This window comes from Aquila chrysaetos, chromosome 7 (assembly GCF_900496995.4).
Source record: "Aquila chrysaetos chrysaetos chromosome 7, bAquChr1.4, whole genome shotgun sequence".
NCBI lineage: Eukaryota > Metazoa > Chordata > Aves > Accipitriformes > Accipitridae > Aquila > Aquila chrysaetos.
In genome coordinates this window covers 26535850-26824207 of record NC_044010.1, presented here as the reverse complement: position 1 = coordinate 26824207, position 288358 = coordinate 26535850, and positions in this window count along the sequence as shown.

Sequence of the window (288358 nt, the reverse complement as noted above, 5' to 3'; positions counted from 1 at the left end):
AGAATGTATGCTTTGACTCAGTGTATTGTCAGATAAAGGACTTCGGAATTTGTTAGAAGATTAACAACTGTCTTCATAAGTTGATTTACGTAGACAAGCCAAGGACATAAGCCTGTGTATGTAATGATATGTCTTGTTTGTGGAGGTATCCTGTGTGATAAGGGGAGATGTTCTGTCTTTTGTGATGTCTGAGCTAAAGTTAGGAGATAAGCAGAGAAGTTGTTTGTGAGGCCCAGAAGAGGAGCATACTGTGCAAACTCATACAACAAGGGTCAAACAGCGGACAAGTGAGGAAGACTATGGACGACCACCAGAGGACTCCGGACGACCACCAGAGACCTCTAGTGCGCTTGCGTAAAGGACATTTACATATGCTAATAGCTTTTCGGATAACTAATGACTATGCATAACATTTCTTGGAAATCTAGTGAATATGTATGTAAGGCATGTATTTAACCCATACAGTTAAGCTCGTGGTTAAGCACGTTTGGAGGAGCGATCCCCCGTGCTTCCAGCGCTGCAATAAAGAATACTGAACTCCATCACCAAATGCTCAATTTGTGAAACAATTTTCTCCTCATCTTCCCACTGGGGCTGGGGAGGGAGGAGTGAGCGAGCGGCTTCGTGGTGCTTTGCTACCAGCTGGGCTTAAACCACAACACCCTCCTCTGGACACATACTCCTTGGGTTTTTTTTCATATATATTTACTGTAACACCACAGTTCATGTTTTAAAAATGAGCATCGGGAATGCTGAAAAAAGTGTGTTTTCAGAAGAACTAAAGGTAAAAGTGGACAGAAGATAAGAGTTTTTAAACATAAAGTGTTAAACTGAGGGCAGAATTCTGAGGGAATGAGGAGAAAAAAGAAGGGAAGAACAGACAGAGGCTTGGATATGCAAGATTTAAAAGGCAAGTACAATTACTGGACCCACCTTCAGATCCTTTTAAACCACATTTTAATCAGACAGGTGCAGAGTTGGAAAAAAGAATCAGAGCAGTTAGATTGGGTACCAGTGTCCAGTCAAACCACTGCAGAATGGAAGGCAATGTGGGCTGTGGACTTGGCTGTGTTGTCAACACATTTCTTGTTGACAGCCCACATCAACAACACCGTATGCCTAGTTTGCAATGAGATGCACTTCTGATTAGCATATACATATTTTCTGAGAAACAGTAAAAGCAGGGTAATGTGGCTATGTCATGGTGCTTAGAGCTGAAAGAACAGAGTACCACCATGTCTTATAATACAATGGGGTAAAAAGTAATATTCCATCTTTAGAGGAATATTAACCTAGCATTTATATTTCTTAGGAACAGCTGTCAAATTTATGCTTGATTGGAACATGTTGCCTTGAATGAATGAATGAAGTCTTGTATTAAATGTTTGGTGCTATATTACCTAAGTGGTCAAACTAAATTTTCAGAAAGGTTTGTTCCCCTGACACCTAGATAGCTATGGTAATTTGCAAGTAATGCTCAGATTAAACATTTGAGAAATAGTCTTCTGGACTAGAGTACAGTTAGGCATAAACATGGTTTGTTGTACCCTCAGATTGGCTATTTTTTTTCAGCCTTGTTTCCTCAAACTGAACCCAAGAACAACCACACTGGTTCGAAATGCAACTCCATCTAACCCAGTGCTCTGCCACCAGCTGTGGCCGTCAACAGACACCCAGAGAAGCCTGAAAACATATCAAGCATCTGCATTTAGAGGTTGCACCTATAATACATTTTGGCGAGTTCCTCAAGGATGCCGCTACCTGTTTTGTGTGGGGAAAAAAAAAAAAAAAAAAAAAAAAATCCTTGTATTTGCTTAGAAACTCCTATTACCTTCTTCTCATAGTCCTTTTTTCTTCTATTAGAAGGAGTGAACAGTGGATTATCTTAGCTTTCCTGATTTTGTAGAACTTGTTTATATCCATGTAAATCTTTCTTATCCAAGCTGAGGAGCTTTGGATACTCAAATTTTTGTCATGTGGAATCTGCTTCAAGCTTCAGTTTTTCTCTGAACCTATTACAGTTTTCATATAGCTCTTTTGGAATGAATCGCTGTACTTTGTACTGTTATTTTATATGTTATTTTATATATTCATCTTCAAACTTCATCTCTGAAGAAAATTTCAAAGTGTTTGCAGAGCAATACTGAATCTAAAAGCCCTGTGAGCAAACAACAAGAAATACAAGAGCTCTCTGTTTACAAGAATGTCCCTTTAAGAACATAAGGATCAATGTGCAATGTACAAAGCTAGCAGTTCAGGTCAATACTCAGGGACTATCAAAGCATTGTATTGCTAATGTTGACGGAAGAGGTACAGAGATCAGACACTCTCAGATATGAACAGAAGAGCATGGATCCAGTAAATCTAGTTGGAAAATTCCTGTTGATTTTAATGGATCCAAGATGCATCCTTGCTTTCAAGAGAAAAAAAAAAGGCTTTGATTCGTATTTTTGCTTTTCTGGTATGTTTGCAAAGATTTAAATTACTCCAGATGCTATCAAATTTTGGTCTAGATATAGAAATAAAGAAGAATGTCAGGTTTTGCAGTTGACTTCAAATCATAAAGGCAATATGAAGAAAGGCTGCAATTTCAGCTGTAAACAAAGAGAAAGGAAGGAAAAAGCAGCCTTTTTAACTCAATTGTTACAAGATTAATAATTTTTCTTTTTTCCTTCTTCTCTGTTTTACTAATCTTCAGTTTAATACCTTTCATTAATATATTTCCAGGTTAAATCATACTTATCTGTATAAGGTATGGAATATATTTATTCAAAAATATTCTTTCCTATTATTCTTCTGGCATTCAGAATATAGCAGAACTTTTAATATTAAAAATTAATTTTCTGCTTACACCAAAACATAGCTTTGGATAATCTTATTGTACCTTCTTATCAGATTTTAGTTTTTTTCCTTTTGTCCACTTTGATTTCTTGAAATCCCCTTCACAGCTTAGAAACATAAGAAGCGTATGTAAGCTTCACTTTCAAGTTATTACACTTTTTTTTTTCTGACACTAAAAATAGTTTTTATGATTGTCTTTCCAAGATGGACAGATGTATGCGTTTGACTATCATCACAATATTTCAGTGTCAAGAATGACTTAATCATACCAGACCATGCTCTTTATGTACTTTCATCCATGAAAAACATGAATTAATGAATAGATGTTTGTTCTGCATGAAGTTGACCTTATAGTGAATATTATAACTTTCAGAAAGCTTTCTCTACACAAATGACAGACTTAATTATTTTCAGTTGTGTATAATCAATGCTAGAAACCAACTTATATTGTATTTAGTTGAAAGCTCTTCCTTTCCTTCTTTGCCTTTCAGGAGTAAAAAGAAGGGATTTTTTCAAATAGCATCCATCTAAATTTCATATGAAAAACTGAAGCACATCTGTAAATTGATTCCTCTAATAATCAAAGAAAAAGAAAGCAGTTTTTACTTGGCAACTTGAAACTGTCTTCATGTAGGAGGCTGGGACTCTAACTCCAGAAAAAAATGGTCTTACTGGAGCTGTAGTCCACTTTACTTTGTTTTCTTAAATGGAGAAAAAGAATATTCCTTTTATCTATCTTTGAATAGAGCTGTCTTTGGAGTACTCTGTTTCATTTTCAAAGAAGACTTACTGGTTGCTGGCTCTGAGACACAAGTTTTTAAAAAAAAAATCATGTGTTTGCTGTTCTTTCTCACTTAAGACATTATTTTTATAATGAAAATCACTTGCAGTAATCCAGTGCAAGGTATCTCAAGGAAAAGCTCACATTTCTTCAAAGTGATATTTAGATAAAAATTCTGCAAATGAGAACAGTGGAGCAAGAGGAAAATTTGTGTATTAGCATTCATAGAACAATGTAAAGACTTTGTTCAAGAGTGTTATTTATCAGCTGCCTAAAATGTCGTGTTAGAAATAACACATTTTTAACTTGAGGTACATTCTTAATGGCTTTGCTGATTTCAAGCTGTAGTGGAGATAATTAATTGGATTAATTGAAGACACAGTAGTTAATGTAATGGCAGGAACAAAATCAAAGTTAGTGGAAAATATACAAGTGTTACTATTAACTGCAAAGATACCCTGACTTATAAGAGTTTAAGCAGCAGTCCTGGATTTTCATAAAGTTTATTAAATTCTATTTTGTTTGGAGCCCTAACATAATCTTTTTAAAGTTTACTATCATAACCAATTTTAATTTTTTCCTGTAATTCGTTATCCAACAATCAGCCTTTAATTGATCACTTCCTTATTGAGCTACTTCTATAGTGGACAGTGGTAGCTTTTGTGCTCCAGTGGAAACATGGAACTAATTAGATGAGAAGAAAAAAGTATACTAGTTGTAATTAAAAAAGAGGTCTTCAATCCCCATGTACAACTATTTCTGAAAATATGAAAATCCATAAATATATCACACAGAATGCTACTTCAGGATTTTCTGAAAGTGTAAATCCCATTGCTGAAAGCATTCCTAGGTTTCTTTGTGTACCTGGCAAATAAACAATAGGTTCATCTCTAGAATTAGTCAATCGATAGAAAGAATGTAAAATCCTACATAAAAATTAGGATTATGTCACAGCGCAGCCTGTTGTACTCCTCAGATAAAGGTGTATAGAATGTCAAGAAGTGCAATTCTCCTAATCAGGTTCAAAACCATTCTATACCATTTGAATATTCACCACTTTTCTGCTCACTTTGTATTTCATTTTATATGATCAATTAGACACACTTTCATAATACCACAAAATTTTATTTCTAGTTTCTTGCACTTGCTGTTGAATAAATGTAGAAAATTAGACTAAGCGTAAACTTGCCTTGTCTAAACTTGGCAAAGTAATAGCAAAAGTGTTATTTTTTGACCTTGATGACTTCTTCAGAGGCAGTTTTGATATTCACCAATCAGTTACTAGTGATACACTGATGAATGACCTAAAGAAACTGAATGAGTGCATTAATTATTTTTCATGGAAAAACCAGATGGATCAGGAAACAATGTGTGAATACAGGAAAGGAGCTGTTAGTCCTGGCACACACATACACTACTTCTTGATAGTGAGGTTATATATGTGATTCCATATATATAGGTTACCTGTAGGCTGGTTCTGGCATTGCCCTTACCGAAGTTTTTAATAAAAGCCAAGATTTCCAGTGGCTAAGAGAATACAGAGCTGCAATACTCCTATAGCAGTGTGTCTGTCATTCTGTCGTCTATTAGGCGTAAAAGTAACATATTAATTCCTGAGGTCACCTTTTACAGAAACTATTAATTTAAAAACAAGTATGTAGAATTTAATTCGTATCCGAAGTATAGTAAGAAACTCTTGGCTCTGAATTCAGTTGAATTTAGGCTGAATAGGGCAATGAATATTTTCTTGTGTAACTCTGCTGGTATGAAGGATAAATTCAGTGTCAACTAGACACAGAAAACAGGATTTCCAAAATGATTCCTCTGTTTGCTGACTTGTATCCCTGTCAAATATTGTGGGTATCTGTCCATCATGTTTCTTAAGTAAACCTCTTGTTTAAGTGCCTGTACTTGCAGGATAGTTCTGTTTAAAGTATGCCAGAAATGCTGAGAACACAGGTGTCCCTTAAGTCCTATAGCTTGCTAGCAGCTAGACACTATAAATAGGGAGCAAAGCCTCTTTGGTACGCAGAGGTCTGAACCCTTCAAGGCCCAGAAACTTGATTTTTTTTTTGTCTGAAAAACTACAGAACAATTGGACTTTATTTTAAGACACAGCAAAGTCCCATCCTACTCAATAATACACTGTGTGTAGCCTTCTCCAGCAGTACGGTAAATCTCAGTGAATCCCTCTTGCCTCTTGGGACAACTCCATAGTCACTGGACTAAAGACTAGACAGCTGTAGGCACACTCAATTTCTATTACTGACACTATTTTACATGGCAGCAGATACCTAGGGATTCACTGGGATGAGAATGTACTTGGATTCACAGGTAGAGAACAACTCTCTCAAACATGAGTTAGGGTAATCACAGGAGGAAGAGTCACTGTAGTTTCTGGTACATGTCCAAAAGACTATTGTGGGTTTTATCTGGGGAATGTTTCATATGAAGAATATTATAAAATATGGAAATAGGTCTTGAAGGAGCAGGAACTTTTTAAACTTTTTTTTTTTTAAGGCTAAAGCTGTAAAAATTTGATCCATTCTATTTTTAAGAATTCCAGATAAAGCATATACATGATACTTTAAAGTCAGATATAAAGGGTATTTTACTTAGTTAAACTTCTATGTAATACTTAAACTATGGCTTATAAAACCTTTAGCAGCTGTGAAAAAAAAGATATCATCTAGCTTCCTATGTGGAACCAGAAAACTTTACCAGAGTAAAGTGGACGCCAGCCATTCCCTTTGAGGGTAGTGAACAGAGACTTCTGTTAATAAATTGAGAAACTGGAGATGCCAAATAGAGAAAATAAGTTTATGAGGGATAGCTTCCTATAAGCATATGTAGTGCATAGCTGAGTGACCAAATGTTTTGTCAAGATCTCTCTCCATGTTAAAATCCAAACTCGAAGATATTTCAAGGAAAATGACAGTTCTGTAAACCTGATTTCATCAATTGTTCAAGTAAATAAAAGCAAATTTGCCAGGACTGTCTGACTAGATCCTGGATCTCCAAAGAACCAGTCAGGCTGTCAGCCTTCTGATAATACAGGAAAATATTGGGTAGCATTTCAGATTTCCAATTTAAGAATGATTGTCATCTGTCCTGATTCAGTAGGTGTCATTCTACCTAGCAGCAGCCCAAAGTGATCGCATATAGCATTTGTAAGGACAGGAAACAAGTGGATGTATATTCCATATAATCTGAAAAATAACCAGTGCGAGGTTTCATGATGAAACCTCTTCTGCAAGGGAGTTAAACCCAAGAAAGTAGGTTGCCATTCCATTTTCTGCATGCAAAAAACAGCCTAAGCAATTCCAAGTCAGTCACAGAGGTACCTTTTATAGGTGTCTCTTCTGACCTCTGCAGTGTAGGGAGTACAACTATGTTATCTTTGCCATCTGTACCTCAGTGTGGGCCTGAAACATATATTCAAATGAAGTATCTGCTCTAGCTCACCTATTTGCTTTAATTGTATCCATGATTCTCTTGAGCAGCATGCCCTGCTGACCCCTTGTCCCCACTATTGCACACAGTTTTATTCCTAACCTGCGAGCACTCATGCTTAGCCCTGCATTGCTGACCTCACAAAGGGTCTGCTTTTGAATTGAAATGATGAGGGTGAGATCACTGCTTTGAATAACGAGCAAGAGGCAATCTGTCCCTCTTATCAGGTGCTTGCAGAAATCATACATGCTCAAGCAAGTCACTCTTCCCTCTCTGTCACATCTGTGCTGTGAATTTTCCTCTGGGTTGGCCAACCATGCATGGGTTCACCACGCTCACATGACCTCACAGCACTGAGCACTGAAGAGTCAGGATTCAGGCTTAAACCAGAGCCTCCACGTTAACACTGGGCATGTCATTTTCATACTCCTTTGCTCTAGAGTAAGTTTTCACTTCAAGTAGAGTTTGCTCTATTTATGTACATTTTAATTAAGATATAGATAGAACAGCACCATAAGCAGAGCAAATTACCTTACCTCAGGAAAATATTTAGGAAATACCATCAGAAAGATAGAAGGTGCTGAACTTTAATATATTATTTTATTGCTTTCTCTTCTTGATCAGGAGAGTCAGCAATTTTCATGTGAGAAATATAAAAAAGGAAAACTTTGACTTCTTTCCTGACTTTGCTTTTTCATTGCCATAAAAGGCAATACTTGCTGCTGAAGATAGAGTGGTCTTGCTGTCTGTCAGACACCAGAGTCCTCTGAATCTCTTGAATGGGATATGGCTACTAGCCACAATTGCTTTCACTACTGAAAACAGCTCACCCTATTTAAGAGAAGGTCCTTTCCATTCTGTAGTGAGGCTTTGAGTTAATACAGTAATTATGGATTTGGAGGTGTGTTTTGTTTTGGAGCTGTGGAAAAGCAAGAACAATCAGCTGATTTTTAAAACTTTACTGGATATGCAGCTGTCGTGGTTTAACCCCAGCCAGCAAATAAGCACCACGCAGCCGCTCACTCACTTCCCTCCCACCCAGTGGGATGGGGGAGAGAATCAGGAAAAAAAAAAGGTAAAACTCATGGGTTGAGGTAAGAACTGTTTAATAGAACAGAAAGGAAGAAACTAATAATGATAATAATAACAATAATAAAATGACAATTATAATACAAAGATTAGAATACACAAAACAAGTGATGCACAATGCAATTGCTCACCACCCGCTGACCAATGCCCAGTTAGCTACCAAGCAGCCATCCCCCCCAGGTCAACTCCCCCCAGTCTATATACTGGGCATGACGTCACATGGTATGGAATACCCCTTTGGCCAGTTTGGGTCAGCTGTCCTGGCTGTGTCCCCTCCCAAATTCTTGTGCCCCTCCAGCCTTCTTGCTGGCAGGGCATGAGAAGCTGCAAAATCCTTGACTTACTAGAAACACTACTGAGCAACCACTGAAAACATCAGTGTGTTTTCAACATTATTCTCATATTGAATCCAAAACATAACACTATACCAGCTACTAGAAGGAAAATTAACTCTACGGCAGCTGAAACCATGACAGTAGCAAACTCTATACCTAATTTAAATAGGCACTAATCTTCTAGACATACCTACCTTAAAATTTGTCCTACAACTGTAGTTTTATAATCAGTTTCTGTCCCATCTAAATAAAAGGGGTGAAAAAATATGATAAAAATAAAGAGTGTCTTTGATAACTGCAGGTGCAACTCATGTATTCATCACCAGGCTTTAAAAGATATTTTTCAAAAGGTGTGTAAGAACACTTTCCTTGCTTTTATGATTTTCTTTCTTCACTCCTCTAACAGTGAAAGATAAAAACGAGGAGACAGAAAAGGAAAGAGACATACATTAGTCTGATATTACTAAGGCTCTGTCTGCTTTTTTCTTGGCCCCAACACTGGGACACAGAAGGCACAGTACCTCAGATCTATTTTTAAGAACAGAGAGGACTTACTTAGAAAAAGCCTCCTTTACGCATGGTTGCTTTGAATCCCTTTTGAAAGTTTGGTGCAGCTCTGAGGTTAACTCTATGGCAGGAGACTTTCTGATAGAATCAGTGATTTCTTAATTGCCTTAGAAGTGCTAAGAAAATGTGATTTTTGCGTACATCCCTTACCAGAATTGGAAAAGATACACGAGTTCTTTTGCTGAAAAACTAGGTTGACCCTTGTTGGAGTTAAATCTTTTGTTATTTATTTAGCCACAGGGGACTTTGGCTTAAAAGATAGTCTTCAACCTCCTCAGTCCATATTCAGACACTCCTGGATTGGAACTTAAAAAAATCATTGACCACTGCCTAGTTATGGTTTTATTTATTTGTTAAGGGGCCTGATGTATTCTTCTTGGGGTAGCCTTGGAAGCCATTTCTCACTTATGATTACAGACAATGACTTTTTTCCCCAACAGGTGTCATAAATTCAAATACATTGAATGTGAGACATTCAGTAACATTATAATAAGCGCCATGAAACTGTTTCAGGTAAGATGTTACTCCTATTATGTTTATTAAATATTGATTAAAAATTTGATAACACCTGCATCATGTTTTGAGTTACCATTGCAGTCTTCAGTGTTGGAATACATGGTATTGCAATGTAGTAGTACAAAAAATAGCTTCAAAGCTAATATAAAGGATTTGACATGCATTCACAAATATCTTCTCTAACCTAAATCTTCAGCTTTCAACAAGAAAATTTCAGCTACAATTTCCCCATCATATTATTATTTATATTTTGTCATCTTTTGCTATATATTTTAATGTCCCACTGGAAGAAAACAAAAATTAATAAACAACAACAAAAACTACACAACAGGAATCTGCTTAAGTGTACCTGAATCTGAGGTTCAAGACCGGGTATTGTCTTTGAGTACATTTCAATCGATGAGGGTTTTGGTGGTTTTCTTTCTATTGCATGTAAAAAGCGTGTGAAGAATACTTCAGGAAAAGATTATATAGTTCTAATATAACTCTTATTGGTATTTCTGTAGTATTTCTGAAGTTTTACTCATGACAGCAAATGGAATCTGAACCTCACTTCTTTTCATACAGTAAAGCACATTAGCTTCCACTATTTTTTTTGAGGGGAAGAAGAAGGGGAGACAGAGGGAATAATGCATAGGAGTTCAAGAAGTCTATAATTTATGTAGAAAAAAAACCCCAGTTGCTTCCAAGCTTTATTTATGGAAAAATACTTGAGAATGCTAAGCCTTTGAACCAGTTAAGGAATCACTTTATAAAAAAGATTTTATGTGGGTCCTTTAGGAACATCTCTAGGAAGGGTTTCAGTTATTCAGAACATTATTTTTACATGTGTTTCAACCTAAATATTCTCAAATTCACAGTGTTAATTTCTTTCTTATAAGCTAAGTGCTAGCTGGTTCCTGCATGGCTTAAAGTGGAAAGGGTATGACAGGCTTAGTGCTTCTCTAGTCCTTTTCCTCAGACAATTTTAAATTCCAAGCATTTTTATGGACCAGTACCTGGACGGAGGATCTGTCTTGTCAGGGAAAGTAAAGTATTCTGTGTTCTTCAAATAATTTATACCAAATTATTCAATATTTTTAATTAAAATATATTGAATAATGAATATTAATATTGAACTGCTCCTAAGTACGTCCATACATTCAAAAAAGCTAGCAAAAAACCATAAAAAATTTAACTAAGAATGAAACTTCAATTGAAAGAGAAACCTTTCCTGAGGCATTCTCTGAGTAGAAAAATAAGCCAAATTAATACAATAAAGTGTTTCTCAATTTATTAAATTCATTTGGAAGGCCAAGGTTTCTATGAATCATTTGATTTTTAGGTGATTCAGTCTGAAAAACTTTTATTCCCTGCAAGTCAGGTTCATTTTAATTTTATATCATCTGTCCAGAAACTTAGTTAATGAAATATTAGTTGCATTTGCAAATCTTATCTGTCTCTCTAGGTTATCAATCTATCTTTCATTCCTGTACACTAATGAGAAAAAGAAAAGGCAGGTAATTAATAGATTTTGAACATTATCCAAAAAGAAATGAAATATTTCCAAGCCAATACCAATGCTTTAATATAGCCTTATACATTTCTTCTTCAAAACAAAATGCAACAAGCAAACTCCCACCCTCAAGTAGAAGGTATCAAGTAAAGGCACTTGTCATCCTAGGAGAAAGGAAAGCTTTCTCTTTCTTAATGTGCAGCAAAAGATGTGGTATAAATGCAAATTCTGTTATGATTCACAGATTAGGATTTTCTGTTTCTCCTTTGAGTGGCTCACAATCAACAGGACAGGCTCTTTCAGTCAGTTTCTGAGCTTGGCATTCTAATGCAGGACAGGACACTCGCTGCACCTGAGAAGCTACAGCACAGTTCAAAGGTTTGTTTATTTGGTGAGAGTCTCAGCTACAACACTTATTGCCAGGTTTGTTACCTTGACGAAACTGAACAAGAAGATAACATTTGTTGGAGCTGTGGGTGCCAGAGGGAAATCAAATAAAAGTTAATAAGTGATGCACACTACTGAAAAATATGATTACAGTTTGAAGATCTTCTGTTGTTCCTGCTGCTGCAATCGAATCTCAACCTGAAGGCAGTAAAAGTTACAAAGGACAACTCTTTGGGAGTGCAACCTCAGTACTTGGTAGATGGATACATTTAAGTTAATTGGTGCCATCTATTTGCAAGACAGTACCAAAATGTTTCTGAACATAAAAATTTTATTGCACTGGAAGTGCATCTATAAGAAAGATTATGTTGCCTTAGCAAGGCTGAATCAACAAAGTGTTGTAGTGTTATGGTATAAAATGCTTGTATGGGTCATGTATGCATTTATAGAGGAAAGACATCTTACACACTATACATCTGTAATCTAGGTGTTTGTTTTTCAGGGATTTTTTTGTTGTTTTTCTGTTCTGCTAATGTTTCTTCTTCATGTAATTAAACATACTTACAAGTGTTTAAACAGGCGATACTGAGAGTTTGTTAAATAATGTTGTTCATTTACATCCTTTCCTTCTGATACTTACATTGCTTATAAATATACTCTGGTTTATCTTTGGAGATTATGGGAGATAAAGTCTCACTTGCCACTTTAATAATTCTCTAGATGTGTCATTCTTGCCATGTCACTAACTGAACAAAGCTTTGAGATCTTCAGTATTAGCAAAAATATATTGGAAAATTGTAAGAAATTGTAAGAAATTTGGTACCTCTGGCACAATGTACACATTCTGTTCTCTCTTTTTCAAAAGCTCATTGTCAGCAAACTCAGCATACATTGGGAGCTAATGGCAATAGTGGCCTTGAGAGAAAACCAGTATCTTTGAATAGGAGATGGTATTGTTTTAGGAACATCTGGTGATACTGTTTTGTCAATTAAATAAAATATTTTATCTATCATACTGTCCTAACCTGTCATGGAATTGCATAGCAACAGTTCAAATGAACTGACATATTTTGCACTGGGAATATATTATTGCTAAGTTTCATGACTAGGAGAAGTGGCTTCTATTTGTTTTCAAATTTTCCATCAATAGGTACTTAAAAGATATGTCTAAAATACAGTTTTCTTCATACTATCAAGTAGTAAATCATCACTTCACGAATATAACGGTATGCTTGCCTACAGTAATGGAAGTACTATAAGGAAAAAACATTGCCTTTATTCATGTTTCATGAATTCTTACTTGTCATTGACACAAAAGTATTATTATGCTGTTATTGACAAATTATTTTATATCTATAGTGAGGTACTTTAATTAGCAGTGCTTAACAGAAAGCTAAATAACTTAGCAGAACCATAAAGTATTAAGATGTCTCTGCCAGAGAATCTGAAACACCAGCAGCTGATGCACAGTACCACAGCTTTAGTAGGAATCATGCCCGTGTTAGCATCCAAAACCACGTCTCATTCATTTGCAGGAGTCATTTCTGAGTGACGTTGAAAAATGTGTCGAATCCAATACTTGGAGTTTATTTGTATGTTTGCCTTTATATGAGATTTCTCACAGAGATTTCCTCAGTCTCTAAAGCATGAATGATTCTTCAACACAAAGCCAAGAAAAGGACTCCTGTCTTGTATTTTGAATAAAGCTATTGAAAGAAAATGTGCTCAACTGTTTCATGTCCAGTGATACAGCAGTCTGATCTTTCAAGTTAGATGTTCAAAATAAGCAAAAAGATTCTGTCATTCTCAACATTTTCATAACCAAAGTATATTTTGCAGTGCAGTCTTCATGTTTGCTTTTCCTTTATGACTGCCACTAATTCTATTTTGGAAAACAAATATTGATTCTCACTTTCTGTGTCTTTGCTGTGGAATGATTATTATGTTTTGTGAAGCTAACTTGCCCAAGTGCTTGTTTGAAAATTTGATTTTTAAATTAGAACTTTAATGCATTTTTTCACTTCAGTCATTTAGTATATATGTATAAAAGAAACTTGGCCATTTCACTAGAAATCATAGAAAAACTTATTCTTGCCTGTAGGCTGCAGGAAAATGAGAGCCTGTTTAATGTCCCAGACTTGATTTAAACTCCCTTTTTTGCTGAAGTAATTTTGTATAACTTTATAGGAAAGCAAAAAAAGTTTCACATTTTCAAAGATCAATGATGTAATGAGTTTATTTATCTGTAAAAAATATGTACATTCTTACAGAAGACATTGAAGTACTCTGCAATTTGGACATGTTAGAATCACTGATGTTAACAGTGGTAGCTGATGAATATCTAATATGAAAACTCTCTAAGGTTTCAAAAGAATACACTGCAAACACTGACACATGCTGTTATACCATCCATGTTGTGGCTATCGGTGATCCTAGCATGTCACTTTGACCATATTAACTTTGGTTTGTTTCTTAATTCTAGTTTACCAAACATACTGTGTTTGTTTTCATTTTCAAAACACTTTACAGACTGTCCTCTAACAATCTGTCAAGTTATGAGTTATTTAAGTTCAACATGCCAACATGATTTCCACAGCTGTTAATTTTTTAGCTCTCAGCCTATGACAAATGCAAACTTGATATTATTTTAAGCTCTTTGTTAAAGCAGTTTCAAGATCTGTAACAACAGAATCCACCTATTCATCCCGTAAGAGTAGATATTACTCACTTGCTAGATTCTCAGCTTTCCCAGATACGTGACAGGTAATGGAAATATCTGTAGGCATTTGTGAATGTTCTTCCTAAAATTCCTCTGTCATGATGGCTGCAATTTATTGATAAACTCATTGGTTATTTCTGAGCGTACTATGTTCATCAGAAATTTTTCTTTCCCTGGAATCACGTATGTATCTTTTGACTCCCATTTTATGGGAGTCTTAGAGTAAGGGACATATTTTACTATGATTAGCTACAAAATCCGGACATATAGGAACTTCATGCACAGTCCAGTTCACTGAAAGGAGTGTTAAAGGATTTCTCCCCCCACCACCACGTTTAATATAAAAATTATGATAATAATTAATTAATAATTTATTTTTATTGCATTGGTAGAACGGTTTATTTCATTTCAGTCACATCTCTGCAACATCATTGCTTTAAACAAACATTCTTAAATAGTGATGACAAAATATAGTAAAAACATAATCTGGCTCGTAGACAACCATAGTAGCTTAGGTACTAAAAACCCAAGAACCTGAGCTTTTTAGGCTGTGCACTGGGAATGGAAAAATGAGGAACGCCACACTGAACTTTACAGACATTGTTACAGTCTTTTAGGCTTGTTTGGGATAGTTCTTTAGGTCCCTGTTAATTTGTTCTCCGTTCAGTATCTGCGTTTTTTTGTATTTACCTTTTGAGGTAAACCAACTAACTATATGACAGTTGCTAGAAGCAGAGTATTTGTCTTCATACTAGGTAGATCGTAGAAAAATTAATAAGCAGAGTTATAGGATAAACAGAATAACTATATATAAAAAATATATAGAATATATAGAATAAATCCTCAGTCCGGACTTGTCAGTCTTAACTCACTCTCAAAACCTTGCAGTCTGTGTAGCAATGTTCTTTAAAATGCTATTTTGAAGAGAAAAAAACCATGTTTGGTTCTCTCCTGAAAAATATTGTTTGTAATAAAATAAATTGCTGTTGCCTGGGCAGATTTTGAAAGACAAGCTTCAATATTAGTCAGTGGTTTTGCTGTGTTAGTGAGCTTCATGATTTGGGATTGTTTGTTGATGGATGCTTTACTGTTATGATGATTTTACTTTCTGCTCATCAATATTAAATTGGAGATATCTAATTGCCAATTAACTGTATTTTCTTCAGTCAGTTCCAGCCAAATCAGGTCTGCACAACTCCCATTTGAAGTTACTTTGTGGTTGCTTTTTTGAAATCTGCATTGCTACAGCAGACAGTTTAGGATGGGCTGGTTACAAAAAGTGGGAATATATGAGCTAACACAAGGCTTCATCTTTTAAGATATCTATTTCTAAACACACTTAATTTCTTGACTTGTTTGCTGCTATGGAAGTCTACAATAAAGCACAAGTTTTATTTGCTGCCTTGTCACTGCAGCATCGCAGGGACAGTGCCAAAACACATTCCTTTCAGTCGCTTTGTTCAACTAGCAGGAAATCATGAATGTCATTGTTAAGCATAGTTGATTACCAGCTGAACTTGAGTGAACCCATTTGGTGGGTCCCTTGTGGCACCCTAAATGTCAGAGGAAGGAAGAAGGCTAGCTTCTGTTTCAGACGTTTCACTGAGGACTTGCAGACAAACTGTTGGGAAGCTATTTAATTTCTGCTATATGGTTCTGAACCTGCAATGATGAATTCAGCAGGAGTCTTGCCACTCATTTAGCAGGAATCTCCATCTACTTTCAGTCTGCACACACACGCAGAGGCCACACACACTGGTCCCCAGCAGGTGATGTGGTTTGACATATGTCACTTCTTTCTTCCTTTACATGAGCAGTGAAACTGCAGTGCAGAGAGAGCTACATCATTGCTTTGCAGAGATCTTAGTGTTACTGGTAGACAAAACCTGTTTCTCTACTGTAAAATGTGTCACAGTGGTCTATAGCTTTGTTGCTGTGAGGCACCTTGTACAATGTTATCTGTTAAGGTGATCCCAAATTTTATTCAGGTCAACAGGAATCTTTCTATCTTGGGGAGCTCAGTTGTGCTCAGCTGGATTTTCTTATTCCTTCTGAGTTCCCAAAGAAGCATTTTACAGTTCCTCTGTATCTAGGAAAAAAAAAAAAAAATTACATATATATATATAAACTTTAGAATGCAAATTTCATGGGGTATAAGGATGTGTCAGTAAATGGAAATTCACATCTGCTTAATTCTTCAAAAACATCAGCAATAACTATAATAGTCCAAATATCTCCAATCTTACAGAAAATACACAAGAATTACTTTTGTAGGCTTGAAGTAGATTTTAAACTTGTTAAATGCTTTATTCTGGTCATTGAATTGCATGTTTAATGGTACCATCTTAGAGTAAATGGAAATTTTTATGCATCAAATAATTTCATTGAACCTGTACTCATATGGTCTAGCCCGGGTTAATATAGTTTGATAATGTCTTCTTATTGTTACTGTTACAAAATTCAAGGGGAGCATTTTGTTTGGTTACTGGAAAGATTTTTCCAACATTAACATTGTTTCTGGAACATGTCTCAGACCTAACCTTCATTCAAGGTAAAGCAGATGCATTCAATGAGATCATAGTGCCCAGCAGAAAAAGACCTGGGGGTGCTGGTTGACAGCTGGCTGAATATGAGCCAGCAGTGTGCCCAGGTGGCCAAGAAGGCCAACAGCATCCTGGCCTGCATCAGAAATAGTGTGGCCAGCAGGAGCAGGGAGGTGATTTTTCCCCTGTACTCGGCACTGGTGAGGCTGCACCTCGAGTACTGTGATCAGTTTTGGGCCCCTCACTACAGGAAAGACATTGAGGTGCTGGAGCGTGTCCAGAGAAGGGCAACAAAGCTGGTGAGGGGTCTGGAGCACAAGTCTTATGAGGAGCGGCTGAGGGAACTGGGGTTGTTTAGCCTGGAGAAAAGAAGGCTCAGGGGAGACCTTATTTCTCTCTACAACTACCTGAAAGGAGGTTGTAGTGAGGTGGGGGTTGTAGTGAGGTGGGTGCTGGTCTCTTCTGTCAGGTGGCTGGAGATAGAACAAGAGGAAATGGTTTCAAGTTGTGCCAGGGGAGGTTTAGATGGGGTATGAGGAAAAATTTCTTTACTGAAAGGGTTGTCAGGCATTAGAACAGGCTGCCCAGGGAAGTGGTTGAGTAACCATCCCTGGAGGTCTTCAAAAAACATGTAGACAAGGCACTTCAGGATGTGGTTTAGTGGGCATGGTGGTGTTGGTTGACAGTTGGACTGGATGAACTTAAAGGTCTTTTCCAACCTAAACAATTCTATGATTCTATTACATTTGCAGGAAAAAAAAGTGTCTGCAATGGGACGGTCATTATCAAATAATTTTGGAAAAAAGAATAATTAGCTTTTCTGTCGCTGATTATCTCAAATGGAGCTGTGTTAATCTTTTAGGTATGAGATATACTAAGCATTATATTCCTTACTTCTCAGCTGAAGTTCATCTCTGACTATCTCTTTCCCTATATGTGAAAGGTGGCAATGACTTGTTGTTAACAAAAGTAAAGATCTTTTAAATTTTAAGATACCCAGAAATACTGTTCCATATCACCTCTTCAGCACAGACCATAGTTAGTTTACAGAAAAATAAATACACTGTAGATGGGGTTTATGGGCAGAGTAATGGTCAATTGACAAAATGTGATTTAGTCCTCATTCTTAGGTCTCCTCTCACAATCAGACATCACCTAAATGCTGAATGAGAAATATGAAATACAACAGTTCATAAATCAGATGCTGTGTGATATGAGTATTGCCAGCTTCATCTGTCATCTCTCAGAAGCTGGAGAGGTGAAATCTGTTGTGCAGCCCCAGCTCTGATGAACAAAATTAACATCAGCTGTGGGAAAAGATTTGCTGGCTGGACTCAAGGGATGCACCTGGCATGCAGGGTGGGAACAGCAGAGATGCTTTGCTCTGCTTGAACCATCCTGGGCAATAGTCAGTCAACCAACCAACCAGCCAGCCAGCCAGCCAACCAAAACAACCTCCCTGGAGCCCAGGGAAAATCTGCAATGGGGAAGGTGAGTCCCTGTTAAACATCCTCCTGTTTTTCTGTACCTGAGGAGTTCTGGCAGTAAGTTTTATATTTTCTTGACAAGCTCACTGGTAAGGTATATGGAGCATGTCAGTGCTTTGTGTGATTTAATGCATTTGAAAGTGCTTCACCATTTGCTAAATAATCAGTATTTCAGATAACTTGGTTGGAAGTTAAAATGTGTGTGATAATGTTCTAGCCTGAAGTATATACTAGTTTTTATTTTCTTTTTTCTCATAGTAGTTTTTTTTCCCTCACACAATGATAAGCAATGATAAAATCTAATTATTAAGTTGGAAGCACTATTGTAAGAAAAGATAAGAGTAGCTTGTTTCTAAATGTTTTGTCCTTTTTACCAGTAAATTAAATTTTTACAGTAAAAAATTGACATTTTATGAAATTGAGGTTTAGCCAGATCTGATGTGCTCACTGAATGATATGGAAGAAATAAATTTAATACATTAACTGTTAGAGAGTTCATTTTCATGTAATATTTATCAAGAAATATTTATTTAAATGCCAGAAAGAGGTGAGGGACTAGATTTTGGGGGGGATTAACAGGTATTAAAGTTGCGTTTTAAAGTTACATTGAAAACTACATTTAACATTTTGAATGTAAAGGAAATCCAAACATTATATGTATGGATTAAAAAATATATTATATATGACATAATAGGATTAAAATTATGTATGTTGCATTCATGTTAAAAGACTGCATATGCAGCTGTTAATTGTATAGCTCAGCATTCTTTCAAAATGAAGGCAAATACCAGAACCTTGTTATGTAGCCTTTAGTGCTAAACACTTTTATGAGATATTTAAAATTCATTATTCCATCTGGGGCTCAAATGTGTTGCATAGTCGCAGTCCACACAATACAACAAAACAATACAAAATGTGGATTAAACTAGTGGTGGGTAAATCTCAAAACTTTGGCAATTCAGTTTAAACTTAAAAAAAAAAAAAAAAAAAAAAAAAAAAAAAGTCTGAATATCTTCCAGGATCCAGCTTGACTATTCAAACCTTCTGGGTCTGAAAATCTGGGCAGTAAGTACTGTGAGAACTGCCTGTGGTGTTTTAGCATTTTGTGTCCAGTCTTAGCTGGATGAGGGCAGAACCAAGACACAAAGCATTTACAACATAAATAAAAATGAAGTGGGGAAAAAAAAAAATCTGGCATTTTCCAATTTACCAAGGCAGAATAGTTGTGAGAGACTGAATTGTTATCTCGAGCTGTTTGTCTCAAAGATTGTTAGGTGTGAGAGACTGGACTGTCATCTCAAGCCATTCATCTCAAGGACTGTTTGGCGTGAAAGACTGAATTGTAAACTGCTGATCTCAAGCCTTTTGTCTCTGGGATGGCCTGTCTAAGCAGGACATTCCTCCGTCCATAAGGACGATTACTAGACCACTGAGGCATCCAGGAGAGGAAAGGGGCTGAAGGTGACAAGCATACAAGAATGTGGAGGCTACCATTCTCATGGAAACGGTAGTCTTTGAGATAAGATACTGGTTTCTGGTGTTGATCACGTGAAGGTCGTGTGATAGACAAAATGTGCAGCGTGTGAACAGTGCATGAACAATACGTATGTGCATGCATCATCGAAATATGCCCTATAAAAAACCATGGAGACAAGCTATGGTGTGCACTCACCATCGAAGAACTGAAGACTGAGGACCAACGGGATGCCACTGGATCCATGGTGGTGACTATCCTTGCAACTCTATCTCAAGTGCTTGCTTGATTTCTGCCTTTTCTTCCATTCTATCCTATCGCTACTATTTTCTACTTTTGATAATTTTGATAATAAAAGCTCTTTTGAGTATATGGCATTTGACCTCATTTTTGTCTTAATCTCACTCTTGGGATCATATTGAAACCTTCCCTGACATTGGATTGGGACAATAGTTTCCAAGTATTTTCAAGTAGAAGGAAGAAGGCAAGATGTACCTTTGATTTACCAGAATCATCCAATCAGCTCACATGAAGATGAATTTGGGTTCTAATGTGTGCTGGTACATTGCCATTTTTAGCAAATGCCTACTTATACCTATGGAAAAAGCAACAACACAGCAGTTGTATTGTTTTATATGTCTCTTATAATCTGGATGCAGCAGAATGTCCAACAGCAGAGAAGCAATAATGGATTAACAGTAGTCGAAATTTCAGCAAGTCAGTTCATAAATTTGTCATGTCCTCATAATTTTATTTCATGCAGTCTATAGACTATATAATACATATGCTTCAAAGCTAGGACATCTGTTACAAATTTACAAATATGAGGTAGTTTGCCAAACTGTCCAACAGAGACAGGAGCACACCTGCTCAAACAAGTTGGAAGCATTACAAATGTGCAAACTTGACCTAGGCTTTATGAAACAGCAACACTGATTTCATAATGCTAAAAAAATAGACAAAATGTCAGCTATGCAACTTGCAATTTATTGATTGATGAACACATCTGCTGATTTAATATTCATAACGAATGCCAAGTAAATTATGCTTCTTTACAGAAACCCATTTCCAAAAATTGAAAGTTTATAAAATGTCCCTCATGTTTTGGTTTTCAAAGTAGAACAAAATTTCCAGTACTACATGGCACATCCCAATGAATTTGTTGAACAGGGTGGTATTGTAGGAGAGAAAAATAATGAGACAAGCTTAATGAACTAGAAAATATCAGCTGAAGCCAACAGGATTCAGCATTGGCTGAATTCCCACTGGATCAGGCTCTGTATGAAGGGACAGCCACAGTGGGGAATAGGATCTTATGTCTAATCTAGTCTCTCATATTGGGACCTCTATTATCTGCTCTAATAAAAGATATGTCTATACAGTGTTTTGCAGGCAGATGTGAATTTGCCACTTTGCTAACCTGCCTGGAAGCTGTGTGTATCAGACAATGAACCTTAGCTAATGCACATTGTTTCTCATCACAGTTTATTAGCTCAGATTTGATGTTACCTAGTGTATCTACTTTGGAAGTGACTGGCTTCCAATTGGCTTCAAGTGTGGGCAGTTGCCATCGCCGTGTTCAACAGCATCTGAGCTTGAAATGCTGTGTAGATATACCTTCAGCATTTCAGAAAAAGAGATAGATGGTGTTACCATGAAAACTAAAGTTCAATGCCTTACTAGCAAAGCATTCAAACAGGAAAAAACACAACAAATTTTATTTAGGTGATGAACTCAACATGCGATAGGTATTTCCAAAGAAGAAAAGTGTTATGAGTGTCGTGGTTTAACCCCAGCCAGCAACTAAGCACCACACAGCCACTCACTCACTCCCCCCCCCACCCAGTGGGATGGGCGAGAAAATCGGGAAAAAGAAGCAAAACCCGTGGGTTGAGATAAGAATGGTTTAATAGAACAGAAAAGAAGAAACTAATCATGATAATGATAACACTAATAAAATGACAACAGCAATAATGAAAGCATTGGAATGTACAAATGATGCGCAGTGCAATTGCTCACCACCCGCCGACCTGCACCCAGCTAGTCCCCGAGCGGCGATTCCCCGCCCCCACTTCCCAGTGCCTATACTAGATGGGATGTCACATGGTATGGAATACCCTGTTGGCCAGTTTGGGTCAGGTGCCCCGGCTGTGTCCTGTGCCAACTTCTTGTGCCCCTCCAGCTTTCTCGCTGGCTGGGCATGAGAAGCTGAAAAATCCTTGACATTAGTCTAAACACTACTTAGCAACAACTGAAAACATCAGTGTTATCAACATTCTTCACATACTGAACTCAAAACATAGCACCGTACCAGCTACTAGGAAGACAGTTAACTCTATCCCAGCTGAAACTAGGACAATGAGGATAGATTCTCAAGGAGGAAAAACCAGAACTTCTAGCAATATTCTTGTAGATTTGGAAGTAGGGTAACAGGCATAACAACACATTATAAAACAGTGTTCCTTGAGTAAGACAAAGACTTTTGTTTCAGAGTGCTACTGGGCTGGGTCTCTGGATGTTCTGCATGAACTTGAAGGCTTGAAGATGGGGAGTGATGTTAAAGGAAAATGCCTAATTCTCATGCAAAGCCCTAGGTGAAACATCATAGATTTTTCTCTACCAGATCAATTTCTATGACAAATGTAAAGGGTGTATGTAAGGACTTAGAACTGCACTTTGAAGGTTTTCCTTTTTACGAGCTAGGCCATGAGGATATGGCAATCCAGTGTACCATACTGCTAAAGCAGCCCAAATTTCTGGGGAGGAATCCACAAGATGAGGCATTGGTGCAGCTTAGCTGGCAAACATCTCAAAGAGACAGTACAATGTTTTTGCTTAGCATGAAATACAAAACAATAATATTCAGTAAAAATAAGAAGTAAGTTAATGGCACTGATAAGGCTTTGCTAAGCAGCAGAATAAATACAGCTCATCATTCCTACTACTTGTTGGTTTTTTTCATGTTGTTTTTTGTATGTATGTGGGAGTTTCAAGTAAAAGTAAACTCTTCTGTTCCCAGAGGATTGCATCTGCCTCCTTGTGCATACAGCTAATGGCCAGTCACACCACTCTGAGTTCACAGACACACACACATAAAAAAACCCAACCCTCCAGTCTACAATCTGCAGCTGGCCCACATCACACATAAAATATCTTTTTAATTTCCCTTTTTACTTCAAAGACATTCCAGGCTCATTCTGAAACAGAATGAGCAGATGGAATGATGCAGTACAGAAAAGCAATAGTAAACTCAGACAAAATAATCCAAGAAAGTGATAAAAAGTTGAAAAGTATCATAACTCAGAGTTAGTCCTCAGGAGAACACCGGGGTTTATGGAAGCTAGGAAACTATAAAAATGTAAAATATGGACAACTTAAAAGGAAAACAACAACAAAATATTTTCACAATTAAAGTATTTCAGAAACCTTTTAAGAATTTCCTCATTTTTCTAGTCTTGTTGCCCCTTTAATGAGAAATAAAATGTTTCAATCAGTTATCACAAGGTAACCTCGTTTACTCCTCATTTTACATTACCCAGTAACCTCCAATCAACCAATGAATGTAGAAAGCATTCTATAGCAATAGAAAACTCTATTAGCAATATGAGAAAGAGGGAGGAATGGGGGGAATGCAGGAAGACAAATGGACAAAAAGAGAGGGAAAAAAAAGTATATAGTTGTATATATTCCTATAGTAATGGCAAGAAAGAAGGAACTGAAGCTTTTTGTTTCCTTTTATATTAGAGGAAAAGATCATGCTGGATGAAAAGCTGGACATGAGCCGGCAACATGCACTCGCAGCCCAGAAAGCCAACCAAATCCTGGACTGCATCAAAAGAAGCGTGACCGGCAGGTTGAGGGAGGTGATTCTGTCCCTCTTCTGCACTCTTGTGAGACCCCACATGGAGCACTGCATCCAGCTCTGGAGTCCTCAGCACGGGAAAAACATGGACCTGTTGGAACAGGTCTGGAGGAGGGTCACAAAAACAATCAGAGGGATGGAACACCTCTCCTATGAATAAAGGCTGAGAGAGTTGGGGTTGTTCAGCCTGGAGAAGAGGAGGCTCCAGGGAGACCTTACTGCAGTTTTTCAGTATTTAAAGGGGGCTTATGAGAAAGAGGGGGACAGACTTTTTAACAGGGCCTGTTGCAATAGGACAAGGGGTAATGGTTTTAAACGAAAAGAAGGTAGATTCAGACCAGATATAAGGAAGAATTTTTTTTACGATGAAGGTGGTGAAACACTGGAACAGGTTGCCCAAAGAGGTTGCAGATGCCCCATCCCTGGAAACGTTCAAGGTCAGGTTGGGCAGGGCTCTGATCAACCTGATGTAGCTGAAGATGTCCCTGCTCATTTCAAGGGGGTGGGACTAGATGGCCTTTAAATGTCCCTTCTGACCCAAACCATTCTATGATTCTATGATCATGTTAACAAGCAGAAAATGTTGGAAGAAGTAATCTTTCTTCTGTCTGTGTCATGTGAATGCAGATTGGAATCCTCAGGGTGTACAAATTTCTGCAGAAGAAGACAAAAATAGAGATTATTTTTCTTATAATTCACCAAGTAATAAGGAAGAAAGGTAGACAGCAGGTTCATCTATTTCCAAGGACAGCTAGCAGTATAAGGAATAATCCCTGACATTCATATTGTTGGTCATAAATGCAGTTCTAGTTTATTGTAAAATGCCTTCTAATATACCAGAGTCTGGTTATATATAATCTTTTTGTGCTTTTTACATTCCTTCTAGAAAGCAACTTTTGGGAATGAATGAATACTTTGGTTTTTATCATTTCTAAAAGCAAGCTTATAGTGATTTAAGGACTATATCTGTATTATATGTCTGTGTTACATTTCTTTTGCCTTCTTCAGTCTAATTGGGGTGTTATATTTCAAATACAAAAAACTGAAGAATATTGTCTTTGCTGCACTATTGTTGCTGCTCCTTATCATTGGGCTTTCCTGATTTTAAGCAGCTACTCTTTTGTGACTCTAACAGTGTATTAGCACCATTCTTTTGTTTCCTGTTTTTCTCTTGCAGTTCTACCAATTTGATTTCTAAGGCTTTCAATGCAAATTAAAGACAAATTTCAATAAACTCCTTTAATATAGAAGTCAGTTTTAAAGCACTGCTTCTAGTTCTCTCTGCTCTAAAATCTTTGTGCTTTCTGTTCTGGCTTTTTAAATTGTGTCCTTCCTTTCTCAGACCCTTGAAGGAACAAATATTTTTAGAGGGTTGAGTTCTTTTCCTAAATAAAAAATTTAAACAAGTGACTGACTTGGAGTTCTTTTCATGAATTTTGTCTGTTTTGCAAATTACAAACTGTTTTTTGTTTGTTTGGTTTTGGTTTTTTTTTCTAATTTATCTCATTCATCACGGTTTTTGCTGTAATCAATTGTAAATACTGTTGCTGCACTTATGTGATGCTGCTGCTCAGCTGGGTTTTGATTTTCTGTGGTGATGGCTGCATAGAACCTTACTTCTGTTCAGTGCATGAATCTTATTTCTTGCTCTTTGTGCCAGTTAATGAATAAATGAGAGACTTTTAGTTACACTTTCATGCTCTTAGGACATCTGATGTGTGGCACAAGCTCAAAACAGATGACCCATTTCTTATTGCTAGGTGTTTAAATTATATGGGTAAGCTTCTTTTACATTTTAAGTAATTCTGTCTTTTGAGATGTAAAATGTGTTCTGGCAGTCAAATATTATATCACTAATCAACTAATTCAAACCAGTCTCTTACCTGTGAGAAGCAATAAAGTATTTTTTGTGTATTGGCTAGACAACTATAAGAATTTTATGCGCCATATTTCACACAAAACATATTCCTTTACACTTTCGTAGTCTTAAGTAGTACAGCTACAAAAGTTAATATAACATAAAAGCCAAAGGTAGCTGAATGAAGAGGAGAAAAGAAGCTTTCAATTGAGAACTGCATACAAATTTGAATTTACTGTAGGTTTTACCCAGTTGAGAGGGAGGAGATGTCGAGGACTCCCCATCTCCTCTCTCCTGTTGTGGGGTGACACTGGTATTGCATTTCTTGGCAGCACCAGGGCTCCCTCTGGGCTGCAGAAACACCCCAAGCATTACTGAGGAGGAAAATGAGAGCACTAAAGCATCTACCTGAGACATTGGTCCAAGCTACCCCAGCACATGAGGCCCTTGCAGGGGATGGAAAAAGATGCTCCTACGTTCCATTATATGGTGATCCAAGTCTGGAGTAGATGAGCATTCAATGAACTGGTTGAAAGAGAGGCTTATAGTATGAGTGAAAATATCTTATCTGGTAAAATGACACCATAAAATTGAGAGTAAATATAACACAAGAATGAATGGAAGATAGGTAACATGATAAAAGTAGCTTGAATTAGCATAACCTGTTTCCCAGATTGTTACAGTGCCCTGACTACAGTGGTAAAGGATGGGCTGCAGCTATTAATTTGTAACTATTCTGCTGACACTGTTGCATTTGTAGACATTTTTGAGACAGCCCTGGTTCAATGGCTGGGAGCCGTTCGATTCCTCAGCCCTTAACTCCACACTGCTGATTCAGGCAGACTGAAGGTACCTTCATTAATGTTGTAAATATGTTCTACTCTTCAGAGCAGAGTTAGTACTAAACGGAAATGTGAACTGGAGAGAGAAAAGTGCAATCAGGACTCACCAAGACGTCAAACTAATCAAGTTTACAGTCTTCTGATAAGAGAGCTAGTGAGTGGAAAATAACTTTGATGTGATCTAGTAATTTTTTTTCTTGAGGCACAGTTGTTCCCTGTTATCCAGTGATGTGCCCATGTACTAATAGGAACAGAAAAAAACAGCCAAACAAGTGATATGAGCCCCATATTTACCTCCACTGCAGATAGGCAATGCCCACTGAATATTATCAAAAAACGTAGTTCCCCCCAGTGCTGCTTTCTGGGTGTACTTCTGAAGAACAGAACACCCTCTACTATACGGCATGGAGGACCCAAGGCTTTGTATCACCCAAGGCTTCTGAGCATCTTCAGATTTTTTATTAGTGCTCATCTTGCACAGAAGTGGGTAATAAACCTGTGAAATCTAGAGAGTGACAATGGCATAATTTATTTGTTTGACATACCTTTATTCCAGTTTAAATTGTTTCTAAATTTATTTTTTGAACATTTAAACAAGTCTTGTTTAAGGTATCCAATGTACTAATAAGCCTGAGATTTCAGCAGTCTTGATTTAATATTTACATAGTCTAAGCATAGTATGGTATGAAGTGTACCTGGTGTATTTTTGCTTTCTAGAGACACCTGCTGAGTTTACTTTATTTAACCTTTAGTTTGAGAAAGAACAATTGTTTGGAGTGTCATCTTATGATGTCAAAAATCTTCTGCTATTATCTCTGTCTTCTTCTCCATGTTAAGAGCTAAAGATTTCTGAGAGATATTTGTCCAGACTCTTCTTTAAAAAGTGTGGTGGATTTGACCTTGGCTGGCTGCCAGACACCTACCCCTCTGCTCTCTCATTCGTCCTCAACAGGACAGGGGAGAAAATAAGATTAAAACCTCATGAATCAAGATAAAGACAGGGAGGTCACTTGCCTATTATTGTCACAGGCAAAATAGACTTGACTTGAGGAAATTAATTTATTTACTGCCAATTAAAAGTAGAGTAGGATGGTGAGAAACAAATACAAAACTGAAACCACCCGCCCCCTCCCACCCACCCGCCCTCCTTTTTCCCACACTAGACTTCAATCCCTCATCCCTGACTACTGTACCTCTTCACTCTGCTCTGAGCTGTGCAGAGTGATGGGGAATGGGGATCAGGGATTGTGGTTGGTCCATGTCAGTTCCTCTCTGCCAATCCTTCCACTTCACAGCTTTCCCCTGCTCCTGTGGGGGTCCTTCCATGGGCTGCAGTCCTTCAGGATAAACCTGCTCCACCATGGGTCCTTCCCAGGGGCTGCAGTTCTTCAAGAACTGCTCCAGCATGGGCTTCTCTCCAAGCGCTGCAACTTCCTTCAAGGAATAACCACCTGCTCTGGTGTGGGGTTCTCCATGGGCTGCAGTGTGGGTATCTGCTGCAGCTTGGGCTCTTCAATAGGCTGTGAGGACATACCTTCTCCAGCATGGTGTCTCCAGGAGCTGCAGGGGAATCTCTTCTCAGGTGCCTGAAACACCTCCTCCTCCTCCTCTCACCTTGATGCTTGCAGAGCTGTTTCTTACACTTTTTCCCTCACTCCTGGGCAACGTTTTGCCCTTTCTTACACATGCTTTCCCAGAGGCACCACCATCTAATCAACTAATAAACATTAATAAACTAATGCTTACTTAACTTGAGCATTAGTTTACTAATGGTTAATGCAGAGGGTTTTTATAAGCTCTACTGTTTACAATTTAAAGAGTCAAAAAACTTAAATCTTCATTTGCTGGCTTGTGCTGAAAACAATTTCTACCTCCCAGAATGTGAACACCTCCAGCATCTCCCTATGGAGTAATTACTTTCTCCCAAAGAAAAAGAAACTGATGTAAGATTTCTCTTTTTCTTATATGTATGTTGTATCAGAGCATTTCACTATGTTTTAAGTTGACTGACATTTTTATAAGCACTTTTAAGAGCTATATATTTTCAGTAATTTTTTTGTGACTTACTTCTGTATACATGAAAAATACTATTTATTAAAAAAATATATAACTTTTCCTGTCCCCAGCTAGCTAGTCCTATCACTGGAAAATGCTTGTGGATCTTCTCAAAGCATTGTCCAAGTACAACTGGCTTGGGATAATGGAAAGTTATAATGAGTGGATTACAATATACACTGGCTACAGAACTGCCAATCCCAAACATGCATGAGTCAGAATATCAGATTACGAATTTCCTGTAACACCAGGATCCTTTTAAAATTACCACTTTGTAGATATAATGATGGAGTAAGTAAAAGGCCAAACTTTTCATCAAAGTCTAAGTATAAGATTGGAAAAAAAAAAAAAAAAAAAGAAAATCAGCAGCAGCTTAGTACACTGACAATACACTGATTTTTGGATTAATAATAGAAGAATTTATTACCATCCAGTAAATGTTAATCAAGTATCATTCAACTTTTTTTCTGGTATGTATGTTAATCTAAATATTGTATTGCAGAATCATTCTAGTGTTTTTATTTAAGTAGCCCCAACACATTTATTCACACTATTTTATTTGTAATGTCTCCCTCCTATGCCTTGCAGCTGTTTGTAGCTCACTTTGGGAGTTTTGTTTGTTTGTTTTTTCCAGATAACTTGTTGTCGTGGTTTAACCCCAGCCAGCAACTAAGCACCACACAGCCACTCACTCACTCCCCCCCCCCACCCAGTGGGATGGGCGAGAAAATCGGGAAAAAGAAGCAAAACCCGTGGGTTGAGATAAGAATGGTTTAATAGAACAGAAAAGAAGAAACTAATCATGATAATGATAACACTAATAAAATGACAACAGCAATAATGAAAGCATTGGAATGTACAAATGATGCGCAGTGCAATTGCTCACCACCTGCCGACTGACACTCAGCTAGTCCCCGAGCGGCGATTCCCCGCCCCCACTTCCCAGTTCCTATACTTGATGGGACGTCACATGGTATGGAATACCCTGTTGGCCAGTTTGGGTCAGCTGCCCTGGCTGTGTCCTGTGCCAACTTCTTGTGCCCCTCCAGCTTTCTCGCTGGCTGGGCACGAGAAGCTGAAAAATCCTTGACATTAGTCTAAACACTGCTTAGCAACAACTGAAAACATCAGTGTTATCAACATTCTTCACATACTGAACTCAAAACATAGCACCGTACCAGCTACTAGGAAGACAGTTAACTCTATCCCAGCTGAAACTAGGACACTTGTTCCTGAAAATCTCAGCATTTGTTTCAAGGACCGATTCAAGACTAGTTCCTCTTTATGGAATCTTCCCTGTTTTTCTGTTTTCTGACTTATTCTCATTTTCTCCCTGTGACTTTGAGTAGCCATGTGTATATTATGAATTTGAATGCTTGGAACTTACCCAGCAAGAGTCTGATGAAGTTGTTTTGGCTTCAGAATCTCACCTTCCACGTGATAAAGGACAATAAAGGATTTTTTTCATTATTTTTGTTATAGCTTCTACAATTTACAACACTGGGGGTAAGGAATGCCCTGAACTACTCCCTACACTGTTCCATGAAGTATGGCAGAATGAGGCACTGGTAGAGACTGATTTTGTTCTCAAGGAGTAAAGTATTCATTTTGACTTCAACACATTTTCACTGAGAGAACTGTCTAAAGCCCTGTCCAGCAGCTGTTGAAAAATTAATTCTCTATTTTTCTAGAATGGAAAGGAATTATTTTGTCATATGAAACACCAACAAGTCCCAAGCATTCATTTAGAGAGAAGTTTATGTATTTCTTATGAACATTTCTGTAATCTAGAAAATATGTCATTCTCTAGATACTGTTTTATGCCTTTTTGCATCTGCCACTTTAAGTTTGATAGATTCCTTTAAAGGAGATTGCATTTTCTTACTGAGTTAGATTGTTCCATCCACATGCTTAATTTAAATAATGGACATGATAGATGGTAAAATATATTCCAAATTTTAGTCAGAATAACTTGATAGCTAGCAGATGCCTCACATGTGAAATTGTTAGGGAAGTGTCTCAATAGGGACATGTGTGTATATTTGTAAGTTCATGTGCCAAGGTACTTCAACATTAAGTTCATTTGGGACATTCTGGAGGGACTTTACTCTGTTAAAGAAAAAAAGAAAACACACCTGGCAGTTCAGGACAGATGATTCAGATACCATATGCTTCATGCTATTTTACAGAGAAATCACATCAATTTCCTTCAGACAATCACACGGAGATTTCACAAGCTAACAAGCACTTCCAGGAATGTATAAATAGATATATGCATGGTGGATTTCATGTATAGTAAATGCTATATATCAAAATTTAGCTTAAAGTCAGGCATAGAGAAGCTTCTTAACTGCTTCACTGCAGTGCAACACCAGACATTAGAACTGAAATGAGAGAATACATCAAGGTAATTTTTCAGTTCTTTGGCTACAAATGAACACTCATTTGGTAAAATTTCATTAAAACCTCTGACCTCTTTTATGTTTAGTTTGAGGAAAAGAAGAAATAATTAAGGTTTGAGAGAGAGAGACAAGTTAAGTAGTATGTAAACTCAAGTTTTACCTTAGGCTTTGAAATATTATTGAAATTCCATAATTCTATCCATTTAAGTATTTTAATTTATAAATTACAATTCTTCTGCATAAGCAAGCACATTTAAAATAGGTTAACCTAATTTGTATCTGAAGCTTATTCTATGAGACAGTGGAGACTCTTCTGGTCTTGCTGTGCATTAAGGAAAAGTCTCATTACAGTTCTACAGTTGCAAATTTACCTGATGCAAGGAAGCCTCCCTCAATATGATGTAACTAGCTCTAATGTCTGTTTCCTCCAGCATCCTTGAAAAGCAGAAGCTACAGTGAAACATGTTTCATTAGAAGGTTTAGCCAAAGTAGGTTGCAGTCTGGCCATCTCCCTTGGCAGGTGGTCTTGCAAAGTCATAATCATAGAAATGTTGGTTGACAGGGTTTTCTAGAGGTTATTTAGTCCAAAATCCTGTCCAAAGAACGACTATTGCCAACACTAGATTGGGTCAGCCACAGCTTTGTCTAGTCAAGTGTGGAAAACACCAAGGATGGAGATTCCTCAGTCTCTTGATGTAACCTGTTCTGTTGCAGCACCACCGTCCGAGCAAAGAAGCTTTGCCTAATCCCATCTGGACCTCTCCCATTTCATTTTGTGGTGATTTCCCCTTGTTATATGGGGTGTCACTTTGACGAAACATTTGGTTCCATCATCTTTGTGACCCGCTTCAGGTCGCTGTAGGCTGCTCTTAAATCAGTCTTTAACCTCTTCTTTGCTGCACTATACAAACCCAGCACAAGCTACTCACTCACTCCTCCCACCCTTCCCCAGTGGGATGAGTAGAAAAAATAAACAAAAGCTCATGGGTTGAGACAAGGACAGGGAAGGATCAGTCACCACTTATGGTCATGGGCAAAAAACAGACTCAACTTGGGGAAAAAACTAAATCAATTTAATTTACTATCAATCAAATCAAAACAAGGATAATGGGAAGTAAAACCAAATCTTAAAACACCTTCCCCCACCCCTTCCTCCTTCCCAGCTCAACTCCACTCCTGTTTTTCTCTACCTCCTCCCCCCAGCAGCACAGGGGGACAGGGAATGGGGCTTGCAGTCAGTTCATCACGTGTTGTCTCTGCCGCTCCTTCCTCCTCAGGAGGAGGACTCCTCACTCTTCCCTTGCTCCAGCGTGGGGGCCCTCCCACGGGACACAGTGCTCCATGAACTTCTCCAACGTGAGTCATTCCCACAGGCTGCAGTTCTTCACAAACTTCTCCAGTGTGGGTCCCTTCCATGGGCTGCAGTCCTTCAGTCACAGCCTGCTCCAGTGCGGGCTTTTCCATGGAGTCACAGCCATCTTCAGGGGCATCCACCTGTTCCGGCGTGGGTTCCTCCCCGGGCTGCAGGTGGGCATCTGCTCCCCCGCTCACCTCCATGGGCTGGGTGGGGACAGCCTGCCATCTCACCATGGGCTCCAGGGGCATCCCCTCCTCCAGCACACCTCCTCCCCCTACTTCCTCACTCACCTCGGTATCTGCACAGATGTTTCTCTCACATCCTACTCCCTGCTCTGCTGCAGGTTCCCCTTCTTAAATCTGTTCTCCCGGAGGCGCTACCACCATCACTGCTTGGGTCGGCCTTGGCCAGAAATGGGTCTGACTTGGAGCCAGGGAAGCTTCGAGCAGCTTTTCACAGGAACCACCCTTGTAGCTCCATCCTCCACTACCAAAACCCCACCACACAAACCCAGAATGTTCAGTGACACTTTTAACTCCAGATTTTACTATGCATATAATCAGTAAGTCCGCCAAAAAGGTTATCTGATTTATGTTAGTGTATTTATACCACAGAGTGCCATAAAAAAAGCCACTCAGGCTGCAGCCCAGGAAGATGTTCTCATTTATTACATTAAAATTGTTTGAGCATTTAAAAAAAAAAAAAAATCTCTTAATGATCAATTTGTGAAAATAGTTATAATGTCTATAGAGCAAAATGGCAAACTACAAATTAATTTACCACTGAAAAGTTGTTCTTAATCAATTAGATGAGCTCACAAACTGACATTGATATATAAGGTTATACCTGTATTAAAAAAAACTACAATGACTATACAAAATGTTTATTGTTTGTGAATTGTTTGTGAAAAATTATGCAAGAAGTAAAATGATGGAAGGCCAAAAAAGGATACTATTTCAAAGAATGATTTATAATCCATGTCTTCTGTATTTCAGAAAAATAATAGTTTGGACTGATGATACAATTTGAATCAAATAAGTGTGAAGATTTTTTGCATACTGTGCTAAAGAAAGCAAAGAAAATAGTTGTATAGGCATTTCAACAGGAGTGTAGATTGCAAACTCTTTTCATAGTTATACGATAGAGTCATGAATTTAAGGTATTAACTGTTTTAAGGATTATCTAATTAATCAAATTAGGGGAAAAATAGTAAGCCAGCTCAGAGGTAGCTGCAGTTCTCAGGAGTCAAGCAATCAAATATAAGTGATATGAAATCCTTTTCAGCTAATGGGATCAGAGTTTTAACAAATATTAACTCAATCTTTTCTGTAAACTAGACCTCACCAAGCTTTTTTGAAGAAATAGTTTTTGACCAATTCATCCACTTTCCTCTTTCTCATCAAACTGATTCCTATGAATGTAACTACTGTTCATAATGACTTGAAACAAACCTACTCTCGAATAATAGAGATTGTCTGTTTATTCATTATTACTTCATTTCTTTTGTGTTTGATGTGTTGAAATCATGTGGTCCTGTTTATGCTTGGCAATTTGCTGAAACATTTGACATGAGAATAAGTATTTATGAATAGCAAATATCTCCATTTACATATCAATGTGGTTATTTGTACAGAATAGAGCTATTCTCCACATGCTTGGGAAAAAATTACTGTATCCATCAGTGTCTTGGGTATACCTGCCAACTAATGAGGCATATAAATGATTCAACAAGTACAGAAAACTGCATTAGCCTTTAATTAGCAACTGATCTAGAAGCAGGATAAGAGAGCATGAGACATCTCCTCCACTTAGTTTCCTTTTTGCCATCATTTCCATGTTTGAGACCAAGCAGTTCAAAGAGGAGCAGAAAGAACTTGCTAAGGTCAGATCAGAAATGGGTATTTCTAAGCCTTTTTGCAGTTCCCCCATCTCCCCTGCTTAGCCACCTAAGATGTCACTTCTTATGGGCTGCAGATAAGGGTGACAGCTCGAGCTGTCTGTGGGAGTGGAAGCCCTGGAATCAGGGTTATGCTGCAGAGAAGCAAGAATAAAAACCTGTGAATTGACTGTTATTTTAAGTTCAGTAAAACTGAACTAGAATTAACAGCTTCCATCATGGCTAGCAAGTACAGAAATAGAATGAATATTCACAGATGTGAAATAGGGTTTTTTGGTTATACCTCTCAAGCACTGCACTTAAGTACTGGGTAAAAGAATGAGCTTGCAGCTGGTCCACACTTGGGACCTGTTTTGACTGCTGTGGTATTGGATAGCGATGGATATGATGCCTCACTAGAGACAGAAATGCTGGCTCATTTGTGAACTGCAGGCTTCCTGAGGAAGAAGACATTCTCATGAGATTATCCTTGCTTCATTCTTGTCTGTATGTACAATGAGGTAAGGATGATCTTGCCAGAAAATCTTACCTCTTATTTTTGTAGTATAACTCTTTTTAATGTCATATGTGCAAATATTTACAGGCATAGCAGATATGAGGAAAGAAAACAATACATGGTATCTGTGGAATTACTGTCTTGGTAGATAACAAGGAATCTGATCTGGCAGTGAACCTGCCACACTATATTTTAAAGAACACAGATTTACATGTGGTCATTTCCCCATACAATTATTTACAGGAAGAGTAGATTCACAAAAACCTTTGTATCCATAGGCGTATGATGTCATACACCAGACAATGTAATTAAGAAATACAAAGGAGATGGTAATAAGCTTTGAATGTTCATAGTTCTTTACAAAGATTGTACAATTTCAAATGATGTGGCCTTCAAAAACTACAAATTAATACCAATGGAAAAATAAACTTAGCTGAAATAACACTTGCAGTCTCACCTAAAAATCAATTTCATGTTTAATAGGCTAAAATAGGATACATTACTTTGAAAATATAGTGTGAATAAAAGCATGCTGAGAGTGACTTTAAGTGCTTTTCAATTTACTCTACAAACTGCCATGGTAAAGTTCATAAGAGCTGTTCTATTTCTAATAACCTTTACTCTTAGTAAACCAGCCTAGAAATAAGAAAGCCTCCATACAGTTATTATGGATGCTTAGGATCTTGAAAATATTACTCCATAATTACTAAGCTTAAGAAACGTCAGTAGGTTGGCCTTCAATAGTATGGCTTTTTTTATAATTGTTATCAATAATGTCATATATTTTGTATTAAAAGCAATTTAGCTCTATACTATTACTACTGTACAAAAAGGAGCAAAGTAACAGTGTACTTGTGTACAAGTACACACACATACACACTATGATATGTATGTAGCATATACACTAATTATCAACCCTGTTTTAATCTCAAAATGCAACATTCAAGGAACTACAAGGCAAAACCAGTATGAATTCTAATAGCCCCTTTCATTGTATGAATAGGCTGCCCAGGGAAGTGGTTGAGTCACCATCCCTGGAGGTATTCAAAAAGCACGTGAACGGGGTACTCTATAACATGGTTTAGTGGGCATGGATGATGGTTGGACTCGATGATCTTGAAGGTCTTTTCCAACCTAAATGATTCTGATTCTATGATTCTATGATTGACTGGAGACTGGACAAATACTTTATAAAATGGAGAAAACCAGAAGCTGTGTAATAGTAGACTGGTTTTCTGGAGGACACTTCTTCTGGAGGAACTTAGACTATGTATCCTTTACCTTTATCCTACTGTCAAGGACCTTCATAGTTTGAAGTCATGAACTGGTTCTCCAGTCTGGTGCAGTTTATTTTTCTTTTTACTCTTTCAAAAGTGAAAGTCAATCTCAGTTCTAGAACTCAATTTTTCCCATATAACACTTTTTCCCTTTAAGAAAAACATCTTTTGATCTGATTATTTCTAGGCTGTTGGGGATCTATTGCCTACCTGTTTTCTGAAGTTCTAGCTTGGGAATTTTTGAGATCTTCAAATCTCGGTGTCTCACTTCTTGAACTATGTAATGCCCCCTTTCTGGAAGATGCACTCTCTTGCCTATGCTTTGTTCATCTTCAGTAGCTGCCTAGATATTTTCTATGCTAGAAAGATTAATTCCTACCAGTGAAGCTTTAATTTCTGTTACATTTAAGGAGTCTGCTCTTTTGCCCCAACCAGATCTCATTGGCACTGCAGAAATCTGAGCCCTCTGCCGCACTGCTCGCTTTCTTTTCTCATTTCTGAAGTCCAAGTGTTATGAAGAGAGCTAAGTGAAGACCAGCCGTACTTCTTCAGTTTTTAAGGAGACAGAATACTGATTAAAAGAATGAAATTCCTGTGATTCAAATGGACTGTGCAGGAATTAGTTTAAACCTATGGGTGAGGAGTACAGAAGCACCATAGATGGATTAAACTAAAATAATTACAGGAATAAGCTAAGAATGCATGCAGAGTCATTCACTGTGGCTTAGCTGACAAGTGGGTTTTGATTAACCTTGTAGACATATGGATATTTCAGTTTGGTGTCCATCAGCTTGAGCTAAATAAATATTCAGAAATATACACATGGTTCAGCTTTTCTGGAAACACTCTTATTTTGAAGAAAGCGTGGGGGTTTTTTTCTGTTTAGTTTCTGTAAATTATTGTTAGTTGTAAGTAAAGACATTTCTGAAAAAGTTATATTCCGGAGCCAGGAGAGAAAAAATAGAATCATTTTTATACCAGAATGGGTGGATTCATCTGTACATTTACAGTATTTGTACAGTTATATTAAAGCTTTCCAGACATGCCTAGAATGTTGGGGAAAAAAAAAAAAAAAGTGGCTAAAATATGTAATGTTCACTGTGGGAAAAAACAATAGAAGAAAACGATAGGGATGCTGGGAATCACTGCAAATGGTAGCAAAGAACCAGTCTGTACTACAGCAGAAGTAAGAAGAACCACAAAACTCCATTGAATTGTAAGTTGCAAAATCATGACAAGAATGTAAGTTACAATATGCTACAAATACTATAACTTGTAATTAGTGCATACAGTAATTATTGGTCTATTTTTTCTACTAAAAGCACAGATGAACTAGTACATTGATATCCAGCTACATAATGTTATAACCATCAAAGGCAGTATATGAAGAGTGTGAGAATAATAAAAAATACTGCTCTGTAAGTAAATATAATAAAACCATACAGAGAGTTACAAGAAATGAAGTTCAATATAGAAAGTTGTAAAAGGACGGTAAATCAAGTTTGCATACTACACAGGGCCAAAGGTTGATATGTTACAGTTACCTGTATGGAATGTGGTTAACATCAAACCATGTAGAATAGCTTTAAAACATGCATTTGGACAGATTTCTTTCTCTCTTCAGAGGCATCACTTTGAAGAGACAAAAGCTGCATCACCTTTAATTGAATGCTTTCGGAGACAGAAACAAGTTTTCTAAACTGTGAGCGACACAATTTTTCCTGTAATATAAATTCTATTAATTTTTAAAAATGGTATTTTTTAGTTTTCAGGGATGCACAAAATACTAGAAAATATATTCTTTCCAAATGAGCATAGCAGAAGATTATTCAGGAATGACCAACTCTGGTCCCATCATGCTATCTAAAATGTTTATAGAAGTAGAGCTAGACAGAGCACTGCTTTAATTTATACAATTAATAAATTAGAAGAATCTGCAGTTCTTTGGGAGACTTAAGGTAATTTGTTTTCTATGCTTTCTATAATAGGCATTGTATGCTGCTATTTATCACCTACTGTAAAACTGATCATGGCATACAAATATCAAAGAAGGAAAAGACATTTTATTTTCTCTAGATAGATCATAAATATGGTCCTGTGCAACATTTCTGATTTCAGAAATATACCACTGGATTTCATTTCATTGTTTTTTATTCAAATCCATCTTGTCATTCAGCAGAAATGAGCAATTTCCCTCCTACTTTTGAAATGTATTGCTTCCTACAGCAGGCACAGCCAAGGCACACTTTGGCTTCCCAAGGCACCACCACTGTGGCTACTCAGCACCGACAATATTTCAGAACATTGTTCCCCTGGGAGCCCATGCGAGATTCAGAATGCTTGGAAATGCATTAGGGACCTTTGCTGTACAGACTTTTATGAGCAGTTTTGCATGTTAAGCATAGTAACATGAAGATGTGGAAGACATAGCTCATGTGTCAGACTGAAGGATTAACACAAGAGAGAGAAATGGGTTATATAACATAAAAGACGAAAGGCACAAAAAAAAAATGGGTACACATCAGCTATTGATACGTTCAGAGTTGAAATCCGTGAGAGAATTTCTGCAACAGCTTCACAGAATGCTCTTTTACCACTCCCATACAGATGCTGTAGGGACACAGTCACATATAATAAGCCACCTCCTCCTTTCTACTGCACCTGACACCTCAACAGGTACAGTCTTGGTGTGTTTCACCATTCAATGGTACTTTGAACTCATGGGCTGCCAGATGACTTACTGTCTTCAACTTGATTAGTCTGAAAAAGACACTTTTACAAATCTGTTAAATGAACAAGAAAGAATTTACACTATCTCCTTACTAACTTGGGAAAAACTGCTGCTTGCCCATATTTTGGTCAACTTACTTCTGACATAATTTTGCAAGTTAATGTGGTAAAATACTCAAAACATTGAGTTTCAAAGGCCAGTGGTGTTCCTTTTATCAGCTGTTTCAAAATACATATGTTCTCATATGGAGCAAGGGAGAAAAGCTTGTGTTCAGAAGTCTGATTTCTGCACAAAAAAGGTCATATTAACCCTCTGGATCTGCTTCAGATAGTTCAGGACTTCAGGCCTCACCCCTATCGACCTTAGGACCTCCTTAGATCTGTCATGGTCCTTATCTCCCAGTAAAAGAAGCTATCCATTTGCTCATGCTGGTGCCATCTACCTTGGCATTTCTGCAATTCTTTTCTTTCCCTCCCATAGAAAACCATTGTTTTCATCCTGTCCTGTCCTGACAGACAGCTTGATTAATTTGCCAGTTCTGAAGAGAGCTTAGGCTCGACTCTTCATGCTGTCATTTCATGACTGATGGTGTCAGCACATTCAGGCTGTTGATATCCCTGCCATACACCTTTGCCTTGATGCACTGGGGCATTGTAACTTCACTAGGGGTTTTAAAGAAGTGCAGGTGAAAAGTGGCACAGGATTGGAACAAATCCATACCTACTTTAAACTGGAGCTTTCAGGTGAATCACTTAAGAAAGTTATTGAAGTGATGATCTGTGATATCAGGAGGCAGGGCTACACAATCCAGATGGTCCTTGCAGAGTTCTCTTTCTCTAGGGGAAAAAAACCCAACAACAAGAACAAACAAACAAAAAATCCCCCAAACAAAATGAGTCCTGCAAACCTTACAAAACTTTGTGATTGTTTTTCCCCTCCTACACATTTTTTCATGTCTATATGGAGTTATGAGGAATATGATTAACTGCAATATAAGTTTCATAGCTACCTCTTCATTTTTGCTGTTTTCCAATTTGGAATGCACATTAAAGCTAACAGCTTCAGCTCGCTCTTTCTGAGCCATTTTGTATCTAACATAAACTTGAACTGGAAAGTACAGGAAGATCAGTCAAGTTTATTGTTTTTTGTTTGCTCTGGCTTGTGCCCATGTTAAACATAAAATGAGAATTGCCCATGCTAAATATAAAATGAGAATTGAGGTCATTTAATTCAAGGAAATAATGCCAAGGAACTCTTAACAGGCTATTTGCATGGTCTAAGAAAAAAGATTAGTTGAAGCACTTTCTTCTTTTGTACTTCCTAGTATTTTCAAAGACTAATTTTTAGCAGTAAAGATCAATATACCCTAGTAAACAAATTTACTAATCCTTCTCATGATACTGATGTGAATATCTGTGTTATATATGGTGATACCTTTTAAAAAATATCTGTTTATCTTTTATTGAAGTGAGAAGAGTTTTAGCTCTCTTTATCCTAGCTCATAGGTATATTCTGAATTATAACAAAGGGCTTTAATTTGTTCTCAGTTATGACCTACAGTAATACCATAAATCTTCCCAGTATCGATTAGTCTCACAGAGCTGGATTTAGCTTCAGTGGAAAAGTGAGCTGTGAAAGGAGTTAGGAGCAATCTTCGAGATAATGCTGTAATTACTGTGTATATAATCAGATGTTGGATGCTTTTCAAATGTACTACAAAGAACCATATTAAAAAAGGGGACTGTATGGACAAGAAAGGCTATTTACTGTCTTAAGTACAGGATGAACACAAACATAATCATTGCTACAAATGAAACTATATACCTCCAGCATAGCAGCCAAATACACAAATAAAAATCTTCTTCAATATATAGATCTTCTTCAATGTTGTATTGGCTTTGTGTGGCAAGGTTTTGGTAGTGGGGGGGGTTACAGGGGTGGCTTCTGTAAGAAGTTGCTGGAAGCTTCCCCTGTGTTCGAGAGACAGCCAATACCAGCCAGCTCTAAGACGGACCTGCCGCTGTCCAAGGCCGAGCCAATCAGCGATAGTGGTAACGCCTCTGTGATAACATTTTTAAGAAGGAAAAAAAGTTGGGACAGAGAAAAAACGGCAGCCAGAGAGAGGAGTAAGAACATGTAAGAGAAACAACCCTGCAGACACCAAGGTCAGTGAAGAAGGAGGGGGAGGAAATGCTCCAGGCGCCGGAGCAGAGATTCCCCTGCAGCCCGTGGTGAAGACCATGGTGAGGCAGGCTGTCCCCCTGCAGTCCATGGAGGTCCACGGTGGAGCAGATATCCACCTGCAGCCCGTGGAGGACCCCACGCCGGAGCAGGTGGGTTCCCGAAGGAGGCTGTGACCCCGTGGGAACCCCGCGCTGGAGCAGGCTCCTGCCACCACCTGCAGATCTGTGGAGAGAGGAGCCCACACTGGAGCAGGTTTTCTGGCAGGACTTGTGACCCCGTGGGGGACCCACGCTGGAGCAGTGTGCTCCTGAAGGACTGCACGCCGTGGAAAGGACCCATGCTGGAGCAGTTCGTGAAGAACTGCAGCCCGTGGGAAGGGCCCACGTTGGAGAAGTTCGTGGAGGACTGTCTCCCGTGGGTGGGACCCCACGCTGGAGCAGGGGAAGAGTGTGATGAGTCCTCCCCCTGAGGAGGATGAAGCGGCAGAAAATAACGTGTGATGAACTGACCGTAAACCCCATTCCCCGTCCCCCTGTGCCGCTGGGGGGGTAGGTAGAGAAGCCGGGAGTGAAGTTGTGCCCGGGAAGAAGGGAGGGGTGGAGGGAAGGTGTTCTGAGATTTGGTTTTATTTCTCATTACCCTACTCTGGTTGATTTGTAATAAAGTGAGTTAATTTTCCCTAAGCTCAGTCTGTTTTGCCTGTGACGGTAATTGGTGAGTGATCTCTCCTGTCCTTATCTCGACCCACAAGCTCTTTGTTATATTTTTTCTCCCCTGTCCAGCTGAGGAGGGGGAGTGATAGAACGGCTTTGGTGGGCACCTGGCAACCAGCCAGGGTCAACCCATCACAAATGTAAAGTAAGTTATTTGCTTGTTTTGTCTGATGTTTGTTTGTTTGTTTGCTTACTTCAGACTCTTTCTGTGCAAATTAGATAATACCTGTACAGTATCCTATTCAAAATTTCCAGAAGTCTGTATCTGGAGAACAATATCCTCTGCAATCTCACCTAAGACTATTCATCTAAATATATTCTGCTGTTATATTGCTTTCTTTCCCTTACAGGTTTTACATGAATTGTTATCTATATTTAGCCAGACCCTGTCTGGTCTTTTAATTCTCAAGCTAAGGAACTGAAATGTTGAATTCACCAGGTCCATATAGACAGATGGAATTCAACTCCCTACTTGGAGAAGTACATTAGGGTACACAGATCTTCTAGGCAGATTTTATGTGGGTGAAGGGGTGATGTTATGGGTTTTTTTACTTTCAAAGAGTGAGAAAAAAACAAATGAAGATGGCTAGGGAGAGAATGGAGTTGTTCTTTTCTACTGTAGGCCAGTTAGTGGATTCCAGTGGAAAGTAAACCACAATCTTTTGTGGTTTAATGTAAAAAAAACTTCAGTCACAGGACAACTGAGGGACAGCATTGTGATGCCTTCTTTTGCAAGTAAGAGGCAGCACACTGTAAAGGGCAATGTAGAAAACCCCAGCCTAGTTGTATACCATGAATACCTTTCTATAATGTGAACAACTCCTGCTTATTGAATATTAGAGCATTATCACCAATGTAATAAACATTCAGGTTGAATCCATCCTTTTAAAATGAACTTTTATATATTGCAGAACACAAGCACATGCTATGCATTGTTAGCATTCAAAAGACCTTGTGACTGTATCAGTACTGGAACCCAAATGAGTGTGATAGAGCTTTGCAGGAAACAAAAATAAAACAACAAGCAGGAAAAAGATTAGGACATTTCAGCAATTCCCAAATGCTATTTTTACTTCTGTGGGACAATCATTCTGGTGGCTGTCACGTTCTGGATACTTGTCCAAAAAATCCTGCATTTTAATGAACGCTCTGGAGGTCAGATCCCAAGCTGGTCTAAAACAGCAGCTCTCTACTGGTGTAAGCCATTTTTGCTAACTAACATCTGGGGTGATACATGAGTCCTCATGAATACACGATTTTATAATTTTAAGAATTAAATTAATAATTATGCTTGAAATAAACTTGGAAACATTTTACTTAGCCTCCTGACTAGACATTTCTTTGTACCTAAAGAAACATAATTTTGCATACCAGTAATAAGAAAATTAATGTGGTGGAGGCTAAATTGATGTTCATAGAAATTAAAAAAAAAAAGGCAAAACTGAAAAAGGGTATTTCCTAGTCTGTCAGTAAAAATATACACATACATACTTTCAGATTCCATAGAAAGAAAACTTGGTTAGGAAAGCATTATTAAACCAACCTTTGTTATTAGGGTAAATGTGATCTTATTGCGCTTTCATACTACATGCAGAGTTAACTCTTTAAGTCAGTCTTGCAATTATTGAGATATATAGCTGAAACTACTTTTCAGCTACATTTTCTTCTACTTCAGTTGTGCAGATTTGGTCAGCAATAGAAATCTAAACAGTATGTCAGCAATGACATATGATGCAAATGGAAAGAGAAAATTTATGTAAGAAAATGCAACACTGCTAATATGTTGCTAATAATAACTGCTAATATGTGCTAATAATAATGATTCCAATTCAGTTTTCAGGTCTCATCATAATGGGCAGTCTACAAAAACTGAAATGAGTGTCTCCTCTGTAACGTTTACTATTAAACAAGAGCAAAACGGAGAAAGAAAAAACTGGAAAAAAAAATCCAAAGTGTTTCTTCATCCAGAGAGAGGAACTGGGGCAGAGGAACTGTCTGCTAAAGCAACTAAAATTGTGAACGACTAGAAAAAAATGAACCTCTGTCTTCTGAGGGAGACTTAATTAAAATGCCAAACTTTGCAATATTTTATAAACTGACTCATTAAAATCATGCCAGCCTTCAGGATGAAGTTCTATAATAAAACGTGGTGTCCTTTAACAAAGCAACAAAACCCCCTGCTGCTATTCTGTGGAACAGAAGAAATTTTGAATAAAAGAGACTGTTCTAATGGGCTATAAGAGCCATTGTGGTCTTAATACATGCATTTGTTAGGAGGTGATTACCAGAGTCTGTCAGTATGTGACTAAAAGGAGTAAATTTTTAACTAACTAGATTTTAGCTCTTATAAAAGTATTCAAAACTGAATCGTGATGGATCTTACGTATACATTGGCTAAATCTATTTCTCTCTCTTGACATAACAGTGCCTGAGTTTTACCTTTTTTATTAATTTATATATGACGATCTTTGTGAAGGACTTGAGTTTTCTCACTGTATTTGTACTCTCTCAAGGAAAGAAGAGGGAGAAAATCAGCTAGATTATAACCTATCAGTTAGCTGATTTGTCCCTGGCATTCTTAGAAATGGGGTCTGAAATTTATTCCTTTACAATTGGCTTTTCTGAGACTTATTCTCAGAAAACATGTTCCTATCAAGACTGCCATTTGCCCAGAGGAATATCATTGTATATCTTCAGTCTTCCATCAATAACCATCTGTGCCCTGTACCACACTCCTACCCACACTATAACCTATTTTGAGTGCTTTGAATAAATTAGTTTTCCACTCCATAATCACCTTTCAAAACAAATCAGTTTAAAATTTTTCTAGTTGTGACATAGGCTTCCCAGTTAATACCTTCCTGAGTCCTCATTTTAGATTAATTCTATACATGTTCCAAAAGGGGATTTCAGGTGTTCATCTAGCTATAGCTTTTACCCTGCCTTTGCCTTTGCCTGAAATCAGGTCTTTATTCAAACCAAGAACTTCTGCACTATCCTATTTAAATCTTTACCTTCTCATGAAATAAACTAATTCTGATCTCTCCTCCTGCCTTTGAATTAGTGAATTGACAACTCTTCTCAATTTCCACCAAGTCTCTGACAAAGAGATACACATTTAAAGATAGTAAACTGAGTTCCTCAATGACACATAGCAAAGAATTATCAAAATGGAAATTTGCTCATGTGTCTACTTGCATACATTAGTCTTTCTCAACAAGTACACCACAGTGCCTTGTGCACAGGACTGAATTTCTTTCCTTGAGAGTTTTTATTCTGACACATTACTCACCCTGCTTTATGGGAAATGATTAAAAGAGAGATTGTCTCCTGTTGTAAAACCAATCCAAGTATTTGAAAGCTGCTTTTTTTCTATGCCCACTGGTTTTAGTTTTGGACTTTATTGAATATTTAAAAAAAAAAAAAAAAAGGGGAAAAAAAAAGGTGCTGCACTAATAAGTAATCAGGTCAAATGCAAATTTTGTCAATAGTTGATACAAGTGTGTATTTCAGGTTACAAAGTAAAGCAAAGTTCATTTTCCCTTTCCTTGATGGCTAACTATTATCCTCCCTCATAAGTATGCCTATTAGCCCAAGCAATGTTTAAGAGCTGCTGTGGAGTTTACTATTTGCTTAGTTTGCCTATGGGTGACAGCCAAAGGCATACAAGAGATTCAGAGTATGACACTCAGTAACGATGCAAGTTTCATTCAAATGCCAAATTTAAACTAGGCATTTTTTCTTGTTATTTTAGCTAGAGATACCTTTTCTAAAGTGAAAGTTTTCAAGAGATCACCATGATTATGATGACATTGTCACTAACATGGCTGGTGTATTGGGAGTTGTGTTGGGAATACGTTTGAAAGAGAGACAGAGACTGTGTCACGCTGCAATCCAAAAAGAGAAGAGTTAGGGTTTCTGGCACATACATGGATCCCCACTTTCACTTTGTTTATTATATTGTAATTGTTCTGTGTGAAAGAAAAAAAAAATGGTAATATATACTGTTGAGCTACAATTCTAAACCACTGAATGAGCACTAATGGCATGACTACGTTACAGAATTCAGCACCATGTTGAAAGTCTAGACTGCTTCTGAATATGCTGGTATAGCAACAGAGCACAACGCAGTACCAATACTGGTGGCAGAGTATCTGTACCAGCATGGCACACCACATGCTTCTTATTATTTCCTAATAACAGAAGGATTTGTGCTGGCATAGCTTTCTTGCTGCCAGGACTAGTCTAGCTCCCATGTTGCACTGTGGAAGAGACATCATAGCAAACCTTCCCACCACTCTTAAAAGGCAGTTGCAATGATCATCACTGACAGTACACCATACTTCTGAATTGTTTTACTTTTTAATCTTTTACATTCTTTACAATTATGACTAAAATAGCAGATGATAATATTTCTATATTCTTGCTGCACATTCATTCAGTTGATTTTTTGTTTTCCTTACAAAGCCCTCCTCAAATAAAACAATAGTTTAATTGTATTTTGTGATAATCCTAGTTTAGTAGTCATGCCCTAACAATGCTTACTAAAGAAGAGGCAAGAAAAGGCATTTCAACTTAAATATTGTTGGATAGTTTAGGTGAAAGATGTATCTTGGGCAGCTTAGCCTTTTCAAGACTGAGGTATGTGTGGTTATATGCTTAACTAAGACTTCGTCTTAGAAACCTTAATTTGGAAACTGAAGCCGTGTTTAATAATATGAACTGCTCTGCAACAATACTAGTTTTGGAGCATTACCTCCATAGTGGCTTCACTGCTCATTCCCAACCCTTCACCTTGCTCTTTCTTTACATGTTCTGTCACACACTGCCAATGGTATCTGAGAAATGATCTAAAGAAAATTAAACAGTACAAAACAGACATATGTGTTTTTGTTCCTTTTTTCTTTATAATCTGCCATTTTTCTCTAATCAGATTCATAGCTCAGCTATAAAAATAGCTCTGCTATGCTGACACAGTAGTGATGTGCAGTGCATAGATGGCAATGAACACTTGAGAAGAATGGGAGTGCTTTAAATCAGTCTTGCTCCTGAACAGTTTGTGTGCTGAAATCACAGCTTAGGAGAAATTCACAGACTGAAATCTCCGGATTTAGGTGGCTGAAACCATTTGGGGCCCTGCATTTTCTGTATCCAACATTAGCATAATACTTCCCATACAATCGCAGAGATGTTCTGTGTTATACAAAACTGTGATGTACCCAGCTTCAGTGATCATGTGGACTATATCATAGCTACCTGTGATAGCCTGGCTAAGGAAAAAAAAAAAAAACCTACACAAAAAAAGCCACAAATAGTAAAACAAACAGTATTGATCATTCAGTCATTACTGATTTTCACTCTTCCCAGAAGACCATTGAAGTTGATAAGAATCTTAGACCATTTCTATTATGGGATGTTCCAAGGCAGGGGGTGGGTGTGTTTGTTGGGGGCGGCCTATGCTGAAAAATGAGGAGATGAACTCACATGAACATGCCTGAAAAAAAGCAAACATCAGAAGAAGAAACTTTGAATATGAATTACGAAAGCTGACACCAGATAAACTTCTTGAAAGGAAGAAGGTCAAATATCTCTTACCTGCACCTCAAACTTCCTAAAGAGATTTTGACAGTGCAAACCACCACCAAAATCTAAACACTTCATCAATTCTATTTTTTTTTTTACTTTAGTGAGTTTGAAGCTCTCTCCTACCTCTTAGAAGCCTCCATCGTACAGATATATGGAAAAGGTCAAAAGAATTTAGACACTATGGCATTGTGGTACTTTCAATTTGCTTAGCATTCAGGTCAGTTTTTCCTCAGCGTCAATCAAAGACAAAGAGACATGGAAGCTGATGGAAGTGGAAAAATACTTTCTGGCATTAGGCATTTGTTAACTAATCATATGATGTTGCTCACTGAAGTGATTCACTTTTAATGGGTTGCTTAGCTCTGTAGACCAAATGAAAAGGAAAAAAAAATAAGAACAGTTTGGGTTATACTTATCCCAGTGGCTCCATGTGAAATACTCATTGACAGATATTCAGCTGTTATAAATTGTAATAATTACACTGAAATCAAAGGAGTAGTGTCTAATTGCATCATCAGAGTGTCTTATCCTACTATTATTTATCATTAATCTAGGGGAATTCATAAATAGGTACTATTAGCAGTATCAGTACATGGTATCTACAGTAACTTACAGTTAAATCCTTTAAATGAGAAAAGAAATTTTAATTTCTGGGGATTGTGAGTGAATAGAATAAATTGCTATGAGTGCCTTTCCAGACCAATACTCTGATTTATTGCTTTAAATAGATAGCATTTAGATTGCTTTGATTAGCTTCTGATCTTCTGGAGACTTAATGACCCATGACCAGCTTTCCACCTTTTCCTGTGTGGGCCCTGTAACATCATCCCAAGGCTGCCCACCTGGTGAGGCCACCCAACAGCATGGCTTTTGTGTAGCTTGCCTGATGGGGAGTTGAACGGACCAGCCCTGGCACCAAGAAACTGCTTTTGTGTGGACAGACAGCTCATTCTGCACATAGACTAGTCCTGAGCTGGGCACAACTGAATTGTCTGGGAGGTCTGTGTGTAAGGGGACCCTCACAGATCTTCACAGCATTCAAGCCTCTTCCTGATTATTTTAACTGAAGTATTTTAACTAATAAGTCTTTCCATCTTTTTCCTCTGCAGGGTATATACCCATCATTGTTCTTTCTTGCCATAGTTATGGCTCATTATTGTACAATTCCAGTAGCACCTCCTTATCTTTTAAGCTACTCCTTATCATGTCTTTCTCTGAATTTTTTCTATATTTTATCTTTGACTATACAAAGAAGTACTATAGACATTAGGCTGCCTAAATTAGTTTAGCATATTTTCTGAATGCTCTAACATCAGGTTAAGTGCAATATCTATTTATTTCATGAACCAACTAAACAGAAGTTATGGGTGAGCTAAAAGTTCAGACTAATCACATCCACATGTAACACTGTGTACACTTATATTAATCAATATAATAGCACCCTGCACTTAAAGGACTGCAATATAATGCATAGCCATGATCTTGTTAAAAAAAGTAATAAATCTTTTGATTCTTATTAACTGTCTCTCAGAGAGGGGAAAGTTATATACATTGTTATGTATAGTTACTTTGTGTACATCATATATATAGTAAGCATCACAGTGTATGCTTTCAGGTCAGCAGAACTTTTTTGGACTGTAAAGTTGCTAGATTTGATTTAAGCACAGATTGTAATTTGGGGAACTTAAAGGAAAATCTAATCAATCCACTTTTTGAAAAAATTGTGAAAATCCCACCTTTTTCCTTTTCAGCAGTAAGATATATAGACAATGCTGTATTTCTGCCTTATTTATGCAATTTCTGCTGAATAGGGGGTTCTGGCTTTGAAAACACTTCTGTCCTGTATTTGCTTTCATTACCTCAACTCAAGCATATTTTCAGTTGTCAGAAAATATTTTTGCCTTGTTTGTCCCCTCCATGAAAAATTTCAACTTATTTTAAAACAATAATTAAAAAAGAATTTTCAATCCTTTTTTGAAGAAAAGTTAGAATTTTTAGTGGAAATCACTATTTCCCATTAAGCTTTCTCATTAGTCAGAAAATCAACCACATGGTGCTAAATAATTTCAGTTAGAAATTTGCCATGACTTGACCATGATAAGGTATCTAAACTGATAAATGAAGGGCAATATCTTATTCAACAGACAACATAGAAATATTAATTTTAATTTTGTAGAATTACCTTTATCTTCCTCTTTTTCAGTCACAGAATACCTCCTTTCAACAGCTTTAGTTCTATTTCTGGTTTTGTGCTTAAATCAATGTCATCTGGAGAACATAGAGCTTTATATCTCTTGCTTTTTCTAAGGTGTAAGACCTTCCTTATTTAATTCAGTTTTCTTAACTGGATTGTTGAAGTCCATATTTTCATAAGTGGCATCTCATACTTTTTTTTTTCCCCTTAAGCTCTAGTATCAATGAATTTAATTTATGTTTTTTTAATAGGTGTTTATTTTCCTTCTTGGCCATTAAATAGTTGTACTGTCAACATTGGCTTCATCATGAGTACAACTGGTTACATTTCATGGATAAAACATGAAAGGTCATTTTTCAGTAAATGTTCACTATTAATGGAATGTGCTGAATAGACCTTATAATGATTTTAAGGGAGCTTAGTAACATCTCAGTATAGTGGTGCTTCTTTTATAGCTAGAGGAAACAGAACATTTGAAAAAAATGTGAGAACTTAACTTCTGTGTGGAACAGAAGGTCATTCTGTTCATGTCGAAAAATGGATAATTGAATAAATGATTTTGCTTGAATTAAAAGTTTTTACTTGTAATAATACAGTATTATCAGAAGTTAGCAATTATGACCAAAATCTGTCTTCCTATGGAAAAAAAAAAAAAAAAAAACAAAAAACCCAAGCCAAACACAACCCCACAATGTGGAGTTGCTTCTTTTTTTTTTTGTTTTGCTAACTCATTGTATTTCACATATGTGTTTTGTTGATAGCGGCATATAATTATCCAACCATGTCTGAAAGCTACTGTACAGCTACTCTGTTATTTAGGATAATAGTCTAGGATAATATGGTTGGTACTGGTTCCTTTCAACGTTTGTTATCTCTGAATGCAGGACATGGTCTGAAATCCACTAAAATCATTTGGCGAAGTTAGTTATATAGATATAGATATGGGGTTTATTACCAAGAAATTTAATGGAACATGTACTGAAATCCAGAGAATGCTAACTTTTAATGTAATGAGACCAATTATACTAAAAGTAGAAACTGAAAGAAAAAGGGGGTGTGTCAAAATGGCAACTTCCATAATAAGCTCCAAATATTGCAAATGATCCTGTTACAAATAGCTCCTTTCTCTCTGTATAGCAGTGTAAGAGTAAAAAGCTGATATTTGCATTTTGGGAGTCAAACAAAAGAAAATGGAAGGGAAAAATATATGATTATATTTGAAATTTGCAGGTGCAACATGCTACATATGGCAGAATTCCATAAGCTAACTCTAGTATACACTATCTCCTCAAATCCAAACTTTTTAATTAATTCTATACTGTCTAAATACCAGGTAAATGGTTGTATTTGTTTAGATTCTCAGAATAAAGACTTCAATTTCTATGAATATCAACAAAAACCACACACTGACTATAAATCATGTAATGTAATTTAAATATTCAGATATTATGAGTAGAGGTTTTTTTCAATGACTACTAATAGTGGGTTATTTAGTACACTGAATCTGAGTTATGGTCATTAATAAAATCCAATTTTTAGCACAATTTTATTTTAGTCAATCTTTAGTACTATTTTCTACAAAGCTAGAGTCTTTTTTAAATGAGATTGCACAAAAATATTATGTACCTTTCTCATAACACTAAAACGATTTTTGCATTGATAGCTGACATTCTGCTGTCTGGAGGCTTAGTTCAGAAATATGACAATTTGGTAGTTCTGAAGCTAATACAGCAATAAAAACATGTGACAAGCAAGGCAGAAAATAATGATTATTGTGCAAATTCAATCTGAAAACTAGGTACCATAATATTTGTATTTAATGGCTTTAGAAGAATAGTTTTTGGTTCAGAAAGGAAGCTTTGAATGACTTATTGAGCATTATTAATATTATTGTCTTGTGAAAACAAAAATGGTCATTTGAGTAAAATACTTTCCCTCAAGGAGTACTTACAAAATGTTTTGTTACCTCAGATAAACAATCTTTATATTATGTTCTATGAAAAACAGAGAAAACTATATTCTGCCCTACATTGCCAAACTAATACAGGCATCTATTTTAGAACTGTAGAAAACATACGCTTCAACAGATTCATGACTGAATTTATATGAACAGTTGAAACATTATAGAAAAAAAACATTAGGACACCGAAAGGTTTTATGTAAGGGATACAAAGGATTTTTGAGATTCAGAAATATTGTCCTAGCTAAAATGATCTAAAAATATTGGTACTTATTAAAAAATACATTAATTGCACATGCTTGTAATGCTTGTACTTGCAGTGGGGAAGCACATTTTATGAGACTATACTTCTGTACAAAAGGTTTGGAAAGAAAGATACTGTTTATCTAATGAAGAGTGAAATTTGCACCTGCTTAACAGTTTTTTTACACTGCGTTTAACTTTCTGAATTGTTGTTATATTAACTGTAAGAAGTGTTTAATTCAATAGTGTGTTTCCATGCTCCTAGCTTCAAAATCTGACTTAGGAGAGTTGGAACACATAAAATAATTTCTTCTGCATTTTTTTTCACTGTGAAGTTACAAACGGGTAAATCAGTTACTCATGTTACTTACAGAGAGCACTGCACTGAAGTTGCCATTTCCTTATTTTGAGAGGTGTTCACACTGTAGTAGGAAATGAAGTTTACCACTTCTATTTTCTATGTTCCTGTAATTCAGGCACTGCAACACAGGCAGCCAGAGCACAGGAAGCTACGTACAATGGATTAGCATGTTTTCATGATCTGGAAACATATATATGTAATACTGTATGACAACAAACCCCCAAAATGAGATGGCCTGAGAGTTTCTTATGAAATCACATATTCAAATTAGAATTAATGAACAAAACTTATTTAGAAGTTCAAATTATTTTATTTCAGTAAACTTGCAAAACTGCATTTTCTATAGCAATGGATTGCTAGATCTTGATGTACAAGGATCATTCTTTCATGGAAGGAAAGTGTCTGTCTTTGGTGATACTCCTTACAGGAGCATGATCCAATGTATGTCTTCCTTACTGCAGCTTCAGGTGACAGTTAAAAAAAATTGTCACAATTAAAAAAAAAAAATTCTCAAAGAACATTAGGATTGCAAAGTGAAGCAATTGAATATTAGTAAATACAAGAATTCACCCACCCTGTGCATATCCATAATAACACATTCTCCAATTACACTGTCACATCCTTCATTTTCCACCAGACTCTCAAGCTACAGAAGACCATATTCATTAGACCTCCCTTCATTCCGGTCCATTGAGATGTGAAACAAGGATAATCCCTCCAGACATGAGTGAGCTGGTGCCCAACTAGCACAGATTGAGATACATTCTGAGTTCTCACTAGCAATCTCCAATATTAGTGTAGTTAGAGCCTGAGGTTATTTACACTGCAAGTGTAGAAATACGGACTGATGCTTTAGTGTGAACGGTGGAGAGAACAAACTTGTGAAAGTCCTGCTGAGCACCTGCAATCATTTGCGTTCGGTGGCATTCTGGAGATAGCAAATGTGCAGTTGTATAGTAAACTCTGACAAATATCTAATGATATAATGAAACTTGAAACTCTTTCTGTGAATGTGTATCAATATAAGTCTAGACATGTGTATAGCATTTGCATGGAAAGGTTTTTGGTAGTGGGAGGGCTACAGGGGTGTTTTCTGTGAGAAGGTGCTAGAAGCTTCCCCTATATCTGAGCCAATTCCAGCCAGCTCCAAGAAGGACCCACCACCGGCCAAGGCTGAGCCCATCAGTGACAGTGGTAGCATCTCTGGGATAACAGATTTAAGAAGGGGGAAAATAACCCGTGCAACAGAAACTGCATCCAGAGAGAGGAGTGAGAATATGTGAGAGAAACAACCCTGCAGACACCCAGGTCAGTAAAGAAGGAGAGGGAGGAGGTGCTCCAGGCGCCAGAACAGAGACTCCCCTGCAGCCCATGGGTAAGACCATGGTGAGGCAGGCTGTCCCCCTGCAGCCCAGGGAGGTCCATGGTGGAACAGTTACCCACCTGCAGCCCGTGGAGGACCCCATGCTGGAGCAGGGGGATGCACCTGAAGGAGGCTGTGACTCCGTGGGAAGCTCACACTGGAGCAGGCTCCTGGCAGGACCTGTGGCCCTGTGGAGAGAGGAGCCCACACTGGAGCAGGTTTTCTGGCAGGACTTGTGACCCCGTGGGGGACCCAGGCTGGAACAGTCTGTGCCTGAAGGACTGCAGCTCATGGAAGGGACCCACAATGGAGCAGTTTGTGAAGAACTTGTGCTGGTTTTGGCTGGGATAAAGTTAATTTTCTTCATAGTAGCTAGTATGGGGCTACATTTTGGATTTGTGCTGGAAACAGTGTTGATAATTCAGGGATGTTTTCGTTACTGCTGAGCAGTGCTTACACAGCGTCAAGGCCTTTTCTGCTTCTCACCCCACCCCACCAGCAAGTAGGCTGGGGGTACACAAGAAGTTGAGAGGGGACACAGCTGGGACAGCTGACCCCAACTGACCAAGGGATATTCCAGACCATATGACATCATGCTCAGCATATAAAGCTGGGGGAAAAAGAAGGAAAAGGGGCACATTCGGAGTTACGGCATTTGCCTTCCCAAGTAACCTTTATGCATGATGGAGCCCTACTTTCCCGGAGATGGCTGAACACCTGCCTGCCCATGGGAAGTAGTGAATCAATTCCTTGTTTTGCTTTGCTTTCATGTGCAACTTTTGCTTTACCTAATAAACTGTTTTTATCTCAGCCTGTGAGTTTTCTCCCTTTTACCCTTCTGATTCTCTCCCCCATCCCACTGTGAGGGAGGTGAGGGAGCAGCTGCATGGTGCTTAGTTCCCGGCTGGGGTTAAACCACGACAGATCTGTAGCCCATGGGAAGGGCTTATGTTGGAGAAGTTTGTGGAGGACTGTCTCCTGTGGGAGGGACCCCATGCTGGAGCAGGGGAAGAGTGTGAGGAGTCCTCCCCCTGAGGAGGAAGGAGCAGCAGAGACCATGTGTAATGAACTGACCACAACCCCCATTCCCCATTTCCCTGTGCCACTGGCGGGTGAGGAGGTAGAGAAAATTGGGAGTAAAGTTGAGCCCGGGAAGAAGGGAGGGGTGGGGAGAAGGTGTTTTAAGATTTAGTTTTATTTCTCATTACCTTACTCTGATTTGATTGGTAATAAATTAAATTAATTTTCCCCAAGTCAAGTTTGGTTTGCCCATGACGGTAATTGGTGACTGATTTCTCCCTGTCCTTATCTTGACCCACAAGCCATTCATTGTATTTTCTCTCCCCTGTCCAGCTGAGGAGGGGAGTGATAGAGCGGCTTTGGTGGGCACCTGGCATCCAGCCAGGGTCAACCCACCACAACCTGTATGAATGTACATTTAGACATCATTTAGCAGAAATGAAAAAGGCAAGCCTCTAGGAACATTCAACAAGATTACTTCTTGCAAAGTTCAAATATCATTGACAAAATCTCACAGTTTCCAATCATGTGTGCAAGATCTATTTATTGATTGATATGAACAAAGCAATGCATTTTTTCTAATCTTGTTTTTGAAAAGAATTAATATATTGCGTGAAAAAATTTTAAAAAATCAATCTTAGATGTCTGAAATGGAAAACATCTACTGAAGTTCTTTATGTTTTGTATAGTTGTAATCATCTGAAAACAAGAGTTTGCAATGGAAAGTGTCAAATGATCTTAACTGCCTTTAAAGCATTATTATTTAACTGCCTACAGAACTCTATTATTTTGGGAGAACACATAGCTCTTTTTAGAAGCAGCATTGGTTTGGAACACCAAAAAAGAAAGAATGAACACTTAAATAAAGTGAATAATCTTGTGTTATTAATCTCCTTTATTGTATATTGTATATGGAAAGGTATTTGTGGATCCTAGTAGCATTATTCAAAGCTGTTCTACAATTCCTAGATGATAAATATGCAGGAGATACAAAGCTGACTTTTGACCACCTCCACAGCCTCAGTTTATCAGCCACATACCATCTAGTTTCAGGCAGGACCGAGAAAACCCCACTGTCCATCAAATGTTTGTACAGTAGGAAAAGAAGGTAGCTGAGCAGACAGAAGTAAGAATTAAAAATCTACTATCCATGGACAAAAGGTGGAACACTGTCACGTGCCAGTCATAAACTGGAGTAAGGTTTTGCTCGTATTCTTGGGAACAGAACTGAGACTCAAAACGGAGTCAAGCGCCAGGTAACTTTATTTGCCCAACACAAGTTCGCAAATGCAAAAGAAAGAGAAAGAGAAAGAAAGAAGGAAAAGAGTTCGTTGCAATAGCTGCCACCATGGAGCTGTAGCATCCCAACAGTCCGATTCTTCAAGTCCAGTGGGAGGACATTCCTTCTGATATTCATCATCTTTGCTCTTTTATTGGGTTGTCACATTGCATATTCATATTCCTTCCGAGAATTACTTAGCATATACTAAGAACTGTTTTGTTTAACCACACCCACCACCCAGCAGTGGTACGCATGCCTAATACCGTCACTGGGGGCTCTCAAAGAGTCTTTGGTGGTCTCCAGGGCTCTCCGAGCCCCTCTGTTTTCTAGGCCCCTGGTCTGGGCACATGCACGGGAGTTAGGTTAAGTTTCTCGGAATCAACTTCGAGTTCACAGAAAGTCTCTAGTCTTGTGGTCTGACTGTTGCTCCATTGCTATGGTAGTGGTGGCAGGTGGCACTTTGATGTCCCACCAATGTTGAGACAAACATCCAATGCAGTCTCTTACAAACAAGTAAGATAATTTTTGAAGGATAGTATTACATGCCTTGTGGCATACTGCTGAAGAAGATGGCTTACGTGGAAGTCTACTGCCAAGGAAAGGAACGGAAGCGAAACTGAAAGTTAGAGCTACTGGCCAAGAATGGGCACTCTTGGCAAATTGCCTTGACATCTGGAAATGTGGGTAGCAGCAAAGTTTGAGTGGGAGCTTACCAGACTCTCCTAAATGAGAGACAAATTCTGTTACTCAGCACCCTAATAGGGTAGAGGGAAATCACTGGGGATGATAGAGTTTTGTTGAAATGTCCTGTAATACAAAAAGTCTCATCAACATGGGATGGTCTGCATTGCACATCCTATTTATTAGATGGGACTCGATGATATTGCAATGTATCTTTTGCAGGTTAATTATTTAATTTCTTAGAATATGACCAAAATTTATTTTTGTTGAGTCACTGTAAGTTGTATGAAATTTCCTGGTCATACTTTTTTTTAACCAGGTCAATTACACACTTTATTGATGAGGCAGCATGTTAGTTAATAGTAATTATTTCAAATGAATACTGGTAATTCCATTTTTCCATAGCTAAACATATTTTTATAGCCATGAATATGCACAGTTGTTACTTTTTGCTGACAATTTCAATACTAATGGGCCCCATATATTAACAACTGATTTACTTCTAAGTGCTGAAATACAGCACTTAAATGCACTATGCACAAATACTTACAATGTAATTTGTTGAAAGCCAAGTGACATCCATTCCAGAGCTTTATATGCATTTTTGTAGCATTGTATCATATGTATCTATATAAACACATACACATACATTTAAAACTTAGGCAACAGCATTTTTATTACAAATATGAATTCTCTTATAATACTCAAGTAGAACTACAAGTAAACTTTGCAGGTTGTGCGGTAACCTCAGGAAACTAACTATAGAATATTATTTCTGCACTGAAAAGCTAAACTTTAGAAAAAAGATATGACACTCTAAAGAACAGGAAATAGTACATTTTTCTGTCTTATTCAGAATTCCTATTGAAGTCTGTTAGAAACTGAATTGTTATCTTGAACCGTTTGCCTCAAAGATTGTTAGGTGTGAGGGACTGGGCTGTCATCTCAGGGAACTGTGAACTGCTTATCTCGAGCCCTTTGTCTCTAAGATGGCCTGTTTAAGCAGGACACTCCTCTGTCCATAAGGACGATTACCAGGCCATTGAGGCATCCAGGGGAGGAAACGGGGCGGGAGCTAATAAGATACTGGTTTCTGGTGTCGACCACGTGAAGGTCGTGTGATAGACGAAACCTGCAGCGCATGACATCATCGAAATATACCCTATAAAAACCCGTAGAGACAAGCTGTGGTGCCCTTTTTCACCACCGAAGAATTGAAGATCGAGGACCAACAGGACGCGGCTCGATCTGTGGTGGTGACCGTCCTTGCAACTCCCATCACCGACTGCTTGCCTGAGGACCAACGGGACTCCGCTGGATCCGTGGTGGTGACTATCCTAGCAATCCTATCCCAACTGCTTGCTTAATTTCTACCTTTTCTTCCATTCTATCCTATCACCACCATTTTCCACTTTTGATACTTCTGATAATAAAAGCTCTTTTGACTATACGGCATTTGACCTCGTTTGTGTCTTAATCTCGCTCTTGGGATCATATCGAAACCTTCCCCAACATTGGATCGGGACAAAGTCAATGGCAATAAAAAAAAGGTGAAAAGATTAGACAAAAAGGTGATTAAAATAGAACACAGCTGAATATATTACTGCATTGTTACTACTCAGCACAAAGTATCTCATACTTCTAGCTCTTTTGTAATGTCTTAGGCTTGTCAAATTACTACAAAATAATTTTACATTTAACTTACAAAAACACAAGCAGATGTACTAACAAAGACTCTGTAATCTATTTTTGCAATGCTGGGTTATACTCATGAATCCTGCACAGCGTAAATTTGTACCTCAGTACCTCAGCATGACAGCAGGCCGGTGGATTTGTGCAGTAAAGACTCCATGGTCCCCAACAACTTTTCTTGTGCCAGCCATCTTCAAGAAGTTACCTGTGCAGTTTAAAAAAAAACAAAACACAACTGTTGGGTTTTTTTGGTTGTTGTTGTTGTTGTCTGGTTGTTTGGGGTTTTTATAGACACTGTTTTTCATTTAGACCCACACATTTGTCCCAAAGTCCACCACTAAACCATGTCCCTAAGCGCCACATCTACACATCTTTTAAATACCTCCAGGGATGGTGACTCAACCACTTCCCTGGGCAGCCTGTTCCAATACCTGACAACCCTTTCAGTGAAGAAATTTTTCCTAATATCCAATCTAAACCTCCTCTGGTGCAACTTGGGGCCATTTCGTCTGGTCCTATCACTTGTTACTTGGGAAAAGAGACTGACACCCACCTTGCAAACAACCTCCTTTCAGGTAGCTGTAGGGAGCGACAAGGTCTCCCCTGAGACTCCTTTTCTCCAGGCTAAACAACCCCAGTTCCCTCAGCTGCTCCTCATAAGACTTGTGCTCTAGACCCTTCACCAGCTTCATTGCTCTTCTTTGAATGTGCTAGCATATATTTCTGTATACTTTATACACTTACAAATAAATATTATTATATATAAGCTGGTGTACACTGCTTATATATTTGGCCAGTAGCTCTTTTGAGGGCTAGAAGAGAACACCATGATTATATGATCTGATATCAACTCTATTTAATATTATTTAATCAACTCTATTTGATATTATGTATATTAAAATTATAAGCTGTATGTGAGCTGTAGCATTTTGAAAGAAGTGTGTCCAAAATTAATACAAACGATGAAAAATTTAAGTCATTCCATTTGTTAATTTCTATCCTTCTTAAATAAATGTATCTTATTTCTAAACAGATTTTTTTTAGCAATAAATTCCAAATATTTATTCTCAGTATAGTTACGTTTTTTCCTAACTAAAACACAGTACCTCTCTTTTGGGCACTGAATTGATAAGAGGACCATATTACCAGGATAGTGGGAAAGAAACACTTAAATATCTTTAAAAATTGGAGATACTCATATTAGCTGGATTTAACTAGGAAAATTAACAGATTTCGTGTAGGAGGTATGGGAGAAGGAACTGGACTTTTTTTTGAGGTGGAGTTAGTTTTTCTGAAGAAGAAATCACATGGCATGAGGACATGAAAAAGAGCTCGCTGAATCATGAAATCCCTGTGAGTCTTATTTCTTATGAAAGACTAGTCCATGTAAGATTCATTGAAGAAGCAGTTAAAAAGCTGTTCCAGGCAGAAGAGGATTGTAGGTTTCTGAACAAGTGCAAATCCTGTCACATTTATAGATGTGCAGCTAGGGTAATTATTAGAGACTTCATCAAACTTTTGCTCACATCAGTGGCAAATCTACTTATTTTAGAAGAAATGCAGACCTGGCTTGTTTGGAGGAAGAACTGCTGTGGAAAGCATGACAAAGCCATGGAAACTATCAAAAGACAGACCAATATCTACTACAAATATTTATGAAACAAACAATCAAGGTGCATTTGCTAAGCAATTATTTACTTATTTACTCAGAATTTAGGATAAAGTGCTTTATAAATTGAAAGGAAAATGCTTTTATTTCTGCTAATCTCCTTCAGTGGAAGCCACTGAGCTTTGCCATTGACTTTTCATAGCAGCAAACCCCATCTCTCTAATTATTTACTTATTTACTCAGAATTTAGGATAAAGTGCTTTATAAATTGAAAGGAAAATGCTTTTATTTCTGCTAATCTCCTTCAGTGGAAGCCACTGAGCTTTGCCATTGACTTTTCATAGCAGCAAACCCCATCTCTCTAAGCGTTTCTGATGCTTAACGCTGCAAAGATGTAAATTAATAAACGAGCATTTATAAAATCCTTCAGTAACTAACTGCATTCATTGAAATGTTGAATTCCCTTTGACTGACAGGTATGTACCCAGAAAAAATGACCGCCTTATTAAACTTCAGAATATTTAATTAATTACTCTTACTTGCAAATGTTTCAAAATGAAGTACAAAGTGCACTATGCTATTAAAACAAGCATAAAAGCAATCGTATTGGGTTTAATGAGTTTCAAAGGCATTTTGTGAGGATGCAGGCAATCATTCATAATACCAAATCTAGAGAAAATCAACTTAATGTATTTAATGACCTGTGAATAAATTGCAAAGAAAGAAAGCTTGTAAGATTTGTGATGCCTAATTTTGTTTTTAAAATATCTTTTATTTTCAGATTCTGTATTGAAGATGTTACCACTTATATGTTTTTTTTTCCAAGGAGGATTTCACCACTTTATGGCTCTAATACCCCAGGGACAGAGGACTTTTATATCTGAGTGTGCATCATCATCTTGCTTAGGCTTTAGGGTTAATGCAGCTCCCAATTCTTAATGGAACAGGAACAAAATGAGCACTGGAGCCCCTGCTGAGCAAGTCAGTAAAAGTTAAAGGTATCTGAAATTTTAAGTAGCTATGAAAAGTGATTGCAAGTTAAAAGCCTGCTGTTTTCTCTTAAAACACTGCAATAATGTGTAAATTAAGTTGTATAAGAAAGGGATAACTGTTAAGAAGCAGTTTGGGTTCTCTGTACATTGAGAAGAATTGCTAAGCTATATTGGATAATTTTTGTATGGGAGAGAGAGAGACCAAAGGAGATGTCAATTATTTTATAGTGTTAACTTATTAAAGGATGGGTTTGGCTATAATTCCCTATCTGATGGAAATATACATATCATCATTAAATAGTACACATAAGTGTAAAACCAGTGATATACAGAGCTGCTTTCTATGCTTTCCTACAAGAAGCACACAGAAGATTGCACCAGCAGGTGTCTGAGTCTTAAACCGGTCACTCCTATTCATTGCTTTGAAAGACCTGAAGGAATCCCAATATAAGCTGAATAAGGGTTTTGGGTTTACTAATTGCTTATAAGGATAGTCTGGAGGATTGGGATTTTCCAGCCCTGTTTGACTAAGTGACAAATAAAACAACTATATAAAAGTCCACAGAAATTCTAATCTAGTAATATTTTTTTTTATTTATATAGAGGTAACTTTTTTCAGTCACAGGTTATATTGATGTTGGCTTTCTATGTCACTATGTCACTGTGGTCTATGAAGATTTGATCAAAGATGTTTCAGGATCCTGTGTAGCTGAGTAAATTGGAGCAGAAACAATTCTTCAACAAAGATATTGATTTAACTGTTTTCCTTTCACTTTGATGTGGTTCATTGTTATTATCCTGCTCCTGTATGATGTGGACTGTTTCGACTCATTTTGTACAGCATGTAAGCAAGTGCCTAAGTGCAAGTAGTTTCACTGAATTCTATTTAAACACAAAAAAATTTTTAAAAAGCGATTAAGTTTTGTTCAGATTTAAACATTATACGCATATTTACTATAGCAACTACATCTGTTTTACCAGTCAATGTACTACACTTATTTATACTTGAATTTTGCATTTCATCTCAAGTACTAAGGTATTACATTATGTTGCTGACTGAAGCTCCCATTAAGTCAAAGTATAAAACCTCCCAACACTATGTTTTACAGGTAACTATGGTTTGGCTGTCTTTGAGTGCACACAGAGTTCACAGCAATGCCATACTGCCAAACCAGCCATGTGGGATCTATACAGGTGAAATAAAACTGACTTACATGGAAAGACACAGCCATATGCTTGGCAAGATTTTGGTTGATTATGTTGTGTTTAAAATGAAAGATTTTGTTAGGGTATATTCAAGGATTCAGAAACCTAAACTGTCATGATGATAGGATTTATTTCCAAGACTGTCTCTTAATTTTTTTAAAAGAAACAAAAGGCACATAACTGTGGGAAATAAGGCTGCAGAAAACTTGTGGGTAAAATCATAATACATTGAACGCAATTGTAGAACTCTCAATAACTTCCCTATTACCCGAGTTTTAGCCTGTAAGTTTGACAATAAAAGGAAGGAAGGTATTAGGACTGTCTTTTCAAGCTTCCTTTGAATTCAGAATTTTAAAAGTTCCAGATGTTACTTTTTAATAGGTTAATACCTGTTGCAAGTACATAAAAAGTGAGTTTCATGTGAGGAAATCTTTTAAAGGAACTGCTCTCATTTTGCTATGTAAAACTTATGACAACTTTCTTTTATGCAGAAGTTTTGTCTTTTGCTTAGTTATCTTGTTCAATCAAGTTCAGAATTACTGCAAGATTCTACACAAGTAGGTCATAGTTGTGATTTATGTAGAAGACACCTATGTTGGTCAGAATTATCCTTTTGTTCTTTTCCTATCAGAAAAAAAACCCACTTAATAATGTTCAAAGGAACACTGTGAAACAAAAAAGGGATAAATATAAAATACAGACCTGATACCTAGATGGAGAAAGTAATTTACATGGTATTACAGCTTTTAAACCTGACATTTCACTTGTTATTCCTAACTACCTACCTCATATGTGAATAAACAAATATTACTAAATCTAGATAAATATTTGGAAGATGGAACAGAAGGAAAGAATATGGTAAAATATAGAAGAGGTAGAGTAACAATACCTCTCATCTCTCCCTAACAAAAAAGCACCAAAACCTAGGACTGAATAAAATGAGGAAAAAAGAATGAAAATGTGATTGAAATTACAGATAAGAAATTAGAAATAGGAAATGAGTGAATTAACATTGGAAAGGGTGATTAAAAAAAAGTCAAGTGTTGCTTTAATAGTTGCACTGCAGAATGTGTATATATTAGTTCATTTTTGTTTCATTCTCATTAAAGGCTTGCTTTCAATAATGTAATTTATCATCATTATATTTTCTCCTTGTCATCATTTTTTCTTCCTTTTTTTCTCTCTTGAATCTTTTACAGAATTGCTATAATATTCCCCATTTGGGGAATCTGTGTGCGTAAAGCAATCTCTACAGCTAAGGCAGCTGCACAGGAACCTCTTCAAGAGGCTGATGCAAAGCTTTTAGATTATTCAGGTGGGTTTTTAATCAGATGTTCAAATTTCAAATCAATGATAGGAATTAGAATCTGGAAGGCATGACTTTAATTCCTATCCTACAGCCTCACTTCCTTTTTGTGTCTTTAATTGCAACAGAAAATACCTTTCATAAGAGGACATACATCAGATGCTCTCAACATGATATATATTCAGTGTTGTTAAAGTAAAGCAATAATTATATAACAGTATAAACTAGGTAGAAGTATAAGGATTATTAAGGATACTATATAATTGGACAAGGTTCATTTATCCAAATACCTTGACTTTAGTCTGCTTTTGGACATTCATAACTATTGTGCTGTACACTTTATTTAATGGCTTACTATGGCTGAGAATGCTTGTGAAGTAGTCCAGCATTAGTCTGATAAGATGGTTAAAATATTGAAAAATAAAACTTTAAAAATGAGATTAGCAAAGGAAATTTTTGCAAAGAAAAAGAAAGAAGATTTCAAAAAATACTCAGTGATTTTCTATTTGTTTTAAAATCTATTACAGACTCTCATCCATATTTAATAGCAGAAATATCACAGTTGTGATTAAAAGAGAAGTGTCCAGGAGACAAAACAGAAATTCAGATGAATGGATAACCATTTCTAGAGAACCTCACTCAAACATGCATGTCTGTCTGCTGGGTAAGGGTTAAACAACACCCTGAGCCAGTCCGCTAAGGAAAACATAGAATTTTAATGCCTGCCATAATGAGGGTTTCTTGTAAATCTGCCCCTGCTTCACTTTCTTCCCATTCTCCACTGAGAATGCCAACATTTTCATCTTGTTCTTCCAGTTCTTCCATTTTTTCCAAGAATACTTGTATAAATCTATGGTTAATGTATCAAGGCCTCAGAACCACATGTTAACACAGTGATTTAATTGATTTTTGAACAGGGACTGATTCCTGTGAAGACATTTGGTCCAGCTCCATGCTTGTCTAAATTTTACTGTTCCCCATCCGGTAGAAATACTGAATGAACTGTAAAAGGTTTAGAGACAGTTCTTTGAGAATTAATGGGCAATTCACCTCTGTCAGAGAAGAGAAGAAAGGGATAAAATAATTACAGCAAATTAAATGAATGTGAATTGAAAAGAGTCCTTGCCAGACATTAAATTGAGTAAATACAAATGAAAAAAAATAAAGATAAGTTTTTACCATCTCATTTTATTTTGAAGTACTTCTTTTTAGCTATGTATTTAAACATGCAACACCTAAGATATTTGAAGAAGTAGTTTAAGAAGCTCTAAAAGGAAAAAATGTCATTGAGATAGTTTGTTAAAAAGTTAAGAGATATTTAAATGTGTAAGTGTTTAGATAAGATAGGTAAGAGGAAAAGAAATCAGATTTAGCCCAAATCTAAATGCAATCATTCAGTCTAGAAATTTGTTTTCAGGTTGTTGATTATAACAATGCAAGTAGATAAGACTGATAGAATCAGTAGCTAAAATGCATTTGCTGGTGTTTTGAATGTCAATTCTGAAAAATATCAGTCTCCAAAAGAATACAAAATATTCTGTCAAATTTTTACTTGTCGGGCATGTGTTGTAATGGGGAACATGGGCCCTTCAACAGCTGAGAACAGTCTGTGAATCTAATTGTCATCTGGCAAAATTATATAAGATTTCCAACATAGAAATAAATATTTAGATCCTTGCCTCTCAAGCAGAGTATGTCTGAAAACAGAGGTGAATGACTATGAATCCAGAAATGCAGGTGGTTGTAGACATTTCCCCTGAGAGCACTCTGAGAGTGTTCCTGCTAAATGCAAGGCAGGGGCAGAGATATGTAGAAATCTTTTGGGCTGGGGCTAGTTTATTTGGTGGCAGGTATGTGTTTTCTATTAAGTGGACACAGTTAACCTAATTTTTTAAACTGACAAGACATATTTAGAAATCTTACATCTGAGTGACTGTGGCACACCTTGTCCTGACTGGTAACAGGGCTACTAGTATCAGTTAACACTGAACAGCACAGCTCTCCATCCTTGGCTTATTGTTGACAGAGAGGACCTTCACACAATACCAGGTGGACTCAAGCTTTCTCAGGGTAATAAGAATTACTGTTTGCTGTATGTAAGATAATAGCGCCCTTGAGTTCTGGGAGGAATGAGACCTAATTAACCTCTACTCATTGTTTCTTTGTCTTCTCTCCAGTAGCCGTCTGCGTGACTAAAACTTGATTAGTTTATACCTTCCCGTACAACAGTAAAGCTTAGTCTGGGTAGCACGTTACTGGACCTTCCGACATTTATGTCCCTCTCACAGACAAGATTAATTTAGATGGAGTTTATCATACATCTGTTTTCACGAAAATACCTTCTAAAGCCTGAGCTGCCAACTGTTAACAGGAAAAACTAAGGGGATTGTCCCTAGCTTCAGTCAGCGGTGAGGCCAGCAGCGGCAACGGTAAGTCGGCAGCTAAGCACTAGATTGAGGTGGACAGGGAGGTTCCCGAGGCCCAGGAGCACCAGGGAAGAGCGGAGGGACCCGGCCAGAGCCAGCGGCTCTCCAAGAGAGGCGGACGTGGAGTAGGCGTTGCCGGGGCAACCGCGGGAGATTTGAACGGCCCCGAGGAGCGCCAGCAACCAGGAGCTCGGCAAACAGGGTGGGCAAACAGGGCATGGCGCGGCAGAAAGGGCGTGGCGCGGCAGTTTGTGTGGCAGTTCATGCAGGCAGGGCATGCAGGTAGGGCGCAGCCCCCTCTCTTCCCAGCTCGAGAAGGCTACTCAAGTGGTGAGTGTCAGGCCAGAGGCAGACCCAGGTATGGTTGCCACTCGGGTGAAAGCCATTGTTAGGCAAAATATGGCGACGCAGACAGAGCTCCCATGTAAACATGCAGCTGTCCAGGTCTCTGGCTGCAGGGAGTGCCTGAGTCTGTCAGAGATGATGGAGGTCAGCGGGGACACCTCCTGTGTGAGATGTGACCAGATGAGTGATCTGCTCATCCTGGTGGTAGAGCTGAAGGAGAAAGTGGAAAGGTTGAGGAGTATCAGGGAGTGTGAGAGGGAGATAGATTGGTGGGCCCACACCCTACCATCCCTGAGGCAGAGGCAGCAGATGGAGGCTCCGCAAGAAGCGGAGGTTCCCCTGCCCTCTTGCCACCAGGCAGGAGGGGACCTAAGAGATGGAGGGGAATGGATACAGGTCCCTGCTCAGGGAGGCAGGCGAATCCCCTCCTGGTCTCCCTCACCTTCCCAGTTGCCCCTACACAAGAGGTATGGGGCTCTGGAACTTGAGGACCAGGTCAATGAAGATCAGGGTGTAGATGAAGCCCTACCTAGCGAGGTGCCTAGGCCCAGTCGGGCAGCCCCACGCATTCTCACATCCTCTGAAAAAAGAAAAAGGAGGGTAATTGCCATAGGTGACTCCCTTCTGAGGGGGACAGAGGGCCCAATATGCAGACCTGACCCATCCCACAGGGAAGTCTGCTGCCTCCCTGGGGCCCGGGTAAAAGACATTACCAGGGAACTCCCTGGTCTGGTTTGGAACTCTGATTATTACCCATTGCTGGTTGTGCAGGTTGGCAGTGATGAGATTGCAGAGAGAAATCCAAAGGCAATCAAAAGAGATTTCAGGGCACTGGGACGATTAGTGGAAGGATCGGGAGCACAGGTAGCGTTTTCCTCAATCCCTTCAGTGGCAGGAAAATACACTGAAAGGAACAGGAAAACACACCTGGTTAATACGTGTCTCAGAGGCTGGTGCCACAGGTGGAATTTTGGGGTTTTTGATCATGGGGAGGTTTACACGGCACCGGGCTTGCTAGCGACAGATGGTGTCCAGCTATCTCAAAGGGGTAAGAGAATCCTTGCTCATGAGATGGCAGGGCTCATAGAGAGGGCTTTAAACTAGGTTCAAAGGGGATAAGGGATAAAACTAGGCTCACCAGAGATGAGCCTGGGGGCAGCATGCCGATGTTAGGGGTGGATTCGATAACCCAGCTCAAATGCATCTATGCCAATGCATGCAGCATGGGCAATAAACAGGAGGAGCTGGAAGCCATCATGCAGCAGGATAGATATAACTTCGTTGCCATCACGGAAACATGGTGGGACGACTCCCGTGACTGGAGTGCTGCAATGGATGGCTACAAGCTCTTCAGAAGGGATAGGCAAGGTAGAAGAGGTGGCAGGGTGGTGCTCTATGTTAGGGAATGTTTTGACAGTATAGAGATACACAATTCTGATGACAAGGTGGAGTGCTTATGGGTGAGGATGAGAGGGGAAGCCAAGAAGACAGATATTGTGCTGGGAGTCTGTTATAGACCACCCGACCAGGTTGAAGAGACAGATGAATTGTACTACAAGCGGCTGGCAGTAGTCTCAGAATCGTGTGCCCTTGTCCTCATGGGGGACTTTAACTTACCAGACGTCTGCTGGAAATACAACACAGCAGTGAGTAAACAGTCTAGGAGGTTCCTGGAGTGTGTGGAAGAGAACTTCCTGACACAGCTGGTAGGTGAGCCAACCAGGGGAGGAGCCTTGCTAGACCTACTGTTTACGAACAGGGAAGGACTGGTGGGAGGTGTGATGGTCAGAGGCCGTCTTGGGCTTAGAGACCATGAAATGATAGAATTTTCAATTCTTGGTGAGGCAAGGAAGGTGGTCAGCAAAACCACCACTGTGGACTTCCAGAGGGCTAACTTTGGCCTCTTGAAGGCACTGGCTGAGACAGTCCCTTGGGAGACCGTCCTGAAGGGCAAAGGGGTCCAGGAGGGATGGATGTTCTTTAAGAAGGAAATCTTAATGGCTCTGGACCAGGCTATTCCCACATGCCGCAAGTCAAACCACCGAGGAAAACAACTGGCCTGGCTGAACGGGGAGCTTTTGCTAGGACTCAAGAAAAAAAGGAGAGTTTATCATCTCTGGAGGAAAGGGCAGGCAACTTGGGAGGAGTACAGGGATCTTGTTAGATCATACAGAGAGAAAATTAGAAAGGCAAAAGCTCAGCTAGAATTAAATCTGGCTACTATTGTAAGGGACAACAAAAAATGTTTTTACAAATATGTTAACAGTAAAAAGAATCCCAAGGAGACTACCTATCCTTTAATGGATACAGAAGGGAACGTAGCAACCAGTGATGAGGAAAAGGCCAAGGTACTTAATGCCTTCTTTGCCTCAGTCTTTAATAAGGAGACCAGTCATCCTCAGGGTACTCCGTCCCCTGAGCTGGAAGGTAAGGATGAAGAGCAGAACATACCCCCCTTAATCCAGGAGGAAATACTTAGTGACCTACTACACCATCTGGACACTCACAAATCTATGGGACCTGATGGGATCCATCCAAGAGTACTGAGGGAACTGGCGGAGGTCCTTGCCAAGCCACTCTATCATCTATCAGCGATCCTGGTCAACAGGGGAGGTCCCAGAGGACTGGAGGCTTGCCAGTGTGATGCCCATTTACAAGAAGAGTCGGAGGGAGGATCCAGGGAACTACAGGCCTGTCAGCCTGACCTCGGTACCAGGGAAGATTATGGAACGGTTTGTCTTGAGAGCACTCACATGGCAAGTCCAGGACAAGCAGGGGATTGGGCCCAGTCAGCATGAGTTTACGAAAGGCAGGTCCTGCTTGATCAAGCTGATCTCCTTCTATGACCAGGTGACCCGCCTAGTGGATGAGGGAAAGGCTGTGGATGTTATTTTCCTTGACTTCAGCAAGGCCTTTGACACTGTCTCTCATGGCATACTCCTTCAGAAACTGGCGTCTTGTGGCCTGGATAAGTGCACTCTTCACTGGGTGAAAAACTGGCTGGATGGCCGAGCCCAGAGGGTTGTGGTGAATGGGGTGAAATCCAGTTGGCGGTGGGTCAGAAATGGTGTTCCCCAGGGCTAGGTGTTGGGCCCCGTTCTGTTTAATATCTTTATTGATGATTTGGATGGGGGGATTGAGTGCACCCTCAGCAAGTTTGCAGATGACACCAAGTTGGGGGGAAGGGTCAATCTGCTCAAGGATAGGGAGGCTCTACAAAGAGATCTGTACAGGCTGGATCGATGGGCTGAGGCCAATCGTATGAAGCTCAACAAGGCCAAGTGCCGGGTCCTGCACTTCGGACACGGCAACCCCATGCAGCACTACAGGCTTGGGGAAGAGTGGCTGGAAAGCTGCCTGGCAGAGAAAGACCTGGGTGTGCTGGTTGACAGCCAGCTGAATATGAGCCAGCAGTGTGCCCAGGTGGCCAAGAAGGCCAATCGCATCCTAGCCTGTATCAGAAATAGTGTGGCCAGCAGGAACAGGGAGGTGGTTGTTCCCCTGTACTCGGCACTGGTGAGGCCGCACCTTGAGTACTGTGTTCAGTTTTGGGCCCCTCCCTCCAGGAAAGACATTGAGTTGCTGGAGCGTGTTCAGAGGAGGGCAACCAAGTTGTTGAGGGGCCTGGAGCACAAGTCTTATGAGGAGCAGCTGAGGGAACTGGGGCTGTTTAGTCTAGAGAAGAGGAGGCTGAAGGGAGACCTTATTACTCTCTACAACTACCTGAAAGGGGGTTGTAGTGAGGTGGGTGTTGGTCTCTTCTGTCAGGTGGCTGGAGATAGGACAAGAGGAAATGGCCTCAAGTTGAGGCAAGGGAGATTTAGGTTAGATATTAGGAAAAATTTCTTTACTGAGAGGGTTGTCAAACATTGGAATGGTCTGCCCAGGGAAGTGGTTGAGTCACCATCCCTGCAGATATTCAGAAAGCGAGTGGACAGGGTACTTCAGGACATGGTTTAATGGGCATAGTTAATGGTTGGACTCGATGATCTTGAAGGTCTTTTCCAAACTAAATGATTCTATGATTCTATGATTCTATGATTCTGCTTACAGCTTGGCTGCTCTTACGCTGCCTATGGCAGTGGGTATGATGAGGAAATAATTGCTTAATTTGTTTGCTTATGTATGCAGATTCTGGGTGATGGTGTACATCTGGCCATGGTACTGTTCTTATTTCATTTCTGCAAAGAATACACCTCAGCCTTGCTAGGTTTGACAGAGGATAACTATGATCACTAAGAAGCATTTGTCATCTTCAGCCACATCTAGTATAAAGTGATAGCACAGTCTGGTACAGCTACAAGACAAGCAATTAACATCAATTAACATGTAATGATAAATACATTTTTGAAACTGTAATTCTTCTACAGGTGTGAGCTACAGCACACTACTTTGTGAAGTGCTAAAGATGACTCTAGTAACATGTCATGTTGCCTGTGTAGCTCACTTGGACTGTGCACTCAAAGAAGGTAAAGAATAGACAGGATATTTCTGGCATAGTAGCCAAATAGTTTCTCCTGCAACTTCTGGCTCCTGGAAAAGTACTTTTAAAGACACAGTACCTATGCTTTGTGATTCCTAATGTATAGCAGTTCCTCAAAATTAGGAACCCATTATTTTAATATATATCCCCCACCTGTCCCTGCCAAGAGACATGCATATCAAAGATGGATGCTTATCCGGGATGGAAATGGGTGCGTTGACAGAACGTGCAACACGTGAAACTATTGATGACAGCTGTAGTGAAGGGCAAAAATTATTCTGAATTTGGTGCAACTCTTTGTAAGAGTTGTTAACAGAGGCCACAGGTGGAGACTGAAACATGTAACAGAGCACAATGTCTTTCCTCAGAAGACTCCCCTATGTGTGCCCTGGAGTGAAAAATGGCAGCCTCTTGTTGGTATCCTCTTGTCCAAATATTTAACTGAGATCACTGAAATGGGTTTGTGGTACTGCCACCGTCAGCAATTATAACTCAAAAGGATTGCCTTCAGCATCCTGAATTTGAACCAACACTGGTCTCAAGATGCCTGGCAGAATAAAAAAGATTCTCTGCCTCCTAAAGCTGCTATGAGGTGGTTGCACCTCTGAGAAATTCTCAGTCCTTTAATGGGAAAGCTGCTTCCATATGGCAGTCTGCTCAGGGACATAAGCTGCTCCTTTCTGGTACTGCCTCTGCGCTGGGATCTGGAACACATCTACTAGGAAAAAAAAGACCTCAAAAATAAAAGCTAAGAATGAGTTAGGAGGTGAAGAAGGGCTTTTAAAAGGTCACAAGTAGATTACAGTTGTTTAGGATATTTAAGAAAAGGTAAGAGGCGAAGATGAACAACTAGATGGTCAGAATGACACAGAAACAGTGGTTTGTAAGGATCTGAGAGCTGCATACAAAGGGAGGGTGCAACACTTGAACACTTTTATAATATGAACCACCTGAAGGATCTGGGGTTTCCTAAGAATCCCAGGGACAGCTGGTGGTAAATGGGTGGTGTGGGAGTAGCGGACACATGCTGGGGGCATTTCGGGAACCCACACAGAAAGTTTCCTCCAAAAAGAATTTAGATGAAATGCACCAAAACCACTTTGAGGCCAAAGAAGCAACAGAAAGCAACCAAAAGTCATAAGGGGTTTCTCATCAAAACAATTATTGCTCTGAATTAAGTTGCTAAGATACATGTACTCTGAAGGAAATACAGACGTGGAAGGAAAGCCTGCAAAATTAATTGAAAATTTTGTTTGAATTTAGAGTTCTAAAACAATTAGCTAAATTTTGAACTTATCTAAGTGACCAGCTATTAATTTAACAAGAACTAATCCATATGTAAAAAGAAAATAAAATTTAGGAAAACATCAAGAGTGGTAACTATTGTGTGAAATGAGAGATAGCAGCATGATCCAACACAGAGCTAAAAAGGGCCATATAGAACAATTTCTTTTTGAATAACTGATGCTTTCAAGGTGGAAAAGGCGATAAGGTTTTATGATTTGCATAAGAAAAGTTTATCTTCAAGACGAAAATAAAGGGAAATGAAAAATACAGTAGACCATTTATTATATTCCAAGAACTACACCCCTTCCCCTCCTCAAGACAAACCACCAGTTGTTTGGGTTTTTTTTATTAACCAGCAAAAATTTTGCAATTTTTGAAACAAGTATCTTCCATGAAAGCTAGAACTTGATTCCAAATAATCATTCTCTTTTTCCCTCTTGGTATATATGGGATAATATGTATGACTTTGTTAACTAACAAGTAAGACATGAAAATAATTGGCTTCCAGCCAAAATGAATAATTAAGAAACTATGGTCACAACTAGTAAGAATTGCTCGCAATGAATAATTCTCCAGCTGTATTTCTTACTAATTAAACTTCATCAACAGATTATTAATATATAGCTGAAATAGTGTTCATGTTGCAACTATAGGAGGAGGTCTGTGTTCTCACTCATATTAAGGTAATTAATCTGATACCTAATAGCTATTCTCAGTTTATATTGGCATACACATGAAGTATTCAATATGGCTGTCAAAAAAGGTGAGGTACAAAAATATCATCATATGAATAGTATACATCAATTCTGGCATGCAAAGATAAAGTTCTACTTTCATTACTTAGTAATGTTATCACAATCCAAATATGGTACTTTCACTCTGATTTTCTTTCACCTTTTGCAGAACTTGAGAGTAGTCAGATTGTGAAGATGGATCAGGAGAGGTGGTGGTGGGGGAAGAGATCCTGTTACTTTGTTCCTGGACATCCATCATATTTCTTTATTCAGTAGTATCTAGATTCAGCAAAATATCTGACTATCTGTAAGAGACATATGTAGTCCCTGGAACAGAATTCCCTATTTTGGGGCTTTCTACTCTGTAATTTGGATTCATAATAGCTAACAGTTCTCTGCTGGGATATGGGGAAGCCAAGCAGTATGCATATCTTAAATTTTTCCACCCTCTAGAGGAAAAAATACATGAAGCGGTAATTCACCAAAAGACCTGACATGTGATCTTTGGAAATATTAACTTGGTCCTATAAGTTGGAGGAAGGAGGCACAAACAGACTGAAGAATGAAGGTGACCATGCTGGCCTGCCTCCTAGTCAGCTGTTACTACTGCTTCATGGACATGGCACTTTATACTGCAGTTCTGAAGCAAATCTTAAATCTTGTCTGGAATTATTTTAGACTTAGGCATTCCTTCTACCTAACCCCTACTTTAGTTTCCAGAGATTTTTATTAGAACTATTTCTGGATCTGTATAGCTGCCTGGGTTACAATTATTGCTGCTAATCTGATCCTAATAGAGTTTACTGTACACCTATCACCCAGGAGAATCTTATGACTGGTTGCACATAAAAAAAGAACATATTACATTTTTCACATGTTGACAAGATTTTAATTACCTTTTAAGTAATGTTAATGTCCATCAAATAAATACATATTTCCTGAATGACTTTAAAGAACAGCCCCTTGGAAATGTTAAAACCGTTGTAAGAATGTCAAGAGTACTCTATTGAATCTTAGGATAGCATCTGTTTTCAAAAAGGATGACAGGAGAGAGTCACACAGTTAATGAGTACACTTGAAGTCATGAATTTATGTGGAAAAGCAAGTCAGTGAATACACAACTAGAATTCAAAGGCTACTGATTTTATTCTGTTTATTCAAATGAAGTTATCTTATTCTGTCCCCTTGGGGGGGGGGGGGGGGGGGGGGGGCAGAGGGCGACTGTGAAGTACAGCTATTTAGAAATCTTTTCTTAAAAAATAATGCTGTATAAGGTAACTGTGCTTAAAAAGAACAAACAGAAAACTAAGCAGATTACTTTGTTTCTCTCTGTTTGTCCCTGCAACTCAGAAGAAAGAAAAAAAAAAAAGAAAATAAAAGACAGTTTTATTAGACTGCAACTTCACTGACTTACCCTATTCAAACATTACTTACTATAGTACACAGTAGTATTGTGATAATTTGCTCCCTGCTCTCATTTATACTGGAGATAATGGTAGGTCCTATTCCTTCTAGAGCTGGTTGTCTACAGAGGTCTTGGTTTTCTTCGGAGAAGGGTTGGCAAAAAGTGTGTCTAATGCTGAAACTCCATTCTCCTTTCCCACTCTCATCACAGCTGTGGAATTATTATTGATTCATTCTCTCTTCCTCATTCCAGAATTTGTTATGCTGTAAGCAAAACACAATATAGCCTGTATGACTAAGAGTTCAACCAGAAATCAATTACTGTTTTTTAATTATAAATGTGAAGAAAATATAGATTTTCATCTAAGACATGGGAATGACAAACTGGTTTCATTTCTGACTCTGGAATTATAGACACAGTAATTAGGACCACATACATATAGATATTTGGATACCTAATTCTGCAGAAAGGCACCAAGGCTCCAATCCTTAAAGATACTTAAATCCCACCTGAAGTTAGATATAAGGATTTTAAAATTTTTGAAGAGCTGGGACATGTTTATATAGAAATGAATAGAAATTTCTTCTAATTCACTCCTCCAATATCTTGTATCCTAACTAGCAGCACCTTTGGCTTCCTAAAGATTCTTAAATATTTTGACTCAGCTCCTTTCTGAAAAATGAAGCCAATGGTCCTTTGATACATCTCTCTTCTGTCAGCCTGTCAGTTAGGATGTAGCTTTACATTGCACAAGTCCATAGGCTTTTTTTTTTTTCACTCTGAAATTTTTCTGCTTCTTCCTAACCTAGTGGGGTTTATATTGGATTAATTATATTAATTCTGAATTTTGGCATATACAAAGTTAGACACTTGTACAGTAAAAAGAGGTATTATTAATGATATGAAAATATGAGAAATGCAAAGTGGTACTGAAGTTGCAAAATGGTACTTGTTCAGTACTGAAATGTGTATGTGGATGCGTGTGCCATATTTGTTTGTCAATATTACCATGCCAAATACAAATTACTTGTTACAAGGCTGCCCTGGTGCTCCCCAGCTGCCCTGCTCCTGGATGGGGGCTGTGACAGGCCCTGGCACAGAGGGATCCACTGACCCTTGTGGCACCTTGACATTTTTTTTTTTCTGATTTTCTTGCTACAATTCAGAAAGGTATGGCAGGCATGTAGTAGACTGGCTTCTTTCCTGGAGCACTAGGAAACAGTTGTGTGGCTAAGCAGCTGCAATATAAATTTCTCCACTGTTCACTTTTTTGGCTCTCACAAGCACTTCCATCCACGTTCTCCCTTATGCATAAAGTGGATTTACTAGGCAAGGACACTACTCCTTGATTCCTGATGTGTACAGCAATCACATCTGTAATAAAATGTTAACTGAAAGTAGCTAGGTATTTTTATCACTTATTTCTCTAAATCTCTGTTTTGTACCCATGGTAATACGCAGTAAGATTTCCAGCTATCTGTGTTCTCTATTTTCTCTTCCTGCAGAAAAACTCCATTCATATGCTCCACCATTTGCAGTGTTTCATTTATTCACTTTGCAGTGTTTCTTAGTTCATGTCTTCCTATGTTCTTACACTATGCAGAGCAATTATTAATCTTATCAATCTACTGTAATTGTCATAATAGATACTAATTTCATACTTCCTTCATACTGCATTGCACTTGCTGGGCGTGGGGCAGGAAACATTTTAAAAGTTGCTTCAGTTAGGGGGAAAAAAATATCATCAGTGGACAAAATTTAAGCCCCAGTCCCATAATAGTCACTCTGGAATACCAATAATAAAATTTCAAATTGACAATGAGCTTGCATTAAAGTCTGCACACCTCATTCCCAAAAAGGTAGACTGGTTACAAGTCTGGTGAAACATCCATGGTTCATTTTCATTAGCTTACTTAACAGGCACTAAACAGAAACCTAGGTAAAAGGACTACAGGCAATGAGAAGAAGTGAACAAATGTCCTTAAACCATATTCTTCTCAAATCTCTTTAGGACTGCACCACAAATCTGAATGCACTGAGTTCACTAAATGGTGACAGAAAAAAGAACTCCACATGCTGCCACAGTAGCACACTGCTTTGCTTCTTTGAATCATATTAATGAAAAATATATGCTCTCAGTTTCTTCCTAGTCAGTTGATTACAGGCTTCACGACCAGAGTGGTGGTAGTCTTTGCATGGAGTTGAGAATGGGTCAAAGTAATATTTTTAAATGTAAGAAAATCAATGCTGATTTAGTCAATTGTGCTAGAATTTCCGCAAAACTTCACCTGCAAAGCAGTGACCAAGTTTTAAATTAATTTGTGTGTAATCATTATGGTTTTGAACACAGAGAAATGTGCAGGCACAAAAAAAAAGACAAAGTTATTAGATGACAGCACAATATCTAGACCAATGAAAAGCTGAAGGTATTAAAATGATTGTTCACATAGCCTCATTTCTACCATAGTAGTCACTCTTAAGAAAGAGAACTACTTAAGTGACAAAATGGAGGAACTGTATTGGACAAAAATTCATTCCTTTTTTGATGGGCTGTATGTTGATTATTACCAGATTAAAAAAATTGAAGTGATTTTGTTCTTCAGTAATATGGTTCAGAATAGCCTTTATACAGTGTGTCAAATCCAACATAAAAAAATACACTCTCTGGCAAAAATATACCTGAGAGTGCCCTAAAGCTATTGCTTTAAACAGAATAGCAGAGGCAATATTATTGTTGCTTAGTTGTGCCAATAATTTGCACTCCAGTTTACTAATATTGGTATGAAATGACATCTTACTTCAATGTAATTCAATTGAATGATGTAGAGAGCTAAATTTTCTTTATGGATTTTACCACTAATCATGCCAACAGCGATTTATGAAACCCAAAATAAATGTAAAAAAAAAAAAAAAAAAAGGTATGTGTATTTTAGGAGACTCTGAAAAATATTAAAATCTTTCTTCTTGAGAGTATGCTCAAAGGCAGAATCCCATCTATAAGCTGAGTTTTAGTTGGTATCAACATGCATTCATTGCTGAGACATTCAATATGTATTTGGTGTTTATGGTGCTTATCATGTTATTCATATCAGTACTTCTAAAGCAGTATCACCACTACTGTATCAGCTGGCTGATGTCAAGACCTCGTGTGGCTCATGTCTGATACTGCAGGAGCATGGGCTTCATGGGAAATTTGGGAAATTTAGAACACTTACTTGGGAAGTGAACTTAAAGTCTAGCTTAAGCATGGTAGGTATAGTGCCTGCTGTTTTCACTATACTGTCTTCTTACACCTGAAGGTTGAAGCTTCCTCTTCACTTTCTAGGTATGACTCCAATTATCTATGATAGTAGGTTCATACACATATCCAGAGATAGACTTGGAGCCTTAACTTATTTTTCCTTCCCTCTTTATATTCTCCTTTAAGCTGTCATCACTGTTACTCTAAAACATTTCAAGTGATATGGTACGTACATTTTCACAGCATAGAAAGGCTCTGTTTTAGAAATAAATGCATTCAGGAAAATTATCCTCAAACCCTTCACAAGCTATCAGTAGTCAGTCAAGAGAAATATTATGTCAGGTGCTTTATTGCTACTTTCTTTTTTTATTTTCCTAGTGTCAAACAAAAGGCATGGGTCAGTTTCAGGAAAAATATGGCATCCTGTGTTCCACAAATTATTTCATAAACCTTGTGTCAAATGGAACATGGAGTCTGAGTCTCCTGTCCTCTTAATGACTGTAAATTTGCTGGTGCCATGGAAGAGAAAGGGAGAAGGAAACTACTTGGAGCAGACACCACCAGAACTAGGCTCTGCTGCAGAAAAGGCTTAGGAGAACAGGCTTAAAACCAGGACCCGTCCGGGGGCCTGTGGTAGGGCCTGAGGATGAGTGAGAGGTGGAGAGAGAAGGAGACTGAAACTGCAACTGGCAGTCTCACCCCCCAAAAAAGAAGCTAAGCTGGAAAGCAAAAGGAAATGGGAAGTTAGAATATATAGAGGATTGAAATTAGATGAGAGAAGACAGGAGGAAAGGAGAGCCGGTTTTGACAAGAAATGTGTGTGGAAGGAGGACTGAGTTTGCCCTCCCAAAACACTGAGGAAGCACTGGAGGTTGCATAAAGACTTGAGGTGGGAAGGCTAAAGCCCAGGGGCATGGAGACAGAAGCCAGGGAGGGGAGATTTAAGGGTAAACTCAATGTGACAAATGAGTTTCTTTCTTCTGAGAGGCAAACGGTGCCGGAACCAGGGGTGAGAGACAGAGACTACAGAGACAGCAGGAGAAGCAGCTGCTGGGACCCAGCCTCCTTTCCCCTACCCATCCTGCAGGCCAGGCAGCAGTCCCTGGGGAAGGCAGTCCTGCAGCTGGTGGGTGCAGCTGGCTCCAGGCAGCTGCGAGGGGACAGGCAGGAAGAAGCCTCCCCTGGGGCTCCCTGCATGATGGCTGCTGCCAGCACCAGCCTTGCTCTTGGGCCCAGCCATGCTGCAGCCCTTGAATGCAGCAAGTATAGTTCTTTGAGCCAAATAAAACCAGAAGAAATTGTTCAAATGGTGATATTGACACAATAATGTCATTACTTGCTAGCCTTCCAGTACCATTTGATTCCTCCAGCTCATTTTCCTCCTTTCTCCTCTCCTTTCCCCCAAGAATTGGGTGATTAGGCTGTGTACTAAGCATGAACCAACAATGTTATTTCTTTGTAATTCTTATTATTTACTTAAAAATAATCATACTGTTTTTATGCTTGTGGGAGACAGAATTGGGAAGTTGGGATGAAGAGAAGTGAATTTGGGGCCTGGGGAAAACAGAATGGGTAAATACCGAAGTGGAAGACCTGGGCCCAAATGAAGAACTGGTGGCTAAGGAGATCACATTAGTACCCTTACTTGGCTATTTGTGCAGTCAGGAGCTGATTGTTAGCAATGTAATAGAAATATTACAGGTTTATTCTTTTTTTCCCTAAGATATCTCTGTCATCCCTCTGCAGACAACAATATTTTTAAGTCTTAATAAGTATAGACAGTTGCTATTTCTAGTTAGCATGCATGGTTACTGTTTAAAAGGTGTGTTAGTCTCCTCTTTCTTCTTTGGCTGTTTTCTTGACTTTGTTTCTGTTACTGAAGTGGCCAGAAGTTGGCAATATATGCTACTACTTGGTTTTGCTTGGGAAACTTTATGTCTTGATTTCCATTTAAAATTTTGAATCCCCAGTTAGAAAGTAGTTGCTGCCTCTTTACAATTGCTCCTGAGGCATACAGCTATGAAAAAAAAAACCAAACCCAAACATCCATTAATAACTAATGATTAGATTCCACAGAAATCAAGAGTTAATCATTAAAGAACTCAACTAAGAGCTCAAAATGACACTGTAGCTTGAACACAGAACAATTATAAAATTCATGGTCAAATGATTCAGATTCAGCAAGGATACAAGAATATTTAAAAATTAAAACATTAATTTCCCATAGTTTCATATAAGCTAGAAAACATTTTACATACCTACAAATTGTAAAGAGTAATTAGCAAAGTTTGCCATGAATCATGTTATCAGGTATGTTAATATTTTGATTAACTCAGGACATGACTTATAGCTAGATTCAGTAGATCATCTATAGGAAAATGAAAAATCAGTGAGTTATAATTAGCTGATATTCAAGAGAGTTAGGGGTTCTGCAAAAGTTCTAAGACTATTAGAATAGAGACTTTTCAGGGTCCTCAACCTCTCTGCAGTTCAGCTATTTAGCTACTCCCAAAATTAGGGAGAAACCTAGTCTAACACATGAGGAAACATATATGGAACGTGCATTTTACAGAAAAATTCTAATGGGTCATGAAGTAAGGACCTAATAGTCATAACATCAAGGCATAACATATTCTCCAGACTTCCCTTGTTGCTAGCTTAGCCAGTAAGTATAGCTGCAATAGCTGTACTTTAAATAAAAGTAACTGAAAATTAGAAAATTCAGTGTATTTTTTTTTCTCTGGTATATAAACGTATGGACCTGATCTACCTAACATAACCAACTTACAACTAGAATTACTTGTCCCTTGATTATGAAAAACACAGAATGCAATCCTGGCTATATGAAAGTCAGTAGGACTTGCAATTATCTTGCAAACCTGTGAAATATTACAGAGCTTGTCTATGATAGTTCAGCTACAATGTTGATACCGCAACTTTTCATTGCATGTATCCTCTGAATGTTTGGAAAACAGTAAACTAATATGTGAACAATGCGAAATGATCTTAAGTTAGACATCATGACTTTATAGCGCTGGACTCCTGATTTTAAATTCTAGGAGCTGTTAGCATTACACAGTGAATTTCCTAGTACAGAAAAGGTCAAAAAGCCTGTTTTCAAATTGGTGTCAAAAATTTTTGTAGAATACTTCACATTTTCTACACTCATGACCTAGGTGTTTTTCAGAAGTCTCTGCTTTAATTTAAGGGTTTTTCTTTTTCTGATCTAAAGTTCAGTAAGTCTGGCTTTCTCAGGCAATTTTCAGGTGCTTCCATCTTTTCTGTTACCAAGAGATTGAAACTTGCAGAAGGGAAATTAAGAGTCCTTTCTCAGCACTGTTCTCAACAGGCAGCCCTGCCTGAGTTTCTCAAAATTCCGTGTGTCCTTTTTTTCAGCTTTTTATTCTTCCCCTCTTTAGGAGGGACAAACACCCTAGAAACTTTTAACAGTCAAGTATTATTTGACAATTATTTCAGTCTAAAATATCTAAAAGTAGGGTAACTAAGACAAGGAAATTTGAGAAGAACCACAAATAAACAGTAATCTCTATGTGATATACACTTTATATACAAACACCACTTAAAATAATTTTATGTGTGTTTGAAGATTAGAAAAAAAAAAAAGAAAAGAATTATTATTCACAACATGACTGAAGTGATTTGCCCTATTGTATTAAATGTTACTTCATGGTAAAACAATACATCAGCAAACAGCCAATTTAATTGAACTCAGATGTACTAAGGCATGGCACAATATAATTTTTTGTCAATAACCAATGAATTATTCACTGTCTTGAAATGTTTTGGTCCTGGTAATTCTGTTTGTATCTTCCACACTGAATTTATAGCTAAAATACTGAAGCTGGTCTTTCTTCAGAAGCGTGTCAAGCGTAACTATATTTTTTTAATTTAAATTTATTTACTATTTGTATTAAGTTCCTAATTATTGGACAAGCTGCATGAATTCTCCTGGTAGCAAAACTGTCTTGAAAACTAACTGAAAAAAACTTGTAATATAATTTTATTTCCATTGCTTAAAATTTTAAACCAGAACAGCTATCCAATATTCTGAACCACAGTCAAGTTGCTTTTGGCATTTCAGGATATCTAGAGGCAAATTCCTGCATGGCCTCACTCGACTTTTATTCAGCTCAAACCTCAAGAAAACTCCTAACTATCACAGCTGAAAAAAATATGCATTTTTAATTTAATATTCTCCAGCATTTGAATGACATAAATGTTAGACTATGGTGTTTCTATTGTGATATATTTATTAACATCCTGGGTGTGCATGCATGACTCTTTGGAAAGGTTTCAATGAACTATTCAGGTTATTTTGCATTCCCATAAATTTGCATCAAACTACATAGTATTATATGTGATTTAAGTTACAATATCCAACATTTGAATAAGCATGTAAAATTTCTTGAAAGTATATGTATGCATGTGTGTTTACATATGGACACATACATCTATGTATCTTTCTATCTATATGTATAATACAGGTACTATCTCTTCTTTTTAACCACTTTCTTCCTGTCCAAGTGATATCTTCAAGAGAAAAGCCAAAACAAAACAAAAAAACCCACAAACTAGACATAGAATAGCTTTAAAAGATTGTAAGATATCAGACATAAAAATACCACTAGTCTAGCATTGAAGATTATAGACATACAGCAGCTTTATCCAGTCATGGATATAGATGGCAAGAGCACAAAGATTTTAAATAGTAAACCACACCTTATTTAACTTATACAAATATTCTGAAAGAACTGAAAATATGGGTATCTTAGTAAATGAGAATAATCTCAAGGGCCCACTACTTTGGGTGGTGACCTGGGAAAGAATAGGTTTAATTCCCAGGCTGAATTTCAGCATAACCTTGAACAATTTGGTTTTGTCTCTTTGATCCCTATGAGCAGGATTGTTTTGCATTTACTGAGCCCAGAAACATCAGCTGACTCTATAATGTCAGGAGGCCTTCTTATTGTCTTGTTCTTGGTTGAGTATACTGCACAACTACTCCAATCAAGAGATTTCTGATGTAAGTATGTGAGAAAGAAGAGAAAAAACCAACAAAAGAAGTAAAACAAAAGCATAACATGTTGCAGAAGGTAAAATCATAGAATAATTTAGGTTAAAAAGGATCTCTAGAGATCATCTGTTTCATACACCCCCCTACCCCCCCAAACAGAGCCATTTTGAATAAAAATTCACATTTCCACAGCAGATCAGGTTACTTAGGGCCCTGTACAGTTGAGTTTTGAGTAACTCCAAGGATGGAGTTCCCCCTGTCTCTCTGGGCACCTATTCAAGTGGTTAATGATCCTCACTGTGAAGAATTTTTTCCTTCTATTGAATCAGAATTTCCCTTGCTGCAACATAGGTTCAATGTCACTTGTCCTATCACTGTGGACCTTCAAAAGAGTCTGGCTCCATCTTACTACAGCCCCTCACCAGGTAATTGAGGACAGTTATCTGGTCCCCCTTTAGCCTTCTGCAAGCTGAACAAGCCCACCTCTGTCAGACTTTCCTTCTATGTCATGTGATCTAGCCCTATAAATATTTTAGTCACTTTCTACTAGACAGTACTGTAGAAGTAGTCCTGGAAGTATCATGTAGAGGAAAATAATCACTTCTGTCATTCTGCCAGTTCTTCTTTTGCTGAGGTATCCAAGTATCCTGTTTGACTTCCTCACTGCAAGAGTGTACTGCTAACTCATGTTTATTTCATTGTCTCAAGATCTTCAGGCTTTTTCTGCAAAGCAGCTACCCAGCCAGCAAGTCCTCATCCTGAATTGTCATTTCATGAGGTTATTCTTCCAGGTGATGGACTTTGTGTTTGCCTTTGTGCACTTCATAAAGCTCCTGAGGAGCCCAACTCCAAGCTGTCAGTTTATCTGAATGGTAGATCTATCCTCCAGTATATTCCACTTCCTCAAGTTTAGTGTCAGTTTTTGAGGATTCATTCTGTCTCGTTGTGTCAGTACACCTCCCCCCCGGCCACCCCACCCCCCACCCCCCCCCCCGCCCCATCCTGCCAGCAGGAAATGAAACTTCTCCAGGCAGGGAGAAGGGGAAAGAAAAAAAACCCTAAACCCTAGGGGCCGCAGGTTGAAATTTGAACTGGCCAATCGAAATGTGCCAGGTACACTGAGGTGACCTTCTTGGCCAATAGGGATTAAATGACCACAGGTCAGATTTGACAGGGGTATAAACAGGGTCCCGCCGGAGGACATGTTGGAATCAGTCCTCCTCGGAGCAGCGGGTCTGCAGTCGGGGACTCCCCCTTGGGTCAGGGCACCGCCCAAGGTAACTCCTTGAGGGAGAGAGCCCTCAGCTTTTAGGTGAGTGATATGCTCATTTTAGAGCCATCACGATAAATCTTGGGGATTCTTGAGTCAGCTGTGTAGTATTAATTCTCTTTACATCATTGAGCCTGTGGTTTATAAAATGTTACTGGACTTCTAATTTTTTACTGAAGAATAAATCTAAGTTTTAACACCTGTTGGCTTTGGTCATGCGTGCATCCGTAACACTCGTTGTCCAGGTCGTTAATGGAGATACTCAATAGTATTGGCATCAATATGAACCCTTAATGGGTGCTACAAGTAATGAGCTGCCAACTGGACTTTGAACAGTTGACCACTAGTCCTACAGCCCAATGGTCCAGTCTATTTTCTGTCTAGAGTTTTTAAAGCCTTGCTTAGTTCAAGGTAAATTACATCTATTGCTATCCTCTCATGCACAGAACTAGTCATTTCACCACAGAAGATAGTCATGTTGGTTAGGCCCAATAGGTCCTTGGTGATTATGTGTTGACTATTTCCAATCACCTTCTTGTCTGCTGTTTGTCTAGTTGTTGTTTCCAGGAACATTTGGTCCATAACCTTCCTGCAAATTGAGGTTAGGCTAGCTGTGGTATGCCAGACCCTCATGCTTGCCTTTTGAAGATAGGCACATTTACGTTTTCTAGTCACTGGGAACTTCCCCCAGTCACCAGGATTTATCAGAGATAATAGAAATTGGCATCGCAATGAAATCAGCCAGCTATCTCCACATCCTTGTACATATCCAAGCCAGCCCTGTGAACTTGTGTCTCTGAATTGCTTGAGTGGTTCTTACCTTGACCATCCTCTATCATGGGTAGTACTTCACCCACCCAGATTCTGACACTAACCACAGACCGTAACATCTTGAGAGCAGACCCGGCCACTAAAGAGCACGGCAAAGGAAGTGCTGAGTACTTTCAGCCTTTTCCATGTCCTTTGTCACTGGGTTGCTGTCCTGTTCAGCAATAGACCTTTCCTTGACCTTCCTTTTGCTCCTTCCACTTGTAGAAGACATTCTTGTTGATTTTCCCCATCTGTAGCCCAGTAAATACAATTTTAGTCATAGGTTTTGTGTTGACATGATAGTACAGGGTCTCAGAACTTGTGTGGGCCTGTCTTAGCCCCTGCTGATTTTAGGCTGTTTTATCTATGCTAACAACTGCCCATCTGTCAGCTCTCACCTAGCTTATTTTAGCTTAGCTCTGTGAATACTGTAAGGGTCTGACAAACCCATGTAGTAGTCACTAAGTAATAAAAAAAGGCCCTTTTTATAAATTAAGCTAGAGAAGTCTATTCTGTAAGTTTAACTAACACACAAGAGCTGAAGAGAGTCATACTTTAGCTGAAGAACAATGAAGAAAGAGCATTATACCCTAGTAAATGTCAGTTTTGCCATTACTAGCAGAAGGACAAAGGTTTGGGACTGTCCATTTCAGATTCCAGGGGGTGGCTGGGCTGTTCCTTGGCCTGAGCAGGGCTGAGCTGGGTTTACCAGGTGCCCCGCAGCCACGTGCTTATTGCCCAGCCTGTCTGAATTTCCTCTCTGTGAGTGTCAGCGGGGAAAGGGGCTGACAGCCCCAGGCAGTCCATGTGGGACAAAGAGCTCCTGGGTGATACTGGGGAGCTGTGGGCAGCTTTCACCCCTTCCCTGGGAGCAGGGGAAAGGGGGCAGGATGGGGTAAGAAAACATAAAAGTAGCCTCAGGCAGACCTCAAGACTGATGAGGAAGGGACACCTGCCATGGGCATCATACTCTGATAAATACCTCAAGCTGCCGACAATTTTCTCACTCAACCTTCCTGAGGAAGGCTTAAACTGTCAATGTTGGGTATCAGAGAGATACTGGAAGGGTGAGCATAACATCAGAGAAAAGGAATAAACAGTAAGAAATCTCTATAGAAGAACTTTATCTGTATTAAGGCTTCTCAATAATTAGATCATTTGGATTATAGCACTTTGTATCATTGTAAATAAACTAACAGTAACTTTATATTTGCTTTATTCTTTAGACTCTTAAATTTGACTACCAGTAAATTCTTAGCTCCACACATAAAGTGCTCTCCTTTTACCCATAACAAGAATTGGAAGGTAATACCTCTGCCACCAGTTTCAACTTCTAATGCAATCTCTCCACACACACACAATGTTTCTATAATACTCCTCGACTCTAGCAGGTCCACACTTCCTCTTTTGGTACACTTCTTTCTTGTGCTTCAGTTCGATTAGGAGTTTTGTCTTCAGTGACACCGTCTACCTGCTACTGTTGTATTCTCCTGCACTTTGGAATAGATTATTATTATTTGCAAAGGCTGTCCTTCATGACCAGAAGGCTTTCCCTGTCCCTTTGCCCTGTACTGGTTCCTGCCTACCAATTCCCTGAACAAGCTGAAGCCCACCCTGCTGAAATCCAGCACCATTATTTTGTTGACTGTTCTCAGACAAGAGACTTCCATAGGACTGCGCCAATTTGAAAATTAGGAAAATCATACTTCTTATCTTCAGTGAAGGGTTATGAGTGTTAATGGATGATCCACTCACTGAGCTACATATATATGCCCCAATACCATCTAATATATGAATAAAGCCTGTTACAGATTTCTAATGCTTCTTCTCCTATATAAGATATAAACTTGTCATTGTGAATTGAGTTTTGAACAAGGGAAATTTAGCAGATACTAAAGGTACCACCAGGCACCATGGAAATGGGAAGCAGAATGTTATGTCACAAGTTTCATCAGAGCAAACATGCTACTGTAACCATGTGAATACTGCAAATATAGATGATACACATGGAATATTATGTTTAAATATTTTATTATTATATTACTATTACAGGGATTTTAAAGGTCACCTTGGTAAAGGCTTCTTGTCTCCTAGAAGCTGGTTCTTCTTTTCTTCTTACTTGGGGAAAACTGGTAATACTGAGAAGTCTCTTTTACCTGGAATGTGATCTGCAAGTGAATGCATGTGTATTTTCTCCATCAAATTTATGGGAATGTGAATAGCATTAGTGCAGTCTAGAAATAATGGCAATGACAGTTATGTAGCAATATGTGTTAAATACATCATAGATTAAGAGTTTTATTATAAGAACTACTTTAAATATTTTAAACCTTTTTGCCATTCAATGTATGTCATAGAATCATAGAATCATAGAATGGTTTGGGTTAAAAGGGACCTTAAAGGTCATCTAGTTCCAACCCCCCTGCCATGGGCACGGACACCTTCCACTTGATCAGGTTGCTCAAAGCCCCATCCAACCTGGCCTTGAACACTTCCAGGGGTGGGGCGTCCACAACTTCTTTGGGAAACATGTTCCTGTGCCTCACCACCCTCACAGTAAAGAATTTTTTCCTAATATCTAATCTAAATCTACCCTCTTTCAGTTTAAAGCAATTACCCCTTGTCCTATCACTACATGTCCTTGTAAAAAGTCCTCCTCCAGCTTTCTTGTAGACACCCTTTGGGTACTAGAAGGCTGCTATAATGTCTCCCTGGAGGCTTCTCTTCTCTAGGCTAAAAAACCTCAACTCTCTCAGCCTGTCCTTATAGGGCAGGTGCTCCAGCCCTCTGATCATCTTTGTGGCCCTCCTCTGGACCGGCTCAAGCAGGTCCATGTCCTTCTCATGTTGGGGGCACCAGAGCTGGATGCAGTACTCCAGGTGGGGTCTCACGAGAGCAGAGTAGAGGGGGAGAATCACCTCCCTTGACCTGCTAGCCACATGTGTTTTGATGCAGCCCAGAATGCGATTGGCTTTCTGGGCTGCTGGCGCACATTGCTGGCTCATATTCAGTTTTTCATCCACTAATACCCTGAAGTCCTTATCTGCAGGGCTGCTCTCAATCCACTCATCACCCAGACTGTATTTGTGCTTGGGATTGCCCTGACCCATGAGCAGGAGCTTGCACTTAACATTGTTGAACTTCATGAGGTTCACATGGGCCCACCTCTTGAGACTGTCAAGGTCCCTCTGGATGGCATCCCTTCCCTCCAGCACATCAACCGTAGCACACCTCTTGGTGCCATCAATGTCATGGCATTGCAAGTTTTCTTGAAGCTTAGCTTTCCTTTATTAGATGGCTACATCTTTCTGCCAAACTTCTATTTTTAGAGTAGTGCCTATGGTTGTTCCTAGTGACAGACATACAATTATATACAAAGTTTATCCATAAGTTTCTAAACATACTCTGTTATCCATGTAGAAGTGCATGCCCTCTTGCTACAATACTGCAGAAAGATTACAGAGATGTGAGGAAAAATAATCACATTTACCTTCTAGAGAGTCTAAAAGATTCTTTTAGTCCAAAGGGGCAGATCAAAGAGAAAGAAAAAGGAACAATAAGCATGGTGTTAGTATTGCGTATACTGTAGAGGTCCAGTAAGAATGAAATTATGGTAGGTTGTGTCTAGATCTTCATTCTGATCTCCTGTCTATCCCATGCATGGACTTTTACTTTGTGTGAACAGATCAATGCAGGACAGTATGATGGCATGACCTGAACTCACCCCAATGTACTGTTGACATATCCTTCAGGCACATAGCCAGAATCAGAAACTCTTCATTTAGTGAAATTGATTTTGTCATAATGTGATGAAACTTCTTATGCTAAGACAGCTTCTTCCAGGTATGTGATATCTCTGCAACCTTTGATTGAATGTTGTGACAACCACAGCTTTGAGGTGAATCTGCCAAAACCATCTTCTTATACTAAGTCAACTTAAGAAGACTAAAGAGCTTTTAACCTCAAAGGAAACAAGTTTTCTTAAAATATAGGCTGTAATATTAAGCTATTTAGAGAGATAAAACTCAAAGAGAAAGTTCAAAACTGGGTCAGTTCATTCTGACTAGATCAGAAAAGAAATTAAAAACACGTTTATACAAGATCCTCATCCTATGCATTGTGTCCTTGTGGAAAAGTCCTGGTTTCAGTCAACTCAGTGCCTCTGAGAGCTGTTGCAAACCCTTTTCCATTCCCTGTGGTTCATGAGAAGCTTTTCCTTCTGTAGCCCCAGAGGTTTGGTTGTGGATATCTTTCCCTGTTTGTTTCAAAATTTTCTCCATCCTCAGATGAGCTATAGGCTCCCAGGTCCCTCCTGCAAATCTCCTTTACCTGTCACATCCTTCATTCTCTCCAAAATATTATTTCCTTTGAGCAGGATCAAATGATTCTGAAAAGCAGGAGAAATCTCCCTCTCTCTCCAGCAAGTTTCACCTAATCCCATCCATTTGTTGGTAGAAAAACTAAATAGAAAAGACAAATAGAATCAACATTGATTGCCATGACGGTCATCTCTGAGTGAGGAAGGGAGAGGAGTGGAACAAATTGCTACAAGAAACAATGTTAGCATCTTTGTGAGTAACTACCTAGTATTCACCAATATACTCTGTCTGTGACTGCACACCTGGCAGGTAATGCAACTGTAGCAAAACGTTTGGCAGAGTAGAGGCTTGTGTAGTAGTAGATTTTAGTGTAGATGTAGATAATAATAATTTGTTGAATTGTTTTTTCATATTTCTGCTGATTTAGTGGGAGATCAATGGAGACACACTGATGATGAAAGTAGGCAGGACAATAGGCTTATATTTCTGTATCTAAGCTGCTTCTTTTTTAAATACTTGCAGGTGGGAAAAGCAGATTGGAGACTGCTAAATACATACAGTATTTTTTATGTAATCCATCACTGTTCCTCTTTTTCATTTCCTAAAATAGTTTGCTTCTGAAAAGGCTGTGCTAGGTGTTCAATAACATCTAAGGGAGATTTGGCATCTCCTTTTTTCTTTTTTTTCTTTTGTTATTCAAAAGTTGTACATAGGAACTAAAGAGAAATCAGGACACTATTTTTTGACGTTGTGGTGGGTTGACCCTGGCTGAGTGCCAGGTGCCCACCAAAGCCTCTCTATCACTCCCCTCCTCAGCTGGACAGGGGGAAGAAAATATAACAAAAGGCTCATGAGTCAAGATAAGGACAGGGAAAGATCACTTACCATCACGGGCAAAAAACAGACTCGACTTGGGGAAAATTAACTTAATTTATTACCAATCGACCAGAGTAGGGTAATGAGAAATAAAGCTAAATCTTAAAACACCTTGCCCCCCACCCCTCCCTTCTTCCCAGGCTCAACTTCACTCCTAATTTTCTCTACCTCCTCCCCACCAGCAGTGCAGAGGCATGGGGAATGGGGGTTGCGGTCAGTTCATCACATGTTGTTTCTGCTGCCCCTTCCTCCTCATGGGAAGGACTCCTCACACTCTTCCCCTGCTCCAGCATGGGGTCCCTCCCACGGGAGACAGTCCTCCACGAACTTCTCCAATGTGAGTCCTTCCCATGAGCTGCAGTTCTTCACGAACTGCTCCAGCATGGGTCCCTTCCACAGGCTGCAGTCCTTCAGGAGCACACTGCTCCAGCGTGGGTCCCCTGCGGAGTCACAAGTCCTGCCAGAAAACCTCCTCCAGCGTGGGCTCCTCTGTCCATGGGGCCACAGGTCCTGCCAGGAGCCTGCTCCAGTATGGGCTTCCCACGGGGTCACAGCCTCCTTCAGGTACATCCCCCTGCTCCAGCATGGGGTCCTCCATGGGCTGCAGGTGGATATCTGCTCCACTGTAGACCTCCATGGGCTGCAGGGGGATAGCCTGCCTCACCATGGTCTTCCCCACAGGCTGCAGGGGAATCTGCTCTGGTGCCTGGAGCACCTCCTCCTCCTCCTTCTTCACTGACCTGGGTGTTTGCAGGGTTGTTTCTCTCACATGTTCTCACTCTTTTCTCTGGCTGCAGTTTCTGTTGCACAGGGGTTTTTTTACACCTTCATAAATCTGTTATCTTAGAGGCACTACCACCGTCACTGATGGGCTTGGCCTTGGCCAGCAGCGGGTCCATCTTGGAGCCGGCTGGAATTGGCTCTGTCAGACATAGGGGAAGCTTCTAGCAGCTTCTCACAGAAGCTACCCCTGTAGCTTCCCTACTACCCAAAGCTTGCCACGCAAATCCAATACAGACATTTCTCATGAAAGGAAAGAATGGGTTGTTGCAGAAAAAGATGGGTAAATATAAACAAAGTGAATTTGTAGAGGGAAATCAATTATCAATTCATTTCATAATGGTGAGACAATGTTATTCACTTAAGTGCACCTTTTAAACAGTAACCACATTTTAAAAAATGAAATATTTGACACTTTGTTCTTGTTGTTGTTGTTGAGAGCTACTTTTATAGATATAATGGAATTGATATTAAGAGTTTTACCATATTCATTGCTGTTGATGTTGTTTAACATATAGTTATCATGGAGGTAATTATTATGTTTATTATATTATAATTTAGAACTCTCATGTTATCTATATGAAATGTTATTTATAGACATACACTGTGAAACTGTGTCTTGTAATAGGCAAGTGTGTATTTATGAAAAATGCAAATTAGCCATTAGTGATTTTTTTCATGTTACCTAACTCTAGAGTCAGGCAGTAGGTGTTCTTTAAGGAAGAAAAATAAAGATATCTGTAATATACAACTGAGTATAGGAAACATTAAGTACTGTTTTTATGTCAGGACTGTGCAACATGAATTCAAACAGTGCCAACAGTTTCACAAGCAACAGGCAACAGTGACAAATACTTTCTTATATAAAAATCCTAGTGACTTCAGTGTGAGCAGTTATGTGAGTAAATGACCATGAACATGAAAGAGGGTTACATAAGGTACATATCTGTCATTATATTACTCAGCTTGAAAAAGGACAACCAGCTTTCATGAACAACTAGTTCCTTGACAGAAATACAGAAGGCATATTCAGATCTATCAGTATCCAGAAGGAATAGTATCTTAATCCATGTGTCATAAAAGTTGTAGGAAGCCTCTAATAGTTTTAACAAGGCTATGACCCTCCTACAGATAAGGCATATAGTCAGTCTAAAACTGACATAATATCTGTAGGTACTGTCACATATGGAGTGACGCACTTAACTTGTAACAGAGAAGTAGCAATATGTTTATTGATATAAAACAGTGATTTAACAAAGTTTGATAGTAAATGTGACAGTGGTTTAACAAGATTCAATGGCAAGGTTCATTTGATATTTACTGCATAGAGGACAGGGTCAGACAAAACTGTCAGGGAGACCCTCCCCTTGAGTTGTGAGGTTCAGAATGGACCCCCTTGTTCTCTAAACTCCTTCTCAGAGAGGAGTCTAGGTGCAGCTGGATCCACTCCTAGTCCCAGACTTGGTCAACAGTTTATATCTAAGGGATTATATATGTGCAATCAATCCTTTATATCACTTAGCTAAGATTTCAAAGTTTAGCATGCTATTAATCACTTACCAAGAATCTGTTGCGGCAAGGAATCTCTCAACCTCAAGGAGTAACCTTGAGAGGTGTCCCTACTCAAGGGGAGATCCTGATATGCAGCCCACTGCCATGCAGGGGAGCTCAATGGGCCCTGGGCTGTCCGGTATTTATGGAGTAAGATGATTGACTCATAGTCATATTTGTGTACCGACTAGATGTTAGTTTCTTCCAAATTTGGCTTGAGTTGGACATTGACCAGCACTGTGGTTAGGTGGGCACATTGTTCAAATTAGCCCTTGGCTGTGTATTGTTATCTGTCTCTCACAAATCCACTTTGAGACAGATGCAGCCATTGTGACCAGAGGCATCCATTACAACTGCCATTGGTGGTTATTACTTGAGCAGGGTTACAGGAAATACAGGTCAGACTGGAGAGATGGGGAGCACACCACCAACAGATATATAGACACACTTCTTACATTTCAATGTCTAACAGTAGCTGCAATATGGTTAACAGCATGGCACAAAGCAGAGACACTAACTCGTCATACAACTGGCCTGCACCATGTGGTCAGTTTCATATTTCAGTGTTTTGATTACATTGTAATTCACAGTGATGAAGGTGAAAAATAAATCTAGATTTGTGTACAAGGTAAATTTTGGTTTAAAGTGAGGGCAATCAATTGATAGTCTTACAGGTGAGAGATGCCTACATAAACTTACTGAAAAATAAATTGGAGTAAACTGTATATATCAGTAATGAGAAAAGTATTTCTTCTATACATGTAATCTTAAATGAAAAAATGTTGTATATAAAACATACTACAGAAAAGAACTAAAAGAAAATAAACTTTCTTCAGTTTGGGAGGTCTTTTATCAGTCACTAACTGCAAAGGTCACTAATAAAGTGACTGCAGTACACTTTGTTTGACAGATTGAATCAAGATTGTTGTGAGATACAATGCAAGGAAACTATGCACTTTGGTTTCTTCTTTCTCTCCTGAGAGATATTCGAGAAGGCTTATTTCATCTAGCATAGCATACTTCCATATTTGCACTCGGTCTATCAGTCATGATGTCCGTGACTATGTTGTGCAATATTTTTCATTTTTCCCTTGATCCAGTCTTTAGAATTGTACTTCTTTGTCTCTGTAACAGCACCTGGAGACAGAGAGAGGAGGATATGTCCTTATTCTTTTGAATTTAGTTTCAAATAAACATTATAAAATAATAGTAAGGTCTAGAAACAGTGAAATTGTAATGACATGAGATTCCAAATCTAACGAGACAATTTACAGTACGTAGGGAATTTCTGTACTGTTCAGTAAAATTCTGGAAGGTGTTGAGCATCCTTAAGATTCATTAAAGTAACTGGGATGTTTGAAGTATTTTCACTATTCTTCAGAAAGTTATCATTGCAGCACCAAATTATTAGTGCTGTTAATAATGCACTAATTATTGTTTGCAAAGTGCATTGGAATCCCAGATGAAGGTCATTACGAGAAGATAAGTGTTATAATGAAGATAGTGTGTAAAACATTTTCTTTAAATATAAAAAATCTAGCTGGATTTATCCCAATTTCATTCCTCAGAGTATTTTCCAAATGTAATGAAAAGGAAACTTACGAGATTTGTTATAGCTTTTTATCTTATTTTTTTTTTTTCCTTCTTGATTTTTGTTAGACATTTATATCACTAGATTCTATTTTGTGTGGGTTGCTATGAAAACATCAAAGAAATTTCAATTGAAAAGAAAAAATTCTACATAAAATGAGAAGAACAGTACATGTCTAAGTTTTTTTCATAGTTTTAGTGAGAAAATCTTCCTTCAGATATTGCAATGCAAGGTAATAGCCTTCACATCCTAATCAGAGGCAAATCTCAGTCTGGAATGTGATCTTTAGAAAAAAATATCATCAGGAGATATCTGAAAAACATTTTTATAAGTTGTATATATGTCATAAAGAAAAAGGATAAAAGAAGAATTTAATGAAAGTGAGGAAAATCAGCAATATATACACCTGGTTGTTTCCCACCTCATCCCCTCTCTCATGGTACACACTAATATGGTGGTAGAACCGTGTTTCATTTAATGCTTAAACATTCCTTGTGTTTTAAGTAAGGAATGCCTTCTGCTTGGCCTGTTTTGTTGGCATTTCCTGTTTCTCTAAAGGTCATTCAGGAATAAAACTCCTCTCCTCCAAGCAAATTTTCAACTTACTAGTAAAATACTCAAATATTTCTTAAATTTTATTATTCCAGAAAGACAAATTTGAGAATAACATTCTTTGTAGTTTCTTGAGCAGGTCTGTTTCCTGGAGAATGAGATCTTACTCTTCTTATGATCTAGAAATTCTAGAACTGTATACATGTTTGTATGCAGTTTCTTTTTCCCTTCAGGTTAGAAACATAATTCTTTACCAGTTTCTGTAGCAGTTCCAACTCGCAGTAAAACACATCAACTGAAATAGGAAATTATTTTTAAGTAAAAGTTCCTTATGCTATTAATACTGCATTTGCTCAAATTGATAAACAGAGATGTAACATCATTGCTAATTACTAAACCTACTCTTTATATGAAGATATTAAAGTCTTTTTCTCCAGGTTCACTAGTAAAACATTCTGAAAAAGTTAACTTCAATATTTGTTAGGTAAACAAACAGTTTAAAATGTTGTCTTAAAAATAATCTTCTCAAAGATCAATTAATTTTTTAATGCTAAGTACTTTTTACTTCCTTGCAATAAAATATCAGGCACATTACCTTACCCACCAACAATATTGTGGCTCTTTTCCTGACTTTAAGTAGCAAATACTCCACCCTCATCCCAATATATTTAAATGATTATAAGTGTGATCCTATGCAAGTTATTCTGGAGTCGCCTTGCATTCTTGTAGGTAAATATAATGTAAAAGTATAATAAATTATGATTTGCAATTGAGTTTGTATGTGTGTTTATTGTATCACTATCATATCTTAAATGACAGCAATGGCAATTTAGCCAGGTAATAAAATAAATTGCTCTCTGTATGTCCTAAAAAACCCATAAATCATGTCTCGGAATTTTATTTTAAATAATTTAACTGATTTAATTAACCCCAAAGTAAACACAGTAATTAGGTACTAGTGAAAGAAAAACTGGGACATGCTGGGATAATGAAAAGAGTTGCAAAGAGTGATTTTATTCCCATGTTTCAAGGGAATCATCATGAATAAATCTTGTATTTATAATTTTTTAAAAATACTTTAAAGTAGCCATCACTCCCAGTAGAAATATCCATCTGGGTAATTATTTTGCCTCCCTTCCTCCCCATGAACCTCCCCAAACCCAGACAAAACAGAAAATAATAATTGACCAGTAATAATATAGAAGTCATGCCATGAAACATCAATTCATAGAAAAGGCTTTGTTCTCGAAAACCTTCTGAAACATTGCAAGCCTGTTGCATGACATTTATCAATACATTTTAGGAGCTCCTGAGAATACAGACAAAATTATTGATGGTCTCACATGCACCCAGCACTGGTAAGTATGCACTCTTTAGCAATGAATTAAAGATTTTATATCTTACCTTGTAGGGAGTCAAGAAATTATGAAGGAGAAGGTTTCAGGTCAGCACCACGCATATCAACATCATTATCATCCTTGTTCACCCCATTACCATAACTTAATCATTCTTCCACCTTAACTAGAGGATAATATTTCAAAATTATTTTCCTGCCATGTCTGAAGCTTAAATACCTTGCAGAGAGGACAGATGTTTTAGTTTTCATGGTGATTGAGTTCAAAGTGAATAGTATTCACAATGAACCTGTTTGTTTGTAGGCAGTTCAAAAAACTGTGTATGGACCCAAGATGTAGAAGAATTTCTTGTTGGAGAATAAACACTATTGAACATTAAATGAGGGTTTATTTGTATATTCAGAAATGTATGACATCTACTGAGCTAGATCCTCATAAGAATAACGTCTTTCCACTAAACTTTAATTGAAGCAATGCTGATTTACTATGACCAATTATCTTTATCATTTTAGTTTCTTTGATCCTTTGTTCAAGATAATCAGACAGAAAAATTACCTTGTGACAATGTATTTGTTTGAATCTTTCAGTACAAAACTTAAATTATGGTAACAGACAATTTGGGGAAAACATTCTTAGCACTCCCTGTGGTAATCCTCATTTGTGTATATTTTCTTCAAAGATGAATTTATTTTTTTGAAGACAAAAATTCTAGCTAACTTCTCTGACAAGAGATACATTGCCTGCATGGAGGTGCCATTTAATGCATATACATAAAAAACAGCATGTTTTCTAAAGATGAGCCTTAATAGCTGAAGGAAAAATCAACAAGACTAATTTGCCATCCACATGTTTTTTTCCATATATTCTTATCTTCTATGGGATTCAGGTTTTAAACTGTAGAAGTAGTAGAGTGGTATGATTTGTTTAATTTCATTCACTGCCTTTTTGTGCTGAGGAAAAACAAAACCAAACAAACCAAACCTATACCAAATGAAAAATAACCAAGTAACTCTGGAGATTCAGAGGTAAATAGTTTTTAGGTTAATTTAAATTGGTAAAATTGTATTTGAGTAAAAATATAAATAAAAGGAGAAAAAATAATGACAAATGAAATTAAGGTGAAATAGCTTATAATTTAAAGAAAATGTAGAAAGGTGGTGCTTCAGTTCCTGCCCCTCCCTCAAGCTTTGATGAAGGTAAAAGTTAAGTACTGTGGCAAAATTACTACAGAAACCAAATGGAAAACACTTTTAATGCTTAAAGACTGACTTTTTTTTACAATTTTAATTTCTATACTGTAAAATAAATTTAATCTCAAGGTTTCAGACAAAGTTGAACTAACTAGGAACTGAGCAACAAAGCAATTTAGGAAAATGGCTTAGAAACCAATTTTTTAAGCATATGCTAAGCTGATTTCTTGAAGGAAGAAGAAGAGACTTTGTTAGAAACTTTTAAAAGTTAAAAATTAAATTTAAAAACTGTCAGGTTTATCAACATGTTTCATGAAAAGGCAGTTTCATTTCTAATTGTCAAGTAATCATGACTACTGTTAATTTAAAAAGTAAGAGAGAAACAGAGCATGTCATTTAGCTTAAAGGGAGAAATTGATCCTGTGTGGAGATGTGGCATAGACAATATGAAAAACTTTCAGTTGCACATAAGCACAGATTCTTAAAAAACCTTGGTAGAACTTGCTTCAGCAGGTGAAATTAATCTCTGAAAAAAATATATGTAACACTGCTTATATGACCAGATCCATACCTGAAATAGTCATCCTGATACAGGTATTTAATTTGTCAAAACACATACATGTATAAGTGACCAAAAGATGAAGGAAAGTAAATCGAAGTTCTTCACTGGATTTGGTTGTTGGATTTTACTGCATATAGATAACAAACAGATCCAAATATTGCAAAGGTTTTGTTGTTCTCCATCTCAGCTTACGTTTTACCTAGCCTGACTTTCTTCCCCATAATGAAAAGAAAACACAATACACAACTATCTTGTACCTATCATGCACTAAAAAAAAAAATAATCTGTAGTTTGTTTAAGAGCATCCATGCTTTAGATAGGGCTGCTATATGTCATTGCAAGAAACATCCATAGGGTAAGCGAAGCATCAAATAGACTGTAAATCTTTTTTCTTTACCCTGATATGCTACTTAGTGCAAGGTTGTATAGATGTCACAGGTTTTCTTTACTGAAATAATTCTGGAAGCAGATGTGACCCAATGCAGGTCTGCAGAGCAAACTGAATCAACAAAGATTAGTTTGTTTGAAAATCTATTGAATTCAGAGTAAAACCATGCATTGTGATAATAGTAGGAGGATGTTTTGCAGAGAAGTAGAAAAATAAGAAAGCTAATGTTTTCTTCATTATTTGTTGATTTTATGAATGAACTTAATATCCAGTTGAACTTATCAAAACATCTTGAGGCTCTCAGTCTTCATAACTTTTAGACAAACATTCATACCATATTTCCATACAATCTCTTACTGTACACAGAACCCAGCTTCAGCTCCTATTTCAATAACAAAATACCAGTATTCTCCCTCCCCCGCCCCCAAGAAAAAAAACCTTAAACCCCAACCTCTTGAGAAACCCCTGCAAAACAATGTCAGGTTTGCACGGAAAAGCATTCAGAAGAGAGAAAGCACCAGATCAGTTGCATTATTATAGAGTTCATGTTTACATAGTCTTTTACCCAAAACCTTTTTCAGAACATGCAATAGACAGCCCTTATTGAATGAGTGAATTTATTATGCTTTTTTACCTTGTCATTTTATATAGCTACCTGCATATTGTTCCTGGATTTAGAAAGCCCTGCCATGGTATAATGATCTGTTATTTCCAAATGAGTTTTTCCTCAGATGATTTTTTTGTTTCTTCTCAGGGATTTATTAACTGGCATTAATATATGTATCTCCATAATAGGAAAAGTAGTACTGATTTCCTTGAACAAATGTGAGGCACAGATTAAGGTCAGAGTGTATTGGTTTATTGGGATGACCATTTGAAAAGAGTATGGCTGGATATTTCAAATAGCTCAGGTTTTTATATCACATGTTCTGAATACATTATTTTGTGTTAGTGATGTGCTCAGAAAATGTGAAAATCAGACTCTGTCCTGTATCAACCTGGGGACCAGGAAAGAAGAACTAGAGTGGATGCTTATGATTCTTTGTTTTATCTTGTGAAAGGGTCATCATCTTTAAAGGCTCTCACATGAACCAATTATACTGTACAGTCAGCTAGAATTCAAACATTGATGAGACACGTCTTTCCTTTCCATTGTTCTCTGATCAATGTTTTCACAGTCCTTGTCACCTCCTGTTCCTTTTCTCCTGCTCTGGTTTTTCATCTTCCTTTTCTTATTTAAATTCATGTCCTTCTGCTTATCAATACAATCCCTCTTCCACAGTGTTTAGCTTTTTCCTTACCACTCTGCATTTAAGTGAAGAATCTCTCTTTTCTGTCCTGTCTGGTCCAGGGAATATTGAGGATCCAGAACAGATAGTTTCCTCGCTATATTTTCCAATATATAGTACCATGGATACTCATGATTTGTAAGACTATCTTGGAAATGGCTTTAAATTTACTTCAGATTTTTCAGGATATATGGGAGAAGTTTATGACAGAAAAAAAAAAAAAAAAAAGGTTTAAAAGGTTAATATTTGGCACTGCTTTGAAGAACTACAGGTAACTTTTGCTATTTCTGTCAATCTACATCCTGGTCTACTTTCCCAAATACTTTCCTGCCTCACCAGGGCTGTATTTTTTAGCAGATGCTTATCTTACTCTTTGGGATTAAGATGTGTTTCAAGAAAAATGTGGAAGTGTGGACCAGCAGAAATGCTATGAAATTTAACGCAGTGCTAAATGGGAGAAGAGGAGAGAGTGAAGTGCAGAAACAGCCTCAAGTTTGTTCTGTGTAAAAAAGCAAACAAGCAAAAATATTTAAACAATTGCATTATTCTATCAGGATTTTATATTGGCTGGAAATGCCATGTCAGGAATTCTTTACCTTTGTCAAAGACTTACCAACATAAATTTGCATGGATTTCACAAGACTGATTTGTAATAACATTAGAAAATGGATAGTTCTTATCTTAATTGAATGTTCAGTATAAATGAATTTGCATAACTCCTATATTAAGAAATAACACCCAGCTAAATAAAATTCATACCACTTATACATTTCTTCAAACCTCATTTAATCAGACCACAGTACCAATGTCAAGTAAATAAAGCCAAAAATGTTATGAAACTTTCTTTTAAAAGGAAGTAAGGACCAGATTCAGTCTGTCTTTTTCACGGTATGTATTTTATCATCCCTCAAGTAAGTCTTCTGCTTTCGGTGGGTCTAGATGCCAAATAAGTACTACATTTAAAAAGAGCTGAAAGAGTCTTACTGTAGCTAATTTATTTTATTCTTACCCAGGTCTTGCAAAATATTAAGCAAAATTGGCATCCAGTCTAGTTGATGATGAAAAAATAGTTCATTTAATTAATTCTGAATTTATGAAATGCTATGGCCTATAAATGATGTATCATTAGGTTAGCGTCTGCTCCAGGATTCATGTTATTTTGAAGAGGAATGATTAAGGACATTATTAGTAAATCTACAAAGAACAGGACACCCAGCATTTAAACATTACCCTATCATCTGTGCAACAAATGTTCAGCATCATTATGTTTCCACAATAGCAATTTGCTATTGCTCTGTGGGGTAAGCAATCAATACAGGAAGGCGATGTTTTTTATATCAATAGAAAGAGAGTACAGCTTAGTCTGTTCCAGCCTTTGCAAAATCAATAAGGATGTCTCTTTATATGGCAGACAATTAGTCTCAGTTGCAGATGAGAGAGACAAGGTATGGACTATAATTAACACAGGAAAGCCTTACAAAATGTTCATCCCTCTGTTTGTAAAATGTCATTCAACTTTTTACTGAGCATTAAACATAAATATTGTTTATATTAGTACCTAATGCACAAAGAGCTGCCTAGAATCTTAATTCTTTCACAGCAAAATAACAACCCATAAAAATGACGTTGTCAGAGATTTAGCAGAGCACACAAAGTGTGCTTAATACCTATCTGGATCCGTGTGTGAAGAATAACTTCATTTTTAAACCACAGAATAGACAGATTTCAAATCACACTCTGACCTCAATAAGACAAAGTGCATATGAACTGTTCTGCAGAGTGGTTGCCATCAGAAACAGATAATTTCCTCCTTCACATTGGCAAGTTGTACTTCCTAATGCACTGAAGCAGCAGAGCCCACCTATTACTTTCCCCATTCTCGCTGTCCTCTGGTCAGTTCTAAGGAATCAAAAAGGAAAGTAAATAGATCCATAAAGATCTTATCAAAGCTATTACCCATGTGTCATCACCCCTTGTAACCTTACAGAACAAACCCCAACATTTTCATGAGTTTCCATTTAGAACTGCAATGACAATAATGGTTAACTTGTAAAACACTAAAAATAGACTTTAGTTGTCATATGCAGTGTAGTACTTTTCAGTCAGAAACATTCAATTGTGAATTTGAAAAAAACAGGCAGTTAGATTCCTTTTGTTTGTTTGGGGTTTTGCTTTTTAAGGTACTTAGGATTCAACACTTTTCTCAAGTCCTTGTATAAAGGGCTCATCCAGACCTTATATGTAGATGAGTAATGGCAAGTTCAGTAAAATTTGTAATCTCCCCACTGTGTTCAGCTGACTTAATTAATGTTCAAGGTTTCTAAAACATCTAAAAGATGGTTGGTATGGAAGTACAAAGTACTTCCTTGAAACAAAACTTCACTGTTAATAACTCTACCTTCTATGTAAGGAAAAAAAAAAAAGAGCAAGCACATCCAAGTACTTGCTTATGCAACTTTACCCTGATACATTTAAATCAGTATTTGCATTTTTTTCATTTTAAATACCATACTTAATGCTTAAATTTAATTTAATGAGAAGCATGAATCATGTTATAAACAAGAAGATCAGAAGAGTTGTTTTAAAAATCACTATTTTTAAAAGGAAGAAAGGTCAGAAGTACAAATAACTGACTGCATGTGTCTATATATGGATCTGCTGCTTCTGATTTTCTAGAATAGTTTTGTCTTTTAGACTCCTGACAATTACTGAACCTTATCAAAGAGTAGTTAAGCAATAACATTTACCATAGTGCAGCTTTCAACTAGCTCTATTTGAAGTTTTTGTGATGATTTTTCTAAACATACCATTTTAATTGCTTTGTTAAACTGTTTTTTTCTTATCTTTCTACCATTTTTATCAACACTAAAGAAGTTATCAGTAATGTTCTTTATCTATTTCTCTTAGTCTTTTATCTTTTTGCTTCTAACATTTTCCTATTTCTAATACCCCACCCTCCACTCTTTTTTTCTGATTTTTTAAATGATATTCAGTAATAACCTAACTGCTTGGGATAACATTCACTGAATATTAGTTTGCTTTTGACCTTTAACCACAGTAATACTTAACCTATGAGTCTTTGTGTATCATGAACTCGTGAACTGGAGTCTTTTGCTTGATGGTGTCTCAGTTTGCATACTGATCCAGCAGGTGCTGCATTCAGAGAAATAAAAGGATGAAGTCCTCACAGACTCTGTTCCTTAGAGCTACAGACAGAACACTGGTTCCCTCCAACCCTTGAACTGGTCATAATTCATTAAAATATATTTAATTCCTTCCAGTTTCCCTGAAAAAAATTGAACAACCAGTGGCTTCAGGTCTCTATAAAAAATGAAATACAGAGGAAGACCACTGCTTTAATGGTACAGAACTAGTTGATATACAAATGACATCCCCCATCTCCTCCAGAAGCAATTTAGGACAGTGCTCCTTACTGACCTTTAGCCTATGGTCGTGAAAAATCAAGTCACAGAAGATTTAAAACACGCTCATAGGTATAATCTTTTGAGCTCTAGTAATAACCTAGCCATTCACCTTGTCTGACAAGGAATTCAAAGATCTGCCTAATTGATCAAGAACAGCTTTGCTTTGCATTGTGTATCTTCCTTTTTCTCCTTCCTGTGAAGGCAGGTTGTACAGTACTGTTTTCACCTGTGCTTCTGTCACACTGTTGGATTGATGTAGTCTTCAGACCACAGCCCACACCCATTCAGTTGAGATTTGACATGCACCCCCCTTGCATTTCTCTTTTTTCTTTTTTGTTATTGTATGAGAAACTACCTCAACAGGAGAAGGCATCCCTTGACTATCAGAGCCATAGATGTGGCTATTTTGTACCACAAGGAAAAGGGGATTTACAGTATTTATTCCAAAGAAAAAAGGAAGATGATAACTCATTTGAGAATTAATTAACATACCCCAAATCCTTTTGATGATGTGTGCCTGTGTCACTCTGTAAACCACGGTCATATTACTTGCATACTCCAAAGGGAAGTTGAGAACAAAAACATTAGATGGTGGAAACTTCAGATGCTACTATAGAGGTGAATTCATACCATTAATATGATAAGCTCTTCAGGCCACGTTAGGATATTATATATTTTTAATAAACATAAACCCATATGATTTTAAAAAGAAGCCATTTCAAAGTTTTCTAATTAGGTGGTTTTATTTTCTTCTATTTCTCTCTTTCCCTATTCCAAAGTATAACTGATTTAAAATAATGTCTGAATTTATATATATATATTTATTTTTTTTTAATACACCTGATCTCATTCTATAGCTAAAGAACATGAAGTATAGCTCCAGGACAAGAGACCCCTTACAGTTCCTGATCCTGAAGTTACAAAGAGTTTTGATCTTTTTTCTAGCTGTAAGCAGACCCAAGAGGTTGTTATGTCCGTAAGGATTAGTCAGGCATAGAAGCATAGAATCATAGAATCATTTAGGTTGGAAAAGACCTTTAAGATCATCGAGTCCAACTGTTTTAGGGTGATTTCGTGGATTCCCGAGAAGGCAAACACACACACACTGATTATCTCCGTGGTCAGCATTCCAAGCAACGGGCAACAAACCATCCATTTTCTGTGCTGACCACATTCTTCTCGGCTATCTACTTCTCCCCCAGTGTTCATCCACAGACCAAAATTCCATCTTTTAACCCCTCCATATACATGTCACCATGTGTGGTCTGTGGATGGAACATGACGATATTCTACCATTCGTACGATATGTTGTTGCAGCAGAGTATCCATCATTTGTCATATTAGTTGAATAATACAGGGGACAAAACACATGATACATAAAAATACAAGGCATACAAGAGCAAAACGTAAGATGAGTTGTCGTAGCCATGGCCACCCCCATGTCCACCCCGCAAAGGGGTTCCAACCTGTTTGCACGACAAGTTGGTGACTTAGCCTTTGTAGCTTCTGTATTTGTGCATGAACAGATGTGGAGTGGTCGCTCGAGTTCATGCAACAGAGTCCATCAAAGTCTTGGCAGCCATGTCCATGAGCAAGTAATAGGAAGTCAATTGCAGCTGTATTTTGTAAGGTTGCATGTCTAATACTATCTATATCTAACAGTAAATAAGATAATGCTACACCAATCTGCATTCAGGGACCCCAGAATTTGTAATTCCTGGGGTGGCAATGAGGGTCAATGCCTGATCTGTGGAAACCAGGCATTCCAATTCATCGAGTCTATGGCCTGCTGCATGGGGGTCTCTGTCAATAGGTTCTTAAACTTCGATGATGCCAGCAGAACCCATTAGACACGTGGAAAAGGGATTGGTCAGTGTTGCTGTATTGAGACATAAGGAAACTTGTCCGGTCATGTTAGCCAGGGTCATCCAGACGTTTTCTTTGGGTTGCGGCGGTATCTATGACTATGTCCATCTGTGAACATAAGAGGGAAGGGGAAACATAGCCTATACCCTACTCCAGTTGTGTTAGGTGCTGTGCTGGCACGCGCTGCCATGAGGATTCTCCCTGCACCGCGATAGTTACAGCTTGTGAGTCATCAGCCGCTATAACTTCAGCCGCAACTGGTTGTCCTAATGGGGGCCGATACCATAGCTGCACCCCAGCGAACCACCATGTGGTCTCTATAGTTGGTGGTGCATTCAGGACATGATATACCAAAACCCATGGGGCGGTAGGTAGGATCACCGCCCACAAGGAGGTGGTTTTGATTCCAAATATGAGCGATCTTTTTCCAGATTCCTGGGTTGGATTCAGTAACACTAGATGCCGGGCCAAGAGCCCTGGGGTCAAACACAATAAACGCAGACAGTTGCCGGAGGCTGGATACAGTGTGACATTGGTGCGGAACCACTGCGTCTCTTGGCTAGCCATGGTTATATCTGTAGTGCTTTGCACTGCATATCCTCTGGCTTGGGGTGTAGCCATGAAGGCCGTCCCTTGTAGGATGGATATTCCTGGATTTGCAACCTTTGTGGTTCTGATCTGCCCTTGCTTCATGTGTAGAATGGGGGTCGAGCTCTGGCCAATGATATGGTTATTCAGGATGCGTACTGCTTCAGTTAGATGGTCTATCCACCCAGTGAACATAACACCCCCCAAGCGCTTCAGCTGCTCTTTCAATAATCCATTAGTGCGCTCTACTAATCCTGCCCCCTGGGGGGTGGTAAGGAAGATGCCATGTCCACGTAACTCCTTGGTCACGGCCCACTGTACTACTCTGGTGTTTTTGAAATGCGTCCCATTGTCAGATTGGATCTCTACAGGGGTACCATAATAGACCTCTATCATTTCTAAGCATTTAATTGTGGTATGTGTGTTACTATAGCAGCTGGGAACTGCTACTACTAGTCCCGAATATGTGCCCACAGCTATGCAGATATAGCGCTGTCACCTATGTTCCCGCAAAGGTCCAATATAGTCAATCTGCCATACTTCACCCCCAGTTGTGCCCCGCCATATGCGCTTTACTGGTTGATCTAAATAAGGATGTCTTCTTAGCAGTTGGCAAGTTTCACATTGAGCAATACATGTTTGAACATCTTTTACTGAAAGTTGTACACCCCGGACCTTGGCCCATGCTATGGTGGCATCCCTTCCTCCATGACCGGCCTTCTCATGGGCCCACCATGCCAACGTGGCGTTACTCTGTTCCTCTAGCTTTACTGATTGAATCTTTGTGAGGGCATTGACTAGTGAATTCCCCAAATGTGTTTCAGGTTGTTCTTTCATGTGTGCATCCACATGAAATACACGGATGCCCCTGTCCTGAAGGAGAGCCCAAATACGCTCCCAGCAACTTTTTTTTTTTTTTTTCCTTTTTAAACTTGTTATCACAGAGGCGCTACCACTATCGATGATTGGCTCAGCCTTGGCCAACGGCAGGTCTGTCTTGGAGCCGGCTGGTATTGGCTTTGTCGAACATGGGGGAAGCTTCCAGCAGCTTCTCACAGAAACCTCCCTGTAACCCCCCCACTACCAAAACCTTGCTACACAAAGCCAATACATTCCACCCCTCACCTCTGTGCATCACATATTTAAGAATTATCATTAAAATCTACATTCATCACACAAAATATTCACAGTTTTCACAAACTTCACTCACATCAACAAAAAAGAATTCTCCATATCATAATCAAAATAATATCATCACCACACCGACAAAAAGTGGACAGTTTACGCACAATCCACCCCTCATCCTTTCACCACCTCTACAACAACAAAAATTCCCTACTTGTCATGCACTTCTTCACTCTAGCTGCATTCAGTCCATGTTTTGCCCGTTACCTCTCTCAGTTACTATCTTTATCTCAAATTCCTCACATTCCCAGGCTTCAGCACTAAAAAAGACTGTGGAGGGTTGACCCTGGCTGAATGCCAGGTGTCCACCAAAGCTGTTCTATCACTCCCCCCTCCTCAGCTGGACAGGGGAGGGAAAATATAACAAAGGGTTCGTGGGTTGAGATAAGGACAGGAGAGATCACTCACCAATTACTGTCATGGGCAAAACAGACTCAACTTGGGGAGAATTAACTCAATTTATTAGCAATCAACCAGAGTAGGATAATGAGAAATAAAACCAAATCTCAGAACACCTTTCCTCCACCCCTCCCCTCTTCCTGGCCACAACTTCACTCCCAGATTCTCTACTTACCCCCCCGGAGTGGCGCAGGGGGACTGGGAATGGGGTTTACGGTTGGTTTGTTGTTGTACGACTGTAGTCGCTTTAAGCTCCCACAACTGATTTCTCCAGCTGCTCAACTTTTGCTTCCAGTTTCAAGCAACAAGGACTCTGTCCTGCGGTAGACCTTGTTATCGGATTTCTCTCTAATCCTTCATGCGGAGAGCCTCCAATTCACTCCCTCCACAACAGAGTGGCGCAACCGACAGATAGCTACCGGCTCCACTACCTGCATCCCACCCACTTATGCCTGTATGCCCGAGTGGTGCAACTGACAGATAGCTATCAACTCCACTATCTGCGTCCCACCCAATTCTGTCTGTGTGCCTCCTTCTTTACAGGAATCCCATCCTCTTCGCCAATTATGTTTTAAAATGGTTTCGAGGATTCCCAAGAAGGAGAACACATACACACTGACTATAAGGGAAAAAGCAAGCATTTATTAACTACAGACATGAATTATGCTAAGGGTATCTTGTAAAGCAAATTAACATATCGACCCGAGGACCATGAGGAAGATGGACCACCCGTACATTCTTGTGCCGTCTTGCGCCACGAGCTCAGCCCAGCAATTGGTAGGTGCCAGCTTTACGTGGGCATCCCCACAGAGGCAACAGTGGCCTTGCTGTACACCAGCCCGATGGTCTTTGGGAAATCCTGGTATTTATACATTTGCAGAGGAACAGGTTTTGGCACACGTGGCCAGCGGGTGCCAAAACACGCCTCAGATGCAACATAGGGAGCCTATGATGCATGCGCTCACTGGCCAGGTCCGCTGCACGAGCCATAGCCATCCTGTCTATTGGTTCATGGGCTTTGTACACACGGCATATTGTCATAATCCAGCAGTCACGCGTCGACCATGCTCACAGCTGTACTGTGCAACAGCCCGCTGCATGTTCTCCCCCAGTATTGCTCAGCTCTCTTATCTCCGTGGTCAGCATTCCAAGCAATGGGCAACAAACCATCCGTTTTCTGTGCTGACTGCGTTTTTCTCGGCTCTCTACTTCTCCCCCAGTGTTCATCCATGGACCAAAATTCCATCTTTTAATCCCTCTGTATACACCAACCGTTAACCTAACACTGCCACCAATAAACCATGTCCCTAAGCGCCACATCTACGCCCCTTTTAAATACCTCCAGGGATGGTGACCCAACCACTTCCCTGGGCAGCTTGTTTCAATGCCTGACAACCCTTTCAGTGAAGAAATTTTTCCTAATATCCAATCTAAACCTCCTCTGGCACAACTTGGGGCCATTTCCTCTCATCCTATCACTTGTTACTTGGGAAAAGAGACTGACACCCACCTCATTACGACCTCCTTTCAGGCAGTTGTAAGAGAGTGATAAGGTCTCCCCTCAGCCTCCTTTTCTCCAGACTGAACAGTCCCAGTTCCCTCAGCTGCTCCTCCTAATACTTGTGCTCCAGGCCCTTCACCAGCTTTGTTGCCCTTCTTTGGACATGCTCCAGCACCTCAATGTCTGTCTTATAGTGAGGGGCCCAAAACTGAACACAGTACTCAAGGTATGGCCTCACCACTGCCAAGTACAGGGGAACAATAACTTCCCTGCTCCTGCTGGGCACCCTATTTTTGATGCAGTCCAGGATGCCATTGGCCTTCTTGGCCACCTGGGCACACTGCTGGCTCATATTCAGCCAGCTGTCAACCAGCACCCCCAGGTCTTTTTCGGCTGGGCAGCTTTCCAGCCACTCTTCCCCAAGCCTGTAACACTGCATGGGGTTGTTGTGACCCAAGTGGAGGACCCGGCACTTGCCTTGTTGAATGTCATACAGTTGGCCTCGGCCCATCGATCCAGCCAGTCCAGATGCCTCTGTAGAGCCTTCCTACCTTCAATCTGGTCAACATTCCCACCCACCTTGGTGCTGGCTTCATATTTACTGAGGGTGCACTCGATCCCCTCATCCAGATCATTAATAAAGATACTAAACAGAACTGGCCCCAATACTGAGCCCTGGGGAACACCACTTGTGACCAGCCACCAACTATATTTAACTCCGTTCACCACAAGTATTTGGGCCTGGCCATTCAGCCAGTTTTTTACCCAGTGAAGAGTATGCCTGTCCATGTCATAAGCAGCCAGTTTCTCCAGGAGAATGCTGTGGGAAACAGTGTCAAAAAAGAATAAGGGATTTAAGGCACATGTCTCAAAATACTTTCAGACGTGTAGTAGTCCAGGACTCCTGTATGAGCTTGTTGCCACTCCAGTAAAACTGTCTGTTTCATGAATTCTGTGCTTCTTAGCTAAAACAATTACAGGCTTTATTTTGTGCTGCCAAAGTAGCTCAGAGCTGTCTCAACCTGCAACAGAATCAGCCCCAATCCTTCTTCCAATTTCATTATTTGCTACTATAGCTGTCTCAGCCTGCAACAGAATCAACCCCAATTCTTTTTCCCTATTTCATTATTTGCTACTTTATCATTTAAAATAGTACCAGCTGTGCATGTCACTTGAAAATGAAATGAACATGATCCAATTAAGTTTGCACTACTGGGTGAAAGAAAGCTAAACTGAAAGGTAGGTGTTAACTGCTATCTGCAGATTTCAGACTGTTACTACTTGATAATTATGACCTAATTCTTTTATTGATGACACTAATTCAAAGTGAGTGACCAAGCATCCCACTGTCATCAGAAGAGTTGCACAGAATAATCGAATGTGCCATTACTCAAGTGATTTTTACTACCCAAAAGACAAGTTAAGGCAGCTACCATGCACTTTTAAACAACATCAGTCTTGATCTGCAGACAGACAGCCTGCAAAAGTTTTAAATATTTCTCTACAGAGTATTTTTAAGCTGTGCCTTGATAAAAATAAAACTGTCCATTCATAACAATACTTGCTTAAATCTGGAAATATATCTCATTATGTTAACTCAGATATCAGTGTAATGTCACTTTTAGGAAAAACAATCTGAAATTGTAATTTGAAATTTTTATAAGAGATGTTTTTCAATTTTTATGGGTTTTTTAAATAACCTCAGGAAGATGGTGGGTTTTTCCTCTTTTGATTTGTTCAATGTGGTGTAATTTTGTATTTACAACTTGAATGAGATCCCAACCAAATGATGTTGTCTCTCTTTTTGAATCTATAAAAGAGACTGACTTGAATAAATAGTCTCTCAAATAATTCTAATAGATACACAAAATTGACAGGATATTAGAATATGTGTCTACTTACAAGAACATGTTCATTCCAATTAGACTTAGTAGATTGGTTACATATTTAAAGATAGAAATGTATTTTCTAAATCAGGACCAAGTTTTTAAAAATAAATATATTCTAAGAATGTGTGAGTCATTGTCACTAACACTTCAGTCTGTCAGGTGCTGTGGAAGTTATATTAGAAATGAGTCAGTTCAGAAAAGCCTGTAGGTGAGTGAGTTCAGTTTTTCCCCAGCAATAATGATCTTAATAATACAACATGTATTTGCTGGGTTTGCCAGGCTTGCTGGCACAGATGAGATTTATTACAACATATATGTATTAGAAGGGAGTAGGGAACTATGGAAATGTCTGTAAAAGTTTGAAGAAAATTGGAGAGCCTGAAATAGGGCATTTCACAGTGTCTTTGGAAAAGATCTAAATAGCTGTGAGACATTACTGAAGGATTTCAATAGCCAATGGAAATACACACAGGATGAGAAACACAGAACCACAGCATTCAAGTGATCTGGGTCTCTGGAATGATAGCAATGAACTGCAGAGCTTTGGAGAGTTTTGGGAAGAGAAAAAAAAAAATTATTAAAATTTTCCTAAAAGTCTTTTAGGATCAGCTATGGGAGAGCTATATGCTTCAAATGGGACAACTGAAGAACAGAAGTCTTCAGTTACTGGAAGAGAAATGTGAAACTATTTTGTGATGTTTCCAAAACAAATTCAGATAGGTTCAGAGTTGAAGAACAGAATATTTTTGGAAATGTGAAAAATCCACTGGAAAAGAAAATTATTTCCCATGAATCATTGTTTAATGTTCTCAATGCCTAATTTTGTCATTGTCCTGTATTTTACATCCAGTTTCTATTAGGCCAAGCTGCTGCTTTCTGTTCAGTCTGAAATGTCTCTATAGTGTCCCCAAAGCCAAATTCTCTGTCTTCTGGGGATATTTTGAGAAAAGATTCTTTGACATGTGTCAGTTGTGTTCTTTCCAGTGTTCTGCAGTGCAGTTCCTAAAAAACTGGTTGGATGACTCAGCTCCACCTAGCACTCACTGATGAGCTTCGTTAGCCAGTCAACACATACACTCTGAGAAAACATGGCAAAGAACACCCACATCTCTCAAACATACCAAACATCAGAATCTCACTTTCACACCATCCAACGCAGGCATCTGGGCCATCATATACTCCCATAAATAAAAGCAGGATGTTTCATAAGTCACTGGCATGCCAACACATTCCTCAGTCCTTTAGCTTCCAGAAACATAAGGTGCACTCACATGAACTCTTTGTTCTCCTCTCTTCTAACCAGAGAATACAGTGGCCAAATTGTGTAACTATGTCAAAGCCTAAGACCATACCAGTCTATTGCAGAAGACCTTATTGACCAGTATCACATCTTTGCACAAGTCTGAAAAATGTGTAGAGGGAACACTTTTGCCCATCTATCTTCTGAAAAGCAGAAAGAAGCCATTTGGTCATCTGCATAATTTCCCGGAGTAGCCCTTTCATATTTAGCTGTGATCTTCAAAGGAGAGACAAGATTGTGCAGCTTCTCTGGACAGGTAAGACCTGACCATTTACTGGTGGAAGCGAATCATCTATGACCAGTAGATTGTGTACTTTCCCTTTACATTATTACTTATGTGATTGCTAGCTCCCATTTTTTTCTTATGTGCTTTCAGAGTTTGTATTTCAAGAAGATGCTTGAAAAGGTATCCAAGAACAATGCACTGCCTTTCAGCCATGAGGTACTCTTCCCTCTCAGCCTCTTTCTAAGCTGCCTCCAGCAAGTATGTACAAATTTTTGGACCTATATCTCCAATAGTTTTCTGAGATACTGGCTGTTTTGTGATTCTCTTGCACCTTGCTTATTACTGTTCTGCTGACTTCTGTACTAAACTTACTCTATCATGCAGATGGAATGATTCAGATATTTTCCGTGATATTTCTTTTCCATGGAAAGAAGATAGACAGATGATTAAAAATGGTCAAACTCATTAAAAAAAAAAAAAAATAGAAAACCAAAATCATTAGTTCTGACACATTTTACATTCCATCCATCCATCCAAACATCCTTCTCTCCTTTAACTCCTCAGTGATTTCAGGAAACAGCTAAAATACTTCCCCATCTGCTTCTGAAATGCCTACAGTTCATCCTTCACACTGTCTTTTCTACTTTCCTATTTTTCAACCAATGTTTTCTTCTCTCTCCTTTTAGCAGAGGTCTGGAGGTTAGACTGAAATGCACCTTATATTTCATTTTGCTAATAGTCCAACCCACACTCTGTCAAGCAGCAGAGATGCACTCTGACAAATCTGTCCTTCCAAAATAGAACTGACCCTGGATACAGCTGCTAATTCTCTTTTTCACTCGATAAGTCATGATGAAAAATCAATCAAATGTCATCATTGCATCATTAAAATATGAGATACAATATCTCTGAAATCTGAGGGAAAAAAGAGACTGAGGTTAAAATCACAAACAGGCGCTATAATTTATGACTTAATTAAACTCTTCATTGATATCCTTATCTGACAATACCTTTTTTTGCTCTAAAATTGTCGCAGTGGGAATGAATCACAAGGGGTGTGATTAAATGAATCTCAAGAGGCAGTAACCAATCAGATAGGAAATAGGAACAGATGTATTGAAGATTTCTGCTTTTCTCAATTCCTTCTTTCTCTTTTCAGCATCTTTGCAAGATGACATCTATCCCAAAGCTGTAGAGAGATTAGAGAAAATGTCATGTAAGGAGCCTAATTACTGATTTTTTTTTTTCTTTAAAATGAAAGAGTTATGACATAGGTCATCATGCTTCCTTGTATGATTTCGAATATTTGTTTCTGATAGCAAAGTCTTTGTCCCTTACAGAAAGGAAGAGGAGTCCATATTATACAATAGTGCTACATACAGATTTGACATTCTGCAGCATTATGCCCTGGCAAAGGTGAAATCCTATAGATAGAAATTATCCAACTATGGATATTTTGACTACAAAGGCCAATACAATATAATATTTTATATATATATAAAGATATTTTGGTTTATATGAATATAAAAATATTTAGATTGAAGTCATAACTGTTTTTAAGCCTTATTTTGTCTCTTTCTTGCTCCCAAAAGCAATGACTAAAAATTGTGGCTCCAGGGAGATCTTACAGCAGCCTTCCAGTACCTAAAGGGGGCCTACAAGAAAGCTGGAGAAGGACTTTTTACAAGGGCATGTAGTGATAGGACAAGGGGTAATGGCTTTAAACTGAAAGAGGGTAAATTTAGATTAGATTTTAGGAAGAAGCTCCTCTTCTTCCTAAGAAGAAGAAGCACTGTGAGGGTGGTGAGGCACTGGAACAGGATGCCCGGAGAGGTTGTGGATGTCCCATCCCTGGAAGTGTTCAAGGCCAGGTGGGATGGAGCTTTGAGCAACCTGGTCTAGTGGAAGGTGTCCGTGCCCATGGCAGCGGGGTTGGAACTAGATGATCTTTAAGGTCCCTTCCAACCCAAACCATTCTATGATTCTGTGATTCTATGAATAAAAAATACCCTTTCTGCCAATGATTGCTTCTTTTTAAGGGCAAACAGACTCAGTCATCTAGCTAATCTTAACATGACAGATAAATTATGAAGTAAAGAATTGCCTAAATTAAATTTTAGTGGTTTAAAGACTATGAAATGAAACAGTTCTTCATCCCAAATTAAGATGTAGCTTGTGTTGGTTCATCTAACTTTGGTACTAAATTACTAGAACTTCGGCTATAGCTTTGCATGTCTATATGTCTTAGTAATTTTTACTCATATGTGTTTTTATTTAGGACTCATTTTATCTGTGGAATACATTATACAAATACAAAATATTAATACTGTAAATATGGCAGCAATGCTTCTAGGTTAATATAGATATTTAAAAATGTATGTCCATTCTTTTCTTTGCTCTTACTGTTGTTATGCTAGTTTAATATAGAGAGCATTCCAGAATCCTTGTCCTGCAGAGAAAGGCCCTCCACTCAGTTAAGAATACTATGTGAATGAGAATAGAAGGGGGTTTTGCATGAACTGGCCCCCAAATAGTAATTTTTAATCCAGTTGGTAAAGGATCGAGTAGGATGTTGTCATAAATTTATCAAAGGCCTTACTTCTTAAAATAAATACACAAAAATAACCATGAGCCAAGACATGTTCTAATAACTGCAGTTCGTTGACCGATATATATTTCTTAGTATTAACTTGGTCTTAATATTTTATCTTAATTATTATATAAGAAGAAAAATGTTTAAAGATACTAGGTGTGGGTTTGTTGTGCATAAAAGTTATATGACGATACAGATTATTTAACAATATGCAGAAATGCAGTAAAAATGTGTTGGTTAATTTTAAATACTGGAAACTGTTTATGTTTTGAAATTTAACTTTATTACACTAGAGAAATAAATAAAAGCAAATAAAAATACAGAAGATCTGGCACGATTATATGGATCTCTAACATGGAAAAGACCATAGGCAGTCTTTTACTCACATCTGTAATAATCTTACACAATTCTTTTCCAATCTCTTGTAAGATTTTTTTCATCCTGCTTTTCTATTTTCTGTTTTTGCATTTTAGGAAGAGAAGCAGTGTCAACCCTAACGTGACTATTTTGTAGCTGTGTCTTCTGGGCAGTGTCTTCCTGCTCTCCCAGAGACAAATGGTCTTTGGGCTAGCTTCTCACCTGATCATGTTCTTTATTTGCAGGGAAAAAAAAATCAAAATATAAAGGAGCATACCAAGTCATAGGTCTTATGTCTCTGAAATAAAGTTTCAGGGGGTTGAAAGAGATAATTCACCAAAAGTCTCTCATGATTGGAGTGGTTAAAGAATAGCAAGCAAGAATGTCTGAGCTGAAAAAGGTATCATGAAAGGGCATTACATTATAGGAGCTGCTGGCTGAAATGGGGAGGAGGAGAGAATGCCAACAAAATACTGAAAACAGCCAATGCTCCAAAGCCATTCAGACCTTAAAACAGAGAGACTAATAAAAACATTTCCAAGAGGTTTCCATTTGCATGACCATGGAGCTTTATCCATCTGATGTTTCCCTTTTAATTTTCTATAAAACATAACTGAAGGATTGTGTATTTAACCCTGCTTTTTGGGCATTGCAGAATGTATAAGCATGTACTGTATTATTCAAAACACATAAAGGGAGCACAAGGGAATAAGATATTTCAATTTAATTCCAAAAACAAGAACCCACAATAGAAATGCCTTCATTAGAAGGAAGTGCAAAGATTTTATCAACTATTTTATCAGGTTTTGATACACCTAGCATAAATGCTTGCAGGAGTTTACAAAAAGCATCTCAATTCCAAGTTAACATTCCTTCAACTGGGAATAAAAGAAAGAAAACTAAATTTTCAAGCGAGACACCTCTCCCCAAAACACTTCCCTTAATTTCTTGGCTGGTACTACTTCTTAACAAGTCAGTGTATTACTTTATTGGTAGGTTGTTGCCAGTATTTGAAATCTAGCATTTTTCTTTTCTTGTTTACTCTGTTTCTTTTGTCTCTCTGGTCTTCCAAGTCATTTTACTTTGTTTTCTTATTTTTCTCCCCCAAAACCATTTATGCCTGAATTCCCCTGTTCTTTTAGACTGTTTCAATACCTGCAATATCCATCTGCCTCAGAGCTTTTTCTGCTACATTAGAGGATGAAAATTAAAATAACTTCTGGTCCTTGGTCACTCCACCTCATGCCTGAAAAATGTAGGTTAAAAAATAGTACCTGGTTTAGAGGGCTTTTAAAACTAATTTATGTAAGTGGTTTTTTGCTAATTTTTTTCCGTATATTATTTAAGAGTTGTTTGGTTATTGCACTAGTAGGCTTTGGGAATGAACATGCAAATACACATTTAGGAGTTACGTCTATTTAGGAAGAGACCAGAAAAATGCTTTAATCCTATCAATTTTGGCAATATCAAACTAAAGGAGACATCAGCTTGAACAATGTGTGATATTTAAATAAAAGCAGACTTTGTTTGCGTACAAAGCATCACATTTTAAAATCACTCATGTTTTTTCCCCATTTATGTTACAAAGAAAGCCATACCGAAAAAATAATTACTCATTATATATGGGAACACTGAACTGCTCCTTCTTAAGTTTTGGGTCTACCTTTAGAGACTACAGACTATTTCCTTACAGTATGCACCTTGTTGAAAGACAAGGTGACCAGAACCTCACAAATTACCCTTTTAGAAATTGAATGAGTGGGAATTATACCATGGAATCAGTTCTGGTAATAGGTTTTTCAAAGTTGCTCTTGATTTTGTCCACCTCTACTTGGTAAGATTATTTTTACTGTCTCACTTATTACACTACAGAGGACAAAAAAACCCATCCCAGACATCTTTGGTTTTGCAAAGAAGTACTTGAATAGCTGTTTTAATTTGGAGTAAGATTATTTTCTCCCATACTCAAATTTCATTTCCTATTCATTCTGTATGAAGCCAATCTATTCATTGCATAAATTGAACATATTGCATAATAAAGCAATAATTGTGTTCAACTATAGACATTCAGATGAAAAGTTTTTAATATTTAAGCACTGATTTGTATCTGACTTTACATTAGGATTTTTTTTGTTTCAATGTACTGTATCTAAAATAGCCTTAATAATCATTTTCCCCTTATTTCTTCAGTAAGATGAGGCCAGCTGTACTTTTCAATCTAATGGTGCTGATCTTTATGTGAATCATTAATAAAAATTGCTGTTGGTGCAAGGATTATTTTTCATCTAGCTTTAGCAAATGGAGAAGCAGCATTTTCTCAGCTTCTACAGTTTCAGCCAAACAGGTTACTACAAATGAAATTGTGCCTGTCAACATCCAAGCAAGTAAAGCTTAAAGTTTGATTGGAACTGAAAAAAACCTGGAAAATTGTGGCTCCCAGGCCCACCATGTTGATTGCCTTCTGTGGCTATTGAAATGGTTTGAACTGCTATTCACAGTAGTTATGGCTATGCCTTACTACAGTTTACAATAAGGATAGTTACAATCAGTATTCATTGACTGAATTTTTATGGAAACCTGAAGGCTGAGTAAGGACAGGTCTGTCTTATCCTAGTCACTGTAGTTTTTTGGACTGTATGAACGTGGTATTAATTAATTTTAAATTATCTAAAGATATTAGTCTGAATTTCAATTTGAAGAGAATCCTGATTATTTAGACATGAGCTTCCTTCTGATGAGTGGAGCTACACAGATTAACAAGAAAAGAAATTGGTAAGTATGAGAATTTTCAAAAGGTCCATATTCTTATTAAGTAGTAGCAATATACAGGGCAAATAACAAATGGAAAGGAGGAGAGATTTCTGTGGCAGCATTGAACAGCAGGTTTAGGACTTTGCAGGTAGGTGGACAACTCTCCTTTGAAGAGTTTTGATGAGAAAACTGCTTTTCACTTTAATAAATAAATAAATAAATAAATAAAACCCAAACCAAACAAAAAAAACCCCAAAACTCCAAAACCAAACCAAAAACTTTCTGAATTAGTGGCTGTAAGAAGAGAATTTTTAACTCTATTTTTAGTGCAACATTTCAAAGACAAAATCATAGAGCTGTCAACAAAGATACTCATGGTTTCTAAGAAAGCATTTTGGTAAGGACATCAGTAGGGGGAGAGAGGCTAGAGTTGATGAGAGCATTGACATTCAAAAGGAGTACAATTGGGATAGAAATACTTCAACAGCAGAAAAAGTATAAAACAGAATCAGTAATCTTCAAGCTATGTTCAAGATGGGCACAATTGTTGAGTTTAATCTGATTATATCAATTAATAAGACAATTTGAAACAAAAGGTGATTACTACCTCAGGAGAAGAGGTGGATGACAAGAAAAGGTGATAAGGTCACGAGCCCTCATGGAGAAGAAAGAGAATGACAGGTGATTATTATCCACAGACCAACAAGGGTTTTGCTGGAAAGGTATGGAAAACTATAACATGTTTAGATTCTTAGTGATACATTGGGATACTTAGTCCTCAGGAGTCGAAGCTTTCATTTTGGCTTTCCACACAGATTTGTTTTTAACATAGGTACCTAGAGAACACAACTGTAAGAAGAACCTTCAGTGTTCTCATTTGTTTCTGACTGGTTCTAGTCTTCACAAGCATACAAGAAGGTCAACAGTAATCTTAAGCAGATGTGGAAATGAAATTTTCTACACTGAGGAGCCTTTTGAGATTCAACAATTTATTTTCCTTAAGTTTTTACAATTTTATTTTACTTATTTCCTATCTTTTATAAAATTCCTTGAATAAAGAGACCTATTCAGTCAGTCCAGCAAGGTGTGGGAGTTTCTATTCTTGTTTTTACTGAGTAGGTATTTTTTTCACGTTGTTGCCATGGTTTCCTCAACATTTTTCACTCTTCTGCAATCCTTGCTGATACTGGTCACAGCAAATTCCTGAATTCTGCTCTAGTCAATGATATTCAAACAAGGTCACCAGCACACATCGTGTTGTTAATATTCATTTCATTCATTCAAATGTCTCATTTACAATGTTCTTGATTCTTCTGCAGATTGTTATATTTTCTCCATCTGTGTTGAATGGTTACAGAGATAAAGTATGCAACCTTGGCATACACCTCTCTTGATGTTACACTGTTTAGCAGCTTCACAATCCGTTTGTATTGCTGCTTGCTCCCCAAGTACACATTAGCTGCATATTTCATGTCACCATTATGTATTCAAAAATATGTATTAATCTGACAGATTGGGTTTTACCTACAGTCTTTTCAAAATCAACAAAACATTAATGAGCTTTTCTTTGAACTTCTAGTACATACATATTTGATCATTTTTTTTCTTATGCCTAATTCTATGTAGAACCCAAAGATACATTATAATGCTTGTCTCAGTGTCTCAATAAATACATGATCGGAGGAGTTTTAACAATACTTTCTTAGTAGATTTTATAGTTTGATGTTGTTTATAGTCTTTGGTGAAGGAATAAAGGCCAATTATTTGAATAAGTTTGTATATATGTTTTGTAAAAGTTTAAGGAGGTTTGTAGTTTACTTTGAGGGAGCAAAATTTTTCAAGTTTTTAATACCATCCTGCCAACATATTCTTTTTTGCTTCTGCCTAGATGACATTTTGTAAGTATGAGAGCTTCACATCTGTAGCTTTATCTTCAGCTTTTTAAAAAACACAAAAACTTCTCAGATATTGGTTATTCATATAATAGCCCTTCATTTCAGAAGTTGCATAGGCATAGAGTCCACATTTATGTCATTAAAGGATGGGTTATAATTAGATTTTTCTTTTTTTTTTTTTTTTTTAATTTTACTTTCCCCTTGTGCCTAGACTGCTGTTGGATTTGATAAACTACTGATAATAGATGACAGTCAGTGTGGACATTAAGACTACAGGCAGCTTTAAAGTTGAAGTCACCTTCTGACATTGATCTCTCCAAATAATGTGCACTGCTTTCCTGGACAAAATGAGCTAGATGAGTGGGATGACACCTCACTTTAAATCAATATGTGCTGCATTAACTACTTTAAACTAAATGAATTGGTGCCAAAGACAGTGTGCAGGTGGAAATGATCATTGCAGTCATTGCTTTATGTAACTGTTGTGAAACAGAATAGCTTGGGTCATGCTTGCAGGTTCCTAGCAGTATTTATTACATGAGCTGCAGTTTAATTCAAGGACAGGCTATCAAGCTATCTGAAGAAACAGGTATCTTTGGAATGAGCAGTCTTCTGGGATCCAAAACTCACAGTGACTTTCTATGTTTCACTTTTCCACTGAGAATACTGTGTGGTTTTGCTCTGTTCTTTTTATTTTGTTGGGCTTGATCCACAAAGAATGAACTTTGGTTTTTTTCCTAGGTGCAGTGTTAAAATGAAAACACCAAAATAAGGATATGAGTATTGTGCAGACTACACTGTTTTTGAAACTGTACCTGAACTGTTCCAGCCTAGCAAGCTCAAGCCTCAAAAGCAAGACATCTGGAGGTGACGCTAACCAGAGTTTCACTCTATCTCACCAGGCTTTGTGGCCTGCAATGTAGATGTATCCACAGACTCTACTTTTCCCCACTGTGAATGTCAGGTGTTAAAGCTAGATAAGGAAATAGTTTTGGCAGATACTTGTATAAAAAATAGAACCTAAAATTTGCACTCTGTCTGCTTAGTTCTTGTTGCAGCCTGCTGGTTCCATGATGCAGAACCCTGAAATTTCTGCAGAAAGTCAGCCTGGTATTATTACAGTACTGAGTTTATTTTAAACTAGAAAAACAAAGCTACTTGCTTCATTTTAGATGTTTTTGCAAATATGTTTTATGTTGTTGTCAATGTGACATGCCATGGAATTTAAGTATTGGCTTTATATAATTGTACTATGAAAAAAATAGGAGAAAAATTTAGAGGCTCACAAGGTCACAACAATTGATTTTGCCTTCTATGTTCATAGAATGTAAACAATAGATGTTTAGTAGATTAATTAGAAATTTTAAGTTATTTTTCTGTGTGTGTACCTTCCATGTTTGCTTTTAGTGCATGTATTAGCAAGAAAGGTCACTGTCAGATCACTGAAAGCACAAACTTCAGCCAGTTAGACTATTTGCACAGAACAGATACTGTATATGTTGTTTAAACATGTGTGCCAGGACTCTATCAAAGCAACACTAATTCTGAATTGCCTAAAAAATTGCTCAGAGAAATGGTCTGTTAAAATATTGGGGTTTGTTATTTGCTACAGATGGTTTCATAGTTTTCATCCATGTGGCCTTCACTTGGGAACAAGTAATAATAAGAAAAACTAATAGGTTTTTAACTTCATGTGGAAAATTACCTTTGCATACTTCACCCTCTTCCTTCACGATAAGAGCTACATGGCATACTCATGTATCAGTTGATAATCATGCAGGTGAATGGCTAGGGCATTATTTCAACAAAGAATGTGAGGATTTCTTCAAAGGAGACAAGAGAGAGAGGAAAGGGGTACCTATCCCAGGAATTGTCCTGAGCCAGGGCCAAACAGATGAAAACAGGCCTGATCAGGTTTTTGCCACAGCTGCTATTGCTCCTACTGGGAAAAAAAAAAAAAAAAAAAAAAAATCACTGTGGGTACCAGGAAATGAGTAGGGAAAGACAGGGGAGGACCAGTGATGAGTGTCACAGGTGAGACAGAGTAAATGACAGACCAGAGTGGATCTGGATACTGGGGCTTATTTAAGAACAAAGGCAATAAGAGCTTTTACCCTGCTTGATTATCTCACACATTCAGTCACTCGCTCCCCTGCAGTACTATGTTCCCTCGGTCTCTCCATCCCTTCACCACAGGTAAGTCGCTGCTGGCCCATGAAGATCTCCAGAAAATCAGGTCAGTTCCTTCTGTGCTGCTGTTCATTGTTACCCACCCTGGGTGTTGCTGGCCAAGGTCCCTGGGCATCCCTTGGATTTTGTTTCCATACAGCTCTGTGATTTCCAGGATACTGCCCCATTTCCAGGATCTCTCCTCCAGCCAAGATCTTCACCTTTTCAGGATCATCTTCTTTCCAAGACCACTTCTTACAGTAATCTTTTTCAGTGCAAGTCCTTCTTTTCAAACCCTCAATTCTCCTGTTTTCCCAATTTAAACAGTCTATATGCTGAAACGACACGCATGATGAGCATCTTATTTAGTGGTTCTGTCTTATGTTTCTTTATAAATTGGAGGATTCACAGCATGCCACTTCTGTTTATTCCAGATGCCGACAAAATTTACAAACAGCCCATATCTGTTGCTGCCAGCAAGTAGTGGGCTTCTGCTTGAGAGTTCAAAACTTCAATTTTCGACACTCGCGCACGCACGCACGCACACACACACAAAGGTATATCCAATTATCTGCTGTCTGTTGGTGTTCACAGTATAAGCTGTTTTTTCACCTATGACAGTGGGTAAAAGATCATTTTGGTAGGGAGAAAACAAAAAACATCCAAGCACCCAAAACATGTTGCTGCATGTCTGCCTATAAAAAGAAGAAAAAAAAAATCACATACCTAAATACTCTGTGATGCGTCTTGCCATTCTACAGTAACATCATACATTATGCTGGTGATGATGCAGCATTGCAGTTGTGAAATATTTTCAAAACATTGCTCACTTTAATGGGAAGGTTTTTTTCTTCAGGTTGTGAAAGGAGATTGAGTCATCAGGATATAACTGTCTTCTATGTAGTTAAAATTGAACTTGCTTATACTCAAACTGGAATTAGTTTTGGGGGTAAAGACAGACAGACAAAAATTGAGAAAAAGAAAACAAGAAGAGCTGGAGAAATTTGCTGAACTCTAGGTCAGAATGTCAACTGAGCCCCCTTTAGTCTCCATCCCACATATCTTTTACTTAGACATCTGTCTAGACTGCATCTCTCAAAGTTGCTGACAAGCTTGTGGAGTCCTATTAACTCTTCAGGTCCACTGACATCTGTTGCTTTATTATCAACATTGCCAAGCATTTACAAGAAGAGTGAAAATTCTGTAGTTTAAAAATTCCAGGAAAGTTGAATTAAACAATCTCTCTCTCTCTCTCTCTCTCTCTCTCTCTCTCTCTCTCTCTCTCTCTCTCTCTCTCTCAGATTTAGTCCTTTATAAGCCTTTAATACCAAAGTGCAGTTTTTTTGAAGTGGAGTCATTATCACTACAGAAGACTCTTATAAAATCTTTGTTTTTCCTGGTGTACTTATAGGAGAAAAAACATATGAGTTGAAAGAATAAGGAAGAAATCAAGCAAGAAGGTAATTTTGTGAAACTATGGGATTTAAAAGCATCCTTTTGTTATATAGTTGAAGGCATATCTTAGTCTTCATTTTCATATTATAATAAACAGTGTCTTCTAGAGCTGCATGATGACAGCTTTATCACTTCTAGGCAGCAGGTTAGCCCTGCCCTTAATAATGAAGGGATCATGCCTTTTTTTCTGGATCACTTAAAATAAGTTTTACAGAGCTAGTGACATGTCAAGCCAAGAATCATAGAATCATGGAATGGTTTGGGTTGGAAGGGACCTTAAAGATCATCTAGTTCCAACCCCCCTGCCATGGGCACGGACACCTTCCACTAGACCAGGTTGCTTAAAGCCCCATCCTACCTGACCTTGAACACTTACAGGGATGGGGCATCCACAACCTCTCCGGGCAACATGTTCCAGTGCCTCACCACCCTCACAGTGAGGAGTTTCTTCCTAAAATCTAATCTAAATTTACCCTCTTTCAATTTAAAGACATTACTCTTTGTCCTATCACTACATGCCCTTGTAAAAAGTCCTTTTCCAGCTTTCTTGTAGGCCCCCTTTAGGTAATGGAAGGTTGCTGTAAGGTCTCCCCAGAGCCTTCTCTTCTCCAGGCTGAACAACCCCAACTCTCTCAGCATGTCTTCATAGGAGAGGTGTTCCAGCCCTCTGATCATCTTTGTGGCCTTCCTCTGGACTTGCTCCAACAGGTCCATGTCCTTCTTTTCTTGGGGGCCCCAGAGCTGGATGCAGTACTCCAGGTGGGTTTTCATGAGAGTAGAGGGGAAGAATCACCTCCCTCGACCTGCTGGTCACACTTCTTTTGATGCAGCCCAGGATATGGTTGGCTTTCTGGGCTGCAAGCACACATTGCTGGGTCATGTTGAGCTTCTCATCAACCAACACTCCCAAATCCTTCTCCTCCAGGCTGCTCTCAATCCATTCTCCACCCAGCCTGTATTTGTGCTTGGGATTATACTGTGCTTGGGAGCTTAATGAAATTTAAGAAATCTGCATATTTAACATCTGTTCTCATCTCTTAGTTTACCCCAAGGATCCTGACATATTCTTGAAGCTACTGCAGTGTTAAAGGATAAGACACAAATTTACAGAAAAATAATTTAATTTACTGAAACCATGGATTTCTCAAAGATTTGAGCCTATACATGAGTACTTTTCTACTAATCTCAGAACATTCAGCAACAGTGTTTAAATGGAGTCTGTATGATGCTGTGTTTTGGATTTGTGACCAAAACAGTGTTGATAGCACATTGTTTTAGCTATTGCTGAGCAATGCTTACACAGCACCAAGGCCTTTTCTTTTTCTCACTCTGCCCCTCCCAGCAAGTAGGCTGGGGTGGGCAAGAGGCTGGGTGGGGACACGGCTGGGATAGCTGACCTGAACTGATCAAAGGGATATTCCCTACCATATGACCTTGTGCTCAGCAATAAAAGCTCAGGGAAAGGAGAAAGGGTGGACGTTTGGGGTTATGGCATTTGTCTTCCCAAGTAACCATTACACTTGCTAAGCTCCTGCTTTCCTGGAAATCAATGGACATCTGCCTGACGATGGGACATAGTGAATCAATGCCTTGTTTTGCTTCGCTTGTGCAAGCAGCTTTGCTTCGCTTATTAAACTGTATTTGTCTTGTCTTTATCTTTGTCCTTGTCTTTTGTTTGAATGGTCACTATTTTGTTATCCACATGAAACAAAAAGGAGCTTGACTGAAATAGGACTTCTACCAGGACTAAAGTAGCTAGAGAATCATCTTTTGAAGCTGTATTTTGTCCCTACGTGGAGGTGGGGTGGGGGGGGGGGGGAAATAAACTGGAGCCTCGGTAGGACCCATCCATCTTTTGTTTCTCACGTTCAGGAAATCTTGCATTTTCTGGCACAGATTCTTGCCATTGTCTTTTTGTTAGGGCTTACCTGTCTTGCCTGTCTTCAGCCTTGCGTAGTTCTTGTGCTTGGCCTCATTTATCTTCTTTACCATGTTTCCACTTGGCTACACACTGTTGCATCAAGTTCTGTGCTTCTCCCCCTAGTTAAAGACAGCATTTTAAGATGCACAACTACAGAGGTGGACCACAGCATAAATACTCTTAGAACAACCTATAACACCTAGAGGGTTTTTACTCACAGTATTTTTCACTGTCTATTTATGGATTTTGCTAAATGGGTGACAATATCAGCATACACTGTAATATTCTCTGATTTACTCTCCCTGTGACTTTTGAGAAGCACATTCTGGATCAAGTATTAATTTTTTTTTTGTGAGCTCTCTCCCAGTCCCATTCAAATATAGGCACTTCCCAATGATTAGTGTCATTGTAACTGGCATTTTACCAACGCATTCGTTAATTTGCTCTTTTTCCTCAGAGTTTGCCTTCCCTCCTTCACTAAGCAATGATAAACCGCACTTTTGGAAAAGAACTTATATAACTTACCTTTAGATTTGTACCCTACTTGTAAATAGTCCTATAAGAACTGCTAATAGAAGAAATGGAATCTAACTAATAACCCTTCTAGGGCACAATTCATTGAAACATTTAATTTTTTGTAAATCCTGAGATAAGGGGGCAAATACCTTCTCTGCCATACACCATTTGTGTGAAAATATTTTTCTGTGGAACTCAGTTTCCTATTTATAAAATGGTAAAAGTAGTTGACTACCTCATAGCTATAAATATGTATATGAGACCTTGTGTTCAAATACTACAGTAATGAAGTTCTGTAAAGAACTGACTGAATTACAAGTTGGTGTTTTCTGGATTGTATCATTAGGGTTTCAGATGCATTATAGTTTTTCTATTTTCTATGTACTAGAATAATTAAAAAAAATTAAGAAAGTGTTCTGTGATGATTATGGGAAAAGGAAGGTTAAATGCCCATTTTAGACCCATTTCTATAATGCGGAAAACAAAAATGAAGGTAACTTACCAGTAGGACCACTGTGTTTCCCTTTGTGCTACCCTTCCATTCACTTTTAAACACATATGAAGTGAAAATTGATTGTATGCATGTGGCTAGGGAGACTAGACTCAAGTGTAGGGTGCACCTACACTTTCTTACATGTGTGTGAATTTATAGATCTCAGATTGTACTCAAGAAAGACAATTTAGGAGTTGTCAGAAGAAATATACATGAGAATTTCATCAGCTGCTCAAGTCAGCATATGGCACTCTGTCTGGCAGTTAAGTCATTTCCTATTATGATTCTGTGGCACATTATTAATGTCTTTTCCTTTTCACTACAGCTAGTAATATTCAAAGCTGCTAGTACAGATTCGTAATTATTATGGTTCTGATAACAGTTAACAAATGTACAGCAAGTATGGAGACATAATTAGCTAATCTGGTCTTTCCTCATCCACTTAATTAGCTTTCCCTCCACATGCTCTTTGCATAGTGTGCAGTGTTATTTTGACTTTTGGGGGTATGTGTAATTTTTTGAGAGTGAAAAGGGTGTGTTGTCTCAAAGTTAGTTTTTATATTAGAGATTCAATAGTAAAAGAAATCTGCCAATTAGTTGTGATTTTTCCAGTGGGAAGGTGAGCCTGTTCTTTCCCAAGAAACTGCAGGCATATTGTGAGATGGTGTGGTGTGGCACACAGTCTGCATTACTTATTGGCGGTCTTCTTGAACTGGACTTTTGCTGTGGTACGCAGACATAGCTTGCTGTCTTTCTGTGCTACTTTCCCATAAAGGTGATGGCTTTAGGGCATAAAAATTATCCCATACCTGATTTTTCAGATAAAACTCTGCTTCAAATCTAGCCTCTTGGAAGCACAGCTCGTTCCTCCAAGGAAGCTGTCCTTCTGTCTAGCTACTGAATATGCTAGTGTCTCTCTTTAAGTCTTTTTTCCAAGGGGGACAGTTATACCAAGGTAATTAAAAGATTCATGGTTTTTAGTAAGTAACACAGAAGACATGCAGCCTATTCCCAGTCATAGGCCCCATCAAATCTTGAACTGTTTTCTCTGCCTGTCATTCCTGATCCATTTAGGAGGGTGTCTCCATGAATGCCTTTCTGATGACCCCTTGCTTAGCTGCCAGACCGGTCCCGTGGTGACCAGCAGCTCTCACAGTGCACTATTCTGCCAATGGCCAAGATGACAGGGTTTGCAGTGTTATGGATTTCCTCATCTCCTGAGACTTCAGCTCTGAATCATAGAATCGTAGAATCAATCATAGAATCATAGAATGGTTTGGGTTAGAAGACACCTTTAAAGGTCATGTAGTCCAACCTCCCTGCAATGAGCAGGGACATCTTCAGCTAGATCAGGTTGATCAGAGCCCTGTCCAGCCTGACCTTGAATGTTTCCAGGGATGGGGCATCTACCACCTCTCTGGGCAATCTGTTCCAGTGTTTCACCACCCTCATCATAAAAAAATTCTACCTTATATCTGGTCTGAATCTACCTTCTTTTCGTTTAAAACCATTACCCCTTGTCCTATTGCAACAGTCTGCTAAACAGTCTGTCCCCATTTTTCTTATAAGTCCCCTTTTAAGTACTGAAAGCCTGCTGTAAGGTCTCCCTGGAGTTTTCTCTTCACCAGGATGAACAACCCCAGCTCTCTCAGCCTGTCTTTACAGGAGAGGTGTTCCATCCCTCTGATCACCTTCGTGGCCTTCCTCTGGACTTGCTCCGACAGTTCCATGTCTTTCTTCTACTGAGGCCTCCAGAGCCGGACACAGTACTCCAGGTGGGCTCTCACCAGGTCAGAGCAGAGGGACAGAATCACCTCCCTCCATCTGCTGGCAGGTGATTTTTTTGATGCAGCTCAAGGTTACAGTTGGCTTTCTGGGCTGTGAGTGCATATTGCCGGCTTATACCCAGCTTTTCATCCACCAGTACCCATAAGTCCTTCTCTGCAGGGTTGCTCTCAATCCCTTCATCCCCCAGCCTGTATTGATATTGGGGGTTGCCCTTACTTGGTGCAGGTCCTTGCACTTGGCCTTGTTGAACCTCATGAGGTTCACATTGGCCCACTTCTCGAGCTTGTCCAGCTCCCTCTGAATGGCATTCCATCCCTCAGGCATGTCAACCACACCACTCAGCTTGGTGTCATCTGCAAACTTGCTGAGGGTGCATTCAATCCCACTATGTCATTGATAAATATACAAAACAGTACTTGTCCCAGTACAGACCCCTGAGAGATAACACTTATCACTGATCTCCATCTGGTCATTGACCCATTGACCACTACTCTGGATGCGACCATCTAGCCAATTCCTTATACCAAATAGTCCATCCATCAAATCTCTCTCTCTCTAATTTAGAGAGAAGGATGTTGTGGGGGACCGTGTCAAGGTCCTTAGAGAAGTCCAGAGAGATGACATCTGTAACTCTTCCCTTGCCCACTGATGTAGTCACTCCATCATAGAAGGCTACTAGGTGGGTTAGGCAAGACTTGTCCTTAGTGAAGCCATGCTGGCTGTCTCAAATCACCTCCCTGTCTTCCATGTGCTTCTAGGAGGATCTGTTCCATGATCTTCCCAGGCACAGACGTGAGACTGGCAGGTCAGTATTTCCCAGGGTCCTCGTTTCTACCCTTTTTAAAAATTGATGCAATGTTTCCCTTTTTCCAGTGACTAGGGACTTCACCTGACTGCCATGACTTTTCAAATATCATGGAGAGTGGCTTGGCGACTACATCAGCCAATTTCTTCAGGACTCTGGGATGCATCTCATCAGGTGCCATAGACTTACACATATTCAGGTTCCTCAGGTGGCCACAAACCTGATCTCTTTCAGTGTGAGGGACTTTGCTCCCCCAGTCCCTGCCTTGCAGTCCATGTACTCAAAAGGTGTGGGAAGAGAGGTTGCCAGTGAAGACAGAGGCAAAAAAGTTGTTGAGTACCTCAGCCTTGTCCTTGTCCATTGTTACCAGTTTGCCAGTCATGTTCATCGTGGGGGTACGCTTTCTTTGACCTTCCTTTTGTGACTGACATACATATAGAAGCCCTTCTCATTATTTTTTGTGTCCCTTGCCAAGTTCAGCTCCAGCTGCACCTTGGCATTCCTGACCCCATCCCTACACAACCAGGCAACATCCCTATACTCTTCCCAAGATACCTGTCCCTGCTTCCACTGCCTGTGCATTTCTTTCTTGCCCTTTAGTTTGACCAGCAAGTCTCAACTCATCCCTGCCAGTCTCTTGCCTTCCTTTCCTGATTTCTTACACCTGGGGATCGGGAGTGCTATGGAAAGCATCCTTAAAGATCTGCCAGCTCTGTTATGCTCCCTTGTCCCTGAGGACAGTTTGCCAGGGGGTCCTAGTGACTAACTCCTTGAACAGCTAGAATTTTGCTTTCCTAAAATTCAGGGTCCTGACTTTACTCTTTGCCTAACCCATATCCCTCAGGACTGCGAACTCCACTGGTGCATGATCAGATTACCTCCAATCTTGATGTCTATGATTAGCTCACTTGTGTTAGAGACCAACAGGTCCTGTAATGCATCCCCTCTGGTAGGGCTGTCTATTACCTAGGCTGCTTTCCATAGGTGGGAATAGGCAGATGAGGTGGACTTCTCTTTCTGCTGCCCTTGTTTTCTCTCATTCTTAGAATGGGCTTTGTAAGAATTAGAGATGGTGTTAGATCTTAGTCACTGTCAAGGCATGCTATAATTAACCTGAGTTTTAAAAAAAAGACTTGAAAAAATATACATTTATATAAATTAATTGGATTTTCACAAGTATTATAATTATCCATACTTTTGTTTAAAGGTTTTAAGTAGAGTGTAATTTTCATGATGAAACGTTTGCAGCTTCCCTTCTTTCTAAGTTTTATCCCAGTTGCTAGTCTATTAATAAGTCATCTTTGTAATAGAGCTGTTCAAATTAATGAATTTTGTATTTATACAAGTATTTTGATAAAGCTGCAAATTACAGTCTTTAGTAAATAAATCCAGTCTTATTTAACAACAGTGATCTATGAATAAAGTGATTATAGCAGCTTTGTTTGCCATGTTTGTTTTTTCTAAATTACTATTCAACAATTCTTTCAATTCTTCAGATCTGCCTATAACAGCTTTTCCATGTGACTCATTCGGTTTTGAAGGGCAAGACTTGTACAACATGACAGGTCTTTTTCAGTCAAGCATTCTCAACTAGTTTCAATTTTTGTAACATTGATGGTGAAGATTTTTTCTAATTTATGCATCTCTTTACAATTATACTTCAAATCAAAGCTTAAACAATGATATGGCAGTCAGATGACAAGATATGCCTTTGATTTTATAAGGGGAGTATAAGACAGTCAATAAAATAAAATTGTTAATAAATAACCTTTTAAGACTTTTTCCTAAGTGCACTTGTACCAATACCACATTTTCCCCCAATTGTTCAATTTAATTGCATTTCCTTTTCCTATGTTTACACCTTTCTCTCTGCTTGCTGCAAATAATGAGCAAATTAGTTCACTGGCATGAATGTTAATGTAAAATCTATCTTACCTGTGCATTGCCAAATATTTGTAGGAATAAACTATCATTCATATACAACATTATTCACAGATGAAATCTCATTATAAGATTTTGGTTCATTAAATAAAATAAATAGATTTTATGACTGTGTTTAATCAAAACAGCTGGACTTACAAAATACAAATGTTTAAAGTTTGTTGTACTTTAAAAGCTACCGATCAGGAGTTTGTGCACACAATTCAGGTGACAAGGTAATGGCTCATATGTGAACTGGAGAGCCAAATTAGGTTTTTTGGTTTTTTTAGTGAAATTCACCCATGAAGTAAATGTTTATTTACAGGAAGCATATAAACAGAATGAAACGATAATAATTTGTTATGAATTTCTTGCCAACATATGACTTGTATGTTGGGTCACAGTTTCAGTAGGAAACAGCTGCTTATTATTTACATAAAATCTGTGGTAGGTCTAAAGAGTAGCCTGTTATGATGTGCCATGCATTTAAAAAAAAAAAAAAAAGATCAAAACTCAAAACATTAAAAAAAAAAATTGCAAACCTGTTACACTTAAAAATTTTCTTAAAGCTCTGTCTGTAAGAACTAAATTATTAAATGAAAACTTTCATTTATTTAAAGAAAAAAAATGTTTTTGTTGCAAGAATAAAGCTCAGGACATGATATAAACCAAAGAACAATATAAAATAAAAATAAACAAGATAAATCATTTTAAAATCTCATTTCCTAAACCTGGAGATAAATATATCTTGTCTTGACAAATGGTTCATCCTTGATCTGGTCATTTGTTTAAAACATAATCTTTACTCAGAAACTTAGTCCACCTCACTATTTAGGACCTACTAGTGTGAGTAAAAATTATTTGATATGTTCCTTAGCATTACAGCTGTTTTTAAGAAAACAGCCATTTAATTGAAGCCTTTAATCAAAACATAGCAAAGGTCATTCTTTGCTTTAACAAGTGCAGTGTATGTGTGTGCACATTTATTTTAACTGGATTCCCTTAAAGAATTTTTCATATTGGTGTAACAAGCTTTTGTCTATGGGTGTTGAGACTAAACCTTGATGATTATTCCAATTGAATGACTGGGGCATTTTCCTAGTTTGAGATAAAACACAGAAGCTGACACAGTAATGACTGACAAAATAGTCACTTTATATGGTGTTAACTATTCTAATTTCTGTAACATTCTTTTTATGAGAAGTGGATAAATAAGGAAACAACAATGAGGAAGAGAACAGGATTTACTCAGAGTTATTTGTTATGCTGAACATCTGCAGAAAGCAGAGGAAGAAGCAGAGCTATCTAAATAGAGCTGGAAATATAAGGTTAGTGAAGGAAATTTAACTGCTAACCAAAGATATCATCCAGGACAGCTGCTGTCCTGATAAAAACCAGGAAAAGGTATTTGATCCAGGTACCTGGCACCACATATGTATATCTAAGTCTGGCAATTGGTAACAAGCTTTTGCTTAGTCTGTAGGATGAATAGCTTAATTAGTTCTGTATAGCTAATGCTTGATATTTAGTAGTTAATCAATCATTTAATTAATTAGCTCACAACTGCAACTCTCGGAGCCTTAAAACCTTCACACCTTTAATTGCAAGAAAGGTGGTGTAGAGTCAAAGCCAGAGCTGGCACCTCTGCACCTTTTGCAGCTGCAAGGAACAAGCCTTGCCTTTGCAATGGTGACTGACCTGACCCAGGTTGTCTCTGTGGGTGCTGCTGCTGTTCAGCTGTGGGAACACTACTGAAAACTGTGAAAGATCAGGAAGACTGAAAAAGTTCATGTCCATAGCTGCTTGGGTATCTTGGAGGCCATATTTCTTCTCTGCTTCAGTACGTTGTGGGTTACAACTTCCAGGCAGAAAAAAATGAGTTAAGTTTTTCATCCTGTCTGCGTGGAATTTTGGTCTACAAAGTCTGTTCTGCACAAAAAAAAACCTTAGTCACTGTTCCTCAATTCTCAGTCCTCACTTGCTGTAGAGTCAGCTCTGTAATAAGTTATTCTAATTTATTCTAGCTGTTTTCCTTCCCTGAAGGCTGACAATAGCTGATTCAGTAAACTCCAGTGGAACCATATGCTGTCAAACCATGAAGTCTTGTCAGTTGAAACTCTTCATGAAATTGGCTTATTTCAGCAAGAGTCTGTTTCTGGGCAGGGGGGGAATTCCCATTTGGACACTTTCACTTTGAAACTTCCTGAAGGCAAATGTGATTACTTTGTCTGAAAAATGAGAGTTTGGGCTTCTCTTAATCTGAAGTTGTAAAAAATCTTTTGGCTTTCTGAATAAATGTAAGGTAAAAGATAGTAAATACTGTCAGTCCCCTCCCCCACAATTGTTTATTGTAACCCTTTTTCCAGCATTAGCATGACAGAGCAACTGCAAGGTTTGGACACAATTAATTTTTGTCTCATTTAAGGAGCCCATTAACTGATATCAAATGATTCTGCACTTAATGGTATCAAAACATAAGCTTTTTCTGTTGTTCTGCCTGTAGTTTAACTCTATCTGCATCCCTGTTAAAATTTAGTTTCAGTGATCTCTTCTGCTAATAAAGAGAAAGCACAGCACAACCAAATGCATGGGAAAGAGGCAGGTCGTGAGACAATTAAATTACCTCAGAAATGAAAAAATCTATTAGTTTAACTTAAATGGGAATAGCTAGGTCAACTATACTGAAGGGATTCATCATTTTCCTAGAAATCACTTCTTGTTGAAGCTTTTTATTCACACTGCGTAAGAATAAGCCTTTGATGCTGAACACTAATTTGTTAAAATGTCCTTTTTCATAAAAAATGAGGGGGCAGTAGTAAAGACAGGTAAGTAATGATGATGAAGTATATAAACAATGATAAGCTATGTAAACTATTAGGTCTAAACTCAGAATTAGCTCTCAGAATGAATAAGTCAATAAAAACAACAGCTTGCACTTTCTGATTTCATAGTTTAAGAGATAGAAAAGCTTTAGCAGATTAAGCCCTTTGAAACACCCCGTGCTGGAAGAAAAATAAGAAAGAAAGAGGTCCACTGCAGCCTGAACTCCCAACCCTTATTTTTCTTCCACCTTCTGCCTTTTCATCCTCTCTTCCTAGAAGGATTTCCATATGTAAACCACTTCGCCTTTAAGAATAATCTGAAGGCATCTTAACAGTTACATTCATATTGCAATTTCCACAAATAAGTAATTAAAAATCCCAAACCCTACTGTTGGAGATATTGCTGCAAGAGACCTTCCTACTCCCAAATGTTTGTTTAGACATAATCCAGTGTGGCCGTAGGTTTGGTTCATTCTTTATGCATGTTCCCTTATGTAATTCACTTTGTTAGATTAGAAGGCTTCTCAAGATTCCACAAGGCTTCTGGCATGTGATATCATGCTTATGTTGCTGGTGGGACAACCATGATAGTAAGCAACTGGCACACAGCTCATTAACATGGATTGCTGTTTTGGCTAGTGGCAGTAGCTTGTCTGGTAGCATGCACAAAAGTCTTTGATTTTTACTGCTATAGTTATAAATAAATATATTAATATATGAATATATATGTATTTCATATTATTTTCATACTATATGAAAAAGATTATTATAAGTAAGGTTACAAATAAGTCTTCGGTCTAGACAAAGCATTTCATACAATTTTTGCAGACAGGCTGCTTGAAGAAAAAGTCAGAGGGTAGGCTTAGGTCCTGATTAGAGTCTTTGTCATCATGAAGGACCCTAGAGGCTTCCGCACAAATCTGTTTAAGGTGTTTGTTGATGACATGTTGAGGAAAGGTCCTGAGCTGAAGTGTAGTGTTAGAGCTTTCATGGTTGTAAAGAGGTTTGGGGGTTGGGTTGGGTTGGTTTATGGAAGGGAGGGTTGGGGTGACTTTTTTGTTTTGGTTTTTAAAACAGGTCCTTACTAGGTTATTTTAAGCATCTTTCTACAGCAGCTCTTGATTTTGAGTCAACGATAAAGGAATCTGCATTCGCATTTTAATAATGATTCAATTCTGCCTACAGACACTGCACAAAGTCAAAGATTGTAGAGCTGTTGGCCCATGACCTACTCTTTGCTAATGACTGCATACAAACTACACACACTAGGGGTTTTTCAGTACATTACTACTTTGATCCTGCTGTTCAGTGGTTTGGCCCAAACATCAGCTTAAAAAACAAAGGTCTGGGTCCAGCCATATCCTAACAGAAAGCTAGTTAAGCCAGTTGTTTTTGTTGACAGGGCAGCACTGGCGATTCTGCCCTTGTCGCAGTATGCCATCCCAGAGTGTCATGATTGATGATGAAGTCCCATGGAACAGAGGAAAAGCTTGAACAGGTTTTGAGGAGATTAAAACAGCCTTTCAAGAAGGAAATGGGCATCTGAATCCAAACAAAAGTAAATGTGCACTATGTCATTTTAATCCCCATTCTCTTGTGTGGCTGAAAAAGGTAGACAACTTAGTGCTGTTCCAGTGACCATTTTGGGCTCTTACACACACACATTCTCTGTGCCCATGTGGTACATTCTTTCAGAATAAGAACCAACGTAGTCATAGTCAAATATTTAGCATTCGAGCAACAGTCCTACAGGATCAGTTATATTGGACTGGCACCTGATACATATGTCAAAGTAGAGTACCTAAAACTATTTCAAGAGGTGGTTAAAATGGGTTGGATTTCCAGGAGGCAGGCCAATGGACATTTAAAAAAATGTGCTCAGGCAAATCATTAGCTATCTGATGTTAGTTCCACAACATGGGAAACTGCTATTACAGTCCATATGTTGATGGCAGAGTTGCCAGAGATGGTGGTTGTGGTGATGCTGTCAGCACCACTAAGCTAAACCAGCAGAACAAAAGGCAACAGAGGAAAACAGTCACAACAAACAGAAAAATCTGCATCTGTGATGCCTGTGGCAAAATTGGGCTAATTTCTTATCCAAGCCACAAAAGTACACTCATCCCTGCAGTCTATAGACACTATAAATTTAGGAGAAATCAACTCATGATTTTGGGTTTTGCAGCAACTTAATCCAGTGTTATCCATTTCGTGCATGAGATCCAAACACTTTCAAGTATTATTTGTTTCTATCTCTACACAAGGGATAGTGGGCACATTGTGTATAAAAGGGAAAACATCCAGTGATTCTGGTTTGGACGCAATTTTAAGGTATGGTTTTATCTTCAAATGGGGTTTTGGGGGTCAGTGGAATGGATTGTGCCTCAGGAAATGTTCCCCATTTTGAAGCAATAATGGTATTCTGTATCATTATTCAGAATCTATATGGCTTTTAAAGCACTTAAGAGAGACAGATTTTCAACTTTAAGTATAACAGAATGGAACTCTGTTATAACCAAAAAGTTCAGAAGTTACCCTCAAAAAGTCCGTAAGTGACCCCATGAAAGACATAGACAGTAAAACCCAAAATATCAAAATTATATTTGCAAGGTAAATAATTAAGAATAGTGATGGGTTAAGAGTCATTCATCAGTATAGTAAATTCTAAGCTCTCACTTAAGCCTCTGCTCTATTTATCACATCTTGTTAATCAGGCAGCATTGCCAGTGATGCAGACTGTGCCAGACATGGTTCTTGTCAGACGTGAGTACTGCTCTACCTTTTTCTTTTATATGACAGCAAGGTTCTATATCTTTACCTGTTTTCAGAAAAGGCTTAATAAAGAACTGAGAAGAGTACAGATTATTGCCTACCAGCATTTATTTATCAGTGACATTTCCTTTTTATGAGCTTGGTTTTTCACTAATTATTATAGATTATTATTTATTTTTCTAATTAATTCTTATTTTCTTATTCCATTTACCAGTTTGTACTTCATCATTGTTTTCATAACTAATTTAAATCATACTTTTTTTGCAAAGCCTTTCTTCAGAATACATGTACATAACCTGTATCTTAAGCCCATTATTTTCAATTGTTTAGACAGTAGCTGCTACATCAGTAGATGGTAAGAATACACTTCTCTTGTCTTGTGTTATTATACTAGACTCATCTAGGCTGCTGCATGAATAACCTCTATAATCAGATGGTATCACATCTGCATGTCTGGAATAAAATTTATTATTCTCAGAAAAAGTTATCACACCGTTTTTCTTTGAGTTTCTTTCAGTATTTTCTACAAGTTCAATAGTAAGCAAAGTAAGTTTCATGAAAGATTATTGCTCTAACATCAAATAATTTAATTTCCTTAAAGGCCCAACTGATGTCCCCTTGTGGATTATCTTGGAACTAAGAGGTATTCATGGAAATACCCATTCCACTGGAATACACTCTTCAGTTTGCAGAACTAGAAGGAAGCTATCAGCCTCAAAGTGTCTAGATGTCTAACTAAATACCTGCATTCATTCGATATAGCCATCTCTGCATCTTGCTAAAACCAAACAAGTGCCAGAAACAAGGCAATGAGTAGAAGAGATACTTTGTTGCTAAGTAGGAGAAAAGTTTTATCCAGGCAAAGGAAAAAATTTAAAAAGCATCATTTACATTCAAACAATATGAATTTGAATTTACATTCAAATACCTACAATATGAATATGCACACTCACATGTATATATAATAAACAGATTTTGTGTGTGTCTGTGTATACTGAAAGAGAGAGGTACACATTACATATATCTATAGAGATGCACATAAATGTTTCTAATCTCATTTTAGGGGGGGGAAATAAGAATTGCTAACATGAGATTAGATCATTCGGATTTATTCAAAAGATATAAACTATGTCCCTATGAAATGACCTTTTACAGGAAATAGTACAGTAACTTTTTGGTTCTGCAACCTCAAATGAGCTAAAAAATTATATCTCTTTGGCAAAATTTAAAATTTCTTCAGGAAACAGACTACTCATATTCCAGAGTTTCCAAAAGTGAGACCAAGCTACAAGAAATCTGATTGTAAAGAAGCAAAATAAAAACATGAAAAGCTGCCAAGTGCCTAACTAAACCATGAGTTAGGCAGGAAAAAAAATTGGAAGCCTTTATCCAAATCACAATTAAAAATGACCATATCCTTAGAACTATGAGTTCTATTAATTAGGACATGCAAAAAATGTCTCTAAACTGTAGTTGGATGCTACAATTGCTCTCTAACGTGGAAAATTCCTGTGCAGAGAAACTAAGAAACAGGACTATATAGGCACTACTATTAATGTCTGTATGATATTTTTGACAGGAAATTAATCCTGATCCCTGAAAACAGACAATTCCATAAAGATAATCCCTTTTTAGAAGCATAAGATATTGTTTTCCCCTCACCATGGATCCTTATCACAAAAGTACATCTGAAGACATTTCTTTCATTTAAGAAGACAGTTAAAAAGAGTGGGAGAAGAAACTAGTACAGCACACTCAAAACATTCGTGAGATAATCTTTGTTTGAAGTAAACATCTGGGATATTAATTTAGCAAAATTTCTATTTCTACAAAGAAGTGTTGAAACCATATATTCCAACTTTCTAGAAGTCTTAGATGATTAAACATAATACAGGATTAGTTCAATCATTTCTTCACTTAAGATTTGTATATGTTTCTGTTTTGCCTTCTTGTGCTCACCAAAAAGGAAAAGAAGTGGTTAGTTTATACTAATGTTCCTCTTCCTCTACTTTTGTTGCTGCATTGGCTAGCACTACACAAATCAAACAGGCCTTAGTAACACAATTTAAAGTCTCATTAAATTTTACATTGTATAGAGGCAATTGAAACTATGTTTGAAACTATATTTGGAAGCAAGCAGTAACAATAATAATGAAAATAAGAGTAAAGTACTTTTCAGCTTAACTTGTTTCATCTGTGTTTAGCTTCAGACAAACCAAATACAGTCACAGTATTCTTTAAACATTGCATTTGTTTTCTCAGTACTTCGTGTAAACTATCACTATGATGTAATGTCACCTGCCACACTTATTGCACATGCATTAAAACTATTTCAACAATTATTTCATATTATTTAAAAAAATCAGCTTTCCAGTAAAGTGTTTCACTTTCTATTGTCAGCTATCAAAAGCCATAATCTCAGTCTATGCAAAGAGCTTGTTCTGCAGCTGAAGGTTCATTCTGAGTTGTCTGTCCTACTCCCAGACACAGTCAGGGAAGGTCACATGCTGAAATGGATAACCTTTCTGGCTTATTATAGGCACTCCTAAGATTTTGTGCAGATGTAACTCTTCTTTTACTTCTACCCTTTGATTCCAGCCTTGCACAGACTTTTTGCTCCCTTTGCCTTTGTCATTCTCTTCATTATCATTGTTCATACCTGTTTTATTTTTTTTTCTTGAAGTATTTAATTTAATGTATAAGAATGACCTTGAAAATATAAATTTTGAATTTTAAATTTTCTCATAAAGTATTCCTCAAAATCACTTTGAGACCAAGAGACTGGCAGAAGACTTTCAGACTCTATCTAAAGGTGAAAATGAACATTGAAAGAGTGCCTGCCACCTGGCAAGTTTAATTTGCATATTTATCACTTGGTTTCAATATCATTTTATAAACTGTTCAATTTTTTTGTATCAGAAGGCTTCCTAAGAGGATTTCTTTATAACCTTCTCTTAGGAATGACAGCGACAATGATATGTAGCTCAATGTGCATAGGAAGGCTCAGTGAGCACACTTAAGGAAAAAAAATGTGTATCAAAGGTTCTCCTTTGAGTCACTTAACAACTCACTTCAAAAGGACTCCTACTTCTCATAATCATGTATATTTTAAAAGTTTAATTTATGATAACATAATTTATTAATACTACGGAGAGAAAGTTGGACGTCCTAGTCAAGTGGTCCCTCAGTTGCATTAGATAGTCCAATGTGGACAAAGATGAAGTGGAAATTCCTAAGGGTCTTGCTTAGTCCAACAGGTTATAAGCTAGGTTGCTGAAATTCATTGCACGGTTTCAGGTGCCACCAAAAGTCACAATGTGGATGGGAATCTAGAGCAGGTATTTGTTCACTGCATTCAATAGTTATGAATGTCAGACACTCATTTTATTGTAGTGATACGGCAACTGAAAAATGAGGCCTTCATTTAAGCTACAGAAAACATTGAGGATAATAGAAGGTTTAGGATTTTACAAATATGTCTATAGACAGATACCCAAATTTCAGGTAGCTTAAGTTATAAGTATTGTTATAATTTTTAAAAAATTGTTACTTGTCCTGGTTTCAGCTGGGATAGAGTTAATTTGCTTTCTAGTAGCTAGGTATAGTGTTATGTCTTGGATTTAGTATAAGAAGAATGTTGATAAAACACTGATGTTTTCAGTTGTTGCTAAGTAGTGTTTATACCAAGTCAAGGATTTTCCAGCTTCTCATGCCCAGCCAGCAAGAGGGCTGGAGGGGCACAAGAATTTGGGAGGGGACACAGCCAGGACAGCTGACCCAAACTGGCCAAAGGGGTATTCCATACCATGTGACACCATGCCCAGTATATAAACGGGAGGGAATTGGACTGGGGGGGATCACTGCTTGAGAACTAACTGGGCATCAGTCAGCAAGTGGTGAGCAATTGCATTGTGCATCACTTGTTTTGTATATTCCAATCCTTTTATTATTATTGTCATTTTATTATTGTTATTATTATCATTACTATTTTCTTCCTTTCTGTTCTATCAAACTGTTCTTATCTCAATCCATGAGTTTTACCTTTTTCCCTCTGAATCTCTCCCCAGTCCCACTGGGTAGGGGGAAGTGAGTGAGCGGCTGCGTGGTGCTTAGTTGCTGGCTGGGGTTAAACCATGACATTACTTTATAGGATTTTTTTCCATTGGTAAATAACACTATAAAATGTTTCAAACAACTGTATTTTGACTATACACCTGGATAAGATCTGCAAATTTCTACCAGACAGCTGACTAAAATGCATATGCACATAAATGGTTTTTTCTGCTAAGAGGATATTTAACCATGTAACCACAGAAGTAGCTCAGCAAAGACAGAGGATGTAATGGAAGGAAAACAGACTTCAAATTTTAAAGCTTTGGAAAAGAAACATATGAGGTTAGCACTTGGCATCATTGAGTAAGCCAGAATATTAGCAGTAGATTATCTCTGATACAATCCTGAATTACAAAAATTTTACATCTGCATTGAACCATGTAGTCCACTATTTACTTTCTAGGGTTATTTTATGACTTTGCTGGTGTACTAAGGTGAAAAATTTACTGAAGACTGTAAGGCCTCATACTGAAACAATCTGAAAGATCTATCATTTGAGCTGCAGCAATGCAGGTATACATTATTTCTTTCATTTTGGAAAAAAAAAAAAAAAAAAAAGGCAGGGGGGAGATACTCCGTCACTGAGATTTAATTTTTTTTCCCCGCAGTTAAAGTTGCAACATCCTAAGCCAATATCAGGACACAAAATGGAATTATTACACTCCAGAGACCTGGCATCATGGCCCAGGTGAAAACTGAATCCACACTGCCAGTATGAGCTCTGCAAGGCAGCACTGTGATGTCTCAGAACCCAAGAGCTGCCTGCCTAGGTTAGAGGGCACAGCGAGATCAGGACATGCTGGGGAGTGGGTACCCTGTGCTGCACCTCAGAAGTTTCATGGTGTTGCCTACATTATCATAGGGAAACGTGATTAAAATTTGGGTAGGTGGAATAGCTAGCAGGAAATTGGAGCACCAATAATAAATATTTTCTACTAAATATAACTTTTTTTTTTTTTAACCTGCTCTGGTGAATTTTATGTGGTATAACAAGATGTCTGTGGGATAGGACGAACTGCTGGTGACAGGTTGTAACTGTGCATATAAACATTCATGCTCATGTGTCAAGGCAGGATGATAATTGTCGGTTAAATCTACTGGAAAAAATCATTAATTATATTAAACTAAAGCTTTGAACATAAAGTTGGTTTTAAACCTTTTAAAGATAATGCTCACTTTATAAATATTTTTTCTTTAAAGATTTAAAAATAATTGTTTTTTGTTCTGCTTCCTCCCTTTCCTCTCTGCTTCCCCTCCATTATCTCCTGCTGCTTCTCCTTCAGTTCAAGAAAAGATCTTGCAAGAAAGATGAGATGATGGTGCCTGTCTTTCGTTTCTACCAGGGATTAATTTAAGAATAGCACATTTATGCCACTCAGATAAGCACAACCTCATAAGAGCACCACCACGTATCCTTTTTAAGGCATTACAGAGAACCTATAACTTGTTAGTTTGGAAAATAGTAGGCAAAGGTGAACTGGTGACCATAATTTAACTAAGGCTAATATTAAAGTCTTTATAAATTAACTTGCAGAATAGAGCACAACAGAGCAATAGAATCAAATTAATACTGATATACTATGCTGCAATTTCATGTGGTCCATTTACATTTAAATGGAAAACTGGAAATAGGTATTCTAAAGGATGCAATTAGATAAATTGCAAATGCACACGTTTTTTGTCTAAGGATTTCCTTTTGACAGCAAATTCTTTTCCTGCTTGGAAAAAAAAAAAAAACAATACAAAGGAAACAACACAAAGTTACTCTGGCAAAGGGGTCTAGCAGATATTTCAGAGCTTGGTGATGATCAGTCAAGATTAAAAAGTAACTTTTGGGTATGAGATAAGTAACTATGCACACAAGAGTGGAATGAGCAGGGGTTTTTTCTTTTTGTTTTTTTAACCTACTCATTAAGAATGACTGGTTTAGCACCTTGGACATGTGAAGTGCAACAGTGAAACACACTGTCCATCCCTAACAGAAATCATCAAGTACTCATATAGAAAAATTGGTGTGAATCATGAAGGATTTGTTTTCCACATGAACAAAGGAAAGAGTTTGTATCACTCCAAGTCCCTCGTCAAGCTTTTTGACCTCTAGAAACCAAAATATTTTGCAATGGTAGTTTGTTGATGCCATTCTCATTTCACAAGTGGGAAAAAAGAAGTAAATCATTACTCTAACAAGCAGCACAGAAGCATGTCTTCCACTTTGAACATCAGTTCTGATTAAAATGAAAAATCCCTAAAATTAAAAATGCCTAAATCTGTACTAGACCCACATAAGCAAATTCTTACACTTACAACTTGTGCTTTCTTTCAGAAAATTAGTTAACATATGGTAGCAAAGTATGATTACAGTTCCAGTTCAAATCCACTTTCAGAAAAACGTTTCAAGACTAACTCTTTAGTCACTGAGTTTGCATGTTGAACTTGCCAACACCAGCAGCATACGTAGTCTTCATCTAGTTACAGGCATCAAAAGCGGCTCTAGACCCAAATGTTTACCAGGGCCATCCATATAACTATCAGTCATATCCTTTGATACCATATGTCATAAAATGGAGTGGTTTGGACGGCTTAAAGAATCACCTCTAATGGTACTAGCAAAAAATTATTTAATAGGAATTTATATAAATGCACAACTTCACAGAATTCGATGGCAATGTTCACTCTATTGCTTAATACATGGATGAAGTGTACACATGAAAATTAAGTTAGAATCAGACTAAAATTATGTATACAGAGACCAAAGATGCAATAGGGTAAAAGAGAAACATACAAAGGGAAATTGAGTTAGAACTGATTTCTCATGACTGGTACAGAGATTGGGAATGTAAAAAAGTAGGGGAGACCCTCTTGTTGCGTCAGAAGGTTCAGAGAAGACCCCCTTGCTTTCTGAACTCCTGATGGAGCTTAGGTGCGGCTGGATCCACTCCTAGTCCCAGACTTGGTCAATGGTTTATATCTAAAGGGATTATGAGTATAATAGCCTGAGATTCATTCACAGTTGAATGAAGTTCATGACAGTGATTTATGTATAGATTTGAAAAGCAATATTTGTAATATACTTGCTATAGAATATTCAGGTTAGTATACATACGTGTACAAAGACGTTAAGACATATACATATAAGCAAGTAGAAGAGGTATACCTATTAAAAATCCCCCTTGAGTTTAGTGAAACTATTCACGTCAAATGCTTCAGCATTTTTCTCAATGGGCAAAGGGCTGAGTCTCAAGGAACGAAGAGTATCAGCCCTAGTCTTGTCAGCTTTCGGTGACAGACCTCCGATCTTCACAAACTGAAGAGTCTGTGAGCTCTAAAAGGCATCCCACTTGGAGGGAGATGCTGATCACAGCCCGCTGTGGTCCAGGAGAGCACAAAGGGTCTCACTTAATACCATCGTTTATAGGTTTGGGAGATGATTGACTTTAGTCATCACCAAATTACTGGGATTCCAGTAGCGCTGGTACCATTACGCGTGAGTTATGATTCAGATAAGGAAGGCCCCAGGACTGTCAGAGAATGACTTAAGATTCAGATACGGGATGCTCCAAGGTGGTTAGGAGAGGACTGAGATATGTCCCAAGGTTGTCAGGAAATGACTAATTATCCTTACTCCCTTCCTCAGTCTCTGCCGGGCAACAGGAGTCCTTGGTACAGTCAGTGCAGCTCGCTGTCTTAGCCATGGAAGAGTTCCTGGTACAGTCAAGGGACACTTAACCACCCAACTCATTACACTTATGTTAAGGCCTAGTAAGACTTCCTGAGTTTATAGATCAGCCCGGAGAGGGGGAAGAAATGCACCACCACACCAAGAAGCCTGGCTATCAGTTAGTTTCCAAACCATGTTGACAGATTTGGTGTCATATCATTAGAACAGGCAGGACCTACACTTATTTTCAATAGCTCTTGCCTACTGATTCTCAGTGAGTCACCCCCTAAGACAGCAGTTTTATGTGTCATTCTCAAGAATTTCCTTGGGAGAATGGCATATGCACTTCCAAAAAGTAGAGAAACCCTTCTTTATTCAGAGGTGTAAATGTAACATGTTTAAGAGGGGGACACTCATGCCTATTTATTCATTCCATCTAACCTCAGTGAAACCAGGATTTTGGCAGACCAGCGACAAGTAAAAATTCAGGCTGCCTTATATTGCTTTGCATACCAGGTATAGTATAAGATTCCTGTCTATGTTGCCTCAGACTTTCATATTAATCAGTCTTCCTCTGTCGGGCTTTCTTGTCAATCTCATTTTATTGCCAGCTGAAGCAAAACCTCACACAATAAATGTGGTTAGCAGACTGCCCTTTGCTGAAGAAAAGTCCTAAGTCAATAAGCACCTTATTGTATGCTATAGGAAACCTAAGAAGACACCCTCTTAGTTTATGTTGAGTGATTTTATACATATTGCTATATTTAATAAAATGAACACCGCTTCCACATACTAGATGTTTTACAGCAGAGTGGTATGCAGACCTTCCCTTCGTGGCCTTTAGACTGAGATGAAAAGGTTGGTAACTGGACATTCATATCACACATGTAATTATGAGAACCAGTTCTCCACTGTATTTTTAGTATAGGATTTAGTCATATATATATGTATGTGTACATTTATATATTTATGTAAATATACAAATTAAATTTTTCAATATATATCAAATTTTTATATATCAGCTGACCTGTATGTTTCAGCTGCTTTGCTATGTCAATTATTTCCAAAATTTCAAATGAAAATATTTTTGTAATATACATTTTTTGAGTAAAACATTAATTGAAACCATGACCCTGGAAGTTAATATTATTTGACTCTATTCTTAATAGTGCATTTAACAGAATGCAGTATTTTTCTTGCATCTTAAATTAATCTCAAGTATATACTAACATTTTCAACTGCTAGAGAAAACCTTCATTATGTGAGCCTATGAAAGAAAGCATCTAAAGAAATAAAACACTTCTTTATTTTCTGGTGGAAACCATTGCCTTTTAAGAGTCATAAAGTTTAGTTTGGAAAGAATCTCTGGAGGTCAACTTCTCTTATCTTCTGCACAAGGCAGAGCAGGCTTGGATGGTTGCATTATGCCCCAGGTTTCTGCGTGGGTCGAGGCCTCTAGCATGCCAGAGGCAGCCAATGCAGCCAGTGCAGGGCAGCTGCTACGGCATATTACCACCCTCCTGGTGCCAAAGCTAGCAGTCATGTGCAGTCTTAAGTGATGCTTCTGGGCTCCTTTGTACACCATCTAGTTCCTTTGCTCCTCCAGTTTGAAGCTCTCCTGATCACTGACAATCCCTTCATGTTAGTAAAGTAGGAAGCCAAAAATGAGCCTGCTTTACCTCCTCTACTCACCATGAGATCAGTTGCTTAGAAGGCAACTTCTCATACTGCCTTTTGGTTCCCAGCTGTGGCTCACTCATCCTGTGAATTCTGTGTCAATTCCATGCTCCTTCCATCCACATGTTTCAGATTTAAAAAAAAAAAAAAACACCAACTTGCTCTGAGCATGGGTTTGAACTAGGTGACCTCTGGAGGTCCCTTGCAATCGACATTATTCTGACTTTATAAATTTAAAAAAATATTTTTCTTATTTGTATACCATGAACAGAGGACAGAAGGATCTGTAGCAAAAAAGGTTCCAGTGATGGTATCATTTTATTGTTTGAAGAAACACATAAAACTGACAGTGACAAATGTTTCATTGCAGAATTTTTGAACTCAAACAGCCTCTATTATGACACAGGTTTGTTGTAAAAGTAAAATAAAATCTTTGTTGTTATAAGATTTTAGGGTATTCCTGTCATGTTTTCTGCCTTGGCGGTTAAGTGCAGGTTTTGTTGTGGGTTTCTTTAATGTACATATTGGTTTATTAGGGGAGCCATTATCAATAATTTCATTCTTTTCAGATGTGAAGCAACAGATGAAACATTATGACTCACTGTTATTGACATTTTCCAATGAGGATTTGAATCTGATTTAACTAAAGTCCAGATTTTCATGTCTGAAAATTGTGTGGATTGGGACATGAAAAGGAAAAGCTTACTTTCAAAACAGCCCTAGGCACAGAACTTGTGATCAGCTTTTCAGATCCAAACCTCTTTCCCTTTTGTCTTCGACCCTACTTTTATGAAATAATACAGCAAATAACATTAAGAACATTATTTTTCTCCTAGGTATAGAGGTCTTCCTCTTCTATAAGTGTATCTGATCACTGAAATGAAAAAGAGTGGGCATAGCTGATGTGAGAAAAGAAACAAAAAGGACAGTAATAGCTGACTATAGATAGATAGATGGATAGATAGACAGACAGATAGATAGATATCTGGTTCATTTAGAGTGGAAAAGATATTTTCAGATAACTTATTTTGTCTCCTTTTGGACAGACTTTTCCACTAGATGGATGTGAATAACTTCTGTGACATTTTTGTTGCTGGGCAACAGCCTGGGAGATATAAAAAGATGAGCCAATAAAAGCAAAGTTATACTAAAAGCCAAACCAAAATTTGCATATTCCTTGTATAGTTCTAAAAAAAATACAGTGTAATTATGCAAATTTTCTTCATTCTGTTAGTTAAAATGTTTGTCAACCAATCAGAGTTAATGTGAGGAAAACAAAATGTACATACGGCATTTTTGTAAAGCATGATTATTGCAGTCAGAGTGCAGGGATCCCCTTTGTACAGCTCTGGAAATTATACTTAGCTGTTTTCTCCTTGCAGCAGGGAGGTATGCTTGTGCCTGCTAGGGGTGTAAATCCTTCCTCAGACTTAGCATCACATGATACAAGGCCCAACATAACGCATTTATTAAAATCTGCACTCCTCAGAAACATCTTGTAATACAAGCCATAAGCTATAACGGAACTACCACCTTATTTGGCTTCATTGCCTCTGTAGAGATGAAGCATCCTAACCTTGCTCACATCGCTTGATCTGCATCAGGTGAACTTACTGTAAATGAAGACAGTACTTCTAAGCAAGTCTTAGGATACGGTACTTATTATGGGAGTAGGTTACAGGCACTGAAAGAAAATCTGCTACCCTGGTCAAGCAGAAAAGCTGGATCCCTTTCAAGTGATTTAGACTGTCTTCTGTAGTGCTCACCAGCCCTACATTTGAAATGCAGACCAGCAGTTGAACACAGCTCTGCAAGATACAACTTGTGTAAGCATGCCTTCTTGTCACCATTGCACAACAGGTATATCCCTTCCACTAACAGTGCCAGTGAACGTAACATCAATCTGCCACACTGGACAAAAAATTGTAGAGCCTCCATGAGCTGATTTAGAAATGCTGTTAACTTTCTGGAAGTGTTTGTTTATATTTCTTAGGCTAATTAATGAGGAGATATTTATCTTCTCAAGCTTTTTTCCCTCAAATGATATTTGAAAAGCTGCATCAATGTCATCTTTAGGAGATCTTACCCAGTTTTGCCATAACAGATTTCCCCTACTAAAAAGTCTTTCACTGTACAGAATTAAAACCTGACAGTTATTAAAACAAAAGATTTAATCAGGCACCTCTCTTCCTAGCATTAGAAAAGATTATTGATTCCTATCGTTTTCTATTTGGGATGTTGCTTTGTTGAATTGTGCACATGTAGTTCCTATCACTTATTTTTCACCGGCAGAAAATGAATTGAACTTTCACTAACTGAACACATTTGGGCTAACGTGAAACTTCCTGCTTTCAAAGTAGGTATATTGGATAAGATGTTATATATTTAGTATATATTTCTTAATCACTCCCATCCTTCTCTTTCTACTATCCTTTAAGACAATGTTAAAAAAAAAAAAAAAGCATACTGTGGCATTTTACCTTTCCTCCTTCTTCACAGAATGTCCCTTACTGACACAATTGTTTCATGAGATTTTAAAAACAGTACCAAATCACAGTAACCAATTTCTTTTTTCTACTTTCCTTATACAGTTTCTCTTCTCAGTCAATGCATATCTGCTGCCATTTCGGTCATACCAGAAAACATCCATAATTTAGAATGCTTGGGGTTTGCGCAATGGCATTAATATAGACATATAGAGAGTATCTCTACAGGATAAAATGATGAAGTTCAGACAAAAGTAGAACAACAACTGGCAACTGCACCTCCTAAAGGAAGTGAAGAAAAGATTATGTTTGCCAGAGAACAATCTTTGGGCAACGGTATTGATAAAAGGAGAAACTTTTAATATGTTATACTGCAGTGCTGCTTAAGCATGCATACTGTGAAGACAAAATCACCAGGAAGACTAATTTGAACCAGGCACTGAAGCTGTTTCTGTGACTGAAGGCAGTGCACAAAAATGAAAGAATGAGTAAACCTGTGAGATGTGACTTGGAAATCTGGGTTTGCTTCTTGGGTCAGACATAGTGTGCTTGCATTGCAGTACTCAGAATTTAGGAGGGAAATGGTTTTCAAATGCAATAGAGTTGGAGTTCAAAGTGTAAATTAAAGTTCAGTACTGTCCTGAAAGGTGGCCAAGAAGCCTGGGTGAGCATAGATATTATCCAGTACTTAACACTTTGCATAAATTTTCTTCATCTTAATAGCAGTGATTTTCTGATATAGAGAATTTAAAAACAGGTGAGTAGATTATTTTGATCACTAACTCAGAGTGTTAATTAAATTGACTGCATGTATAATAAATAAACAAATAGCCCAATGTTCATAAAAATTTTATGTCTAAATGTAAGGACATTTTGGAATTCAGACTGCAGTTTCATTTCATCCATTGCTACCTAGATGAGGAAGTTGCAAAAACTACTTCATTAGCAAGGTCCCAGAATTATATATCATGCCTCACTGGTTCTTGCAGCTCTTTTCTGGTATAAGTTGTTATACTTATTTTAGGCATGTACAACACCGCCAGTGGCTGGTCCTACAGTATTGTCATGTGTTCTCTGGGTTCCCCTCATTCAGTTATACAAATTCCCTGTTCATTAAGAAACAGCAGCCAATATCTTGATTGCTTGGTTGGAGGAGATCAACCTTGGAAAACTATCTGGTAAGAGAACTGAAAAAGAAAAAAAATAGTGAAATGTCAGCTTGCTCTTTGATCTGTGGTCTCGGATCTGTTTTAAATTGTCAGCGACACAGCCAAGGTAGGATGGGTGTTATAGCGTATGGCTGGAACACGTTATCATACCCATTGAATCACACATTTACATGATTCTCTGAACTTCAGTGGCAGTATGGTTACACTTGAGGAAATAAAATACACAAATGGGTTCATAGAAGGTGGCACATGTCTATGGACAGAGGATTTGACATTAAGCTGTATTGTATTAAAAAGGTATTTTGGTGGCAAACTGACCAAGTACATGTGATAAAATGTGGAAATATTATACACTGTATTGCTGATGGTAGAATCTGAAAATAAAGAATCAAGCAGACTTTTACAACAGTCAAGGTCCAGATCACTTCAGGAAATCTCTCAAGTAGAGCCAGATTTGGAGAAAGATGGTGGGGACCTCTGTTTTTTAGGGGACAAGGTATCCTTCCCTCTTACATTTTGTGACTCCTAAATCAACCGAAGATTTTGGAGTCCTACTGCTGTGAGAGTGTATGATAAGATGCGCGCATCCAAACACTCAACATGCCTGGATATAGATGTAGTTATGAATCAACATTTTATTATAAGACTACTATTCAGTCCAGTTACTTTAACATGTATCACCTTTTCAACCATGTCACTGCTGAGCATTTTCACTTGTTCCCAGCTTACTATTAGGATACTTACCCAGAATGACAGACTTTGGATTAGCTTCTGAGATAAATACACAGTTTAACTACTAAAACATCTCACAAGATGCTAGGTAGGTGGGATTTGTCTTTAAAAAGTTGAGATAAAATAGCATGCAGCACAAATGATATATTGCTTGATGGAAATTTTCAAAATCTAGCAGTAAAACAGCTGTCAGATTCTGGTTTAAGCTGCAAGGTTTATTCTCTTGCTCTAGAGACTTAAGGTCCTACATAACTTTTATCTCATCTCATGTCAATCTAGTATGAGATAGACTCCAGTAATTTTAGTGGCAAATTCTCTTAGCTTGTAAGTATTTTTCAGTGTTTGTGTGTTAGTCCATTTGTAGGGTTGTGCTTAATATGCACCATAATAAACTTCAGTTTATATATCTTTCAGTCATGCTGGGAATGTATAAATAGGCAAAGGAAGCATAACTCACTGAAAACCACATTCTGCTTAATGTCTACAACTGCTTACTAGGCTCCTTTATGAGCTTACTTAAATCATGTATTGCAAGGTACAACAGAATTTTTCTGTGAGCTAAGTGGAACTGTCTAATTACTCTTCCTAAGTGAGTGCAACAGAACTTGGCATTCTTCAGAGTACTTTCCCTTTCCAGCATTTGCATTAGAGTTGCCATGGGCAGCAGTGTATGTTTGCTACCAGTAGTTAATCATCTTAATTTTTTTAAGCCTCCCCTTAAACAGCAGCTGATTCTATACAAGCAACTCTACTCTCAATCAGTTAAAATTTAAGGGCAAGCTACCAGGCAGTTTTAAAACAGAAAATAAAATACCTTGTTGTACCTTCTCCTTAACTGTAAATACTTCTGCTGCCTTGCAGTTTAGTTGGCCCATTTTCCTAAATATCTCCTGTTGATTGTAATCACTCATCTTATTTTTTCCCTTATGTATAGAATAAGAAGAGAAGAATTTAAACTGCAGATGCTCCTCCCCATAGTTTTACGACACCTTATAGAAAGATTGGAAAGCTTCTCAAAAAAACACATATAGGCTGTACAACCTCTCTCCCCCCACTTTTCTCATCTTACATATGCATGTTATGTATGTATGTGTGTAAATATACCTATACACTCCAGTGTATTCTATATGTCCATCAAAAAGTAAATGTTCAGATAACATAAGCTAGTCCTTAAATACCATAAATAAGTCTGTTCTACGTAAATGAAGCCCATTAGTTGTAATGGCCTTAATGTTTTACACTGTCTGAAGTACTGTCCATCATTTAAGCAGCAAATTTATTTATAAGAAATGAGAAATGGGATTTTTTAATGCAATTTGAGAATGACATAAAAGCGTGTAATTTTTTGACTAAATGTTTTTCAAAATATTTTAAAACAGGTGATCTTTTTCAGAGTTTGTTTTTATTTATTAAAGGAAAAAAGAGGACATGATGTTTCTAACAATTTTTATTTTCTAATACATTTTACTTTTTAATTACCTGTGCTTTACCTTTTCCCTACTAATTTTTAGGAGAAAAAAACTCCAATTGTTAGACAAAGGGATCCCCAGAGGATGTAAATAGAAAGAAAGGAAAAGAAAGACTCACATAGTCTTTTGGAAAAATATTGTTTCAAAATTTCACTTCAAAAATAAATCCTCTTTCCAAAAGGTGAAAGTTTTCACTTTTGCATCATGAAAACTGTTTTTCCATCTTCAATCAACAGTATTTAACATGTTCACAAAAATCAGTACTGTAATCCTGCACTGACAAGAAGCTGTGAGGATATTCTTTTTTATCAGTTTTAATGCTGTATTATACTGCATATTTTTACTTTAAAAAGTCTTTAAAGAATATGCTTAAATCTAAGCTTCTGGTTTCAGTTACAGCAATGAAGCAGTATTTATTGATATTATACCATTATTTACCAAGGCACACGAACAGTGGCATGATGTCAGCAAACACTTCACTCCTAGAACTGAAATAAGTAACAATGCTTTATGTGCTTAAATTTAAGCATGTGCTTTAGTCAGAAAGCCCAGTGCCTGAGGATCATCTCTTGGTCCCCTCTGCTTGCTGCCTGCCCAATGTAAACCTGTAACCCTGTAGCACAGCATTGCCATTGCTAGTAATGGGCCATAAGCACTGTACTGAGTTTGCAAGGCCTCGGGACTGAGGTTTGTCGATCCTGCTCTGTATTAACTTTTCTTGACCTGCCTGCAGCTTCACTTTTCTTGGTTTAGCTGTTTCAGCAGTTTCTCCAATTGACCAGGTGTCCATGGCTAGATGGGTTTACTTTTGTTTATATTTGTGTGATACAAGCAGTTTTAAATAGATAGCAGCAACAAGCAGTTACTCTGCACAGAGCAAGATATTTAGGACTCACACAAAGACACAGTGTAGAGAAACACAGCCCTGGAACAACAGCAGAGGCCTTGTCAAGTGGAGCACAGGATGCTGCGCAGAGGTGCACAGATGTGGGATGGTCAGAGATGGAACGCAGGGTGGCCCTGGAGGCCCCACAGCTATACACAGCTCACCCATGGTCCCTTACAGAAATGCAGACCTGGACAAAATGAGGTTTAGGGGTGACAAAGATAACACAGGAATAGTATTTAACATATGTAAAAGGCACCATACACAGTAAATCCTGATGTAACATGGAACTGCAGACCAGGGAAGAAGCAGAAAGGTGTAAAGTGTTAACTGCATGATTTTTCTTTCTTTTTTTTCTGTAACAATTAGATCTAGACTCATAGTTCTTGAATCACACTATTAAGATTTCAGTCATACTAACAACAAATTCTTGGCATAGTATACATATTTTTTAGATATATAATGTATGTTTCTTCTTTGTATATAAACAAGATTTTGAGCATAACAACAATGAAGTATTGGACTGTTTGTAGGAAATCTTGGTATTACCAGAACAAAAATTAGTGCTTTGCTGGACTTCAGGCAGCACATTCTGTACGGCAGAATTGTCTCTTTAGAAGATAAATAACCTCAGAGCTATGTCAGCAAGCAAAATTCCTATTGATCTGTTGTTTTGCTCAGGTGAAGATAACACTTAAAAGAAGCAAAGCTCTCAGACCAAATTTGCATTACAAACTTCTGCTGAAATAGTTTGTTGATCCAAAGTATATGATGAAGTACGATTAACTACCAAATTAATTATGCTAGGGAAAAAAATACTTATATAGGGTATACAGGGACAACTTTTTAACTTTTTTTAATTTTTAAAGACAGGATTCCAGCTAAGCCCTTTTCACATAGAGAAACATCTGTGTATTGGATCCTGAGAATGATTTATCTTCTCCCTAGACCCTCCTGAGTGACAGGCTTCTCTACTTATCCTGTCAAAAAGTTCCCAACCATCAAACTACTCTGTTCTGGTATCTGTAATAGTATTAGGTTGCTCCACCCTCCTTAGAGTCTGCAAAACACCTTATCTCCTGCTTCTCTAAATGTGAGAAATGTGGGTATTTGTTAAGCTTTTGGTACATCAACAACATCGTTCCTTTTCAGGGTCTAGTTTCCATCTTCCACAGTTTTTTACTTTTTGCATGTTTTTTGTTTGCCTCTCTTGCCTCGTATTTATTCTATTCCCACTTCATTGTCATATTTCTTTTTTCCTGATCTTCAGGATTAAACCTTTTCCTACTCCACCACTATTGTTAGTACTGCCTTTTTTTTTTTTTTTTTCTGTTGGCAGATGTCTACACTTCTGGAGTTGCCCAGAACTAAAGTGTTATTCCAGAAAATCTGACATGATTGCAACCTAAGTTTTTTCTTGACTCATGGATTATCAAGGCAGATCAAATTAACTGGCTTTTGGAAAACCTGTTCATGAAATCATAGAATCATACAATCATTTAGGTTGGAAAAGACCTTTAAGATCAAATCCAACCACAAACCTACCACTGCCAAGACTACCACTAAACCATGTCCCTAAGTGCCACATCTACGCCTCTTTTAAATACCTCCATGGATGGGGACTCAACCACTTCCCTGGGCAGCCTGTTCCAATGCTTCACAACCCCTTCAGCGAAGAAATTTTTCCTAATATCCAATCTAAACCTCCTCCAGCACAACTTGAGGCTGTTTCCTCTCATCCTATCACTTGTTTCTTGGGAGGAGAGACTGACACCCACCTCTTTTCAGGTAGTTGTAGAGAGCAATAAGGTCTCCCCTGAGCCTTCTTTTCTCCAGACTAAACAACCCCAGTTATCTCAGCCACTCCTCTTAAGACTTGTGCTCCAGACTCTTCACCAGCTTTGTTGTCCTTCCCTGGACATGCTCCAGCACCTCAATGTCTGTGTTGTAGTGAGGGGCCCTTGAACACAGTATCCAAGTGAGGACTCACCATCAAACCAGCCTGTCCAGATCTCTCTGTAGAGCCTTTCTACTAATGATTAACTATATCAAATATTCACATGGCAAATAAAGGAGATCATATCTTGTAACTATGTAATATACTAGATACATAATCTATTAAAGCCCACGGGATACTGTTCCTTCCTCACACCCCTTAATTTTAATAAACCTTACATTGGTCTAAATAAGAGGAATAAGGATCTTGTAGCAAACACATGTTCACTTTGAGGGTGTTGTGAGGGCACAGCTGGCCTTTATTGCCATAAGTGACCCTCCCTGGGACCCAGACCCACACCCCTGCCCATGGGCCCAGGAGCCCAATTCAAGCTCAAGACCTTCAGGCCTGGCTTCTTGCAGGTTGGTTTCTAGTGGGTAGATTTCAGACCCAAGTTTTAGCCATGTCCCCACCCCCTGGTCTCCCCCAGTCAGGCCCTGTCCTGGTCTGTCCCCTTGCAGTGCCTGGGGCTGCTGAGGGGCCCACTGCCTCCCACGGCTCTGCCTGCCATGCTCAGGGGCCAGAAGGTGAGGGCAGGGCCCTCCCTGTGCCCAGGTCAACCCTGCCCATGCTGGGGTCAGACCCATCCCACCATGCTCCCTGGCAGGTGTTTCTGGTTAGGCCATCTGTTAACAGGAAACACCATGTTCTCCTTTTCTTGTGGTCCTGGCTCCTCAGTTACACCTGTCTTTTTTCCTCTTCTTGTCTTTGATCAGATTAAATGGGCATGTGTGGGAAAACTGTACTCTTGAAAATGAATTCTAGTATTGCTCTTAAAATGCTTGGAGATTATGTGGATCTCCAGCTGAAATCAAGATAGGGCATAGCTTAGTTTTTTCTGCTGTTCACCTTGCGAATTAATATTTTATAAAGGGTATTTTTAGTGAAGCAAAACTCTAGTTATGGAGGAGATCATAACATTGTGGTGCATTTTTTTAATAAAAAATGAAGGAAAGTTTAAGTTACATAGCCTGTATTGCTTCCTAATTTATTCGTAAGATAAACCAGATTTTTTAAACATGTGATATAAATTAAATGTTCATCTAATGTTTATAAATATTATTTCTGGAATGGATCAACATTTACTTTGGTTTTAATTACTGAAAACCCAAATATTAACTGGAATGTATTAATCTGGGCTTGCTTCCAGGACCTGTAACTTTAAATTCTCAGACTTTTGAGACCTATTGCAAGGTTTTCTGTACTGTTTGTGCTGTACAAGCTCTTCTCCATGAGGTTTAAAATGCAACGAGATATTTTAAGGTCCAGAACAAGAGGAGAGAGGAACTTATAATGCAAACCTGCATAGGAGCAAGTAAGCATCTACTTATGTGTGATGAAACAAGGAGCCCCAGAGGTAAACATATTTTCATATAAACTTTGTAGCCCAAGTACTGCAAGAGTTCCTCAGTTTAGAACATCTCTGCCAGCGAACTTTCAGGATTTTTTATCCACACAAAATCCAGAGTTTTTTTCTTGGTTTTGCTGTGTAGTTTGTTAGAGTTTGTTTGTTTGTTAGAGGGGGAAGAGGGTGTCATGATTTAGAAGACAGATGGTGTTTTTAATCCAAATCTTTCCAAATTACCTGAATTTTATCACTTCTGAAATTGTAGGCCTGGACAATTCTAGGGAACCACTTTGTTCCTGAACATTCACTTACATTGTTGTACCTTTGCAAAATTGTGAGAAGGCTAGAAATTACCTTCCTCTACCACAAGGTATCAATCTCAGCTACAGAAAAAGCCTCCCACTGAGCAGATACCTTGGTCACTCAGTCTTAGTAAGATTGTTACATGCTTCTTTTAATTTCTTCCACATCAATAGAAAGCTTAAATGTTGGTGAGGAAGGATGTGTAATTCTAATTTTTATGCAAATCATTGCATAATTTCTTTGAAGTTAAGAGTTGCTAAGAAGATTAACCATGATGATAAAAGGTCCTGCTAATGATGAAAGAAGCAACGTAATATCCTGTTATGAGGTTTCACCATTTCAGACTCATCTGATGCTTCAGTACTGAACAAACTAAACTAATTTGAAGATAATTGTGTACTGTGTCTCGGGTATAGATTTGGGAGGTGGTAAACATACTAGGACTTGGAGAACTTCTACACGAGCTGGCTCTGGAATTGGTAATTCTGCTGCTTGCTGGCCAGAATCACTGGGATGGCAAAACAGCACCTGCCATAAGAAGAAATGTGATCTAGTGCTAATTAAATCATGAATGAAACATGCTATTATAAGCCTATCTAGCTATAAAAAAAAAAAAAAAAATCACAGCAGTATTCTCTTCCTCTCTCTTCTGTCATGCCACCATATTATCAACACCCAATTACTTCCAAATAGAGATACTATAAAGTGTTATCCCAAAAACCAACAGATAAACACTCAAGATTTATCTGTTATTTCTATCACAGCTGAATACTTTTTTCCTGCCATTAATATGTTCTGTGAATTTGTCAATGAGTGTTCTCTTTATTGGTGATTCTGTCACTTTTGCTTACAAAGGACTACCTGCCATTTTCTCAAAGAAAAGAGATTTGGACATTAGGGTTTTTTCTTATAGATTTACTGGCTAACAATGGACTTTGAGGAACACATGGCTTAAAAAGGTTCACAATTGTCTCTTGTTTTAGATAAATTTAGAAAGTAACTAAAACCCAATTGCTCAATCATACAAGATCTCTGAAAGGAGAAAAAGTTATATTTATTTTCTAGTTTCATTTTTTTTCCCATATGTATAAAAGATACAAGAGCTCTGTGGGCAAAAGTTAATCGTGAGTTCACCTAACAGTGCAGATAACTCAAATGCCACTGAATAACCCCTTGAGAGACTGTCCTCTATCAAAACCCTGAGTCTTTTCCTGCCTTTCCCCAGATGTAGCTAACTAAAGCAATAATACATGCACAGAACTAATTTATATATATAAATTAAGTATTGCTAGTGATCACTTTCCATAAGCGTTGGAAAGAATAATTAACGTCTGAAAGTGGAATAAAACTACAAATGGTCTATTTTTATGTTATTCTTTGTTATTCCTATAAAATCCTTTCAAAATGATCTTGTGTGTGTAAGACATTACATCAGATACTGGGCTCGAGCAAAACCAATGTAATAACAAAAACAAAACAAACAAAAACCAACAGTGTCAGAATTCAACATCTATAGACTTCTGTTACTTATATGTAAACATAATTAATCATGCATATTCTTAAAGTAAAGCATATGTTTCATTGCATTGCAGGTTGAAAAATTACTCATGCAAAATCCTTCTAGAAGAAAAGAAAGTCCATTAATAATTGTATTATCTTTTTACATCTTGGTGGCTTACTTGTAACGACTGGACAGGGTGGGAGGGAAAGGTTTAGAAAGTAATGCCATCTACTTGGTGATCAGTAGCCCATACAACTCAAAAGAGATGTGAACGTGAAGAAAGAGGAGACATAACATTTGGAGGAAGTTGAAAAGGAAGATATTCACCCTTTTAAAAGAGGAAGGCTACTGTGAGAAAGAGTATTGTTGGAGAAGAATGAGGATGCATGCAACAGGAATTTGCTTATGAGCTGGAAGTGCCAGGTACTGTTTCACCTGCAGTTTTCTAAAACTGTGGGAGGGGGATTTCTTTCACTGAATGCTAGCAAACAAAATTAGACATCTGGTCTAAACTAGTCCCAGCTTCTCCTGTAGCCAGTGGAAAAAGAAAATATCTCCACCTGAAGTTTGATCCTGACTCCTCTGCCAAAGAGAGGTGTGCTAAGTAATTTTCCAGAAGAGGTCCCTACTCCACCTTGGCTAAGTAGAGTCTAAATGGGTAACCTGGCCTCAACGTCTCAATTTTGGATGACTAAAACTGACTGAGATGGCTTCTACTGGTAGTGTTAAAGATATACTGAAAAAAATAAATTGAAGAATAAAAACTATGTTTAGTTAAAAATTCACTAATTTCTACTCAATAAAGCAAATACAAATGAAAGAGTTTGAAGTCAAGGAATCATTGACCTGTGAGAGACCAGGAAGTCTGTTCCCCTGTCCTAGGGCATGATAACTTAGATGATAACCTTCTTGCTAGGGTCTTTTCTAGTTTGTTCTTGAAGTTTTCTATGGGTGAAGACAACGTCACTTACTTCCATAGCAGAAAATTGTACATGGACGTCCTGTCTTTATAGGACTTCCTTCTTGCAGCAGCCTTTTTAAGTCTTTGGAGATCTGTACCATATCCATTCTCAGTATTTGTTTCTTTTGACTGAAAGACCAAAGTAAGACATATTTAATTCATGACCAATCATTCTTTTTTCTCACTTCTGCAATATATCCGCTTGAAGCATAGCATCTGACCAACGTAGTCCAGGTAAGTGTAGGACACATTTGTCTATTTACAACCTTCCAATTGTTCCTCTCCTCAGCTTTTGACCATTTTAGTCATCTATGGGTCACTAACTAGACTAGATCATTCTCTTTTAGGACATCGCGATGTTTGTAACTCACCCTCAGCTTGTGATTCAATGATGCACCCTGATGCCTTTACTGGATAGCTGTTACCTACAAAGTTCTTGATTGCCACATGATTTTGCCTGAGTGGCAGCACCTTGCCCTTTCCTCTGTTAAAGAACATCATGCATCTTTCATATCATATATCATCAATTTTTCAAGATCATTTTGAGTCCCAAATTCCCTTTCCTGTACTGAGCAATCTCTTTCAAAGTGTTGTAATTTGTGAGTTGAATAAGGACATTTCATCATTCTGGTTGTTAATAAAAATACTGAAAACAACAAAAGTCTGATCCTGCTTGATAACCTTTCATTGTTAATGAAAACCAATGCAAACCACTGAGAATCATTCAGATTTCCAATGAGTTCGCAGCCCAGTACATTATTTTCAGCTAGACCATGCTTGCTCGTTTGCACATAAGAATGTCATGTGTCAAAAGCCTTACTAGCATGAAAAAATGACATTTGCTACTTCTTCTCTATCCACAAGTCTTATTGCCATGTCAGAGAAGGAAATTAAATTCATCTGACAGAGTTTTTTTCTTGACAAATCCATGTTAGCTGCTCCATACCTCTTAAAAGATATTTTTCCTACTCGGTCATTCAGCTTCCAGTTTCTTAACTGGAACTGACATGAGACCTCAGTTGTTTTCTAATTACCACAGAGTTTTGGGGACAGAAAAGGTCTGGATTGCTTATTTTTAAAAATAAAATAACATTGTCTTTTTTTTTTCTAGGCTTTTCAGCAGTTAGAAAAAGAATATATAAGCAAACTTTCAGCTTATATCTGTTAGTATTTTATTTGACTACTGTCTGCAATGTACAGAGGGTTGAACTTTAAAACAACATGTTTGGATTTTTTTTTAATATTTCAATTTTTTTACACTTAAGATTTAGCATTATCTATAAACACAATATATTTAATGTATGATTATAGTATGGGATATTCTGACATGAATAATGTGAGTGAAAAACATGAATTTGAGTTCTAGGGCAAAGCCATACATTTTCCATAGATTTATTATTTCCTTTAATTCCCAAGTGCAGAAATAACAATCAGTTCTTAAAAAACAAAATAAAACTCCAAAACCAAATTTTAAATGATTGCCCATTCTAATACAATAATCAATGGCTATTTACTTTTGAGATTTTTTTTTTTTTAAATGCTGTTGAAAAAGCTGACCATTTCATTGATAAATGGTCTTTTTTCATAAAATAAAGATGATTAGTCTTTATTAATAAAATGAAAGTTAAAAGTATTTTGTCTTTTGTTCATGCTGCACTGAATATCTGCATGTTATAGCCTTCTGTTTATGGCAGGGTCACTGTTCCACACACTATGTAACGGTACAGCTCACACTGGGCAAACTAAATATCTAATGGAAAAATAAATCCATAATACTCAATAATCAGAGAAGAAAAAAATTTCCTGAGAGCAAGGTATCTGATATTAATTTTATTTGTAGTTTGCAACAAGACATGCTGAAATACAGAAGAGATTCAAGAACCTACTACAAAATGAAATTATGCGCTAAGGGGGTTTTCTCTTGTCCTTTGTTGAACATTTGTGCTAGTAAACTTAAAGTTTTGCTGAAAAGTTTACCTATGTATTGCAGGAATGTGAGAAAATTCCCCTTAAACAGATGGTTTGGTCATCTGTGAGTATGTTTAGATAAAGCAATCAGGTGGACTCTCTCAGACATACTCTTATTGTGCCTGTTAGCTGTCTAACATTTGGCAAGTGACTTTTTTTTTTTTTTGCATTGCATTGCTTTCTTTATGCTGCCTTCAAATATAAGATGGGAACATAAGAACAGTGCAAACATCCATCTGGTATTGTGTTCTCCTACTGACAGTGGTCAAAAGCAGATGCCTAGGGAAGAGTATAAAAACAGGGCAAGCATATGGTGACACTTCCCCAAACACTCCTTTAACTGCCAATAATTTATGGCTTAAAGGTTTTTTCTTCTCTCTGCCCAAAGATATCACAAAGCATGGCTCTTGTTTCATAGTCACTTTCAGAAATCCTGATGAAGTCAAATGAACAACCTTAGTTTTTGTGCTTCTATATCCTTTTTGTCCTTACCTTTATGTGAACAACATATAGTTTCATTAATCAGTTCCACAACTGCTTTCTAACCCCACTTATTAGCAAGCTGTAATCTCTTTATTAGCAGTGCCCAAGATGGATTTTGGATTTACAGCTTTATCTTCCCTCTCTGACTCCAAACGCTACCTGCAGAAAGGCTCTGTTCCAGAATTTCTAGCCACTGATAGAATTGCAAATTTGAAATGCTGGGCTCCCAATAAACTGTTGTGAGCCATATTTTTTACAGATTGCAACTTACTTCATTAGGAAGTTGGACTGGTGCTCACACAGTGTCTGATATCCCTGTTGTAGACAAAACCTTACTTTTTACGTAAGTTTGTACTGTTAATCATTCCAGTCAGGCAATTTGTATTCTTTAACCTTTCTTTTGTTTTTTACCAGATGTGTTTTGAGCAATTTGGCTCTTCAGGTATAACCAAACAGATTTACAAAAAGCTAGAAAGCTAAGATAAATTTCACTGCACATTATGAAAGTACCTTTGAGAATATTTTGACAACCAAAAATATGGGCTAAATATGACAACAGTGTTCAGTTGCCATTATTAAAGTTTTTACAGTATGATAAGACATTGGCTGTCCTGCACTTTTTCACAATCATTTTCTTTTTTCCTCGTCAATTTTGAGGCCACTTAATCTAGCAAAGTGCTTCAGTGGAGTTATGATAAACCTTCCCAGGTGATCTTCTGAGCAGAAAGAAGTCAAGAGCATGAAAAACCACCTATAGTTTAACAAAAGTTTGATACAGGTTTTTGTTTTTTTTAAATGCTTTTGTTGGCTTTGTTATTGACAATTTATGTTCACCTCCAACCAAACATGCATCTAGGAAGAATTTTTTTTTTTTATTAAAATGTACAATATGACTTCAAACTTTTTGAAATAGCAGCAAATTACAGCATGGATTTTTGATTTCTATATATTTGGGGAACAATGTGACAAAATGAAGGAGTTGGTATTGGTTAAGGGTAATTAGTTCTGGTGGGAGAATCAGTTTATATATAACTTTTTCAGAAGTCAGATTTAAGCTAACAGTGGCTAGAAGGTGAGGACAGAATGTAATTACAGTATAAATGCTCAAATTTTATTTCCATGTAAGCTATTAATAAAGCCTTTAGAATTAATTTATTGTTGATTACATTCTCTTCTTTTTACAATCCAATTTGATGGCAGCTTTAGGCCTTTCAGACATGGATATTTGACATCTGAGTGTCAGGTAAATGCCAATGAAATCAATCTTCTATCTTTCCTATTAAAACTATCTGATGTTGGCAGTTCGTAGGCCTAATATTCAGTTAATAAATAAATAAAAACCCAACAGCTGTAGACAGTGTTGTAAACTCAAGGCATTGCAGTAATACAAATAAGGACCCCTGAATAAATAAATAAAAAAAAATAAAAACAGACTTTAGAATAATTAACTAAAATGCATTTTTTGTGCTTTTCACATGCATTGGAAGAGTTAGGAATAATTTTTAAAGTATTTTTCTCTCTAACCTTGAGGACTGGAACTGCCAGTAAGTGGGGTTTTTTGTGTAATCAAATGACTGGAGCACCTAAGTACAAATTAAGAGTGGTAGAATATGTGGAAAGCAAATGTTAACCATCAAAAAAAATACTGAACTCATTCATTTTCTGCACACAGTGTCTTTCTTCTAAACAAAAAACTTTGAGAATGGGCAACTGGCATTGACGAATAAACAGATTGTAAAATTCATGTGTTACTTGCTTAGTTTGGACTTATAGGAAGTAGAGTCCTTTAAATGTATAAGCTGCTTGGGCAGAGCTAGAAAATTAAAGAATGGGTTGGGGTTTTTTTGAGAAAATAAGTGCTGAAACTGATCTTCTCGTCCTCTTCTCACTGACTTTAGAGGGATGCCCTTCCCTTAGCTATTAATGTTCTAAATTAATTTTAACTTTATGAGTTTCTGTCCAGCTGCAAGGACAAAGCAGGCAGTGACTCATAGGAAAATGTGACATGAGTCCAGCAGGGTCTGAGGAGGAATATGCTTATAGCATAGAGGAGATAAGCATGACAGTCAGCCTTGGGAATGTGTGGCTTGTTGTAAAATAAGTCTTCAAGTAGTTTGAATATTAGTAGCAAGTGGCAACCTAGACCTTTCTGACACACTGGCTAATTTGCATTTGGGTTTGTACTTAATCCTTTGAGATATACAAAACTTGAAAGCAGAGAGAAAGTGCAGAGAAGGTGGAAGCATGGAGAGGTAACCTGGGAGGAATACAGAGACAGTGTCTGAGCATACAAACAGGGGATTAGGAAAGACAAAACCCAACTGGAATTTAATCTGGCAAGGGATGTCAAAGACAACATGAATGGCTTATATAAGTACGCAGGTGATAAAAGCAAGACTAGGGAAAATGTGGGTACACAGCTGAATGAGGCAGGGGACCTGGTTACACAGAACATGGTAAAGGCTGAGGTACTGAATGGCTTCTTCATATCAGCCTTTACTAGCAAAACCAGCCTTCAGGAATCCCAAGCCTTAGAGACCAGGGGGAAAGTCTGGGGCAAGGAATATGTACCCTTGGTGGGAGAGGATCAGGTCGCAGAATACTTAAGCAAACTGGACATGCAGTAGTCCAAGGGGCCTGATGGGATGAGTGCTGAGAGAGCTGGTTGATGTCATTGTGAGGTCATTCTTGATAATCTTTGAATGATTGTGGTGACTGGGAGAGGCGCCTGAAGGCTGGAGGAAAGTAAATGTTACTCCTACCTTCAAAAAGGGCAGAAAAGAGGACTTGGGGAACTACAGACCATTCAGCCTAACCTCGATACCTGGGAAGGTGATGAAGCAACTACTCTTGGGAACCATTTCCAGGCATATGAAAGACAAGTCCATCAGGAATAGTCAGCATGGATTCACCAAGGGGAAGTAATGCTTGACCAACCTGGTAACCTTCAACAATAAAATGACTGGTTTGGTAGATGAGGGGAGATCTGTGGATATTTTCTATCTTGACTTTGGTAAGACTTTTACTTTGTCTCCCTCAAGATCCTCACAGAGAAGCTGGTGAAGTATGAGCTGGATGAGCAGACAGTGGCAGCGGATTGAAAACTGTCTGAACGGCCATGCCCAGAGGGGGTGATCAGTGGCATGAAGTCTAGTCAGAAGACAGTAACCAGGGGTGTATCCCAGTGGTCAATGCTAGGTCAGGTCCTGTTTAACATATTCACTAATGATCTGGATGGTGGGGCAGAGTTTACCCTCAGCAACTTTGCTGATGATGCAAATCTGAGAGAAGTGGCTGATACATCAGAAAGTCATGCTGCCACCCAGAGGGACCTTGACAGGTTGGAGAAATGGGGTGAGAAGAACCTCATGAAGCTCAACAAGAGGGAATTGCAAAGTCCTGCAACTGGGGAGAAACAACCCCATGCTCCAATACCTGCTGGGGGCCACCCAACCCGAAAGCATTTTGGCAGAAAAGGCCCTGGGGGTCCTGGTGGACACCAGGTTGAGCATGAGTCAGCAATGTGCCCTTGAGGCAAAGGTTAATGGTATTCTGGGCTGCATTAGGAGAGTTGCCAGCTGGTCAAGGGAGGTGATCCTTCCCCTCTACTTCACACTGGTGAAACCACACTTGGAGTACTGTGTCTAATTCTACGCTCCCCAGTACAAGTGAGACATGGACCTTCTGGAGACAATCCAGTGAAAGGCCACCACTAAGATGACTAAGGGACTGGAGCATGTCTCCTATGAAGGAAGTCTGAGAGAACTGTAAGACCTCATGGGGGGCTCTTGTAAATGTATTTGAATACATGAAAAGCAGGTCTAGAAGTAGCAAGGCTCTTTTCAGTGGTGTCCAGTGACAGGACAAGAGGCAATGAATACAAACTGAAACACGGGAGCCTCTGTCTGAACATAAGAAAATATTTTTTTTTACTGTGAGGCTGACTGAGCATTGGAGCCAGTTTCTCAAGGATGTTGTGGAATACCCTTGGACATATTCAAAAGATATTTGGACATAGTCCTGGGCAACCTGCTCTAGGTGACACTTCTAAAGCAAGAGGATTGGACCAGATGACCTCCAGAGGTCACTTCCAACTTCAACCATTCTGTGATTCTGTGACTGACATGCAGATAATCACAGAGCGAGAAAAAACAGCTCCTCCCTTGAGTATTATGGATTAGGCAGGATAAAAGAGACTCACATTTCCTTTCCTCATGAGACAGAGAAATGGGACACTGAAGAAGTTACTCAGCTAGTATCTGAGTATGCCTTCCATATAGATGGAGATTAAGATCTGGAGGCAGGTACCTGACGGTTTCCCTTGTCTCTCAGCCATAATGCTGACTTTACCCAAACGTTACTTTCCCAAATCCTTGCCCAAGGGATACAGCCCTATTATTTTTGAGAGAAGTCAGAGCAGATTTTTTTAAGTGTATATCTATATACACTACTGTTGTTATTATTATTAAATCATGTTTACTACAGCAGTGCCAAAGTACCTGTCAAGACTGAATTCTCATAATTCTAAGTAATATAAGTGCAGACCTATAGACAATCCCTGGTGTGAACAATTTATAATTTGCAAGGCACAGTTGTAAAATTTATACCTACAAACAGTAGTATACCTTTCCCCCTTTCTCTTCACAAACAATAATGAAGTTTTCAAACGTATGCAGAGAAAAATAAAAAAATTTAGCTCTTTGGACAACAGAAATTAAAACATTTAGAATTATATAGCACTGTATTATATGAACGCTGCTGTGCTTTCTGAATGAATATTGAATTTTGTGTTATCCTGGACTCAACTGTAGTAGAATATATACAGCACTTCATTTTTGAATTTAGTTTTCCCCATACTAAGCAAGACAAACTATCTTTTATTAATGGGCAAAATATTCACTTCCAAATCCTTGAGTTGCAAGGTTCAAGCAATCTCATTTGAGCTCAGACAGAAGCTGGATTTGATAAAAGCAAGAAGTTATATTGAGGTCTTTTGTGGGAAAACTGTAAAGGTCTTATCTTCAAAATTTGAGAAAGCAACCCTCTATCTTGTAATTTGATATTGATCCCATGAATCACAACAAATTATATGGGCTAAAAGAAATGAGAATATAATTTTTTTTATTATTATTTAGATGCCACTCCTCCCATCCCATCTCAGGCTAAAGAAGTCCTTCCACTGTGAAGAATCTAGTCAACTGCGGAGTGCATGATAAAGATTTCAGGGAAAATTAAATCTTGAAACTGCACATGCACTTGAGTTATACAAAGTCAAACAGGATTAGCACTGATTTCTATGAAAACTAGTGCAAACATATTGTATTTACCTAGAAAATATTACCAAGAATATTCAGAGAAATGCATGCAAACGTTTTTTGTCCAAGTCTAGACACCAATGTTTCCCATAAAATAATTTAATATATAAAAGAAACCCTGTTTTTTTCTTATAAAGTTTGTCACTATTGGTAAATAATTCTGGAGAATTCACTTCAAAAACTATTACATTATAAACTAGATTTTGGGGCCACAGGTGGACACCTAGGGTTGGATTTTCATTTTTCCAGTAACTCCTGTTCATGCCTGCAGCATTCCTATAAGGAAAACAAGTCAAACTGTTTTTAATTCTCCTGCCAGCAGCTAATCAAGGAATTAGAAGCCTGGCTTGTGAATGTTGTCAACCATGATCTCCATTCTTACTCTTAATTACAAAATTAATGTAGTACAAAAATCATTATATTAAGATTTAAATTATTATAAGTAGCTAACCTACCATAGATTTTAGTTCATTAAACAAACAAACAAACAAACCCCCAAACAACAAAACAGACATTTTGGGAAACATAGTGACGGTAAATATTTTGTACAAAAACATACTGAGAGTGAATATTTTGTATGACTTGACAGTGATAGTCCTGAAAAATAATTCTTTTCATTCTTACAATGAAGTCAGGAGGTTACGATAAACAGATTTATCACTGACTCAGTGAAAGAGCTGCAGTAGAAGCTGGATCTCTTAAAACACTATTTTATATTTATATCCTCCTGAAGCTGCAATTTCCTGACTGATGCTGAAAATATGGGTTTCAGCATGAACATTTGAATACAGGAGCAACCTTTTTGTCTTCTCTGCGTGTGTGAAGCCTAACTCCATGTAAGACACACAGCATATTGCATATAAGAAACAGTGAACTTACTTTGCATTACTCCCATCAGATTCTAATAATATAGCGAGGTTCAATATTCTTAGAGCTATATCCATACACAACTCAATCCCTGCTCAACTATCAACCTATAGACTAAGGATACTTACTTTATTGACACTGAAATAAGCACACAAAGTTCTGCTTTTGCCCTTGCTTCTGTAATTCTTACTGTCTCTTCATCTGAACTCCACCAGAACTGAGGAAGGATCAGCTGGTATGCATGGCTAGAAGCTTATCCCACTTTTACCCAAATGATAGCAGGGACTTGACCTCCATTTTTTGTAGGAACATGATGTAACCATCAACCAAAAGTGAGTTCCAGGAATGGTACTGCAGAAGCAATATACTTTGTCTGGAATAATAAAAAACAAAGAAAGGTTGTTTTAACATCTGGCCAGATGATTAGAGTACAGGGTCTGTCCTAGGACAGAAGACACCTGATTCCAGCCTTTACTACACTCGCTGCTCGATAAAAATAGTGCAAACATGACAGCAGCTGGACAAGCCTTTCAGTGTAGACCCTTAATTGAACATTTCTACTATGTATGCACAACTGCCTCTCCTCCACATTTTAAATATCTCAGATATTCATGACTATATAATGTCAAGCTCCAACCTGGAATTGTCTTCATGAGGAACTCTACTACAAGTTGGAATTATTCACTGTGGAATTACTGGGAAATGTGCAGTGGAGGCAACAGTGGAGAATTACTGGCCTCATAGTAAAGACCAGCAAATGATCCATATTCTCTTGGATCATTTTTTTAGTATCCTTCCTATCTAATACATTCCCTAAAATACCTTAGCTAGCACCAATGCTTTGCATTTTCACTGTGCTATTTTTGCATTCACAGAAGGATTCAAAATATTTTCAGAGACTTTTCAATTCTCTTGATCCAGCACTTATATATTGCAAGATTTATGCAAATCAGGAAGCAAGCAATCTTTTAGGTAAATGACTTCACCCTCTTCTATTCCTTGTGTTATCTTAAGTGCTTCAGATACATTGCATTTTTTGTACATATGGATATTTGTATAAGCTGAACTGAATGCCTGGCGGCTGCAAGGAGTAGTAATACAACCCAACTGGAAAAGTGAAATCAATGATTTGACTACTGGTGCATAAAGATAAGCACATGCATAAGAGTTTGTAGGACTGAGGCTCAATACAAAAAACATTGTTGAAGTGCAAATTATGAACATTGGTTTAATGTGAAGCACTTTTAAAGAAAAGGTAATTTAAGTTTTATATCTTTCCTTAGCATTGTAAAAAAAATAAATGTTGTGTTTCTCAGCAAAGTTTGTTGTATAATTTGTCAGTCAGGACAATAGGTGAGGTCTGAAAGAGACAATTGACATTTAAACTCAGTATGCTATTAAAATGGAATGGAACTCCCAGGATTACGTACTACACTTTGTGGGCTTTAATTATTGTTTTGGTATAATCACCAAATAAGAGTGTATTTTATGTCCTAAAGTCTAATATTCTTAGGGACAACTACTACTTCTCATTACTGTTATGGGAAAACCATTACAACTATTTTGTTTTATAACATTCCAGACTCAAAGGAAAGAAAACAAACAAATCAGGTATTTCTAAATTCTGGGATAGGCACTATGAGTTGTATGCATGCTATTAAAAAGTGGTATTCACAAAGGTCACTTCAACAGAGCATTCCACCCCACTGTCCTGCTTCCAGCCTTGTGTTTATGCTCAGCTTTACGCTTTCTTACCTTCTCCTGCAATACTCATTCCAATCACAATCACAGTAATCTGAAATTACATTATTTCTTTCCTTGTTCATCACCAGGCTTTCACAGGGTGCTACTGTGGTACAGAAGTGTTCTTGTTGTCCTAATCTGTTGGTTATCCAGAGTGGCAACACACCAGACATTCTGTGTCTCATATGAGTCATACCTGATTTTTCTATATTAAACATATGGTGAACCAGGGATGAGGAAAAAAAGGTATGCCTGGATTGTGCTACATATACGGAGCTGATATAAGTGAGGAAGACTCCTGCACACACACACAAATGAAAAACACACAGGCATACTTACATGTATATGTATTTATAAGGACAGTGACTTGATCTCTGACAATATTTCATGTTGACTTTAACTCTGACGTTTCAATAACTAGTCTCTTGAATAGTCTCGTGAAGAGGTCTTTTCGTCTCCTACTTCCATTACAGAACCTCAAATATTTTGTAAAATTCTAAAGAAGTTTCTCCCAAGCTATATTTGAGAGTTTGTGTTTATCCTGTTTCATTCCACACAGCTGAATCTCTTTCCTGTATTAGATACAAAATGCTGGCCAGATTCAAATGAAATATAAGCAGAATCATATTGACTTTATTTAGAATTCACATATGAGGGAAGATTTTTGTTTTCATTTCCCATTGAAGCAATACTTATTACAAAAGGTGGGGTGAGTATTTATGGTGATATTTATGCTATTTTTTTACTACATTGTAAAGAAGTGGTCCAGTACCAAGGGTAAGGCAGGTATTTCAGGAGCTGCACGCAAAGAGTCACAGCTTTGAGGAAAGAAAAAAATCTGAAGCTTTCTGAATTTTCTCAAACTTAGTCTAGCAATGCTCTTTGGATTTATACCCCCTTCCTCATATCTTCTAATTTCTTTAGCAATAGTTGTTAAAATTGATAGAAGCAGCTAAGGTCAACTGTTAATGTTTAATAGCTTTAGAACATTAGATTTTCTTTTAAATGACACCATATATCTTTCTAAACTCAGTCTACAAACTTTAGTGATAATAATGCTAAGTGGTTAGACTCCTCAGCAGCTTTGCCTTCATTAATCATCATCCTCTGAGAAACTATTAACCGTTATCTCCAATATTGCTTTGGAGATGCAGAAACGAAGTCCAGTGACTTGTCCAAGGCCTATGAGGTGGCAAATCTCTCATATGAACTTCAGTGTCAAATAACCTCACTCAAATTTATCTTTCTAGGTATCTCTTGTTAGACCACATTATTTAGCAGATGAATTCATTTACAATAAAATGCAATGACTTGAATTACTATGTCATTCTTTTGCTATTCTGATTCACATAGCTGTAAATCAAAGATGTAGATACACCTTATCTTCATCATTATTGTGCAAAACTCCTAATTAATGTATCCACTTGCTATTATTTCCTACAGTGATAATGGCTTCTGAATACAGCAGCACAGTGTGAGAATCCGCAACCAAGCAGTACAATTTAAATGTCCTGCTAGCAAGAAAACAAAGCTTGTCACCACTGTAGAGATGGCTTATGTTTACAAGTCTTCCATCTGTGACACCTTATTTTGGAAAAAAATAACTACTCAGAAACACATCTATATCAAGCAGTAAGTTGAAGAACCTAAAGTGGCAAGTTTGGGGTGCTGGTTTTGATAGGAAGCTTAGCAGGCTGAGGGTCAATGAGACAAATGGAACCAAACTGTAGTGGAGGCTATAAAATTGTCCAGAAGGCCCATTCAGTGACTGCACCTGACACATTGCAGGAGGATCTACCCCAGCAGTGATGCTAAATCTTGCAATTTTACTGCCTGTTCCATAATACTTTGAATCTTCTCAAAGACAACTGGGAGTTATTACATCAGAATCTCTATTTTCTTACCTCCATTCAATTGAAGAAAAACCAGAAAATATGAAACCTATACCAAAATACCCATAAAGACACAAACAGCAGCAAAATCTCAAAGATATAAAACTTCTCCTTAGCTTAGATACAAATCATCATATTTAAATTTGGTCATATTGGTACTGCCATGCTTGTGTTTCAACACAAGAATTCAACTTGTGAGAACTCTGGAACTGATCCTGTAATCAGACAAGATAAAAATACAGTTAAATTTATAATAAAGTTGGTATTGTGATATAGGGGTGGTTTGTGTAGTCCTTTGCTGCCTGCCTTGAACAGCACACACACATGAAAGTATACTGACTGTTAGTGAAAAAGAACAACATCATTTGGAGGCATATGAATATATATATATATATATATGGATTTGATTAAGGTCTTCTGAGTGATTATAAGGAATTTGATGCATGCTGATTGTTCACGAGTAAAATAGAGCAGAAAAAGCATCAGAGTTAATGGGAACAGGCCACAAAGACGTTTCAATCTAGGTGCATACTACAGATGGATAGAAGCTTTCTATTTTAGTACCTTTATTCAACAGTGACACTATTGTTACATAAAGAAAGGTAAAGATTAATAATCTGACCTTTTCCTCCCTTTAGTGCTGTGGCAATTTACACACCTTGTAAAATATTTTATAGCGTCAATGTTGGTTTTATACTTCATCCCTAATTATATATCTTCTACCATAGTATTATAAATTCAAGTACTAAGGAATTTAGAATCCCCTTTCTCTTATCCTGCTTTCACTGTTTTGGGTTTGGGACTTTTTCAGTGCAGATCTCTATCTTTGGTAATGAGCTTCAAAATGTAACAAACCTGTGCAATTCTAATGAGGCATTTCTTTTGGCTTTTCAGTTAAACAAGTAACCACATAAACTACCTTATTCCAAAAATTTGACTGGAGCATGTTCTTGTGATATTTGTGGCCCTCAAAGAAGTTCTCAGTCAAACCATTATTCTACATCAATGCATAGTTGGCAAACACACATTATTTACTCCCTATATTCTGATGAGTCCTTTGGGCACATTACGCTTTGTCAGTGACTATATTCAATTCAGTTCAAGGTCTTAATATTTTATTGCTAAAAACAGGAGATGAAAAAGTACTCTAAAAAACCCCACACACAGCTGCTACTACTTCATTACAGACTCTACATAAATCTTTTTTAGATCAAGGATCATTGACCTAATAAACTGTAATAGAGTTGATTGCACTTTCTTTCCATATTGATGTCATGAAGGTGCATTAATTACGTAAATGCATTAAAGCTGCATTTCTCTGTTGAAGGTAGATGGTTAGTGTGGGCCTGACAAAATAAGACTATTCATATTATTTTTAGGATTAAAACTACCTAATTCAGGAGATCTTTCTTTGAATGAGACAGCTGAAGGTGTTCTGCTCTCAAGGGTACCAGTTCTGTGACCAAAAAGGTAGTCCTCCTGAAGTTTGCACAGGCTATAGAGCTGGATGTCTAGCTCTGAATTAACACAATAGAAATAGGCCTACATTGAGCCAAATCATGAATGCAGACATTGTTATAGTTAGTGCTCATATTGTTTGTTAAAATTTGATTCTGATTTCCCCCATTTATGTTCTGCAGATTGGAGAGGGTGTGAGAGACTGAATTGTTATCTCGAGCTGTTTGTCTCAAAGATTGTTAGGTGTGAGAGACTAGACTGTCATCTCAAGCCATTCATCTCAAGAATTATGAACTGCTTATCTCGAGCCCTTTGTCTCTGAGATGGCCTGTCTAAGCAGGACATTTCTCCATCCATAAGGACAATTACTAGGCCACTGAGGCATCCAGGAGAGGAAATGGGCTGAAGCCGACAAACATGCAAGAATGTGGAGGCTACCATTCTCATGGAAACGGTAGTCTTTGAGATAAGATACTGCTTTCTGGTGTTGGTCACCCAAAGGTCCTGTGACAGCCAAAACCTGCAGTGTGTGAACAGTGCATGAACAGTATGTGTGTGCATGCATCATCAAAATATGCCCTATAAAAAAATATGGAGACAAGCCATGGTGTGCACCCACCACCGAAAAATTGAAGACTGAGGACCAACGGGACACCGCTGGATCCATGGTGGTGACTATCCTTGCAACTCTATCCCAATTGCTTGCTTGATTTCTGCCTTTTCTTCCATTCTATCCTATTGCTACTATTTTCTACTTTTGATACTTTTGATAATAAAAGCTCTTTGGGGTATCTGGCATTTGACCTCATTTGTGTCTTAATCTCACTCTTGGGATCATATCGAAACTTTCCCCAACATTGGATCGGGACATTTAAATTGGTGTCATGGACAGGATCCCTTGAGACAAGAGTGCTGTACTGTTTCCAAAATATGTGAGACCTTTCAGGAATGTAAGGGGAGCAGGCTTGTGTTGCGTTGTGTTTGAAACTTTAAGTGCTGCCTTCCTGAGACAACTGCTTCCCTGCTTTGTATAAAATGAGTGATAGTAAAATTGCCCCTTCGGGGAAAGAAGTTTTGTTTGACTTTTTAGAAAAACATAAAGCACGACCCTCTGTGCCTAGGGTAGGCTGGGCTCAGGGAAATTGGTATAATCTGCAGAGCGCTGTTGATCGGATGGTCGCTTTATAGGAAGACGCTATAGTGCGGTCAGGGAAAGGAAAAGCAATTGTCTGTGCTGTTCTCAGTGCTAGTCTGGCAGCAGCAGTGGAGGATAGGGATTGCCACCTCACTGCAGAATCTCAAATTATTGAATCCCTCCAAAATCTTGTTCAGTCCCTTCTGGGACAAGTGGCGGGATTAAAAGCACAACTTGAAGCAGAAAAGAACCAAGTGAAACATTTGCAAATTGCTCTTAAGGAGCAGCTCCTTGCGGGTACTGTCCATGAGGAAATTCCTCCAAGATCAGAAATTAGCTACCCCTTTAAGGACCTGCAGGCAGCAAAAGAGAGAGTGGAGAAGTTGGAGCTGCCTTCATTGCGACCCTTAGTCAAAACTGAGTATATTTATGATGATGAGCAGGACCAGTTCCCCCAAGTTACAACTAAAGAGGTCCCCTATACTGCCACTGAGTTGGCAACACTAAAAAAGAAATTTGGCCAAACCCCTAAGGAGTCAGAAAGGGAGTATGTGTGGAGAGTATCATTGCTGGGGGGGGCGACCAGATTCTGTTAAGTGAAAAGGAGGCGGAAGGGTATTGGGGACCGGGAGTGGTTTTGACTACTGGGGATTACCGTGCCCCCTGGTCTTTAACCCAACGGGCAGCCTATTGGGTGGGGAGTTTGAACCCCTTGGAGAGGGGGGATCCCCTCGCAATTATGGGGACTGTTGATCAAATAGTGGAGAGTGTGCAAAAGGCAGCTTGTCTGCAAACGATGTATGATTGAAAATTGGAGCCTAGGCAGGAGTCCCCGATGATGATGTTGGTGGATCCTGAGCGAATGACTCCCCTTATACAGGGACTCTTTGATTCTCTGAAACCAATTGGTATACAATTACAAGGAAAGATACGGGCGATGCCCCAGGGCGAGGGTGTTGGGGCTGCTTCAGGAGGATTCACGCCTGAGCCTGATCGACACCACCGCCCCCCAGATAAGAAAATGTGGACTTGGGGAGAAGTGGCCCAGGAATTAATTAATTACGGGTGCAAGTATGGTCCTGTTAACCCTCCAGCCACCAAAAGGGACTCCAGGGGCTTGAGGCGGGCTGAAGTAAAAATAGTTCCATGCCCTGGGAGTGATAAGAGAACAACCCTTGCTAAACCACCGTCGGGGAGAGATATCCTGAACAAACGTAATATACTGTGGGTGCGGGGATACCAGAAGGGAATCCCGTGTGACTTAATGGACAGGATGCCAACAGACAAATTGGAAAAATTAGTAACAGGGTGGACTGATAAATCAGCAAATAGAAAAGTGGATTTTGGGAATACTACTCCCAACGCACCCTCCCTGATTGATTTATCAGAACCAAACGCCACCCAAAAGCCGGCGGGAAACTAGATCCTTCGCCTTTTGGGGGGGGGGGGGGGGCGGGGCGAAGGTTGGATGTATATTGGACAGCTCACTGAAAACGGCCAGGGTGATTTACTAATTACAGGCATTGTGGGACCAAGACAAGTCCCGGTCACCTTTTTGGTAGATACCAGAGCTCAGATTTCAGCTATTAAAACCAAAGACGCTGCTAATTGCGGAATTACACCCTCCAAACAGCAGCTTTTTGTGGCAGGTGCATTCGGCATTGTTCAGCCACAGGCATTAGCAATGGTCAGCCTGCGTTTGCCAGGAGAAGATAGTGCCACTACAGTGACAATGGTTGTGGGGGAGTTTCCACTTAACCTTTTAGGACTCTATGTTTTAAAAGGAAAGACCTGGATTGATAATAAAGGGAGGCGGTGGTCATTTGGCTCTCTCACAATAGATATTCGGCTGTTACAAGGGGTGCTGCTGCTTCCCCCTTCAAAGCTTACAAATGTTAAGCCCTACCCGATATCCTTGGGGGCCCGAGAGGGAATAGCGCCTGTGTTAGAGGACTTAAAGGGACAGGGTATTGTGATTCCAACCCATTCTCCTTTTAACTCCCCGGTGTGGCCAGTGCAAAAACCTAATGGCAAGTGGAGATTGACTGTAGATTATAGCAGACTTAATGCAAATACCGGTCCATTGGCAGCTTCGGTACCGAATATTGCTGAGCTTATAGCTACAATCCAGGAACGAGCCCACCCGATTATGGCAACAGTGGATGTTAAAGATATGTTTTTTGTGGTCCCCCTGCAAACAGAGGATCAAGACCGCTTTGCATTTACTTGGGAGGGTCAGCAATTTACTTTTACCCGACTCCCACAAGGGTACAAGTATTCCCCCACTCTAGCTTATCATGTCTAGCGCAGGAGCTAGAAGTAATTCAGACAGAGGAGGGGGTCAGTGTTTATCAGTACATTGATGACATTCTTGTAGGTGAGGATGAAACAGAAAAAGTTCAGAAAACTCAGGATAATATAATTTCTCACTTGGAAAGCTTGGGGCTGAAAATTCCACCAGAGAAGATACGAACACCCTCAAGCAAAGTAAAGTTTTCAGGAATTTGGTGGAAGGGAGGAATGACATGTATCCCCCCCGACACCCTTTCCTGATTGGATCAGATTAAAGTACCAGAGTCAAAAAAGGATTTGCAGCATGTACTAGGATAACTTGTGTTTTGGAGGAAACATGTCCCTGATTTTTCAGTTATTGCAAGACCTTTGTATAACTTGCTGCGAAAAGGGGCTCAGTGGGAATGGACTAAGCCCCATGAAGAGGCATTGCAGTTGCTAGTTTTTGATGTGACTGCCCATCAAGCTCTCGGTCCTATTCACCCCACAGATCCTGTACATATTCAATGGGGATTTGCCAAGAGCAGGCTATCAATACATTTATGGCAAAAGGGCCCCGAAGGACCCACTCGACCTATTGGGTTCTATTCTTACAGTTTTAAGGTTGCGGAAAAAAAGATATACTGCTTGGGAGAAGGTTTTGTTTGTAGTCAGTTTAGCCTTGAGAGAGGCTGAACGGACTATTCGACAACAGCTTATAGTGCTTAGAGGCCCATTTAAAGTAACCAAACCAGTTTTAGCAGGAACTCTGCCCCCTGACAGGGTGGCCCAGAGAGCCTCTGTGTGGAATGGTATCCGCCAGTCTCAGTTGAACTCCCCACAGTGGGAGCTGTACCTCTGGTACTGGAAACCCCAATGAATAAATATGCTTGGAAAACAAAAGATGCTCATGGGAAAGAACATAAAATCAATACCAGGTGGATTATTCCATCCTTCTAATAACAACTTACTTCCAGTTCCTTAGAACGAAACAAGTCTGTTTTTCTTTTCTCTTTCAGGTGAAGACTCTGGAGCCTGCCTGAATAAATACATGAAGCTGTTGATTGTTTGTGTGGTTTTGTCAGTGATTGCTTTGTTAATATTTATAGGATGTTTGGCATACTACTGCAGATGTTATTTTGGTCGACCATTGTCGCTGCCTTTAATATCTGGGGAAACTCCTGTGCCCCTCTTTTCGACTCGGGGTGGCAAAATGAATTTATGGCTCTAGGCCAGCAAGCAGCCAACCCTTTTAATCTGAGTAATTGTTGGGTATGTGGTGGGCCCTTAGGTTTGGAAAGCTGACCATGGACTGCTGTCCCTATTTCCCCGAAATGGTTAGTGAGTAATTACAGTGAGTTAAAAAATGATTCTTACTGGGGTGAAGACACAAAGCTCTGGACAATACAATACCCAGTCCAAGGCGAATATTGTCTGAACCAAACACAGAAAGATGGTATTCCCATGGGAAATAGCAAGTGCAACTGGACCTATACTTATGACAACCATTGCCTTACTGACGGCTGTAGACCAATTGATTGTTCAAACCATGAGGCAACCGTGTCACTGCCAGAAAGGGACAACCAGGCATATTGTTGCCTCTTGAGTGCCAGCTCTCCATTTTGTACCTCGCTGGCCCGGATGGGCTTGGGTGAATCAAACAGGACACAGGAAACAGGTTTCCCATTTTTGGTCTTCCACTAATCAGTCTAATAACCATCTTAATGTTACCTGCTTTTGGCACCATGGTTCTGGTGCCTGGAAATGCAGACTCATTGATAAAACATATTGTCATCTCCCTGATGGGACTCAGATTTGGTGGCCAAGTGATAATAAAGACCACTGTCAGGGACATTTGAGCATAGGTCCGGATGGACTTCTTATCTGTTGGGGCACCACAGAAGAAGTGGGAAAAAATGTAGACAGGTTGTTGATGAACGGTCCATCAGATCATCCTCTAGGAGTAGGTAATTAAACATATTTCCAATCACCGCGGACACCTACCGGTTTGTTTGAAAATGGTGCACAAGCCTTAAAGGGTTACTATTGGGTGTGTGGCCAACGTGCCTACAAACTGCTACCAGCAAATTGGACTGGAGTGTGTTATATGGGGGTAATTCACCCTTTGTTTTTCCTGCTCCCAGAGGATGAAGGGGATGGACTGGGTGTTAAGGTATATGATGATCTCAGTTGATATCGGCTGTCCATTGATACCTCTGTAGCAGGTGGGAGTGGTCAAACCTGGGGCAAAGACGAGTGGACCTCTCAACATATCATGCAACATTATGGACCTGCCACCTGGAACCCCAGCAAGTGGCTTGAGAACCTATCTATAATCTAAATCGCATCATCTGGTTACAAGCTGTCCTAGAGATCATTACTAATGAGACAGCCCGTGCCCTTGATCTATTGGCGGATCAAGCCACACAAATGCGAACATGAATATTACAACATCGCATGGTTCTCGATTACCTGCTAGCCAAGGAAGGAGGTGTTTGTGGTAAACTAAATGTTTCTAACTGTTGTTTAAAAATTGATGGCAGCGGGAAAATTGTTAAGCAAATTACTGCGGGAATATGAAAGCTGGCCCATGTTCCTGTCCAGACATGGAAAGGCTGGGACATTGACATGTTTTCCTGGCTCCCTGGTGGTCCATGGGTTAAACAAATCCTATTTTACTTCTTGCGTGGTTTTGCCATGTTGTTGTTTTTACCATGTATCATTCCATGTTTTATACAATTGATTCAACGTGTTGTAACTAATATGCAATTTGCAACTACTGATTCACCTGATGGTGTTAAACAAATCCTCCTCCTGCCTGGAGAAATTTTTACCTCTCCAAGACTGAACTTGAAGCTCGGAGCATAGCCAAACCAATATCTATGATTAGTCCCACTATTTTATGCAAGTGAATGAGTTTGCTCTTAGGACTGTATATTTTCTTCTGTTAACATAAGTTAAAGCTTTGTTTGAGTTTACCAAAGCAAGTGGAGTGATTTTCAGGGAGACTTGAATACTTTGAATACAGAATAAGGATTATATAAGGCCAAATTCTAAATAACAGTACTTAAAGAAGGTAATGCAATGCTTTTCCACAGAAACAAACAAGACTTACTCCAAACCAAAACAAAATTACAAGGCAAACCTAAAATAAGAATTTAAAATATAGTTTTTCAGATAAAATCCTGAATTCTTCATTTCTTTTCCATTAATTTCTCATCCAATGATCTGTTAGCAAATGAATTTTGGCATAATTTTCATGAATAATTATTTACATAGAAGTTGTTTAAAACAGTGAAAGTTAATTTGAGGTGGGAGGAAGACCCATTGAATTTATACAGGAAGCAGAATAGTGCACACCTAGTAAAAGGTTAATCAACCCTGTATTTAGCACAAGCAGAATTGATTTGGTCTAGATGTCAAAACAGGGCTGAAAGAGCAAACAGTAAGAATACTGTTACTAACAAAAAAAGCTACGAAATAAGGGCAAGCTGTGGTCAAGGCTGTATTACTTTTCACTTTCTACTTAAAGGATCTCAGTCCTTTAAATCTGAATACAATTAAACTAGCCTAAAAATAATAACTTAACACCTTGTCGTGGTTTAACCCCAGCCAGCAACTAAGCACCATGGAGCCGCTCGCTGATTCCTCCCCCCAGCTCCGGTGGGCTGGGGATGAGAATCAAAAAAAAGTAAAACTCATGGGTTGAGATAAGAATAGTTTAATAATTGAAATTTATATTATTAATAATAATCATAATTATAATAATAGTAATAATAGTAATGAAAAGGAAGATAACAAAAAGAGAGAGAAATAAAACCTAAGAAAAACAAATTATGTACAACACAATTACTCACCACTCACTGACAGATGCCCTGCCAGTCCCCGGGCAGTGATCCACCCCTCCCAGCCAACTCTTCTCCATTGACATACTGAGCATGACGTCCTATGGTATGGAATATCCTTTTGGCTAGTCCGGGTCAGCTGTCCTGGCCATGGTTCCTCCCAGTTTCTTGGGCACCTCCTCGCTGGCAGAGCATGGGAAACTGAAAAATCCTTGACTTGGATAAGCACTACTTAGCAACAACTAAAACCTCAGTGTGTCATCAACATTATTCTCATACTAAATCCAAAACACACTGTACCAGCTACTAAGAAGAAAATTAACTCTGGCCCAGCCAAAACCAGGACACACCTGTTATTACAGGTACATTTCCAACAAAAGCAAAGGTCACACTAAACATGTAGAGCAGTTGTAGTTGGGAGTCTGGCTGAAAACAGACTAGTTTAGCTTATTGCACAAAAAATCATATATATAAAGTTTCAGTAAGTGACATTTTGGAGTGAATATAACAATGGCATATGTAATTGTAGTTTTTCTTATAAAATATAACATGGAATTTTAATATCCGAATCTGATCATGGTCTCCATAAAGTGTATCTCAGATGCAAAAAGGGACAGACATTTTGGTCAGATATAGATAGGGGAGATTCATGGTAATAAATAATAATGAAGAATCATAGACAGAGCACTGAGATATTTCCCATGATAATTCACAAAAGGCAACAATAACTCAGCTAAAGCAGATGAAGAATGTAAGGCTTCAGAAAGCAACATGTTAGAAAAAGGTGTGAGTGTACCATTGAAGAAACAATTACAATAGATGCAGAGGCCGGTATATGTAGCCTTATAAACATGAATTTTATGGAATAAAATAAAGCTGCATTTCATTAAGTGTTGAGAAGAGAGTCAGTGCCAGCAGCAATGTTTTGCCTCGCATGAGTATTTTAAATAAAAAGAAAAATCTTACTTGGCCTGTTGAGTGAAAAGGGGATGCAGTACAAGCAATCAGTATGTGAAAACTGTACTCTTAATTAAAAGAAATAATTACAGTATTCATTATTTTAAACAACTCAAGTGTTGTGAGTGACATCTGAAATGAACTGAGAAAGACAAATAGGAGATAGTAATGGGGTCAAAGACTAATGGAGAATAGCTGCTGAAAAAGAGCAACATTCATTAATTATACAGTTCTGAGCCTGGGAAGATCTCAGGTGCTTTCCTGACAGTGCCATGACGTCCAGGCTCCTGTGCTGACTGTGTAGACAACAGGCGGTCTGCCCTACAGCAGTGTACCCCAGAGCACACAAACTTCTTCACTTCCCTCGTCTGCGTATCTTGCATAAGAGAGGTCAAGATCCCTGCTTTAGGCTTTCACATGCCCTCCAGACCTTAAATGTGCTTTCCTTGAGGTGGGCCCTGGCAAGCAGGAGGTGCTGTTGCCCCTTTCTACCTCCAAGGCACTGGGACACTGAGGCTTACAGGACCTATTGGTACTAATACCTTTATCTTCAATCTCAGAGTAACCATTTAGAGGCACTTGCCTTTCTCCATTCACTATGTAGGCATTTTACTTAAGTATTGTATCTTGCTCCCAAGTTAGACGCTTGTTACAATCTTAAATAAAGTGTGTCACCGGTCTTATAAATTGTCCTAGATTTTTCTATGTTTTACCAGTCCTGTGAACATGTTCCAGTGCTTTCTGTGCCATCATTTAGACTATTAATAGTAATATGCAGGTTTACACAGATTTCTACTACCAGTGCATCTATTTGCCTTTCTTTTGGAATAGATTATATTATTTATTCAATATATTTCAATGTTGTCCATAGAAATTAAAAACTTTTTTCAAAGACAAGATTAAAGTAATAAAAGGTGATTTCTCTTTGGGTTTCAAACTCTTTATTGTGTAATAAATACCACTGAAATCTGTAAAATAAATAAAAGGAAAGAGTAGGCAAAAGGGTAAGAGAAGAAGGAAGGTCTTCATAACATAATTCAGTGTCCACTGAAAACAGTAGAAGGATCACAGACAGCAGAATTAAATTTTTCATGTTTATAGATATATATCTTAGGGGTTATCAATACGTGTTTAATTGTGGTATTTATTTCTCTTAAGAATAGTGTTTTCAGATACCTGTCTATTCCCTTCTAACAAGTTAAGGTACATGACAGTTTATAAACTCAGAAAGCTTGTGGCATTATTTATTAACATTTACTAGAACTTTTTACCATTTTTGGAACTATAATTCAAGTTACTGGAATATTTTACTTCAAAGATCACTTTTCATTTTGTGAACGTAGAGGATCTTCATTTGTCCTTTAAGAACTTCTCTTTACTTTTGTTTAATTAACTTGATTTATTCTTGCAGCATTGAAGCAAGCTTGTTAAGTCCTTCCTAACTGAAAAAATAAAACAACTTTTTCTTTTCTTTTCTTTTCTTTTTTTTCCCCTGTATTAAAAAGTTGGCTGCTGTGAATATCTCACTGCTCTGGAACGGCTTCACTTGAAGCCATGAAAGAAAACTCTTCAGGCTTGAAAGACTGTCACAGCTATTGTGCCTGATCTGTCAAAGCAATATCTCAATGGTGCAAAAAACTTCCATCTGCATCAGAAACCCATTAGTCAATGAACTTTAATGGCAGAATGAGCATAATGGGTGCATGAGCTTCTGTACTGCTTTGCCTGTTTTCTTTACTTCTTATTGTATATATGATGGTTAAAAATATTGACAAAGCATGAATATACACTTTAAACAGTATATCCTCTAAAATTTTGGACCACATCAACACACAATGACAAATGTTTCGATACATTACTAATAGTAACTGCAACTAAAAGACATTAAAAAAATGAAGAAGGATTCCTCTTCTCCGTCTCCCCCCCCAAGCACAATGATGACTCATGCTTCCCTGGAACTCTTCCAGGCTTGATTCTTGGGTGTTATGATGATTAATCTTGTTCATCTATGGGACTGTTTTTTCCCTTCAATGTAGAATGATTTGTCCTAAAACCTTCCTGTCTCCTTGCCTCCTTGTCACCCTTCTAAGGTTCTTAGTAGTCTTAGGATGCCTCCTCCCCGTCTTGAACTGCATAGGATGCAGGGAATATGAAAACAACTCCTGGAAAATATCATTGAAGCACAAAAGCAATGTGCTTAGCATGTGAAACCTTAAAATTAAGGTTCCATACTTCACTGCTAATGGCTGTACATCAGGAATTGTTCATTGATAATTGAATGCTTTGACAGAAGATGTAAATATTAAACATCAAATGATGAGTGGACTGGAGGCAGAAGAAGGGGTAAGCAAGCTTCCTCTTTGCTCTTCCACTTAAGACCTGAATTCTAGAGATTGTCACAAAAAAGGAATAATGAAAACCACAGGATTTTAGTTCTGCCCACAATGCTCTTTGATCCATTGCAAGCAAACAGTGGTTGCTACAACTTTTGTATTTTATCCACTAGACTTTCATATAATTTGTACAAATTTTACCCCACATTTTTCTCTCCTGCACACTAATCTGGCATTTCATCCTTGCTATTTCTAAAATGTGACAGATCACTGATGTCACATATCAATTTTCCTTCTTTTCTGATGGGGTGACTTAACCTTTAAAATGAGGATAAGTAACTTTTCCTTTTTGCAAATGGTAAATGGATTTTTCTTATGGATAACAAAAATTTGTTATAGTATAGAAGTTTTCCTTTTTTTAATGACCTTGCTTTGCTAAAATAAGCTTCTTTTTTTTTTTTTTACAGATAACATTTTATTATGTTTCCATATATATTTCAGCATATCAAATGGGATGTAAGTTTTATCTTTGCCTCAAATGTTATATTATGGTTTCAGCATTACAAAACAGAGAACTAATTGTAGAACTAAAAGAAGAACCACAAAACTTTTAAGCATGCTCTGTGTAAAGCTCTTCATCAATAATGATTGTTCCTTAACATCTCTTCCACAAGTTATGCTGAAAATGTCTGCCTTACTAGGAAATTGGGGAAAATGCCTTTACCATGTATTTGTTTTAATTGCCTTGCTTATAAAAATCGGTGAATTTTAAAGTATTCCATTCTCATTTCTGTGTCTCTAAAGTTTGATGATCAAAATATTTTAAACATCAGTGTATTTTTATCAATTTCCCTAAGTACCATGCTTTGCATATAAACAAATGCACCACTGATGCACCTGCACATATATTTATATACATAAGAGAAAACTGTTAAGGTTACAAATAACGTTATCTTTCAAAGTCTGACTTTTAAGTTGTAGGGTACAGCGTTCGGAAGATCTCACGATGTCACGGAAAGGTAGAAGGCTAGTCGTTGCCTCCCTATGACATATCAGTAATCCCACCTACCATTGTTAGTATTAAAGGAATTAACTGCGCAATAAAAGACGGAGTTGACGCTCACACCATGTGTGTTATCTGTCTCTTCCCTGGTCCGGGCCAACCAGTGATCTAATCGCGGCACCTTGATATGTAGCAACGCTACATAGTGGTGACCCCGACGTGATCGGTCGCACAGGAGACGATGAGGCTTGCGCAAGCGATTAAGGTATTAAAGGAGTTAGCTGATGAGGTGGGTGCCCGCGGTTCGATTAGGAGGGGCCCCACGGGCGAATGCATCCAATGGATGCTGCGCCGGGGACACATTGGGTCTCCTAGATAAGTTTTGAGCCCCCCAAACTGGGGAGAGATTCGGGAGTCCTTGCTCCGATCCGAGCGCGGAGCTGCTGAACGATCGCAGAGTTGGGGGCAGGTGGAGCAGGTGGTCGCGGCGGGACGGGAGGCTGAGGCGTGCTGGTTGGCGGCGCGAGCTGCTGCGTCTGCGGGTGCAGCGCCGCCTCGGGAGCAGCGGGGACAGCGCCCTCGGGGCAGCGGGGACAGCGCCCTCGGGGACAGCGGGTCGGACTCAGACGGAGCGGGCGGCCGTGGAGCGGGGCTCGCAGAGTGGTCCGTCTTTGACTGCGGACATGGGCACGGAGGGTGCGGCGGAGACGGAGGTTTTTCCTGCAGAGGCGGCACCAGCGGGACCTGATGCGCCCCCCCCCCCCCCCGCCCCAGTATCCATGAGAGGAGTTGCGGCAGGTGGTTCGGCAGCTCATGGGGGAGGGACGGTTTGCAACGCCTCAGGCACAGGCACAGGGCATGTGCGGGCGTGACTTTACGGCACTTGCAACAACTGCCTTGGCCGCTCTTAGGCGTGTCGCGGCCATGGATAGAGCGGACCCCCCTTGCGTGAAAGTTCGGCAGGGGATTACCGAGAGGTTTACTGCCTTTTTAGATCGGCTTCAGCTTGCTGTGCAGGCGGCAAACCTCCCGGAGGCGGCCAAAGAGGCGATTGTGGTTGAATGTGCTAGGGCTCAAGCTAACCCACAGAGCGCAGCGCTTGTCTCTCATTTGCCAGCGGGTTTGTCGCTAGGTAACATGATACGCCATGTACTGGAGAGAGAGCAACACCGGGAAGCGCGTCCGATAGTGGCGGCCTTGCAACAAGTTTTGCGGGCGGGTACAACCTGATACTGCTTTTGAGGAGGCAGTCTGTAAGCAGGCCGCTAATGAGCAGGATTCTGATTCTGATAATAATTCTTTTGTATCAGGCAGGGTGGACTCTGAAAAAGAGCCAGATTTATATCCCTCATTACCTCCACCGCCGCCTGCGGCAGCTGCCCCGCCGCTGCCTCCCGCGGCCTCTGCGCGGCTGCGGCCGCTGCCGTGCTGCCGCCGTCCCCCCCCCCCCCACCCCAATCCCCTGGTACTCCCTCTCCAGGGTCTGCAGAACTTAAAACGGAATCTGGCTTTGCTGCACTGCCGGTATCTCCTTTTCCTGCTAATCCCTCTAACTCTGTGCCTCTGTCTAATCCATGACGATTCACTTAATGATTTGGGAAAAAATACACATAGTTTGATGCAACGCTGTCGAGAAAAAGCTCTACAGCAAGGAGATACCATGTTTACTTTTCCTGCTGTATGCACACCTGCCTCAAGAAATGCAAGAACCTCAAGAGTTAGAGTTGTTAAGATCAGTCATCATGAATCCCCGTGTGATGTTTAATCACACCTATAACACCACTCGAAAGGGTCAGAATGTAAATGCTATTTTGCCTGTATATAGAAATGCTACAGCTTGGTGTAACTATATGTATTCCAGAATATCACACTCTTTTTTCTATTCCAGCTGCTTTACCTGCGGAGATATTTTTAATTTGTGGGAATAGAGCATGGGAGAGGAATTCCATTGAAATTTAACGGGAGGCCATGTAGCCTCGGACAACTTACATTACTAACACCCGATATCAATATGATTCACAGTAAAAGGCTCACGATAACTGACACAGGGTTAAGTGGATGGCTAGCAAGTTTGAGAATTACGGGTTCATTAAAAGATTTGCTTATGCATGGCTTAGTTATTTTAATTGTAATATTAGCAGTTGTAATGATTGTACCACGTATCATAAAATAGTTGAACGTATAATTACAAAAGCATTTCATGTAACTTGGCTTGCACAAAAGACAAAAAGGGGAAATTGTGGGAGATTTCATAGAAAATGGGGGAACATTTCTTTGAGCCTGATTATTTAGAGTTAGCATAAGTAGCCCGCAGTCAACATGAATGGACCGGAGTACGCTCCCTTTAAGCCACTACAGTATTTGCATGTTACTGTAGACACCTATAGTAAATATATTCTCGCTACAGCGCACAAGAAGCAGAATAGCTTGGTGGTTGTACAACACTGGCGTGCTTGCATAGCCCAACTGGGGATTCCACAACAGATCAAGACGGAAAGGTAGAAGGCTAGCCGTCGCCTCCCTATGACATATCAGTGATTCCACCTACCGTTGTTAGTATAAAAGGAATTAACTGCACAATAAAAGAGGGAGTTGACGCTCACACCGTGTGTGTTATGTGTCTCTTCCCTGGTCCGGGCCGACCAGTGATCTAATTGTGGCACCTTGATATGTAGCAACGCTACATAAGTGATTGCCATTTAAAACATTTTATTCTCATTAAATGTAGTAGAACAGCTGTAGCCTAACTCTGTTTCAGTCTATGGAAAAAATCATGTCATTATTAAAGTTTTCTCTGAACAGAAAATAGTCATTCTTTCCTGTGTCATGAAACTGCCAGATTCAGAGTTTTTTGTGGATAATGTATATTTTGTATTCTGGTTGTGATGAACAAATAAAATGTATAATTTGGTCATTAGCTTTTCTTCATAGTAGCTACTATGGGCCTATGTTTTGGATTTGTGCTGAAAACAGTGTTGATAACACAAGGATGTTTTAGCTATAGCTGAGCAGAGTCAAGGTCTTTTCTGCTTCTCACCCCACACCGCCAGCGAGTAGGCTGGGGGTGCACAAGAAGTTGGGAGGGGACACAGCTGGGACAGCTGACCCCAACTGACCAAAGGGATATTCCAGACCATACAATGTCATGCTCAGTATATAAACTAGGGGGAAAGCTGGCCGGGGACCGCTGCTCAGGAACTGGCTGGGCATCAGTCGTTGGGTGGTGAGCAACTGCACTGTGCATCACTTGTTTTGTTTGTTATTATTATTATTATTATTATTATTATTATTATTATTATTATCCCTTCCTTTTCTGTCCTATTAAACTGTCTTTAGCTCAACCAACAAATTTTATTCATGAGGTGTCACTAGGAGGACTGACATTTCATAGACACTAGAGTGAAGAGACCAAGTACTGATCCATAAAATCATAACAAATGAATTGAAATTGATGGACCCCAAAAGGTTCAGTGGTTCTGCCTTAACTCTTTCCAATGACTTTTGGCTTAGAAAGTGCATTGACTAATACCTACTGTGAGTATGGCTGGATTTAAATTTTAATCATTCTATCCAGTTCATAGTTTCATGCTGTCAAATTCTGTTAGACAGTAGAGCTGATGATAAATCTAAACCATTCCTTTCTTGCTTTCAGAGCTACCCTCAAAGTCAATGGTTACTTACAAGCAGAAGGGACAAGATTGAGGTGTGCAAGGTTATCTTTTCGAGTACTTAAAAAACTGAAAACTTTCCATGGGACACACTTGAAATGAAATCTCCAACACTCAAATTAGTGACTCCCATTCCCTTACCTGCGTATCAAATTCTGGCATCAGTAACAGATATATAGTGTGCCCAAAGAAGAGCAATGAAGCTGGTGAAGGATCTAGAGCACAAGTCCTATGAGGAGCAGCTGAGGCATCTGGGGTTGTTTAGCTTGGAGAAAAGGAGGCTGAGGGGAGACCTTATCGCTCTCTACTACTACCTGAAAGGAGGTTGTAGTGAGGTGGGTGTCTGTCTCTTCTCCCAAGTAACAAGTGATAGGACAAGAAGAAATGGCCTCAGGTTGCGCCAGGGGAGGTTTAGATTGGATATTAGGAAAAACTTCTTCACTGAAGGGGTTGTCAAGCATTGGAACAGGCTGTCCAGGGAAGTGGTTGGGTCACCATCCCTGAAGGTATTTAAAAGAGGTGTAGATGTGGCATTTAGGGACACGGTTTAGTGCTGGACTTGGCAGTGTTAGGTTTGTGGTTGGACTCGATGATCTTAAAGGTCTTTTCTAACCTAAATGATTAGATAGTTATATGAATCTATGATTCTATGATATATGCAGCAGATAGTGTGTGTAAGTATGTACATACATATGTGTGTGTATCTAAGTTTTACGAAACCATATAGTTGAAAACAAATGTGCTTTGCATCAAACTTAGGGTTTGGTCAGGACAGTGTGAAAAGGTTCATTCCATCAAATTTCTTCAACCTAGTTAGCATTTAATAATACTGAAGTACATTTCTTAAGTGAAACACTTAATTCAGGAACTGCCAAAATGAAATGTCCTTTGTTTTTTCCCAGTGAAACAACTTAATGAAATGTTTCACTGAATCTGAATGTATTCTTCTCAACCTGAATCTGCATCTTTCATGGAAAATAGGCTTTCCAAAATGTGTACAAAATTCTACTCTAAACCTCTAAGACATCACAGCCTCTCATATGTTGGATCAAATTTCTCTTCATGTGTACATCCCTGGAAACAAAATTACATCAGTGAAGCATAAGTAGTGTGATAAATGCTTCTTTTAGACTAACCAGGTAAAAAAACCACATTGCACTGAATTTTTTTACCCTTTTTTCATTTGAAACAACTAAATGAGATAGTGCAAAATAATTTTTGCTAACTCTATGTATTGGTTTTGTTGGCAAGGTTTTGGTAGCGGGGGGGGTTACAGGGGTGGCTTCTGTAAGAAGCTGCTAGAAGCTTCCCCTGTGTTCAAGAGAAAGCCAATACCAGCTCTGAGATGGACCCGCCGCCAGCCAAGGCCGAGCCAATCAGCGATAGCGGTAACGCCTCTGTGATAACATTTTTAAGAAGGAAAAAAAAAGTTGGGACAGGCAGATTCGGCAGCCGGAGAGAGGAGTGAGAACATGTAAGAGAAACAACCCTGCAGACACAAAGGTCAGTGAAGAAGGAGGGGGAGGAGATGCTCCAGGCGCCGGAGCAGAGATTCCCCTGCAGCCCGTGGTGAAGACCATGGTGAGGCAGGCTGTCCCCCTGCAGTCCATGGAGGTCCACGGTGGAGCAGATATCCACCTGTAGCCCGTGGAGGACCCCACACCGGAGCAGGTGGGTTTCCCGAAGGAGGCTGTGACCCCGTGGGAACCCTGCGCTGGAGCAGGCTCCTGGCAGGACCTGCGGATCTGTGGAGAGAGGAGCCCACGGAGCAGGTTTTCTGGCAGGACTTGTGACCCCGTGGGGGACCCACGCTGGAGCAGTGTGCTCCTGAAGGACTGCACGCCGTGGAAAGGACCCATGCTGGAGCAGTTCGTGAAGAACTGCAGCCCGTGGGAAGGGCCCACGTTGGAGAAGTTTGTGGAGGACTGTCTCCCGTGGGTGGGACCCCACGTTGGAGCAGGGAAGAGTGTGATGAGTCCTCCCCCTGAGGAGGATGAAGCGGCAGAAAACAACGTGTGATGAACTGACCGTAAACCCCATTCCCCGTCCCCCTGTGCCGCTGGGGGGGTTGGTAGAGAAGCCGGGAGTGAAGTTGTGCCCGGGAAGAAGGGAGGGGTGGAGGGAAGGTGTTCTGAGATTTGGTTTTATTTCTCATTACCCTACTCTGGTTGATTTGTAATAAAGTGAGTTAATTTCCCCAAGTTGAGTCTGTTTTGCCCGTGACGGTAAGCGATGAGTGATATCTCTCCTGTCCTTATCTCGACCCACAAGCTCTTTGTTATATTTTCTCTCCCCTGTCCAGCTGAGGAGGGGGAGTGATAGAACGGCTTTGGTGGGCACCTGGCAACCAGCCAGGGTCAACCCATCACACTCTATCTGGTCTGTCTTTTGAGACTTAGAGGAAAAATCCAGAAATCCAGATATAGTACCTCTGTATGCATAAATTATGTGAAATAAGTGGGATGTCAGAGATTAGATGAGTATCTAATGGCTAACAGAGGACAAAATTTTCTCCAGTTCAATCACACAAATGAATAAACAATATGTGCCAAATACTTTATCACTACTGTTTTCTCTTAACGTAGAGCCTTTCTTCATATCTTGAGAACCTGTAAAGTTTGTCACCATTAATCTTAATTTGAAATTATAGAACCCGATACATGCTATGTAAGCAATTTTAAAATATGGAGTTTGCCACTATTCTGCGCCACCATTCCATGCCTGTTTTCTTTGCTTTTCAGCCAGTATGTGTGATTCCAAGCAACACTCCCCAGTCTGTGTTGAAACTGAAAAATTTATTTACTACCTCCCCTGTTCGAATAAATTTACAATTTAAATGGTTTCTTATGAATCTACAGTCTGAAAAATTTGACACTAAACGACTTATTTTTTCAAGATTTATAACATTTGCCATGTTGTTGAGTAATTAACTCAGTCCAAGTGGAAATTACATATTATTTCAGCTGGTTATTCTTTACCTTCTTGTTTGTATTACAGTTTAATACAAGATTGCAGGCGAAATACTGACTCTACAGTAAATTTGAAAGTGAAAGGAAAGATTTTCTTTTTAGCTATGTAAGAACTTCACACATATTTTTTCTATCCTCAGTTGAAACTAGGAAGTAAATCTTCAGAATATCATTGAACCATAGAATAGCCCACATTGGAAAGGAACCTCAAAAGATCATCTGGTCCAACTTTTGTGGGAAAGGGAGCCTAGATGAGATCACCCAGCACCCTCTCCAATCACATCTTGAAAACCCCCAGTGATGGGGACTTTGCCATATTTCTGGGGAGGTTGTTCTGGTGAATGATTGATCTTACTGTAAAAAATTAATTATTTTTTTTTGTATGTTGAGATGAAACCTCTCCCAGTGCAACTTGTACCCATTGCTCATTGTCTTCTCCATGTGGTCCCTGTGAAGAGAGAGCCTCCATTCTCTTTGTAGCCACCCTTCAACTACTGGCATACTGTGATGAGGTCCCCCCCTGAGTCTTCTCTTCTCCAGGAAGAAAAGACCTACCTCATTCAGTCTTTCCTTACAGAGTAAGTTCCCCAGCCCTTTGATCATATTCATGGCCTTCCTTTGGACCATCTCCATTCTAAATTAAATTATTACTATTAGTTAAACTAACCTTTCTAAATCTCTAAAGATTCTGAAATGAAGAATAAGGAAGAAAAATCTATCCGTCTGAGAAAAAAAAAGTGTATTTTATGTTAATTAAACTTAAAATGGGGTACCTTACAAAGAATTTTAATGAGCTGGGAAAAAGACTTTCTAGTAAAATTAGGAAATTAGAAAACTAAATCCCTTAATAAAATGTTTCTTTCCCCAAATTCACTGTTTTCTGTTTTTTTTTTTTTTATGAATTCCTTATTAGATCTCATTTATAATAAAAAAAGTAAAACAGAACTGCAAATTCACATAAATGACTGAGGAAAAAAAGAAATATTACAATTCCCTTTTACATTAAAAGGAATAAATGCACTTAAAGGTAAATTGATTGTGCAATGTCCCATGAGGAGCCTAAGAGAAGCAAGTATTGAACCTGCATTTTAGTCCGTGACCTTAACTGTAAAAATATGCTGTCTTGAAACTGTACAATTATTAATACAAATGACAAGTTAATTACAACTGTACTCTCCTCACTACAGTCATCCTTTTATTTCTCCACTGAGAGAAAAAAAACTAGTAGAGTCTCTCTGAGTATGTCATTCACTTTTATGGACTGTTACTTCCTCTGTGCCTTTTAAATCTAATTGTCAAACAGCTCAGAGTCTCTTTTGTTGAGAACCTCAAAAGCAGTTTGAATGACACTATCAAGGGCAGCAGCAGCAGTTCAGCTGTTGGAGTCTATATTGTGCTGCACACTCGTGACTGGAGACTAGACTGAGAAAACAAAGTGTATTCTCTTTCAAACAAACCCAGCTTTGATTTTACAAGTAATTTCTTTCTTCTCCTTTCAGATACAGAAAACACAATTACACAATGACAGTTAATTACTACACATGGTTTTGCTTTTAGTTCAGCTGGTTTAACAGAGTGCTGTGGATTACTTTGGGTAGAATGACCACAACATTGGGAAAAAGATATAGCCAGTATTACAGTGTGTCTAGAGAACACATTACAAAGCACCATGAGCAATAAGAAGTGACAAGAACAAGTACATATTCCTGTAACTTCCATGACGGCTGACTCCAGTTGTTCTTTCTTTAGTGTATATGATGTTCTGTACATATTATAGACTGGATAAGCACACTTAGCACCAAGGGTAGCACTTGATGACACTGCTGTACTGTGCAGAAATGGCTCAATACAATACATTTCAAAAGACCAAGCGTATTAAATGGTTAGGTTTCTGAAAGTCAGGTTTCAACCAGCACTCACTGCCTTATGGCTTGTGGTTTCTTATTCTGCATTTTTAAACCCCTTCCAGCAGGATTGCCATGTTGGAGGAAAAGCACCACAGATATTTCATGTGCCTAGGTGATGCTGGAGTCTGTCATCCAGTTTTCAACTGCAGTAGTTCTTCTTTAGGGTAAGGAGAAAAGATATCTCTTCTGGAGTGCTTCTGAACCAAACAAATCCCCAAAGGAAATCCTGTGGAAGAAATTGGCACTTTATAAAATAGTTTTGGGAGGAACTTGCAAGGAGAACACAATCAGAACTGGAAGAGGTTGCACTGAAACAAATGGAGTCAGAAAGTCTACTGCTCAGGGAACGGAGAGAAATATGGACAAAAGTATTTGGGGGGATTGTCTGAAGTTCAGAGAAGACTCAGATTATTTCAAGTTAACCTCTATAGAAAATGATAGTCTACATTAACTGCCTGAAACATTAGGCATGAAATCCTATCTGTTTGGCTTCAGTCATGGTTTGACTCTTGGTCTTTGTCTGACACTCCAATACAGAAATTTTACACTCATTACTAGTGCTAGTCCTATCATGGTCAATGTTTTGACTACATTGTTTGTGATTTTAGTGGCAGTACTAGCTATATCACATGGGAAAAAGGTTGCAGAAAGGGGTTGCTGGAAAGCAACTTTTCTCAGTGAGGCAACTTCTTTAAATCAGCCTCTGTCTGCGGCTTTATGTATAAATTATTATAATCACAATCTAAGCAGTCTTGCACTTCAGATATTTTTCAGAAGCCAATTTTATTTATCTCCTTAATTTCTTAAATAATCTGGCAGGGTTTTAGGAAAAGTCTTCTTTGTCTCTTTAGAGAAAAACTAAAACATATACAGTGCTCCATTTTGCATTTGTTATTCAGACAATACTTAGTGATCAGAACAAATACTAAAGGATACACAAAATAATGAAAAAAAAATCAAAAAGTGGACAGCAGGGTGGTTGTTGTTGTTGTTGTTATTATTATTCCTGTGTCTGTTTATATTTAAGATTAATAGAACTATACAGATTTCCTTCAGATTTAATGAGAAAATCAAAAGTTTGTTTTCCCATTTTGTATAGATATACCTTTGTTCTAGATTAAGAATCTGCTTTGTAAATTATTTTTCATTTGTTTCTGAGATTCTTGTAAAAGCACACAGAAAATATACCATAAAGAAGAGTGGATTTGCCAGGTTTTAAAATCTGTAGTCTTTTCCTCACTCTGTTTTAAATAGTATTGTGTTGCTTATTTAAACCTCTCTGTAAGATATAGGAGGAAACCATAAGAAGTAAAGCACTTTTTTTCCATAGCATTTTGGATTCATCAGAGCATGACATTGATATGCATTATTACAGCCAAAACATATTGAAACTGACAAAGCATTTACCCAAACTAGCACACAACGTATAAGAGTTTTTACACAGCAATTAGTGTAGCCATTCCTATATCAATGTAATATAGCATTCTTTTATTAATATAAATTTCCCATTCCAGACATATGAAATCTACCTTTATAAACTGACCAGCTTATGTGATAGATAACTATAATTACATAAACCTAAATAATTTAAGTATATTTTCAATCAAATTTAATTCCTTTGTCAAAATCTCATCTAATAAGTGGGGGCAGAGGGGATGGTTTATGTCTTCATTTATTTGTTTAGAAGATAGTTTTTGTTTCTTCATTTTAAAGGAAAAATAGGTTTGTAATATATATTCATTTCACTATGTCATTGACCAGAGGCTAATATCATTCTGGTTTTGCACTGCTTTTTTTAGTTGCACGTATGTAACATCTTATTACATCAGACACTACGTACCTAGCTCAGCTTACTGATATAGAGAAATGACTGAAATAGAAATTCCTGTCTGCTAAGATAACTAGTCATAATTAAAAATGTTGCTTTACTTCTTAAAAGGCTATATGACCTATCTTCTTTTCCCCAGATGTCTTTGAAGTGGTTTGTGTTGTTGGTTTTTTTTTTAATTTTTAACATCTGATACTATCTATGAATTAATAATATAGGTTATCAGTTTAAGATTACATTCTAATATAAATCTTCAGAGATTAAAAAAAAAAAAAAGCAGTCCCCTAATCCTTCCTCATGTTCCTTAACTTTTCCCCTCCATTTTAATTTGCAATGTAAATATTCTTATCAGAACAAGCCAATGCCTCTGAAGAAAAAAAAAAATCTCTTAACTACTGACTCACAGCCTGGTGAAAACAATATTAAAAGGTGGAGCCTGATACTTTGAAAATAGTTTAAAGTTATGAAACCTTTGAATGGCCAATTTAACTAAAATCTTACTGTTTCTGATTTGTCTATATAATCTACGTACAAAAATATTTAACTCGCATTCACTCCGAGGAAGACAGACAGAAGTACCTAAAAGTTTGTTTCCTTGCTTTTGAATAAAAAGTATTAGAAGAGTTATTCTACTTTGTCATGAAATAAAGTGACTTTTGAACTTTTCTGGTCTGATGTTTATTGGCAGTCAGTTTGAATCCAGTTAATGTAACTGTACTATGCAATATAAAGGAGTATAATATAAAAGGGTACTTCCACTATTTCATTTGGTTCAACACATAGTTTTGGACACAAAGGATTACGCTTTCAGAGAAACAGAGTGTGAAAAAATAGTATCAAAAGAAGGGATTTAGAAAATCAAAAATAAAGAAATAGTTACAGATTTTGCTACTTATGGAAAATATGTATATCTACTAATTTTTTTAAGAGATGTAAACTGTATCTGCAAAAAATAAAGACACTGTAGAGTGGAAAACAGTTTAGAAAATATGATTTTTTTATTTCTGCTGTTCGCAGAACGAATAGTGTGTTTTTGTTACCTTTCTCCAGACATTGCAGAGTTCTGCTTGTGCACATGCTTGCATGTGACTTCACTTTGACATTTAGCAGCTGGGATTCCTTAGCTAGCTTAAGCCTATGGAGGAGCCAGATTTTTCTTAATAAATATGAACTTATCTGAACAAGGAACACACTTAATACACAGTGTACAGATTTAATGTTTCACAAAATGCACTGTGTTGCTGGTTTTGTCAGACAAAGAGAAACAGAAGTTTCCCACATCCTTTCACAAAACCGACTCACGATCTCAAAATTCAGCCATCAGCGACTGAGATGCATGCCCATCACCTTGCAGCAGAGAAATAAAAACTCACGGTTTTCTTATGTTACAATATGTTACAACCACCAGCAATTTGTTCTGCATCAAAGGATAAAGGATGCCCTTTTAATGATGAGATATGGCTACTGACACAACCTAGATGAAATATAAACATGACTTTGTAGGCAAGCAGTGAGGGTTAGCCCAGATTCTCATCCTGGCTTGCTGGATTGTCTGGTATGCAGCGTAGTCCCCGTATGGGAGGAGGGTACCCTGTATGGTAACAAGGGGGGATTTGCTGACCGATAGAGCGGCTGCCAGCGATCTTGGGGGTAGATTGAGCAAATCCGGGGTGACCGCTGCATCCCAGTATCGGGAGCCAGGACGGACCTGTTGATGACTGGTATATAAGAGGCAGGAGAAGGGTAAACGCACCCCCTCGCAATTGCGCTTGGTACATTTTCGGGGTAAGTGGACCCCCTCGCAATTGCGCTTGGTACATTTTTGCAGCTGCTGAAAGGTTGTCAACTGGAGCGATGATTGTATGATGTGACTGTTTGGAAATTTAATGTTAAAGATTTTGTGTGAGTATGTGAAAATGTTATGTTGAGATTTATATGTGTATATATGCTTGTTAATGTGTAAATGTCTAAAACCGTGAATTGAATGTTTGAGTAAAAGAGATGCAGCTCAGCTGCGGAGCGTGTGTGGAGTTCTGATCCACAGTTTTGTAACTCCACAAGGGGTACGGCCGGAGACGAAAAAGTGTGACTCCCTGATGATTTGGAACTTGAATTTATATGTTAGCGTTGTAGTTGTAAGTTTGAGTTTGATTATCTTAATCATTTTGAGGTGTTGGTATAAGAAAGTCCCTGTATGGTGCATCGCATAAATGTGGGTATTTGAATGGTGTCTTTTACATCCAGGGAATGAGTGTATGCCCTCATATGTCCTGGAATGTGTGTGGTGTAAACAGAGGTTGCAAATAGATTGTGGAGGGGATATTGAATGCCTTGAGTGTTGGGTTTGGACTCCCTGGGATAAGAGGGGACGGGCTACGTATACAGTTGAGATTGTTTGTGCTTGGAAAGGTAGCCGAAGTAGTGAAATCGGTGTGTGGAAAGGAAAATTTAATCCCGGATGTGGGAGAATTTGTGGGAAAAATTGTGGGAGGACGAAGGAAACTGCACAAGGCACATCTGTTGTTGTAAGTTTACTAACTGCACAAAGGCACAATTATTATGAGCTTGCTGAAGAATGCACAAAAAGTAAAACAAGGTCGGGTGTACGTGACTGATAACAGGAGGGCGATGTGACTGAAGACAGAGTGCAAGACAGCATGCAGGTGGAGGAAACTATTCGCGTGATTAGAGGACTTTATCCAATTAGACTATTGTTTAAGCGCGTGAACAGCACATGTTAACCAATCAACAAATGGCTTATGTGTGAGTAGATACTAGAAACATATATAACCGAGTGTTGCACAGTTAATAAACGGAGAAATCATTTGATCCACATTATCTGTGTTGGTCTGTTTTCTCCCCAGGGCGATGTGTCGTTTTCCCTAGATTGTCGCAGCGGAGAAAGTGCGACACCGGAAATTCGGGACGTGTGGGAGAAAAACTGGGAGAAGACTATAAAGAGGTGTAAGAAACGATTTGCACGGAAGCTTATTAAAAGGAGAAGTTATAAAATGGGAAACAATCAAGGGGGAATATTGAGGAAGAGTCCTCTGGGTTGTGTAATTGCCCACTGGAAAGATATTGTTGGGACTGGAGGTACAGAAAATAAAAAGAACCTTATTAAATATTGCAATCAATGGTGGCTGTTGTATAAGTTAGAAGGTGATGCTAAGTGGCCACTTAATGGGTCAATAGATTATAATACTCTATTACAACTAATGCTGTTTTTAAGGAGAGAAGGAAAAAGGGATGAGGTTTCGTATGCAGACATGTTTTTCACCCTCCGAAACCATCCGGAGTGGCAAAGGGACTGTGGAATGGTACCCCCACAGGACCCGATGGTGCTTGCGCTTGAGCAAGAAAACAACAAGGACCTTAGAGGTAAACTGAGGCGGTGCTGTTCGGCATGTAGTATTGGACAAAGATGTACTAAAAGGCAAATAAAATTCATCAGGCACCAGAACAAGATCTAACCGATTTGTTTAAGCCTCCCTCTTGACCACAGGAACAGGATGCAGACTCGGATAGAACTCCAACCCCCCCCGGACAGCCCTGTATCTTCCCGTACTGGGAAGAAAACTACCTCAACAGCTTTACAAGCACCTCTCCGAGAGGCGGTGAGGCCGGATGCTGGGACGATGTTAATCAAAGTACCCTTTTCTACTGCTGACCTAGGGGAATGGAAAAAGGTTGCAAAAGATTATAGGAGTGATCTGGTAAGTGTAACTAAGCATTTTCAATTTACTGTAAAACAGCATAACCCTGACTGGAAGGATATACAGCTATTATTGGAACATATGACTGAATCAGAGAAACAGCTGATTTTAAAAACAGCAGGGAACCTAGCTGAAGATCATTATAAGATTACAGGAGGGGACATTAAGGAATATTTCCCTCTCCAAGACCCAAAGTGGGATGTTAATAGATCTGCACATATGGAAAGACTGCAGGGGTGTCAGGATTGGATTACAAAAGGAATGGAGAGGGCAATCCCCAAAACTATAAATTGGTCAGCTTTATATGCAGTCAAACAGAGTCCTTCCGAGTCTCCATCTGAATTCCTGGATCGATTGAGGGATGTAATGCGCTGCAGCACACCGCTGGATCCTGGGTCAGAGGTAGGAGTACAACAATTGGTCTCCCTGTTTTTGGGTCAATCTACAGGGGATATAAGGCGCAAACTTCAGAAATTACGCCCTACAGAGGGTAGGAATTTAGAAATATTATTAGATGAAGCATGGAGAGTATTTAGTAACAGAGAGGAAGGATATAGGCAAGGGCAAAAGAAATTACTGGCTGTTATCCAGGAAGAAAGAGGAAGAGGGCCTAGACGAGACTTGCCCCGACTGGGCAAGGATCAATGTGCTTTGTGTAAGAAATTCGGTCATTGGAAAAAGGAATGCCCAAGGAACAAGGAGGATCAGAGGGCTCAAACAGGAAGAAAGGTAGCCCATGTGAAGGGAGATTGACGGGAACCTGGGGAATCTACCCTAGCGGATCCACTGGTTATAATTAAGCTAGGGAAAACACAACAAGGGGTAGAATCTTTGGTAGATACGGGGACAACATACTCGGTTCTGAACCAAGCCTTGATGCCCCTGGGAGATGATTATGTCATGGTGAAAGGAACGACTGGCCAAAGTGAAAAGGCATATTTTTGTAAACCTTTAGAATATAAATTAGGAAAACAGTGGGGCATTCATAAATTTTTATATATGCCCAACTCCCCAAAGGCACTTTTGGGAAGGGACTTGTTGGAACAATTGGCAGCAAAAATTGTATTCGAAAAGGGAGAAATGACTCTGGAGGTAAAAGATCAGCAATATATTCAAATGTTGAGCCTAACCTTAACCAGTCTCCCCCTAGAAGGAAGCATTAACGAGGACATCTTAAACCAAGTGTACCCGGGGGTATGGGCTACTGATACACCTGGAAGAGCGAAAAGTGCTCCACCTGTTGAAGTTAGGATCAAGGAAGGCCGAAAGTCGGTAAGAATTAAACAATATCCCCTAAAGAAGGAAGACAGAGAAGGAATCCAGCCGGTGATAGAAAAATTTTTGCAGTTGGGATTACTAAAAGAGTGTGAGTCTGAATTCAATACCCCTATATTACCTGTTTGGAAGCCTGATGGGTCATATCGGGTGGTCCAAGACTTATGGGCAGTGAATAAGATAACTGAAGATCTTTACCCGGTAGTGGCGAACCCATATACCCTGTTGACCGTATTAACACCTGAATTGACTTGGTTTACTGTTTTAGATTTGAAGGATGCTTTCTTTTGCCTCCCTCTCCATGAGACCCGCCAAAAATTATTTGCATTTGAATGGTAAAACCCCAAGAGTGGTCGAAAGACCCAGCTCACTTGGACGGTGTTGCCACAAGGATTCAAGAATAGTCCTACCATTTTTGGCCATCAGCTTGCGAAAGACTTAGAATCCTGGGAAACCCCGTCTGAGGAGGGAAAGCTGTTGCAGTACGTGGATGATATCCTGATTGCCACCAAGACAGAGAAAGATTGTATAATATGGACGGTGAGTCTGCTGAATTTCCTGGGACTTCAAGGGTACCGGGTATCCAAGAAGGCGGCACAGGTAATGCAACACAAAGTGAATTATTTGGGCTATGAAATTAGTGCGGGACAAAGAACTTTGGGACAGGCCCGTAAAGAGGCAATATGCCAAACTCAGAGACCTCAGACAGTGAAAGAGTTACGGACTTTTCTGGGAATGACAGAGTGGTGCCGACTGTGGATCTATAATTATGGATTGCTTGTTAAACCACTGTATGCGCTGACAGCCACTGAGCAGAAACACCTTGAGTGGAACAAGGAGACTGAACAAGCCTTTGAGCTACTGAAAAAGGCTTTGATGTCAGCCCCGGCCTTAGGACTCCCAGATGTGAGTAAGCCATTTCTTCTTTACTCCCACGAGAAGCAGGGCATTGCCCTGGGAATATTAGCACAAAACCTGGGTCCATATCGATGGACAGTTGCCTACCTCTCTAAGCAGTTAGACACAACTGCAAAAGGTTGGCCTGGATGCCTGCAGGCGGTTGCATCTGGAATACTGAACATACAGGAAGCCCGAAAGTTTACTCTGGGCCAGAAAATGACTGTTTTGGTGTCTCATACAGTATCAGTAGTACTGGAAACAAAGGGTGGACTTTGGCTCTCTCCGCAAAGATTCCTGAGATATCAAGCTATATTGGTAGAGCAGGATGATGTGGAGATTGTAGTCACTAACATTGTTAACCCAGCTTCTTTTCTCAGCGGGAACACAGGAGAACCGGTACATCATGACTGTTTAGAAACCATCGAAGCAACATAGGCAAGCCGCCCAGACCTGAAAGACAGCCCCGTGGAAAACGGGGAAACTTGGTTCACAGATGGAAGCAGTTATGTCCTAAATGGTAATCGACATGCAGGATATGCCGTCACCACCAGCCAAGAGGTAATAGAATCAGGGGCTTTGCCCATGAACACCTCCACACAGAAGGCAGAAATGATTGCTCTAACCCGAGCCCTGGAATTGGCCCAGTGCAAAGTTGTGAACATTTATACAGACTCAAAATATGCCTTTGGAGTTGTACACGCACATGGATCAATTTGGAAGGAGAGAGGACTATTGAATTCCCAGGGGAAAAATATCAAACACGCAGAAGAAATTCTGAAGTTACTGGAAGCTATCCAGCTCCCTGAGAAAGTGGCAATTATGCATATTAAAGCACACCAGAAAGTGAGCTCAGATTTGGAAAAAGGGAATGAACTGGCGGACAGAGAAGCAAAACAAGTGGCCAAAACAAAGGTAAAAATAGAAGGAGCTTTAATTCCTGATAGACAAATCTCCCTAAAAGGTAAGCCAGAATATACCAGGGAAGATCAGAAGCTTATTACAGATTTAGAAGGGTCATATAATGAAGAGGGGTGGACTCATAGCCCACAGAGAAAACTAATCATTCCCTCTTGCTTACTGTGGCATTTGATACAGGAGGAGCATAGGAAAAGACATTGGGGGACAGAGGCTCTGTATAAACATTTGATAAAAGAAATTGTGGCTAGAAATTTATATACCACGGAGAGACAGGTGACTCAACAATGCGATCTTTGCCTACAGACTAATCCTAAGAATACCCCCAAGCCAGAAATGGGCCAGATTGGAAAAGGCAATGGGCCTGGACAACAATGGCAAATGGATTTTACAGAACTTCCAAGAAAAGGGGGGTATCGATATTTATTGGTATTAACTGCTACCTTCTCAGGTTGGCCAGAAGCATTCCCAACAAGAACAGCTAAAGCTCAGGAGGTAACTAAAATATTAGTGCAAGAGATAATACCGCGTTTTGGGGTTCCAGCAACCATGTCCTCTGACAGAGGACCACATTTTGTCTCAAAAATAGTACAACAAATTAGCCGCCATTTGGGTTTAGAATGGCAGCCTCATACTCCGTATCACCCCCAGTCGAGTGGTCAAGTGGAAAAAATGAAAAACTTAATCAAACAACAAATTGTGAAATTGGGACAAGAAGCAAATATGACATGGCCTCAGTCTCTCCCTTTAGCCCTTTTGCGTATACGAACAAGACCAAGGGCGAGGGAAGGACTGAGCCCCTTTGAAATGTTGTATGGACGACCCTATGAAATACAGAAAGGGGTGTCTGTGCAAGCTGGGGACAAAATTGTGACCTCTTACATGGTAGCATTGAGTAAGCAGCTCAATAAAATCAGGAAGCATGTGGCTGGGACTCGAGGGAGAGGTTTGGATGGACCTGTACATAATATACAACCTGGGGATTATGTATATGTAAAGTCTCTTACGGAAAAAACCCTGGAGCCACAGTGGGAAGGACCATTCCAAATACTACTCACCTCCTTCACTGCAATCAGAATCAAGGAACAGAATGCTTGGATTCATCACCCCAGAGTGAAAAAGACACCCAAAACTCCATGGAAAGTCACCACAAAACCCGATGGACATTTAGTTTTTACGCTGTAATATGGGGAGTTGTAGGGACTCTGTGTAAGGCGTGGGATGAAAACCTGTTTGTCAGATATAAGCAGGAGCTAGCAAAGGGTATTAATGTATCAAGCTGTTGGATGTGTACCTTAATACCCAGACAAGGAGAAACCTTCCTGTTTATTGGTGTCCCCCTCAGAACAAACAGCACTAAAACACTATTGAATAGAACTGCCAACTATACTTGTTTATATGGAAATGGTTCCAGAACTATAGTGAAGTATAAACTTGATCTGGATAGCAGAGACCCACATAATAATGATCGATACAATTGGTCTTGGAGATTAAAAGACATGGAAAGAGGCAGAGGGGGAGACCCCGTAATGATGCGCCCCCATTATGCCAACACTTCTAGTTTTCTTGGGACACTGAATGGAACTTGCTTTCGATGTAATGAATCACACTCTACAGGAATAGCTAATACAGGATGGGGAAATCTAACAGGGAGTTGTTATCTTCCTCCTCCTCGGGAGCCGTCCAATTGTAATCTCCCTGACGGACGTTGGTACCTTTGTGCAAACGGGGAGGCACATAAGAGTTTACCTATCGATTGGTGGGGAGAATGCACAGAGGGAATAATAATCCCACAAACACTCCCTATCTTAGGAAAATTACAGGGAATATTCCGATCCCCATGGCACCACACGAGGACTAAAAGAACCTCTAACCCTCTTATAGAACGAGCTACCACATTCCACAGTGTGGTACAATGGCTTTTCCCAATACTTGGAGTATCTGAATTGGAAAAAGCAATAGTCAATGTATCAGCGGTGGTCGAGACTTTAGCCAATACTACTGCTGACGCTCTAGGAAAATTACAAGCCAAAATTGATTCCTTGGCAAAGATAATGATACAAAATTGCCTTGCATTAGATATGTTAACCGCAAAGGAAGGGTGTGTGTGCGTACTTATAAATCAAAGCTGTTGTGCTTATTTAAATGAAAGACAGCAAGTAGAGACAGATATTGAAAAGATTTAGGAAATTCCTCAAGAGTTACATCTTATCACTATGGATGACACATCATGGGGATTTTCTGAGATATGGGAAAAACTCAATTCCTGGTTGCCAAATTTAACGTGGCCAAAACAACTGTTTGTGACAGCAATAGTAATCATTTTTCTGCTCATAATCCTTTGTACAACAATTTGATGCAGCTTATGGTGTTTCCAAAGCACAGGAGATTCCTACAGCGAATGGAAAAAGAATCAGTTGCGACGAAAACTCGAGTCCAATAAATATTTTGAAAGAATGCTAGATAGGGAAACAATGCATTAGAAGTACTAGAGTTGGATATAGTAAAAGAATTTACTATTTTCTAGAAAAGGGGGGACTGAAACGGGGAGCCAAAGGAACCTTAGTAGACATAGTAGATATATGGATGTAGACAAGAACTGTTTAATAATTATCTAGCTTACAATGAAGTTAAAGAAATTTCAGTAGAGGCAGACATGGCCCAAGAGGATGAGAAGTGGTGCTTAACGTTTGCATTGTTGAGGCTGGCTGGGGCAGGAGATAGTCCCTGATAAGCAGCAGCAGTCGACCCCAAAAACCAGCCAAGACCGGCCTTGTGACTTTTGGAACTAATTTTAATATGAAGCGGGGATAGATCATGCCTATGTATAGGTGTATTGCGAAACCCCATGTATATGTAACACTTGACTGTATAAATTTGAAGCGAACTGCCGAGTCAGGCGCGCACGACTTTGGTGGGACTACCCCCCCGTGCTGCCCAGCGCTGAATAAACATACCTACTTTACAATCTCACTGATTGTGCAGTCTGTTTCCGCACGTCAAGACAATAATTTCTTCAGTGGAGACCTATCATCTGCTGTATCTGATGATCCTGTCATTATATTGTATCAATGTTATGTGAAATAATAACACATTAATCTTTTCTCCCTTCTATTCAAATATGTGTCAGTTTGAAGTTAAGCAAGAATTTTCTTCACTCTTGAGTAGTTCTTCAGCTGAGCTAAATCAGTTCACTGTATTAGCCAGCTATTTAAAACCTCTAATATAATGAAGGTCTTCAAGGAATCTCAGAATCTTTGTGACTAAATGGGAGAGTAGAAACAGAAAATTTGAACATCCCAAAAGGAAAAACACACAAAAAAACCTGAAAATAAAGAAATATGTAGCCTTAGGGCCATCAGAAATGTAATATTGCCCTTTGTGAGCCAGGCACTTAGGGGAAAAGAATAAGGTGTGGGGTCTTCCATGAAGAAACCAAACATTAAGCATAGCCTGAAGGAAAAAGTCATAAGCTAAGAATTTACTCTTCAATTCTCCTTTTGAATTAGAAACAAGTAATAATTTCTGAGAGGGAAGTAATTTTCTCTCTAAAAATATTCTGAAAGAGAATAATGAGGAAATAAAATCTAAGCAAAGTTTCTAGCTAAAGGTCTTTTTTTAAAAAAGATTATGTAAAAAAAAAAACCTTTAGGAACTTGAATTGGTTAGTAGAGGAGGAGAGAATGGGAGAAGACAACTCTGAGTTCAAAAGGTTGACATTTCAAAATAAGTCCCCTTGAACCATGGACCCTTCCTCTCCTCTTCTTTCTTTATCCCTTGACATAATCTGGGGTGGGGGCGGGAAGCAAGGGAGTTGGAAAATGGAAAGAAGAAAGGGCAGAGGGAGGAGGGACAGAACAGCATCTTAGAAATGCTTTAAAGATATTGTGATTAAGAAGAGGTTTCCAGAGTTAGGGAAAAAATTGGCAGTGTCTAAAATCTGCAATAATTTTCTTCACTGGTTTTGTGAAGCGAAATAGTTCCCTCAGATTTTTTTTTTTTAAAATAGATCCATATATGTATACTTTCACGAAGTCTTCTTCCTTTAACATCATGTATTGATTTTAAAATGAAAGTTCTGAATGTTTTAACTACCATATTCCTTATTTTGAGGTCAGACAGTATTTGTGTCCGTTCTTGTACATTTTATAGAATTCTTTATCTGTGTTAGTCTTTTCTTCTTTGTGAGGCCTTTTGCTTTCAATTACTTTCATTATTGTCTATTATTCATTAATGTGAATTCATAATTTGCTTTTGTATTCATCAAGATGTTAGGCCAGCTGTCCAACTGTACTCTTCATCCTCTACCTGAATCTTTTTTCTACCTGTATGGTGGTTATATTAATACGATATCCCACAAGGAATTTCTGGAGCTCAAAAATGTGGTTGGAAGTGCAGCTGAATTCCTCAAAAAGGTACTATATTTATATATACAAGTGTTTTACTTTGATGATGCCAGTCACTTTTAATCCAAAATATTCTTGACCTTTTATGCATTTGAAGATTCAGATGGCACTTTTCCCTTTGTTTCTTTTCTTCTTTATGTCCATTGGGTTCAGTGGAATCAGCTGGTAGAGACCTCTGAGACAGGCTTTTGTTGGTTGGACCCATTGATCAAATCTCAAACAAACTGTAATTTTACAATGAATCAAATTGTTTTATTTATCTGCGTGCTACATAATAAAAACAGCTTGGAAAAGCCCTAAATTAAGAACTCATCTCAGATCCACATATGATGCCTTTGTTTCCTAAAGACACCCCTCCACCCCAACTTGCAGAATTCAGGCAACGATTACTTTTCTTTAGACATTGCATAGCTAGTGTGCGGGCTTCTTCTTTCTTTTGCTTTCTCACAGGAATAGTCCTGTTAATAAAATAAATGTAGTACATATTTAGGTTCTATAGTCACTATAGGATCTATTTTTTTTTTTTTGAATGGTGCATTGAAATTAATAGGATTTTATTCCATTAGAGAGCTCTCCATGGTGAAATGCCACTACAGAACACAGTTAACCCCACCAGGCTAATTGCTTACTCCATTCTAGCAGTTTCTTCATGTTTTTTTGGGGGGGGGAGAGGAGTCATAAACCAGCTTCCATTTTCATGAAAAGGATGAAAGGTACCTAATTTGATCTTTGCATAGACATCCTTATAAGCATAGGGAAATTTAGCACAGTATTTTATTGATGGCACACCTGTTCATTTTGAAAGTGTTCCATGAATTGCAACAACATGAACTGACATAATACCGTGCTGATCATTTAATTTTGTGAAGTAATACAGCTCTGCCTAGTTCTATGCAATCTGTTCATTCCACTTTTGTTGTTATACTGGGAGATAGAAGAGATTTCTGAATGAAGATTTATAATGCTTTTGCTCCTCATGTATTGTCTTTAACCATTTTCACACCATCATAAAATAAGCCAGTGACAACAACTTTAGAATTTTTAGATGAAAAAATGTACAGCTTGTCAATTTAAAAATTTATGTTAATCACTATTTTTACATGACCCTGTTATTTTGAAAGCGTTAAAACTTGGAGGGTTCCCAGGTTCTTTTTTTTTTTTTTTTTTCTGAACAAGAAGAAATTAATAGCAACACAACGCACTTCTGAAAATGCATGAGATAGATATAACTCTCATACCTTGACCCTTATATCTGCCTCAGCCTCTTACACATACACAGCTGCTGCCTCCATGTTTTTGCGAGAATGGCAGAAAATAAACCTAGCCAATACAGATAGAATACTTATGGGGAAAAAAATACAATTGCTAACAATGTTTATTTGCAGGTACTGGGAAAATTACATGCTTTTAGTGAGCTACTTGAAGTAATGATGGCTCACAGTTCAGAATGGTTTTTACTAGATGAAACACCTACTTTAACAGACATCAGTTTTACCAGAATGGTTTATAAAAAGATGGATCAAATGTGCTGTGAGTTAGGGTAGGGAAAAAGAGGTACTGGTATATGTACATATTGTAGTTTCAATGTTAATATCACTACACTGGCATAAAGAGGTGACTACCCAGTGAAAGGAGAAAATGCAATAGCAGAAGTCCAGGAACGGATGAGGCATGTGGCGTGGGTAAAGTGGATGTACAGAGACAGTAGCAGAACCCAGGCCTTGGTGGCTACAAGAACTACTCCAGAAAAGAGGTGTCTTGAAAGGATTTCTATTTCCCTCGTGAAGCTTAAGGGGAAAGTATTATTCTTTGCTAAACTTTTTGCTTCTTGTTTTTCTCCCATATTTTCTTTAGTAGTGTTAAACTAGATATAAAACAGAGCTATGCTTGACTACTTGAAGATAAAATATAGGCAGGCAACCCATGAGTCTAAGGTTGCTTATGAAGTCCAGCATTCATCTAAGACAACTGAACTTGGATTTCCATACCCCAAGAAAGAGGATGGCCTAGAGCATTGAATCTGGCACTGTCCCTAATGGGTCCAGGATTGGACTCAGTAACTAAACTTTCTCTAATCCGAGTTGGCCTAAACCAAAATTAACAATAAACTGGTGTTTGAACAGGAATTCCTAAGTGTTAGTCCACTGAAGACTGCACCAAACATAACTCCATTTATATCTTAACATTACAACTAAGTAAATTTGACTTTTTTTGTTTGTGGTGATTTGCATATATTCTGCTAAAATATTTCATTCTGGGTGAAAATTTCTTGACATCTGTACTGCCAGGTTTTTGTGGGTTTTTCAGGTAAAAATAGATGGCTCTCTACTGCCTTTGTAGATTTTTTTTGTTTGACAAAGAAGACTTGTTATTTAATTTTGATGGGCCCCAGAAAGCCACTTAGAGACATTGTTATGAGACAGCTATCAGAAGACTTTGGTTCGCTTGACCTCATGATCTCTGAGTACAACATCTCAGTCCCACTTACAATTAAAATTATTATTCATCTTCAGTCCTAGTATTTGCATTTTTCCTGCAATACTTCATTTTCAGGACCTCTTAACATTGTAAGACAATTTCCATAATTTCATTTTGCAGTGAAAATGAGCAGATTAGACTCTTGCTCAGATCTGTGTCAACTTCACACCAGTCTTATAAGATCTGAAGATGATCATAATGGTGAAGAACATCTGATAGTAAATAGACTTTCTCTGCAATGTGGTGATTGTGAAGTTTAGGGAAGGTGGAGGCAAACCCATCCAGAAGTACATTTTCCAGACACACTTATTAAAGGTAGTCTCTCCCCCTTCCCTAAAGAAGCAGAATTCTTTCGAAGCTGTATTGCTGCTGTTGTCTGAGGTAGAGAAGCCTACCTGTGACTCAGCAGGGTGAGTCCTGAATACCATATGGGAGCACCCATAGTCATCCCACAGCAGTTCCTGCAAGTGAAGGCACCTTCTCTCTGGATTCCAGTTCCATACTCAGTAAGTAAGTCTTAAGTTCAGATCAAGTGGTCAGCAGAGCTTTTTTACATAGGACCTGCTACTCCTTCCCCTCAAAGGTCAGATACATTGTCTCATCTCTCTCACATGAATGTGGCAGGCACTTGTGCTAGCTTAATTAACAACCTGATAAGGTGAAAATGTTCATTTTCAATGTTTTCTCTTTGACTATTTTAGATACATACCAAGATATTTTTGTATGTTGTCCTAGTTTCAGCTGGGATAGAGTTAACTGTCTTCCTAGTAGCTGGTACGGTGCTATGTTTTGAGTTCAGTATGAGAAGAATGTTGATAACACTGATGTTTTCAGTTGCTGCTAGTAGTGTTTAGACTAATGTCAAGGATTTTTCAGCTTCTCATGCCCAGCCAGCGAGAAAGCTGGAGGGGCACAAGAAGTTGGCACAGGACACAGCCAGGGCAGCTGACCCAAACTGGCCAACAGGGTATTCCATACCATATGACGTCCCATCTAGTATAGGAACTGGGAAGTGGGGGCGGGGAATCGCCGCTCGGGGGACTAGCTGGGTGCCGGTCGGTGGGTGGTGAGCAATTGCACTGCGCATCATTTGTACATTCCAATCCTTTCATTATTGCTGTTGTCATTTTATTAGTGTTATCATTATCATTATCCGTTTCTTCTTTTCTGTTCTATTAAACTGTTCTTATCTCAACCCGTGGGTTTTGCTTCTTTTTCCCGATTTTCTCCCCCATCCCACTGGGTGGGGGGGGAGTGAGTGAGCGGCTGCGTGGTGCTTAGTTGCTGGCTGGGGTTAAACCACGACATATGTTGTCTTGCTGTGCACCATGTTACCACAATGATTTCTCTTAGTCTCCAGCTCAGACCTCATTTTTTTTTCCCTTCCTGATTCAATAAAGTAAAAGTTGGTGAACACTTGCTTTCAACAGAAATTGATAAAGTTGGACTCTGGACAGACACTGAGTGCTTCTACAATAATACCTCAGTTTTATGTATAGCTTCTGTGTGCTACAGAGAACATTTCTGAAGTGTACAGGTGCATAAACAACACCAGTACCCTTCTGCCATTTGATGAGATATATATGGAGGGAATGGTTATTCTCTGATCTTTTATGTCCTGATAAGAGTCCAGACCTTACAGTATCATATATTGCACAAACATGGGATTTGGCAAGAATTCCAGGAAAGTAAGTCTATCTTCATGACATGAATCTGTCTGACTGTAAGGGGTTAAATGAGATTGATATAGAAGAAGCAAAAAGGAACTGAATCAGTGAAGAAGAAATGCTCAAGGGAACAAGGTTGGGGAGGAGAAGTGCATGCCTCCCACAAGCCTGGCGTGACGTCAAAACTCCTAAACTTTAAAGATGCTGGAGGAGATCAGACCACCCACAAAGTATCAGTGAAAGCTGTCAGGCACACAAAAAGGCATAGGGAGATAGAAGGAACATGCTGAGAGCATGCTGAGACAGTCTGTTTTCTCCAGAAGCAATAACGGAGGGGAAGTAGAGCAGCCAAGGCAAACTCACAAAACCATGCAAGGAAATACTGAAATGAAGAACTGTAGATAAGGAGAAATTTATAGAGATATTATTATTCTTTGCTCCCTCTGCTATTTACCCTGGATAAAATAATATAAATACAATCATTTGTTCTGTAGCTTCTGTTTCTATGTCAGTACAAATTTACACCATTAAAGGCTCCTGCAGAGAATTCCTCACAAATGACAGATGCAGTATAGCAGGTCACATTAGGTTTACAAGAAACAGAGATTCAGCCTTGAAGTACTGTACAATTGGATGAACTGCATTATCTCAGTTTGAATCAGATGGGAGAACTCTGGAATTTCAACAAAAAGTCCAAACTGAAATAAATACAATAACAGATGTCAACTGAATAAATATCAGCTGAACCCTAACTATCAGCTCAGTCCTCATTTCTCATTAATATTTTTAAGATTTTAATAAGATTTAGATGAGTTTTCAATGGGAAATCACAGTCTATACCACCTCAGTACTCCCCCTGACCCCAGCAAAATACCTTCTAGTTTTCCACCACTCAGCCCAAGTGTTTGAACATGTAATGAAGCAGCATTTTAGAACTACCTTTTCCATTATGGGTTGAGTGGAAAATTCCTAGGTGTCTATGTTTTTCTTTCTAACAAAGTGAAACAAATAGTAATTTTGAAAGATTTCATGTCTACCCGTATTTTTGGCAATGCTGGGGAGTTTCACTTGTGCAGCTTTCTGCACAAGTCTAGACCCTGAGAACTGCTTGGGTTAGAAGGGCCCTCAGGAGGCTTCTATGTCCAACCTCCTGTCCAAAGCAGGGCCAGCTCTAGCATCAAACCAGGCTGCTTAGAGCTTGAAAAGATGGGCTTGCACAACCTCTCTGGGCAGCCAGCTCAAATGCTTCACTGCCCTCAGGGTGGAAAAACTTCTCCTTGTATCCAGTCAGAATGTCCCCTGTTTCAATTTTTGCCTATTTTCTTTTGTCCTCCCACCAGATATCACTGTAAAGAGTCTCCCTGGGTCTCCTTGGTACCCTTTTTGTAGGTACAGGCAGGCAGCTGTTGGACTTCCCAAAGTTCTTTCTTCTCCAGGCTTAATAAGTCCCAGGCCCTCAGCCTCTCCTCACAGGGCAAGTGCTCCAGCCTCGAACATCTTGGTGGCCTTCCATTGAACTTGTCCCCGTTTATCAACATCTTCCTGTACTGGGGAGCCTGGATGTGTGCTGAGTAGGCAGGGATAATCTCTCCCCTCAATCTACTGGCTGTTCGTACAGACCAGAACAGAGCTGGCTGTCTTGGCTGGCTTGTGCTCAGCTCGCTGTTAGCCCAGACCTCCAGGGCCTTTTCAGCAGAGCCGCTTCCCAACTAGTTAGTCCCCAGCCTGTGGTGCTAAAAGATTATTAATTATTCCTTCCCAGCTAGACAATTTTTCATTTGTCTTTGTTGAATTTCATGAAGATTACTCTTCCAGCCTGTCTAGGTCCAAGGGACATTGCATTTTGGAAACATTTATCCTTACGAACCACACCTGTATCATGAAATTGCAATGCATATTAGAAGTAATTTTGCAAAACCAGTATTACCAAAAACCTGAGGTTATTGAGAGTCCTTCAGAGCTTGGTGTTTTACCTGAAATTCAAACTCAGAAATGCTTATGAGGGTTCACTTATGAGCATGCAAAACCCTCCTTTTTATTTCAACAAGTTCTAAATAATTTTGTTTCACAGTCAAAAGTATATCTTAGAGACTGAGGAGCCAGAACTATTTTTCTGAAAATCCTAGTGATAGTTTTATTAGAGTTTATAATTTGGAGGAGAAATTGAGTCGGTCTATAATTTCTGGGTGTTTGAAATAACAGTGCAGGCTTTGGTTTAAACCAAAGCACACTGGTGTCAGTAGGTTTTAATTCAGGCTCACAGAGTGCACAGCTGGCAAAAACAATATTTGAAACAGTCTCTCATCACCCTTGGGGAAGACAGAACTGTACAGCAAGCCAGAGGTGTGCCAAACAGCACTGATTCCTAAATCCAATTGTATCATCATTACTGTCTCTTTTAGACTTTATTAGCAATGTTTTAATAAATTTGCTTATGCTTTTGCTGTTAAGCACTTTTGCACAGCTGAAGTGTGAACACATGGCCAGAAGAGGTTTACTCAGCAAAGAGATAACAATGACACTTTATGCTTTTAGCATTTGATTAAATACTCGTTACCCCCAATTGTTCTGTTTTCCCTTTAAACAGAAAATACCCAAATCAAAATTAGTTTAGCTTTCAAATGGGTGTGAAGTTTACTGTCTTTTCTGTCCATTGTTCAGGTCTGATCCCTGAAAAAAGGCTACTGTGTGTGATACTTACAGATTATATACGTATTTGCTGTTTCCTAAACTGAACTGAAGTTTGTCTCATTAAGAGATCCACATCCCTGCAAAAAAAACCCTTTAAGCTTGTATTCCTAGTTACTATTAAAGTTATATTATATCTATGAGAGGGAGCATAAAATCTGAAGGATCTAAATTGGTAAGCCCAGTGGTCCAATGCTGCAAAAAGCACATTTTTGATTGTGCTGAGCATGTATCTATGTCACTGTCTCTCCCAGTCTCTCTTTCCTCCTCTCTCCCACTTTTATGCACGCACACACACAGACACAGTTTTCTCTAGAAAAGTTGACCCTTAAACAGCAAATATCAGCCACACCGTTAGGGAACCAATCCAGCAAACATTTGCTTAACATTTCCAGTACAACCAGCTCCACTGATTTTACTAGGACAACTTGTGGCAATAAAATATATGTGGGAGTATTTTCAAGTATATGTACTACTGAAGCACTTCGATCCTTCAGCAAAGAAAAGGAAACAGAAGCAGGTGAGAATGTGCTCCAGTATCCTCTGCTGACACTTGGGGGGGCTGACATCTTTACAGGGCTCTTCTTTAAAAAAAATATTTTCTGGGGAAATATGTGTGTTAGGAGGGAGGAGAGGAAAGACTTAGTTGACATCTGTGATCATAGCACACGAAAAGAGGCCAGAAATAAAACATTGGCGCTACTCTGCTCCTTTCATAGATCAGTACTGACTTAATACAATTACTCCCACCCTCTCGTAACATAAAATGAGACTTGTTGAGGCTCAGGTCTCTACATCTAACTTCATTATAATTTCCTTCTTTGTGCAAACCCAGAGATTTTCCTTAGTAAATCACTGTAGCAGCAGATCTAGCCTGTCTATAATGTAATTGGACCCTGGAAAGCTTTTTTGACCCCAAACTTTATGTTCATTCAGAACCTTTCAAAAATAAATGTTTTAGAAATTGTTAAAGAAATTTATATCCTAACATGTTCCTATTCTTTTGTTTTCAATTGGTCTATCAATATTAAAGGAAACATGAACATTTTGACCTTACAATTTTCATTGCCATTTTCAGAAGTTCTCCTAACGTCCAGCTACTGACTGAACATTTTATGCAATTCTCTAATTTTACCCTCTAGGTAGAATAAGGAGGTAGAAAACAAATGATAGTTTTTAGCTCTGTGGAGTTATTTCCCCTATTTAAATGTAATTCTATGAATGCATCTTGAACACAATTAAATAAAACTACTGGATAATAGTAATGTGAATGTGGCTTAAAACAGTAAACAAAATTACTGCTTCTTGGTAATCTCATTTAACTGAAAGTTTTCAAATTATTTCAGTAGGGTATTGTGTATTTCAGTAGGGTATAAGCACACTTATCCACAGCTCCCCAAACAATTCTGCTAGTTTAGTTATTAGTTTGATAACTTAATATGTTTTTAATTACATTTCAGAAAAGCACATTTCCCTTGCAACGTTCCAAAGTTTTTTATTTAAAAAAAAGGAGGAATGTCTTAATAATTTAAAAAAAAAAAACCCATGCACAAATTAAGTTGTGAGACGATACCACTATACACAGAGATTTATTACCAGAGCTAGGGGAAGATTTTAAAAAAGACAGGAAAATTCACCTGGATATAACTTGTTTATTCATATATTTTTATATTCATTTTCAGAAAGTATACTGGAGACTAAGTTTTCAGAAAAGAATATTTATGCTAGAATATATTTTAAATTAATATTACAGAATGTGCATGTAAAGTGAATGTTAGTTTAATATATTCTGATTTTATATAGGGCAAATGATTCTGTAAGTTAAATTATTGCAGCCCAGGAATTGAAATGTGTCCAATCAAAGTAGACAATTTATCTTGATTGTCAAAAGCAGGTATTTGTCAATGGACTGCAAACCACCTACAGTCTAATGGCTTTCTGTAAATTAGTCCAGATATAATGTAGCCCAAAAAATACACTTGATACGACTCTGAAATTCTCACAGATGAAAAGGAAGACTAGTTGGATTTTTCAGAAAACACCAGAAGATTTTATCACAAAATTTCCCATCGCACTAAATTTCTGTCACTCACAGCAGTTATGAATTCTTTGACTAAACTGTGTGCTGAATTTGTCTATCCATTTTTATTCCACTGACTTCTCCCATGTATTTTAATCTACTTGTGTGCTTTGAGTGTATTTATACTCTGGGTGGATACTGGTATGTGCCTTTCGAATTACAGATTGTAACAAGCATCTGACTGAAAGCAAGCCTTCTATTTTGATTAGGACACTAACCCCAGGTTGAATAACCTGCTTCAGCACAAATCTTGGACTCCTCTGTACCACTCTTGCATATGTTTGTAGAATGGGGAAAGTAGCAGTACTTACCTGCAGGAAACTCTGTCAACCAAATTTTATCCTTAATCTCATATGAGGAAGAAAGTTTGGATTTCAATATTCTGTTAAAATCCCATTGGATTTGTAAATATGCCAGAATGTCTGCTCTCTTTGTGAATAGGCATCTCTGCATTTCAAAATATATTAAATGAATAGTGATTTCATAGTAATTTGTCTTTTCCTCTGGGCCTACTGGCATCATGAACATCCTATTGTAATTGTCAATTTTGATAAGAATGAATGTAGAAGCAACAGTAGAGGTAAAATTATAGTAAGGAAGGCTAAAAAGATTTTAAATGCTAATCTTTAGACCAACTTTTTTTTTTTTTTTCCTGAGAAAAACTTTCATAATTCTTCATTAAATCTAGTGGCTCAATTTTTGCTGTAAATATACAGTAAATGTAAAATCAAAATATAGAAATGGTTTTTTTTACCCAATTACATTACAAATAAAAGCTAAATATTAGCTTCTGTTTCTCCATATATATAAAATGCATATATATACACACATATAAATAAATGTTTGCATATCATGCATATATGCACACACATATATAAAAAATGTTAATATGTGTCTATCTTATAACTCTGAAATAATAGGCTCATTCTCCTAATTGGATTTATAATATATGGAAAATAAACAGCTGCATTTGTAGAAAGTGCTATTAATAACCTATGCACATTGTAATAGAGATGTTTCTGCCGCAATTTATAAAATTATGCAATAGAAAAATATCTAGACACCATGGGAAAACCTGAGTTTCCATTTATCTTATTTTTTCTAATTGACCATTTATCTTATTTTTTCTAATTGAAATAGTTCTGAAACAATGGCTTTCTGGATAGTAGCTGGCAGTTAAGATAGCCTTCTCTCCCAGGAAATAGCAGTACAACTAATTAACATGTTTTCAAAAACCAGACTCTTGACAGTGAGCTGCAAGAGCAGAAAAAGGTTGCTAGGTACCTGCACTCACAAGACCTGAATTTTTATTCATTGTGAGAGAATATATTGCAAAGGTTTCATCACTGGCAACTTTCCCTGCTAAGAAATTTATTCTTCAGTGACTGCAAAACATTAATTTAAATCTTTTTAATGAACTAATGGGTCATGTAAAATACCTTATACTTTAGCAAAATCATTTTTTAATCAAACATTGTAGTTTTAATTGGTTAATATTTGAGCTACACTTTGTACATCGAAAACTAATCACTAGTATTACCACACAGATGATAGTAATCCCAGCTAAATGGACAGAGTTGAAATATTTATTGCAGTTTTGTCATTGTTTTCTCAATCACAATACCTTCTGTTGGCGTATTTTCAGCCTAGCCTCTTCCCAAGGTGATGTCCATTAAAGGTTCCATATACCTATATTTATATACAAATAGAAATACATATTTCTATATTAGAGCTCTGGAATTTTGTGTAAATGTACACATGGTACCAAATGGTGGAATTCTTGCTATATGTTATCATGATGGAGACACCTAAAGAGCATATTAAGTTCGTAAAAATAGGGTGAAATATTTTCAAGATTTGAAAAATCATTGACATAAATATGAAGAAGATGTAGGTTCATTTTCTTTGCTAAAGCTATGTCATAAAATAGCAACCTCTTCATGCATACTATATGCCCTTCATGTGTATTCATTTCCTCTCTTCAGGAACCTTCATGCAGGATAGTATGCCAGAAACTCCCTCTATTTTGTAAAGGACTCTAGTTCATCAGCATTTATATTGCCATTATAAAATTATATACTGAGAGAAGCAGGATCTCAGCAGGTGAGACAAAATTTAGCAGTCCATTGACCAAAAAAGCCCTATGTGGTGGTGTTCATCCAGTGAAAATACAGATTTTTGGCAAAATCTGCCTAATATCAGAATGTAAGAATAGTCTAGTTAAAACAAAAGTCTGGTTTTTCATGGCGGTTTTGTTGTGGTTTTTTTTTTTTCTCTTGGGACTGAGAAGGTGGAATATTTAGCAAAGAGGATATGAGAACAGGGCACGATTACAATGACACTCTCCTCCACTACAGTCTTTCCAATTCTTGGTTAATCAGCCATAGTTCACAACAAATTATGCTGGTGAATAATCCACTGCAATTAGCATCATTCTATGGTAATCACCAAAAAGCCCTTGATTAGTTTATTTTTATTACTCTAGAAACACAATTTGATTGACCACCATTTCATGGCTTTAACTCATCATACTGTGGGGTTGGGAAGCCTAAGAACAACAAGTTAACTGACATCAAGCTTGCACATGGAGAACAGCAGCAAGGTCTCTTGCTAGTTGGGTATGTCCCCAGAGCAGGGCAGCGTGTCCCTCAAGCAACTCCTCTTACTTCTAAAATGTTGTATACATGACAGAAACCACAGGTTTAAATTTACCCCAGTTTCTTACATTATGAGAGACATACTGAAATATTTATTGAACTGTCAGGGAGTCACTGTGTTACGGCAGATGAGACATTGAACAAGGAATCATGTAGACCTGATACTGATTTCTAAAATGTTATTATTGTATTTACTTTCTTCATGATGAATGTTCTACTCCTCTGAGACACTGAGCACCCTCCATCTCCACTGAAGTAAATAAAATGTAGATGTGACCCTCAATGTTAATGCATCCCCTTGTGTTTGCTGTAGGCACAATGCATGCTTTTTTCCAGCTCTAACTAGACTAGAATAATAATTATCATCATCCTATTATCCTTGTGCTGTAAATTAAGAAAACCTTGCTTTGCAGTGAAGAAGCTCTGCAGATTTCAGCATATAAAGTGGGAAATGAATTGGAAGAGACCAAAGATGCAGAACTCTTGTCAAACGTGTCTGAATTGATAGAAGTTGTGAACTACAGTTGCTAATCCAATGAACCAGATGCTATCAATTGTCAAACCAGGTGCAGGAAATAAGGTTATTAGCCCTCCTGCAAATCAATTAGATCAGCACGAAAAATCCATAAATGAACTTCCCACCAAACAAATTGTACCAAAAACTCTCGCGTGTTCAGCTGAGTCATGAATGATTGGTCCTTTTGCAAGTGGCAGCTGCCATTGAGTCTCTTTATTTCTTTTATAAATAAACCTACCAAAATTTAATTTTCAACTGTTCATGCATCTTTGGAAGCTGCCTGATCCAACACCTCTCTTTTTACTTATCCATGCTAATTGGAAGTGTCAGAAAGCATGAAGTATGTCACCAAGCTAGCACCAGTTTCTACTGCATAAGTTTCAGTCGGCCTTATTTATCCCAATAGAAAAGTAAGTAAGTTTTTATTTCACTTAGGAGACAGCTATTCCCAAAATGATGTTTCTATAAAATATAGGGTAATGTTAGTTAATCAGGTTTTGGCTGATGCTTTGATACTCTTTCTAATGGAAACTGATCTGCTGTCTTCCCAAAATGATACACAATGTGCAGCAGGTTTCATGAGAGACTGTGGAGACTGGTGGGCTGCTGGAGCTGGTATGAGGTTTAGCAGAGATACCTGGGATGATTTCAGGGTAGTGGCAAGAAAGGAACTGATGAATTAGATTACAGCAATTCCCCATATTATGTTGTTTCCTAATTCTGACAAGAGGAAGTAGAAGATTTTTAAAGGAAGTGTCCAAGAATACTCATAAATAGCTTTCCCCTTGAGGGACTGTCTTCTTAAATACACTCTGTAAATGGTTTCCTAGTCAAACACGTAACAGAAATCTTGAAATACTTTATAAACATATTAACTATATACACACATTTTATACACATCTATATATAGACATATATTTACATTAGCTATATTAAATATATTCTTTTCACTTACATTTTCACTAATTTTTCAGCTAAGAGAAGACACAGAAACAGACTCATGTTGCACTCTGGACTGGAATTAAAGTACATTTAAGTGATTCATAATCAACCTAATTCTCTCTCTGTAAGCAATTCTAGAAGAAAGAAAGCAAACAAGAAGGAAAAATGCTCTGAGTGGGGTTTCTCTACATTTAAATCCTCTTATACAAAATGGACTACCACTGGGTTGGACTAAAAGAGAGTACTCCCATTAAACTTGCACTCTCTAGCTAAAAGTTAATTGGCAGCATTAAAAAGGTGTAGCAATCAGGATAAACATGTACAAATCTGGATGGTTCTATAGATTAAGTTATCCAAAGAGAAAAAAAAAAAAAATCAGGAAAACTCATAGTATGAAAACAGAGTATCTGCGTCAGAATATGTGTTGCATGATAATGAACAAAGGGGGAAAAATAACAGGAAAGCTGAACAATCTAAGACAATTATGACAATTTGTTCCACTCACAAAGGTTCCATAGCCAGAATCCTGTTGTTCTGGTTTTGAAAAGTCTCTATTTGTCATACATCCCAGAACACAAAAGACTTTGACCAAATAAGCCTGAGCCAAACACAATTTTTAAAATTCTGTGCTGCTTAGGGCATTGATTAAGGATATGACCCTTAAATGGTCAGCATGCATGCTATCCCAAGAAAGTAGGAATAGTATGCTCTTCCAGAGAAATACTAGATCAGATATAATCAGAAAAAAAATCAAAGCCCCAGAAAAAAAGACAAATCACATTACTTAGACGTTTAGAGGTAAATATTCCACTGAATATGAGATGAGACAAATTTCACCTTTACATTTTCCATAGATGTACTTATACAGCAATTATAATAGAGTAACAACTATCCAAAAAAAAAAAAAGCATAGTGTAATTTTCAAGGATTTGTTTTACTATGTAGTTTAGTATGCAAATGATAATAACTGCAGTGTAAATTCAATACAGCAAATATAACTGGATTTTAATATGAAGACCATCATCAAAGGAAGAATAGCATGAAATTCAATCATACAGTTAACCTTCTGGTTAGGAGCATTTTTAGTTATTATTTAAGGTCTAAGCACACACACACACACACACACACACATTTATTTTTCTATTGTAACAGTACTAAACGTGCATATGATCTTATCATGTTGCACCCTCACTGAAAAACAAAACAAACTAATAAACCTACAAAATTACATTTCTGATATAACAATGCCTATTGTACCTCAACATAGTCGTAATTTTGTGGGAATTTCAATCAAGTGTCTGAAAGCTTCCTGTGGTTTACAAAAAATAAATGTTGCATTTATTTTCTGAATGAATTTATTATTTAAAATATCTACATCTTAAAGAAAATTAAGGACTGTCTTCTGAGATGTGCGTATGAGGGAAGAAATGTCACTTTTACTACTTTTATATAACAAATAGTCCAAATTATCTAATACAGAAAAACCTCTATGATAATATTCTTAAACCTGTTGCACAATGCCTTCCCTTTCTGGGGTAGTTATGGTGGTTATGCTCGCCCTGGGTCTTAAGGTCGACAGCTTCAGCTTTAAAACCTCCTTCAGTAGATTTTGGGGTGGGGAGTGTCACAGAGAGCCACGAGCATCCCAAGCCATTCATTGGAGGAATGTGATATTCCTAGTGGGAGTCTCTTCCTCTTCTGATTTAGGGTTTGTTTTCCCATCCCCATCGGCTCCCTTCTGCCTGCTCCCAGGGAAGGGGTGAAAGCTGTCCTGCAGCCCCCTATACCACCAGGGTCCATTTGTCCCCCAGGGACTGCCTGGGGCTGTCAACCCCTTCCCCGGCGGCACTCACAGAGCTGGAGCTGGGAATGGGCACTCGGCCAGGAGTGCTGGGCAATGGGCACTCAGCCATGGGGCACCTGGTAAACCCAGCTCAGCCCTTCTCAGGCCAAGGGCAGGCCAGCCACCCCCTGGGACCCAACACAGCTTGCCATAACACAGGGCTGCCTGCCCTGGGCTATGGTAAAACCATATTTACAGGGCTACACAGATCAACTGTTCTGTGACTTTTTCTTTTCTTCCAGAATTTTGCATTCTTTTTTACAGCGTCATGGCCTAAACAGGAAGCAAGGGTATCTGCCTTGTTGAGATCCCAACAGTCCTAAAAGCATTTTCATGGCAGATGCAAGATATGCATTTAACTCTTCCACAGACATAGGAAAGCCTAATCTTATAGAATACTTAGATGTGGGTAGGAATGTTAAATGCTCAGTCCTCTACATAGAACATCTATTCTGTGCACACATAATAGTTTTCAATGTTTCTATAGGGCTTTCAAGGCAAAACCAGCCACCTACAGACTTTCAGGCACACAGGAGATAAAAGAATCATAGAATCATGGAATCATAGAATCATAGAATCATTTAGGTTGGAAAAGACCTTCAAGATCATTGAGTCCAACCATTAACCATGCCCACTAAACCATGTCCTGAAGTACCCTGTCCACTCGCTTTTTGAATATCTCCAGGGATGGTGACTCAACCACTTCCCTGGGCAGACCATTCCAATGTTTGACAACCCTCTCAGTAAAGAAATTTTTCCTAATATCTAACCTAAATCTCCCTTGCCTCAACTTGAGGCCATTTCCTCTTGTCCTATCTCCAGCCACCTGACAGAAGAGACCAACACCCACCTCACTACAACCCCCTTTCAGGTAGTTGTAGAGAGTGATAAGGTCTCCCTTCAGCCTCCTCTTTTCTAGACTGAACAGCCCCAGTTCCCTCAGCCGCTCCTTATAAGACTTGTGCTCCAGGCCCCTCACCAACTCAATGTCTTTCCTGGAGTGAGGGGCCCAAAACTGAACACAGTACTCGAGGTGCGGCCTCACCAGTGCCGAGTACAGGGGAACAACCACCTCCCTGTTCCTGCTGGCCACACTATTTCTGATACAAGCTAGGATGCGATTGGCCTTCTTGGCCACCTGGGCACACTGCTGGCTCATATTCAGCTGGCTGTCAACCAGCACACCCAGGTCTTTCTCTGCCAGGCAGCTTTCCAGCCACTCTTCCCCAAGCCTGTAGTGCTGCGTGGGGTTGCCGTGGCCGAAGTGCAGGACCCGGCACTTGGCCTTGTTGAACTTCATATGATTGGCCTCAGCCCATCGATCCAGACTGTCCAGATCTCTTTGTAGAGCCTCCCTACCCTCGAGCAGATTGACCCTTCCCCTCAACTTGGTGTCGTCTGCAAACTTGCTGAGGGTGCACTCGATCCCCTCATCCAAATCATCGATAAAGATATTAAACAGAACAGGGCCCAACACGGAGCCCTGGGGAACACCACTTGTGACCCACCACCAACTGGATTTCACCCCATTCACCACTATCCTCTGGGCTCAGCCACCCAGCCAGTTTTTCACCCAGTGAAGAGTGCACTTATCCAGGCCACAAGACGCCAGTTTCTGAAGGAGTATGCCATGAGAGACAGTGTCAAAGGCCTTGCTGAAGTCCAGGAAAATAACATCATGGAATATCTTGAGTTGGAAGGGACCCACAAGGATCACTGAGTCCAACGCCCTGCTCCTCGCAGGACTGCCTAACTCTAAACCATATGACTAAGAGCATCATCCAGATGCCCCTTGAACTCTGGCAGAAGGTTTTACTTGATTACATCTGTGAATGTAAGAAGTTCCTGCTTAGTCCCAGTTTAGGTGCTCATCTAAGGTTTAAGTCCAGAAGATACAATGAATATGTATTGTATTGACAATAATTTTTATGGGTTCTAGGATGGAAAAGAAACTATATCCCTCTTAAATTCTCCCAAGACAAAGCTAACACTGAGCAGTTCCCTCCCATGTCAAACTCATAACTTGAGCTGATTACTCAATGCAGTAACTTAGTAACTGAATAATTGGAACCGACTGATTTATTGATTCAATTTTAAATGTGCCCATTATTTGATCATTGTACTGTTCATCTTTAATTAGCTAATAAAACTGTAGCATATTAGCTTAGAAATATGTCTCATTAAGTGAATATTTGCTTGCTTATGCCTTTCTTTTATAAAATCCATAATTGGCTCATAGAAGTGATTTATTTTCTTAAGTTGTAATATGTGCCATGAACTTTCAGACCACAAGTAACTGCAGATAAGCAGCTTCTGAGCAGTTGGCCCTCCTTCCATCTAAATTCATTAACAGAGATTGAGGTATCTTTGCCCTAATGTTGAATCCAAAGCAGAGTTGGATTTACCCAAAGGGTAAATTGGAAAAAAGGAGGAAGAGGGGCAAAGGGGAAGGGGGGACAGGGGCGAGAGGGAGGAAGAAAAGAAATGCCTCATGCTAGGCAAGTGCTCTGTGGAGTTTAAATGCCAGTCAAAGCTAGAGATGAAAGTGGACTTCCAGCCACTTAAGAATCAGACCCCCATGTAAGATAGTGTGGTGCCCCATAATGAATGGAACAGATCTCAACCATTAAAACACAACCCTGAGAGAAAGAGAAAAATTACTTTGAATTTTGGATAATAGCCTGATTGTGCAGAATGTGGTGAACTTGAGAACTTCTGCATCAGTTCACTCTCTTCCTATTCCTGAAATAAGACCTTATCTCCTTGTACTGGGTCTGGCTGGGAATTTTCTTCCTAGCAGCCTGTATGGTGCTGTGCTTTGTATTTGTGGCTGAAACAGTCATGATAGCACACCAATGTCTTGACTATTTCTGAACAGTGCTTGCACAGCTTTCTTACATCCTGCTGGTTACAACAAATCTTTAATAGCATAATTGCCTTATAGATGTTTCTCTCAGTTAAGGACAATGATCCTAACCCACCATCAATCTAAATCACTGCCTCTCTAACCAAGTCAGGAGCTCTTCACTGATTCAAACCAGCCAGCATCTCAGCCCAGGAATCAAATATTTAAAGAATTCTTTCTATTTATTTCATAGTTGTTCATCATTTTCTTGGAAAGCCACGTTTCCAATAAAATCACAGTATCAGAAATGAACTTGCCACTACATTCACCTCTTACAGCAGAGAGTACAGTTCTGTTTTGAGACTATTAATCAGAGACACAAGATTACATACACTATAGGAACACTGTAGATGAAAAAATAGTAAAAAAGGCTTCACACATATTTCTAATAAATTACTGGACATGTTAATTGCTAATATATAAGCTGGATGTAGAAGTCAAAGTCTGAATTAACTATCTAAAAAGATACTTTCTAGCAGGATTATCAACAGGAAAATTACATATTTTAAAAAAAAGTGCAATTCAAGTTCCTTAAATCATCTGCTCTTATCCAAATGTTCACTTAATAAGTACAAATCAAAAGACAAAATAATGATTGCAATGTTTACAAGAACACTAACAAGACAAAATATTTACACATGCAGATAGAGTGAGAAAATTATTCTGCTGACACTCATTTAGATAATCTAAAAAATATTCCCATGAAAGATTTAATTTAATTAAAAAGTAAATAAAACCAATAAGTTTTCTTTTACTATTAAAGAAAATAAATTACTTGTCATAAAGTATCAGTGAGTGAACCACAGTCTCTTTCCTTCTACTTATGACTGCATGAATCCTAAAGCAAAACAATGCATAACAAAAGAAAAATATATAAATCAAGTGAATGTAACTAAGCAGCAATGTGACCCTCTTTTGTAGCTAAAGGAGTATCACTTTGCTTTTCTACTGCAATACTGTTGGGTTTTTTTAAATTTTATAACATCATTCTGCTGAGTTCCTCATATGCAAGCTGCTGGAGCATGAATGAAAACAGCACTGCTGCACTGACTCTTGGTGAGTTTACCCTTTCTGTATGCAATAGACTCACATTTGAAAATAATTACTTGTCTCCTTCATATTGGTTGAAATCAGTGACCTTGGCAGTGGATGGAAGTCACAGTTGGTTGATCTAGTCTTTTCTGCTGGCTGGACACAGGAGGGAGTTTCATATCACAAAATGCTCAGCTTTTCCCAATGCCGTGGACTGTCAGAGTAAAACAAAGGCTAAAGGCGTTGCTAGCAACATGAACATACAGGTTTATAGCAGCTTCAAATTTCTCTACAAGCCACTCTCAAAAAAACCCCAAATACATTACAAGTCAATTTAGGTATCTCAGATATTTTTGGCTCATTCTATTTCTTTTACTAAAAAAATCTGCTATGAAAGTCTAGAGATAGTTCTGCCTAAGTGAATACTTACTTATTTAAATAATCCTGGTAAATCTTGTACATATCAAACAACATACATTTCTTGACTGGTTCAATATACATTTTAAGTTTAAATATTGTCTTTTTTCTTGTGGAATGACAATTAATTTGCTAAACAGAGTTTTGTTTAAAAAAAACCAAAACAACAGAAAGGTAAATAAGCACATTCATCTGTTGTATTAAATTCTTAAAAGAACAAGTCCCAATGAATCACTGACTCTTTTTTGTACTTTTGGATGGTCTGTACACTCACTTCAAGTTCCCTAAAAAAAATCCTTTTTTAATTTTAATAGACTAGAACAGGGAAAACTTTCTTCTTTTTAATCTGTAAATTGATTATGAATATCTCATTGGCTGTATTTGTGATCTGATGCTTAAAATTCATATTTAATTATTGTTAGTCACAGGAATTATTACAACATTAACTCTCATTTATCTTGAAAGTCACAGTAGCTAGTTCTGGGGCTTCAAGATTTGCAAACATATCTAAATGCTCCCCCCCACTGAAGTCAATGGGTATATAAGATTACCACATACTTGACAGTGTAGAGGAGAGTGAAGAGAAACAGGCTGCCTAGAGGTCCCATGTGTTAGAGAGAGAAAGGGATGAGATGGTCTTGTGTGGACCTCCTAAATGCCAAAAACTAGGACTATATTTATAGGTATCTAAGTAAAGATCTGCCGTACAAGAATCCCAAATTCTTCATGCTTTCAAAAACTAACCCACTTCTGGCCATTAACACATAGCTTTTAACTTCTCCTACCCAGAACCTTTCAATGCTTTCTAAACCAAATTCCTAGCTCATGACCACAGTCCATCTCATGACCTCATGCTATTTTCAATCCACTTTTCTCCTCCTTGCCTCAAATCTCTAACTTAAATCCCATCAGATTTTCTGAATCCCCTCTGGCTGTTGTCACCCTCTGCAAGCATCCTACAGGTTGCTCTGTCTGTTTGAGACCTCTCCTTGAACTTCTCTGAAGACACACACTCTTACTGGTTTTAGGTGAAGTTCAGATGTAGGTGGCACTCACCAAAAATCTGTTCACACTGGTCTTATGAGTATGAATGAGATTGAGTAGTTACTGAAGATTTTGCATCTTTTCTCCCCCCCCCCCCCTTTTTTTGCATTCTTTCTCTACCATTAGACCAACATTAAATTTATTTAGATACACAGATTAAAGTTACATTCAGTATTTTTGTTCATACAAAGTAATTGTGAACTTCACATCTGTGGTCATATTTCTGAAGTGTGAATTAGATTATTGCCAGATGATCTCCTTGCACTAGATGCTCTTACTATCAGCTTCATAAATTCTATTTATTTCTCCAGTGGACCAAGTAGTGTTTGTCCCATGGAAAGTGTGTTACAGCTGTGGGCAACTCTCTAGGCTGCTGGCTAGACCCTCAAGGTTATGCTAACTGGACAGGACATGGCAGACTACTGGACAAGCATGAGAAATTGCTATACCTGACAGGTAACAGTGTGAGAATCTGACAGAAGTTACAAACACTGCCAAGAAGGATGGCTGGATTTCATAGGTGGTTACAGAGGTTGTTGTGAGCCGATCTGTGCCAGGCTTCACAGACACTTAGAGGGCAGTCTTGAGAATGTTTAGGTGACTAAAACCTTGCAAGGCCAACAGTGCTTAAATATCATCTATACCATATAAGGCTGAGATTGGGGTACAGGTGTAGCAAAACTAGAACCACAGGGGAAAATATAGTTGGGCAGGTTGTCTGGGAGGACACTGGGATGGAGAAAGGGAAGTACAAGAGTACCAAAAAGAAGAGTAGGAAAACAGGAAAATGGATGTTACACAAATGACAAAAGCAGGGATGTACTTGCTAGGAAGCCCAGCATGTGGTCAGCACAGCCAGTGCAGAACAATAAAGCAAACCCATTGTTCTGACCATAACACAAAAATCAAATCTGCTTCGTCCATCAGGAGGAAGCCAGCAAGAGACCACCTGGATGGAAGAAGGATCAAGCACTCTGGAACCATCACACCAGCCACCCCTAACAGAGTGTATTGGATTTGTTAATCTCAATGGTCTGGACCAGAGCCATTGTCTCCACTACATGCAGAAAATACAATTACGGGTACATATATTGGATTGTCTTTGAAGAGTATATACAATCTTTGTTCACATTTTCTGTAATTTCTGTGCCAAGATTCTAATAACTGTGTTTGGGTAGCATGCATTCCAACTGCATTCTATACCCCATGTGAAATATGGTACTTTAGGTGTGAATAACTTGTCTGCAGGCATAACTCCTTGCCTTATAAAGATTATGCAGTTAAGTAACCCTTAACTTGTAGCTTATCAGCACATGCATTGGGAATTGGATGAATTCAATGTAAATTCAAGTGAACACGTATAGGCAAATACTTTAGAAATACCCTGCACCTCTAATGTTTATTAAGAAGTTAAAGAGAGCTTCCTAAAAATAAGCTTTTAATTCTGATGTCCTGGCTAAATTTCAGCTCAGGTAATTACACTCTGCCTGCTCCATTTTCCCTTGCATTTTTAATTAGATTCAGCATTCTTCTGATTTTGTCCTAAGCTATTTTACAGTGCGGCTGTGCTCTATTAACTACTGCAGCTTACTATGCCACAAATGTACTGCAGAACTGGCTGAAACAATTTCTTTCCATATAGCTTGTAATGTAAAACAGTTTTGAGGCATTCCAGGAAGAATAGCTCTCTATAAACATACAGACACTTATCATGAAATGAATGTAGCAAGCAAAGGTTGGCCAGCCTCTCTGGTCATGATCCAGCAAAGCACTTCAACACATGCGGGCTTCTTTTGGCTTCATCTCCCATGTGTAATTATTTTGCTAGATTTGTGTTCAAAAAGAGGAAATTCTGTCTGATCTGCAATCAGAAGTACTAGTGAGGGTTCTATACAGTCTTTGACCCTAATCCCTCATTTGGAGCCAATTGCCACAATTTCTGCTCTCTCAGTTTAAGTCATGGTGTTTGCTGCAGCAGCCATGCAGCTTTTCAGGGAAAGAGTAAAGTAGGCAATAAAGCAGATTACTGTATGTTCTCAAGGGGAAAATGATATCATTAACTTTCACCTCACAATTGCCTTTAAGGGGAAATCAAAATATACCTCATCACTGACACAGAAAAATACCATGGTAATCTTCCGTTGTAATAAACTTGTCTTTGCTATACAGGATGCTTTGAAAGCTATATAGCTGATATGCACATCCTTTTTTTCATAGCTGATTTTATTAAATTAGATGCTCAGGCTAATTAATGGAACTTCTACATTACCTTTGCCTTCCTTCTGTAAGTGTCAGTTATTAAAACTACCATGGATAATGATATCTTACCACAATGCTTCTGTATTCCTTTTACAATATATACTAGATTAGAATGGCAGACCCAGATCCCTACTATTGTGTTTGTTTTCTCTTCATGATGTAGTAAGGGTTGTTAACTGACAACTTACAAGAATTATCAAAATAAGATTATTATTTAGGGATCTAATTACCCAAAAAAACATAAACCCAAGAGAAACTTGTTCTCAAAGAGCAGAAACTCTCCTTTTTTAAAGAACATGAAGATACTGTTCTCCAAAGGTATTTGAAAGTAATAGTATGGATACAAAGGATAAAAAAGCTGGGTGGTCCTCTACAAACATGTTTACCTCTTACCTTCTCTACAGAGAGAAGTAGTTCACTTTTAAAACAAAGAATTCTAGGAAGCCTTTTTGAAATTAATTTATAAATACTAAAATCTTAATTGTCTTAATCAAAAAGAAAAATCTCATTTTGATTACAAGAAGCTTAAATTTAGATATAAAGAATGAAAAGATACAATTATTCTTTAAATGCAATACTATAAGGTGTCTTTGTGTGATGGTCTTTTTAAGACATTTGACATCAAAGGCAAGTATCTGATGCTGAAAAACTAGAACTGACTGAAATATTTTTCAAGAATGTCTCTTCAGAGAAATGCACAGATTGGTAACATGAAAACATTTAACAGGTTTGCATCAATTTTGCTTCATTGTTTGCTAGGCAACTGCTTCATTTAGTAGCTCCAATACTGATTGCACAGATTCTGGAAAACAACATTATAATCAACATACTTCTGTATCGATGTGATGGGGCATAGAAACCACACAATAGCAGACATGGTGTTAATGGGAGCCAAATGGTTTGATTAGCCCTTGAGGCTTGTCGTGGTTTAACCCCAGCCAGCAACTAAGCACCACCAAAGCCATTCTATCACTCCCCTCCTCAGCTAGACAGAGGAGAGAAAATATAACAAAAGGCTCACGCTTTAAGGACAGGGAGAGATCACTCAACCAATTACTGTCACGGGCAAAACAGACTCAAATTGGGGAAATTAGTTTCATTTATTACCAATCAAATCAGACTAGGGTAATGAGAAATAAAACCAAATCTTAAAACACCTTCCCCTCACCCATCTCTTCTTCCCAGGCACAGCTTCACTCCTGGATTCTCTACCTACCCCCACCAGTGGCGCAGGGGGATGGGGAAAGGGGGTTAAGGTCAGTCCATCACACGTTGTCTCTGCCGCTCCTTCCTCTTCAGAGGAGGAGGACTCCTCACACTCTTCCCCTGCTCCAGTGTGGCGTCCCTCCCATGGGAGGGAGTGCTTCACAAACTTCTCTGATGTGAGTAGAAAACCTGCTCCAGCGTGGGCTCCTCTCTCCATGGGGTCACAAGTCCTGCCAGAAGCCTGCTCCAGCGTGGTCTTCCCATGGGGTCACAGCCTCCTTCAAGCATCCACCTGCTCCGGGATGGGGTCCTCCATGGGCTGCAGGTGGATATCTGCTCCACCGTGGACTTCCCTGGGCTGCAGGGGGACAGCCTGCCTCACCATGGTCTTACCCACGGGCTGCAGGGGAATCTCTGCTCTGGCGCATGGAGCACCTCCTCCTACTCCTTCCTGACTGACCTTGGTGTCTGCAGGGTTGTTTCTCTCACATGTTCTCACTCTTTTCTCTGGCTGCAGTTTCTGTTGCATAGGGTTTTTTTTCCCCCTTCTTAAATCTATTCTTCCACAGGTGCTACCACCGTCACTGATGGGCTCAGCCTTGGCCAGCGGTGGGTCCATCTTAGAGCCGGCTGGCATTGGCTCTGTAGGACATAGGGGAAGCTTTTAGCAGCTTCTCACAGAAGCCACCCTTGTAGCCCCCCTGCTACCAAAACCTTGACACACAAACCCAATACAAGGCTGAACCTAGATATGGACAAACAATTGAATTAGGCTTTAGAACATGCCGTTTCCTATGCAGCACAATGGGACTACTCTTGAGAGAAGTACTAGCTTCTGAAAAAAGGTGTGAGAAAAAAACCTACCTTTGAATCACTGTTTCATAGTAAATATATGGCTACATTAAAAGAAAATATTTAGTTGATTTTGACATTTTGCTTATTTTTTTTTTTCCTACTAAAAGACATTGTGACAAGCTTCTGGTCTCATAATTTAAAGGAGAGGAACTAAAAATGACTCCAAATACAGGAATCACATCAGTAAAATAGTCTATGAGAAAGCACCAGACAGTGTTAATATATACTACCTACTTGTACTATCTGTAATATTCTTATGCACTTCCATACAATTTTGAAAGGTGAGCTTATGCAGCTGTCTGTAGGAGAAAGTATACCTATTGTGTAACCACATTTTATTTACACTTTTTTTCTTTAATCAACTTGCAAAAGTACTTCGTATATTCTAAGAGCATGTATTTGTGAGGAGAAACAGAGAAAGTTGCTTCTGAAATGAAGAGAATGAAATTTCAGCAATTAAAAAAGTCACTGCAAACCCTTAAGACACTTATGAAATCTTGGGTAAGAGAAATTCATCCTAGTGTACATGCTGGCATGCCACATTGACCTACAGGTAATGCTGAGCCCTGTTCTAACATAGCCAATCCATGCACTGTGGAAATGGAAGCTAGAAAACAAGTAGCTTTAGCTTAACCTCCTTTTGGATCAGAGAGACATTAGCAGCTAATTTTTCATCCTGGATGTACTGTGATTGCAGTCTTATAGTGATTTTGAAATGAAATAAATGCTTTACGGTTGTCACTATAAAATATTTCTTGCACAGTCAGAAAGAATTATATATTTTGTTATCCAGGCTCTCCTCTCACATCACTAAGAGCTAGATCTTGTCATTTTAAGAGAGAAATTTTCCAACTGGATGTCCTTTAAAACAGTAAAATACCATAAACATGCCAAACATTTCAAATCCTAGAGATTGCACTCCCTTAAGTGACAAGCAAAAAAAGTCTAGATTTCCAATCTAGTAAACAATGTACCATAGTTTAAACAAGAGACAATCCAATCTACTCTAGATATTACTAAGCTAAACCCTGATGTTTTCTGTGCACAGTACTCAATTTAAAAAAGTCTAGTAAGTATTTACATAAATATCATAATTCAGACTTTTAACTCTATTTCAACAACATAAAGTGCTCCTAATGTTATCTTAAACCAGCCCTATTAAGATTTCCTATTTCCTTGTTAGTAATACTCTAGCCAGTAGTGTGTCAATATTTTTTTATTCTTTTGTCAATAGATCTCAGCCCAGGAGAACAAAAAACCAGCATGATGGTGAAAACAAAGGTAAAAATTATAAGTTTTTAATCTGTTTTGCCTTATTTGAAGTCTTGTGTCCAGGTTCTCAAACTGAACATCAGTTCTTGAAGACAACAGTTTAGGTTTATCATGCTTTTACCAATACAAGCTTTTGAGTGTAAAAAATTCAGAAAAACTGTTCTGTAACTTGGACATAACAAACTAGTAAAAACAGAATGGAAAATTAGACAGGGTTTTTTTTGTGATTTTTTTTTTTTAATTCACCCCAGAAAAAAATATTAAAGTGGCTCAAAATGAAAGCATATTCCAAGCAATTACATCTTACCTACAACTACTTTAGCTTCTTTAAACAATCTGAAGGTCTGTCCCATTAATTTTAACTATATCCTGATGAAATGGAAAACATGTTTCATACACAAGATGTATGTTTTCCAGTTTATCTCCATTTTCATTACTGCAGCAATCACCACCTCTGCTTCAGAGCAATGATTTGTCTGACAAACTTGATGGCAGACAAGCAGTATTTACACTGTGACCACTGAAGTACTACAAGGCTATGGTTCACAGTGAGAAGCAACTGTGCTTTGAGTGTAATCCTTGTGGTAAAATATCTTTAATTAAAATGTATGATTTGGATCATGCAAAGTGTGAATTGCTATGTTTCTAAATAGACAAGAAAGCTATGGACAGTTCCAAATCTTTTTTGTTGACTGGAAAATCTCTACAATTTATCCTGCATTTTATCATTCAAATAGACCTAAATGTACTTTTGAAATACATCAAAAATGTGCAATGCAGAAGTACAATCTAGTAATGCACTGCAGCACACACTACATTCCAGAACATAAAAGCCTGGAGGAGGCTTTCCTCTTTTCTTTTCTTTTTTTTTTTTTTTTTCTCTCTTAGTGGTAATATTCTTAAAGAAATTAACAGAGATTTCTCACCTCTGAAATTCACAAACAGTAATTTTCACAGGAAAGCACAGCTGATCACGTGGAGGCCAAGAAAACAGTAGTTTAATATTGCACAAAAGAATAATAACATTTATACTTCATTTATTAGCAGGACCCCACGGTAACTTTTGAATTATAAAGCATAGGACTTTGGATAGTAAATTCTCACGGAACATAAAACATGAAAATGTGTAAGAAAGACACATCCCAGATATGTGTAAGCAAACCAAAATATACTATAAAAGTGTAGTAAAAAGTGCACACTTAATGATTCTATTTTCATTAAATAATTTTAAAAAACCCTAGTTTTTACTTTGTTAAATCCTAAATATATATGTATATCTCTAAGTATATGTAAGCAAATATCCAGTACTCAGAATAAATCTATTAGCTCTTTTCCTCTAAAAATGAATGAGTGCCTACCTACCATGTGTTTTGTCTCTGTGGCTTATGGCACTAATCAGCTATTTCTGTTGTACCTTGTTTTCCCTGCCTTCTCTTCCTGCTAATCTTATTTTTACACTAGATTTTTCTTCAACATGTGCAAAGGCTAGGATTGTGGAGGGAACTCTTTCTTACATATTAGAAATTTATAAGGCATTTCTGGTAAAATGGAGTGATGATCCTTCAAGTTAGATGGCAAACAGTAAGTGCAAACAGAAGGGGAAACCACTTTCAAAGAAAGTTTTACCATACAACCTGAAGTAAGATAGTTCAGAATATGATTTTTTCAACAAAGTCTATGTTCCTCTATTTCGTCACCTCAGAGCATTGTCCTAGCATGGTATCCCAGCCCATGTGACCATTCCAGGCATTTCTGGACAGTCTACTAGGTGTGTTGGTCTTGAGCGATGACACTTAACTCTGCAAAGCTTTCAGCAACCTTGGAAAAACCTGACATTCACTTTATCTGTTACTAATCTAACCTTTACACAGTGCATGTGTAGCACTTCCTCAATATGAGTCCAATATAAAAGTGTACTGTAGAGGCTCTTTTTATCCTCGTGCTGGATGCTTGGCTGCTTACAAACTTTGGCCCTGGATCCCACACTCTAATATGAACTATTTTTCAGCTTAGATGATTAGCAGTCTGAGATGAAGAGATGCTTCACCTTCCCTTACAAATTTACTTCTTTTGCTTGTTGCCTAAGACCTAAAGATTCACCCCTGTGTCTTTATAAGCTCTGAGTAAGACTACACAATAAAAGCACTACAGTGCAGTTTTCCTTCACTCGTATGCAACTATTATCTCCAAGACATTCTTGTAGTTTCTTAAGGTAGGACAGAGAAATGTAAATAAATGAAAAAAAAATCAAAATGAGATGGAGACACAGATTGTTCAGTTTATTTTGAACTGAACTAACAAAATTGGGCAGCTGATATTTAGGGAAAAGTTGACCAGCTTAAGACCTAGTTTCCTCTGACTATATATTTGTTTAGATTTACCTTTTCATATTTACGGTTTACTTCTGCTTCACAATGGTGGGTGTTACCGCTGATTTACTAATTGAGTTGTGGGCATTTCTGTGCTTGTTTTTTTTAATTGTAATAAAGGCAGAAAACTTCAGAAATTTAGATTAGAAAACAAAACCCACTCTTCTTTCTTCCTTGAAAAAGACAAACATGTACTTTATACCTGAACCAAAATTCTCCTTGTAGTCAGGCCCTGATAAAAGAACTGGAAGAGACTTCAGCAAGGAGGAGGAGAAAGGGCATTCACAACTATTTTATCCAAAGGCCAATTTACTCTGAGGCTACTATTCTAATTTAATGGCTGGAGTATCTTCTAGTAGTGTTTTGACTTCAGAGTGAGAATGACAAGTAAAACACTCTAATATTGACATTATTGCTAAATTCTGCTTTGCTTGTGAACCCACATGGTCTCCCTTGAGATTATCTGCAGTGATCCTTGCAATTTTGGTTCTCCAATTATTCAGATCAAAGTACTGGAATATTTTGCATCTCCTCCAGCAGAAAAAATACCCTACAATTTATTTCCTTTGTAGTGAAACAAGTCTATGAGGGAGTAGCTGACAAACAGCAATAACCTGGGTCTTTTCTTATGATGGTGTTATGGTAGAGAAAAAGGATATGCTGGAGACTGGGAAGGTGTCCTGGTCCAGTAATCCTGACAACCACAATGAGGCTTTCAAAGGTGGGTGCTATGCCTTGCAGAATTCCTTCTCTGTTCCAATGCAGCACACATGAGACAAGGACAGAGGAAATTATTATCTCTCTCTTTCACGGATATGTGAGACTTCATTTTAGAAGTATTCACTTTAGAAAAGAGCTTCAAATACATAAATATTCATTGTGAAAATTAAATCTAAACTTTTAACTGGAATTTTTTAAGATTTAGAAAGAGTTAAGACAGATGTTAAGTAAAAAATCCAGTACCAATACTGAGAGCATTAATCAGCTTGTGTGCTTCTCCCTTTCAGAGTGTCCACTCTAATGAGTTGTTAATAAGAGCAATTTAAACAGAGTGAGACCTCTTCAGTCCTTTTGAAAAGTATGCTTAAGTGTACAGAAATCCCTACTGAGTTTAGAAAACTCTGACCTGTAAAGGAACCACCAAGATGGTGGATAGAAGTACCTGCTTTGCAACATGTAAGCACTTAGCATCTAGAGAGGGGCAGGAATTCACATCTCATCTCTTTGGTAATGGTCATGTCTCAGCTGCTTCCCACTTAACATCCAGGCTTTTTAGATCACCCTTTTATGCACCAAATTATTCTTGGTGAACTGAGGCAGTGTTCCTAAGTTGCTAAATGCCAAATTGCAATTTGATTTTCCCTGGAGAAGCAGGTACTTAAATTTGAGGCACTGAAGAACATGTTATAGTTGCCTGTAGCATTGGCTGTAGCATTTGATCTCTGATTATTCCTAACTGTGTAAAATGACAAAAGCAAAAACCTAAATAAATAAAATAAATAGTAAAAAGTAAGATAGCAAGGGGTGAAAGGATGAAGATTCTTAAAAATAATGTAATGTCTTTCCACATTAATCAGACTTACAATGGTACAGCTGTACAGCTTACCTTGTAAGAGATTACAGAATGCATATGACAGGCATATAGCAAAAGAACCACCATCTATGAACATGCACTTCATAATCACATATTCTATTACAAATTAAATTCCATCTGAGGGAACATGAAGTCCAGCATTTTAGTTGGCTAATGGAAAGAGCCCTCTACTTTCTGATACTGTTTGCAATCTAACATATCATCTACCAGCTACAGTCCCCAATTATAAATATTGCTAAAGTAGATAATGCACATTAGTTCCTTAGCAAGCATAATATAGCATTCAACTTTTCACTCAGTACTGCCTCAGAGTAGGATAAGAATCCGTTCTTCAAAGTGACAATGAATTCTTTAAAATATTCAACCTTCTCCAGTAAGAATGGGCAAAAGTCTTTTCAATGTATATTATTACTGATTTTTTTAATAGATTACTAGGATATTTTATGCCCAGCTGTCTACCAATATTCTGATATTTTGCTTTATAGAACTTAGTTTCCTTAGATTAACTATTTCCTTTCAAAAAATTCAATGCGATAGTTTTAATATCCATGTTTTTGTACATGTTGATGCATCCATGAAACTCTACATGGATTTCCATTTTATGCTATGAAGGTCAACAGAAATTAAATGTAGATCCACTCCATCAATGCAAGAAAATTCAAAATATCAAAACCTTCTCATTCTGCTGCTGAGTTCTGTGGATTACAAGGATGAGTTCCTCCACTTATGCTGTTTGTTTTCTCACATAGTGCAAGCTAGAAAACATTTTTGCATGCATTCAAAAATTTCTTACAAACAGTTACCAGATCACTAGAAATATCCTTCAATATTGATGACCAAAATGACAGACAAGCTCACTCACTGCCTTTCCAATGAGACACAGTTACATATTATCAAGGGAAATACTATTGTATAGGAAAAAAATACTCATAAGAGATCATAACCACTTTATTTTGATATTTTTCTTTCAAACTACAATGCATGGCTTTTAAAAGATGGGCTTGCAAAGTGATTTAAGTAGACTTTGGAAAGGTTCAAATATATCCTATACAAAACAATGAAAATTATTCTTATTAGGCTTCTCTAAAATGAATCAGCTGAATTAAATTTCCAGCAAGTTTTAACACACAGGATTATACAAAGCATTAGGAATGTAAATTTGGAGAGAAACAAACAAACAAATACCAAAACCAGACATTTTCCAAATTATTTCAGTCTTCTCTAACCTTGGTATTCCTAGTCCTGCTGATCAGAAAGATAAGTCAAACTTCATTTTGACAAAGAGACTCATAAATTGTTTCTATACTGAAAACTAATACCTACAATTGATTGCACTGTCACTATAAACGATTGCCATCCAGACCATTCCTCATATCCAGCAGTGTATTTCAAGTGTTTATTTTGCAATAAAAGACACTTCAAAGCACTGTATCAGCTATGAGTAATAATGTCTCTCAGAGTCTACAAAGAAAAGAGATCTCTCCAATGTCTGATTCTAGAAAATCAGAAAAAAATAGGGGAAAAATAGGTTAAATACAGGAATTCATAAGGGATCTTTTATTACACAAACATATTTAGCAAGGCATCTGCATACTCAATCACAGATATAGTTGAAATGGTAATTTTTTCTTTAATCCTACATGAAACCTATTGTAATAATTTGGGGCTAAGATTATTAGCCCCCAAACTTACATATTGTTTTAAGATCACTGAGAAGACTGAAGAAGCTTACATAGTCAATAGAAAGACGATATTGTCAAGAGAGAGGTAGTGACTTCATGACACAGAGGATTAGGGGGAATGGAATGGAAAAGAAGTCAGAGCATCTGCATCAGATGTTTATGCAGATGGTGTAGCTATTCCTTAGTCTACTCATTGGTAAGATGTCTAAACACAGAAGTGAGGTGGGTACAAGATGGAGATTTTTGAACACAGATGATAGAATTCCCACATAACATTTACACTTCTGAATTTTCTGCTACTGAAAGGGATTATAAAGACCCATTTCAACTGGGATGGGGGTCTACATAGTTTCAAGCATATGAGCACTACAAAAGTAGAACAGAGTTACTGTACTTGTTGCAATGCAACTGGAATACATCTCAGGTATCAAAAGGGACAAAAATTTTTCATTCATTTAACCAATATCAATTGTATTTGACTTGTTGCACCAACTTTCTTTCAGTTATGCCCACACAATTCTATCATGACTGGTGTTTGTTGAAGTCAGCAGGGTCACACAAAAACATCCAGTGAACAATACCAAACAGAACAAGTTCATAAAAATCATAACCTATTCTCAATTCATGAACTAAGAAAGATATATTCAGAGTATAAAAGAAGACTGACATTCATTCGATGAGCCCCTTAACATTAATGTCCCCATGACTGAGTAGTACAACCTTGACTGAAGAAAATGTATGTTTTAGTTCTTTATACTTTAAAAGCTATCACCACAAGCAAGCTGGAAGGCTTTTATAAAACCCTATTTATTCATCAAGAATACACTGTTTGTTATCTTAATGGTATCTGTGAAACACTATGAATCACTATCTATTCCTATTAAATCTACTTTAATATTTCTCCCCTCTCCTGTTCTCTCAACTCCATTTGGTGAAGTTGATGAGGCTGAATAAAGACTGTAATAACAGGATTTAATGGGTATAGTATCTGTAGGTAAACAAGGTCATAAGTGTTGAGTAAGTAGCAGCAAAGGCAAAGGAAGGAAGCATGGCCTTAAAGAAATCAAAACCTTGCAAAAAGCCATTGTTAGTATCCCAAGAAAGTGATTTGCTTCTTCTGTGAGTGAAATTCTTTATTCATAAAGAAAATATTAGATTTTTATTTTTATAAATTTGTTCCTTTCCTTGAATTTTTCATCAAATGTCTTGCTTAGACAGCTAATTTATAAAGGCACAGATTAACAAAAGCAGCCATGCAACTAATTCCCCTTGGTTACAGAGGAATTTATGATTCTAAATCCTTTTGCAAATCTGGGATTTTAACAATATTGTGAGTAATCCTTTCTATAATTTGTAATTGGAGGTTTTTGTAATTTGACTTTTCTGCTGTTGCCTGACCAAATAGTTTAAATGAGGACTAAATGAACTTTCCACAAGAGAATACAGTGAAGTGTCAAAATTATTTCACAGATAGTTAGCTGTAAGCAGTATTGCCAACTTGATGCATGACGTTCATTTTAATACCTGGATTTGAGTGTTTTACATTTTAAGGGATTGAGTAATCATCATTTTTCCTGAGAAAGAAATTTCAACTGAATGTGTGTACTCTTATTTGTTATCCTGTCATATGGTATTATCAATAGTACTTAGTATCCATCTAGTCCAAGAATGAAGCTCGTTTGTTTTGTCAGGTTATTTTATCAATAGTGCTACTAAAACAATAGTAATAAATTGCACAATTACAAATATCCCAATTTTCAGATATAACCATTCTTTTTCCCCTGCTCTTCCTTTTCTTCTTCCTCTCACCTAGCTCACAAACATTAATCTTCCTTTTTTTCTCTAGAGCCTTGAACCATTGCTGTTCTTGAGCCAGACTGTTCTTTCTCCTCCCTGCTATGATTGTTTCATCCACTTGTATCTCCCTTGCAGCCCTCAATAATTGTTGCATCCTCCCTTACATCTCCTGGCTCTTCCCCAGAACTCTTCACTCCGCACCATTTCCTCTCCTCTTTCAGCTCAGATTGTTCTGCTCCTAACTTCTGACACATACATGTTCTTGGTGTAAGTTTTTTTTTTCCATGTATCTCAAAAACATAATTAAAAAAGAATGCATATATTTGGTCAATATTCACTTAACTCAAAAGTTTCTACTATGCAGCATAGCTGTACAGGTAGAGTTCAGTGAAACACCATTAAGTGTATTGGACTATTAACCCACATTAGCAATAGGAGCATGCAAAGTCACCAACACAAGGACTAAAATGAACCAATATTCATTAGAATACAATCAGAAACAAGAATTATGGTCTAATAATAGGTGGATTTCAGGGAGAAGAGATTAGGTGAAGGGAAAAAAATCGGTGTGAGCAGCAATACTAAGGGATCAAACTAAACATTTGAATGATAACCTCCTAATAAAACATTCATTTCATTTTGAGTATGTACTTTGCAAACATATAATATCCTACCTGGCATTGCTTTTGGTTGATTAATTCTTTCCAGGTGTAAGTCAGGCACTTTCACTTACATGCTTCAATACACATACTAATCAGTCAAGTTATTACATACTTTTTTTCCCTAATCTGTTCAACTACCAAGAGCTGGACTGAATATGTGGGTAATACAACAGAAGGGTAAAACATCCTCCCAATCTGTTTATTACAGTAACAAGAGATAATACAGTAGCACTGCATAATAATAATGTACCAGATCCTTCACTGGTCTAGTGATTTCATGAGCAAGGTTAGTTGCTGGCTGATGATCTGGTCCTACATGTAATTAGTGACTCACTCACCCGTGACAAAGACATCAACTTGCTATACAAAACAAAGAGAAACAGTATTTCCAGTGTGTAAAGGAACAGGTAAAACTATTACAGACCTCCATTCTCTCCCTGTGTGACTGAATTCTCTAGTAGGACAATTAGCAAAGCAATGGTGCATCTTCATGACAGCTGGGTGAAATCAATATGAAATTTGTCACATCAGTTAATGAGAGTTCTTGGATTTAGTTGGGTTGTTTATCTGTGTTTTTTTTTAATTTTTTTTTTTGTTGGTTTGTTGGTTTTTTTTTTACCAGATGAGTGATTTTCTATTCTTCCTCTGCCAAGATACTTCTATATCTTCCTGATCAATGCAGAACAAAGAAAATATTTCATAGTCTTGCATACACACTGCAGAAATTATTTTTTTCCCTTTGTGTCTTTCTTCCCCAAAGGCTCTGGACGCAACACTAGAAGCCTGCTAGCTTCCAGGCAGCTACAAGCATTTTATGTATAATCCAATAAACTTCCTAAGGTTGTTATATTTGCTATGATTTTGAGCGCTCTGTATGCTGAGGTTAAACTAACTCCCATTTGCAGTATTTACGACTATATTATTACAAATGGGAGAACTTCATAATAAACTTCGCTAAGCCACAACACTCCAAATACTTCTGTAGTTCAGAATGAAAAATAATTTGAGCTACACACTGTGTATTTTGATCTCATATATAATAGTACCTCTAGCTTGTATCTAGCTGCTATATATTGTGTCCAAGAATCACGTGAAGCTAGTCAATATGTTCACTAAATTTCACAATAAGAAAATCAGTCAGCAAAACTATCTATACAAGTCCCTATAAATTGTGTAGGTAATTAGAGAAATTTTAAGCCAAAAGCATAGGTTCCAAAAGAGTTCAGATATGACTCAGGAAAGGCTGTCACTGTACAGAGAAATTTTACATTTTTCAATTTAGATGCTAGAGATCTGACTCCTGTCTCCTTTAAGTTCATTAAATTCTTTTTAGATCAAGTCATAATTCCTCTTGAAAAGTATTCCCCTTGAAATTTAGGTGCCTAATTCCACTATGCACATTTTAAAATTCCAGCCCAAGTGGTTTATTATCAAATGATCATCGGTGTATAAGTGTTACCGAAAAGCTCGGAATGAAGAACTTATCAACACCAATTTAGTGTAGATAAGCAGACACTTCTTTATTGACGGCCGGGTGCGCGGGCGAGTCCTCTCACAAACCACGCACACCTGTCACCAAAACAATACACCTTATATTAAGACTTATTGATGCATATTCATTAGATTTCCAAGAAAAGTTATACATATTCATTAGACTTCCGGGAAATCATTAGCATATGTAAATGTCCTTTACGCAGGCACAGTGAAGGTCTCTGGTGGTCCTCAGGAGTCCTCTGGTGGTCTTTCATAGTCTTCCTCACTCGTCCGCTTCTTGACCTCTCAGGTGTCTCCAAGCAGCAAACTGGTGTCCATAACGGTTTCCTTAGTTTTCAAAACAAACACTACAAGACTACCAATCTTTGTCAAAACTTCTGTGGTTAAATGATTTTGAACAATACTTATGGTTACACATTATACATTTTCTAAGCTCCTAAGTTCCCAAGGCTACATTTCAAACTTAACACTCCCATACTTATGCTTCACAATTTTCTACTTTTTAGTCAAACCAAACTCTTTTATAATCAGATTTTAATTTCTTTATCTTGTTATCTAAGTTCTAAATGTTCCTACTAGATGATTTTAGCCAATTTCTCCGGTCTCGGTACGGGGCTATACAGGGGATTTCACAGCAGACACTGGTTGGTGGTTAAATCTATAAAATACAACATACATATGATTTTGCTAAAATATTAAAATTAAATATAATTAATTCTAACTAATAATAAATCAATGACAAATCAGTAACATAAGTATGTGCTGCTTTGCTTGCCCACCTGCTTTTCTGATGTTGCTTCACATTCTGTGGAAACATATGAATATAAGCACTTAATTAAACCTCATTTTAAAAAAATTAGCATATCGTCACTAATGAGAATACTGCACGATTTCCGTAACACTAAGCTAGTTAGCTGATCAGGAAAACCTAAATATTTTGAAAATTAGTGTAGGGAAGAATGTTGTTTGAAAGCCTTGCAGTTGACACATGAAACACAGTAGACTTAAGATAATTACCTCAACATCGAATTACTGGAAGAGATATATTACACAAATGGTTACAAATTTTTTTATTGTCTTAAATATTTGACTTCTCTTAAAACAGCCCTCTTTGTTTCACTTGTGAAACTAGCTGGATGAGTGCTTGTTTTTTATATCAGTGTATGATTTCAAAATCTGAAGAGCTGGCAAACTAATAGCAAGACCATTTTTGCTAAATATTCAAGAGCAGCTAAGGATGTGGAGAAAGGAAGAAACACAAAGGTAACAACCTACACTTTTATGAAATTAAAAATTAATATAAATTAATTTAAATTAAAAATTAATTTTTTAAAATTACATTAATTAAATTAATTAAATTAATTTTTTTCTATGAAATTAAAGACTTCCAAAGCTTTTCAGATTAGATTGCCCTCTTCATTCCCCTGTGAAATAAATTTAGGTCTTGGAGAACTCCATAAATGTATAGTTCTTTCAGTATTACCTGTCTTCAGCATTCACCCCTGCTGCCTCTGTTGCAAAACCCATACAACTGCGTTTGACCATGGAGGGAATCCTCTGAAGAGTGTATCTTGATGGGCTCTTCTTCTTTGCAGTTAACAAACCAATGCAAAAATTACAGCAACCATAGATTTATGATGGGAGAAAAATCCAAGGTGCTCAATTGGTTTAGCTTGTTACTAAAGGTAATGAAGCAACTGCTGAAGGAATGAAGAATACCATGAAAGTGATCACTTCATTTATGTACATGTTCCAAAATGAGTTAGCTAACTGAGACCACACTTCTTTCATGGAATACAGGGAATATGCTTGACTCAAAACACAGATACCACAGTGTTTGATTTCAAAATTTGGCAAATTCTATCATTTACTAGATATTTAAGAAATGGTGATATGCAGGTTCCTAAGTTTAACATCAAGAGTGTAGATGAGTGTTTCACCATTGTAGCACTGAAAGGAAATCTATTCACCATTTATTTATTTTTTATATTACTTAAAATAAAATTATAAGATTGCTGGTAAGGAATAAATCTCTCAAGAAATTATTTCTTTTTGTTGAAACTGAGGATACAAACTTTGGTTTCAATTTCTAGGCAAAAACTGACATAATTTTTTTTCATATTAATGTTGGTCAAAGTATTTCCATATCTTTTCTTTTGTTGTGGGATCTAAGCCTTGGCACATTTAGAAACCTTTTTGTGTTTGCCTTTAAAGGCCTCCACACTTTAAACCGCAATACATTTTTTTTTGTTCCCTCAAAGTTGCCAGAATTAAAATAAATTTAGATCAATATGAGACATGGAACAGCTCTGAAAAGCTTGGTCCATGTCATAGTCAAATTGGTCAGGGAAATTAGAATCCAACAAGCTGACAATAGAGAAGACAAAAGGCATAACTGAATGTTTATCCGTCTCCCCCCACCCGTTTCTTTTTCCCCCAGCTTTTATTGCTGAGCATGACATCATATAGTAGGGAATATCCCTTTGGTCAGTTGGGGTGAGCTGTCCTGGCTGTGTCCCCTCCCAATTCCTTGCACACCCCCAGCCTACCCACTGGTGGAGTGGGGTGAGAAGCAGAAAAGGCCTTGGCTCTGTGTAAGCAATAACTAAAATTTCGATGTGTTATCAACACTGTTTTCATCACAAATCCAAAACATAGCACCATACAAGCTACTACGAAGAAATTTAACTCTATCCCAGCCAAAGCCAATACAATAAGAATTATGCACATACACTTTGTCAACAGTACACAAAAGCAGTTCACTGTTTCAGAAATACTAATGCTATTCTTATTAAAAGAAATAAATCAACTATTATTGATTTATACTATTAGAAGCTCTCACTTTCAAAATGAAGATGAGTAGTCCTCTTTTTAATAATATTAACAGTGTTTTGTTATTTCTATCCATTATTACTATCTATATATTTAACAGTTCATAAAATTATTTCTTTCAAAAGCATAAGTACTTAAATTTGAAGTAGGGCAGATTTTTTTTTTTTCAGCAAAGGACTATATTGGAAATATTTGAGGCAGTAAAAAAGCATCTCAAAACCTATGTAGGATACATTCTTTTAGGTCTTTCTTTACCTGTAAGACCAATCTTAGTTATACTTCTCATTATGAAGAAACAAAGACAATTTAATTTCTTTTAAAAAGGGTATTTTTATGTTATACTCTCTTCTGTAGGAACAGAGAAATCATGGTCATAACAATGATAAATAATAGTCTAAAAAAGACAAAGGTCTGATACAAAATACGCCAAAGTCAAAGGAAGAAACCCTGCTAAGTTTCAAAGATACGTGAATTGAGTAGCCTGCTTTGCAGAGTGATGAACCAGCCATTGAACTCATCAGAATACTGAAATTATTAATAAAACTGAGATGCCATAAGCTGACTTGACAGCAAGAGAAGGTAAAAAATATACTTTTTAAACACTGGCTAGGTTTTGTTCTTAATAATTTGTGAGAAGTTAGCCATGGGAAATTATGAATTATACAATATGACCTTTGAAAGTGGTTGTTTTAATCATTATTCAGCAGTATATGATGTGTCTTGAGATAAAGAGAAGAAAGTCTGTTATATACTTAATCAGCTGCTAGGTACCCTAAGTGAGAGCATCAGAAACATGGAAGGGCAAGGATTTTTAATATGTTGGGAAAATAAAGCAGTTTATAGTCACATAAATGGCTATAGCCTATATACAAGGTAAACTTTATCTGTATATACATAATAAAAAAGTTTTCTGATAAAGGCTCCTAAACTTTTGCACAATACTGTTGTCAGTCAGAACTATCAAAAGACAGATCATCATGAATGTCCCTCCAAAAATGGTCCTTGTTCAATAAATCTATCACTATACCTCTAAAATGAAGCCTATACCACACAAGTGTGTTATCATTTATGTGACAAACAGTATATGCTGTTTTAATAACATGACAATAGTATTTTAACACCAAGCTTACTTTACATAATTTTGTATTTGAGTTTCTTTTTTCTTCATCTCATGCATCTTTCATTCTTAAAGGCTTTATATAAAAACTAAAGGTCAATGAAGTTGGTGCATATGAAGATATGTAATATTAGTATATGTGAGATATCTAATATACAGCAGTTTAATAAGTGCACTGAATGTAGATCTATGCTGCCATAAAAGGGACAGAAAAATATTGGGAAAATTACAAGTTATTCCTCCCAGCCAGTGTCCTGAGTTACATCTCTCTCTCTTTCTTGTCTCCTAGTAAAATATATTGCCTGTCTTTAAAGTTATGCAGTCAGAAAATTACAAGTCAGGATAAAGGATGCCATTTATAGCCCTGCTTGACAACTGATGGGTTCTGTCTGTTTTTAATTTAATCCCTTCTGCCTCTGAATAGACTAATATGGAGATTCTAGCAAAACCAGAGTTTGCCAAAGTGGAACTTTCCACATCGTCAGGGAACTAGCATTGAATCAATACCTCTTATTTAAAGTATCTTCAAAACCACACAGGTATCTGTTCTCACTGATTTGAATATTACCAGCCTTTATTCTTTGTCACCAGCTGACTGACATCTAGCAGTGCTTTCAGTTGCTTTATTTAAGGATGAATTTGTTTTTTGAAATCACTATTTCAAACATTCTTGCTGGAGCACAACTGAGCCCTGCTTGAGCTATTCCCTGGCTTGCTTTTGCACAGAAATAAGAGAACTGGCAGGGGTCAAGTGTGCTGGGATCTCACTGTGACTTAGAGGCAGGATATTAGCCAGGTTTCTGCATCTAGACTCCCAAAATTAAATAGCTTTCCTAGTCTGGGTGTGGTCAATGGAGTTCATGTCAGGAATTCCAAGCAAACATTGATTTTGTTTGTTATCCATTACCAAAACCATATTTAAGGTGATTGATTTCAAACAATGTGTGACCACTATTGGTATAGTTTTTGCCTTCTCATATCTTTCCTGTGCTTCCTTTTCCTTGCACGGCTCTTTTAAAACTCTAAGAAGTTAAATTATAAAAGTTAAACATTCTAACAAGTTTAGTAAGAACAGACTTTCTCATGTCTGGGAAACCTTTTCAAAACCGGCAACTGTTCCTTTTTTATATTATCAGAACAAAATGCGTATCATACAGAGAACACCCTTTCCTCACACAATACAGCATATCTATGTCTGCTACAGTATTGTTTCTACATTCTCATCAAGTCACATGTTATTTTTGCCATTTCAAAATAATAAAACTAATTGAAATAGTAACTGTTAACAAATATAATTCCTTGGTCCTTCATTAGGCCTGTCTTATTTCCCTTAGTGATTCAGTTAGGTTTCTTCACTATATCCCTCATCAAAAGCAAAAGAATAATTTAACAGCTTCAATAATATCTCACTACAGAGGCTACTTTCTTTTGCCTTACACTTTTCCCCTCTTTGCCACAGTTTTTTCTCAAGGGATCACCTTCCTCTTCTGTGGTACTCAGTTGTATGTGCTGAGATTTAACACAGCTCTAAAGACCAAGGAGAGTTTTTCCAGGCTTATAAGGGGTTTAGGTACTGTGTCAGTATATAATATGGAAATATATGAAATATTCCTTTCATTGAGGGACAAGTGGAAGGTGTAACAAGGACAGCTTCCATATGAAAATTACAAAAGCTGTCTTTTTTTAGGAACAAAGTTTAGCTCTCCCACGTGAAAGTATATAGAATGAGATGTTTTAAAACATTATCATCCATTACAAACATTGCACTAAAAATAATTTGTCAGTGATAATAATATGGATAGAGGAGATTCAGTAAACTTAATCCTTAAAAATATTTCCTTGCACAGGACTTCCCACAAAACTACAGTTATGTTTTTTTGGATGGGATGTACAGAATTCTGCTACTGCAAAGTTTTCTCTATTAATGAACCATATTTTAAAGCTGTTTTTCAATCAATTCTTCATTTAGCTATTCAAATTCATACCTAAATTGCAAGCAAATGAGAAATCCCAATGAAGCTAGTGACATTCTAAAGATGCTTCAGATTAAACATCTGTATAAACATCTTGCTCACTTAGGGCCCAACAGTGAAATATAAAGAATGTCTTCAGAGGTTTTCAGATACCTACGTGTGATTCTGAGAAATCATAAAGGACTGCCAAAGTCCCACCTGACCAAGCATCTCCCCAAAGCAGTGATAGATACAGTGAATTCCTTTACAATTACATTTGTTGAAGATATGGCCATTAGCATTTACACAGGTCATTTGTAAAAGATGACAATTTAGCCCAGTGTTAAATGTGTGACAATGGCAACACTGCTAATGGTACTACAACATCTCTATATTATTACAGCAACTGGGGTGGTTTTGTCAGTCTTCATGCCTCAGCCAGAGCCCACAGTTATTGTTCAGAATGTATTCACACCATTCTATAAGCAATTGCCATGGAATTGACTACTCAAGAGACTCATGTGCCCACGGGTAATTCCAGGCATACCTCTCAAGGCGGGGAGACTAATGAGAGTGAAAACGAAATAGTCCAGTGATGATACAGAACAGGAAGACTGAGCCAATGGTGAGAATAGAGGCAGGGAGACATCAGTGTTCACCCTGAATTCAAAAGGAGGTCAGCTTTAATTTTAGTATCAGAAAGCCTGAGCTTCATACTGGTAGTTTTCTTTAGCACTGTGTGAGAGACTGAAGGAGTTAATGTCTTAAACATTGTGGCGGGGCAAGTGCTGCTTAAGGATGAACTCTGCATAACAAGGAACTCTGCCTAGCAAGGAACCCCAGGTGAAGGAAAGCCCATCAGCAACAGGAGGGGTAGGGTGTGCTGGAGGGTGCACAGCTCCCCTGTTCTGATACCCTGTTCTGATGTGCTGAGCAGGGCAGCTCACTATGTATGGTGAAAGATCACATCTGCAGGGAGGGGGAAGCTACTCCCCAAACAACGCCTGACACCACACCACACTGTTGCAAATATTCTGGTAAAGAAATTAAAATTTAATCACATAGAAGAGTTAGGTTTGATTAAGAAATAAAATTGTGAAGCATAATGTATAGCATTGTTAAGTTTGAAATGTAGCCATAGAAACTTTAGGAACTGTGTTATGTGTGACTATAGGAACCTTAATATTGTTAAAGTTTGAAATAGCTAACCATAGAAACCTCACCAGGAAGTTACTGGGTTTTCTATGTTTTGTTTCAAGAAATTAAGGAAACCGTCATGGACACCAGTTTGCTGCTTGGAAACCCCCTTACCCTTCCCATCTTGATTTGAGTATCGAAGATTTCAATCAGTAGAGCCAAGTGTAACTGACCAATGATTGTTTTTAAATAAGAATATTGATAAGGTTATATAATCAAAGGACCAATCATTATAAAGGTTAAATTTAAGAACGAGCATAGTATGCATTTTTATGTAAAGAGCTTATGTAACAATGACCTGACAGAAAAAGTCTATAAAAACTGATGGATTTTGATACTAAGTTGGACACGCCTTTGGAGGAGTGACCCCCTGTGTCCCCAGTGCTGCGATAAACGAAGTGCCTGCTTCTTTAACTTCACACTGGTGTTAAGGAGTTTTATTCTGGATTTCGGTCACCACTCCACACCACACCACACCCCCCAAAGCCCAAAGGCCCAAAGACTAGCTAATTAGCCTAACAAGTTCAAGTGCCTGCCCAAAGGAGGGGAAAGGATGATAAAAGGACACAAACTGAAGCCCTGGGTGCACAAGCCCACTGGAACTGGACCCCTTGGCTGACTGGACCAATGCTGAGCCCAGGATTGGTGAAATCTCTCTCCTCTCTCCATCTTGTTTCTCTCTTTCTTTTTCCTTTTCCATAATCCCTACACCTCATCCCTTTAGACATAAACCGTTGACCAAGTCTGGGACTAGGAGTGGATCCAGCCACCCCCAGGCTCCTCTCTGAGAAGGAGTCTAGAAAGCAAGGAGGTCTGCCCTGAACCTTCTGACCCAATGGGAGGGCTCTCCTTATTGTCTGCCCTGAACTGATTCCCAAATAAGCAAGGCCTGTAGTATATGTTTGGTGATACATTGTTAGCACGTTACACAGTTTACTGACATAGTTTCATGGCAATTCTTGTTGTGAGCATACCAATTTTGGTGGTGACCATGCCAATTCTTGTGAGCAAATAAAAATTGAGTTTTGTGAGTTAAAGGATCCCTGGTGTCATTTCACCTTAATCCTGACCTGGGAATCAGCAAACCTGAGTCATCATCCTGAGAAACTGGGACATGACACACTGGCTTGAGCAGATAAATTTAGAATAAATTGAGAGCATAAATTTAGGTTTCATTCTTATATAAATAGGGGGTGTGAATTCACACAGAAGTTAGGTATTAGTGATGATTTTTTTTTTTTTTTTTAAATTCAGGCCATTCTAACAGAATGGGTCATCACACCAGAAAATGGACCTACATGATCTGTTTTTATTTCAAGTCAGAAGAATGAAATGGCTAAACAAATTTTCAGTATCTATTTAGCATGGTATATGTAAGCTACTTATATGCCATGTATTTATGCTATATATATGTCTATGTATATAGCCTTTATATATAGACAAAACAGCATATTAATGATTGTACTTCAACTGATTAAGAGAAATTCCAATATTAGAATGACAATAAAAAGTATGAAAGAGTGAAAGAATAGAAAATGTTAAGAAACTGCCTTCTCTGAGAAGCCATATTGAAAATGCAGATGTATATATATTTCACACCACATATTTCTATGAAGCTCAATACCTTACTGAAAGAGAAATAAATTATGATGATTCTTCCATTGCTATCCCTTTCCTTTTATTTAAGGCTAGTGCTGCTTTAAATAAATAAATTTTACAGTGTGAAACTCACCATTGTCCCAGAGGGACAGTGCGAGATAGATAAAATACTAGCAGCTTTCTTAAACTGGAACATATGGCATCAGATTTGCTCTAGTTCTTTTTAAAGGGTTGAAGGACATCCCCTGTAAGAGAGTGAATCCTATTCCCATCCTTTCCTCATCCATTTTGCTTCTCTGTTTCTTTGTCTTTAAAATGTTAATTAACTTCTTCATGTACGTATATCCCAAACTATTATTAACCTACACTGTATACTACTTTATGCATGCTGTATGTAAAGCAGGATAGACAATGCACCTTCCTGCAGGTTGATTCAATCTGTCAGAAAACTGTGTAAATGAAACCCCTCTGAGATCCAGGCTATCAGAGTTGGATTGCTTCTGTCTACCTAAGTAAATCTAATGCACATATCTCTACAGTAAACGCAGTCCTCAGTGTAGACACATTTAAATATATATGACTACACTTGTGAACAATCCGAATGATTTACAGTCATTATTAGAGAAAATAATGGGGTGTTGAAGGTTGATGATAAAACTCAGGTTTTACTAATCACAAATTTGAGCATGTACCCTACATGCTCCTCTAATGAAATCAAAGTCAGAGTATTAGTGTAATGTAATCTATCTTAGAAGTAAGGGGTTTTCTGTACTTATTACTGTATTTAGCTTGCTTTTATTGCTAAGATATCTCTAATAACACCTTAACATCCTTCAACATCACAAAATACAAACCTGTAGCAAAAAAGTTAAGGTAGCAACAAAATGTAAGTGCATAGACAGTGTCCATAACACTGTGTTAAGACTAACTGGTCTTTTCAAAGCAGTAGATTATTAGAAATGCCTATATCAAAGTAATTCTGTCAGAAGAAATAAACTTCAGCATATTAAAAACCTGTTTTCATCTATATAAAAAATTAATTTCTAAAAAGAAAAATTGTAACACTAGTCATCTTATCCCCAAAGTGACTTTTGGTGTTATGTAGATATTAACCCTTCCTGTAATAGAAGTTATAAATATATTTATAACAAAGTTGTGTTCACATAAATATTTCAAAAAGAGAGAAAAGAACATGTCTAGTGACTGAAAATGTATTTGTTTTCTCATCATTTCTATTCATAAGTAAAGAACTCCACAAGAGCATAGCTTCTAGAAAACAGGCATATGACCAAAGGGCATAGAGCTAGTACAAACCAGAGACTGACTGTAAAATAAATAGACAGCTCCTCCATTATTTTCAAACAATCCTCCAATCTGGTTTTATATAAACAGAAAAATCAGGAGGACAAAGGAAAAAAGCCACAGCTTCTGTTGTTCAAATAAACTGTAAATGTGAATGTAAACTGCAGTAAGTAAGGATATAGGAAAGAAAAGGAGCCTATGGGACTGAAACACCAAGCCTCCTCAGCGACAACTAAACATATGCTTTCTGCAGATGTCTTGAATGATGGTTTGTTTTAAATATGAGCGAATATTAACAGAAGGTTCTGCCTGTCATCAGATGGCTTAACATCATTTGTCTTCATCCTCGATGCTGTTTTATTGTTAACTTACTTTTAAAAACAGCAAATTTCTTTAACTTATCAAAGTTCTGTCTCCCATCCTCCCTCCTTCCCTCCAGGAAGGTCTTGCACACTGATTGATTTACACCAAAAAAGTGAATTGTATTTTCATTCTGAATGTCAGATTTACAAGTTCTGTGTACTTATTCATAGATACTTTCATCTTTCCATGCTAAATGGGATTTTTTTACGCTTCAAAGCTTGGATAGTTTTCTTCAGGGAAAAAAAAAAAAGGAAAACCAGATTCTCATATTCTTGTGCATGTATATGGGAAAGCTTGATGTTAAATTTCATGGAAATGTATGGACAAGCATGACCTTATTCTGAAATGTAAATCTCAGTTGTACATATTTTTGAAGCAAGTGAAGTCTAGTGCACGCTTCTTTTTTTTTTTTTTTTTTTTTGTTCTGTTTGGTTCTGTCCTAAGCTTGTTTGTGATATTAACTGACTTTAATAATCTACTAAATTGACAAGCTTTAAGTATATGCTGGAATCTTAAAAGCATCAAACTGTTGACTTACAGGCATGTTGAACTAGCAGCTAACAAACTGTCTTTTAGATGCAACTATCTGATCCTTTATGCCTAAAAATTCTGCTTTAATACCTGTGAAAAAATCAATTTTGGTCAGACAAAGCCTGGAAGCATTCTTGATACCAAAGATATGTGTCCCAAAACCATTTTTTAATCTAATAAAATTAGAAAATTAAGTAAAATATTCTGCCTATTGGTTACCTGCAGCTTTTACCAAAGAATCTGCACAGGACACTAAAGAAGTCAAAATGAGATGATAAAGAGGTTTAGAAAGTAAGGTGATTCTATGTAAGCTTCATGGTAACTGGATGCTCCTATTAATTCACTAAAATGTGCATTTAAACAGAGAACTACATTTTCAAAAATTAAAATATTTCTTTATAAATAATAAAAAAAAGCATTTTACAAAAGCATTTAAAATGTCAGAAAACCAATTCAGCTTCTCCACTGCAGTTGTGACTACCAAGAAGGATATGTGGGATTGACTCCAGTTCTGATGTTATTAAATACTGAAATTCATACTGGTGGAAGACTTAAAGAAGGCATTGTATCCCTCTGGACTTACATCAGCAGGATGAATCTGAGAGACTTTGTTAGTATTAATATACTGTGTAGTCACACAGCTGGAAAAAACAATATCATCCACATTTTCTCATGCCATAAGCCTCATTGGCTGCCCTCGAGTCATAGCAAATTTATGAAGAATAGAAGTGTTTGGCTGCCTACCAGAGATACTGGAATATTTAATTATGTGAAGTGGCCAGTACAGTAAAAAAGCATTGAAAGACAGCACCCATTTAATTCTTCGTGTTTTGGATATACTTTCTCAGCCCAATCTCTTCCCCTTTACGATTGGTTCTAGTCTCTCCAGAGACTAGCTAATTTGAACACAGGGGAATTCTTTCTAGTCAAACATTTTTAAACAGAGTATGACTGTTACTCTTACTGAGAAATAATGTGTCCAGTAAGACGTTTCCCTGAGGTCCTCAGAACTGTTCATTTACTATTTTAAGCAAAGTGCTGTCTTGGTTATCCTAATCCAAACTCTGTGGGGTTCAGCGACCAAACAAGAACACATAGCCACTGAGCTGGCCCAGGGTTTCGACGTATGCACATGACACGTGCCTATGGCAGACCTGGGCTTTTCTGTACCAGCCACTAGATACCAGGCACCGTACGTTACAGAATCTCAAATGACATTTGGTGGCCACATTATGGCAATTGCATCCTTATTACATGGTTAAAAATCAAGCTTACAAGCAGAAATAAGGGTGTTCTTTTCCACAGAGGTATTTGTGCCTTTTCTTCATGCTATCATCACATAACCTAGAGTATCACCTCTTTTTGCCATACAAATTTGTTTTAATTCAAACATTTCCTTAAATGACATTGCCAAACATTTCAGTGGGATTTCTCAATGCACTTGTGCTTCTGTGACTATTTATTTACCATGTGCTAACAATGTCTTAAATAATATAAGCAGTGGAGAAATACTACATCTTCCTGAAAGCACCATCTAGTGAAGTGCGCATAACGTTTTTTACACATGGTATCTTGCAAGACCAGAAGGGAACACACCACATGTATGTGGAGCCAAGAATTAATTGTTAGTCAAATTCATGATTTAAGAGTCTAAAAGTGTATATTATGATATATAGAAAATTTTCAACAACATTACAGTTTAAATTTTTTTTTTTAAAAACCCATCCTAACATCTACCCATTTTCCCTGGTATTATGCTCAACTTTCCAATGTCCCCTGCATCCTACACTTCACAATTTTTATGTACTTTCTTGCCCCAACTTTCTCCCTTCCCCCTGCACCCAGGGAAGGAGTGAAAGCTGCTCCAAAGCCTTCTTGGGGCCGTCTGTCCCCCAGGGACTGCCTAGGGCTGTCAGCCCCTTCCCCGGTGGCACTCACAGAGCTGGAGCTCAGACAGGCTGGGCAATGGGCACTCGGCCACGGGGCGCCTGGTAAACCCAGTTCAGCCCCGCTCAGGCCAAGGGCAGCCCAGCCACCCCTTGGGACCTGCATGGGCAGGGCAGCCCACAGCCTGTGGCCTTCTGTTAGTAATGGCAAAAAATGAGTTCAACACCTCTGTAGCTAGTAAATTAATTAACATTAATATAATGTTAATACAATTCTGGTTTCTGTTCACAATCTTAGTGGCATAAAAAAGCAAAACCAAACAGAAAACCCACATCTTGTCCTATGAATAAAAATAACAACTGTATATTTTTGTATAATGTAATGACTCCTGAATAATAGCTATGGTGGTTATTTCTCTAAGAATCAGTTAGAATATATTAAAATTATGTTTGTAATATTAGCAATGTGAGTTCTGTTTTAAAGAATTTATGATGTGTTTAGGCCTTTAGTAGAGATTGGTACAATATTGGAGTAGAAGCTAGTCATAAAGCATGTTCTACTAACCATAATTTAAAATCAAAACCAATAAAGTATACATTCCTTTGAATTTCTTCTCTGTGCTACATTAAGTGAATTAAAACCATAATGAAATACACATTATGCACTATGTTTTCCAAATTTGTTAGAGTGGAGTAAGCCTGGCTCTGCTAATTACAAAGCTGATGCCTTTATGATACTAACAAGGGAGTTGTTGAATATTTGCTTAAGTGCCAATTAATTACCATTGAAGTTAGATTTTATACTGATGACCTAGTTAAAGAAACATTAATTACAACCAACTAACCTCTTTTTGGTACTGTCACGAGGCTAAAACTACAGACCTCCTATGGAAACAAAATTAATATGCTTCTAGAGTCACACATATGTCCGAATGGTCAACTATTAAAAAGTCTTCTGGGACTCTCAAGATAGAATAAACATTTCCAAACAGGAAAGCATATAGTTCACAGGTACCAAAAGAAGGATAGAGCATTCAACTGCAATAACAAATGTAGGCTGATGAAGCTTTTAAAATGTCCCAGCAAAAGATAAGCTCCCTTAGAACATGAACAGGAAAGGGTAGGAGAAGGTGCCAAGGGAGCAGTGGGCAGCATCCAGCTTCCAGTGTTAGAGAACTGAAGGACATTTGAATGACTGAAAAAACTGAAAACTTTAAAGAGGAAGCAGAGCTGTGACAAGTTCAGGCTTTTAGGTTTCTGCTCTGCTGACAGTCAAGTAAGTAAAGGTGCATTTCCTATCAAGGAAGCATTCGGCATATTACCAAGCACAGCAGCGGTCACTGGGCATTTTACTTCAGTGCTCATTCTAGGAGCTGTTGTGAATAAATACTTCCTCAATGTGTGGTCTACCATTGATGCAGATTATTAAACCTTTTGGAAATTAGGATGACTTTTATGTGTAAATTAATATTTCACATTCACCCATGAATTCATTCATTGTGCACCTTTTTCCAGAAAACAAAGTAGCCTCGCTCTTTACCTTCCCACCACCATAAAGGAAGAAAAAAATACTGAATACTGCAAGCTCAACTTTGACATAGGGAAGACAAGCCTTTTGAATGATGCTTGGTTTAGATCCATAGTTACAACCTTCCCATACATTGCTGACACTTTGTATATTTTTAATATCAGAATCCTAAAATCATGTAAACAAAGCTACTTAGTATTCCTTGTGGAATAGTTGGAACAATTAAAATTAAGCTCACATTGATTTGCTGCATTTAAGTAAAAATTGCTATTTATGTTAACAGTTTCAATCCATTTCCATTAAAGCAATATCAGCTAATACAATTACCTTGTCTGTGACATTTTTTTTTTTTTTAACTGTCAAATAAATGTCTTGCATATTTAGAGCTTACAAAGTGAGAGGTATAGGGAGATAAACTCAGCTGGTCAGGGCAGGTGTAGTTAGTCAGTTTGCTCATTATTAGAAGTTATAATATGATAGCAATGGCAATTTTACCACTAAGAAATAGTATCATGCTGTTCTGAACATACAGAGACAATAAGACAAAGAAAAAATGAAAACAAAAAAATAATTAAAGGATATTTGCTGAAAGAGAAAATAAGGTATCAAATGAAATATTATTTGGTAAGGACAATATGAATCTAACTGGGACTGAGGCAAATATATCAACCAAATGAAATATGCAGGCTTCATTATTATTACTCTTATGGCCAGGAATATATTAGAATTTCCATAAAAATTCTGGATGCCTAGAGTTTTGTAAGCATCAGTTCCACCAAAGTCTTTTTTTTTTTCCTAAAGAAAATTTAGAAGCAATGAATTATTTTTTGCAGTATTTTCAGTGTTCTCTATATTAAAAATTACATTCACCCAAGCTTGTTTTTGTTCTCTTTTTTTCAAAATCATAAAACTGGATCCTATCACTGGGTAGTAGGCATGAATAGAATAGAGTACGAGGCAGCTATAACAAAGATTAGGAAAATTTTGCCAGTAAGTACACTTGCAGATTAATTCCATAGGGTTGTTTCAGTTCATTTTTTGGGTGACAGCTCCGTCAAGATTACTATCTTGTGCCAAATAGGATTTATAAACACTTTTATGAAAAAAAGTGATAAAATTTGTTTTATATTCAAAGAATTATTTTCAGAGGACAGGAAGAGTTATCAAGACTACAGATCACTGTATCACAATAGGATTTTAACATCGAAGATAACCTATGGGAGTAGTTGTCAGAAGATCATATTTTTCCATATCTCTTATTTCTCATATGGGGTTAAAAAAAAAAAAAAAAAAAAAAAAAAGGAAGTTTAAAATCCCATAGTATTTGAAGAAATACAGTTCCTACACTTTTAAGTATGTAGAATTAAAACCTCTGTCCATCATAACAAGCATTAACACTGCTGTCTTCTTTAAAGATGGGGAAGTCTCACTTTTTTTTCATGAGGAATTTACAGCAGTTAGTAAACTTGAAAGTGAATTTATTTTAGTAAGGGTATAAGATAAAATTCACTGAAAACTACTGATGTGTTTATACTCCAACATAATGTACTGATTCTTCTAGCAACAGAAAACCTTACATTCATGTTTTATTCTGTGATTTCACTAGCGAATCCTGACAACATTTTCAATGCTTCTTGGCCAATACTTGAACAGATCAAAACTAAGGAAATATTAAGTATTTTGCTGTCTTTACTAAGTGTACCTACAAGTCCCATAAATTCTGATGGTACTTATCACAGGCTGAATGAAAACAGATTCTTCAACATGAATCTTTGCAAAATTAAGTGAGATTAGTAGTTTGTAGATCACATAAAATATGTATTTAGGCAGCCATATAGGCATAATGAAAGGGAAAAAAAATAATTCTGAATTAATTCAACATACCTACTTAGAATATGTATCCTATATTAATTTTAGTTAATACTGAAATTCTATTTATGTTCATCTCATGTTCATTAGGAAAAAAAAGTTATATTATTCCCACAGAGTAACTGGGTAATTTACCTTTGATATTAATGGGAAAGACATCAGATGTTCAATAACGTGGAATTACAAGTGTGTTCTACCTTGATTATGAGCTTCCCATTAAACTAAAACATCTGGTTTAAAATTTAAAATGTACAAGGAAGCAGTTCTTATATGCCCTAGTTATTACGTATTCAGAAATATGCCTAACTTTAAATGTGAGAGCAATGAGATAAACTATGTATTTAATTGCACTCTGTATTAGTGCCCTTCCCAATGTAGGATGCTAACATGTAATTCATTTGCAGCTCCTTTTCCATCTTTGGTATGCAGAACAAGAGTCAAAAATTTTCTGCCTTTTGACCTTGAACATGAAGAACAGGGAAAAGCCTCAGGGAGTAATGCAGCTGAAAACACTAGTGTCGTTTGTTCATAACCCTGGCTTCTCACTACCAGACATTCCTTGTGGGAATGTAAAATTCTATGTATATATCACTAGCAACCTAAAAGTCTTCAGATTGTGCATGCAAAAATATGAGAAATCATTGGTGTTAGTACTGCCTTGGGTTGCTGGATGCTGTTAAAGCCTGAAGTTTAACATATAAACCCCCCAAATTTTTCATGTGTTTCACTGAGAAAACTTCAATATTTCTACTCAGTAATTGAAAGCCTAAATATTAAAAAGCAAAGCTCTTCAGAATGATTAAACAGAAACATACTTTGCTTTCATCTTAAACATAAAAGTGTTTTGATGGCTAAAATAATAAAGGAGGTGAGAAATGGCTTTAAAGAATGCCTTTCTTAACACATGATTGTTATATTGAAGATGCTGAAAAAAATCAACCACACCTTTACTTACTGAAGGAAGTTAATGTTTACCACTACTTTTGATGGCATCAGATTTCCCATCAATCATAGTTTTTGGTTGCCCAAAAAGCATCAGGCTTAGAAATGGCAGTAGAATTTAACATCCCTCTTAAAAATCTATTCAGCAATATATTTCTACTAAGTTACCAAACAATAATTTATGAAGCTCTGACAGTTCAGTTGAATATAATGAATATAGTTTCCTCCAAAAAAAAGATTAATAAATGAGTATTTTTAGTCAAATGGGAAAAACCTGAGGGAATGAATGGAACTCGCCCTCCATATGGAGTTTCAGAGTGAGTCTGGTGAAACGCAAGGGCAAACACACTTGTATCACAGAGGGACACAGAAGGAGAGTTGCACAGTGTATTCATTGCACTCCTATCCCTTAGGAATTCTTTCCTGGAAATGGAAATTGTTTATAATACTGGACCATACATGGCCAGAACAAATGAACACCTTGCCATCCAGCTATTATTCCCTCCCTAATCTCCAAATTTACTACAGTAACAGTGAATCATTTAGAAGTTTTTGTTTTCTGTTAGAGACTGTAAAAACATATTTGTTGTCTAACACCTTGCAGATCCTCTATTTAACCCATGCCCTGATGGTATCCCAAACTTGGATGCAAAAAAAAAAATCTGTAATTTATCAGACAAAAGGGGCTCTCAAAAATATGTTTCCTTTTTCTTTTTTACCATCACATCAACAACTTTTTAAAGCAGACCCAGAAATTCCTCCATGAGATGTAAAAAAGTAGAACTGGAATAGATTTCCTGCCACCCCACCTCCACAAATCACTCCCTCCACCCCACCCACCCTTACTACAAATAAATATGTAGTATCGTCCTTTATACAAATGGGTCAATCCCAACTTTAAAAGTGTTGTTATACAGGCAATTTTCATAAAGTCTCACTGCTCTGGTGGTTACAAGTCTGTACTTATTTCCACCTTAATTGAATTAATTTAATTTTCCTCTCTTTTCTTATGTTAGTAATTTCTTTTAATAAAGCTTCTGTCCCTTCATCTCACTTTCCCCTTACCTAATGTATAACAGACAGCAAACATCTTTCTCTCTTTTTGCTAAATAATAATAATAAAAAAAGTAGATTTTCCAACCATAAAAAGGCTCTCCTTTCTGCTTATTTCCTTGACTGTATCTGTTTCACCCGGAAATAGCCTTTCTTGCAAACCTGTTTTTGCCAGGGTCTTGTAAAGTGGTCAATTTGTCTTAAATTTCTTCAACTATTTGTAGACTCAAAATCTCTCCTGAAGTCTTGCATATTATTATGGTCAGACTAACATGTCTTTACTTGTTGCCTTCCAGTCATTGTGGCATTCTGTAGATTTGTTAAAATATCAGATTTACTGTATCACTGCTTTCAGAATCCAGTAGCAAGTTTTGTCTGATCCCTAGAGCTTCAAAGTGAAAAACTCAAACCTCAGCTTCTACCCCAGCTGAGCTGGTTTCTATCTCCACAGCTTCTTTTTTTTTCCAGTTTTCCTATTACTGTCCTTGTGTTCAGAATCCATGGGTTTGCATCATATCATTACTGGGAGCCTTGTCACTGATTTCTGTGGTACTGGGTTCAAAACCTTCTGAAGTTTTTAATGTCACTATGCCATGAGAAATGTGTCTTTAAAAATCAAAGATGCAACAAGTACTCCATTTATTATTTTTCAAACTGATTTGAAAAGCAGCTTCTAAACACATACAAAGCATCACTGTAGAATGCAACCTATATTCATCAGGATACAATCCAGCATTAGTTACTAGTTTCATCTCTGCATAGCCATTTGCATATAGGTAAGGTCAGCCACTTACTAGTTTGAAAATGATAGCTAAACTGAAGCATTCAGATTGCATGTTCCTTAGCCAGTAAGCACTTTAACTTACTGTCATCCAAATTATTTTAAGTAGTTTGAAATGTATCTACTCAAAGCTAAAAGCATTTCCTTCTCTTCATTAAATGCAAACATGTAAAAGAGCATTATTGGCCAATGTAATTTCCTAGAATTTGCAAAAAGCATATTATTGTAAGTGGAAAGTAGCAAGAAGATAATAAAGTAAATCAAATTTAGAAAAAAATAAGGACTAAAATCTGAATTAGATGAAACAATAATCAGAAAAAATAAAAACAGACCTTCAGTTCTGCACAGCAGAGAGAATATGAAGTGCATGTGGCTACAATTGCACAAGTTCACAATAAGCCGATCATTTCCTGCTAAAAGGAAAGTACTTTTTCATCTCAATGGAGCTAAGTATCCAGAAACATTACACTGGGGAGAGATTTGAAGAAAAAAACCCCAACTGTTAGAAGTCTTTAGATCTCATTTTATCTACATTGCAATCTCATTTTAAGCAATTCTCAACCACAATAGTACATTAAGATAGTTTTTATTTACACAAGTCATTTCCATTATATTTTTATGATTACTGGTGTTACTGATTTGTCATTGATTTGTTATTAGTTAGAATTAATCATATTTAGTTTTAACATTTTAGCAAAATCTTATGTATGTTGTATTTTATAGATTTAACCACCAACCAGTGTCTGCTGTGAAATCCCCTGTATAGCCCCGTATCAAGGCCGGAGAAATTGAGTAAAATCATCTAGTAGGAACATTTAGAACTTAGATAACAAGATAAAGAAATACCTGACAACGGGGTGGTGTAAGAGTTGTCAGTACGTTACCTGACAACGGCCTGTTTGGAACGCAGCGGCCGATCCCCAAGGATAGAATGTGCGGTACAAGGCTCCTGGAAGGTCCCTGGCTAGAGCCGTTAGAGATAACCGCATAGCTACTGTCAAAAAGGATGGATTGCACCTGTTGCCATAACATCGATGAAGAAATCATGAACTCTAGACGAACTTTGCTTCATTATAATACCAAAACACACCTCCTGGTCAAAAGCTACCCGCCTCCAAGACTTACCACGCCTCGGAGAGACCTTCACTACGCCTGCATAAGAGATATTCACGTATGCTAATGATTTCCCAAAAATCTAATGAATATGTATAACTTTTCTTAGAAATCTAATGAATATGTATCGATAAGTCTTAATATAAGGTATATTGTTTTGGAGACAGGTGTGCGTGGTTTGTGAGAGGACTCGCCCGCGCACCCGGCCGTCAATAAAGAAGTGTCTGCTTATCTACACTAAATTGGTGTTGATAAGTTCTTCATTCCGAGCTTTTCGGTAACACTGGGGCTATATTATTACTATTATTATTATTGCAACTTAAACTTGCACCTTGTTATTAACCAAAACTGGTTCTATGACATAGTTTATACAGTTTGTCAGAACAAAAATATCATGTTTCTTCTTTCTGACTTTTCTGAGTGAAGGTTTATATAATATAACATTCATAAAATAAGAGAAACAAGCAATATACAAATGCTAAAGCAGACTCAAAACTATGATTCCAGTGTATGCCTCTGCCCTAACACTGTGTTATATAAGCAGTTCAGGTTATAAGCATGTGAGTCTCTGCAAAATCAATAATGCACGGTGAAATTTGGAGCTAACACCATTAAACATATACTTTAAAATGTCACTCTCTGATTCTAGGGATCTTTTTATAACCTGCAATGATTCATCTAAAAAAAAAAAAAACAAAACCAACAAAAAATCTGATTAAATATCATGCTGCTGAATTTGAAAATCAGTCTGAAGTTCTTCAAAGCAGACAAATATAGGGGGAATACATATCATGTAAAGACCATTTTATATAGAATTTGCTAAACTCCAGGAAAAAAGTAATTCATTGGCACATTGCCTGTGCCAGTCTACAGAAAAGGTTATTTTTCTTACCTCTGCAATATAAGAAAGAAAGAGAGCAAGCAAAAGAAAACCCATAATTATTGTCATTAAAAAAGAGGAGGGGAGAGAGAGGGGGGAGAGGGGAGGAGAGTCATTCCAGGTAAAAGTTTTGGGTTTTTTCTGAACAAAAATTTAAAAATCCTTTTTCAGGTTGATTTTTCGTTCTCTGCCTACTGTTTCTTGAAGAAACTAAAAGTAGGAAGGAAAAGAGAAAAATTAAGGTGTGTTTTCTTTTAAGACAAAATTTCTGTTTGTCAGAGAACCATTTTGATTACAGTTACTATCAGTAACAATAGCAATTATGTATACTTATTAAACATTTAAAATATCATATGAAATACTTATCCAACAGCTTGGAATATATATTAAAACTCTTTTTAGAGCTATGTAAAACATTACAATTTTTCCCTTTTGATATATTATTACAGGTTTGCATAAGAATCCATATAGAAGATATCACCCATTCTACAAGTTAAAATGCCAGTCTCTTCAAATGTTAAGGTACATCAGGAGAAGGATATTCTTTGTGGACTGCATTTTCAGACAGTTAAATGGTGCTGACAGACTGCAAACATGAAGCAGTAAATGCATTCTAAGGGATGATATATAATATCATAGATAATATTTGTTCATTAGAAAACAGGCATGTATTTTGTTTAAAAGTTCTTTCTATAGAAAGACGGTATCTTTTATTTAGTCTTTGGATATCATTTATGGTTGCTTGCAGTACACCAACTGCAAAAGCTTAGTTCTTAGATTTCTGAATATAAACTACAGTGTCTTATAAGCTACCTATGCATTCTGCTTCTCTATGCTCACACAGAATGAACTTTCCATAAGGTATGCACTTCAAGTATTAATTGTATATCCCAGAGTGACATTATGTACTTTTACATAAGATACTATGTTGCTGGAGTAGATTTTTAATGTAAATAATATTTGAGGGAGAAGTGCTTATTGATTGTATCGATATTTTTATATTTCAATATTTTGCTATGTCAATTTATAGTATACTTCGAATATAAAAAGTCTGCACAAGATAGCTTAGAAGTCCCCCAGGGCCTTAGCAAGAGAAAAAAGACAGTGCTACAGACAGTCCCAGCACTTTGAAAACAGAGGGTAGAATGAAAGTAACTGATAGCATTCTAACTTTCAAAATCAAAATGTCATTAATAAGATAGGTCTTGAGAATGTACTACAATGGATTCGCCTAGGTACTCATAATGTGTTTTTTTGAAACTAGAAGATGCTAATCACAATGAAATAAAGAGATTGAAGAAAACAAACAGTAATAAAAATCTGTGTGAAACTAAAAAATGTTTGACCTGTGTCGAGCATTTCAGTATTACCTCAGGGGAAAACAAAGTGTCAGTGGAAACACTGAAAATGAGCATACACACACAAAATCTAGAGTTCTACTAGTTTGTTACTGAAAAGCTCGGGATGAAGAACTTATCAACACCAATTTAGTGTAGATAAGCAGACACTTCTTTATTGACGGCCGGGTGCGCGGGCGAGTCCTCTCACAAACCACGCACACCTGTCTCCAAAACAATATACCTTATATTAAGACTTATCGATACATAGTCATTAGATTTCTAAGAAAAGTTATACATATTCATTAGATTTTTGGGAAATCATTAGCATACGTGAATATCTCTTACGCAGGCGTAGTGAAGGTCTCTCCGAGGCGTGGTAAGTCTTGGAGGCGGGTAGCTTTTGACCAGGAGGTGTGTTTTGGTATTATAATGAAGCAAAGTTCGTCTAGAGTTCATGATTTCTTCATCGATGTTATGGCAACAGGTGCAATCCATCCTTTTTGACAGTAGCTATGTGGTTATCTCTAACGGCTCTAGCCAGGGACCTTCCAGGAGCCTTGTACCGCACATTCTATCCTTGGGGATCGGCCGCTGCGTTCCAAACAGGCCGTTGTCAGGTAACGTACTGACAACTCTTACACCACCCCGTTGTCAGGTATTTCTTTATCTTGTTATCTAAGTTCTAAATGTTCCTACTAGATGATTTTACTCAATTTCTCCGGCCTTGATACGGGGCTATACAGGGGATTTCACAGCAGACACTGGTTGGTGGTTAAATCTATAAAATACAACATACATAAGATTTTGCTAAAATGTTAAAACTAAATATGATTAATTCTAACTAATAACAAATCAATGACAAATCAGTAACAAGTTCACATGGACAAGACAGAAAAAAAAAGGGTAGGTCTCTCCCATAGCTCATAAACAACTTAATTCAACCAGATGTGCCCTATTTATGCAAGTGTACTCCCTCTATCCTACATCAACAGAATTAGATTATGAAAAAATAGTGAATTTTAAAATAAATTTTCTTTAAAAAAAAAAAAACAAAAAACGCTGACTCTTCCCACTGAGTTGTACCTAAGCAGAACTGGGCCACTGATTTGTTTATCCACAAAGCCAGAGAGCCTGAGATCCTTTGAAGTGCTGAGTGATTTTGCTTTCCTTCAACTCAAAATGAGAGGGTAGAGAGAGCCTGTTGTGTGCCCAGTCCTGGCTGGTTCAGGTCTTTGATAAAATACTCATACCTCTTCAGGTGTCTCAAAGTATCTAATGTAATTTCAAACAGGCTGTGTGCCTGAGTTCACACATTTTATGAAATTAAGAAGAATTTTTTCCTTAAATAAATAATAAATCTGCAAGAGCTTTAGTCTTAGGATTTTATAAAGCCACTTCTTCTACACCATGAATATGATTAGCTATTAAAACTGCCATTAGAAAAATGGGTAAAGTAGGTCTAGTGTGAAGGGCTGGGTCTTTTCTCCTGCTTTAGAGAAATTCTTTTGTCCAATGTCAAAGTTGCTGTTCGGTATAGACAATGGAAATAAAGTTTGGTATTAACAGAGAATTTTATAGAACTATTTTGGTGAACCACATATTGTTTATAAATTCTACCTAAAAGATAACAGCACTGTCTAGAAATTCTCAAGATATTTTTGTTCTCCACATTGTGCACTCTGCTGTTTAAAAATCAGTGTTTCTGCAAATGTTAAGATCAGAAGAAAAAAATTGGGTAGGAGGGAAAGGATTGTTATGGCCTAACTGCTGTAGAAGCTTCAACTCTTAAGTAAAGACTTGATTTGTTAAGAAGAAATTCCAGACCATTAGTCTAAGGTTCTCCAAAATATACAGTGTTAAAGTTCAAAAAAGAAAACATGATTTATTTTTAAAGGTTAAATGTGTCAAAAAGGCTCCTGCTGTAACTAAGAAATGCATAAGAAAGCAGTGAAAGCATAAGGAGACTGTGGTAGCAACAACAGAAAGAGTCTGTAATAGCTACCACCAGGCTGTAAGGAGATAAGAAAGGTGACATCATGCTGGATACACGCAGATTGCTAAAAGAGATCAGATGGCCCAGGGGACCAAGGTGTTGTTACAGAGATTTTCATCTCTTCTTCTGGGTTCAGGATCTCACTCATCTTTGTATTATTTTTTTGTTCGTTAGTGTTTTGACAGTATGTTGCAGAATGAGAAAACAGAAAGGCACCTGGGCATGTAGCGCTTCACCTTCCCTGGTTGCACGCAGACCCATGCAGAGCATTTGGGGAGGTGGCAGCAGGGGAATGGCTTTGTGGCAGTTCAGAATCAGCATACGGAAGGCTTTCAGATGCTCATCACCCACAGTGCGTGCCAGGATCTCATGCAGCTCTGTTCTCCCCGAGACATCCTCCGACAGCACAGGCAATGGGGAGCGCAGAGAAACCACGGGATCAGGAACGCAGAGCTGCGTCCAACAAGCTCCCAGGCACATCCCCCAATGCACCTGCTCAGCCTGTTGCTGCCAGGGGTGTCACGCACAGGGGAGGGTCACAAAGGAGACTTTCAGCTGCTGAGCAGTAGTTTGTCACCTGACTTCTGCCAACTCCTATCTTTTAGCGCACTACATTGTCATTTTTGGGTTTCTGGTAAGTCTTTTCATTGTTTTAATGATTTCCTTGGGCTCTGAGATAATCTTCACGTAAAAGCTACCTACCCAATGCCACTTATGAAACTATCTAAAAATAATATAAAAAAATGACAAAAAAACCACTGAAGTAATAAAAAGCTACAAAACATTGGTTTCCATGACAACAACAAAAAATTGTATAATGGACAGAAACATCAAGAATAAACTTTTCCAATATTATTAAAACAATTATATAGAAACATAATCTACTGTGAAAGACTTAATACTGGGTTCTTTTAATGTTATTTTCAGACAGATAGCTTTCCAAGGAAGACAAATCTGTATTCTAAACTGTGTAATCACCTGTACCTTTGGTGGACCACTTACTGTCTCAGACAGGTAGGGTTAAAAAAGTATCTTTACCATCTAGCTATAAAACTACTATTCTAGCCACTAGACTGGAATGCTTAATTCTAATTGTTTCCTGTATATCTGAGTTATTCCTCCTTTCTTATGAATAAATCATCACTTTATTTCATATCCTGTTCTCCCTCCCAACTCACAGGCACTTTTATCAGCTTCTAGGACACTTAGCTTTTCACAGAGGTAAAAAACATATGTCCAAACCCTGTAACAGAAGAAATCAAACAAAAAATGCAGCACTGGTGAAATACATGGGTATAAATGTCACTACAACATGTATAATCTGAACATTGCTTGGTGTCTGTCTGCCAATTTCCTGATTAACTTTTTTAATATAGTTACAAAACACTGTGATTCAAGGACTTTGTTTTATCTCTTATTGCTCTGCTGCTACAATATACATGGGCTAATGAAAAGGAGACAGTGGTTTCCTTATCACAGCAGATTATTATTATGAAAGAGATCCACACAATTTGACTCTGTTTAAAAGACAGAAACAACTAAATTTTCCTGAAGAAAGTGGTATTTTCTCTGTTTCTGCCTCTCTATACACGTAGAGATATATATGGATATGTATATCTATTTGTGTGTGTGTCCCTGTGTTTATGTATACAACTGTCATGGTTTAACGCCAGCCAGCAACTAAGCACCACACAGCCGCTCACTCACTTCCCCCCCCCCACCCAGTGGGATGGGGGAGAAAATCGGGAAAAAGAAGCAAAACCCATGGGTTGAGATAAGAACAGTTTAATAGAACAGAAAAGAAGAAACTAATCATGATAATGATAACACTAATAAAATGACAACAGCAATAATGAAAGGATTGGAATGTACAAAGGATGCGCAGTGCAATTGCTCACCACCCGCCGACCGACACCCCGCTAGTCCCTGGAGCGGCGATTCCCCCCCCCACCATCCCAGTTCCTATACTAGATGGGACATCACACGGTATGGAATACCCTGTTGGCCAGTTTGGGTCAGCTGCCCTGGCCGTGTCTTGTGTCAACTTCTTGTGCCCCTCCAGCTTTCTCACTGGCTGGGCATGAGAAGCTGAAAAATCCTTGACATTAGTCTAAACACTACTTAGCAACAACTGAAAACATCAGTGTTATCAACATTCTTCACATACTGAACTCAAAACATAGCACCATACCAGCTACTAGGAAGACAGTTAACTCTATCCCAGCTGAAACTAGGACAACAACCAATACATTCATTGATCTTTAAAATTCCTCAAATGCACCGTGATGACCATTTCATTAAGGAACAGATCTAAGGATCTCATTGTCCACCCAATAGCTATTTTGCCAGCAATTTGCCTAAGGAGAAACAAAGGGCACAGTTAATTAATTGAACAAATAAAACACCAGTAGACCACATAAAGAATATCCAAGAGCTCCACTTATGTACTTAAGAACTTTTACTTTGCAAAATCAAGGAGGTCACCTGTTGTGAATTAATTCTCATGGAAACAGCTGACAAGCCAGAGGTCTGATTTTAGTACATAAACTACACCAGCATGACAGCTTAAGTATAGTTTCAGAATGTCAGATATTTAATTTCCTAGTAAGTACATTTAATTGCCAAGCTTCAGCTAAATGCTTTCAGTAATTTCTTTTCCAAGAAATATTTGCATATGTTTTTGAAACCAACTGTACTGAAGGAAACATAGACTTTGTACTTTTAAGATATTTTTTTCTGGAGTAGTCAGCTTTATACACTTATTTGGTCAAGGTATTTTCCCAGGCCGGTTAGACAATAGCTAATAATCTGTATTTTGAGATCATCATAGCAGATGGCACGGGTGTCCCTTTTAGGTCACATTATGAACTTATATCTTAATATGTTATTTCACTGATAAAATTTATAGGAATTATACATAGGAGCAAAATCATAAGAAATGTGCTAGTACCTTAAACACTGGTCTTTCTAGCCCAGTACTCTGTCTCCAGCAGTCACAACACTACCACCATATACGAGACAGCTACTTAGGAGGAGCATGTCAGCCTGGCTATGTTAGCTTATCCATGCCCACACACACTCCAGAACCCACAAGAAGTGTAGGGAGAGGAGGACTGATTCCTCATCTTCTCTGGGTCTGTGTGAAGGCCCCACTGAGCACAACAGCAGCAGGAGGAGCAGCTCTTGCAGAGGCTCTTCTCCTGCATCACCTTTCCTACACCAAGAAGAAGAATCAAATACATCTGCTGAAACCTTCCTCCATCAAGACTACAACAATTACCATTATTTTTATGGCCATCTACATAGTCATGAGTACCTGGACTGAACACCCTTTAGCAGTACCCAAAGACGTGAGTTGCAGCTGCAACTTGTATCACTTCAGTGCAGCTGGCTCACATTTCACAGAGACGGCACCTGCCACTGACAGACTCTCCCTCACATCCTTTGCACAGAAGAACTTTGGGAGGACAGGCAGTGTCACACCCAAAACCTTGAAATGAGCAAGAAGGGAATGTGTCATATATGGAGCCAGTAATTTATAAACAGTTCAATTAATGTTTTAGCTTTCTAGTAGTTCAAATTATCAAAATCAGGAAATCTTTAATAAAAATAGTTAAATTTATTTATATTTTTTAAAAGCCCTTCCTAGTATCTAACCTTTCCAATGTCCCTCTGCATCCTATACTTGACAGTCTTCCACAAAAATCTCCAACTAGTTTTTCTAAAAGTTCTAAAATGTGGTGGGATTTGGTGAGTAATTGTTTGGCTTTCACCTTGTCTACTACCTTCATGATTCTGTAAACCTGAGACGTATCTCCTCTTAACCACCTCCTCCCCAAGGTAAGACCTTTCAGTCTCACTTTGTAAAGCTACTCCATTGCTTAGATCACACCAATTACTCTTTCTTATACTTTCCTGCACTTTCTCTCTACCTCTGCTATGTCCTCCATGAAGCACTGAGACCAGAACTTCAAGCAGTTCTTAAGATGTGAATTTGCAATGCATAAAACCACAGAGCTGCATTCAAGACTTCAGGAGCTGGTTTTGATTTTGGGTTTTGGTTTGCTTTTGGTTTTGTTTTTTACATGATAAGAGCAAACAAAGAATCCTGCAGCTAATCCAGTTTGGAACAAACCAAATATAGCACAAATCAGTGGAAAAAAGGGTCTAAATTACTGTGTCCTAAGTCCCATTTCAAAAGCAGCTCCAAAGCAAGCATTTAGTTGATATGGCTATAAATTTATCTCAAGGTATGTGGATTCCCAGCACAGTGAGATGACCCCATTAACACTGTGGTGACATATAGAGAACTGGACAATATTGGCAACTGTAACCATACCCACGTGTTTTCCCAAGCAGACAGATGGAGCATCTGGGCTCCTAGGGAAGTGGTTAAACTGTTTCTCAATTCAACTGGCATTTTCACAAATGCCTGAACAATTGCCTCATTATGTGCAAAACCAGACACCCTTAGGAAAACACTAGATTAATCACTGCCCAAAACCACTTCTAACTCACAGAAGTGGTGCACCTGCTCAATTGCACCCATAAGGAAGAAAAGAATAGTGGTCACACAAAATACAGAAAACACAACCAAGCAACAATGATCTCTGCCAGATAAAAGCATTTCCCAGCCACTGGTGCAAACTCTACATGGTATCATGCTGCAATTTCTACATAATCCATTTCTGTTGAGGTTTCACAGATAACCAGGGTATGCAGATGATGAGACTCCTGTCTGGTTTTGGGGATGATTCACTAAACTGTGGGGATCTTTAGTTCCAGCTTGTATCTCTCTCTCATCAAACTCTCTGCTCTTTTTCACTCTAATCTTCACTGATTTTTTTCTAGTGCTGTCTTTCCAGAGTTTGTTTAGGAACCCAAAGGGAATCATTCCACACAGGTTTTTAAAAGCAGGTGTCATGAACCAGTAAATCTTGCCCTAACACAATTTTCTAGATCCACCACTTTATCCCTCAAATACCGCAAGACTTCTTTTTTCTTCACCAACACCTTCAATCTTAATTCTGTCTTCACAGGTGACATTAACAAGACCAGAAGTCATGGCAGTCTAGCTCATTTTCAGAGATGGTTCATTATCTTCTTTCTTTACATTCTCCTTTTATATAGCTTTATAAATAGCTCATTGCCTTTTATGTGAGTCTGAATTTAAATGCTCACTTCAGTAATGCCTGTTTCAATAAGCTGCTAAGTTTTCAATGAGAGCTCCGAATGCATGGTAAAACAACACAGCAAAAGAAACATTTCTAATAACTCTAGGGATTAGATGTTCTTGCTTTCCTGGGTGTAAAAAGTCATCATGAAACACCCATTGCAAGATACCGTAATGAATACAATATTCCTTGTACTGATATTTTATTACTAGATTCTTTCTTAGGATAGCCCTTCAGCATCTTTGTATTGACATCAGCACAGACTTGATTAGTTTCAAGGCTGCCTGTCATGGAACAGTTGATGGTTGATGACATAGCTGGGTAATTGTATCTTTCTAGCATTTCAATAATCCAGTTTGCCATTAGATTAAATTTTGCCTTTGGCAATATTCACTGAGAAATGTCTTTGGAGTATCTGTTGTGTATACTTATTGAAAAAATTGCCTTTTTATGCTTACTGTGTTATGTAGCCAAGAATACTGCGCTGGTTTTGAATGATCATTAAGATGTGACTGGATGTTCTGTGAACCGTGGAAAATAAATATACCTAAATAAATGTAAATCTACAAGAGAGAAATATTCCCAAAGAGTTTTGCTCTAACATACTCTCTTATGTATTATTTTTCCTAATTATTGGCTATACCTGTCAGAACAAGAAGCAGGGGCAGGCAAATAGGACAGATTTTAATGATGAAAGAGTTTACGCAGAGACTGAATGATACAAGGATCCTTGTTTTCTTAGCTCTTATCACACAAGCTGTTTCAATATCAAGTCACACCAGTTCTTCAGAAAATGAAGAACATGATGAAATGTTTTGTTCTGCATTGAAATTCATGTAACAGAACAGCATTTCTGCAAAGAAAACTAGCAAATTATGCTCTGTTTAATTGCATCTTTTTCCCACATCTTGTGACAAAAACAGTTGAGGAAAGAATGGAGATAAAGTCCAGACATATCTCCAATTCTTTGTGAGGATTGGTATCACATTATTGAAGACTTTTCTTAAGAGTCAAACACTATGCAGACAACTAGAAATTTTAAAACCCTCATAACAGGGCTGGGGAGTAAAGAGTCAGAAAGGTAGGGTGGGAGGAAATGTTTGAAAACTTACTGAAGTTTATAATAAATTAAGTTGTTTCTTCACAATGATTAGTTCTTCAAGTTGTCTCCACCCAATCCTTGAAAAAGGACATTCTTTTTTAAAAAAACTTTTAGCCTGTAGCCTCACAAAATGTTACTTGACATAACAACTGGAAATTATCTTTGACAGAGCACTTATTTGCATAACACAGATCTATTCCCTTGACTTTATTATTCCTATGATCGGGGATTCATATGATCAGTGCTCATTTTGTTAGGCACTGAACGAACACCAAAAAGAAATCTCGAAAATGGAACAAAAACTTCCCCAAAAGTGTTAGATTCTTAATTGTAAGATAAGGTGTATCGGATGGATCCACCACCCCAGTGAAGTATGCAACAAGACAGTAAAACAATAATCTTCCATCACTTCCATAGATATGACCTTTTGTTTCCTCTCTTGGTCTGCTAGCGCATTGGCTACTGATGCAGACCATGACATGAGGTTTGACACAGCACCCCTCTGAGTTTGTTAAGAAGCTTCTGCAATGTAAACTGTCTATTTGTCAGCCTTTCCCCCTCGTCTCCTCATCAAGCATTCATTTTTCACAGTAATGATGACAGATGTAAAGAGGCAGAATGTATGAGGAATGTCATGTTCCTGTCACTAACACTGGTCATAATGGCATGCCTGAGAGAAGTATGTTATGCTACATTATGAGTAAACTGTGCATCCAGGTTTTTGAGTGGTTGTAAGTTTGCTTTTTTAATAAAAATCATCAATCCTATTAAAAAAACCTAATATGTGAAATAGGATGGTGCATAGAACTTCCTGAATTATATCGGTGTTCCAGATATGGGTCAAATGGGAAGTATTAACTGAAATGGAATACAAAATGATGATATGCTCTCTCACAATGCATGAAATTCTAGGATAGGAAATTAACTTATTGAATAGTAGCTATAGAACAAACACAGGAAAATATTTTTCATGCAGTGTACACCTAAATTGTCAAATTCATTGCTCCAGATTTTTGCAAATGCCAGAGGTTTATCTGCAGTCAAAAAGCACTAGATTAAATTCATTGAAGAAAAAAATTCATCGAAAGCTCATTTCTACACAGGTTTAGGATACCTAGGAGATCGCTAAAGAAAAATAAATAATAAGGAGGACAGTGTCTGAGGTGTGGGCTTTCACTATTGGTTTAGAATATTGTCTCCAACTTTCCACAAACCAAGAGCTAGGAAGATAACAATGTAGTGTTCAAGAGTTTAAAGTGATTAAGATAGTGTCACAGATATGTTTATTGTGAATAGTATTACTAGCTTATCAAATTATATATTGCAGCCACACAAATACATTTCCACTTATTATGGTTTGGGTATTTTTTTGTTCATTAAAGGGATTAATAACATTCCAAATAAAACAAAACAAGAACTTTAAATTTGGTTGTGTACCATTTTGTGTTGCCACGATAATATAACAGTATGTAACAAGGAATAAAGCTAAAATATTTTGTCAAATTATTGGGGCATAACTCCCCCATAGGAGCACCAGTCAGATTTTCATCTCCTCCCATGGAGGTTGCCAGAAAATCATAGCAAATGCCATTTCTCTTTAATGATGAAATCTGATGTGCTACCCTGAAATTCCTAGGTGATTCCTTTTTGCTTGTCCATTGCTCCATTTCTGAACAGTAAAAGAAGGCACAAATGTTATTGTATTTACTTTGTTTCCTTCTTTCATTTTGTCAGGATAGCTCCTGCTAACCTAAAACTGAATGCAATGATTATCAGTAGGTTACTGAATAATAACTACAATATATTGCTCTTGTTTATCTCACCCTCTAACCTCTCTATCTGCACAGTTGTTTTAGATTAAAACCTTCCTAATGCCTCTACAGAAGGTACAACAAGGGTCAATCTCGAGAATTAATCCTGGCATTTAGGAAGAGTTTGCATAAAAGGTGCCCAGGAAAGGGAAGGTATTTTCACTTCTCTCCAGATTCTGAAGTACTTGATAAGGACACTGTAACATCATCCAGTATAAAAGACTTGTTAATTGTATTATTAAAAGAATTCCATTTTAATTTGCAGAGAGATTGTATCTCACAGTTTATCCTGATGGTACTTCAGGATTTGAAATTAATTTTAGCCACAAGTAAAAGAGAGAGAAAGCAAAATAATGAAGCAACATTAATTCTCAACACTACATAAGATCATTAGCTATCTGCACATATGATCTGATTTCAGTCCAGTCCTTCAACACTCATTCACATTACTCTTTCTAAGACAGCCAGTCAAGCCAGCCATTGAAGTGGAAAAAAGTGTATACTTATTTGTAAGACTAAGGCCTCTGAATAAGTATTTACAAAACCCAAACATTTCATAATGCAAACATACCTCAGGTGTTAGTAAGTAGCTCTGTTATAAATGCAAGAATCCTTCCCATTTATTGTATTCCTTTTTCTCCATATTTAAGTACTGTTGCTTTGCATTACTGTAACTTACAGGGATCGTTAGTAACACATTTCACCTTTCCCTACTCCTCCACCTGACTACAAACACTAAGAATATGACTTTTTCTGTGGGTCTGAAACAATGCATGAAAGTCACCCTGAAAGACAAAAGCAAGTGCCAGTATTCTGCTGGTATTCTCCTTACCGCTTAATGTAGAAAGCTTGATAGAGTTGTCTTTGCCATACAGTTACACATGTTATGGGTATATTTTCCACTTATATATCTGAATATATGCTTTTTTTTGTTTATACTTCTTTAGACAAACTTGCAACAGAAATGAGCCATTTTCAAAATGCACTAAGCAGACTACCTTCTTTCCCAATAATGACTTATGTAGTTCATTTCCTAAGGCAGATTCCTGAGGCAATAAAGGCAATCATGATTTACTTTCAACACAGCATACATGGATATTGTATATCTGACATATATAATATTCTAGGTGCTACTGAGCCATTTATCAACAACCTAATACTTCAGTATTATTTATCCCGGATTTCTTCGATTCAATACTATTTTGTTTAGTCATTATAAAAAGCTAATTTGAAAGTAAGCAGATAACTGTGACAAGTACACTGACATATCATGAATTCTTAATAAAACATCTACAGTAACTCTACAGCAAACTGCACTGTCATTTCATTGTTTTTATGCTTAAAAAATGCCATTATGTAAAAGTCTTCCTGTTTGAAATACCTACTCCTAAGAATAAGATCTATGGCAGAAGTTCCTTCATTTATAATTTTCATTTAATAGCTAGTTAGAAAAAAATTCATATTTATTTCTGCATGCTTACAGCTAATGACTGCTGAAACCAGAATCACTACTGCAAAGTTTAAAGTAGGTATGTTTCCCCCTAACTTAAGGAACACCAAGAATGTTTGTATGAAAATAAAAGTATTTTTTTAATATTCCTGGTTTTGATGCTTTCTGCTTAAAATGTGTATAAAATACTGACTCAAAACTCATCTCTAAGGGAAAAATGGTAGTAGCAGATTTACAGAAATGCATGAATTTGCTGTGCATTTATGACTATATAAATTTGCATATGAAAGTAGCTTTATCTACTTATCTTTATACAATCTTTGTTAGCCTGGTCTGACAATTAAGCTTGAGAACTGAACTTTTGCTCTTTGTCAGTGTGACTAAAAGGCTGAAAACTGGTACATTATGGTACACTGAACTTAGCCCCTTTAATCTACATGACTCTCCTCCTTCACTTTAAGAAAAGCGTTAGAGAAGTTATTGGGGCAATGGTTTGCCACTGACACTGTTTGCTGGTTACATGGCTTTAAGAAGAACTTTTGTTTTATGAATGACCCAACACACAAACATGCACCATGTTTTAAGAATTCATGGGGGAGAAAAATCCCAGAATTCCCAATCATGCCATAACAGCCAATAGAAGAAAGGCTTTTGAAAAACTCTTTGTGAGGTGTCTTCCATTTTATCTGTTTGCTCAGTACTCCTTCACACCATTAAAACTGAATGCTACTGCAACTTCTCTGGCACAGGCGGCTTTCCTGCTGTTTTGTTTTCTTAACACAATTCCAAGAGACAACTGCCCTGGTGCCCATACCTCCTCTTGGGCAGATCAGAGTTTGTACATTTCCTTTGAGAAAGTCTTGTCCTTCTACCATCACAGAATGTATTTTTAATGGTTTAATGTCACTCTGCTATAAAATATCTTCTATTCCTAATATTAGCTCTCCAAATCTTACTGTAACTTTTATGGCCATAGCTTCAATTTTCAATTGAAACAAAATGTTAAAATCTAGATGGCTGTAACCATAGCCTTTTAAATGTACAAGTACTGAAATGCCCTGTGTCTTGGTTTAAGCCCAGCTGGTAACAAAACACCACAAAGCCGCTGGCTCACTCCTCCCCCTCCCAGCCCTGGTGGGATGATGAGGATAAAATATAAAGAAACTTTCGTGGAGAACAAAATCAATTTCATTTACTACCAATCAAATCAAAATAAGAATAAGAAGTAAAACCAAATCTTAAAACACCTCCCCGCCCCCCCTTCCCGGGCTCAACTCCACTCCCGGTTCTCTCTACCTCCTCCCCCCAGCAGCGCAGGGGGACGGGGAATGGGGGTGGGGGTCAGTCTGTCACACATTGTTTCTGCTGCTCCTTCTTCCTCAGGGGGAGGACTCCTCACTCTTCCCCTGCTCCAGCGTGGGGTGCCTCCTCAGGAAACAGTCCTCCACAAACTTCTCCAACATGAGTCCTTCCCATGGGCTGCAGCTCTTCATGAACTTCCCTGCTGTGTGTCCTTCCGTGGGCTGCAGTCCTTCAGGCACTGATTGCAGCAGCACAGGCTTTTCCATGGAGTCACGGCCATCTTCGGGGGCATCCGCCTGCTCCAATGTGGGCTCCTCCCCAGGCTGCAGGTGGGCATGTGCTCCCCTGCTCCTCTCCATGGGCTGGGGGGCAACAGCCTGCTGTCTTACCACAGGCTGCAGGGGCATCCCCTCCTCCAGTGCACCGCCTCCCCCTCCTTCTTCACTGACCTCGGTGTCTGCATAGGTGTTCCTCTCACATTCCAATCTCCTCCCCTGCTGCAGGTTTCCCCCTCTTAAATCTGTTCTTCCAGAGGCGCTACCACAGTCACTGATTGGGTCGGACTTGGCTAAAGATGGGTCCAAATTGGAGCCAGGGAAGCTTCTAGCAGCTTCTCACAGGAGCCACCCTTGAGGCCCCTCCCCCACTACCAAAACCCCACACACAAACCCGAAACACCCTGTGATACACAGATTTTAATTTTCATTTACAAGCCAACTACATGTGACCCATTGACTATTTATGTAGCTTTTTTAAATTTCCATTCCATACTGTAGCAGAGTGTACCACTGATCATAGTTGCATTTTTTTTAAACATGTGATTTCTTTCTTACAACACATAGTTCTAGAATATTTAGAGGAAAAGGAAGAGCAACATCCATTAAAGGATGGGATGGCAAAAGTTTGATCTTTTGGGATGCAACTTTTGAGTCTGAATATGATGAAGATAGCAATGAAAAAGACAAATGTAGGAATTGTGCCAACAGCCTCAGGGAGGGATTGATGAGAACGTGACCTCTCCCAGAAAATTTATGGGAATAAAGCCTTTTTAATTCTTTTACTATCTAGAAGCTGATTCTAGCTAGTGATAGGAAAAGTACCTAAGAACAGTCAAGAAGAAATTTAAATGCTTAGATTAAGTTTACTGCTATCTCCTCAGTTAAGAAGGGAGATAACCAATACCAAAGGAAATGAATTGGACGCCACTACAAGGGTCTAGAAAAAATGAAGAACTGTAGTTTTGAATTTTTCATTTTACACAATGCTATTCTATGTGCCTCGTTGATCTGTGACATAGAAAAGCTCATGTTATCATTAAATTAGAATCTGAATAATGAATCTAGATGCAACTACAATCTATGTTCCCTAATTATTGGACAGAAGCAAAAGTTCTTTACTATGGGAAAAATATTTCATTAATACCTATGATTCCACTTCAAAAAGAGATAGACAGAGTTGTGCAGCTGGAGCAGAAGTCAAATAGAGAGCTATTGTGGAGGGTGTTCCTGGATCTACATCCTAGATGTTACTTCTCGTTTGCTCAAATGGAGAATGACTATGTGCCAATTTGGCACATGCTTCTTCCTCTTCTCTTCCAGCTCGAGTGTTTGGGCCATTCCAGTGGATTGACACAGCCAAGATAGCATCCACTCTCCACCTCTGCTGGTAACATTCCTCCCTTCAGATGGAATATTTATGTCTACTGCTCTTTATTGTTGTTTTGAATAATATACACTAGTACACCTTTATACCTACACACACTGAAAGAATGTCAGAAAGCACTTTTTTCTTTTTTTTTTTAAATGGAAGGAAATAAAATATTTCACCAAGAGTGCCTATGCTGGTTTTCTTACCTTCTCCTGAGAGAAACGAAAGCAAAATAAAAGGAAAGAAGCATTATAATATACTCTGTCACAGGTAAATTTTATTTGATCATAAGATAGCAGGCCATAGCATTATGATTCACATAGCCTGCTAATGATGCATTTTCTGGCATTTACGGTGTTCAAATCTAATTTTAACTTTTTAGTTGGTGGTGGTGGTGATATTTAATAAGGTTTTAAATAAATATATTTTAGCACAATCAGGAAGGAAGTTAAAAACACAGTTGTCTGTTAGGTGTTAAAGAATGAAAATTAAATGTTGTCCAAGATACTGTAATTCTTGTTGATAAATTTCATCATAATCTGTACTAACAGGCTATAGAAGCCATGTACCAGTAACCTAGTCACATATTTGACACAATGTACTTAGTGAGTACTTGAGAAGTTAATTAGCATGGCATTCAACTTCAGTTATTTTTTACAACTATTTGAATAATTTTTCTTGACACTAAACTTTCTATAGTCTCAGTTTTAGACTTCACTGTGCATTTATTTAAACTTTAGGTCAAAATAAGGTCACCACTGACTACAGGCTGAAGTTAAAAGTGCATACATTAGACAAACCCCAGTTTCAACTTATGATCATAGACAGAAGTAACTACTGAATCTAGGATCCTGGAGGTCATTGCTGTAGCACCTGGACAAAACCAAACCAGAATTAGCATGACTTTTTATGAATTATTTCCTGGGGATGTCTTTTACATTATTGCCCATTTTTTTTCCTGCATGGTTTAAATCAGAAATTTTTCCATGGTTAATATTCTGATAGACTATGTTATCTATATTTGATTTCTCTAATATCTAATAGACACATTTATTCGTTCTTTGTACCTCACATATATATTGAAAAAAAGAGTTGAAGCACATATATTGAATAACAGAAATACATGCAAGCTGAAGAAAAAGAGGTCAAAGAAATTATCCTACAGACCTGCCTACAAATTGTTACCATAATGAAGTATTTTTCTGTATAAATAACATACATGCTATTTGGCTGAAAAGCCAATGCTACCTCTGGTTGTGAATGAATGCAAGATAGAATATATCTAGAACTGTAGACAGTAATTATTCTTCCTTACACACTAAAAAACTCTAAGGGATAGATTTATGACTTGAAGATGGAGTAACTAACAACTTTCCAAATATTTTCCTTCTCATACCAGTCAAATGTGATACCTTTGTTACTTGCCTATGATATAGGCACCTCCATACTAAAGCATTTACTGTATATTATTACTACTTCTTGTTAACTCCTGTACCACTGGAAAAACATAATAGAGTGACAAGAAAGCAAAAAGTAGACTGTTCACTTGTAAGCAGAAAGGAACAATATTTTCAGAATGAAGATACTGTCAAATGTCATGCTTCTTCAGTGCAGCCTTTGATGGATCTGGCCCATTAAGTTTTAAAAAATGATGCTCAGTATAGATTTGATAACTGAATTACCCAGGTTTAGAAATTGCCTGTCACTTCAAAACACTTCTTTGTCTGAGGAAAACAAATACTTTGCAAAACAGCTCTTTATTGGTAACATTCAGGGAGACAGCTCTGAATCCCTTTTATTGGGAACATCTCTGGGAGAACAGTTTTGCATACATGAAGATTAGAATCAGTTTTATAACAAAAAAATAAAAGCTAAAAGAAATCCATGGCAAAATGGCAGTGGCAAGGGGCAGTAGTTGCACATTGTGACTTGGTAAGTTCAGACTGGGCATCAGAAAAGCTTTTTTACCAGCAGAATGAGCGGAACTGGTCATGCAGAGTGGGTGAGGAACCTCCATCCCTGGAAGGTTTCAAGGCTCACTAGACAAAACTGCAGCTGACTTGATCTAGTGTTGGCAATAGACCTGATTTGAACAGGAGGTTTGGGTAGATGACCTCCATAAGGAGCATTTAATCGATTTTTCTATGACTACTCTTTTTAAAATTATGATAATTTTAGGTGTATCCTTCATAGTTGTATATTGCTTAGCGTGTGTACTTTCATTTTATAGTCAATGGCAATAAATGGCTTTTCAACGTAAGATCTGATTTCTTTTAGCTGTTTACATTGAGATGAATTGTGCATTAGTCTACACTGACTGTAAATACATCTTAGAATGAGAACTTGAGATATACATGTTTAATTTTAGTCAAATTAGCCCCACCTTCTCTGATTATAAAGATATACTGTCGATTTAGTTAGGAGCTGATGGCAAATTTATGAAACTTATTCATTGATTGTTTCAGGTAAACTTCATAAGTAGTCTGGAAGGGGATGGAGCTTTAACAACATAGCAGCTGTTTCTAATGAGTTTCACTCTAATTCTGCTTTAATGTTAACAGTAATAGCAACTATACATAGCAATAACACAACATCTCAAGAAAATGAAAATCAGATCCCTTTTGTTCTTGTTCAGCAGTTATATTTCATACAAAATTTTGAGAAATTCCAGCCTCAGAGAGAAACTAAGAAATATCTCTTTAGCCCATTCATCATTGGCTTTGTCTTTAGTATCCTAACCTATATGCATAGCTCGATCTGGGTTTGACCTCGATTTTTGCATACTCAGATCTTCAAAACTAAAGCACTAGATATTAAAAAAATAAGAAATCAAAGTCTAGACCCAAACCTGATAATCTAGATTCTATTCCATGTTCGAAGCTACAGAAAACTTACTTGGTCATCAGCAAAGATAGTAAACCAATATTAATGACTGTTATTTTTTAAAAGTAGAAATATTAAAGGGACTCAGTAAAGAACTTTAAAACAAAAAATCCACTTTAACTAAAAGAAGCTTACATGTTGCTTTTCCTTGTAGACTGAAAATTGATTCTGAAAAAAACAAGTGTATGTGTTTCTTCCAAGAGGATATTGTCATGTCTTATTGACCAAATGACTTCTGAAGCCCAAATGAAATAAGAAAGTATAGCTTAGGTATTTCAATGCTTCTGTATTTCAATGCTTCTGATGGGTTTCAATGTGGTTTTAGAATTATATTTCACTGCTTGAATTTGTAAGATTTTTTTTACCATCTTACTGATACTCGTTTAATTTAGCTTTGCTCCCAGGTACTTATTTTAGACTAGGCTAATTTAAATTGGCTTGGTTTATGGTTTGATTTTCAAAAGTCTTCTGCTTATGTAGAAGCTTTAAAAACATGTTCATGACAATGTGCTGCAAGTTAGGCATATGAATGAGTTACCAACTCACACTTCAGAGGCAGATTTTCCAGAATATGCATACACAGCTACGAAACCAAAAGAAACAATTATGGATACAGATGGTCACCAGAAAGCATAGTAGGTCATTTACATCTGCAAACAAAGGGCACTCAAATGAAAAAATATGACTGAAAAATTAAGAAAATTAGAGACATTTGGATACTGAGTCCGATATGAGAAGAAATGGCATCTTACCATAGGAACTTAGTTAAAGAAGATAAATCTGAAGTCAGTGGAACTCTGCTGATAAAGGGGACAGATTCTGAACCAATAAAGTTTCATTATTCCCTTCAAAATTAAGTTGATGATGATGATGGTGGTGGTGGTGATGATGATGATGGTGATGATTATTACTATTAGCAAAGGACTGCTGATTCCACATGTCCATGCCTCCAGACCATGAATTAGTCATCCGGAAATATTATCACATTAAGTTGGGATGCATTATAATATTTTTCAATTTTATATTGTCTTCCAGTGAACTCTTTCACCTCAATGCACTTTATTGGTCAAGTCGTCCTGGATTATTTAATCAGTAGTAACTTTAGGTACCATGGAACCTTCTGAATATTGCTAAACTTTAGATTATTTTGCTTAGAATGCCATAGTTATGGAATACACTGCTTCTGTTTCTCTGTGTTCACCTTCCCTTGTCCTCCTTTGGACAAATAATAGATAAATAATTACAGAAACTACATTCATTTATTTGTGAAAGATAGCATCTCTATAGCCTTCTCGTCTGGATTTGAGGCAGATTGAGTTAATGAGACATGCACTTCAGTCTTGTTTTTCTCCTGCGTATCCAAATGGTAACTATTATAGATCTGTTTACTTCCTTTCTTTTTTAACAGTTGCTCACCTTTGACATACCTTTCAAATTACACCACTTGTCTTTAGAATCCTCCATGTTGCTGTTCATTTGGAAACCTCATTTATTTTTAAAGCCCTATTTTGACAGGTTTCTTGATTTTAAAAGAATTAGCTGCATGAGAAATTGATCCAACTAACATTCATTCTTGCACTCACTGAAATGCTTCTGTGACTGACAGGTTACATTGTATAACTGTATTTTTTTACTTGCTTTTTGTTTCCTTCAGCTACTTAAAGCCATTCCTCATCCAGTCTATACTAACAAGTGCTTTGGTCTTTGTAGTACTTTGATGTCAGAGAATTTGGTTCAAGTTCTTGTTTTAACTGATCGGGTCAAAGACTCAAAACTAGTATCTCACCACAGATAAATTCCTTGGATAATAAACCAGTTTAGGTTGGGACATACTTACTTTCTTTCTCCATAACTCTCTATTTTGTACCAAAAGTGCATTAACCAAAGAATGAGAAAATAAAAATCTATAATATGTGCAAAGGCAGCTTGGATTGGGTCCTGAAAAAACCTCTCAGAATATGAGTACATTTTATAGCTATAGTAGGTGTTCACAAGATGTCTTTCACAACTACTAGAACGCAAGATTTTTTGATTTCTTTGTCATTTGGCAATGTTCAGTTTAACCAACCTTTGAAAGCTGTGTTCCTTAGGGAAAAATCTGAGCTTTCTAAATAACTATACAGTTCCTGATTATCCAAGATTTTGGCACAACTAGTTACGATAATGAGAGTGTTTTGAGGTGGGAAAAGAATCCCACAAAACCATGAAGAGTCACTCATCAAACAGTGCTGCTGGCTGGAGATTAACCTCATTTATGTTAAAAAATTCTTGAGATCCTTTTGGTTTGTTTATTTTATTATGTTTCACCTTTGTGTCTCTTTGCAGTTCCTGAATCCTGGTGGTACCAGAAACTAAAAGACTGAAAGCAGAACTGAAGCTCAGTTTCTTTTTTCAAACACAACCATCTAAAATTAATGTAACAATTCTCAAAAAGAAATCTAATCCCCTATCCCACTACAAAGCTGAACTCCTATATATATATATATCCATATAGTGTGATTCACATTACTCCTGTGAGCAATTTTTAAATGTATAAAGATTACCATCAAGATCATGGCCCTGACATAAATGAGTCAAAAGGCTTATCAAGAGGGTTAGATTTTAGGTACCTCTTCAAACAGTTTTCATAATTTCCTCTGAGCCCTTAAAATTTAGTAGTCTCTATTTTGAAGAAAACTATTAATTCTCATGTCTCATAAGGCTTAGGTGGCCAGCCTGTGCTCTAAACAGAACATATTGCTACTTAGTAACTGCAGAGGAACATTGCAACACAGACACAAAAGAAAAAAAAAAAAATGTCCTTTTTCTTTTTCTCTTACTTTATATGGAACCTGTATGACTAATGTTATTCAGACTACACAGGGTTACCCAAAACAGGGGGGCAAAAAGTAAACAATCAATCAGCTCCTCTTACACCAGCAGAATTGATTTCCCATTTATTTTCTGGAAAACTTAATTTTATTCTACAAATGCCTTTCAACAACTACCTTGGCCCAGTAGGATTTCCTCTATGACCTGCTATTACATGTTTTTAACTCTGTTCCCTGTGTTCTCTGTTTGGGATTTCTGGCAGACGTGACAAGCTCACAGCCAAATGGATCAGAGTTTCATAAGTATGGAAAGCAAATACTTTGTGCAAGCACAGATATGTGTCTTTCATACACTGACATATTTTTACATCTCTTTTTGTCATTTGGAAATCTTACTCGGCTTATCTTCTGAGGCGTACAGAAACTGGCAGCTGATTTGGGAATCCTCACTTGTGCTGTAGTTAAAAGCTTTCAGGAGGCCATTAGGTGCTGAAGTGCCAAGATCTGTTTCATTGAGCAACTAAAACACTTCAAAGATGAAAGAGAGTTATCAGGAAATAATTGTTCTACTACAGAACTAAAGATTGACAAGACAATTATGAGTGTCTAGCTTTGCTTCCTGCAGTCTACAGGATGTTGGTTTTCATACAGTTACTCCTGCATTGAGCCTGGTATATTTGTCTTAAAAAAATTGTACCAGGTTGAAACAATCTTGTAGGAATGTTTTATGTCTTGAGCTGAAGATATCAAAGATATATAGACTTTTCCTGTGGTTAATTTCTCCATTCCTCTTGATTTTAAAATAGCTTTTTTTTTTTTTTTTCCCCCCTTAATCTATTTAAATGTATCTCTCTTGAACTTCAGCAAAATTGCTCGATGTTTTTCTCTGAAAGATATTTTGGTACTCATACCAAATCAATTCTCAATCTTCTTTTGGTTATGCCAAGTTCATTGAAAAATCTCTAGAGATTTTTTTTTCCCCCAGCTTTCAAATAACTTGTGTAGTTCTTTTAGCATCCACCATGATTTCTAGTCCCTTCTCAAATTTACAGACCCCAACCCACACATTTTATTCCCATCTCAGCCAAACACTATTATGTAGTAAACTGATTGGTCTTGTCTAGTTAATTCCTCTTTTCCATTGTATAAACAAATGTCATAAACAACTTTTTATGGCAGCATCACAGTAAAAACTTATATTCTTATTTATTATATTCACTGTATTCAGAAATCATTTCCAGAAATACTGACTGCTATGATGTGTTCTTGTTTTATAAGGACAGTCCTCATATTTTGTTCATAGGTGTATAACTTTTTATTTTATCTAAAATCCTACAACAAAGTCTCTTGTATTTGACAAGGTATTCACATTGAGAATTGTGTCATGAGATCTGTCAGTTTTTAATACTTGATTCAATAAACATGGGCTCTAATGACGTTTTTTTGTTTAGACATCAGCTCAGCAATATTTGTCAGTCAGAAAATTAGATTCTTTGACAAAATGTAGTTTCCAGCTAGGCAAATATGTTCCATTTCTTTACTTCATTACTAACTGATTCCTAAAATGTAAGGAATCACTAGGGTCAACTTTCTGCTTTGACAGCCCTTTAGAACTCATCAGGACAAAGTATTTGAGGTTCCTGATTTTCAAAAACAGCTCCTACTTTGATAAGCCATACTTTTATAAGAGATATCAGTTCCTAAAGGTAAAATCAAGAATTTACTTGGTTTTTGAAAGTTCTTTGGCACCTTTAGTTCCTCTTGTTTTAATTCTTTACAAACCTAGCTTTAAATAAAACAAACCTATTTAAATGTTCCTATCTATTTACATGGATTGGAAAGAAGCCAATCATCTCCACTTGGCTGGGAGTCTAACATGTTGATTTCTACTTTTCTACTAACTTCACTGGTTAGCATGTTATTGGAAAGACCCTACAGAGGGAAAAGACATCTTCCTATCATTCTAGTTTTGGATGTGGTTTCATATGACTTATTTAGTATGAAAAATCAACAAAACTATGTTGGAAAACCAGCTACCATTCTACAGACTATATTTTGTAAAATTAAGTGTATTTTCAGTAATGTGTGCATTTTTAGCACTTTTATATCTGTTGAAAAAATGCAGAAAGATATAGCTCCTTTTGAGACAACTGAAGTGTTAATATCAAACTGTGAACTAGTATGAATCTTTGTGATGCATGTGTGCATCAACAGCTAAAATACATGAAAGTACTATATAATTTTCAATGCTTTAAGTGCTTCTGTTAAACTCTGTGATTACAATTATTAGAAAAATTCAGAAGCTCTCCTACTTGTGTATCGTAAAACATCTATCTTACAACTGGTACAATGTGCTGCTTATGTTTTAAAGAGAGCATGAAAATGTATTATTTACTCAATGCCTATACAGTCATCACAGCTGCAACATTCTACATTGCTACCCTAGTATTTTTACCATCATTTTTCAACCTTCTAACAGAATATGTAAAGAAAGAACAACAAAATATCCATGGGAAATTAATCAGAAAAATCATCTGTGTTGACATAATTTTGAATCTTGTTAAGTCAACAAAGTTTTGAAAAGGCTGTGAGTGAAACATTGCTGATAATATTTATACCTCAGTTTCCCAGTGCTGACAAGGCTAATTGAAAATAAGTCAGGGGCTGGAGGGTGAGGGCAGGGCCCTGCTACTGCTTGGGTTGCCACAGCTGCTGGCTCCCACCTTGGGGCAGCCCCCATCCCTCCTGTTCCCTGTCAGTGTATGTCTAGCAACATACTGTTGCTGACATCTGTATTTACCAAGTTGAACACAAAAGCAAAAAAACCACAAAATATTTTGTGGTACAATCAAATGTATTTTACTGTACAGAATAGTATTTCTTCATCTATTATAATAAAAATACCTCAAAATTACAAGAATATTCTTCTATTTTGGAATCATAAACATTTTGAAATAAACTAAAGAAACACAAACACAATACTCTGCATTCTTTATAGTTACTTAATATTCCTTCTTTGTAATTCTCAATGTGTTCCTGTTAAATTAATTGAAAAAATATTAGATTCCTTCTGTAGGAAAAGTTATACTTCTAAATGTCTGTGGATTGCAGCTAAACTCAACTAAACACAATGTAGCTTAATGCACGCAGCAGGTGCATCAAATTACTAAGTAGACTTTATCTTTGTCATTTGAACAGAGTCCATTACTGCAGAGAGCAGTGATTTGGTGACATAACAAGCACAATCAAAAGCACACTAAAAGCAGTGAAAGCAAATGATGCATATTCTGCATTTATAGCAACCAAGGACTATGTGGATACTCTACAGTCGCGATACAATGTGGTTACGGTGGGCAGGCTCATTAATAGTTTTATTTGTTGTTGTTTTCAGGAGAATGAGTACAATCCAAGCTTTTTGTCAAGCATGTGCAACTATAGCCTTTTGAAAACATGTAATGTTAAATGTGTCTTGTTTAAATAGACACACTATGTGGGTTTTTATTAAAAATGTTTTTTATGGAACTGACCCAATGTCCCCTAAATTTTGTTTTAACAGACTCTGCTCACTAGTTTAAGAAGATTTTTTTCTTACACTGCTTCTACAAATAGATTTGTTTTCTCTTTTAATCTGCAATTTCTGTGCTCTCTATTCTTTTCCATAGGGCGCTCATGGCTCTATTACCATTTTCTGCTAGTAACTTCCATACATGCCACTTCTGATTTCAGGCTCAAAACCATTTTAAAATACCATATCCAGAACTATACTGGTCCTACTGGCTGTATTCCTCTATAGCTAGCAAATAATAGTTTATATTATTTATCTCTGAATAAATCAGTTTCATATTCTGAATCCTGGAATTTACATTCAAAGAAGGGAAGGATGTGTTTGGGCAGCTGGAAGAAAATCGAGGAGCTCCTGAGTGATCTAATTCACATTAGGCACTGAACTATTTCTGCAATACCCTAGATTTAGGGAAGCACAAAGATACTGAAATGGTTTTTCGTCTCCATTGCTCATGCTGTCTTTTTGAGAAAAGCAGCTAAAAATCTCACTCAAGAACATAGATCTTTTCTGAACAGAAGAGAAAGTGCTATGAATAAAAATGTTTATGATAGAGATGGACTCAAAGCCTAAAGCACGAAAAGAATGTTTGATCTATACATTTCATAACACAAAACCAAGAGTTGAAATACTACCCCACTGAAATCAATGGCAAAACTCCCATTTTACTTTAATAGCCAGGTTTTTACCTGAAAGACCTGCAAGGATGGAAGAATGATGTGTTTAGGTTCTTTTTTTGGGGCACTGTAAAAATACACCAGTAATTTCCCAGCAACATTTTTCATGTAAGTCCTTACTGCAGGGCTAGCATTTGACTGAAAAGACAGGAGTTTGTTCAGTTTGCAATTGAATGGGAAGTGCCTTTCAAAGACAGAAAGTACTCAGACTCATCTGCATCCTGGAGAGCTTCACCCACTTATTCATGTGTTAATCACAGGCACTTGGAGATAAAACTCTGTGGTTCTGACTCATTTCTGACAGCTCTGCTCCAACAGATTTTCTCTATTCTCACTTCAGCTTTAGGCTTTTTTAGGGTCCCTGCCTTCAGCTCCAAAAGCTTCATCTTTATCTGCATGGAGGAAGCTGATGAGTATCTCGATCAGTCATTTTCTGTTCCAGGACCAAGAAAGATGCAGAAACAGTTCTTGAAGTCTTTTGCTTTCATTAGCTCCTTCAGCTCCATGGTGGGTACTATACGATGCTACGGCAGCTTTCAGGACACTGGCCCAGAGAACTGTCAGTGAGGGAAGGCACAATGCTGGTTAGATGTTCCAGATCAATCATATAACTGAAGCAACAAACTTAAATACAGAACATGAATGACGAGGTGCTGGGAACAGGACACCTGTAGAAAAAACATACTTGGTCAAAAAAAGTTATCTCATTATGCAGCCATTTTCTCTAGTCTTTTTCTTTTCTATTCCTAGTACACAAATTGCAGAATAAAGCCAGGACAGTTATCAGCATGCTGTCGTTTGATACTCTACTTTCTTAAAATCCACCACGCAAATTGAAATATTGTAAGAAAAAGGGTAAAGTAACTGCCCTGGAATTCTATCCCAGGAAGGAGAGACCAGGGAGGCACTGTTAAAAAGCAGCACCTTCACCCAGTGAGGTGCATAGGCACACACCAAGGGGGATGTATGGGAACTGGCATTCTCTATAAACATTTCTCCTTTTCTGTTTCAGGAAATTCTGAAGAATTTCCTCCAGGTCTGCAACATGCACTGAGACTGTTTTCACCACTTTATCATTTGTCCTTATTGCTCATCTTCATACTTATTGTTCTATACTTGATGTTTTGTCTTCTCAATACCTTTCTTTAAATGACATAATAGTCCAATAGCTTTCTTTTTAAAGACTTATCTTTATTTATCTGCTTGACTGAACTTTGTCATCTACTTCGCAGCCATTAGATTTATCTTTTTGTTCAATTAATGAACAGAAATGACAAACATAATTTTAAATTGCTGAGTTATTCATTGCATCTTGAGAAGTGAAAATTAAGACTTTAGCATAAAAGAACAACTTGACAATGGAATAAACAATCCATACTTTTGCCATTTCTGCTGTGATTATTCAAATTAATTCAATTGGTCTTTTTACTGGATTCATTCAGGGGTCGTTATTTTTATTTTATGGATAACAAAGGACATTTGTTGTGTGGTTATTTACTAATGCAATACACCATAAACACACACATACTAAAAGGGAAGAATGGCATTGAACTAGCTTTGTATGTTATAGACTCTCGTGACAAATTGGAGGAGCCAATTTGTATTAAATAAAAGATCGAATTTATTAGCAAGCGATAAAAGAGCAAAACGGTGCTGGGCGGCCGGGGAGACAGTGCTCCGCCATAAGCTCGCACCCAAACTGGGGAAGAGCCTCTTTATTTATACAGTCTTTTTAGTCCCCGATACCTGACGGCTGGCTGGTATCTTAGGTATCTTGTGCCATCAGGTGTTAGGTGGTCGTAATTAGCCTTCTGGTGGTTGTTGGGATGAAGGCCGAAGTCTTCCCTCAGCTGTTCTTTAGGTGACTCAAGTCCCATTCATGCTCTGTAAATGTCTCTCTACATATGCTAATCATCGGTATGCAATTGTCTACTCAACAGATACTCATGGTCTTAGATAAGTGAAGAATATCCCTACCTCCACAGGTTTTAGATAAGCGAAGAATGTCCCCTACCCCCACATGCGATTTCATGAACAAAGTTAACCCCTTCATTACATGTATACTGCT